Raw genomic sequence first — 255,801 nt, 5'->3', positions numbered from 1 at the left:
CTGTAAGCCTTCCTTTGCGGTCCAAACTGCTTACTTCCAAGCAAGCACGCTGGATTCCAGCCTAAGGTTTATTCCTACAGAAAGAGCAAATTATATATAGATAAAATTTCACACTTCAGTTGTCATCTAACCTGACAAACTGAGTTGCTGTCTTCTCCTCTGCTGCCCCCTCCTACCCACCACACGCAATCGCTGGGCTCCGCGATAGTTTTAAATATGCATATATTTTAAATGAATGGGAGCGCACAGATTAGAAGACTTTTATTTCTTCTGCTAGAGTGAGCAATTCTAATTCACGCTACGGCTTTATTGCACAATAACAGCAGGGAGCGTCTGGGCGAGCGTTTGTCATGAGGGCTTAGCACTGCGTATCGCAAATTAAAATGCACCCTAAGGATATCTGAATGCCCTTTGGAGTATAGCCCCAACAGCTATCTAAATAAGCGACCAAAAGCAGCTTGCCTTGCGGAGATGCTATGCTTGCTTCTTGGATGGTGAGTTGCTGTTGCCTACCAGAAGGGGAAGTTGGCACCAGATTGGCTCTGCCAGTGCATTGGTGTCGTGCCACCCTCCCCAACACCTCACCCTTCCACTCTTTGTTGTTGTTTAGTCGTTTAATCGTGTCCGACTCTTCATGACCCCATGGACCAGAGCACGCCAGGCACTCCTGTCTTCCACTGCTTCCCGCAGTTTGGTCAAACTCATGCTGGTAGCTTCGAGAACACTGTCCAACCATCTCGTCCTCTGCCGTCCCCTTCTCCTTGTGCCCTCCATCTTTCCCAACATCAGGGTCTTTTCCAGGGAGTCTTCTTTTCTCATGAGGTGGTCAAAGTATTGGAGCCTCAGCTTCAGGATCTGTCCTTCCAGTGAGCACTCAGGGTTGATTTCCTTCAGAATGGAGAGGTTTGATCTTCTTGCAGGACATGGGACTCTCAAGTGTCTCCTCCAGCACCATAATTCAAACGCATCAATTCTTCGGCGATCAGTCTTCTTTATGGTCCAGCTCTCACTTCCATACATAACTACTGGGAAAACCAAAGCTTTAACTATACAGGCATTTGTTGGCAAGCAGCAGCAAACCCACCTGCTGAGAAGCTGATGTAGTGGCTCTGTCCCACTAGCAACCCACTTCTGAAAATCACAATTCCCATGATGCCCTGAGGTATTTCTGAGATCTCCTACCAATGTCATGGCTTTTAGGATCTTTCTTCGTGTTTCTGGCACTGGGGAAATGAGCTTTCTCTCTTTCTTTGTAAGCGTAGTTTTCGTTACTGAAAACCGTGCGGGGGTGGGTGGGGTGGGGAACTTCCCTAGCAAAATAAATTGAAGAAGGGAGGACTACATTTTGAGGATTACCACCACAGGCACTATTCTCTTCCTCACGGCTGCCAGAGCCAGCACATAAACAAGGATCTTCCTGAAATGTCAAAAGTCTGCCTACCTACAATGCTGTAATGACACCAAGCTGTAAGTTAGAGGATGGTTCTGTTGCCAGGATTTCTTGCAATGGTCTGTAAACTCAGCCAGATTTCTCAAGTGAGGAAAGAATAGAGACAGCAGTGCATAAAATCACAGTGTAGCTAGCAGCTTCACAATATTATTAGAATACTGGAACAAATTCCCCAACCCCACCACAATATTGCAGAAACTAAAACAGTTCTTGGGGGTGGGGCAAGATGTAGGTATAAAAACACATAGCAGGGAATGAAACCACATGGGAATGAACTGATATAATGAACTATGTGGCAGAAATTTTAGTAGCACAATGCATGATAAAAGAATTGTTATCAAAATAGCTTTAACCTTCTTCCTTGGCAGCTCACATACAATATGCTAAAATGTCTGTGCCTGTATATTAGATTTGAAATTGTTCTTATATATGAAATTGTTTTTATTGTTGATGCTTCTGTTTTTAAATCACCTTGAGATATACATTTTGAGAAGCGATTCATAAATGGAATTAAATAAATAGATAAAAATAAACAAATGAAACTGATTTATTCACAGCCATGTGGTATCTATTTGTGATGCATACAGATAAGCCTGCGACATATGTGCATCTGGTAGCTCAAGGTAAATTCTGGGTTTATGTCTTCTGGAAATAAAGTCTATATAATGAAAAGACAATATTTCACTTAGATGGATTAGAGAAAACAGAAATGAAGGCTTGGGGATAGTATGTTGTATTTTATCATCTTCAGGTTCATATTATGTTAATAGGTTGTAGCCAATGCTAGTTGTACTCAATAATAGATCCATTTACATTAATTAACATGATTACCTTAGTTCCATTAATTTCAATAGGTTTACTCTGAGTAAAACTTGGTTGGAGACAAGCCAATAACTTATTGTCAAGACCCAATATGGGAAAATAGATATGTCTTTTTGATAAATGTTTTCTCTTTCAGAAAGAGCCACCAATGAATTCCCCCACTACCACCACCACCACGGGAGTGCTTCTGAGCCCTCATGAAACCCAGGTGCATTCTGGGAAATGAATAAAGAAAATAAACTGTGTAAGTGGCTTGTGTCAACCCCAATAGGCTGTCCTAGGGCTCATGAGCCTTGGCATTTGCCTGGCCAGGCCAGGTGCTTATGCCAAGTTTGGTGTCTTGGCTTGCATAGTTTATCATCTGAATTATCTGGTCTAATTTTTTTAGCTCCTGATTTCAGTTTTTGGGGCCATTTAGGAAACTGCTTCATAGGAAGCCCAACTATTAGTCCATCTAGCTCAATATTTCCACATTGACTGGCAGCAGTTCTCCAGGGTTTCAGTCTAGCGACTTTTGCAGTCAGTATCAGGGACTGGTTGGACGCAGAGGAATGGTTGGAGGAACCAGCTTGGGAACCCCCAAGGGAAGAAGGCTCAGAGGCTGGGGAGTGGTGCTGGGATGACGATGAGGGGAGTTGCTGTGCTCATTAGACCTAACTCTTCTGTGAAGACCGTTTTTGCTAATAAAGAGTTAACACCAGCTTGCTCAGTGTGATTTACTGCTGGCTCGCTCCTGTCACTTGGGAATGTCAGGGATTGAACTTTCAACCTACTTCATGCAAAGCATTTGCTGTTCAGCTGAGCTGTGGTCCTGTAGATATATGATGCATTTTATGTTGGTGTCACTCCGTGAACGTCCATTTTCTTCCATGCCATGCATCTGGGCTACTGGAATCCACCTTGGCCCCTTCAAGGTGCTTGTGCAGAGAAGAAGTATTTCTGAGTCCATCTGTGAAATGCTGAAGAGCAACTATGGAATTCAGGCCACTTCCAGGGTCCCATAAATTGTGCCTTGGGTGTACAGTCCCAACACAGAGGGTCATTAGTCTCCATGACGTAAGCATTGCCATTTCCTGGCAAATTTCCCCAAATACCACATCCCTCCCCTAATGCTAAAGGCAAAGGTAAAGGGACCCCTGACCATTAGGTCCAGTCGTGGCCGACTCTGGGGTTGTGGCGCTCATCTTGCTTTATTGGCTGAGGGAGCCGGTGTACAGCTTCCGGGTCATGTGGCCAGCATGACTAAGCCGCTTCTGGCGAGCCAGAGCAGCGCACGGAAACACCGTTTACCTTCTTGCCGGAGTGGTACCTATTTATCTACTTGCACTTTGATGTGCTTTTGAACTGCTAGGTTGGCAGGAGCAGGGACCGAGCAAAGGGAGCTCACCCCATCGCGGGATTTGAACCACTGACCTTCTGATCGGCAAGCCCTAGGCTCTGTGGTTTAACCCACAGCGCTACCCGCGTCCTAATGCTAATGCTACTTAAACAGAATTCAGTTTTCTACACTTATTATGGATGCTTCCATCGGGATAGAGTTTTTCAGTCAGTCAGAACTTTGTATGCTCTCTTAAAATATTTTGGACTAGCCTTTCAAGGAAAGTTTGCAAATCAAGAGTGTTTACGCAATGAAAGCTAGGATCCCAACAAATATTTGCACTGTAACTTTGCTTGTATAAACAGCCTAAGGGTTTGTACAAAGCAAGTGCCAGCTAGATACGTGTTTCCTTGCACAGTCAAAATGACTACTGTACGTTTGCTGTTACTACATACAAATACAGCTTATTTGAGATGGGGGAAAATGCACTGGGAATGTCAGAAACCTAAACTCATGAAAGGTGCTGACCAGAAACTGCAATAATCCTGGATCCCTCAAGGTCACCTTCACCTTGTTAAATATAAGGTGATCATTATAACACTGGCTTATTTATCTCCACCCAGTCCAATGTGGAAGGCAAAGAACTGGCAGTGGGAAAAGAGGAGCTTTATGGATGGGTGAGTTTTATGGCCATTTCCACTTGTTTTGTTTTTAAGTAAATGTGGGGACATGTGTGGAACAGGAACCGTCAGAGGTGGAAAGCAGTCAAAGCACTCCCTGTTTGCAGGGCTGGTGAGGCAAAAAAGTTCAAAATAAACAAACATCCCGGTTGCTGCTTTTAATAATTTCTTCTCAGCTGCACTGGAGTTTATTGTGGCCTTCCTCTGGCAGGACTAGGTTGCTTTGCCAAAGTTAGTTTGACGACAGTAAGTCCACTCTACAAGTTTCCATGATATTTTTCCAACACATTTGAGGGATGTGTGAAGAGGATTAACGAACTCCTAATGTGTCAAGGCCTTATTTACAAACTGGTTTTTTCCTGAGTCCTTTGGGTTGCCCTCATGGACTAGGGATTGCATATGGCCCTCCATACCTTTCTATCAGGCCCTCTTTAGGTCATACCCCCTTCCCTGACCACACCCCTCCTTAGTTCATAGAATTTGTACTGCCTGTTGAACCTTAGATATGGAAATCAGGTAACTTAACTGGTTTATTAACAGGGATCTATACAGCTCTCTGGCAGGGCTCTTAACAAAAGCTGGCATCATTTTCTTGAAGTCTGAGGGAAGAAGAGAGAGAAGTGGGAGTCTGGAGACTCGGTTGTGCTTAAGGGTATTAATTCACTGTGCGTGCCTGACTACACTGCAGACCTAAAACCTTGTTTACGCTAAGGCTTTGTTGAAGGTTGATATGGATTAGAGGCCATATATAATGCACAGTTTACTTGGGATTAAGCCCTCTGAAGACTTAGTTCCAAGTAAATATGTGCAGGATCACGTGATTCATGCTCAGTTGCAGTGAAGCATCACTAAGTCAGCCTAGATTTCTAACCTGTCCTTTTGGTTCTGGTCAAGAATTTCTGACTGAAGTATTCAAATTTGGTTTGGCTGTAAAATCTAGGGAATAAATAGAACTACTTCCTTAAAAGCCCCGGAAGGAAGAGGACTCACTGGTCCAAGAAATGAACCAAAGCCCCTTTCCCTAGTTTTCTCTCAGATCCTTATTTCATCTGGAAGCAATATTGACGATATGCGTAGGAGGCTTCAAAGAACACATTTCTCCCAAGATACCACCCAGAAAAGGAATGAGAGCAGTCTTTCTTTCCAGGAAGCCTGATTAAGTGCCCCTTGTAATAATAGTTACGATAGAATGGGAAGCATCATCATATTCACTACTATGCACTGAAACTAACATCCATTCGTCAGCTGACATTTATTGCTGCGACAAAACAGCAACAACTCTTTAGCTGTGTCACAGAGCGATCTCTTAAATACTTGCACTGGGGCAACTGCTCACATGTTAGTGACTGGCTCAGGACCCCAAACTGGAGGCAATCCAGCCTTGCCTCATGGTGAAGACTGGTTACTGGCTGAAACTGAGAGACTGAAAATACTGCCACACCATGCCTTTAAATCACATTCAACACATATTTATTTTATTTTTTTAAGAAATTTTTTATTGCGTTTCTTTCCATAGGTTAACAGATTTGTTTACATAACAACATGCAAGAAACATTTTTTATATATAAAGAAAAGTAAAGAAAAAGAAGAAAAAGTTAAGAAACTTTCATAACGTCCTTCGACAATTCGCTTTTGGACCTCCTCGCATCCTCTCGGCATTGCATTCATTGTTCTAGCCAGTTCAGCAATTTGTTATCTTGTTTCCCATCTTGTTATACCTTTAAATTTATTATGTTACCAATTTCGAAAATTTGTAATTTAGTTTTAACACTCTTAATAAACATAATATTTTGTTTCTAATTTGTCTCGTTTTTTTCCATCAATACTTACTTTATCATTTACTTAAATAAATTGCAGAAGCATAACGTTTCTTAATCGTGCACAATCTTAACATTCAAACAACTTATAATATTTTTGCAAATAGTCCTTAAATTTTTTCCAGTCCTCCTCCATTGTTTCTTCGCTCAGATCTCGAATTCTGCCAGTCATTTCTGCCAACTCCATGTAGTCCATCAGCTGCGTCTGCCAGTCCTCCAATGTGGGTAAATCTGGTGTCTTCCAGAACTTTGCAATAAGAATCCTAGCTGCTGTGGTTGCATACATAAACAAGGTTCTATCCTTCTTTGGCACCTTCCGGTCCACCATGCCCAGAAGAAAGGCCTCTGGTTTCTTAGAAAAGGTATATCTAAATACCTTTTTCAGCTCATTATGTATCATTTCCCAAAAGGCCTTTACTTTCGGGCAGGTCCACCAGAGGTGAAAGAATGTCCCTTCTGCCTCCTTGCATTTCCAACACTTATTATCAGAAAGATGATATATTTTAGCCAACTTGACTGGGGTCATGTACCACCGGTATACCATTTTCATAATGTTCTCTTTCAAGGCACTACATGCCGTGAATTTCATACCGGTGTTCCATAACCTTTCCCAGTCCTCAGACATAATGTTGTGTCCTACATCCTGTGCCCATTTTATCATAGCAGATTTAACTGTCTCATCCTGTGTGTTCCATTTAAGCAGCAAGTCATACATCCTCGAAAGTACCTTAGTCTTTGGTTCTAGTAACTCCGTCTCCAGTTTCGATTTCTCCAACTGGAAACCCACTTTTTTATCCATTTTAAATACCTCTTGAATTTGAGCATAATGTAACCAATCTCGCACCTTATTTTTTAATTTGTCCTGGCTTTGGAGCTTCCAATTATCTCCAACTCTTTCAATCAATTCCCAATATTTTGGCCAGTAGGCCTCCATATTGGGCCTTTTTTTAGAGATCTTGGCTTCCACTGGTGATAACCACCTCGGGGTCTTGCTTTCTAATAAGTCCTTATACTTCATCCAGACGGCAAAAATTGATTTTCTGACAATATGGTTTTTAAACAATTTATGAACCTTCACCTTGTCATACCACAAGTATGCATGCCAACCATAAACATTGTCAAACCCTTCCAGATCTAGGACATCGGTGTTTTCCAACAAAAACCAATCCTTCAGCCAGCAGAAGGCTGCAGCCTCATAGTACAACCTTAAGTCCGGCAGGGCAAACCCCCCTCTTTCTTTTGAGTCAGTTAGTATTTTGAATTTAATTCGGGGCTTTTTGCCCTGCCAGACAAACTTAGATATATCCTTCTGCCATTTTCCAAAACATTCCATTCTGTCCACGACCTGGAGGGTTTGAAATAAAAATAACATTTTTGGCAGAACACACATCTTTATAGCTGCGATTCGGCCTGACAAGGTAAGTTTCAATCTTGACCAAATATCCAAGTCTTTTTTAATTTCCGACCAACATTTTTCATAATTATCTTTGAATAGATTTAAATTTTTGGTGGACAAAGATACCCCCAGGTATTTCACTTTTTTAACCACACTTAGCTCTGTCTCTTTCTGGTACCCCTCTATCTCTGTAGGCGTCAAATTTTTGGCCAAAACCTTAGTTTTTTGTTTGTTTAGCTTGAATCCCGCCACCCGACCAAACTCCAAAATAAGGTCAAGAACTCTTTTTGTGCTAGATTCTGGCTCCTGTACTGTAATGACTAGGTCATCTGCAAAAGCTTTCAGTTTGTATTGTTTCGCTCCGACCACTATACCCTGCACCAACTGGTCCTCCCTGATCATATTCAGCAATACCTCCAGAACAGAAATAAATAACAGAGGGGATAAAGGGCACCCCTGTCGTGTCCCTTTTTCAATTTGGAGTTCCTCCGATACCACATTGTTCACTATCAATTTAGCTTTTTGTTCTGAGTAGATTGCTTCTAATCCATTTTCAAACCCCCGTCCCACTCCCATCCCTTTCAAGTTTTTCTTCATAAACATCCAAGAAATGTTGTCAAATGCTTTCTCCGCATCAATAAAGATTAAAGCAGCCCTTGTGTTTCTAATTCGCAACAACTCCAGTATATCAATAATGTTCCTAGTGTTGTCAGACATATGTCTGCCAGGGAGAAAGCCTGCTTGGTCCTTGTGAATTACTTCATTTAGTACATTTTTAAGTCTATTTGCTAAAATGTCTGCAAATATTTTGTAATCCACATTCAGGAGTGAGATGGGACGGTAATTCTTAAGCTGAGTCTTTTCCCTTTCTGACTTGGGAATCAATGTGATGAATGCTTCTTTCCACGTTTCCGGTGCCTTTCTCCCCTCCATGATCTGGTTACAAACCTCCAACAACGGTTGTATCAAGAAATCCTTCAAAGTCTTATAATATTTGGAGGTAAGTCCATCCGGGCCTGGAGATTTGCCCAGCTGCATGTTCTGGATGGCACCTTCAATTTCCTGTTGAGTTATCTTGCTGTTAAGAATTGATCTTTTATCTTGACTTATTTTAGGTAGTCCATTTATCCTCAAAAATTGATCTATTTCCAGTTCTTTCTGAGGCCCCTGTGCGTAAAGTTCTTTGAAGTATCTGTGGAAGCACTTTCTTATTTCTTCTGGTTTCTGAACTATTTTTCCCTGAATCTCCAAGTTTGTAACCGTATTTAACTTTTGTCTTTTTTTCAGCTGCCAAGCTAGCAACTTTCCACATTTATTTGCTGATTCAAACGATCTCTGCTTCATTTGTTTAATTTTCCACTCAATCTCTTGATTGATCAGTTTCGAATATTGTGCTTGATGAAATTTGATCTCTCTTAGCACCTCTTTTGACTTTGGTTTGGTTCTCAGCTTTTTTTCTCCTTCGCTTATTTTCTCTAGAATTTTTTCTTTTTTTCCATTCCAAAATTTCCTCTTTATTGTATTCTGTTGTATCAGAAACCCTCTCATTACGGCTTTACTTGCGTCCCAGATTGTTCTTTTCTCCACCGTAGTGTTCAAATTTATTTCAAAGTAGTCCTTTAGCGTTTTTTGGGCCTTCTTAACAATCTCTTGATCTCTTAGCAAGGTGTCATTCATTCTCCACCTGAAGGATCCAGTTGGAAAAAGTCTCAATTCCATTTTTAAGGCATTATGGTCGGAGCAGGTTTTTGGGCAGATTTCCACTTTTCTTGTTTTCGGGGCCAGCCCTCTAGATATCCAAATTTGGTCAATTCGTGTCCATGACAAGTGGGCCTCAGAGAAGAAGGTTCCTTCTTTACCCAAGGGGTTCCTTGTCCTCCAAATGTCAATCAAGTCCATATTGTCTGTCATTTCAAAAAAGGTTTTAGGGAGTCTGCCGTCTGTTGTTAAATTTTGATTTTGGGATTTGTCCATGTTTGTAGACACCACCCCATTCATATCTCCCATCACAATAATGTTAGAATAGTCCAAATAGTCCATCATTGTCTCATGCAGCTTCTTATAGAATTCTGATTTTCCATCATTTGGCGCATAAACTCCTAATATCAAAATCTTTTCCCCTTGTGTTTGGATTTCAATTGCGAGAATTCTTCCATGATCATCTTTGAATAGAAATTTTGGTGACAGGTTCTCCTTTGCATAAATTACAACGCCTCTTTTTTTAACTTTATCTGATGAGATAAATTCCTGGCCAAGTCTTTTATTGATTAATACTTTCCTATGGAGCCTAGTCACATGTGTTTCTTGAAGGCATATTACATCCAATTGTTCTTTTTTCAGGATATGAAATATCCTCCTTCTTTTTTCCGGAGAATTCCCGCCATTTATGTTCCAACTAAGTAGCTGCAGAGACATCCTGTTCTAATTAAGATGTTCTTAGGATGAGGTGTCTTCCTTTTGCTCAGATCCCGAGGGTGCAGGCGTTGGCCCGCTTCCAGGCAGTATTGGTACTGGTAAGACTGGAAGCCAATCCACTCCTTTTTGGAGATCTTCTCCGTGGTCGTGAAGGAACTTTTGGTTATCTTCAGGTGTTCTAATTTTAACCTTCCTTTCTTTGTAAGTGAAGGATAATCCTTGTGGAAACTCCCACCTATAGGGAATTGCGTTGTGTCTCAGCAATTTTGCTAGTTCTGAGTAGGTGGCTCTGAGGTCCAGCAACTGTCTCGGAATATCTCTATAAATTTCCACCCTTTTATCTTGTATTTCAATTGCTTTTTTGAAGTGTAGACCTAGGATCTTGTCTCTCTCTTCCTTTGATCTTAAAATTATCAAACAGTCTCTGGATCTGTCTTTCCTGAAGGAGCGTCTCCACCCCCATCGTTCTGCCCGGACACTGAGGTCCAGCGCCGAGGGCCTTCTGGCGGTTCCCTCATTGCGAGAAGCGAAGCTACAGGGAACCAGGCAGAGGGCCTTTTCGGTGGTGGCGCCCGCCCTGTGGAATGCCCTCCCATCGGATGTCAAGGTGATGGACAACTACCTGACATTCAGAAAACATCTTAAGGCGGCCCTGTTCAGGGAAGCTTTTAATGTATGATATTTTAGTGTTTTTTGGTTTCTGTGGAAGCCGCCCAGAGTGGCTGGGGAAACCCAGCCAGATGGGCGGGGTACAAATAATAAATTATTATTATTATTATTATTATTCCTTACCAATCTTCCCAGTCTATATGCCGAGACAATCTTGAAATCTGTGTCCTCCTTTAAGCCCCAGAACTTCGTGAATTCCTGCGTCAAGTATCCAGTCAGGTCTCCTTGCTCGAGTTCCGGGATGCCTCTCAATTTGATGTTGCTCTCGCGATTTTTCAGTTCCACCATTGACAGATAGATTTGTTGTTCACCCACCTGTTTGTGCAGGGGCTTGACTTCTCCTTTAATTTCTTCAACTTCTTTTTGTAAAGCTCCCACTTTCTGAATTGCTTCTCCAGCTAATTCCCGATTTTCCGCTGTTGCTCCTTGCAAATTCTCAATAGCCTGTGTATGCTGGGAAACTTGTTCGGTCAGTTTTTGAATCGAAGAGGTCGCTTTATCTATTTTCAAAGACTGGTCGTCCACTTTCTGGTTTAAACTTGATAGTTGCTCCAATATTTGTTTTAATAATGTGTCTGACCCACCTGCTGCCATAACTTCTTCAGTGGACTTCTCTGTTATTTCCCCTTCCCTCTGAGATACCAGTACAGCTGGAACCGACGATCGGCGTCCTTGGGTCAGTGTTGTTTGTACAAATTGAGTTGGTTTTCTTTCTCTTTCTTTTTCCTTAGCCTCTTTAGATTCCTTAGCTTTAGATGCTCTTGTTCTCCCTGCACCACTCATTACACATCTGTCAGTGTTCAAGGTCAGATTGTCTATTGTTCCATGGGAGAGACAAATTCAGAAGTAAACAACCAGTAAAGTGGAATTCAAAACAAAAGTCAGTTCCCAGGATTTTATAATCCGAAAGCCCTGTAGGGGGAGTGCCACCAGGTTTCAGAGACAAAGAAGGAAGTAATCCGCCATTAAAGTTCCAAATTATTTCAAGTCAATAAATCCAATAGTCCATCAGTCCCTTCAGAAACTCAAAGTTTCCCCAGGCACCTTTTATAGTTCAACAAAATTTCACAAGAGGTGCTTGCAACAGTATCCCATCCAGTCTTTTCTGCTCAAATGTAACAGTTACGTTCCAACAAAGTTTTTGCAACTGTTTCCGCAGTTTGACACAGTCTCCCTCTCTGGCAGCCCGACGATCTGGCTCCTTAAAAATACAGCCCAAAGACGAAAAAAGATAGGAGGAAGATCCCCATTTACTACTTCTTTTAGTCAATGTCCATTTCCACCTTCAGTTTAGAAGAAAAAAAACAAGCAGATCTGATAGCACGAAAAAGGTAAAGCTTCCCACAGTCCTGTTTCAAGCGCTTTCCGCTTTTTAAAGCTTTGCTTTGATCTTGTCAGCAATGTCGGAAGACGGACTTCCCTTTTCTCGTCTCCCGCTTTCAGCCAAATTTACGAAATTCTTTTGCCAAATTTTAAAACCCCTTTACTCACGGGTATGTTGCTTGCAGTTTGGTGTTGATTTTAGGAAGAAGGATCAGCGCTCATCTGTAACAGCCGCGCGGCTTCACTTCCGCGGAAAGAGCGATGAACTCACAGCACCGCTACCCCTCCTTCACTCCGGGTCTCCTTACGGGGTCCCTTCTGTGTTTTCGGGGCAGCTTCAACACATATTTAAAGCACAAGACTTCCTGGGAACTGTAGTGTTCCCCCCTCATATGACTACAATTCCTAGAATCATAAACAAACTACAGTTCTCAGGATTCTGTGAGGGAATTTATGTGTTTTAAATGTGTGCCGAATGAGCTTTAAATGTATGGTGTGGATCTCCCCAAGGTAATCTTATGGGTGTGGCAACACTCTCTTTTGTTCCATGGTGTTGGAGCTCCCACCCCAATCTCCAAATATGCTCCTGATTTACTATTTTTTAAAAAATAGTAATTAATTTCTGTTGAATGTCCCACCATTTTTACATTAATATTTAAATCCAGATACAACAAAACAACAATTTTATTATTTTTTCTTTCTTTTTAATAACTTTTTATTCAGAATTAAAACAAAACATATTATCCAGAAATATATCATCCTTATTCCCCCCATTTTCCCTCCCTCCCCTCCCTCCACCCACAGAACCCACCCACCCCCACCCCCAACTTCCCTCAGTTCCAGTCTTTGATTTCTCTAAAAATGCTGCTTTCTGCATGTTACACAGTTGTATAGATCCTCAAACTATTTAGCTGATTATTATCAATAAAAAGTTTGTGAAGGTTTTTTCAAAACCAGCCAAGGAGTCCAGTTCGCTTTGTTGCGTCTTCAAATACTTTGTAAAGGGTTCCCATTCATCTTTAAAGTTATAGTTATCCTTGTCCCGTAGCTTGTATGTCAGCTTTGCCAGTTCTGCATAGTCCACCAATTTTTCTTGCCATGATTCTTTAGTTGTGAGGGCCATCTGGCTGAGACATCTGTCACCCCACTGATCGCCAGGGTTGATTCGGCTGATCTGGCTGGCTAGGTGGGTGTCCCCTTCCTCCCTCACCGCTCCATGTGCGTCCCTCCTGAAGCTGTGCGCTTGGTGGAAGAGGACAACCATCTCAGATAGAAGGAGTGTACCATTCTTCGGTCAAGGGTATATATATATAGCTGCACTCCCCTGTTAGAACCTCCAAACAATTTTATTATTTATACCCCACCATTCTGGCTGAGGTTTCCCCAGCCATTCTGGGCAGCTCCCAGCAGAATAGTAAAAACATGATAAAACATCAAACATTAAAACACTTCCCTAAACAGGGCTGCCTTCAGATGTCTACTAAAAGTCAGTTACCGTAGTTGTTTCTTTCCTTGACATCTGAAGGGAGGGCGTTCCACAGGGAGAGCGCCACTACTGAGAAGGCCTTCTGCCTGTTTCCCTGTAACTTCGCTTCTCACAGTGAGGGAACCAGCAGAAGCCACTCAGAGGAAGACTGAACGGTGGGGGAGGAGATGCTAAATAAAAGGACAATCCGTTTTTTCAAAGAGGCTCTGGAAGATTAAAAAGAAAACACTTTATTTTTAAGTTTTGTTTGACTTAGTTGCCCACTTTCATTTATGAAAAATCCCAACTCCACCAGCCCGAGGTTAGGCAGGCTATGCATCAAAAACTCCCCTGGGCTTTGTGTTTAGGTTCTGTATTTATTCTAAATGAAGTCAGGCAAATCTTATTTAGCCATTGATGAGGGAACCTCAAAAGCCTGGAGTTTCAATTTGGATAAACACTGAAATGTTTAGCGATTTGTCTAAATTTAACCTACCACAGATGTGAAGGAATGAAATGTTAGGCATCTAGCAGGGCATCTCTTAATCTGCTGGTTCCAGATGCAAGCTTTTAAAGTTCACAATCCTCAAAAGTTGCTAAATTACAGTGGCCACCAAAGTGCACTTTTCCATTGATGGATATGAAAACCGTTGTTGTTGTTGCTATACTGCCCTTCATCTCAGGATCACAGGACAGTTTGCAATATAAATACACAAAAATATATACCAAACAAAATCCACAACCCCACCCCAGTTTAAAAGGCCCTAGATTGTTTAATTAGCCAAAGACCTGGGAGAAGAGGAATGTTTTTTCCCCGGCACCTAAAGATATGTTATGAAGGTGCATTGACTAAAACAGCAGCTGGAGTTGGATGTCCTACACCTCTTGCAAATTGGAAGGTGGTCATTTGCTATTGCCAAAATCAAGAGAACAGCAGAAACTACATTGAGCAACACCTCATCTGTGTGAAGTTAAGGCACAGACCGCTAGGAAATGTCTTCCTGCGCAAGTCACAATGAATTTGGAAATGAATGTGAACTCTTGTACAGCTCCTAGTCTTTCCAATGGAACTTGCATAGGAAATGTTCTCAGTGGGTGCCACCCATAATTTTCTCTAACACTAGATCCATTATAACATGCGACTCATTACACAACGCATATGCCTGCAGGCTTGCCAGCACACAGTTTGCCTTACAGACCAGGCTGTGCTAGCCAGCAACCACTGGAAACATTTGCAGACTTGAGCCTAGGACACTAGTCATCATGAAACTCTTGCTCAGGAAACACACAACAGCTGTAAATGGAAAAAGAGGAAGTTTTTAGTGTAAATGCTCAGAAGTCTTTTCTGGAAAATAAACATGTCAGATACGAACACACAATATTTCAATTGGTGTCACTGAAAATTGCACAGTGGAGCAAACAAATGCAGCCTGCAATCCTATACACACTTACCTAGGAGTAAGCACCATCGGACTCAATGGAACTTACTTACTTTTGAGCAGACATGCATAGACTCACGTCAGTATTTTCTGTTCTGAAGTATCTCACCTATCGAAAGAGACATCAATGATTGATAACATTTGAAATAAACATTTTAAAGATTGTCCTCTGATTAAAAGTTTTTTTAATCAGTTGACTATCGTGATTTTAAGTGATTAATTAAACCAATTAAAATAAATGCCATAGTTTATCATTACAGATGACATTTTGGATGTGTTTTAGGGATGTGAAGTTATTCAAAGATGCCCTTAATTGATTAGCCGCTTTGCTTTAACTGATTAAAATAAGTAATGATCATGTTTGGATTACTATCACTTGACATTTACTTGACAATAAAGTAAAACTAGTTCACTGTTGGGGAAACCATCTTAACTGATTTCAAGATGTACTTATCTGACAAATCTAACATCTAGACTAAAAGGAAAGTAAAAAAAAAACAAGTTCCTGAAGAGAGCCCTAAGTGTGGAGCACTTGATATGGCTGATACAGTTCTACCCCCCTCAATGTACTCCATGTGAGACAAGGACTTTCACTCCTGAGAAACAGTGGGGCTTGGGGGCGGGGTCAGCATGAAAATTGGGGAGCATTTCATAGAAGGATGGAGGACGAGTTTAAAAATTCTAATACAAGTCAATGACATTCCTTACAATCAGAGACACTTGAGATGTATAATTAGGTGCAAATATCAGTTGGCTCATTAGCTGGTGCCATTGCCTTCCTATAAATGAAAATAACAGCCTAGACTAATTCTGATCTCCTAGAGGACAAAAAAGAGGGTATCACAGGGATCCTGAGATTATAAACACATACCATAAGCACTTGCCTTTTTCCACCAAGACAGAGGTGGGGAACCTCAGGCCCCGGGGCGTAATGAAGTCTTCTAGGACTCTCTGTCTTGCCCTTGGAACCCTTTGCAGGCTGCGCCATCTTTCCCCAGACTACTTGCACCCCAACTTTCTTTGCCTGACTGGAACATGTCCTTGAACATTGATAACACCATGCCCTCCAACATTCTGCTGATTAAATCGGGACACACATCTTTCGGTGCTGTGTTGCCATGTGAGCCAGCTTGGGCTTCTAACAACTCTCCTAACAACTCTCAGCACCCTACAGTTCCCAGAATTCTTTGAGGGAAGCCATGACTGTTAAAGTGGCCTCATAGCGCTTTAAATGTATAGTGCAGATGTGACCTATGGAAATAATTATTTTGGTGTTCCCCCCTTCCCCCAATTCTACACTTGCTGATGTCATTTGGAAGCCAACTGAGATGCCAGCCATTCTGTATTTTAGGTCTCCTGTTCCAATTCAACCCTCTAATGTTTAACTTTCCCTGAACGGTGACTTCTTTTCAGACTTAAACATTCCCTCCCTCTCTCTTAGAAAGCATCTGTTTCCTGGCTCCCTTTTCAGGAGACCTGGGTGGCCCAAGTCTGCACTTGTTTGAGAAACAAATCCTCACCTACTGTTCAAAGCCTTAATTTTTTTATTTTTTTAAAAAATATTGAGTATATATTTTCTCCTCCTCATTGCTTTCTTATTTTTTTGAAAGGCTGTAACCAGACTCAGTAAAAAAAAGAAAAAGAAGAAAGTCTTTCAGACAAGCCAGCTAAAGTAGAAGAAAAATATTCTGAGGAGCAGCATTTAATGTCCTCTGCCCTCAGGCTGGAATCACGGGTTTGTTTTTGCACAGCTGTGCCATTTGGAATGTCCCCATGTGGCCAAAAGCAGACTCTGTTCTTCCTTTCTTGCCATTTTTCTCACAGATTACAGAAGTTCACACACAGGGATATCTCACACATTGTTTAGCCTTAAGGCTGCCTTCTGTGTGCCTTTAATGGGCACAGGCTGACTCCCTCAAGTCGCTCCTGGGCTCTGAATACACAAGAGAGAGGCTTGTGTGAACGAACAATTTTTGTGACTGGATTCCTGACAGACCCCAAGGGCCTAGCTAGCAGTTTACATATTGAGCAGATAACCTCATGTGTGTTCTTCGTTCATTCAGCAAAACATGGAGATAACTTTTCAGGGAATTTCACTAGTTTTAAGTGACAACAGCCCTGCTGAGGCATAGTGTTAAACTATGGTTCAGGATAATGAGAATCAGCTGCAATGAGCCTTGGTCACATGTCTTCTTCTCTTCTCCTTTCTGCAGATTGGGATGAGTTCAAAAGCTTGCGCTTTTTCATTTTGAATAAACCACAGTTTCCTGTTACTTGGGAAACTGTAGATTATTTGATTGTAGTTAGTTAACAAACCAGGATTCAAAACCATGGTTTGACTCTGGCTAGTTTGAACTAAACACAAATCTGGATGCAACAGGAAACAATGATTGCTTCAAAACTAGCAGGGTAAGTTTTCAATCTCCTTCTCTTACTGTGCATGTGGATAAGAAGTTGGGGAAGCACCAAAGTTTGCCATGCCTCAATCTCAAAACATGAAATCATTGGTGAGGGATCTTCAGCCCCATTTGGCCCATGAGACAGTTTGTGCCAAACCACAGTCACCTGCCATATGTGATTTTAAGTGTGTGGCAGGTAAAGTTGTGACTCTTGCAGAGTTTGAGTCCGGCAACACCCAGATGACTTCAGATAGAGAAGGCTGTCATAACGGATCCTTTATTGTCCTTATACTTCACCTCTTTCCTAATTTTCCATGTTTTTCTTGAACATTGTTTATATGCTTCATGCTTCCTGTGGAATTTTCCATCAGGGTTGTATAGTGAAGGACACCGAGGCACTGAACATATTAGTGCTGACACACTGGCGAAGGAACAGAGGTTGAGAGGTCATATAGAAGTCTGGATGCCTCTGAAGATTCTTCAGATCTATGAATGTGAAACACATGCTATTTCTTTCTCTTTGCAAAAGGGTAACTAATTGGCTTTTAAATTTATATCTACTACTTGCTTTATTGATTTCATCTAGTAATAATTTATTCCTCATGCTTATTACTCTTTGACTGAAATAGCTCTTTCAGTCATAATTTCCTTTAACAAAAAATTCTTGTTTCTCCAGCCTCCTCATCAGTCAGAAGAGTTTTTCTCATTGAATTTGATCAAATCTCCTACAATTTTAAATATGCCTTGTTGCCCACCAAGTCATCCTTGTCATTATCTTTTTTGAAAAAGAAATGACTGCATATCTTGGTGGATTATAGATTCATTTTAACTTAGTCTTTAGGTAAAAAAAGAGCAAAGACCGTGAAAATAATTCACAACTAGATTATAGAGCCACAAGTGCCGGTTTATTGTTCAGATGTGTTGCATTCTCTGATAGCACCACAAGAAACCAAGATGATTTCTGATAGCACTATGTGTTAGGGAGGATATCTTGACTGAGTTGTGCCAACTTTCCAAATGTGAGAGAAATCAGTTGAAGAAGCAGCAGGTTGATGTCAGGGACTGGTTGGATGCAGAAGAATGGTGGGAGAAACCAGCTGAGGAACCTCCAAGGGAAGAAGACTCAGAGACAGGGGAATGGTGGTTGGACCACAATGTGTGGTCAGAGGAAGAAGACTGGGAAGAGGAGGCGTCGGAAGCCGAAGAGGAAACAGGACTTAGTGAGCAGGGAGAGTCTGTGACAAAGAGAAGTCCAGAATTTTCCTTCACAACATGCATTTATCAGTGAAGAAGATGAGAGTGTGAGTTTGTTTTTTTCCTTACATGTAAGTTACAGCAGCCATTTTGCTCTACTTGTCCATAGCTGCTTTAATTTCCTAGCTGTATTTAGGAAGCGAGTGCTGGGAGTGCAGTGGGAGGGTATCGTTTTTTCCTCTCCTGGGCATTTATTTATTGGGTACCTATCAAAAAAAGGAAATAAAAATGGCAGCATGCTAAAAGTATCTGGTAAATTACACAGCTCTAATTGAACTATAGTGTAGGGCTTTTTATATATTAATCTGTTTTATGAGACTCTTCTATTGTGTTTATACTATATTTTTGTATGCCACTTGGAGATTCATATATATACTTATTTATTTATTTATTTTTAATTTTTTATGTTGACTTCTGGGCTGGGGGATAAAAAAAGAGAGGATATGAATTGGCTCCTAAATGTCCACAGAATATTTTGCTATGCAGGGAAATGTGTTTTTAAGGAAATGGTGATTAACGAGTTAACAACTGTTGCAGAAATGGGCCAAAAGAAAAGGATATTTTGCTCCAAATGCTTGCTGTTGCGTGCTGTCACCAAGTGTTATCCCATTAGTACAAATTGCTGCTTGATGAGACCAAGCTGAATCAATATGGTGAATGTCACCCATAAGCAGAGGGGTCAGGTTGCCGGTAGGGAATATGATCGTGGAAACCAGTAACAATTATGAAAGATTAGGTGAAAAGGAAAGCCAACAAGGAATTCAGAGGCTGGCATAGCTGGAGTGCAACATTTATCTTTCAAAAAATGTTAGCAGTTTGCAAATATTAAGCTTAAATATTGACAGCTAAGCTTGAGTTCACCAGTTGTTTCCTGAACCCTTTTAGCTCAGCATTCAAAACTAGCTAATTCTTTTTGTGCTGTGAGAAAGGACAGCTCTCAATGGTGCCAGAAAGCACCTCCTCCCAATAACATGTAACATATTTTTTTTAAAATGAATTGCTTCCTATGAAACACCTTGTAGTGATTTAACAACAAAAGCTTTAACTGTAACAAACAAGTACAAAGCAATTTCTTATATAAAAACAATTTCAAATCCAATACAGGCACAGACTGGTATAAAAATCTCTGCTTAAAAGGCTTGTTGTAAAAGAAAGATGTTCCATAGGCATCAGAAAAGACAATAGCATATTTTGTTATCCCAAATCTTGATGTCACGGCTCTTTTGTGTTTTCTTGCACCCACAACGGTGCTTTGGGCAGCAATTGCTGGTGCTGGGAAGTCCATAAATTGAGGGTGGCAGAACATAGTCTAAGTCATGTGAGACATTCTATTTTCTGTTCTTGTTGCTTTAATAACATTTAGTTCTTCCCAAAGGCTTGTGGGCTGTAACCTTGAGTACACACAGTAGGGAGTATGGCTCACTGACTTACCTCTGCATAACCTTGCCAACAAAGCTCCGTATAGTAAAAGCTATGGTTTTCCCAGTAGTGATGTATGGAAGTGAGAGCTGGACCATAAAGAAGGCTGATCGCCGAAGAATTGATGCTTTTGAATTATGGCGCTGGAGGAGACTCTTGAGAGTCCCATGGATTGCAAGAAGATCAAACCTCTCCATTCTTAAGGAAATCAGCCCTGGAAGGACAGATCCTGAAGCTGAGGCTCCAATACTTTGGCCACCTCATGAGAAGAGAAGACTCCCTGAAAAAGACCCTGATGTTGGGCACAAGAGAAGGGGATGACAGAGGACAAGATGGTTGGATAGTGTTCGCGAAGCTACCAGCATGAGTTTGACCAAACTGTGGGAGGCAGTGGAAGACAGGTGTGCCTGGTGTGCTCTGGTCCATGGGGTCACGAAGAGTTGGACATGACTAAACAACAACAACAAACATGTACTGGAGCATAGGAAGGTGCCTTATATTTTAGACCACTGGTTCATCCAGCACACAATTGCCTACATCAGCTGGCAGTGTCTCTCCTGGGTTCTGGCAGGAGTCTTTCTCAGTAGTACCTGGAGATGATGGGGATAGAACCTGGGACCTTCTGCATGCAAAGGAGATTGTTGACCACTGAACTACGGTCCTTCATAGGACTACACTGCCAAACATCTGATGGGTTTTACCCTTATGGAAGCCATGCTTGTTCTTTTTCAGCAAGGCTTGTTCTTCTATATGCTTAATAATTTTATCTTTAATAACACTTTCCAGCAGTTTTACTGGAACATATGTTAAACCAATTACAGTGTAATTTATCAGATTCCCCTACATCCCTTTTCAAAATTTGGTTACATTGGCCACTTTCTGGTCCTCGTGAATGAAGGCTGATCTTGGGGACAAGTTACATATTTTTGTTAGAAGATCAGAAATTTTATATTTGAGTTCTTTAAGAACTCTCAGATGGATGGCATCTGGACCCAATGATTTGCTGATTTTTAATTTGTCAATAAGGCCCAGAACTCTATACCTTCTCATTTGCCTCATTTCCTCATAGTCACTTCCTAAGAAAGTTAAGTTAGGCACAGGGATTTGCCCTTCAACTCTGCCAGTAAAGACAGAGGCAAATAATTCATTCAGTTTCTATACAATCTCATTTTTGTCCTTTAGCTCACCTTTGACTCCCTTGTTGGCCAAAGGTCAGCCTCTTGCAGGTTTCCCTTTCAAATGATTTTAAGTATTTTTTCATTGTTGGTCTTAATGTTTTTTAGGTAAGTGTTCCTCAAATTCTTTCTTGCTTTCCGCATCTGTTCTTGTCTGCTTGCATTTTATTTGCCAGAGTTTGTATTCCTTTTCTTCTCCTCATTTGGACAAAACTTTCATTTTCTGAAGATAGCTTTCTTGCCTCTAATAGTTTGTTAAACATGACTCCGCTAGTTAACCTTGCTGACATCCTCTTAGTCTTGGTAGTACCTTTCCTGATTTGTGGTACAGGCGAACTAATACCAGTGTACTGGAAGAAGCAAAGATCACCAGTGTTGAAGTGATGATTCTTCAACATCAACTTTGTTGGGCTGGTCATGTTGTGCGGATGTGTCTTCCAAAGCAACAACTCTATTCCAAACTTAAAAATGGAAAGCATAATGCTGGTGGTCAACAAAAGAGGTTTAAAGATTGTCTCAAGGCAGTTTTTTAAAAAAATTGTAGTATAAACACCAACACTGGGAAACACTTGCCTGCCAGTGCTCCAATTGGAGAACAGCCTTTACCAAAGGTGTCACAGGCTTTGAAGATGCTTGAACTCAGGACGCAAGGGAGAAACATGCTAAGAGGAAGGCACACTTGACAAACCCTCACCACGATCAACTCCCACCCGGAAACCAATGTTCCCACTGTGGAAGGACGTGTGGATCCAGAATTAGCCTCCACAGTCACTTACGGACTCATTGTTAAACCATGTTTATGGAAGACAATCTTACTCGGCTATGAGTGATCACCAAAGAAGAAGAAGACACTCTTTGTTTTAGCTGAGCTATTATTGTGGTTTCGAATAACCTTGAAGCATTCTGGAGAGATTTGACCCTCTTGACTTTCTCTTTCAACTTCCTTGACAACAATCTCCTCATTTTTGAGAAGCTTTGTCTTCTGAATTCAAATGTGAGCATGTTGGACTTTATTGGTAAATGCCCACTTGCATATATATTAAAACTGGTAGCACTGTGGTCACTTTTCCAAGTCAGTTCAACAGCACATCCTGGGTGCCACTTAAAATTAAGGTTCTTCTCTCCTCTGGTTGGTTTCACAACCAACTATTCTGCAGCACGGAATTTAGGGTATCTAGAAATTTAACCTTTTTGTCATAACTCAAGCTTGCATTTATCCCATCCGTGTAAAGGGAATTGTCACAAAGTACTGCCACATTTCCTTCTTGGGGAATCCTTGATTTCATGCCCCATTTTGGTAGCAGATGACACGCTTTGTATGTAAACGTTTCCAGGTCCAATCCTCAACACCTTCAGTTAAAGGCTCAGTTAGAAGGGGGAGAAGCCTCTTCTGAAGACCCTGGGGAATCTCTACCAGTCAGAGTAGACAGTACAGAGTATGGACTGAACTAAGTAGTATGTACTGAACACAGAGTAGTACTGAACTAAGCAGACTAATGGCCTTTCCTGGCAAAAGGCAGTTTCCTATATTTCTGCATCTAGACCACTCATTAACTTAATTTACAGGCCTGTTGCAAGGCTAAAATGCTGCCAGGTATTGGTTGGAAAAAGGTTGTATACAAATTGGACAGTGGAACAGCATTTATCTCCACTGAAATAGACCAGGGCAAAATACCACTGTCAGTTTGAATCACTTGGTGAAATTGGCACTTAGGAACAGAAAAATATAAACATGTTTATCATTAGATTATCTGACATCCCGTGACCCTCTGGGACCCTAGAGTGTCTCACAAGAAATGAACCGTTAGTTAAAATACATCAAATCAAAACAAGACAAACATCACAAAAACAACCAGGGAGCTTTAACAGTTAAAATTATTAAAATAGAACTACATTATGGCACAGTGATTCCAGCAATGAAAGGAATACAGTGATACTTCGGGTTAAGTACTTAATTCGTTCTGGAGGTCTGTTCTTAACCTGAAACTGTTCTTAACGTGAAGCACCACTTTAGCCAATGGGGCCTCCCACTGCTGCCACACCGCGATTTCTGTTCTCACCCTGAAGCAAAGTTTTTAACCCGAGGTACTATTTCTGGGTTAGTGGAGTCTGTAACCTGAAGCATCTGTAACTTGAAGCGTCTGTAACCCGAGGTACCACTGTAAAGGGAACAGCAAGATGAGCCATTTATCAAAATTGTACAGCAGTATGCCCCAGCCTAGTGCACTCCACATGTTGAACTCCAACTCCCATCGTTCTTGACCAGTAGCCATGCTGATTGGGGCTGATGGGAGTTGTAGTCTCTCCCCCCCAACCCCCCCTCAAACCCAGAGGGGCATTACATTGGGGAAGGCTGCCTTACAGAGTGGCCTTCTGGATCAGTGAGTGATTATTTAGCTGAGTATTCTGCTTGTGGACCACCAGATGTCTCTGGAAAGCTCAATAAGCAGGGAACAGTCCCCACCCAATCTGTACTGTATCCTATACAGGTGGGGTGTAGGTGGAGAGTGTATCCCATGCAGGTGGGGAGGGCATCTAGGGTGTAAAACTGGGACACGAGGTAGCCTACTGGGAGATACATGGGAGAGTGTTTCAAAATGCTACATCCTGAGACACCTGCTGTAGCTAAACACATTTTCTGCTTGCTGGCAACTAATACAATTTGCATCAAGATGTTGGATGCCAAGTCCTGCTTCGCCAGTGGAGATTTCATGCCAGCTGTGGCGACCAGCATTCGTGGCATCTTTTGCCCCAGTGGAGCAGTCACAAGGCTCTCAAAAATATGAGAAATGAACGCATAATAAATTCACAGTTCTCAATTACTTGTCGTCTTTTTCTTCTTTTTTTTAAACTAAAGATTTGAATACATTGCTTCCTCCAGTTTTCCCTCGCGGCAGAAAGGGACTAATGCTATGAAAGAGACTTTTCTTTTTAAAGAAGAGATGATTAAGAAGACGATGAAGAAATCAGTTGGTGCTCCAACCACTTTGGCCATGAAAAATGGTAAATGGTTTTTGTTTAATAGTTTTCAAATACTATTAAAAGTCTGTTGCTTGTTGTTTCATCACTGACATAAAAATAAAACATAGCTGATTAAATTGCATCCATGTGGGTCTAATATTGTCATTTTTAAAAATTTTCATATTTGATATTGGATCAGGACCTGTATAAAAATCCCCTATGGTATTGCTTTATAAATGATTTAAATCTACCCAGGTGATAAAAAGGTGGATGATTTTTTTAAAAAAATGTCAGGGAAGACACTGGAGGTGTCATTCATTTTAACTCATTCAGTCCAAACCTGCCAGGCATCCTCATTTGTTCTGTCAAGCCATTTTGGCTAAGCCATAGCTTACCTGCCAATCACCTGATGCATAGGCAGGTAGAAAGAAATACAAAATATTATGTTTTCTGATTTTGCATTTTTTTGTTGTGAACTGCCCTGGGATCTTTGAATGAAGGACTGAATAATAATGATGATGATGATGATGATGTTGATGCAGGGCAAAAAGAGACTTATCTCCTATTAGTGGGACTTCAAAGTGCAGTGCAGGGCTGTTTGCCTTTGAAAATAGCCTTGTGCTGCGCTTTAAAGTCCTGATAATCAGCTGACCTTTGGGGCTTCAAAGCACCACACCAGTCTCTTTGCAAGCCCCAGGGTGGCAATTTGGAGTCCCTATGATCAGCTGATTGTTGGGACTTCAAAGCATCATGTCACTTGACATCATTGTGACACCTGGTGATTAAAAGGAGGGTGAACCCCACCCAACTGCCAAATCTGGCCCACGGACAGGGGAGCAGGGGAGATAAGGCTCTGGCTGGATCCAGTTCCCTACTCCTTGTATAGACACTATTGAATGAGATGCACCAGTGGTCTGACTCTGTATAAAATAGCTTCCTGTGTCCCTTTGACTGGCTCCATCAGTGATCTGACTCAGTATAAGACAGCTTTACTGGTTCAGAACCAGTTTCTTTAGTTGTTGGGTTAAACTCGGGGGGAAGCATAGATTTTTTTATTTTACTTTTTTGCTTATTGCACAGTTGTTCTGATGGTTTGGTGTGTCCTTCCGAAAGCTAAACAGCTCCTCTGTGCTTTCTAGGTACTGACTCCCCAACCATCAAGCCTGATGTGCAGCCAGTTTTTGCAACTTAAAGGATTATGTGAGAAAGTACTGTAAAATATCAAGCATGTTCTCCATCAGCCAGGAAGTCTGCTAGAGCACACTCCTGAGAAGGAAACTGTGAAGCTATTGTCAGAGGCCTCAGCTGACCCCACTCTTGGAATCTTTTCAACCACCTGTTAGTACATTGGCAAAGAGAATGGACTATGAGGAGCAATGACTGAAGGGGCTGCTCAGGAGGTCTGTGCTAACAAAAGCCTTCATAAGAAAGAGAGAGAGATGAATTACGAATCTTGAAGAGTGATCCATGGAAACAGGTCGTCTGATTAGGGTTCAGGTAACAAATTCCTAGGCTACGGTAAGTTGCAGTATGAATGAGTGGTTTTTATTACGAGCCACAGCACAGAAGAAGTGGACTGCAAATGGAATCCCAATTAAAGGTTGCTGTGGAATGGAGTATATGAGTTTTCTGTCCATCTGTATTTAGTTCAACCCAGTTGCTAAAGAGGATGGGGTTGATCTATACTGTAGTGTAAAATATAATTTCAGCAGATCTTGCAAGGATGATAAAATCTCCATTTGCCATATCAGATTAGATTCAGTTCATATTTAAAGGTGAACCTGCCAAATTTGCACTTTGTGGACAATTGGCAAACCAAAACACAACCATTTTTTCAAATTATCGGAATTTTGCAATGCAGCTCTCCAGCCTAGTAGTGTGCACAATAATGCACAAACTGTATTTGTGACCATAACTTGCAAATATGAAATATATTAGGGGAAATTGCTTTGCAAAAATGTGTAAATTAGGAGAAATCCACACTAAAAAGCTGATGTATTTTCATGAGAACTTTTTAAAAAATTGCAAATTGATTTGGAAATGTGGAGAACTGAACCAAGAACCGGAAAAAAAGAGAAATGATTCATCCATCACTAGTTCTGATAACCTAAGGCTCAGACAGAAGAATTATGTGTAACCAGCATACAGAACCCCTGTAAACTGGTCCAGTGGAGCCCAGCCTTTGGTTCTTCTATTTTACCAGACATCTCCTGCCTGGGCTCTTGCTTCCCTCCTTGTCACTGCCCATTTCTCCTCTCTTTCATTGCTTCTCTTCATTCATTGGGTCTGCATACTCAGCCAAACATTGTCTGAAAATTATGAGAAATTTCATCTGGGTCTTAGTTTCCTCTCCTCTGTTCCAGTTCCCCCATATCCTGTCTCTCACCACTCACAACAAAAGTAACCTAGAAGTCTCTACAATCCACCACAACCCACTTGGCAGTCATCACTGAATCACACACATGAATAATCTACCAGCCTCTCCTGTTATGAATGACGAACTGTGCATCTTGTCTCAGTCTGCACAGGCTTGAATCTGCATGTGGCACTCATGGCTTAGGAAATGTCTGTGCCTCTCTCCAAAGCAAGTTTCGGAAGGGTGATTCCTGCTGCTACAAAATCCACGGCCATCAGGATCCTCTCACCATTTCCCTCCAAATGTTTTCAGCCTCCCAGCCAGCTTTCCCACCCCTGCCTGATCCGTATTTGTGTTACTTGAGGTCAGTTATTATAAACCACCATTCGCTTCTCAGGAATGCAGTAAATTCAGCGGCTGTATAAATGGAGTTTCTATCGACGCTCACAGCTCTCAGGCTTGCGACCGCCAGTAATCCCCCCCATTCCAGTCCTCTGCCCCCTTCTCCCTTCCTCCTTCCAACATTAATGGTTTCCAGCTGTGTGTTCTTTGGATATGTCCCTGCATCGGCTTTTTCCATAATGTGGAGCCAGCCCACTTCCAAATCCCAGATGTGCTATTTATTTACTCTGCAGCATCTGGGTCTCGCTATGGTTCTGTCACTGCAACGTGGCAAACTTGTGAAAAATCAGACTGGCAGCCAGTTAACAAGCTGCATTACCCTGTGAGAACATTTCAAAGGAGAAAGTTAAAAGCCAGGAAAGGGTGTGTGTATGTGTGTGTGTAGGAAAGGAGGGAGGGAATGATGGAAATCAGGAAGAAACAGACAATGTTTTTTTCTGTACCATGTTTTACAAGGTTACAGATGACTAGTAGTGACATTAACGTTGGAAGCCGGGGATTTTGCTCTTTTTGAAGAGAGTGCTGGAAACCCAATAAAGTCTATAGGAAGAAGGATGCATCTAACCACTGCCAAGGCAAGCATCTCATTACTAACTATTCCCTGGTCCAGACTCATAAATGGCACCTTCATGCAATCTATTGCAATGTAGGCAAGTGAAAACTGGAAAGTGAGCGAGAGCCCCCACAAATCCTCTGGCTGCACACACACCATAGATTTAAACAGTGCTTCCCCCCTTAAAAATGTTTAGGGGTACTCTCATTTTCCTACTCATATTGAAATACTGCCCCTCAATGAGGTCAAACTTAGATTCACAAAATGTTCAGGGGGCATAGGCGCCGACTCCATGGGGCCTGAGGGGGCCCGAGCCCCCTCAAAAATTCCTTTGGGGGCTCTGCCCCCCAAATAATTTAAGAAAATTATTAGGCACCTTGCCAAAAACCGCGCAGGGGACTCCGGTGCGCGCCTCCCAAAGTGACCGGGAGCTCCTGAGAAGGGGCGGGCAGGTCGGTCAGTCAGAGGAAGACCCCCAGCGGCAGGACTTTAGAAAGGAATGGAGCCGCGGGGCCGAGGAACGGCGTATTCGTCGCCGGCGAGGGAGCGGGGTGAGGGGAGAATGGAGGGGACGGGAGTTCCCGCCGCCGGAGCGGGGCTTTTTTTCTGGGTTCGGCTAAGGTGACGTTGGTAGGAGGGGGTGGCCGCCTCCCGGCGTGAAGCCTGGGGAGGGCAGGCCGGTTCTTGCATGCAAAAGCACCACTGCCATCCTGCCGCCAGTATGGACCCCGGTATGGGCCCCCCATATTTTTTATAAGTCGGCGCCCCTGTCAGGGGGTATGCGTACCCCCAGAAAAAAGCACATGACTCCCCCCCCCAAATCCTGGGAACTGTAGTTTGTTGTGGGCGCTGGGAATTGCAGCTTTGCAAGTGGTAATATACAGCCCCCAGAATTCTTTGCGGGAAGTACTTTAAAAATATGGGGTGTGTGTCTGCAGTTAAAGCACCTTGGCAACAGCTAAGCCAGCTATGCTTGCACTCAGGCCTCTCATGCTAGCTCAGGATAGTTCAGACTAAGTGATAGTTAATAGCCACATAACAGCTGTATTTGGGTGTTCCTTCTACTTTCATTGAAGCAAATAGGTGAGTGGGAGCAGGGCAGGCTAGCAAGTCACATCCCTTCCTGCAGCACATCTCTATCCTTTAGAGCCCTCAATGAGTTGGAGGACAAAGGTGTCTTCTCTATTCTTGGAGACCCCTTGTCCAATTTAGAGCCTTGGTTTTGTCCTCCAGGCAACATGGCAGAAGGTGTAGGGATTGGCAGTACACCTCTACTCTGTCTCATATATTTCTTTTGATGCAAGTAGATTGAATGCCTGGCTAGGAGTAGTAAGGTAATGACAGTGGTAGGACTTGATCCATGCTAACTATAGGAAGGCTAGATTTTTTTTGTCCAGGATTGTCTACTCCGACAGGTAGTGACTTTCCAAGATCTCGGGATGTTTCTTTCACATTACCATCTTCCTAATCCTTTTAAGTGGCGATGCCCAGGACTGAACCTGCGTTCTGCTGCATGCTAAGCATGGGCTCTACAGCTGAACTATAAGTCTATAAGAGTTTAAGTATTTCTCCCTTCTTTTTTGGTGCATGTGCACAATATTCCCTAGAAATGTCAAAGTATGATGGCAACAAACACCTGCTTGGAAAAGCATGTTGGGTATAGCAGGCAGTCAAGTTTGGCCATTACTCCCTCTAAGATGGAGAACAGAAAGCAAAAAAAGGACCTGCAATGGCAAAACCAAACATGAAATAGCAATAACCGATAGTGTTATATTTTCACAAAAGTTCTCCAAAAGCACATTATAATGTTGTGAATATACAACAAACAAGAGCAAAAGCTGAATGGTGAATGCAGTTATGCTAATCAGGGTCTACAGTCCACATCTGAAGATGTTCTAAAATCCATCCATGCCGACATTCCTTAGTATTCTGAATCAATCTCTCTTGAATAAATATGACTGGTCCATCAATCCATTTCAGGTTATTCTTATTCTTGCAGTTCACCCCTTTCTCCTGTTTTGTTCTGGGTATTATGACACACAGTATGGCATACGAACATTTCCTACCATGTAATGTGGGAAACAGACTAGACCTTCTGGTTCTGAATATAATGAACTGTGACTCTTCCGTGTTGACTTTGTGAAACTCTGTTTTGGTGTTTCCTTGCTGTATCCTGGGGCAGGCAAGGCAAGGAGGGATATTTGAAAAGAGACACTCAGGGCACATGCCACTAATAAATATTCTAGTTTTATTATAGGATGCTAAGAATTAAACACTGATAGAAACTTCCTCAGAAAAAGTCAGGACAACAACAGTACCAATGTTTGAAACTTTGGCTCAGATATTTTGAACCAAGATGATAATGATGATTTTTACAATGGCACCAGGGCTTACGATTGCATTTTATTTGACCCTTGAGGCACATGTTTAAACAGATGTCACAGCTGTTAAAAAAATGGAATTGAAGTTTCAGATGTGGAAGGCCAAAAGTCAAAACTTTATTAAGGTCGTCACCCCAGAAACAAGATATTCTGTAAATCTGAAATACCTTATATAATCTGACTTCAGTTTTGAAGTTGTTTTTCCAAATTTAAAACACAGCTAGGTAGTTTCAGTAGTTGCAGGTTCCACAATGCTCAAGCCAAGTGTCCATCATACATGCCCCAGATAAATCAGGTTGTATACACATGGTGCGATAATGTTCATTCAGTGCTGGATGCAGGTGCTGTACAAAAGTTGTAGTCCAAGTTACAACTCCACCCACCCCTAGGCAGTGGCTAAAGTAAGGAGTGATGAAATAAACTCAAGCAGAGAATGATCTGGATTGAAAATGGCCACAACTTTATTGATTCCATATGTAGGTGGATTACGGCTCAGGTATTGAGAAGATATCAACCTCGTGGTGTCATTATCCCACAAATATATCTCTATCATCTATCTATCTATCTATCTATCTATCTATCTATCTATCTATCATCTATCTATCTATCTATCTATCCATCTATCTATCTATCTATCTATCTATCATCTATCATCTATCTATCTATCTATCTCTATCTATCTATCTATCTATCTATCTATCTATCTATCTATCTATCTATCATCTATCATCTCTATCTCTATCTCTATCTATCTATATCTATCTATCATCTATCTATCTATCTATCTATCATCTATCTATCTATCTATCATCTATCTATCTATCTATCTATCTATCTATCTATCTATCTATCTATCTATCATCTATCTATTTCTATCTCTGTATGTCTGTAGGAATACTAATTGATGGGAGAGGAATAGAGAACACCACTGTGTACTGGTTGGATTACATGCCCACCTGTGTGTGCAGAAAACGCAGACAGTCGCTGCCAGTTTAGATGGCTTTATTGCAGGAAGGCGTGTAGAATGGCTATGCACAAAAGTGCATTGTGGAAAAAAATGATCCCTGTGCATTTCAAAGGCTATGTGTGTACACAGCTTAGATTTTAGTAGGGTGGCTAAAAGGAGGCAATTCTGGCCCTAACTGCTCCCCTATGAAAAATTTCACCATGTGCCACTGGTACTGTTACACTGAGCTGCGGCCTGAATAATAGCTTTGCATATGTTGTAGAAATGGTGAGGGTTGGGGTGTGAGAAACACCATTTTTTGTGTGCAGCCTCTTCCCTCTCCTTCCCATTGAGGCAGCATGCAAAGTGATTCTGTCGTGGCTGCTTTTCTGCAATCAGATTTCATCTGTCTGTGCCTTATAGATGGATATATTTACTAGCTTTTAGTTCTTTGGTTCCTTGTTGAATAACTATGTTTGCGCTGAAGCGCTGCCCTGACTGCAGAAGGAGCAGCTTGGGGATTCTGTCAGTCAAGGTATCCCTTGTAGCACTGCAGGAAAAACCTGAGGTTTAACTTTCAGGACCTGCCAAACTGAATATGTTCTGGGAGCTGTGCCCTATCAATTGCAATATCACCAGAGATCCTGGAGTTTGCAAATGTCAGATTGTGCAGCTTCAAAGCATGGAACAGGCATACATATTGGGCTGGACAGCATATGCCAGCTTATATATATATATATATATATATATATAGAGAGAGAGAGAGAGAGAGAGAGAGAGAGAGAGAGAGAGAGTTTTGAAGTGCTGGGAATCAGATCTATAGAGAAAATGTAAAAACAAAAACAAACAAACAAACAAACAAACAAACAAACAGGTTTGCTATATAAAAATGTCTTTCTTGGTAGAAATTCAGGAACTGAAAGGCAGTCAACTCCAAGAAATGTTCACTTCTCCACACCCAGTGCAGTTCTCCAATCAAAATGATCCAATGCAAAAAATATTATATTAGAAGAAAATTGCTTGCAAAAAGCATAATGGGTTATATCAGGGGAAGTGCACATTAGAAGGCAGATGAATTTTCAAAAATAAAATTTGAATGCTGGTGAAGAAATGTGGAGAGTTGACTTTAAGACTGGGAGAAGACAATTAATCACCACATAATTATCTCTGTTGGTAGAGTGTCAGCAGTACATGACTAGTCAGCCATCTTTCCTCCCAGAAGTTCCCAATCATCAGCACTTTCAATTGTGCCCGGAAGATTGGTAACCAGGATTGGTGTGACATCATCATTGTAACTTGGACTACAACATCCTTGATGCTGCATTCTGGACCAAATGATTTTTCTGAAGTTAGCCTCTTATAGAGTACCACTCTTGTATGGAGAGTAGGATGAGGAATAGTGGAGCAAATGACTTCTCAAGGGGCCAAAGAGAGAGAGAAATTCAATAATTTGTTGGGCTGCATAATGCAAAAATAAAGTAAACAGACACTATGATTCTGATGGATTGTTGTCACATAATAGAAGACTGGGAGAAGAAACCACATATTCAAATAGACTTGTGAATGTCGAACAATTCTATGTGGCTGATTGGGAATTCTTTTAATATTTTATCTCATTCCACACATGATATAGGTCTTCTCATCAACCATCTTGCTTTCAACTCAAAAAGGAAACAAAGCAGAGAGTCCAAGGGATGCTTGATCAATGCTTATATCTTATCCATAAATACAGGAAAAGTCTTATTCCCAAATGCACTCCTTTAAAACCTTTCCCACTGGGCAACAGCCTCCCTATCTATTTCTAACATTATATTAAAGTCTGCATGAGTGTGGCTAATTGTTGCCTGGACTTTTTGAGATAAGCAAAGTTCTTGGGCCCATACCAGCTAATATGCAGGCAGCTGGAGGAATATTCAGCAGAGGAGTGTGTGTGTGTGTGTGTGTGTGTGTGTGTGTGTGTATGGCTTAACCCTTTCCCTCACTTGATATTTGTTTCCTACCCTCTAGCTGCTTTTCCTTTACCAGAAAACAAGTCCCATAATCTGTCCCAGCCCCTCATGGCTGGGAAAGTAGCTTGGGGGTGCTGCTGTGTGAAAATGGTGTGAAGTGCAATAATTAAGAAGTTCTTCCATCCCACTTTTTTGTTTTGTTTTGTTTTTTGCTCCTGTGTGCAGTCTCTGATGCTGCTTTTCAGTTTAAAAACCAGCAGAGGGAAAACAAAAGCCCACCAGGAGCCTTTTAACATGGCTCCTGAACATTGCTTAGTTTGGCCCTGTGAGCCAGTATGGTTCCTTAATTGGACCAGTGGAAGCTGTCTTACAGGAGGTCAGAGCTATTTCTCCCTCTAGGCCAGTGCTGGCTATTCTGACTGGCAACAGCTTTCCCTGATCTCAGACCGAGGTCTTTCCCATCACCTGCAGCATGACCCTTTTTAAAAACTGGAGATGCCAGGTATTGAACCTTTGACCTTCTGAATCCAAAGCATGTGCTGTGACAGAGCTATGGTCCCTTCACTTAAAAGTGAGGTGAGATTACATCTGGAGACCCCTGCTGATTCCAAGCCATAGTCATCTGTTTTTCTTGTGTGGCCTAAGAGAGCCCTATAGCCCTCAATATGTTTGTTGGACTACAATTCCCATCATCCCTCACCATTACCCTTGCTGCCTGGGGCTTATGGCAGTTGTAGTCCAGCAACTTCTGGGCCCCATCAGCACTATACATTTGAAGCAGTATCATACCACTTTCAATAGCCATGGCTTCTCCCATAACTCCTCAGGACTATAGTTTATTAAGGGTGAGAAGAGTTGTTAAGAGACCCCTATTCCTTTCCTGAAGCTACCATTCTCAGAGTCGTTTAATGGTTGACCTCTCTTCCCAGAGAATTCTGGAAATTGTTGCTCTGCGAGGGGATGTTTTGGATATTCTGAAGGGGGAAAATTCTTCTCATGAAATATAACAAAGGGCATATCTAGTGTTAGACTGTATTATTTATGCAAATTGTTATGCCGAATTTGTATTTTCCACAATCTGTATAAAGTGTTTGTTTTATAATGTGTGGTTGCTATGCCTAATAAAGGATTGATTGAGAAATCTAGTCTACAGGCTTATATCCATTTTATAGCCCTTTAACTTTCATGGCCTTCTCACAACCATTCCAGAAACTATAGTTTATTTAGGGTGCTGAACAGTCTGTAAGAGATCTCCAGGACCACACTCAGAACTATAGTCCTGTCTGGATAATGCTGTTATTATTTTTTTTAATAAATTTTTTATTGAGTTTTCAAAATTTACACACACACAAACAATACACAACACAAACATACAAACACAAACACATATAATTTCAAATCCCTAATTTCTTAACCACTTTCCTGGACTTCCCCACACCTCCCCCTCCTGCATTCCAACATCAATAGTTTACTCAGCAAGTTCTTATCTCCCTCCTTTACCTTATTAATATTTTACTTGATTCTTCTTAGTTAACCAAATTTAACTTATAAACCTCAGTTTAAACCAAAATACCCATCCTTTACATACTTTTCTAAGGACGACCCCATTTCCCTTCCATAGATTTCCCAATTTCTATATTATTTACAAAACAAAATAAGAGAAAACAACATATAATTATACACCCTTTGGATTCCCAAACTCTCGCGCCCCCCCTTTCCCGGTCTCGATCCTCAACAAGTATCCATCAATCTGTCAACTCTCAGCCCGGATCCCTCACGTCCGAGGCCCTTAAGTCTCTTTCAGTCCCTCTCTGCCAGTTTTGTTGATAGTCTTTTATAGTAGACATCGAATCTCGGAGAAGCTCTGTCCCAATGGGGTCTATATTTCTTCCAACCAGACCTCCGTATTCAAAAGTGGAGCCCAAATCATGTTTCTTGTTCCTTTTAAATCCAAATGTCCCAAATGTCCCAAAAGCTCCAATTTTCGCCTTAATCAAATTTATAATCCATAGGTCTTCCGATCTCCCCGTGGGGAGATTCCTCCAATCTTCATTCTCAAGTTCAAACCAAATTTTTGTCATCCAGGTCTTGTTTTCTTTGTAGTCCATTTTTACAGGCCACTGGTTGTCCTTTTTCACCTGCAACATTTCAGCTCCTCCTTCCCACTCCTCTGAGTCTGCACATATCTCTTTTTGTTCGACTGCAGAATTTTCTTGAGTCAAGTCCTTGGAACCATCAACAAGATTATTTACTTTCAATTTCAAAGTCAAAACATCTGTAGCCATAGCTGCACTCTGGTCTTGTAATTTTCCCACGAGAAAGAACATTCTTTCCAGCTCAGCCTGTAATTTTCCATCTGCAGCCATTGTAATGTCTCAGAACCACCTCTAGAGGGGTTCTGGTTACTTAATATTCTTTCTCCAACAGTCTGATTACTTTGTTCTTATTTTTTCTTTATTTTCAACAGTTTCAAGTTAAATGTATCAAAAATAACCAGCAGAAATAACAAAAGGCAAGTTCTTGTAACTTTGACAGCTCGTTTGACAGCTGTCAAACTCTTTATACCTCCTCAGCAGGCTCTCTTGCGGATCACTCCCGGATCCCGGGGGGTTGCGCCTCAGCTCCTTAAAATCAGTTCTTATCCTCCAGCAAAATACTTATAGTGCCAAATCGTGGAATTAATAACTTTTATCTCACAAAGAGAGAAATGGTCTCTCGACCTTAGTTATCCAATTCTTGCTTTAAATTGTCTACAAAACGGGGGGCGGACTGCCTTTTAACGCATCCCCCGGTCGTGCCGAATTTAAAAGAAAAATTTTAAGTCCAATTTCCGTATTACTCACGGGTTGTTACTTTTGCAGCCCGAATGTTCAAGGAAGAAGTCAGCGCTCTCCGGCCATGGCTCGTGGCTTCACTCCGTAGAAGAAGCGATCCACTCACAGCACCACGCCACTCTCCGTCACCCGCTCTGAAGCCTTTAAAAAGGCTTCTTCGCTGGTCGGGGAGGGCGCAAATGGTGCCCGCCGAGTTACCAGGTCCACAGGCTTCCGCGCCTGTGGTTACTGAGGGTCCCCGCATCGCTGCCGCGGCAGGACCCGTCTTCCACGAAGCCGATTCCCTCCGGAGCTCGGAGGGAATCCGCCATTTGCCGATCGCGCTAACCCGGAAGTCCCTGGATAATGCTGTTATACAGTTTAGTCACTAGGTGGCACTGGATTTCTATTTGGGTATTATTCTTTATTTATTAAATTTGTATGCCATCCTTTATCCACAGATCTGAGGGCAGTTAGCAACCTAAAAAGACTATGTAAAACACAAAATAGATCAGTGTTTCCCAACCTTGGGCCTCCAGCTGTTTTTGAACTACAATTCCCATCATCCCTGACCACTGGTCTTGCTAGCTAGGGATGATGGGAGTTGTAGTCCAAAAACAGCTGCAGGCCCAAGGTTGGGAAACACTGAAATAGATGATAAAAACAGGAACCAAATCCAAAACAAAACCCCAAACCAATAACTCCTTCCCCCACACCCTCTGTGTCTACTTTGGTCCATTGTTGGAGAGAAGCAAAGTTTTTGTTTAGCCTGCTGGTTGATGTGTCCTCGAAGCCTCTCCATGATAGTGCTGGGATTTGTGTAAAGAGAATCACTATTAAACTAGGCTAAGTCTGTGATGCAAATAATACGACCTTAGGGTAAGATGATAGTTCTTTCTTTCCCCTACATTATGAAAACTGAAGAGACCCTTCCTAAAACTGCATTATCAGATAGCTTTCACCTGGAATCTTGAGCTAAAGCTTCAGTTCTTTCTGACTTGGGACATTTCTTCCCTGGTTCACAATAGTCTGGTGGTTCTTTAGAGAGTGGAATTGTTATATGTTTTTTCTTAGGAGTGACCATTATTTCTTGTTTTTCAGCTCAGGTGTCATGTCAAATATTTTCAGGGATGTGTTCTGCCTTTGGGGGATAGCGAGATTGTTCCAGTAAGCAGCAGCTAGCACCAAGTTCCATCAAGGGGCCAGGAGATGTTTCCCTTTCTGTTGGGAATAAGTTTTATTTGGTTTTACTATCTTCCGGTTAATGGGCATAGCATGAAGTTGGTTAAATTTAATGGAGAAATGTCTACAAGAAATAAATGTGTCTTTTCTGTCACTCTTTTTAAAAAAATTTATTCCAGAGGGCTTTGCAGATCTGACCTGTAGTGATTTTGCCTTTATTTGGTCCTTGCTCAGTCTGAAACAAATGGCTCTTTTCAAGCCATCCCCACCTTTTCTTCTCTTAAATGTATTGTCTGAGAGGTTTTTTTGCCTCCAGGGCCTGACATCATGGAAAGAAAAACAGACAAACCAACTTAACCAAAATCCCTCTTCCTCTTCCCTAGGACTTGGCTTTCATTTCTTTCTCATCCTAAACTGGTGTTTTGTTTTAAGTTTGCTTCTTTCTACAATAAAATGTTTGAAAAAGCCAGGGTGGGGGAATGTGACATTTTCGGTGGCTTATGTAATTACTAGGAAAACAAATTGAAAGCTTTTGTCTGCACATTTTAACTGCAGTTTAATAATTCTGGGCCTAAGGATTGACAATTATAGGTATAGTAGAAAACACTTTTTGAAATTGTTAGAGAAGGTTTATTCAAATCACCAGCTGCTCTTCCATTTAAAATGTGGCTTGCCTTTTCAGATTACCTTGGGTGAGAAGGTGCCTTGCCTTTTCGGCCCTCTTAAAAATGCCCGTATGTTTCCTGTTATCTGGAATGAGTATATCTGGCAACGCAAGTGAAGCTTTAAAAACAAGATCTTTTTTTAAAAAAAAAATTATTGAGGACAGTAGGTGTAACATTTTAGTTTTGACACTGCGAGGGATTTTGAACTGTGCGTAATCAGCAGAGGAATTGTGAAAGCTTTTACGGAGTGTGATGTTTTGCAGTTGTTTTGTAAGAAAAATCCCACTGTGAGGAAGTCAAAGGAAGAGCTTGTTTTCTGAAAGCTTAATGGCTGATAAATGCTTATTAATTTTAAATTTGCGCTCATCGTAGGGCTTGAGGACATTAAAAATCTTGCATTCCTCCCACATAGTCTCAGTTATCAGCAGACACTAATTCCTGATTTGGAGACTGCGGTGTGGCTGGCATGGGCTGCGCAATCCACAGGAATGGTTTCCCTCATGCCCAGTTCCCATGCTCTTGATTCAGCAATATGGTGCTGATTGAATCGGGTTTGTGGGAAGCCATGTTTAGATAAGCCAGAGGTTGGGAACATCAGAGCCAAGGGGCTGAATGCAGCTCACCAGGCCTCTATTTTGGCCTCAGGACTATTCCCCAGGGGCACACCCTGTCTCCACCACCCTGCTCCCCTCAAGCACTTCCTGCCTGGCTGGGAATGTGTCTGCCATGAACTGCCAGGATGATGGGGAGGCGTAAGAGGAGAGAAAGTATCCTGGTGAGTGGTGTAGCTGGGACTGGGACACACCAGGGCAAGCAGGGTATGGGGAAGGAAGTACACACAAGGGGAATCAGATAGGCCACTGTCTCCATGCACACAGTGGGCTCTGAGCTGTAGGGAGCAGCGGGAGCTGCGCTCTAGGAGGCTGAGGCAGGCAAAGATCCACAGCCCAACTCCCTAGCTGGCCAGGTGGGGCTCACTAGCTGTGGAAGGAGGTGTGTGATTCCTCAGCCGGAGTGGGCTCAAAACAGGTGAGGGCCACATGCCTCATCAAGCCCAGTGCAAAAGGGAAGCAGAGCTGAGGTGCTGTGTCTGCTCAACTGCCTATGTTGGTGGACCTCAGCTTGGATGTTCCTGGACCTCCACGGGACAGTGCTTTGGGTTTGACTCTGGACTGTATCCTGACTGCTGGACTTTGGACTTGGCCTCATTTCCTGACCTTTGGACTTTGCTTGTGTGGCTCGAACCTCAGACTTAGAACTTTGGACTTGCTGCCAGGTAGGCCAGGGGTTCAGGACAGCGTCCTTGAACTGTGCTAATGCTTCTCACTTAGCTTGGTGGAGACATGTGGGTGGGTGGGTAGGTGTAGGTCAAAACCACTGCCCTTTGTGTAGCTTGAATATAACCTACAGTTAAGCGTTATATCCATTGCTTTGTTCACTTTTGCCGCTGGCTCTATGGGCACCTGAATGATTGCCACTCAGAATGGATAGCCGTGTTAGTGGGCGAGGAGAAGGTGGACCCACTCAGGGAGGGGCGCCACTGAATATATCTTGCCCGTGGACCCCTCAGAACATGGAGCTGCTCAACTCTGATGATCTGGCACAGCATGTCAGTTTGAAAAGTTCAAAAGCCACGTGCCTTAAGGTATGAAAAAGGTGGCATCAATGCTACTTCTAAGAAAGGGGCTACAATCCATCAGAGTATTTTAGAATTTTTCCTATGCATAATTTCTCTAGAAGGACAACGTTTTCTCACGTAATGCGCTTGTCTTTTCTAAAAATAAAATGGGAGGTTTCTCTGACTATCGCATACAAGCTGCCACAAACTGTGTTTGTTATATATAAAGAAAACTATAAAACTTGCAACTATGCTGAAAAATTATGGTGTCTATGTAACTTGGAACGGGGAAAACCACAAACAGCTTCTTCTTTTTTCCCTTTTTGGTTTGCTGGGAGATTTTTGTTGACAATGTGGAGATGTAATTTCATAGCTGCCGATGGAATAGGATCTTCTGATTGGTTTACCTTCACTTCTAAGGCCAAATGCAGCTTACTAAGCAAGTGTCATGTACCAACCCCAAATTACTCCATTAGGAGTCATAATTTTTCCTGCAAGGTAAAAGAAAAATCAGCAGTCTTGATTTCTGCACACTTGCATAATTCGAATATGTTATAGAGCCTTTTGCAGTGAACCCGTAGTATGGTAGCCAGTTTAAAGAGAGAAATGCCTAGTCTTTGTTTTCTGAAATTTTCTGGTCTTACATTTTCGGTGCAGTCCTATATTACTGTAAATCCAATTGAGGGGCTTCAGGATGTGATGTAGGTGCCAGTCTGGCAGCAAAGATGGAGGTATGCTGGTGAGACAATGTTTTTCCCACCAGACATCTTCCATCATGCTAGCTGGAAACTGCCCATGTACATAGGAAGTTATCTCATACTGAGTCACACCAATGGTTTGTGTGGCTCTTTATCATATATACTGAGTAGCAGAGGCTCCTACTTGGAGATGCCTGGGACTTTCTGAGCACAAAGCAGAATGCTACAGCCCCTCCTATGTAGCTGCTCCACACTTCCTCAACAAACAGCCTCATTGAACTCGGTGCTACTTACTTCTACATCAACTTGTGTAAAGTCTGTCTCTTAAACATTTGCACTTCTACCTATTGCAACCAAATGGGAGTTTAATGTTTTGATTTTCCTTCAAAGAAATGGAACATTCAACTTACTTGAGAAAAACATCTTGGTTCTGAAGTTCTTCATGAAAGGCTTCGAGCTTTGCATTTCCCTGCAGATGGCCCGAGATGTGGGTGCAGACGTCAGTCGTCTCTATTCTGCTGTCCTGACTCTAGCACACCATGTTCTTTCATTCAAGTTCCCTTCTGATTGACAAGCCCTAGGATGACTAACGTAATTCAGGCCACCTATTTCCCATCAACAGTCCATTAAGTGCCACACACAATGTTCCTGGTATTGATGTCGTACAAGATGAAAAGTGCTGGAGTGATGGAGAATTACAGGTTGTGATGAGCCTTACAAATCATTACCTGAACAAACTACTGGGAGACTGCAAAGAGGAGGAAGTAGGATGCATCACTGTACACCCTGCTAAAGAAAGGATGTGTCTATTTCCCCCCACTCTGTCTTAATGCGGGAAAGATTATTTGTTCAGTAGGTGATTGAATACTTTCAGACAATGCCAAACTGGCCCAGAAGGAACCAGCGGCAGCAGTTCCACTTGGACTGTTTTGAACGTTCAGAAGCAATTGACAGAGGCATATCTTCAGTTGTCCTAGCTGCCTTTTCTGGGATCAAAGGCACAGGATGTGAAATAAAATAAACGAGTAACTTACTTTCCAGGGGAAATTTGATGAATTGAAATTTCCTACCACTGGCCCATTTGTGATATCTCAGTGACCTGTTTAACAATATTAAGTCCCCATTTGGAAGCACTTGTAGAAAATGACACTCTTGCATGGTGTTTACAGCATAACATATTGCAATTCCAGAATATAAGCTAATGTAAGGATATGTTTGCCACACAACATTGACATATTGAAAGGGAAAGGAAGTTGAAAGGCTTTGCCTAACATCTTGTGGTTAAACTATGTAGACATAATACTTGGGAAAGATTCATAGCACACCTCCACAAATGGTTGCCCATGTTCTCCCCTGAACCATGCTGTCAGCTTTGTTTTTCACTGTTTCTATGCTCCTATGTTTTTTTCTGTTTTTTTCTGCTGCCAGTAAAAGCAGCAGCAGCAGCAGCTGTGTCCTCCACAATGCCCTGGACCTACCATTATTCCAGGGCATGGTGTGTGTGTGTGGAAATGATGGACACTACAAAAAAACAGTGGAGATTCTGTGAGGTTGCCTTCTTTTCTGGAGCAAGGAGAAGAAAAACCTCAGATTCCTCCTATCTCAAAAAGTGTATTCAGAAAGATTTGAGCACAGCTCTTGACAAACACAAAAAATGCTTAAAAGCAGCAACAACCTTGCAACATATATATTACACTCTACAATGATGTTTCAATATTTGAGCACCGTTTTGAGATTTTGCCACATAAGAACCCTGCATGATCAGACCAAAGGCCTATGTGTGGTGTAGTGGTTAAGAGCAGTAGTCTCGTAATCTGGGGAACCGGGTTCATGTCTCCTCTCCTCCACATGCAGCTGCTGGGTGACCTTGGGCTAGTCACACTTCTTTGAAGTCTCTCAGCCCCACTCACCTCAGAGTGTTTGTTGTGGGGGAGGAAGGGAAAGGAGAATGTTAGCCGCTTTGAGACTCCTTAAAGGGAGTAAAAGGCGGGATATCAAATCCAACTCCTCCTTCTTCTTCTTCTTCTTCTTCTTCTTCTTCTTCTTCTTCTTCTTCTTCTTCTTCTTCTTCTATTTAGTCCAACATTTTTCCAGATGCCTGTGGGAAGCCTCCTTTTTGTTATTTTTGAGAGGAACATTTGCCAAACCTGTGTGCTAAAGGCATGGACCTCTTTCATAAAAGCTGGGGCGGCGGGGATGTATATGTGATATAAACAATGAAATAACTAAAATGAATGCTCTTAACTAGGGTCTAAGCGATTCACTCTTGAATATAGTGAAGAGTTGGCTTTCAGACTTTGCAGTGAAACCCCTAAAATCTCTTTGTCCCTCTTTACCTAAAACTGAAATGATGTCCCCTAGTATGTGACTGCTTTTGTTCTCTCCACTTAGCCTTCCCTAGACAAACATAGTAGTAGCTCGCTCATTTCTTCAGGGATCTATAATAGTCTCAGAGGGAGGTATGGCGGTGGGGGCAGATGTTATAGGCGAAGGGGATCGAGATATGGATATGCTCGTACCCCTTCCAATCTGCGCCCCATCCCGAGAGACGAGGGTAGGGTGAGCAAGGATTACTCACCTCCTTCACTGGTGTTGTGCAATGCCAGGTCTATAGGCAACAAAACTGCTACCCTGCGAGATTTCTTTATCTCGCAGGGAGTTGACCTGGCTTGTGTGACGGAGACCTGGGTGCGCGAAGGGGTAACTGTTACCTTACGAGAGATGGCGCCCCCGGGTTTCTCCGTCCTCCACCAGTCACGGACTGTGGGCCGGGGGGGAGGGGTGGCAGTATTAATCCGGGAAGATTGCCCTTTCAGGGCTCTACCATCGCCATCGATCCCCGGCATGGAATGTGTTGGCCTAGTGTGGGGCTCCGAGGAGAGCTTGGCTGTCTGGCTGGTGTACCGGCCACCTAGCGCACCAGCAGCCACCCTGTCAGGCCTGCTGGAGGCGGTGGCCGGCTGGGCCTTGGAGTTCCCTAACCTATTGGTATTGGGAGACTTCAACTTCCACGCTGATGCCACTCCCTCCTCACAGGCTCTGGACCTGGTGTCTTCCATGGCGACACTAGGGCTCTCCCAGTTTGTTTCGGGCCCCACACATCAAGCAGGCCACACGCTGGATTTGATCTTTGGCGCCGGTATAGATGTGATCATGTCTCCTTCGATGAAGGTGCCATGGTCTGATCACTACGCTCTGAAAGCCAGGATTGACTTTCCACCCCCACCCTGCTTAGGTGGCGAGCCGATTTGGGCTCGCCCGCGGAGGCTGATGGACCCGGATAGATTCCGTCAAGCCTTGCGGGACCATGCTCCCCCTGGCGACTCATTGACTGAGCTTGTTGAGGGCTGGAATACCCAGCTGCTGGCAGCCATCGATGAGATCGCACCTAAGCGCCCTCTGCGACCCCGCAGAAACCGGGCTCCCTGGTTTACCGAGGAGCTTCGGAAAATGAAGCGGGACCTCAGACGGCTAGAGAGAGTATGGCGGGGTGCCCGTGACGGAGCCTCAAGAACATCTTATAGGGTTTTTATGAAAACCTATGAGATGGCAGTGAAGGCTGCTAAGAAGTCTTACTTCTCGGCCTCCATTGCATCCGCTAGCTATCGCCCGGCGCAATTATTTAGTATAATTCGGTCTTTAACGTCCCTTGAAGGACAGCCAAATTTAAATAACAATCTGACACACAGCTGTGAGGCATTTGCGAGCTTTTTTGCGGAGAAGGTCCTGTTGCTCCGCCATGACCTCCCTGCCAATTTGGATACAATAAAGGAACTGGAGGCCCCTCGACTGTCCTCGGGTCCAGTATTGGACCACTTTGACCGGATATCTCCAGCCGATGTGGACAGATTCCTCCAAGCTGGAAAGCCCACCACCTGTCCTCTGGACCCGTGCCCGTCATGGCTGATTAGAGCGTGTCCAGACGAGGTGCGGGGCCCCCTGGGGGATATCATCAATTTGTCCCTTGGCACCGGGATATTCCCAGGGGAACTGAAGGAGGCGGTGGTGCGTCCGCTCTTAAAGAAAACATCATTAGATCCCTCAGATCTATCCAATTACCGCCCGGTCTCGAATCTTCCATTCCTGGGTAAGGTGATTGAGAGAGTGGTTGCTGAACAGCTTGGTAGGTTTCTGGATGAAACATCTGCTCTGGACCCATTCCAGTCCGGCTTCCGCGCTGGTCATGGGACCGAGACGGCTCTGGTCGCCCTAACAGATGATCTCCGCAGACAGCTGGATCGAGGCGGGTCGGGGCTGCTGATTCTTCTAGATCTGTCAGCAGCCTTTGACATGGTCGATCACGAACTCCTGGACCACCGCCTTGCCGACGTGGGGATCCAGGGCACAGTCCTTCAATGGCTGCGCTCGTTTCTCTCTGGTCGGGGACAGAGGGTGGCGCTTGGGGGGGAATTGTCATCACGCCACTCCTTGGTGTGTGGAGTGCCTCAGGGTGCAATTCTCTCCCCGATGCTTTTTAACATCTTTATGCGCCCCCTCGCCCAGCTTGTCCGGAGTTTTGGGCTGGGTTGCCATCAGTATGCTGATGACACCCAACTCTATCTGTTGATGGATGGCCATCCTGACTCGGCCCCAGACACACTGACCAGATGTCTGGAAGCTGTGGCTGGATGGTTACGTGGGAGCCGGTTGAAGTTAAATCCTTCGAAGACAGAGGTCCTCTGGCTGGGGCGGGACGATATGGGATCGAGGGGGCAACTCCCATCTCTTGCGGGGGTGCAATTAGTGCCAGCACCGTCCGTTAAGAGTTTGGGTGTAATCTTCGATACCTCCCTCTCTATGGAGGCGCAGATTACAGCTATAACAAAGGCGGCATTTTTCCATCTCCGCCAAGCTAAGCAGTTGGCCCCTTATCTCTCTCGTCCTGACCTAGCCACTGTGATCCATGCGACGGTCACCTCCAGACTGGATTATTGTAACTCGCTCTACGTGGGGCTGCCCTTGAGACTGACCCAGAAACTCCAGCGGGTGCAGAATGCCGCGGCGAGACTCCTTATGGGGTCTTCGCTGCGAGAGCACATTCATCCGGTATTATACCAGCTGCACTGGCTCCCGGTGGAGTACAGGATCAGGTTTAAGGTGCTGGTTTTAACCTTTAAAGCCCTATACGGCCTAGGACCCTCGTACCTACGGGACCGCCTCTCCTGGTATGCCCCACAGAGAAACCTACGGTCTGCAAATAATAACATCCTCAAGGTCCCAGGCCTCAGAGAGGTTAGGCTGGCCTCAACTAGAGCCAGGGCCTTCTCGGCTGCAGCTCCAAACTGGTGGAATGCTCTGTCAAAAGAGACTAGGGCCCTGCGGGACCTGACATCTTTCCGCAGGGCCTGCAAGACAGAGTTGTTCCGCCAGGCCTTTGGTCAGGGCGCAGCCTGACTCCCTCCTCTGGCAACCTGCACATAATTCTACTTAATTGGTTGCCATCAATTTGATTTAATTAATTTTTATAATGAAATATTTTTAGATTGTGTGATTATTTGATTGATTATTTTATTGTTGTTAGCCGCCCTGAGCCCGGCTTTGGCTGGGGAGGGCGGGATATAAATAAAATTTATTATTATTATTATTATTATTATTATTATTATTATTATTATTATTATTATTATGTTTTGATTCTTTACCACTGGTGAGCTCTCTAATTCGTATCCCCATTGTATTGGCTGAAGGTAACCAGTCTGCCTGGAAGTGAAGCCTGGCATTTAAATAGGGTGGTCCCCTGTCCTATTTTACAGGGGGAAATCTTCTGTTTGAAGGGCTGCCAGCGCTCTATTTGAGAGCATCCTCTGCTTTTATAGGGTTGACTGGTCCAAGCCCAGTTTAAAGGCAAAGAACCCCAAGAAGAGAGAGCGCAGCAAGAGCCTTGAAGTTGTCTCGAAAACACCTGGGCAGCAAGATTGACACAGGTCACCTGGTCACAGTCATCCACACTGTGGAAAGATGTGCGGCATTTTCATTTCACAGTCATGATTTCTATATTGGCACATCTCCATATTCATATAGATATATTAGCACATTGCAATTTTAACGCAAATATGTGCCCTCTTCTTCTGTTTTGGCAATGCCTAGGTGGTCACCAAGGGCCTGGCTTAGACCTGTACACATTTTGCCCAGAAATCCATAAAAACCAAACTTTGGCAAAAAAAAACCCCTTCTCTCTATCTCTCCATCTCGGGAGTTTCGCAAGCCTCTGCTGCATAAACAAGATGCCAACACTTAAGCAAACTCAAGGGAGGGGGGAGCCAAAAGGACTGCAAGGGCTTCAATTCAGTCTCCCCCCCCCCCACCGTACTATGTAAATACCAGAAAGGAAGTGAGCCAGACCTGGATGCTTTCTGATGTGGATGAGATGCTTTGACATCGGTGCAGATGGAAATGTCTATGTGGTCTGAGTGGGCGAGACGAGCTCCACTCTTGATCATGGGAAAACAACGGATCAGTATGCTATCAAACCCTGCCTAGGGTCAGTCCGGCTTAGATCAAGCAGGAAGTGATGTGCTGACATTCTGGGCAGCTCTGAAACTCCGAGTTCTTTTGAGCACAGTTTGTACCCGGAGGAATGAGGCTGAATGTGTTTGCTATTTTTCTCACTTGGCTTTGAGGCTGCTCACGAACTGACTGCTTTGAACGGTAGCTGGGGAAGGGCAGATGCTGTCATTGCCTTGAAGAGGTTGCGCCGCTTTTTCATTGGATTAGCGTTGAAGCCCCAACAATAAGCTGTCTTTGGGGTTCATCCTTGTAATTAGACATTGAAAGACACACAAATGCGCAGGCAAGTGCGAAGAAAGCGGAGGAATGCCTGCACCGATTGACGGGCAGCCACTGTCTCGTATGGCTGCCTAGACTCAGTGAAGGAAAGGAAAACACCACAGTGTTAGTTGCTCGTCAGTATGACCCCATTTAAGATCAATTGCAATGGGATCTAAGCCAAAAGATTAATAGGAATCTGACAGATCTTGTTTGAAAGTATATTTATTCTGTCAGATTTCACGAGTGGTAGCTATTTCTCCATTCAAGCTGAATGATAGTATTCAGCCTGCATACTTACTCATCCTGACAGCTAGAAAGATAAACATGTCAGCATGTGATTGGCCAAATACTTTCCCATGGAATCGAGGCAGACGCTGCCAGCAGTGCTTGCACTGAAAAAAGAGGGTCGTGGCTCTGGAAGCAATACAGGACCCCCCAATGCTGCAAAACAAGCTTTCAACAACAGCGGCCCAAAGTTTGGAATTAGCGTCACAATATGTCTCTGCCCACCATGAACTTCAGTTCGCATTCTAACTTATTTGCAGAAATGTTTGCTCTTGGTGTGTGTGGAGTGGAGTTCATAAGAACTGTGCATTTAAAACAGGCACCCCCAAACTCAGCCCTCCAGATGTTTTGGGACTACAATTCCCATCATCCCTGACCAGGACCAGTGGTCAGGGATGATGGGAATTGTAGTCCCAAAACATCTGGAGGGCTGAGTTTGGGGGTGCCTGGTGTAAAACATTGAATGGGAATAGCTGGTACCGCTATTAGGGAATAAATCATTGTTTTAATTTAGGGATGGGGAATCTGTGGTTCTCCAGACATTGTTGGACTGTGAACACCTCTACCTTGGACATCGCTGGCTGGTGCTGATGCAAGTTGAAATCCAGAAACATCTGGAGGATCACATGTTCCCATTCCTAAATTAAAATAACAATCTGTTGTCTGATTTTTAGGGCTAGCGATCCTTTTCTTTCAGTGCTGTGCATGCACAGTTGCCTCTTCCAAGGAAGTGAATGGGAAAATTCAATCATGCAAGAGTTCTGTGTGTGCTCTGGAGCACATGTGGGGCTCGAGATTACAGTGACGGTTTCAAGGAGGCAATCTGGTTGTTGGTTTTTTCCTGGAAGCAAGCTACTTTATGATTCAATCCATTGTTTTAAAATTGAAAGGTGTGAAAGCTCACCTTGGGGAGATAAGTATGTTGATTCCTACTTTCCTGCAGTCTTGACAAAGACCGATTCCTAAAAACACATTTGAGAAAACAATCACGGAGGGTGATGGTTCATTTTAAAGGTGTAGCATGAGCTTCATCTCTAACTGCAAATACGCACAATTTCCTGTTGCCAGGTTCTGATGGGATTCCGCTTAGTGACAGGATACAATTAAAACCATTTATCAAATCTAAGGCTGGGAGCTGACATGTGCGAAGGCAGGTACCGGTAACTGATGGATTTGGAAGACTGAATTGCTAGTTATCGGAAAAATCGTTACATAGCTCTTCAAACTTTTCAGCGTTAATTTAGAACTCTGCAAAAAGAGACCTCACTGACATGAATTTTGCTCAGTTAAAAATGATATTAAAGGGACATGTTTGTGATATGAATAGGATATAAGAGGAAACCCTCAAATAAGTGTGTGTAAGACTCTGAAAAAGCAGAGACATCACCTTGCCAACAAAGGTCCGTATAGTTAAAGCTATGGTTTTCCCAGTAGTGATGTATGGAAGTGAGAGCTGGACCATAAAGAAGGCTGATCGCTGAAGAATTGATGCTTTTGAATTATGGTGCTGGAGGAGACTCTTGAGAGTCCCATGGATTGCAAGAAGATCAAACCTCTCCATTCTTAAGGAAATCAGCCCTGAGTGCTCCCTGGAAGGACAGATCCTGAAGCTGAGGCTCCAATACTTTGGCCACCTCATGAGAAGAGAAGACTCCCTGGAAAAGACCCTGATGTTGGGAAAGATGGAGGGCACAAGGAGAAGGGGACGACAGAGGACGAAATGGTTGGATAGTGTTCTCGAAGCTACCAGCATGACTTTGACCCAACTGTGGGAGGCAGTGGAAGACAGGAGTGCCTGGCGTGCTCTGGTCCATGGGGTCACGAAGAGTTGGACACGACTAAACGACTAAACAATGGGAGTAAAAAACTATGTCACCTCAAGGCTACATAGGTATGGGACTTAACCCAGGACTCTGCTGGGAAGTGTGGGTGGGTGGGCGTGTGGTTTTGAATCTCTGAAATGCCCTAATTCAGATGCTATAGCCCAGGGGTCAGCAAACTTTTTCAGCAGGGGGCCGGTCCACTGTCCCTCAGACCTTGTGGGGGGCTGGACTATATTTTTTTTGGGGGGGGGAATGAATTCCCATACCCCACAAATAATCCAGAGGTGCATTTTAAATAAAAGGACACATTCTACTCATGTAAAATCACGCTGATTCCCGGACCGTCCGTGGGCCGGATTTAGAAGGCGATTGGGCCGGATCTGGGCCCCAGGCCTTAGATTGCCTACCCATGCTATAGACAGTGGGAATTTCCCCCACAGTTCTACACCCATAGAGCTTTCTGTAGGCATACTAGGAGATCACTGGAGTGACCCCCCACTGTTCTTCTGCAACAGACCTTAGAATTGCCCTGTTTTTCTTTTTCTTTTGATTTGGTTCAAAGAAACCAAACAGAATTAAAGACTACTTATAAAAGAAACACCCAAAGATTTGAACAATTGCTTATTTTCTTTGAATGTGATCTTTTATTTTTATGAAAAATGTCATAAAATGAAATGAAAATGTCAAGAGCAGATCATACCTTCTGACTTGAACAAGAAAATAATTCACTCACAGTTGTCAAAAATGCCACTCTTTTTTTTAAAAAAAAACCTTTTTAGCATTCATTCTGCTTTCCCTCCTTGTTTGCTTTGCATTCCTCTCCTTAAATAATAAAAAAGAGTAAGAAGTTAAGATGAAAATAAAATGCAGCAAGGCATATTGAACATTGTCACTTCGCTTTTGTTTTTGGTTCTTAAACAAAACTTTGCAATAAATCTGACTGATGCTTATCTTGAGATGACATACTGGTTGCATATTTCTCACAGTTAAGTGATTCCAAAATATGCTTTCTTTATCTTAAATTTTAGTTTTCATCCCATGAGTCTTTTAAAAGAAAGATTATGGAGTATGCTTTTCCCCCAGAGAGAGAGAATGAGAGAAAATAAATCGGGCCACGAACCTTAAAAATATCCTTAAATGTTACCACTGGGCAGAGTAATCCGAACTCCCAACTCGCCATGCTGGAGGGGTTTGGATAAGGCAAAAGTGTTCTGGCTCTTGCCCAGACATGCATGTCTCTGCCAGTGAGGGGGTTCCACTGCTGCGGAGAACTTTGCTCTGCCCTCTGAAAGCTTGTGTGGGCAGAAGCATAAATGGGCAACTTCAGGGGGGAGAAAAGGCGCTCAGTTGGCCAAAGATCTGCTGGATTTTAAGCTGGTCCAGCTACCAACAAGTGGCCTAATCCAGGCCTATCTGCTCCACCAGCCTGGAACTGGCACAAACATGTAAGTTTTTTCCTACCCCTGCTCATCACACTTCTACCCTGACTGGTATGAGCTTCAGGGCCCCTGCTGCTGCCCTCCAGGGCTTAGAACCGAGCCCTTGGACTATAGGTACCACTATAGGTATAATTCCGAGATGTCCCGTATACCAGTGTTTCCCAACCTTTTTTGGGCAAAGGCACACTTGTTTCATGAAAAAAATCTCGAGGCACACCACCATTACAGCCCCGTGACGTCAGCGCGCAGCGTCACGCCGGGAGGGACATGAATTGCTAGCAAATTACATAATCACCTCCTTGAGGGCTGGCTCATCTTCTCCGAAGGCAGAACCCCATTAATTAACAGGACAGACTCACACCATAGCCAAGACGAGGGGGGAAAACCTCAGTCATGCACAGTCATGCACATGTGGGGGCTAAATGAGGACAAAGACCGGGCAGAGAGCAGGGTTCAAATCACCCCACCTGGCCAGGACAATCCCTGGGTGCTCCCTTGGGCCACTCGCCTGACCCACCTCGCAGGGCTGTTGTTGCGAGGATAACACGGGGAGAACCACGCGCGCCCCCGGGAGCTCCTTGGAGGAGAAAGCGGGCAATGAATGCAATGCATGAAATATATGAGAGGCGACCAGGTTTTGCAGGTGAGGGGCCCCCGCCAGCCTCCGCTTCCAACACCCGGCACAACGACGCCGAAGTTTCCCCCCGGGCTCGGCTCGGGGAGCAGCGCTGCTCCCCCCCGGCTCCCCTTCGCCCTCCCGGCTCTCTCTGCCGCCCACTGGGGACCCCCCTCACCTGCCAAGTCCGGAGCGCTGGTGGAAGTTGCATGCATGCATGCAGGGCGCCGCGTTGCCATTGCATTGCACTGCACTCCATGCAACGCCTGCACGCAGGCATTGCCTTGCACGCCCGCCAAGGGGTCTCCCCGCGGTCCGATGCGTCCCCTCCGGCGTGGATGCAGCATTGCAAAAATAAAAAACCCCCGACGCAGCCCTACCTGGGGGGCAGCCTCTGCCTCCGCCGCTCCGCCTCCGCGGGGATCCCCGGGCTCCATCCTGCCGCCCGATCTCCGCGGGGGCGCAGGCAGGCTGCGCGGGGTCCGCGCGGAAGAGCCCCTGCCCGCCCGGCCGCCGCCGCTGCGCTCATTCCATGGCCAGGAGAAGAGCGCTTCAAACAAAACACCCGGCCCGCCAGGCCACGCTGGGAAACGTAGTTCGCGCACCCCGCGCGGGCGCGGAGCCCAAGGGCGAGGGGACTATGGATCCCGGCAGCCCCGCCGGGGACGGAGGGGGAGAGGCCGGGTGCAGGGATGGAGGGACGGGTGGGCGAGCGAGCGAGTGAGTGGCAGCCGCCAAGCCTTGGCCGAGAGCCAGGAAGGGCCTCCCCGGAGGAGGAGGGAGGCGCAGAGCGGGAGGGAGGGAGGGAACCCCAGGGGTCATCTAGTGACGGCGCCCCAATCGAAAATTTGACTTAAAAAAAAAATCTTTCAAAATTTTTAATTTTTCCCGCGGCACACCAGGCAACATCTCGTGGCACACTAGTGTGCCGCGGAACAGTGGTTGGGAAACACTGCCGTATACATCCCTGCCCTATGTGGTACACATGGGAGACTGCAGTACAGTGGTACCTCAGGTTAAGAACTCAATTCATTTTGGAGGTCCATTCTTAACCTTAAACTGTTCTTAACCTGAGGTACCACTTTAGCTAGTGGGGCCTCCTGCTGCCGCCACTGCCCAATTTCTGTTCTCATCTTGAAGCAAAGTTTTTAACCCGAGGTACTATTCAGTGGCGTAGCGTGGGGGGTGCAGGGGGGGCCGGCTGCACCGGGCGCAACACCTGGGGGTTAGGGTTAGGGGGCGCAAATCCACGGGTTAGGGGGCGCAAATCCACGGGTTAGGGGGCACAAATTACTTGCCTTGCCCCGGGTGCTGACAACCCACGCTACGCCACTGGTACTATTTCTGGGTTAGTGGAGTCTGTAAGCTGAAGCGTCTGTAACCCAAGGTACCACTGTAACAGTTTCATATGTGTTGCTATGCAGATGGGAATATGTATCCCCAGCCATTATTGTGTGCGACTATATCTGGATCAAGGCCTATGTACCAATGGATTCCCACATGGTTTGTGCACTCTGCTGAAGTGGTTGTCATACAGTAAGCAGTCGTCTGCATTCACCTGAAGAATGACCTTTGAAAAGTCAGTTGAGAGAACTTCAGAAATGGATACAAGAGCTTTATGCCTGTCGGTGGAAAATATTCTTCCCCTAGATGTCAGTAAACAATGCTAAGGCTATAAAATACCAGGGTGGGGTGGGGGATGTTACTGTGCAATTGAAGCACCCTCTCCAAAGTTTGCCAACTATTTAATCTTAAACAGATTCAGAAGCATTGTGAAAGATTAATGGCAGAGATGAAGAAAACTTCCATTGACACCTAATACAGACCATAAAGTAAATCTTTAAGCAGCTCCCTCACTTTGAAGGCATTGTCAAGAGCTCTGGTGAAATCTACCGCTGCTCCAGCTTGCTTTGGATGCAGTTCTGAAATGCAGCGATATGAAACATGAAAAGCATTTGATTTTGGTGGTTTCACAATGTGGTGACAACATCGTAAATTGAATCCTGACGGCATCTCCAAGTTTGAAAGGTATCCAAGTGGGGTAATTATTAATGGCATGCGATTCCAGCTGCCAGGTGTTATGAGACAAGCTGTGCCCGTCCTCAAGGGCTGGCAAATCTTACACATCTGAGCAAAGCTGCTTAAAAGCTGTCAGCCCAGTTAAAAACCTGCCTTTAAGAAACAGCAGAAACCTCTTTTTTTTAAAAAAGTTCTGGAAAATTCACTCTACCTTTAAACTCAGGCCCAAACCAGTAAGTCACTTGCCCACCAATGAAAATGGCTGCCATGAATGTGTAGGTCAGGGGTGAGCAACCTCAGTCTGCAGAGAGGGCTCAAATGTGGCTGTCCAGGTTTCTGTATCTGCCCCACAGAACTTTCTGCAGCCCCCCCCCCCAATTTTCCCAGGCCATTCCCCTAACTGGTCTGCCTTTTCCTGCTCCTTGAGTGTTTACCCCTAGCTGGAAGATCACCTTGAACTCTACTTCTTGCTTGTCTGGATGGTGTTTCCAAGGGCTGTATGAGAAGAAAGATGCCTCCTCCATGTGGAGGCTATAATCTCCCCACCCCTTACAGCCCTTGGGAACATTGCATAATTACGGAGCACCATTTACGGGGACCTTGCCAGACTAAATTTGAAGTCATGCCGCAGGAGACATGCTCCCTAGCCTTTCGGTGAGGCTGTTATCTCTAAGGAAGTCAAAGAAAACAAAGAAGAAATCTATTTAAAAGACCACCTTGCACTACTGTAAGTTTAGATTTGAAGATATTTGGAAACCTTGCAATAACAAAGAGCTTTCTGCTGATTTTATAATGCTGGATTTGTAACTTGGCCAGCAAACTTGCAAGCTGCCCCTGTCCTTTGTGTGATGTCTATTTCTTCCCCCAAAATCAGCTCTATAAGGCTGAAAGAGACCCATCTCTGGTCAATTTATTGTGAATCCATCTAATGAACTCCACTGGGGCAGTATATCCTCACCTGTATCAAAAGGTGCCTTGGGTCCCAGGTGATGCAAACATTTATCCAAATGCACATTCCAGTTATGCAGAAATTTGCATCGGCAGGAAGCTGTGCCTTGATGACTTAGGGCATTTGACATTAACCTCCATCCAAGTCTCGCCTCTGCCAAGGACTCCCTGGGCACCTTTGCTCACATAATGCAGCTATTTCTCACTTTCAGTTCTGCGGTTGCAGAATGAGTGTAACAGTAACCTATCTCACAGGACTGTTGCAGAGATGAATGTCGCCCATCAAAAGTTCCACAAAAGTTGCTATTATTCTTAGCATTACTCTCAGAACTGCTTTCCAAACCAGACACTTCAACTGAGGTCTGACTGATAATGGTCACACACTACTGGAACTAGTAAAAACTTCCCACACACTATGATGTTGTGTAGTTGGAATCTGACCAAAATATAAGCCTGCCTATGGAAATTCTCCACTCCTCATCCCTGCCAAAAAAAGAAAAAAAGAAATCGCCATGAAGATAAATAAGTTTAAAATATTCCCTGGAAGAAAATGCAAAATACACTGTGAAGACAAAGCCACTTGAACACTGTTATGTACTGAAGTTCTCACCCTGGGCCAGCAGGGGGATACTGTAGATAGCTCAGGTCCACATATGCAAATAAGGGATTGAAAGTGATGTTCAGTGATTGAATAGTTACAGAAAATGGTTACTGTTGCGTTCTAGTGGAGCTCTGTATAAGCAGGCTGGCTGAACCCTTCAGTTCAGTTCTGTTCTGGCCTGTGAATAAACAAGAGCTGTTTGAAGAATCGCTGTGTCGTCTGATATGTTCACCCACAACTTAACAAACACTTTCCCACAAATTCAGGCTACAAATACATTTCCCCCAAGTTATGGCAAAAGTGGTATAATACCATAGTTCTCCACAGCATTTGACTTTCACCCTACTCTCTCTGCAATTTATCCAAGTTAAGGTATTAGTTTCCGGACTAAAAAACCGAGAGTTGAAGCCTCTGTAATACGAGTCGGTTCTCTTCTACCAAACCAGCTCAGGTAATTCATTGGGTGGTGGAAGCCTTCAGTGTTATGCGTGATTTGGGCTAGTTTGCAAGGGCTAATAAAATGATTGCTTATTTCACAGTCTCGAGTGAGAGTGGTTGCAAGACCACACCCATGGAGGCTGGAAAAGCCCAATGCGCAGAGCAAATAAGAAAGCTATGCACACAATGTGCATTATGTCATCAAGGAATTAGGCGTTTGGATTACTTTCCAGAAAACATCTGCCAGTGTTAAGAGGCGGGCACATACCACTTAGAGATATAAAGATCTTACCTAATTGCAATTCAATGTATTCTTGTGTTTTATGATTTTCCTGATACTGTAAGTGAGCTGGAACTGGTCTGTAACCGTAATAATAAAATTCTTCTTCTAAAGATTTGAGAAAAAAGAAAGACTGAAAGATCATGTCATTAACTGACTCCTCTCTTTCCAAATTTTGGATGGCCAGGACAAACCACAGGGAAAGGAAACCCATGTTAACTTTCTAGCGCCAAATTATTTCTTTATTTCCTTGCATTCTTGTCCTGCCCCTTTCTGCAGTTCATGGCGGCTCATGACTTTCCCTTGTGCCCAGTCTATCCTCAAAACAAATCTATGAGGTAGACCAGGCTGCAAAGGAGTGACCAGTCCACCATCACATAGCATGCTTCCCCACTGTGAATACTCCTGCCCCATTTCTGTGCTGCTTTCCCCAACCCCATGGCCACTCCTTTTCCTCTTGCCCCCTACACTTTCCCCACCCCCTTTTATCCTACCAATCATTGGCTTTGCTTTCAGATTAAGATGGGTGAATCAGTTTCTGATTTTCCATTCTTAAGTTTGGTTCTTCAACATTTCCACAACAGTTTGAGAATTTTTTTGGGGGGGGGGGGAGACCTCGTGAAAATTCACCAACATTTCACTGTGAATTTCTTCTAATATACACAGATAGTTGGTTTTAACTAATGAATCCCACAAGTGGAAGCCCACACAAGGTCTTCTGTGAGGACAATAGGGCTTTCCTCCCCTCTCCTGCCCCATGTGCCCTAAAGGTAAAGGTAAAGGGACTCCTGATCATTAGGTCCAGTCGCGGAAAACTCTGGGGTTGCGGCGCTCATCTTGCTTTACTGGCTGAGGGAGCCGGCGTACAGCTTCCAGGTCATGTGGCCAGCAAGACTAAGCCACTTCTGGCGAACCAGAGCAGTGCACGGAAACGCCGTTTACCTTCCTGCCAGAGCGGTACCTATTTATCTACTTGCACTTTGACGTGCTTTTGAACTGCTAGGTTGGCAGGAGCAGGGACCGAGCAACGGGAGCTCACCCCATCGCAGGGATTCAAACCACCGACCTTCTGATTGGCAAGTCCTAGGCTGTGGTTTAACCCACAGCGCCACCCGTGTCCCCCCCCATGTGTCCTAGAACCCCCCAATTGGCCCTGGAGGGCAGATTCAAGAGAATCCTTGGAACATCATGGGAGGGGAAGGGCAGATTGCTCCATGAGGCAAGCAGAATGTTTGTGTTGATTGAGTGATCTGCTTAGCACAATACTGATTTAATTGTATGCAATTTTGCCAAATTTACACATTTTTGCAAAGCAGCTCCCCTAATATAAAGTGGTTTTGTATGTTGTTTTCACTAATGTATTCTTTCTTTCTTTTTAATTTTTTATTGGTTTTACATAAATTTTTACACAATAACTTTAACCATTCCAAAACATAACAATAAAAAGGTTCTTTCGAACTTTCAGACTCTTTCCTTCCCTCCATGGGTTCCATTTAAAATAATAATTATTCTTTTTCATTTTTCCTGCATGTTTTACCATTATTCATCTATTATATAATCATAGTTACCAAATTTTATTTCACTTTACAAGTGTCATTGCATCCCTGCCAGCGATTTAAACTGTCTGCAGTAGTCTTTTATACAAATTAAGAAATGGTTCCAATCTTTTAAAAATACTTGATCTTCCTAGTTTCTGATCCTTCCCGTCAGTCTCGCCATTTCTGCATATTCCACCAACTTGGTCTGCCATTCCTCTCTGGTCTGCACTAATGTACATTCATATGAACACTTTACCCGAGTATATATGCCTTTGCTTAGCTGAAGGACTACATTTAAAATTGAAAGAAAGGCAATGTTTGGAGGACGAATGTATTTCCCACATTCAGAAAGTGGGAATTCAGTAAGTTTGCCTTCCAATGGGAACTGAATCAAATGACCCCATTACTTGTCTTATGGGGGGGTTGGTCACCATTAAGACCCCACTTGCTAGGTGAGGTGAAACTCAAAAGCACAGTGCAGCAAGACCCCCAACCAGCTGATGTTTTAATTTGCCCATCAGCACTTTCTGGTGTGCTCAATCAGCCTGTGAACAAAGTGAAAAAAACAATATATATACTGTACCTGCTTAAGTTTTTTAAAAGTGGAAGACGTGACTGGAGATTGAGGGCCCATCACAAAGACTCAGACTCAGCTCCCCTGGGCTCCCTCTTAACAACGCTCCTGCTTTAAGCACTTTTTCCTGTTCTTAATGATAGGGGGAAATATTTCTACAGGGCTGATGTATATTTAATAACCTGGGAGTGAGACACTGGCTGGGTTCAATTTGCGTTCAACACAAGGGCTGCCCCCCACTCGCCAGCAGCAGTTCCCGACCGTTCTTAATGGAATTTATTTTATTCTTCTAGAAGGGAGTGATTGCAAACACATCAGGAACACTTTCTGATTCAAGAAATGTCTTGAATGCCTCCAATACATCAGAGAGAGTTGGGACGTGCGCTTCGTTAATTTCTATGCGGGAAACTCAGCTCACTTCAACCAGCGATTAATGGTAACATTTCTATCTTGTGTTGTCATGAGATTTTTATTATGCTAATCAATAAAGAGCAGAAAATTAGTCATTTGGGTACTGTTGAAGGGGATGTATATTTCATGAGGCGAATATAGATGTTGAGATCCACTTTGATATTCACTGGCAGTAAATGGAAGCGGTTCAGATCTTTATGAATGAAGCATAAATAAATACACGGCCCGGGATTTCTGCTGTGCAAGTGCCTGTCCCATTGATGCATGTGATTCACTCTTTCAGCCCTCAGCCCTGGGCCACAGCTCATCCTGCCATTATGCAATTTTATCATTATGCAAAATGGCCAGTGTTCAAATGGTTTCAAATTCAGATAGCTCTAAAACAGAATGATATTCTTTTATGGGGAGAAGGAGTGAGAGAATACAGTAAGTAAAGAGCCTTTGAACTAAAGGTAGTCACAGACCACAATCCAGTATGGTGCCTTAGACAAGTATAATTGGTTGCACACGTACAAGTTAAGCTGATTCGACCCATTTCTCCTTAGGCACAGTTTAATATGCAGGCAAGAAACTGATGTAGAAGATCACTTTTGTTATATGACCCGATCAGGTGTATACTGTTGTGAAACATGCCTTTTAGTTGTGCATACTGAAACTCCCTTTAGGCTTTAGTTATAGCCTTGCCATTGATGGTGGACCATGGGCAGTTGGTTGTTCCAATTGGCTAAAATGAAGACCATCCATCCTTCCCTGTCAGTGTGGCTCTGAAGCCAGTTTTCTCCGAGTCTATACTCTCTGTTTTCCAAGTGAGACTGGCCCAACAGCTGGCATTCCTGGGGAGTGGCCAGGGCCCTCAACATGTTGGCAGGGGCCACTGTTGACACCTGCTTTGGTTCTCCCTTCCAAAATATTCCAACCTGATGTTCCAAGTGCCCATGAGCAACTGGGCTTATCTGCCATTTAAAGTTCCCATAATGCCCAGGAGCATAGTGGAGAGCTTAATGAAGGCTAGATCCAATTGCCAGGCATTGTTTGGGCTTCTGTTGTCACACCACTGCCTCTCACCCCTGTCAGCTAAGGGCCCTCTCAACCCTAGAACTGGCAACAGTTCCAAGACCCTTTGGAGGAAATGGCTATAGTCAGTGCAGAGAGCTGTAATTGGCTGGCTCTATGCTTGTCTGTCCTGTGCATTAGTAAATGGGCTGTTAAACAGATCCCACCATTTTCTAGTGTTCTCTCTCTGCCATAGGAAACTCAGTTCATTTAGGGTAGCTAGCATGCTATATCCAAAGCCTGCACTCAGCATAAGCACGACCCAAGGCCACCAATATAGTGGGAAGGGGTACATTAGCAAATTCTTCAGGAAACCATGGTTTGGTTAGCATAAAACAAGGCTAACAGTTGAGCTGAGATGATGGTCTAACTGTGTGCCAGGCTGGCATTCGATGCTGCAAATCCCAAGCCTGCTTAGCAGTTAAACTTGAAACCTTAATGCATTCTTCCTACTGTATTTTCCAGTCATTTGCGTTGCAGGGGTGAGTGGTTGATAATGGACTAGGCAGAGTGCTTTTCTCTCCAGCATGACCCGAGTGCTTCTCCTTCTCTTAGGGGTTTGCTATTGTCACTTGCTCCTGAGGGAAGCCAATTACCACTTTTAGTTACCAGCATGCTCCCTCCCCGCCTCACCTGTTCCCTCATCTTGGAACACTGCAGATTTGCTTCAAGTGGGAACGCTCAGGACTTAGCTGTGCCTGTTCCAATAAGCTGAAGTTGCTTCAGGAAAATAATTGGCCTTTTGTTGACTGGCCGACAGGTGAGTGGGTCAGGTTTTGCCCTGATGCTTAAGCCCTCGTTGAGCATTCTCATTTCGGAATGTGTGTGGGATGGTTACGCCAGGTGCAAAATTGGTTAGGGGTGCAAAATTTCAACATCCAGTTCTGCTTCAATATAGCTGTGTGCTTTCATCGCTGGACTCTTTTGAAAACAGCTTCTCCATGTGAACCAAGAAGTGACCTCTTCAGAGAATGGAATGACTCTTCTTTTCTTATCTCTGTGGCTGTGATCTCCTGGGTGATATGGATGCTGTCAGGCAGTTGAATGAACATGCATACTCCACCTGTTTCCCTCCCACCCTCTCTGTGTGACCCTGGGCACTGGCAACCCACGCTACACCACTGGGTCCTCTAGAGAGCTTAGCTGCTGCTACTTACAGGAAGGAGAGAGGAGAGGTGGTGGGGAGGTCTGAGCAATGCAATGACGCATGCTCACACTGCACTGACTGCTCCACCTCTCCTTTTCTTTTTCCCTTTATGTAACCATGACCCTGGTGTCAGGAGGTCAGGTGAGTACTGCTGCCCCACCATGCCCACTGCTACTGGGGACAAATGCACGAGTTCCACCCCATCAGCGTTCCACTCTGAATTCTCAAATCTGCAAGGAACCTCCATTAGTACAGAAGGCTCTCTACTTCGGACGGCTGCCTACCAACTCACAAAGGACAATGAGAATAGCAAGGGGTGTGTAGAGCTCGGATGTTCATCTCCATTTAGAATGCCTCAAGGGGGTATCTGCAGTGTGAAGCCCTGAATCAAAGTATTTACCACCAAATATGGCCCCCAGTCTTCTCTCTCTCTCTCAGTCTCTGGCCCTAGGATTTCTCCCCCAGGATAATTCCTTCTTCACACCCCAAGTATTCTTGCCTAGCTGGAATGTGGCCTTGAACTCTGAACGTGCCTCTTGCTGGCCTGAATGGAGGGCAGAGAGGTGTGCATGTTAGGAATTAGCCTACAGTACATTTGAATACATTGCTCCACCCACTTTTGCCTCTGGCCCCTCCCCCTCCCCCCATAACTAGATCCAAGTCTGAGAACTCTTCAAGATTCTTTGAACATCTTTATTTTTCTTCCTTCTCTCTCAGTCCCCCCAAAGTGCATATTAAGCAGAAAGTGTGTCAGAATTGTATGCAACACATTTATTTAAACTACTCAGGAGGTAATGGGTTCACCTGTTTTACCGAAAGCTGCTGTGAGTGGCACAGCAGAGCAGCTCTAGAAAAATCACAGAATTTAATATACGTAGCAGGAAACAATCATCAGGAAATCGAAGCAGGGCTGCATAATTAAAAGAACATCTTTGACACAAGCTTTTAAAGGAAAAACAGGATTTCATCACAGCAATAGGCCACGTGCATTCCTTGTCTGCTCTGGAAAAGATCAATCTTTCCCCTCCTCCTTCTTTTTTAATTACATTGGTATCTTCTCATCCATGTCAGCAATTACATAGGACACCACAGTCCAAAGAGCAGCACAGAGATTCATCTGGATAGGATCCTGAACTGTCATTGTGTCCCCTTGGGAATGATGAAACCAAAAGTACCTAGTGAGATCATCACGCAAGCTGGCAGCTGTGAAGAAGAAAAAAGTCACTTTGTTATTATGAGAATTTTATCATTTTGACATTTTCTTGTACCTTGGCTTTGACTGAATCCAGGTGAGCTACTAACAAACAATGTATGGTGAATGAAACAACGTTTAAGCCAAGGTGTCTGGGTTTTTTATGTCTTCCCTTTTAAATACACTTCCCATAGTTTTCTCAAACTTGTAGGAGTAAACGAGACAGCAAAAATGAAGGCTTCTCTTTTTCAGTTATTTGTAGCACAAATGAAATGTTGTACAACAAACATTAGATTGCAAAACCCCCCACTGAATTTCTGTCCTTTTTATTGCATTTCTCGTGAAATCAGTAAAAGCTTGACACTTTACATTCTGCTTCTTACAGAATGCTTACATTCTGATCAGTGAGGTGGTTCTTTGGCAAAGAAGGTGGGCTGGTTCGGCTTTTGTTTCATATGCACATATTCGAAATAATGGCTCGGATACTAAGACAAATTAAGGAAATTTTCTTAATTCCCCCTGTAGCCACCCGTGGCCCCTGAAAAGCCTGTCTAGAGTCTTGGGACCCTCCTGAAGAATGTGGAGTACGGTACAGGGGACCAATGTAGGAGGGGCAATTTGTTCTCCTAATGCCAACCTCCTGTTTTAAATTGTTTTACTTGCTGCCATTGCGCATGCTTGTGAATGCATTGTGCGTGCATTTGCATGAGAGAGATAGCATGTGCCTGCATGCTGTGTATGTGCTGTATGTGTGCATTTTTGCATTGTACATGTGGTGAGTACAATGAAACCAAGTACAGGCACGTGGTCTGCATGAGGGAAGTATGCATGCGCATAGCTGACCACACCCACTACTGGCATGTGGTCTTGATAAGGGTGGCCACCATTGTTGCCATCGGGCTGTGAAAAGGTTAACCACCCCTGCCTGAAAGCTTAAAAATTCCCTAGTATTATATTCTCCACCCATTCATCATTTTTCGTTCAACAGTCTGAGAATGAGAATGAATGAATGATAATGAGAGAATTCTGCCGTCGTTCCTTGCCTATGGAGGCCCCAAGAAGGCCCACTTGGCACCAGCGTTTTCTTGTTCCAATGCCAGGCAATTTTGTTTTGTTTTGTTATTCTAGGCCTCTGGGCAGCACTGATGATTGGATGTTTTGACTCTTATTTTGTTTTCCATTATGTCTATCTTCCTATATACATAAAACTGTAAGGCTGTAATCACGCTTTGTAGTGCAGCGGCCACCCCAGCTGCAGCGTGACAAATGGCAGGCAATCGGGGTAGCGAGGGAACAGCTGTAGGGTGAGGAGGGGCAGTCGTGGGGTCAAGGGTGGTTGGCAAAGGAGTGGATAGGGGTGGCAAGCAGTGCAGGCATGCGGGGGGGGGGGAGGCAGCCACTAGCGTATACATATCTACTGTATCACTGTATTTTATTCTTACAAATTGCTTTGGGGCATTCTGTTGTGGGGAGCCATTCGTAAATCCAATGAACTAAACTAACTATTTCAATTGACTTCACGCGGAAGGGAAGAGGAGCCCAATGATTATGGGATGCAGCCATATTTTGTTTCCCAGCACATTTGTGATTAATGAACTTGCATCTCCTGTTTGCATCTGTGCAGGGAGATTTTCTCCCACATGTTGGCAACATACAATCCATGCGCTTAATTGGACTCTGTTGAGCAGCATAGGCCCCGGGTATCAGCACTGGAACCAGCTACAGAGTTTTCTGATCGCTGCTGGTGATTACATGGGTTTCCTTCCAAAATAAAGCTTCAAATACATCGTACAAGTTCTCCTGAAATCGTTGCTTAAAGTGCTATTCCACACATACATGTTCAGTCAAGCAGTTGCAGAAAATCTTTCTAAAGCCCATCTTTTATGAAAACCCACGGCACAGCTTAATTACACAAACAAACTGCTGGCCAGGTGTTCTCCTCATAAGAATAATTATGTTTTTGTATAAAATAACATTTAAACTTTAATTAATTCAAAGAATGTGCTCAGCTTTTTTTTTCTTGTAATGGATCACTCCATTAAAAGTTTATGTGCTGTATAGGTTAATAGATTTAAAGTATACCCTGAAAAAAATAATTGCAAAACACTGTGGGTGGTCTTCTGCTTGGGTACAGAAGATTTTCAGCTCTTCCTCCATGTGGCAGCTACACTCCCCCCAAAGTCGCCCTCCCCCCTTGGCCAGGGCATCTTCCAGAGTCATATCACATGAGGTACAAGGGGCTGCCACCAGATCTTTCCTCCATGCATGGAAGCACTCTGTTCTGTGAGGAATTGGGTTCAAAGTACTTCAGCTGTGTATTAGGGCAACAGATACACAGTCTATCCTGATGCAAGAGCTAGCGACTCACAATTGTCCCACTGGAGTAAATGAAATCGTTTCCAAGGATGTGGTTTTCATAGTGTAAATTACTCTCCATGTCTCTCTCACAATTATGACGAAAATTGAGTATATGGCTCATATACCAACATACATTCTTGTGATGGGGATGTTGTGGCTTTATTGTGTTGCTGGACAAAATACTTCCATCTATGGAAAATAAACGTTTCAATTCATGGAACCCGAAAGAGGCAGGGGAATGCATTCATTCCTTACTATAAGTAAACAGAACGGTTCGTAATTTGCTTCTACCCAAGAAATACTTGGCATGTCTCACGGATGACATTGTGGTCAGGACCAAAGGTTGCGTAAGCTCCCCACAGCCTTATGGGAGCTTAAAGGTTCCATAGCTTAAGCGCATCTGCAAGACTGGGAAATTAGACATTTATCAGCTTCAAAGGAGGAGGAAATGCCAGGGAGGGAATTAAAAGAGACTCCCTTTAAAGTGCTTCTTTAATCAGAAGATGAGTTTCAAACAGATGGAAAGCAGTCAGAGTCATCTTTAAGTGCAAACATGGGAATGAAACAGGGTCAATCCTCATACTTTATAACAATAATATGTATTGTTTATTAAGCATTTATAGCACCTAGGCGCTGGAGAAACATAGGAACATCAAAATACAGGAAGCTGCCTTATACTAAAGCAGGGCACTTCCAAACAACCTGTTTATTGAGCATTTGTCCTGATTTGTTCGCAGGGAGATCAGACGACGTTGGCTATTTAACGAGCATCTGTCCTGATTTGCTTGGGAGAAGGTAGATGATGTGCATCAAGGCAAGTGTTATTCCACACTTTCTACTGTGTTTTTCCATTGCATTGCTTATTGCAGAAAGTCTGGTACAGTCATACCTCAGGTTACAGATGTGCAGAAGACCAAATCGTGACCCGTGCGTGCGCAGATGCGGCGCTGCGGGTTGCGAACAGTGTGGGTTGCGAACGTGCCTCCCACATGGATCACGTTTGCAACCCGAGTGTCCACTGTATTTTGAGGAAGCAGGGCTTGTTATGCAAGAACTCCAAACGAAGTCTAATTGTACAAACTCGTTTTGCCAAGATGTGCTTGCATACCTGACAATAATGGTAACAGTCTGGAAGCGCTCTCAGACTCCTGGTCCCTCTAGCTCAGGAAAGTCTACTATACTCACTGACAGAAGCTCCCCAGGAAGCTCATGCTGGAAGATTCAGGAGGGATAAAAGTAAGCAGTTCTTCGCACAAGACTTTAACTATGGAATTCACTCCCACGGGAGGCAGGGATGGACTTGATGACTTGAAAAGAAGATTGGACAAAATAAGTCTGTCATTGGCTGCAAGCCTTGATGGCTGTGCTCTGCCCCCATGGTCGGAGAAAGCAATGTTTCTGAAGACCCATTGCTGGAAGCCTCTTGAGCTCAGGTCCTGCTTGTCTGTTCCCTAGAGGCATCTGGTTGCCACAGTGAGAACAGGAGGCTGAGCTAGAGGGGGCATTGGCCTGATATAGCAGGCTCTTATGTCCCATACTGGGACACGGGTGGCACTGTGGGTTAAACCACAGAGCCTAGGGCTTGCCGATCAGAAGGTCGGCGGTTCGAATCCCCACGATGGGGTGAGCTCCCGTTGTTCGTTCCCTGCTCCTGCCAACCTAGCAGTTCGAAAGCACCTCAAAGTGCAAGCAGATAAATAGGAACCGCTCCAGTGTGAAGGTAAATGGCGTTTCCGTGCGCTGCTCTGGTTCGCCATGTGCTGGCCACATGACCCGGAAGCTGTACACCGGCTCCCTCGGCCAATAAAGCGAAATGAGCACCACAACCCCAGAGTCGGTCACGACTGGACCTAATGGTCAGGGTCGTGGTACCTCGGGTTACAGACACTTCAGGTTACACTCTGCTAACCCAGAAATATTACCTCGGATTAAGAACTTTGCTTCAGGATGAGAACAGAAATTGTGCAGCGGCAGCGGGAGGCGCCATTAGTGGTACCTCAGGTTAAGAACAGTTTCAGGTTAAGAATGCACCTCCAGAACGGATTAAGTTTTTAACCTGAGGTACCACTGTATAGCCTTCAAAAGAATTGTTTTGGAGTACAGCTCCCATCGGCCCCGGCTAGCACTGGGTGTTTCTGATGGGAGTGCAGTGTTTCGACTGCTTCCAGCCTAGTACAGAAACAAGGCAGGCTTCTGGTGGAAGGGATGGAGTGCTTGGGTTTCTGCTGCTTGGGAAGGAGGGAGACACTCGCTTTTCTGTCCAGTGCAGAAATCAAGCAGGCTTCCAGTATAGACATTATTGTTATAAACGCAGAATCCCTTATTCCTTCTCTAGCAGCCCACTGTATTCTGAACCTGGACAGACCAGGAGCTGGAACTCCCTCCTGTGCAGCCAGCACAGAAACCAAGAAGACTGGCAGTAGAGGAAATGAGGGCTTCACCCACTCACCATCAGCTTGCTGTGTTCCTAGCACTGCCACACCTCCTGTCCATCGAGCTGGTGGTGAAGGGACTGAGTGGATCTGTGCCTTTGCAGCCCACCATTCCCATGTTGGAGATTACATTGTAAGTACTTTACAGATACAGTGGTACCTCAGTTTACATACGCTTCAGGTTAAAGACTCCACTAACCCAGAAATAGTGCTTCAGGTTAAGAACTTTGCTTCAGGATGAGAACAGAAATTGTGCTCCGGTGGTGCGGGGGCAGCAGGAGGCCCCATTAGCTAAAGTGGTGCTTCAGGTTAAGAACAGTTTCAGGTTAAATACGGACCTCCGGAACGAATTAAATACTTTACCTGAGGTACCACTGTATTGAAAAGAGAAGACAGTCCCTGCCCCCAGGCTCACAATTGAATAGACACAATACAAAAGGAAAAATGATTGGGGAGGGTAGAGGAAAGCAAACATTGACGACGCTGCTCTTAACCTAGCCAATGGATGGCAATAAGCTGCCCTGATATTCATTGTCGTAGGCAAGGGAACAGCTTTCCAGAGGCCCTTGCTCCCACCATTGATGGCAGAGGCCAGAGTGTGCCCGCTAGGTTTGTGAAGTTGGAGGAGAGTGCTCTTTCTTTTTTTAGTTACAAAGCAAGGTATACAATACGCCTCCTCTACTTTAAAGGGAACAGTCATTGACAACTGTACTCTAAAGGATATATTTAGGAGCCCTTTTTAAAGTGCAAAAGAACTGGCTTGCCCTTTCTCATCATTGTTTTGTACTTACATTTTAAGGCAGCACTACAAGCACAGGATTAGTAGGCTAGGCATGGAATGACACATACACACACACACACACACACACACACCCCTGGAGAGGAGAGATACAGAGCATCCATTAATAAATCAAAGCTTCATCATCTCAATGAAGCAAAGGGCATCTGCAATGAAGAGCAAGTTTTAAGTATAACAAACAAGTGCATTCTGGATCTCCAGGGAAGTGCATATTCATATCCTTCTAGGATAGCTGTGTTGGCTAGTGTGTTGTGCTGATAATGCCAAGGTTGCAGGTTCGACCCCTGTATGGGACAACTGCATATTCCTGCATTGCATTGCATTGGACTAGATGATCCTTAGGGTCCCTTCCAACTCTACAATTCTCCAGTTTCATGATTCTATGGCATGTCAAGTATCTGTTTTTATTTTCACTTATCAGAATTTTGTGAGGCAGTTCTCCAACCAAATAATGTTCTCATATTGTTTAGGATAAGGTGAATTTGACAGATTAAACACACACTCAGTTGAATTTCTCTTGCACCCCTAATGAAGTAGTAACTTGCTTGTGTTCAAAAAAAGGTCATTGCTTCATGTACAGAGTATTCCCTACTTGGCTTACTCTGAACTCCTTATACTCCATCTCCATCAATAGGGCAGAGAGCTATAAAGTGCTTGGCATTTATCTTCGAGCACATCTTGCTAAACTACCATACTAATTAGAGAAAGGCCAAGAATAATTGGACCAACGGACCATTTTGTGAACCCCACCCCCACCCGTCCCTCTATCTGCCTCCCTCTCGCAAATTCCTTTTAACTCTTTGCAATAAGAGGTTCTTAAGGAGTTGGGGCCACAAGAAAACAAGGAAATCATAGCCCAGTCTTGTCAGAAGCTGCCCAACTTCCACTGGCTGGGATGCCTTTGCTCTGTGCGAAGGTGTTCACACCTTGGCTAGAGATGAATTAGGAATGGTTTAAGGACTCCAACAGATGTGAAGCTGGTTGGAGAAACAAGGCATCAAATACAGTCAAACCTCAGTTCCTGAACACCTCTGTTTTGGAATGTTTTGGCTCCAAAATGCCAAAAACCCGGAAGTAACTGCTCCAGTTTTCAAACGATTTCCGGAAGCCGAACGTGCTACGCGGCTTCCGTTTTGAGTTTCCCTATTGTATTGAGGCTTCTGCTTTCAGTTTTTGGTTGCTGAACGTTTCAGAAGTCGAACGGTCTTCCGGAATGGATTATGTTTGACAACTGAGGTTTGACTGTAGTAGTATTTCATAACAAAGTACAGGATACATATGCTTTTTGGATAACATCACATGATCAGTGCTTGGCAGGGGGTTGGACTTGATGGCCCTTGTGGTCTCTTCCAACTCTATGATTCTATTCTATCATTCTAACAGGGAGTAAAAACTCGGCACTAGAAATGCAGTTGGTGCTCAGAAAACAAGTGTGTGGCCATATCCTAACTTAGAGCCATTAATTTCAATGGGTCTACTCTGAGTAGGACTGAATTGAAACCACCTAATGAACTTAATTTTGGCAGATCTCCTTAGAATATGCCTTAGTCGGACAGAGACCTGGAAAAGTGGCTTATTTATTTATTTATTGGAAGAGTTATGGCTCACCACCAATTAATATTTTTTAAGGCCAAATGTGTGTGGAGCGTGTGTGACATTTCAATTTTTCGCTTCAGACGCCGCAACATCTAAAGCTAGCACCATTCCGTAGGATTAAGTGAGCCAATTGGTGCCTTTGGCAGCAGACAACACTGAGAATTTTTGTTTCATTTTGGGTTTTTTTTGTCAATTTGAGCCAAAATGATCAAGAAGTTAATGTGGTTCCAGTGGGGCAACGGTGCCATTAGCTCTGTCACTGAGCCTCTGCGCTTGAAATTACTGGGTAAAGTAAATGGTGCTTGAGTTACCCTGCTGCAGACCTTGAAATAGTTTCCGGCACAGAGTTTATAAATAACACCCGAAGTCCTGCTGTTTTTACCTCCTGAATCACTGCTCTCTAAAGCTTTTTTTTTTTTTTTAAATCAAGGTTTGCACAAAATGGCAAAAGGGAAGCACCTCCTACAGCTGCTGTGGTGCCTAATTAAATGAGGGTCTGTTGATGGGAGGGAAGGAGAGACGAGAGGCACACAGAGAAATATATGCTGCTCATCCAGATATTTCCTGTTCTGTTTAACTCATCTGAGTATTAATTCGTATTGATACAGTAAATAGGGTAAATTACAGCCCAGGATTATCACAGTTGCTTTTGCAGCACATTAACCTTTCGCTCATCGCCGCAGAGCATTAGTGGCAGCTGGAGAGGGAAACGAGGCTTGCATAAAAGATGGAGCGAAATCAGGTCGGGGTTCCACTCTGCGGCACAAAAGCTGACGGGAATCAAAAATAACTTCTCCTAAAGTGCTCCCAAGTTAAACCAAAACAGATATAGCCTTTGTTTTGTGAAAACACTCTGGTGGCTTTCGTAAAAACACTCCCACCCAGCTGCTCCCAAGCATTACACAAGCAGATTTCTACTTTAAGCATTACCAACAACTGATAACTGGCATACACAGATTGACAGGACTGTTAGAGTCCACCCACCCACCCACTCACCACCCGCAACATCCCATAATCAGTATTTTCATCTTTAACAGTAGAGCCCAGGAAAAGGCTCAAAGTAAAGATAATCATGTTGACCCGTAAGGGGGGGAAACTCTTAAATCTATAGTTGGGGTATATCTTTGTTGGGAAAGAACCAGATATATAATACCTAAGCAATTAAGGCCCCATCTGCACTGAAGCAGGATCATAGCATTTCAAACATGTTTCCTCATTAGGAGGAGAGGAAGACTATTGAAGGCTACTGACAACAATGCAGCAATGCTTCTGGCTATCAGCTGCTGGAAACCAAAGCAGAGGAGAACGCCCTTGTGTTTGAAACACGCTTGCTGGTTTTTCACTGGACTAGATGGGCCTTTGGACTGATCTAGCAGACTTAAGAAGTGTCTGACTTTTGCCCCTGATCTATTCTCCTCTCTTGTTGTGTCTTTTAGACTGTGAGTCCGAGGACAAGGACTGTCGTATTACTGATATTTCTAAGTCACTATGCTATAGGAACTTTTTTTCCAACTGAAGAGAGGGGTAAAAATACTTTAAAAATAAAAATGTTGCCTTCTGCTCATCAGCTGGGAAAACCCCCCCCCAGCTAGGCTGTAAAGAATGGAATCTCCAAATATCCCTGGATTGTAAAGTGCTTATTTTTCTTTCAGGAGGCTTCAAATAAGAAAAAACACATTGCACTGGAAGAAGAATTTATATGCAATTAAAATTCCAATTCTCCCACCGGATTAGGCTTGTTGTGGATCCAACCGGTAGACAGCATCCTATGTTCTGGCAACCCCAGTGGCCACTTAGAATTGTGGGATGTTGGCTGCCTGTCAATCACCTGGCTTCAATATGACACCAGGTGATCATTTTTTCTTGGATAGGATGACAAACCATATTGCAAAAGAAAACCCAAGGCAAGTGAGTCCTGGAGTTGTGGGGTGAATTCAAGCCTGCCAGAGGTCCTCATGTCCTGCTTTGGACAGGGGTTGGCTGAGTCCCCCGTGGAGTACTCAGTAGCCCAGTCAATCCCAATAGGCTCATTCTAACTGTCAGTCATCAATGGTAACAGCCTGCCTCTCTTGCCGCTGCACAACCAGCAGACACTTTAAGGCCACCAATTGCACATGAGCTGCCACATCTCTACATGCCCTGCACTTCACTTGTGACATCAGGTGTAGGGCACCTGAGCATGGTTTTGGGGAGAACCGGAGGACAGCTCAGTCGGTAGAGCAGGAGACTCTTAATCTCAAGGTTGTGGGTTCGGGCCCCACTTTGGGAAAAAAGATTCATGCATGGCAGGGGGTTGGACTAGAGCCAGGGGTCAGCAAACTTTTTCAGCCAGGGGCCAGTCCACTGTCCCTCAGACCTTGTGGGGTCCGTATTTTGAAAACACACACACACCAATGAATGAATTCCTACGTCCCACAAATAACCCAGAGATGCATTTTAAATAAAAGGACACATTCTACTCATGTAAAAACATGCTGATTCCTGGACCGTCCACGGGCCAGATTTAGATGGTGATTGGGCCGGATCCGGCCCCCGGGCCTTAGTTTGCCTGCCCGTGGACTAGACTACCCTCGAGAGCCCTTCCAACTCTACAATTCTATGAATGTATGACCTACGCCGGGTTTAATTAGACCATCAGGCTGCACCCCACCTTAATGGATTAGTATAAATTATGTGCAAGGTGGATGAAACACATAGAGCGGTTCAGCCCAGCCCGTACTCTGCCAATAGTGCGGAAAAGTATATTCCATGCCAAACTTGCATCTTTCTCCTGCAGCTGAGGGCCTGCCTGCACAATATGTTAATCATGCGATTAGCAATCCTGTTGTGGTTTATATGAAAATAAAATGCCAGGGACGGGTGAGAGGTGAATTTCAGCGCCACAGTGTACAGGTTAGGAGAGGTTTAAACTTTCCCACTTCATCAAAAGTCTTGATAAAAATCTCCCCCTCACCTAAGAGTTAGGTAAGGTTTTTCTTACTGCTAATTGCGGCACGGTGTTCCCCAAGATTATGGCTGGAGGGTGGGGAGAGGCTTGAACCACCCCCCCTGTCAACATGCTACAGTGCTGATGGCAAACCCCACCCCCCTCACTTGTTATTTTATTTTTCAAAATACCGCAATCTGGTGGCTAATCACATCATTAAAGCTTGGTCCTCAGAGTGACAAATTGATTCTGCGTTACAGTGAGAGCCTCTTAATATTACAGCACATCTGGATATCTAGAGCCCATCCCCCACAGGAGTCACCTGGGTCTCTTTGTAAAGAGGTACATAAAAATCCCTTTTCACGGTTTGCAAAAACATGTTCTGCCACCATTTCATTCCTGTTCTTTGCATCTCTCCGTGGTGGATGCTGCGGTTGCATCAGTTGAAGTGCAACATTTTTGGTCAGCCCACATTTTCTACTGCAGCATTAAAACTGTATGTGACACAATTGCTCAATCCTGCCTATTACTACTACAATGTTACCTCTGGTTAAGTACTTAATTCGTTCCGGAGGTCCGTTCTTAACCTGAAACTGTTCTTAACCTGAAGCACCACTTTACCTAATGGGGCCTCCTGCTGCCGCCACGCCGCTGCCACACAATTTCTGTTCTCATCCTGAAGCAAAGTTCTTAACCTGAGGTACTATTTCTGGGTTAGCGGAGTCTGTAACCTGAAGCGTATGTAACCTGAGGTACCACTGTACTGCCAATAGTGATATTGGCGATATTCTCAAGTTTACAATGGAAAGTGTTTGCAATAAGCTGCTTCTAAGATATGCACAAATGCCCGGATGTGTTTTCAGATATGGATGTGCATGAGTGTGGCAGCTCACATCATTCCTCCCAAATTGAAATCAAATTCCATTCTCATTTGAAGGAGAATCTACTTAATCCACACTTTCTGAAACAGTACCCAAACCAAAACACGGCCTGCCTTCAAAATTCACACTTCTCTGAATTTTGCAATGTGCTTCTCCAGCCAAGTAATGCATACCAAAATGCATATACTAGGGTAAAATGTGCATATAAATGCATACATTAGCAATAATAACACATAAAATGCATTATACTAGGCAAAACTGCTTAGGAACATGTGTATCTTAGGAAAAAATTGTACTAACATGCTGATGAGTTTTATGAGGGGCTGGAGTGCATGAAAAATTTCCTCTGAATATCTAAATTAGATGTTCCTTTCCTTTCACAATCAGGGTTCCATTCCAAGAGTTACCCAACAATGTCTTAAAGTTATTTCTGTATTATAAAACATTCTCTTTCTTTCTTTTTGGGGGTGGGGGTGGGGGTAAAGCAGTGAATCCATATTTTCAGAAATGTATTATTAATAAGTTGTGATTCTCCTTCCACATAAATATATCCCAAGGCAATTTGTATGTTCTGTAACACAAAAGAATAAAAGTTCTGTTTAGCAGAATAAAAAGCTAGGCTCCCTTTCAGGAGACTGGACCAGCCAGTTCATCAGCACTGAAATGTCCCCACATCCACGAATGTTTGAAAGCCTATGAAGTAATTAATAAAGGCGTTTGTCACAGGCATTGCAGTGTTTGAAGATAGCAGCACTACATGAAAGCACTTCAGAATCTAATTTATTGGTGCCTTCTTGTGAGAACTGGGAAGATACAGAATCTCCTTGGATCTGTTTGGTGTTGTTTTCTTTGGGGACTTGTTTCCTCAGTATTTTGTAGCAAAAGCCTTCAATGCTGAGTGTAGAAATTTATGCATGCCTGTCAATGCATTCTGTCCACCAACTTTTACATAATTCTACTTGAATGAATTCAGACTTGAGTTAAATGAGGTCACCAATGGTTTCACAGCTTAAGAGCAACAAACAATAAAGTCCATCATTTGCAAATTTCATTTTCTCACCTGGTCTCACCATATGCTGAAGTTTGTATTTCCAAAAGACAAAGTTGTCCCCACACCTGTGATTAAAAGTACAATTGGACATCACTTTTGAGAATAGCAAGATGCTGAAATCAGGAACCTAATGCATGTGCAGACACACCTGTGTAGTCAAGCGGTAAGATGAGCAAGCAAAAACCAGTACACTGACCATGATAAAAAGTCATAAGAAGATGTTAACCATGGTTGACTCCAGGCTGTCAAGCACCTGCTGTAAATTTAGGCCTGCACAATTAAAGTGGATTAAAGCACTGTGCCACCCTAGCAAAAAATATCAGTTTTAAATTATTATTTTTAACGGACTTCTTCAGAGAATAAAAGTTCCCAGAGGGCATTGTCCTTCAATTGAAAAAGGAATGCTGCTGGGTTGCTGAGGGCAGGCTAGCTCTAAAGTGGTACCTCGGGTTACAGACGCTTCAGGTTACAGACTCCGCTAACCCAGAAATAGTACCTTGGGTTAAGAACTTTGCTTCAGGATGAGAACAGAAATCACGCCACGGTGGCACGATGGCAGCGGGAGGCCCCATTAGCTAAAGTGGTACCTCAGGTTAAGAACAGTTTCAGGTTAAGAACGACCTCCAGAACGAATGAAGTTCTTAACCCGAGGTACCACTGTACTTGAAATGGCAGCAGTTTTTCCCTATTAAAAAAAATGCTTGGCAACTTTGTCTTTAAGCCTGTCCACTCACCATAGTTCAGAGAATTCACACACACATTCAAAAATTGCCAATTTCCCCTCCATCTTTGTGGTGAAATCAATGGTCCTCTGTGTGGGGTGTTTTGTGTTTGTGTGTGTGTGTGTGAGAGAGAACGAGAACGAGAACAATGGCCCATTTCAGTGGCGCCAACTTGAATAAAATATTGTGGGGGCCCAGGAGAGCCCCACAGTCAATTGCCATACGAAGCACACACAGACCATTTGAATGGCAATGCCCATCAACTTTGGGGGAGGCCTGGCCCTCTCAAATATTTCATTGGAGGGGCCAAAGGGACCTTGGCCCCTAGGAGCTGACTCTTATGGCCAATCTAGTCCAGCACCCTGTTCTCACAGTTGCTAACCAGATGTCTGTGGGAAACCCTCAAAAAGGCCCAAGCATGCGAGCGCACTCTCTCTCCCTGTGACCTCCAGTAGCTGGTATTCAGAAACATTACTACCCCCTTCTGTGGAGGCAGAGGGGGGGTGAGGTAAAAAAGGTAAAGAACCCCTAGATGGTTAAGTCTACTCAAAGGCAACTATGGGGTGTGGGTCATCTCGCTTCAGGCCGAGGGAACCGGCGTTTGTCTACAGACAGATTTGTGGGTCATGTGGCCAGCATGACTAAACTGCTTCTGGCACAACGGGACACCGGACAGAAGCCAGAGCACACAGAAACACTGTTTACCTTCTTGCCGCAGCAGTACCTATTTATCTACTTGCACTGGTCTGCTTTCGAACAGCTAGGTTGGCAGAAGCTGGGACAGACCAATGGCAGCTCACCCGTCGGGCGGATTCAAACTGCCAACCTTCTGATCAGCAAGCCAAAGAGACTCAGTGGTTTAGACCACAGCGCCACCCGCTCCCTACCTGTGGAGGCAACAGCATAGCCATTGGGACTAGTAGCCATCATGGTCATAACAGAGATAGAGTGCCAGAGAAAGAGGTTTTCCCTCAGCCTTATTTCAGATAGCTGAGAAGGAGCTGAAAGAGTAATGTTCACAGGCAGAGGCAGGGATATATCAGGATATGTGGGCCGAGAAATGAAAGCGAGAGGACTTCCGGGTTAGCGCGAACAGCAAATGGCGGATTCCTTCCGAGCTCCGGAGGGAATCGGCTCAGTGGAAGAGGGGTCCTGCCGCGGCGGCGACGCGGATGCCTGTGGACTTGGTGACTCAGCAGACACCATTTGCGCCCCCTCCGACCTGCAAAGAAGCCTTTTTTTCCCCAAGGCTTCGGAGCGGGTGGCGGAGAGCGGCGTGGTGCTGTGAGTAGACCGCTTCTTCCACGGAGTGAAGCCGCAAGCCATAGCTGGAGAGCGCTGACTTCTTTCCTTGATTATTCGGACTCCAAAAGTGACAACCCGTGAGTAATACGGAATTTGGAATTAAAAATTTACTTTGAATTTGGTACGACCGGGGGAAGTGCCAAAAGGAAGTCCGCCTCCCCCCCCCCCCTGCAGACATCTTAAAGCAAGGATTAAAAAACTAAGATCGAGAGACTGTCTTTTTCTCTTCAGGATAAAACTCTTAATTTCACGACTTGGATTGATAAGTTTATTACTGGAGGATTAAAACTGATCGCTAGAAGGAAGTGTAACCCCCCCCCCCGGATCCGGGAGCGACCCGTGAGGGAGCCTGTGAAGATATCTACAGAGTTTTACAGCTGTCAACTGAGCTGTCAAAGTCAGGAAATTCTGTTTTTTGCTACTTGTGTCGGTTACTTTTGTTACATTGGACTGTAAGCTTTTAAAATTAGAGAGGCAATAACAACAAAATAACCTGATTGTTGGAGAAAGAACACTTAGTAACCAAAATCCCTCTAGAGGGGACTTGGGACATTACAATGGCTGCAGATGGAAAATTACAAGCAGAGTTGGACAGGGTGTTTGAGTTCCTGGGAAAACTGCAAGAGCAGAGTGATGTTATGTCTATGAATCTCATATCTTTGAGCTCTAAAATAAACACATCTGCTGAAGTAGTGGACTCGACTCAAGAAGAATCTACAGCTGGAAAGCAAGACATATGTGCTGTTTCGGAGGAATGTGAAGGAAGAGCAGAAATGATGCAACTGAAAAAGAACAACCAGAGGCCTGTTAAGCTAGCACACAAAGAAGATAAAATTTGGAAGTTAGAAATTTGGCTTGAAATGGAGAGTGAAGATTGGGGATTTTTCCCTATGGGGAGTCCGGAAGACTTATGGATTACAAATTTGATCAAGGTGAAGACTGGAAAGTTTGGGACATTTGGGAAACTTGGGCTGAGAAAGAACAAGAAGCAGGATCCGGACTCTTCCCTTAAATATGGAGGACTGGTTGGAAAAAATACAGACCCTATTGGGTCAAAGATGCTCCGAGATTTGATGTTCAACATGAAGGACTGTCAACAAAACCGGCTGAAAGGGACTGAGAGAGATTTAAGGGCCTCGGACGTGATAGATCCAGGCTGAGAACTGATAGATTGAAGGACAATTTTTGGGGATCGAAACTGGGGGAAGGGGGGGGGAAGAACTTTAGAATCTAAAGGGTTATAATTATATGTGTCAGGGGTTTAGGTGCAGAGGCACGGGCAAGGGAGGAAACAGAGAGCGAAGGGGAGGAGACAGAGGAAAGGATGAGTGATGACGACGACCCGAGATCTCCCAGTCTTTCCAGTGAATCAGAGGATTCACAGAAAGGAGCACCAGTGGCCAGGGCAAGGGGGGAGTCTAGGGAGGCACCCCAGGAAGATAGAGCCAGAGGAGACTCAGGGGGGAGCAGCTGGAGATCGGGACCAGCGTCACCGCCAGGAAGCAGGGAAGAGGAAAGGAGCCAGGAGGGAAGCGCTGGCAGCTCACCACAGGAGGGAGGGCAGGAGTCAGGAGTGGCCACACCTCCATCGGGGAGCGAGGAAACGGTTAAGAGGAAAGTGGAAGGTTGGGCGCGCGCGCCAAGTTCAAATGCAGAGGAAGGCGGCGCAGTGAGCAGCCCCGAAAGGGAACCGGGTCCTAAAGCCCGGCGCAAGGAGGCAGAAGGGTCCGGGTCAGCGTCAGAAGAATCCCGGAAGGAAGAAGCCCCGGGGGGTAGAGGGACCCAGAGGAGGACAGTCAGGAGGAAAAGGTGGAGCAAGGCTAGGATATTAAGTTGGTGCGCACGGGGCGGAGACTCAGACGGAGCCTCGCCGATCTAGCTAGTAGACGTAGAGTTGCAGACAGCAGCGTGAGAATGGAAACTGTAATTCAATAAAGACTTTTACTTAATGACCGCTGGCTAGCGTGATCCTCTGTGAGCTAGGATCTTGAAGCAGCTCTGACAGTAGGCTCCGTCTCTACATTGTGGGCATCTGCAGCCTCGAGGAGAGGAGAGAAACAGGCGCCCACTAGCGAGCTCACGAACGGCAGGAGACATGACGGCTGAGCAGCAGATAGAGGACCTCAGAAAAGCAGTGGCACAACTGAACGCCGAGGTTCTCGCATCCAGGAAGAGAGAGGACGAGGCAGCTGCCGCCTGCAGGGATCTCCAGGTCAGGTTAGACGTACTGGCAAAGCAACCACCCCGGCAGGAGGGAATTGGGTTGGCGAAACGGACAGGCGGGCTGCTCTCTCACTTCGATGGGAACCTGCAACAGTATCCCAACTTTAGAGCCGACGTACTGTGCGCACTGCAACTGTTGCATAAAGACTTTAGAGATGAACAGGAGAGAGTGGGGTTCATCATGTCCCATCTGCATGGGGAGGCGAAAGCATGGTTGCGCAATTTATGGAGAGATAACGATCCGGCGCTCCAGAATGCGGATGCCTTTATTAAAGCGATGGATGGGTGTTTCTTATCAAGTATTGACATTGATCTTGCACGGAAGGAGGTGCATGGGCTGAGACAAGGGAGGGCCAGCGTCAGACAGTATCATGCACGCTTTTTCGCCTTGGTCAGCGCCCTGGAATGGGACAGGGATTCGGCTCCTGTAAGAGACCTCTTTTGGGAGGGACTGCACAACTCGATTAAAGATGAGATAGCGAGGGGGGAGAGACCCCGAACCACCCAGGAGGTCGTTCAGAGGGCACTGGCCGTGGGGGTGAGGCTGGAAGGACGTCCGTGGAGCAAGGACGAAGGACGTGGAGGGCGCGAACCAGCCGGGGGCCCCTCCTTCTTTCCCAGAGAAGCAGCGCGAACGCAATCCACGCCTCCGCCAGGAGGAGGAGCCGAACCTATGGAGGTTGGAGGTGCAAGGGCTCAGTCAGCAACCAGAGCCCTAGCACCGGCAGCAGTGAAGGCGAAGCCTCCTAGAGGGACCAGGAAGTGTTACGTCTGTGAGCAGCCAGGGCATATGGCGAAAGAGTGTCCCCAGAGGCCCCACAAGCTTACTGCAGCCTCAGCAATGGTGACTGCAGCAACGCAGCAGGGAGGACCACAGCAGGGAAACGACAATGTCTGGCTGGAGGAAGAGGCACTGGGGCCCAGCCAGACGTGTTAGTGACGCAGTCCCCAGAAATTTTACAGCCAGTGAACCCCCTCCCGCCCAAACCAGTAGTGAGGCTCACAGCATCTCTCCAGCTGCCCAATGGAATCACCATGGACGTGCCAATCACCATCGACTCCGGCAGCAACGCGGACTTTATAGGGCAGGAATTTGTCGACAGGCACGCTGTGCAGTTGCTGCCGGCCACACTGCCCCTGCAGGTTGTCACGGTGGATGGCAGGGAGCTGCTAGGGGGGCAAGTGGTGAAGCAGACGCCACCAATGGTGATGCGACTTGGGAATCACAGGGAAGTCATCAGCTTCAACGTCACTCAACTGTCTGACACGCCCATTGTATTGGGTATGAGTTGGCTGGACAAGCACAGCCCAACGATGGCTTGGTTCCAGAGGCAGCTGGTCTTCGGCTCTTCCTTTTGTGCTGAACACTACATCGTACCCAGGCAGGAAGGAGAGGAAGAGGAGTCACAGCTGCTGCTAGGCACACTGCAAGCGATTCCCCACAAGTACGCAGAATTTCTGGAAGTTTTCTGCGAGAAGGAGGCGGACAGGCTACCCCCTCACAGACCATATGACTGCAAAATTGACCTGCTGCCGGGGGCGGCGCTGCCTAAAGGGAAGCTGTATTCCATGTCTGAGGACGAACTGCAGGAACTCAAAGACTTCATCGATCATAATTTGGAGCGCGGTTTCATCCGGGAGTCTAAGGCAGTGGGGGGCAGTCCTGTATTCTTTGTTAAGAAGCGAGACACGCCCCAAAAAAGACTCGTAGTGGATTACAGGATTTTGAACAGTGTGACCAAGCCGTCGGACTTCCCCATGCCCCGCATCGACGACCTCCTGGCGAAGGTACGGAAGGGAAAGGTGTTCACCAAGTTGGACCTGCGGGGGGCGTACAACCTCATTCGCATGCGGGAAGGTGATGAGTGGAAGACAGCCATGTTCACGCCACTGGGTACCTACGAATACAGAGTTATGCCTTTTGGACTGCAAAATGGCGCTCACGTTTTTCAAGCATTTATGCATCACGTGTTGGCGGGACTTCTCTACAAGACGTGCGTCTGTTTCTTGGATGACATCCTGATCTTTTCGGAGTCGCAGCAAGAACATGACAAGCACGTCAAGGAAGTGCTGGGCAGGCTAAAGCAACACAGGCTCTACGCCAAGCTGGAGAAGTGCCAATTTGACGTGCCGGAGGTGGATTTTCTGGGCTACAAGCTGTCTGCCAAGGGGCTCGCCATGGACAGCGCCAAGGTTCGAGCGGTGTTGGATTGGAAGAGCCCACGCAACCGGAAGGAGGTCCAACGGTTTGTCGGCTTTGCGAACTTCTATCGCAAGTTTATCAAGGGCTTCGCGATGCAGACGGCGGCCATCACTGACACCCTTAGCTCCAAGAAGAAGAAGTTCATCTGGACAGAGCAGGCGGAGCAGTCCTTTCAGGCCCTCAAGCGTCTCTTCGCGTCGGAAGAGCAGCTGCTTCATGTCAACCCCAGCATGCCGATGAGGGTGGAGACAGACGCTTCGGACAGAGCAGTGGGGGCGGTCCTGCTGCAGAAGGACCCGCAGGGCGTGTGGCGGCCGGGAGCGTTTTACTCCAGGAAGCTCAGCAAGTCCGAGCAGAACTACACCATATGGGACAGGGAGTTGCTGGCCATTCATGCAGCGTTCAAGGCGTGGAGGCACTTTCTGATCGGCGCCAAGCACACGGTGCAGGTTTGCACGGACCACAAGAATCTGGAACACTGGCGCACGGCACAGTTCCTGAACCAGAGGCAGATACGTTGGGCTGAGTTCTTTGCGGACTTCGACTTCCGAATAGAGTATGTCCCGGGGGACACCAACATCATGGCAGACGCTCTCTCCCGCAAGCCACAGTATCTGGAGGACGCAACACCAGCGGCCGCCATGCACATCTTTGCACCGACAGTGTGGGCGTGCGCCGCGGCGACCGTGGACCTAGAGGCGGTGCGGCGAGCGTTGCAGGGGGACTCCTTCGCACGAACGAAGATGGCAGAGGTGCGAGGGGGCAAGGCAGCGGCCGACGGTTTCCAGCTACGAGATGGCTTGCTCATCCGTAAAGGGGCCATCTACGTGCCGGGTGACGAACTTCGAGCCAAGGTGCTACAGCAGCTGCACGACGCACCCACGGCCGGGCACTTTGGCAAGGAGAAGACGGTGGAATTAGTAGCCAGGGATTTCTGGTGGCCTGGAATGAGAGGGGAGGTCGCAGACTACGTAGCGAGGTGTGACACCTGCCAGAGGGCAAAGCCGGTGCACAAACCGCCGGCTGGACTGTTGGAGCCGCTGCAAACTCCGGTCGAACCTTGGGAGAGAGTGGCCCTGGACTTTGTCACGGATCTGCCCAGCTCAAGGGGCAAGACGGCAGTGTTGGTGGTGGTGGACCTGTTCTCCAAGATGGCGCATTTCATTCCGTGTGCTAAGGTGGCCACGGCGGAGCAAACCGCCAAACTGTTCATAGACCACGTGTTCAAGGTTCACGGTCTGCCACGGTCTATTCTGTCCGACCGCGGGCGGCAGTTCATCTCGAACTTCTGGCAGAAACTGATGGGCTTCCTAAACGTCAAGATCAATCTGGCGTCGGCGAGACACCCGCAGACCAACGGGCAAGCGGAGCGAGCCAATGCCATCATGCAGCAGTACCTGAGATGTTATGCAAACCAACAGCCTGCGACGTGGGTAGATTACCTGCCGCTTGCAGAGTTTGCCTACAACAACACGAAGCACGTATCCACGGGCGTCACGCCGTTCTTCGCCAACAACGGGCGGCACCCTAGAACCTTTCCGGGACTGGAATGCAGGGGAGAAGGGGAGCCGCAGTCAGCAGATGCGTTCGCGTCGGAGCTGCAGGAAGTCCACGATCAGCTGCGGCGCCACCTGGAGCTGGCTAAACACGCATACAAGGTACAAGCGGACAAACACAGAAGGGTTGGTGAAGAGCTCCACGTGGGAGACTGGGTCTGGTTAGCAGCCCACGCAGTGCCGGCCAGGTCGTTGGCCAAGAAGAAACTAGGGCATAAACAACTGGGGCCCTACCAAGTCGAAGAGCAGGTCAACCCGGTGGCTTTCAAGCTGGCGCTTCCGGAGGGTTCCAGAATGCATCCGGTGTTCCACAGATCGGTGCTCACTCCCTACAAGGCACCGCACAGGTTCCAGGAACCCGGAACGGCGCCGAGTCCGCTCAGAGAAGGAACGGGGCACGCGGGAGTGGCACAGGAGGAGCGCATCAACGAAGTCACGGAGATTTTGGACTCCAGATGGGGGGAAGAGGGAGTAGAATACTTTCTCGCCAGGGAGGGCACCCCGGCCAGTGCGAACAGCTGGGTGCCGGGCTACGCTTTAGACGAACCTCTGCTCAAAGACGAGTTTCATGCCCTCTTCCCACATAGACCTATGCCAGCAGACTTTTTCGACGACTGGCTTTTCACGCCCACGCTTTCGGACAGCACGTTCAGGGGGTTCGACTCGGACGAGGAACCAACACGAGACGTCCGTTCCCCGGAGGGGTCACCCTCGGGATCGGTCTCAGAACCCTCGTATTGGTGGGACGATAGGCCGGAGGAGCAGTTCCGCAGGAAGTGGCTGGACTGTTCCGGCAGAGCAACGCCGCCTGGAGGAAGTGCGGGAGAGACGGACATGGACATTTTCGGGGACGACCCTGGTTTCGAGCACGGCGGCACAGAGATGGAAGAGGAGGTGACTGTCGTCAACGAGAGCAGAGAGGAAGACCTGGAAGAGTTCCGCTGGAGGCCTGCCACGGGAAGCGACCGATATCCGACGTTCGTCCCTTTGCAACAGCAGCCCCCAGCTCCAGCACCGGAAGGAGGGGAGGGGGGACTGGGGGGCTTCGAGGGGGGGATGGATGTCAGGGGTTTAGGTGCAGAGGCACGGGCAAGGGAGGAAACAGAGAGCGAAGGGGAGGAGACAGAGGAAAGGATGAGTGATGACGACGACCCGAGATCTCCCAGTCTTTCCAGTGAATCAGAGGATTCACAGAAAGGAGCACCAGTGGCCAGGGCAAGGGGGGAGTCTAGGGAGGCACCCCAGGAAGATAGAGCCAGAGGAGACTCAGGGGGGAGCAGCTGGAGATCGGGACCAGCGTCACCGCCAGGAAGCAGGGAAGAGGAAAGGAGCCAGGAGGGAAGCGCTGGCAGCTCACCACAGGAGGGAGGGCAGGAGTCAGGAGTGGCCACACCTCCATCGGGGAGCGAGGAAACGGTTAAGAGGAAAGTGGAAGGTTGGGCGCGCGCGCCAAGTTCAAATGCAGAGGAAGGCGGCGCAGTGAGCAGCCCCGAAAGGGAACCGGGTCCTAAAGCCCGGCGCAAGGAGGCAGAAGGGTCCGGGTCAGCGTCAGAAGAATCCCGGAAGGAAGAAGCCCCGGGGGGTAGAGGGACCCAGAGGAGGACAGTCAGGAGGAAAAGGTGGAGCAAGGCTAGGATATTAAGTTGGTGCGCACGGGGCGGAGACTCAGACGGAGCCTCGCCGATCTAGCTAGTAGACGTAGAGTTGCAGACAGCAGCGTGAGAATGGAAACTGTAATTCAATAAAGACTTTTACTTAATGACCGCTGGCTAGCGTGATCCTCTGTGAGCTAGGATCTTGAAGCAGCTCTGACAATATGTTTTTTATTTGTTAAGATTTTTTGTAATTATTTTACTAATTGGGAATTTCGTGAAAGGGAAGGTGGATCGACCTTAGAAAAAGGGGTTAAGGTTGAGTATTAAAATGAAACTGAGAAGTTTGAAATTGGCTAATTAAGATGAATTAAGTAAAATATTAATAAGGGTTTAATTGGGGTATAAAGAACTTGCTGGGCTAAACTTTGGAATGGGGATGCAAGAAGGGGAGGTGGGGGAAGTCCGGGAAAGTGGTTAAGAAAATAAGGTTTTAAAATTATATGTGTTTTTTGTGTGTGTAGTGTTGACATGTATGTTTATGTTTTGTGTGTTTATCTTAAAAAAAAATGAGAAAATCCTAATAAAAATTTATTTTTAAAAAAAGAGAGAAATGAAAGAGAGAGAGAGAGAGAGAGAGAGAGGGGAAGGCCATGGAGGACTTTTAATTTAATTTAATTTAATTTGGCCATGGAGGACTTTGAAGGAATGACTGAGCATTGTGTGCTGGATGCAGTAGCAGACCCAATGCATGGATATACATTAGGGGTGTCACATAGTCTGGATAACAAGACAGACATATAGTTCTTGGTGGCAGTTGTGGGGCAGTGGGGGCTGCAGTGTTAGAACACCAGGGAAGAGAAGTAAAAGAGGGAATCGATGAGAGTGTGATGCAGTTTTCACTGAATGGGCAGAAAGGAAATGCTGTATTTTCTCAGTTCTGCATGGGGAGAACTGACAAGACTCTCTTTAAGGAGCAATTTCAATTTTTTCAAAGCCTATTAGCATTAAATTAAGTGCTCACAAAAGATGGTGTTACAGGTTAACACTCTCTCTTGTAATGCAGCCAATAGTTGTTGTTTTTTCTTTAAATAGTAATGGATTTAACATTTGCGGTTGGTTCTCCAAGTGCCAAGCAATTAAAATTGTTCTCTTGGCATGGTGCTTCAACTTAATAGCTCCTAGCTGGTCAAAAGCACACTCCTTTCATCCTTGTCTTCCACTAGGACAAGATAATTTTATGGGAGACTGGATGGCTCATAGAAGCTGATGGAGTGCTAAAGAAAATACACATACCTGTCACTTGTGTTTGCAAAAACCAAAACAGAACGAAAACAGCTAGGTTCCTAACACTGTAGCCACACATCTAGGTATGTTTTCTCAGCTTTGGCTTGGCAATCTGTGCTGCAGGGCTCAGAATAATATGGTGCAAAGTGATTTAGTTCTGTACATGGAATCAGGAAGACCTGGGTTCAAATCCTCACTCAGCTGTGAAGCTAGGGTTGGAGGTGGAATTTGTTCAGCCTGCTTTTTACAGAGGACTGGAAAGCAGCTAACAACTGGAATACACATTCCTCAGGACGTTGCAGTGCAATTTCAGTCCACAAAGTGTGCACAAAGATAGACATCGTTTACATTAAATAATGCAATTTTTTGGGGGTGGAATGCACTGCAAAAGCTCTTTACAGCGACATTCGACACTTGAGATGTATATTCAACTTATTTCTGTAATTTTAAGTTGTTTTCAACATTGCTTAATATTGTGTTTTAATGTCCGGATTTTGTTTTAATTGTTGTAATCCACCCTGGCACCTTAGGAAATAGGGTGGTTAATATGTTGTTGCTGCTGTTGTTGATGCCATTATTTCTGGGAAGAGGGTACACAAAATGTGTCCCAAATGCATACAATGTGCATGCAGATTTTTCATGCATTTGTTTTGGAAAGGCCACTTTTCCCTGCTACCCATATTTTTAGTCTGATGACAAGGACTGTGTCATTTAGTGATTGTTGTAAGCCATTTAGGGAGGCACTAACTGTCTAAAAAGCAGGATGAAATGTAGTAAAACAGAGCCATCCTAGCCACAGCATAACCTTCACAGGTGTTCATTATTCTTATTCCAAACTCTGCTCAGGAGCCTCTGGGATGAGCTATTGCCAGCCAAGCTGGAAGAGGGGTGTGGGCCAGATTTTTCAGGATTGGGCCAAAGGTCACATGACTGAGCTGAACAGAGTTTGCTACAGGTGTAAGTCTCTCCTTTCTCTGTCCCATCCTTGCCACAACACCACAACTCCCCTGAACTGGTCATGTTGTGTGGATGCCTGATTATCGTCTTCTAAAGCAGCTACTCTATTCCGATCTTAAAAATGGAAAGCGTAATGCCGATGATCAACAAAAGAGATTGAAAGACTCTCTCAAGGCAAATCTTAAAAAATGTAGTATAAACACTGACAACTGGGAAACACTAGCCTGCAAGCACTCCAATTGAAGAGCACCCTTTACCAAAGGTGTCATGGACTTTGAAGACACTCAAACTCATGACAAAAGGGAGAAACGCTTGGCAAACCCTCACTGTGATCAACTCCCGCCCAGAAACCTATGTCCCCACTGTGGAAGGACGTGTGGATCCAGAATTGGCCTTCACAGTCACTTACGGACTCACTGTTAAGACATGTTCATGGAAGACAATCTTACTTGGCTACGAGTGATTGCCAAAAAAGAAGAAAGAACACTCCCCTGGAACACCTCTTTTTGGAAATATATGCTAGCCTAAATTATGCCATTTTAAATTATGCCAGCTGAGTTGGGGGAAAGAGTTACGCTGGTGTATCTCTGGCTCAAAAGGGATGAGAGCTACACTTGCTGATGTAGCCCCCCCCCCCCAGCCTCAGCTCAGCTGAGAAAGGCCAAGATCTGTTGAGACTCCTGTGAGTCTTGGATTCTGCTGCAAAGAACCAATTTAAAAAACACACCTGACTTGTGGTTCTGAAGACTGCTATGCACAGTGCCGCATGCTACAGCGGTAGCACTGTGGAGAAGACGCTCGTTGAATCTGCCTGGGATAGCAGATTGTGTAAAGTAGTTCTCAGTTGGCAGCTAATGACAGCAACCCAACAAGGTTCAGCCTTTCCAGGAAGGCTCCAATCCTTTCCAGGCATATTCGCCACAGTACACAGGCAGCTTCTACACTCAATATGCACTTTGTAGGAGATCTTGGCTTTCCGATGATTTACTAAGTCCATGTAAAGCTTTTAATCATTCAGAATTCAACTGGCTAATTCATAAACTAGGTTGGGTAGGTCATTAAAAAAGAAAAAAAATTGCTTATGGGATTTACTTGCCTAATGGATTTCAGGGAAGTTCCTTCACATGTAAACAGTTCCTTTCAAATATAAAAGAATCAAGCCGTATTTTTAGCGTCTGCTCCGTGGTCTAACAGAAGGTACTTATGTTACACTTTTAGGGGGGTATGTAGAGAATGGGCTGAGGTGGAAAGGGGTGGGATTCCTGTGTTTACTGAATTGCTGTTTCTAAAATGAGAAGCCGATGGGCAGCATAGCACCAACTTGTCAGCTGCTCAGACAAGACTAATTATATAAATGAGCACTAAAAGGCAGCGGTTGGTATGACTTCAAAGCGGCACACTTATTCCAGGGTCGCCATATTTCAAACAGTGAAAATCTGGACAGAAAGGTTGTTGAGCTGCCCCCGCAAAGGTGTTGAGCAAAATCTCAAAAGAAAAGCTGTTTTTGAGCTATTTTTATGGGGAAACGGCAGAAATGGCACTGCCAACATGGACTGCCATATGTTTGGATTTTCCCGGACACTTTCCCGATTTCCACCCAGACACTGCTGCCAACTTCAGCATTCCAGACGTACGGCAACCCTACTTATTCATAGTACAGTTCACTCAAGTAGGTATTTACCTATCTAGCTTCTTCTAACCAAATGTGCTGGCTGTAAACACTGGTTTGAATCAAAGGCAACACAGGCGGAATTCTGCTAGTCCGTCTTTTCACTTGGGATGGGAGATAAATTAGAAGCAGTTCACTACTGTCAGGAGGAAGCCAGCAGTAAATCACAGGGAGTAGGTGGAGTTAAACTCTTTTTTTTATCTAGAAAAAACAAAACAGCCACAGGATCTGCACACGGGTGCCAGGCTTAATGAGCACAGCAACTCCTTTGGGGTAGGTCTTGCTCACATGTCTGCTTACCCCCTTTTAGGGATGCGGCAACTTTGCGGGACGGCCAGCGCCTCCCCCTGCCAATGATGCAGGGCTGTGTTTTGAGGTCTCTCCTTGTCAAAGCGCGAGCTCAGGCTCATGCTCCCGGTTTGAAATTCTGCTCCGCGTCAGCCTGCCAATTTGGCCAATGTTCATTAGACCTTGCCAACAAAGGTCCGTATAGTCAAAGCTATGGTTTTCCCATTAGTGATGTATGGAAGTGAGAGCAGGACCATCAAGAAGGCTGATCGCCGAAGAATTAATGCTTTTGAATTATGGTGCTAGAGGAGACTCTGGAGAGTCCCATGGACTGCAAGAAGATCAAACCTCTCCATTCTTAAGGAAATCAGCCCTGAGTGCTCACTGGAAGGACAGATCCTGAAGCTGAGGCTCCAATACTTTGGCCACCTCATGAGAAGAGAAGACTCCCTGGAAAAGACCCTGATGTTGGGAAAGATGGAGGCACAAGGAGAAGGGGACGACAGAGGACAAGATGGTTGGACAGTGTTCTCGAAGCTACCAGCATGAGTTTGACCAAACTGCGGGAGGCAGTGGAAGACAGGAGAGCCTGGTTTGCTCTGGTCCATGGGGTCACGAAGAGTCAGACACAACTAAACGACTAAACAACAACAGGCTGGCGCGGAGGGCTGGTGTGGTCTGAGGGAACAATCAAGCTACCCTCCGGTCCACTCCCAGGGGATTTAAAGCAGCCTGCCCAGCCTCCGACACCCAGCTCTTCTTCATCAGATCAACCCACCCACTCCAGTATTTGGGCATTTACTCATTGAACTGACCTTGCTATGGCTGTGGTGCTCACTGTATTTTTGCGGCCAGGTAGGAATTTGCCTAACAGGTGAATTGGCTATGACCTGGAGGTTTTGCCTACCTCATAGCAATCGTCACAACTTTGGCGGTTTAGGCATTGGGTAACCTTAGCCTTAGGGACGCGGGTGGCGCTGTGGCTTAAACCACAGAGCCTAGGACTTGCCGATCAGAAGGCTGGCGGTTCGAATCCCCGTGACAGGATGAGCTCCCATTGCTCAGTCCCTGCTCCTGCCAACCTAGCAGTTTGAAAGCACACCAAGTGCAAGTAGATAAATAGGTACCACTCCGGTGGGAAGGTAAACGGTGTTTCCGTGCACTGCTCAGGTTCGCCAGAAGCAGCTTAGTCATGCTGGCCACATGACCCGGAAGCTGTATGCATTATAGTTCAAAAATGCATTATAGTGCAAAAATGAATTATAGTGGAGAAGATATAAATGTTAGGGAAAATACGTTTTGCAAAAATGTGTATATTAGGCCAATTAGCATGCAAAATTGGGTACAACAAGAAAAATTCATGATAAAATGCTAATTAACTTTTTTACTAAAGTAAATGCAAACTGATATGGAAATGTGAAGATTGCCAATTTACTGTTCATTAGACCTTAGCTAGACTCCTTAGACTATAACGATGGTCCAAAGTTGCATGCTTGCTACTTTCAAAACTAATTCCCTGCAGAATAATTTCAAAACCTATGTGGTTGTGAGCATTTCCATTCATAAATGGTAATGATTGATTCGTTCAGTGCAATTTATGTTGCTGCTATTGGAATTATAACACATTTTTTCAAAGGATGGCCATAAGTCACACAAGATTCTTGTTTAAACTTTTACAAAACCGTTCGGTACAGGCTAGTTTATTTTGTCCGTAAGACAACAAAGTCCAAAAAACGACCAAGTTTTTTCAGTAAACAGTGTCTGGAAATAAAACTGCTCTTCCCGTAACCCATGTGACTGAGTTTGTTTAGGGAACGGGAGGTGAGGTTCTATCAGCACTGCAGAAAACTATATTGGACAGCTGTACTAGATGAAAGGTTGAATTTATAATCTCCGAGGTTAACATAGGCTCATTACACATACATACACAAATTCTTGAGGAAGCTGCTTTGGAGAACGATACAGACCTGCAGTCTGCTGGAACAGACATCACCTCACCGCAAAATCCTTCACTTTCAAGATACTAGAAAAATGTAGCTTTCTTTCCAAGTTAGAAACCCCAAACCAAATTAATAGCTGCGAAATGCAATGTGGAAATCTGATTCTTAAAATTAGAACCTTCCTATTAAGGGGAGGTTTTCTAGGTAAATATTTTTTGTCTTTCAAAGGAAACATAAGCATCGTGAATACTTCTGGATCATGTCGTCATCTAGCAAAAGAAGATGAGAAGCCCTGTATCATTAATTATATTACTTATAGTTATATGAATGCCACAATCAGGCCCAATGGAAGTACATCTAAAGCCCCGCTAGGTGCTTCCCCCTCCTGCAATTAACAATCATATGGATGAAAAGCGGGGGGGGGGGGTCACAGTGACTGGCCCTGTCTTCACCATCACAGTTTTGGTTGCACTCACAAACCCCATCACCACAAGGCAATTAGCCCAAGAGGGAGGAAATCACATTGGCACCAAAGACCGCTTTTAAGGCTAAGTGTTGTGCATGGAGGTTTTCCAGTGCGGCTGGGGAGAGAAGGGTTAAACTTCTCCTCCTCGTGTTCTGCAGTCCTGATTAAAATTGCCCCCACCCCACCCCAATGCTTGGTGTTTATTTATATTTTAAAAACTTAGGCATGGTTGCTAGTCATACTACCAATGCCTGGCTTAAGATGCAGACGAAATGAGGGCCAGTCCAACTCAGATGGGGCCCTGATTCAAATGCTGCTCAGCACTAATAACTAAGTGGTTGTGAGCAGCTCACTTGATTTTGGCCTGGTTTAGAAAGATGCTATAATAAATAATAATTATCTCGGCCTTTCCCAATGACCCGTTCCCCCCCCCCAAGAAAATCCAGCTGCTCATGGGTTGTGCAGAATGCAACCCCTTTCATCAGACACTTGAGTTTACATTTTTAAGAGGCACACATGCCAGAACATTTTGACCCCCTAGCTAGCAAACCCATTGTGATGATGAGTGCCAGGGGGAAATGAGTGCTATTTAGAGGAACTTTTCAAAACTTGCCTGTTATTTTTTTTTCATTCTTAAAAGCCCTGTGTCACTAAAATGCTGACCTGAAGTTCAAGCTGACCTTATTTTAAAAATGGAGAACACCAGCAACACAGACATGTTGGCATGCCTTGCCATTGTATGGATCTATCTGGTGTGTTTTTTTAAAAAAATAATAATTTAGTTCTATAAAAGTGAAGTATAAAGGTTGCATTTTATCTATAGTGATTTTATAGAAAAAGAACTGAAAATGTCAAGGCTGAGCCAGGCTTTGATTATCTGCCCTAGAACATTTTACCCTCAGTCATGGGCAAGAACTTGCATGTAGAACATTCATGTTTTTCAACAACTATTTGATGTCCTTGTTTAAATAAACTGGCCTTGGACTTTAGTTGCTGCTCGTCAAGTACTTGCAAAGAGCATGTCGATCCTTCTGTGAATGATGCAACTTCAGCATATTGCTGGGGCACTGTGTTTTAAGCACAGCATTATAGACTTGAGGGTTCTTTTTGCTGACATTCGCTACACTCTGCCCCCTGGGATTAAAATCCAGTGGGCACTGTCCCCACCTACACCCCAAACAAGAGTGAAGAGGTGCAAAGCCACATTGCACAGAGGGATTAGAATCATTCAGAAAGGGGAGCGGGTCTCTTTGTACTAAGGTAATGTAAAGTCAGTGCATGCCTTCAAAGGCAGTTGCTGGTGGTACAGGTGGGCACCAAGAGATGGGCCCTGAATGCCTGGGAGAGCTCTGGAAGCCTAAAGGGTTCTGTGGCAGAGGTGTGCGGTGAATTTTTTTTGTAGAACAATTAGGGCCAGAGGCTCAAGCTTGCAAGGGCAATTGTGGGGGAGAGGGTGCCGACGTCACGTATGACCATCATGCTCTCTAAGCCGGTCAGAAGCTTCCTCCTAATTTACAAGGAACATGCAGGAAGAAGAAGAAGAAGAAGAAGAAGAAGAAGAAGAAGAAGAAGAAGAAGAGGAGTTGTTTGGACATGATATCCCACCTTTCACTCCCCTTAAGGAGTCTCAAAGCGGCTAACAATCTCCTTCCCCTTCCTCCCCCACAACAAACACTCTGTGAGGTGAGTGGGGCTGAGAGACTTCAGAGAATTGTGACTGGCCCAAGGTCACCCAGCAGCTGCTTGTGGAGGAGCGGGGAATCGAAGCCGATTCACCAGATTACGAGTCCACCGCTCTTACCACTACACCATGCTGGCTAGGAGACTAGCCTAGAACCCCTAGTCCAATTGTACACACCATTGTATGGTGAACTTTATTCTGAGGTCAAGCCTCTGAGAAGAGAGGGAGAGGGGTCCGAATCGTGTCTTCCAAGAGTTGACAAAACAGTGTTTTCCTAAACTGGAAGAGAACCAGCCTGGCTGAGCTTCTGAAACAGGTTGCAAAGTTTCATTACATGACTGGAGGACAGGCTCTGGAACCCAGAGATGGAGAGCAAAAGCCCCCCTTGTCACAACAGAGGAATACACCAACGCTACACACACTCACCAGGCATGCAGCATTCTCTCTTTCTCTCTCACACACACACTCATGCACACATACAGAAGCAACCAGCATTTCTAGCCTCTTGCACTGTAGTGATGGGATGAGATAGCTTCTCTCAAAGAGAAGGGAGGGGACTTTATCCTTGATCTCAGCACTAGGATTGGATCTAAAAGATCCCTGTGCCTGCTCTTTAGAGAAGATAGCTAAAGAGCAGGCAGAGTCGTTTATCTCCCAGATAAAGCTTTGAGGCTGGTGGAGCACTTCTTGTGGCCAGATGTTGCTCACAAAGTTAGCCATCCTTTCCCTATTGGAAAGACCACCATTGGCAAACATAGTACTCAAAGTTAGGATGCAACTCTTACCTCAGCTGTGGGAATCTGTGGCCTTCCAAATGCTGCTGAACTCCAGCTCCCATCATCCTTGTCCAATAGGATGCTATGGGATTGCCCAATCAGCTTGCTATGGCTGATGGGAGTTGTAGTTCAGCAATACCTAGGAGGCCAAAGGTTCCCCACTCCTGCCCTTGGAGGAAGGATGGGATAAAAATGCGATATGTAAATAAACATCACTGTGAGAAGTCATAGTAATTCCTTCCATAGAACCCTAATTCCCTTTTATCTGTTAGCAGTACCTGTCACTTAAGAGACAGGAAATTATGCTTAACAGCTGCCTTATCTCTTCTTTCCTCTGAGGAGGAATGTAACCATTTCAACAGCACTAGACTGTGGTCTCAGCAGAAAGGCCTATCGGATGAATAAAAGGTCACAAGGTTATTGTGCCTTTCTGCTGGAGAAGTTTCCTAGTGGAAGGAGGAGATGTTCAACGTTAATAGACTTGTTCATACCACAGTGAACTTCTCACCTTTAACATTACTAGCTTCCCTGCAGCCTTTTGAGTCATTACCTATCCGACCAAGATCTGGAAGTTGTAGTCAATAGCCTGTAATCTTCTTGGTTCATCAAGTTACACCTTGCTTCAGGACTCTTTTGATCATACTAAAGGGAACAGGCTTCCTTTTCTCACATCTAATGCCTTGTTTGCTTGCTGTAAATATTAGACTATTTGTCTAGCTGGGGTCCCAGCACGCTTTTTCCTACCAAGAACCCCGAGCAAGCAAGATTGTTTTACAACCACATGCACAACATCACATTCTCATTGCAAGTGATGAGCTGTGCCGGTTGGTTAGAACATATATGGAGTTCTATCTTTTTCTGAACTTTGGTTGGGTCCGCGGGGAAAGTAATACCTTTCCCCCCAGACCCAACCAAAGTTCAGAAATAAAAAACAAATCGAAGGCCATTGATTGAAGTAGATTTCCCTATAATGAAGCTATGTCTCATGGGGCTGATGTTCTGCACAAATCAAAAGGCCATCAGTTTTAAATGATTTTATTTAATGCAATGGCATTTGGTTTGCATTTGCTGGAAAGGAAAAGACCACCCATATACACATATTACAAAGCACTTAAAATTGAGAACAGAATATTTTTTTTTTGTACTTTTACAGAAAGAGTGTTTGATTTATAATGAGGTCGTCTTCAGCATTCCAAAAAGATCTGGTCCACTGATAATGGTTCTCTATGTGTTTACTGTTGAGCAGTCTTATTTAGGTTTGAGTGAATTCTCTTGATGGGCATTATGTGCCTGGGTTCAATTTGGAGCTGGGTTTGGTATACCAAGCTGTTTCTCCAAAATATCTAAAAATAGCACCCCCCTCCGAACAAACTGTGGGTCCTGTTGAACCCCCACTGACTACACTGAGAGTACAACATGTCCTGAATCCATCTTCAGTCCCCATGAATATGCCAACCTCTCTCAAGCCCTAAAGCCTCTTCCTTCCACTGAAACATCATCTCATGGACAGCAGCAATGACCAAGAGGTCTCTCTGCAAATCTTCCATTCATCCCTGGTACCCAGGACATTGCAGCTGCAGCATCCCAGTTCTGAGAATGATATGGTTTCCCAAGGCATTTGAGGACTTAGTAGGGATACCACTGCTCTGGAAGCTACATATTCCAGGACTCAGTGCATCTTTAATGATGTCGTGAGGATTCATGGAGCAAGGAACTATGAGATATGCAGTTCCCAGGGCACCTGATGTCTTGAAACTTCAAGCACCCTGGAAAGAATGTGTGTGGTTTTTTAATTAAAAAATATATTTCTACATTTCTATATTGCTGATGACCCACCCATGTTCAAAATATCAACTTCTTTTCTTCACTGGAGAATGACACTTGATTCATAATGTGGCTGAACAATATAGCCTGAAGATGTTTGTTTACGGAGCAAAATAGCTGCATATATCTCTAGTGTATTGTTAGGTCAGATACCCCAGATTAAGTGGTTTGAGGACTGAAATGCTGCCCGTGAGTAAGATGCAAGGATGACAATGGTGCTGTAGTCAGAGTGCTGGACTAGGATCTGGGAGACCGGTTCTGGAGGTGTTGCTGAACATGATAAGAAATGACCAGCAGGTCAAAGGTGTGCAGGTCGGAGCTAAACAGTATAAGTTAAGAGCGTATGCAGATGACCTAGTATTGACTTTGCAAGAGCCAAACACTAGTACGAAAAAGGTCCTAGAAATAATACAACAATTTGGTCAGGTAGCTGGATTTAAGTTGAATAAGCAAAAAACTAAAGTTTTAGGGAAAAACCTAACAGATATGGAAAAGGAGAAATTTCAAGAGGAAACAGGTTTGACTGTGGTCAAGAAGGTGAAATACCTAGGGGTTTATTTAACATCTAAGAATGTGAATTTGTATAAGGACAACTATGAAAAATGTTGGTCAGAAATTAAAAAAGATCTAGAAATATGGTCAAATTTGAAACTGTCAATGTTAGGCCGAATTGCAGTAATTAAAATGAATGTATTGCCTAGAATGTTGTTTTTGTTTCAGACCTTGCAGATTCTTGACAAGATGGAATGTTTTAAGAGGTGGCACAAAGACATCTCGAAATTTGTCTGGCAGGGCAAAAAGCCCCGAATTAAATTTAAAATATTGACTGACGCTAAAGAAAGAGGGGGTTTTGCCCTGCCGGACCTAAAATTGTATTATGAGGCAGCAGCTTTTTGCTGGCTGAAAGAATGGATGCTCCTCGAGAACACGGACATCTTGGATCTGGAAGGTTTCAATAATGCTTTCGGTTGGCATGCATATCTTTGGTATGATAAAGTTAACAGTGCCTTTAAAAATCACATTGTTAGAAAAGCATTATTTAATGTTTGGATAAGATATAAAGATCTATTGGAAAATAAAACCCCTAGATGGGTGTCACCAGTGGAGGCTAAAGCAGTGAAGAAACTCAATATGGAGGTCGGATGGCCGAAGTATTGGGAAATCTTAGAACAGGATGGAGATAAATTCAAACTACAAAGTCAGGAGAAATTGAAGCATAAAGTAGAAAATTGGTTCCAATATCGCCAAATAATGGAATTTTTTAAACAGGATAGGAAAATCGGTTTCCAGGTGGAAAAATCAAAACTAGAGACCGAATTGTTAGAACCCAATACTAAGAATTTATCTAGAATGTACAACTTGTTGTTGAAATGGAGCACACAGGATGAAACAGTTAAATCGGCTATGATTAAGTGGGCTCAGGATGTTGGACATAACATTATGTCAGCTGACTGGGAATGGTTATGGAACACCGGTATTAAATTTACGGCATGTAATGCCTTAAAGGAAAACATTATGAAAATGGTTTACAGGTGGTACATGACCCCAGTCAAACTGGCAAAAATCTATCATTTGCCCGACAATAAATGTTGGAAGTGTAAAGAGACTGAAGGTACTTTCTATCACCTTTGGTGGACATGCCCGAAGATAAAGGCCTTCTGGGAAATGATCTATAATGAAATGAAAAAGGTACTTAAATGTACCTTTTCTAAAAAACCAGAGGCCTTCCTCTTGGGCATTGTCGGCCAATTGGTGACAAAGAAAGATAGAACTTTCTTCATGTATGCCACAACAGCAGCAAGAAAACTTATCGCAAAGTATTGGAAGACACAAGATTTACCCACTTTGGAAGAATGGCAGATGAAAGTGATGGACTATATGACACTGGCCGAGATGACAGGCAGAATCCGTGATCAACGAAAAGAGACGGTGGAAGAAGAATGGAGAAAATTTAAAAGTTATCTTAAGGACTACTATAAACTTAATGAATGCTAAAATGTTGTGGTTTCTAGAAGCAAAAGGGTACAGGGATACAAGGCTAGACTATAAAAGAGGACTAAGATGACAGAGATTAGAAAGTAACAACTGGGAGTTGCTAGTTGAATTATGGACATTGGGATGCAGAGAGGGGGGGGTATGGGGAAGTTCAAGAAAAGAGGTTTATGAAAATATGTTTGAAACTATTCATGTATGTCTGTCACTTTTTGTGTTTGTTTGTTTTTCTTAAAAATGTTGTAAAACCAATAAAAATTTTATAAAAAAAAAAAAAAGGATCTGGGAGACCGGGGTCCAAATCCCCACTTAGGCATGTAGCTCACTAGGGCCAGTCACAGTTTGTCAGCCTAACCTCCCGCACAGGGCGTTGCGCTGTGGATAAAATGTGGAGGGGCAGAAACATGCATACCAGTGGTGCCATCTTGAACAAAACATTGTGGGCAGGCTCGACCTAATCCGCCCTCCACTGCTGCCCCCTCACTGCACCAAGGTGGGCCAAGGTGGACCCCGGCCCCCAAGAGGTGACACCTATGATGCACACCACCTTGAGCTCCTTGCAGGAAAGATGGATTATATATGTAATATAACCTTTTAAACTGCGTGAGGGGGTATTGTTTTTTTTATTACTATGCTGTGCATTTTTGTGTTTTTATATTGCAAACCACCCTGTGATCCTCGGATGAAAGGGAGCACAGAAATTTAATCAACAACAACCACCAACAAATTTAAACATTGATTATATTTGTGCACGTATATTATTATTATTATTATTATTATTATTATTATTATTATTATTATTATTATTTGAATAATAATAATAAATTATTATTTATATGCTGCCCATCTGACTGGGTTACCCCAGCTGCTCTGGGCATTTCTTGAAACCTGTATAATCCATCCTATATCTATTCACCTGTATAATCCATCCTATATCAACTCACACAAAATATCAAGTAATGCATGATGCAAAATAGTGCCCAAGGCTTAGGTAAATAGGCAAAAGAGAGCCATGGCTAAAATATATATTTGGTTTGCAGGTCTGATAACTGTGAAAAGAGGGAAAGACGAATTGCCTGTGCCAAAAGAGGAGGAGGTAGATTTCAAAACTGGGAGCAGAAGCTGCATGACCCTAACACAGCTAATTAGTCAATTATAAGAGAACTAAATTCCTGTGATTGAATTTGTGACCAAAATAGCTCTTGTTGATAACAAGACTATTCCGTAAGATTAAAAAGAAGAACAGGGAAGAAAAGGGGGGGAAATGACTTTCATCGAAGTAGCAGAGCGAATATTCAGGAATATATTTAAATGGAAATGATGAAGTGTCGACATTTCACGGCATGCTTAAATTGGATGCAATCGTGCAAGCTGTTAGAATACGTACAATTAGCTGCCGTGGTATTACATACCATAAGTATTCCCCTGGCCTGTTCGCAGCTGAGCGGCATGTGAACTGCGCCAAGACGTTCAAAGCTTTTTCTCTTGGACAGAATATGCATGGTGTAATTTGAAGCAACATGAGCCCATTGAGGAGGGTCTGCCAGACAAACAAAGCAGCTACTCCATGCATTGTCCCAACACTTACTGTGTATTGTAGCATTGGAGAGGGAAGAGGCGGCTCTAATTGAGGTGGCTCTAAGTTTGATGTGCGTCCTTGGCACGCCCCCACCCCTATCCTGCCTGTGGGATTCCCCATTGTGTTGGGAGGCTGTGGCTCCTCTTTTATCTTCCCAAACTGCATCTTATAAATCTATGCTCCCAGTGGACCAGCACACACTGGGCATGGAGAGGAGAAGGCAGTGGTGATAGCCTGAACAAGTACGGCAAAAAGTAGCAGCAAAGTGGAACAGGAGAAAAAGGGACCATGGCAGCTGCCCAGCCACGCTGCTTGGTGCAGCTGAGCTCGCATGGAAAGGCTTCAGGGCTAGTGGGAGAAGGAAAAAGGCTGTTAAAATTGCTGGCTGGTAAACTTTCGTCCGTATAGTTAAAGCTATGGTTTTCCCAGTAGTGATGTATGGAAGTGAGAGCCGGACCATAAAGAAGGCTGATCGCTGAAGAATTGATGCTTTTGAATTATGGTGCTGGAGGAGACTCTTGAGAGTCCCATGGACTGCAAGAAGATCAAACCTCTCCACTCTTAAGGAAATCAGTCCTGAGTGCTCACTGGAAGGACAGATCATGAAGCTGAGGCTTCAATACTTTGGCCACCTCATGAGAAGAGAAGACTCCCTGGAAAAGACCCTGGTGTTGGGAAAGATGGAGGCACAAGGAGAAGGGGACGACAGAGGGCGAGATGGTTGGACAGTGTTCTCGAAGCTACAAATATGAGTCTGACCAAACTGCAGGAGGCAGTGGAAGACAGGAGTGCCTGGCGTGCTCTGGTCCATGGGGTCACAAAGTGTCGGACATGACTAAACGACTAAACAACAACAAAACTTTCGTCTGCAGGTAAATAGTTCAGGATGGTCATTTATGTATGTGACAAAAGTGGCTAGAATATTATATGCACAGAAATGGAAAGAAAAGAAGGTTCCAACGGAGGAGGAATGGCTCTTGAAAGTAATGGACTATGCGGAAATGGCAAAGCTGAAAGCAAAATTAAGAGATCAAAATGATGAACTTTTTAATGGAGAACAGAGGCCTTTCATGGACTATCTAAAAAAATATTACAGTCAAATGAAATTGTGGGCAGGATTTGAGATAAAAGCAGCAGAAGAAAAATGACAAAATAATTGTAACAGAGAAACCTTTTGTAATAGCTAAAGATATAATGCAGTAGAAAAGGTTTGCGTAAAACCACTGAGTAGGTGAGGATGGGATGGTCAAATGGTGTTTTATCAACAGGAGCTGATTTTTTGGAGATGGCCTTCTGATAGCTCTGGTTTTGTTTTGTAATGAGACTCCCAAGCCCTGTTCAGGTATTCGCAACCTCCATGTGATTAGACTTTCATAAGGGAGAGTGGGAACGCTAGTCCTGATCACCCCTCTGTCTGGCCCTGCTGCCTTCCATTACTTGGAGGGCCTAATGTTTGCAGTAGGAAGTCTTCTGTACTCATGGAGACTCCATGTGCAACTTAGAACCCTGATCTTCTGACATTCTAAACCAAGCAGCAAACCTCCAAGAGTAGGGAAAGCTCCTTGTTGCAGAAGATCATCTCCTCAACATGTGGAAGGTGATGGTCAATGGTGGGGATGTGATGGAGCGGGTGAGCCAATGGCTCGTTCCTGCTCTCCCTTCATTCCACTAGGCTGAACATCTGAAGAGGGGCTTTTGGGAGAGGGTAGATGGGTGTAGGTGTTAGAAACAGTGGTTGGTGGTTTGAGCGAAAGAGAATGCTGAGAACATCTAAACCGAGTTAGCTGAAATTGGGATCCATCCAGAGATTGTCCCATGACTCTCTGGAGGAGCCCCTCTTCTGAAAGAATGCCTCCTTCCCTCCATTCATGCTCTGTTGTATGTTTGTAAAGAAAGCTTATGATTGTAACTGGAAGTACAGGAGTGGATTGCGCCCAATGGGGAGTGTGAACCCTCCTTCCAGCCAACTATTTAATGCAAATAAAGGAGGAAACACAGACTGTATTTCAATGCATTATTTTTGGTTTGTGTGTCTGCCCCCACTTACATTTAAGCAGAGGGAATGCTCTGCTATTTTTAGTCCACTGCTCTAGGAAAGATTATTATAAAGCCTAAAGCCTAAAAGAAGATTGTAGGCACACTGCCCACACATCATCTATAACTTTTCCAAAGAGAAGATCAAGCACACGTTATACCCAAGCTTCTGTAGGTTAGCTCTGGGATATGTGTACATGTTTCATTTCTGGTACGGAGCTGTTCAAGAAAAGTCATTGTCAAAACCTGGGGTTGCCACAAAGGAAGACAAATGAAAAAGAGAGGAAAGCAGTAGGAACAACTGAGCAATTTCCACAACTCACTCAGGAATCTCACCTGGTATTCCATCATGTATCCAGTAGTTAATGTCTGTTCCTTCACCGTTTTCAAAGACATCAGTAACATTGATGGGCTTCAGCAACTTCATGATCTCCTTCATGATGTCACGAGCTTTATCACTGCCTGTGAAAGCCAGGCCGGTGGGCATGAATGTTCCCTCATCAGACTCCATCACCATGTCAAAGTTGGAGATGTTCTCCTGAAAGACATAAAGTGAAAACCTTGGGTCTGCAAAGACCAATTTTAAGGAGGACATTGTTTTGGTAACCGTTTCACTTCCTGCACTACCTGCCATGCAGTTAGACAGGAAATGTGTGTGAACCAGAAATTTTGAGTGGAGAATGACAGCATTGTAATGGCTAGGGCTCAGTTCATATGCAGCACTGCCGCTCCAACGAATTGGGCCTTGTTGGAACATGGACGAGAGACTAACTGAAGTGCTCCCTCCTTTCTCATCCCCTCTGCATCTTACCCATCTGTCTTCAAGGAAGACCATCCAAACTGGTGGCCATCGCTACCTCCTTGTGGGAGCGAATGCCATAGTTTATCTATGCACTGTGTGAAGGAAAAACTTCTCAATCTTTAATCATTCAGCTTCATTGCATGTCCCTAGTGCTCATATTTTAAGAGAGAGGGAGGGAAAAAAGCTCTCTTCACACAATGCATCATTTTATACACATTGATCATGTCCGCTACTTGCCAGACCTTTCCTCACAATGGAGTTGCTCCAACCCCTTAATCATTTTGGTTGCCTGTGGGGAGACAGTGTCCTGGCAAACTGCCCGTTGCTCCTTTAAACTTGTGTCTTGATTGGCTGCTTCCCATAGCTGTGAACTCATTGGGCAACCTGTGTTTCATAGTGTCCACCCTGCATCTGCCATACAGGGATAATAAGCAACCTATTTTATTGGGTTTATGTGTGGATTACAATGTGAGGTGCTTTGAGTAAGGTGTTACGAGTAAGAGAGCACAATGGATGCAACGCAGAAGAGCTCAGCCAGTGTGACATAGTTGTTATGAGAGATCAGCCTATTGAGCAGCATTATTGAACTTGCAAAGTGGCTTTTGAAAAGCCTCAGAGTTTAAACAGCAGTGTGAGGTTCTGGCATAAGAGCTGCAAAAAGAGAAACTTGCTTTATTATTTACTTGCATACTTATTTACAGAGAACATTCTCTGGGAGGCTTGTACTGTAAAAGCCTTGCAGCATCAATAAAATTTCATGATGCAAAACTCAACTGTAAACCAATACAAGAGCAGATCTGAAGAATAATTTAAAATATTGTTGGGAGTTGGGAGGGGTAGACTACATGCTTGAGTCCCTTCCAATTCCTGGATCCAGCATGGATTCAGTTTCTGGAATGGATTCAATTCTTGGAATAGCCAGGCTAGCTTCCTGGTGAGGTAATGGCCTGTTAAGGTAACAAAGGAAGTGGTTTGGTGCCAGAGGACAAATGAGTGCTCCTCCCATTGAACACTCTATTAGTTATAAACACAAAGGCCCAAGTTGTATATGTGAGTTGTATATGGTAGAGGCTGCAGGCTGCAGGCTGGGCAGCTGAGAGACAGAGCCATGCCTGATTGTGGGTGAAATCCAAAGCTGTGGTTGTGGGAGAAGCAAGACTCTCTTTGGGGTGTTAATGCTGTGAGCCCCTGCACCATAGGGACAGATTGTATATATATGTCAATAAACCATATATCATAAAGACAACACAGTCCCCGCTGTCTCTCCTTTCGAGGAAACCAAATCTGGGGTAAGTGCCTGGAACCCCTGGAATCTTGCACTTCTCAGAGATTGGGGTGGTGTGTGATAATATTTAAAACAGCCTCCCACAACCTGGTGCCTGGCTGGGGCTGATGCAAGTTGTAGCCCACATCTGGAGGGTGTAAGGTTGAGGTACGTCTTAAAAGTCCTTAAGACAATATAAAGAAGCATTTGCCTGGCACTGAAATGACCCTGAAGCAGTCACCAAGTGAGCATCTCTAGGGAGAGAATTTCACAGCCAAGGTGCCAACACCAAAAATGCCCTCTTTGTGTTTAAAAAACATGTTCCTACTTTTGGAGGCAGCTTTGCTTTCTTGCACCATTGACAAATCTCCAATTTCTTTTTCTTAATTTAAGGTAACCTGAAGGTTACTGTCAGGCTGACTGTGGGGAGCTATTGATAGGGAATGTGTCTAAATAACATTGACAAGTTACACGTCTGTGCCTTCGGATCAGACAGGAAGGCTGTAACCCAGAAAAGGGCAGAGGGAAAGAGATTGTGAAGCAGTTTGAAGATTGCACGGGGTAAAATAAATGATGAGCACCCCTTTGCTTTTCTGGGCCATGCACAATATTTCTGGCATCACTTATTAAACAATCACTGAGATATAATTAAGTACTTCACACATATCTCCTCCAACTTCTACACAAACATTCATTAAAATCAGCCTTGCAATAATATTCTGAGGCAAGTAGTTATTACCAAATCGAGTGACTTCATCACGGAAGAATATACTCTGCTGAAATCTGCGGACCCCTTGAGAGGTTAATTTGAAGACTGGCTTTAGGTGTTTCATTTTCTTTCATTCTTTCCTTTCTGACCACCCAAGCAGGTATATTCAGTTTCGAAAAGGAAGGTAGGCAATTAGCCGTTCTATATGCCTCTGCACTGTAGTAGCCATAAATCAGACATGGTTAAGGAGACATAGAACTTATCTCTCTTAACAGCATAAGGAGGTGTGCGGGTTGTTTTTTTTGTTTTTTTTAACACCACCGTTTACTATGGCACAAGCACCCAAATTTGTCACCTCCAAACTGGCATTTCAGCAGCCATTGGTTAAGATCCTTTGGAAGGCAGGGATGAAGTCTGGCTGGGTCAGAGTGAAAGTGGGTTGCTGATGCCTCTATGGCAAAGAGGCAAGTTTCCTCAATTATTATTTCCAAGAAGGAGACTGGGGTGCATGTGTGCTTCTTGAAGAGTGCTCCTGGCAAGTGAGCTCTGTTCCATTTACCTAGTGGATCACAGCTCTTAGGAAATGGCATAAGCCTTAGCTGGATCCCAGCAAATGGCCGTGCAACTTAAAGCCTTCCAAGGTATGGTGGCCACACTTACATATCACTGAAAAAGAGGAAACGCATCACCAAAAGAGAGGGCTCACATTTGCATAAAATGCTGACTGATATGTAGAGCTGCAAATTTAGAAATAACTACTATAATTTTAATAGAAATACAATGCATCTCACCATAATGGGGGAAAGACTATGAACAGTCTGATGCCCAGGTGCTAATTGTAGATGGGCAATTTCAAGGACCTGTCATCTGTTCCTATGGTTCTTTATCTTTAAAGGACCAGACAGCCATTCAAACAGAGGATTCCTCCAAACAGAAGTCCATCCTTTGTGAAGTAGGCCACTCAATTTCAAAGTGTTGTGGGCATGTCACTTGCTAAATGGACTAGCTTTAGTTCCATCAGTGTGCTGCAAAAACGCTATTGTTTATTGATGACAGAAGAAGTCATATAAAGTTCCAAAGTTATAATACTTTTGTGTGTGTGTGTGTGTGCGCGCACGTGCGCGTGCGCGCCTAGTGGCCAGGAAATAAGTGCCATTCTAAAGGAACGCCACAGAATTAGCAATGATCCCCTTCCAAGAAGCGTGGAATCTTAAGAATCTAGGTTTGAACTGTGTAGCATAATCTCTCTTTCTCTAAACGCTTGGGGTGCATTCCAAACATCACAATAAATCTGAAATGCATATAAACCAGAGTGCCATATAGAGAGAGAGCTACGCTGCAACAACTCTGGCTACATCCACATCATACATTCAAAGCACTAACACATGGAGAATCATGGGAACCGCAGTTTGTGAAGGGTGCTGGGAATTGTAGGTCTTTGAGATCAGCACCCTTAACGAACTACAGTTCCCATGATGCTTTGGGGAGAAGCCATGGCTGTTAAAGTGGCAAAAGAGTGCTTTAAATGTGAGGTGTGGGCAGTGCTTCCCCCCACTGGGGGTACTGAAGGGTACGCAGTACTGGCACCTACTTTTCTAGAAGAAAAGAACTGGGTGTGGGTGTAACCTCTGATTGGCAGATGACAGTCATACTTAGCATCTGTATGTGCATTAGAGACTTCAGAGCAGTATGTGCGTTACCTCAATAATCAAGACAGAATGCAAATTGGTATGATTTAAGGTAGATTTGCAATCTTTTCTTTTTTTTAATCCCACTTGTTAATTTAGGGACTGCCCAAATGTTAATTTAGGGACTGCATACCACGTCCCCGCTTGCCCACATTCATCGTTCATGGCTGAAATGAAACTGAAGTGGGGACTTCCTAATTCATAGCTCAGTCCCTTAGCAAGTTTGCTACATCAGAGTCCTGCTCCATTGTCCATTTACACAGCATGACGACAATGAGAGGTGGCGCAATCTCTGCCCCCAGCCTACACGTGTTTGTGAGAATGACTGTAAGAAGTTACATGCAAAGGGACAATAATAATTTATTATTTATACCCCGCCAATCTTGTAGTGGGAATCTGTGCTAGCTGAGGTGGTGGCAGCTGCCCTCACCACCCCTTCCTCCTCCTCTTATCTCTTCTCCTGCTATTTCTGCCTCGTCTTCCTCCCTCCCTGGATGTTAGTGGTTAGTAGTGGTGCCGCACATCCTGCCTCATCCCCTTTTTGCCACTGCAAGGGCAGAAGCCATCTTTTCTCCTTCTCCATGCCATGGTCAAGAGTGTTGCATTCTGGGCCAGCCAGCTGAGAAACCGCATGTACTGCCACAACGGTGTGTGTGTGTGTGTGTGTGTGTGTGTGTGTGTGTTGTGGGGGTTACATGCTTTAAGCATGTGAAAATTATGCTACCGATATCTATTACAATTCCCCTTACCAGTTTTACTGAAGTGATAAATCTGGCAACCAGTACCAAAATTCAGGCTTTTACACACACAAAACTGAGCAACTACTCTGATTTTTTTTTTAAAGCAACCTTACGTGCCACAATAATGTATTTGTGGGTTTAGCAAAAAACCCTGTTACCATTTGGTGAGTGCTGTCAGGAAAAGCCTGCTTTTTAATGGTGTATACAGCACCACACATGGCTCGCAAAGTTACTCACTGTCATGAGAGTCTGAGGATCTGGCTCATGCTGTTGCTATTATGGGTGCTTGTAAAGCACAACTTTAAAACATTGTCTCTGCATATAAATCATGAAAACAGGAACTGAATAAGGGCAGCAAGATGTCTTTTAGGGGCCAATTTGAGCCTGGGTGGTGAGAGTTGCATGAAACAAATATGTTTCCATCTCACAATGGTGGGAGAAGCAACCAAGGATCTCACAGTGCTAATATTAACTTAGCAGGACAGATTATGAGAAAGAGAGAGAGAGAGAGAGAGAATGTTTTATTATGGTAGATTTTTGAAAGCTATTGGCAACACGGCATCAGTTCATTGTTATCCATTTTTGTAATGCTTTGCATATGTTTCTAATATGAAACCAAGAACATGAACCACCCTTAGCACATGATATGGCTACACCCCTCACCCACCCCATCCCTCCATCATTCCTCATGTATTACTGTAACCGTTAATTTTGAGCATATGTTGGGAGATGCCTTAAAAACAGAACTTTTCTGCAGAGAGAAACCAGTATGGGGGGAAAACACACACAAGGCAAAACAGATCTCAGATGTGAAAAGAGGGTTCATTGCCTCCTGAAGACCATCCTTTAAGAGTTTATTTCAGCAGAATGAAAAACTGTGAGGTATAAGAAGTCTGCCTGGGGGGTGGGGTGGAGCGAGGCAACGCAAACCCCTTCAGAAAGCATTTTTACTTCTGCTACGCAAACACTTTAGAAATGTATTAAGAGTGTATATTTGTATGAATTGTGCTGCCCTTCGTTTCCTGTCAGACGGCGAAAAAATAACTGCTGTTTGTCAAAACAAGCTCAGATCAGGCTATATTCTCCTAGGTAATTTAAGTCAAGAGTGACTGTATGAGCCAAAGATTAACTGTGGGCTCAGCTGTTTCCTCCATCTCTCCTCATATTGGAGGACTCATTCAAATATGCAAGCTCATTAAAATATCAGTCCACTGAGATAATCACTTTCGTCAGGCAACGATCTGAGCTCCTGCCTCTGACTGTACAATGTGACACTCTCACCACAGTACATGACAGCAGGGTGGGGGAAATAAGTCAAGACATTTTGTCAAATGGTATAGCTTACTTAACTCTCTGTATGCCTGCTGACAGGGCCAGGCTGTGGGCATTGCAGCCACATCCAAATCTGGAGAGCACGTTCTCCACTCCAAGGCCCCAAGATTGGTAGCATCATCTGGTAAAATGGAGGACAGCAAACTGAAGGCACAATTCTGTCGAGCATACAAAGGCAGGACATAGGAAGCTGCCTTACAGACCAACTGATTCATCTAGCTCCATTTTGTCTGCACTGACTGGCAGAAGCTGTCCAAGGTTTCGGGCAGAAGTCTCTCCCAGCCCTACCTGGAGATGATGGGGAATGATATTGGGACCTTCCGCTTGCAAAGCAGATGCTCAATGGCTGAGCTGTGGTCCTTCCTCAAAGGAATGGTTCACCAGTTCTGGCCAACACAGAGGCTTTTTACATAAATGATGGAAATGTAAGGAAAAAGAAGGAACCTTTTACCACATGTGGTGGACGTGCCCCAAGGTAAAAGACTTCTGGGAAAGGATTTATAATGAACTGAAAAAAGTGTTGAGAAACACATTTATTAAGAAACCAGAAGCCTTTATACTTGGTATAGTGGGGGTGGTGGGGTGAAATCCCCAAAAAGGATGTTACTTTTTTCCTGTATGGCACAACAGCTGCGAGAATATTACTAGTGAAGAATTGGAAGAAATAAGATTTACCAACAATCAAAGAATGGCAGATGAAAATGATGGACTATATGGAACTTGCTGAACTGACTGGGAGACTCCGAGACCAGAGAGAAGAGATGGTGGAAGAGGATTGGAAGAAGTTTCAAGAATATTTGAAAAAATATGTTAATATTTAAATCTTAGAATAGCTTTGGAAGTGGATACAGGCTGTAGGGTTAGAAGTAGAAGATAGTGTATTTTAAAATAGTATTATTTGTAAAGGATAAAATGTGAAGACTATTGTGGTAAAAGTAAGTGTAATAAAAAAAGGTTAAAAATATGATATATGTAAACTGCTAAAGATGAGGTAAAATGAAAATCAGATGGGGGGGACTTGGGGAAGCTCACCTAACAATGTTTAGAAAAAATAAGGATAAGACAAGAATTTTTTGTATTGTTTGTTTTTCTGTTTGTGTTGTTTATCTGTGTTATAAAATGAATAATTTTTTTGGAAAAAAACAAAACACAGAGGCTTTTAACTGGTGTTGATGTTGCATACCTGTAGTACTTTTTATGCCCAAAGATGGCTCCAAGGGCTATCTAGTCCACCATCCTGTTCTCACAGGGGTCGATCAGATGCCTATGGGAAGCCTGCAAGCAGGCATGAGATTAACAGCACTCTCCTCATGTCTGATTCCCAGCAACTGGTATTCAGAAGCATATTGCCTCCAACAATGAAGGTAGAACATAACCATAGAATCACAGAATTGTAGAGTTGGAAGGGTCATCTAGGACAAGGGTCATCTAGGACAAATGAAGGAGTTGCCCTCCTGAATTTAAGCAAGTCTGGGTCTGCATAAATGGCAGTCCTCCTATCGATGCCTCTTTGAGTTACATGATGAAAGAACACCGGGATATAAATGTACAAAATAAATGCAGGAATATAGAAGTGCTAATGGTGGAGTCTGGTGGTACATGTTTGTACCCTGTAAAAGAACTGTAATACTATTATTATGCTTTCCATAAGTTCCGTAGATTGGAAAGCAACAAGGTGTGGTCTTTCTGTGTTGCAGATGTAGAGAACAGCTCTCTCCTAGCCCCAGGAAGCCATGAAGCAAGGTATAGAAGAAGAGTAATTAACAGGTCATTAAAATTCACGAACTGGCACTTTTGTTATGCATTATTATTTCTCAGCTCCCAGGAAGCCATGAACCGCCATTGCTTCGATATGGTTGAATTCAACTTTTGGCCTTTTTTTGTTCAGATCTGAAGTGAGTTTTTGTTAATATTAGAACTTGACATGCATTTTAAACAGGTCATTTGAAAGCATCCTAAGAATTCAAAGTGGAAATGTGTCCATGTACTATACCAATTCTGGCTGCTCACTTCTTTCTCTACCCCAAAACTCTCCCATATGAGTGATTTTTTATTAGTCTAATATGGGGATGACTAACAGGCAGCTCACAGACTGGATCTGGCCATGAAAGCATTTTGTGCTAAATGCTGTTGCTATTATGAAGTATTAATAAATCACAACACATGATTACAATGCTTTCATTTTAACTACTGTATTTTTACATCTTGGGTTTATCCAAGCAGAAGCATCTGGACAGATTTGCTGTATATCTTAAATCAATTTTGACCCCCTCTGCCTGAAATGCAATGCTTGATCAATACTGTCATTACCAGTGACAGTAGTACTGCAAGTCTAAGATCAGCATACAAAAAGCTCTCAGTAACACAGCTCATTTACAACTCATGCAACTTTAATGGCTTAGATTTGGCACTGGAGGTAAGCAGCTCTCTCGTGGTTTCGACATCTATCTGGTAGGCAGGGTCGACCCATCCGTGATCAGACTGTGGCAGCCGCCTCAGGCGGCAGAATCCAAGGGGTGCCTCTGTGAGTGTATCCCACCATAGCTGCTGGAGAAGTGAGACAGTGGCTTCTGGGTTCCAGTGAAGTTTTGAAAGAGCCCTACAGACCACCGTGGGATCTTGCAGGCCTCTTGCAAAATCTCGTCAGGACTCAGAAGCCAAAGCCATGTGATTCCAGTACGGGGGTGGCAAGGGGGTGGCAGCGTATGATGCAAGTGCAGATTGGCATCTTCCTGTTTCGCCGACTGCCACCCTGCCTGTAGCCTTTAAAACTCAAGGAAGTGTCATAACCGGGCTAGCCACAGAAATTGAGGCCAAGCTGAGCATGAACAAGTCACATGAACCTGGTTTCCCAATGCAAATATAAGGAGAATATTATCTTCAACCAGAATATCTCCATCATTTGGGGATGTGCTCTTCACCATGCTATTTGGGTTAGCCACGTTTAATGGGCTGTCAGAGAATAGTCCTCTGTTTGAAGGCAACCTCTCTTTAAAGCAGAGTTGGAGAATCCCTGCCCCTGATGTTGTTGAAGTATGACTTCCACCATCCCTGGACACTGACCATGCTTGCTGAGGCTGATGCGACTGGTAATTCAGTGGCATCTGGCTGGGGGAAAGATTGCCCACCCCTTAAATGGTATCATTTCTAATTCCTATTTAAATATAAATGGGGGGGGGCTAAGAAGGGAAATTAGAGGTATTGGTGTTACCCATTGACAGTTTGCACCTAGGCAGCAGATGAAGCTGGCACCAACATAATCTAGTCACTGATTTCCCCACCATGCTGAGATGTATGACTTTCCCACATAAATCATAGTAGTTATTTCTAAATTTCATCTATATGTATAAATTAGCATATATAATTTCAAGCAAATCTTTGCCCTTTTTCTGGTACCCTTTTTCATTGATGCACTTCCTACCTTCAAGATGTGTGGCTAAATATTGCAATTGGTTTGTTTGCTAGTCTCCTCAGTACATAAGACAAAAAAAAATATACACTGACCACCTTTGTTAAGTTTTCTACTAGTATGCTAGCAGTAATACCTACACTTGTGTGTCACCATGGAAGTCTAGAAGTTCTGCAGCTAATTATAGCATTGCAGTAGCTTTTCTCACCTCTCCCTCTGTTCGTGTGTAGTGAAATGATAATCACCTTGCTCAGGTTTCTAATAAAATATGCAGATCTGCAAGTTTTGTAGCTTGAAAAGAAACGAGGACGAAATGCAATCTAGATATTCTTATAGGATTAGAATGATTTTGAGTTTCTAATTGTATTCTTATATTTTTGTGTATGACTCCTGTCGGTACATGTTGTTTTGATATAAACTGCATTGCGGATCAAAAAAAGTGGTACACAAGAACACAATATGTAAAAGTAGCCGAAAGAAACTGAATAGAAGAAGAGGGGGCCATAGGTTCTCCACATTTGACTTAGTGTCGATAAGTGTGTCAAGAGTGCATTTGAAAGGGCTGGAAAAAATGCTGTAGAAACAGAAAGCTCTATTAAGATTACACTTGCTATGACTTCTTAAATGCTGTGCCTCCACCCATTTTAGCACTGGTGGACAAATACCACAAGAATGGGGTTATCAGGTTGTTCTCTCCCTAGACCCCCCACACCTCCAGCTGATGTTACTGCCTGAAGAATTAGGCCAAGGCAAGTAGTATAGAGGCCAAAGCATCTCCAGAAGAAACTCTGAGAAAGCAAATAAATTCTCTGCCCCAGGCGTCCGTTGCCTGCATCTATTCTTATCTCCCCTCCTTTTCATGACCCTCTGCACTGTTTCCTTCTCCCTGACTGCACACCTCTTAAAAACATATAACAGTGCTAACATGAAGGGGGTGGAAACACCATTCTTGCTTTTGTGTGATGAAAAATTCCTGCTATCTTCGCTTAAAACACACACATACCAACAATTGCCCATGCATACAAACAAGCTTCACGAGAAGCTGCAACATAACAGGTTCACTATTAAGTCTCCGTTCTATAGTCCTAATTCGCAGTAAGACACTGGAATAAACTCATTCACACCACATAGTAGCCTTTGACTGGATTTAACCGTCCAGGGGTCCTTTACCTTTACCTTTTACTAGTCCCCCCCAAGCTGAAAATCATATTTGTTTGCTACATGAAACAAAGTGGACTCCTTCTGATGTACTGGCCCATGTATCAGCTTGCAAATTGCTGTTTGTCTGCTCACCTTGGTGTAAAGGTAAAGGTAAATGACCTCTGGAAGGTTAAAGGTAAAGATAAAGGACCCCTGAGAGCTAGGTCCAGTCGTGAACGACTCTGGGGTTGCGGCACTCATCTCGCTTTACTGGCCGAGGGAGCTGGCATTTGTCCGCAGGTAGTTTTTCTGGGTCATGTGGCCAGCATGACTGAACCACTTCTGGCGCAACAGAACACCATGACGGAAACTAGAGCGCACAGAAACGCCCTTTACCTCCTGCCGCAGCGGTACCTATTTATCTACTTGCACTGGCATACTTTCAAACTGCTATGTTGGTAGGAGCTGAACAGAGCAATGGAAGCTCACTCCATCGCAGGGATTTGAACTGCTGACCTGATCGGCAAGCCCAAGAGGCTCAGTGGTTCAGACCACGGAGCCACCTGTGTCCCTTGGCATATAGCAGCATGTATTTCTGAATGTCTACATGGCAAAGTGCTGCACAACACAACTAGCCATTTAAGACTGCACATAGGAATGGGGTAGGCATTTGGTTTGGTTCCACCTCTTACTATTAACATATCTGAGTCTATCTATCTATCTATCTATCTATCTATCTATCTATCTATCTATCTGGCCTGCACAGTGATCAGTGTACTGCTCTGTGTTTTGTTATATTTTAATCTATTACTATGACTGTCTTACATTTTACAGTATTCTATATTGCTATAGATCCTGAAGCTGAGGCTCCAATACTTTGGCCACCTCATAAGAAAAGAAGACTCCCTGGAAAAGACCCTGATGCTGGGAAAGATTGAGGGCACAAGGAGAAGGGGACGACAGAGGACGAGATGGTTGGACAGCGTTTTCGAAGCTACCAGCATGAGTTTGACCAAACTGCGGGAGGCAGTGGAAGACAGGAGAGCCTGGCGTGCTCTGGTCCATGGGGTCACGAAGAGTCGGTCATGACTAAACAACTAAACAACAACAATATTGCTATAGATGGGGATGGGGTATGAAAACATCTGTTGCAATGATTGTTGCTGCTGCTGCTGCTGATTGGTGCACTTGAATGAACTGATTTGTTAGTATAGTTCCTAAAGAAAACATCAAAGAAAGCTTTCATTTTATCTCAGTCTTAGATGTGTCCTAGCCTTGCTTGTCAAAAGCTGACACAAATCATATTTAATGTGGGGCCATTTGTTGAAAAGAGCAGTTGGTGGCTCTTGAGATGTCTTGGAAAGTAACATGGTTGTATAAAGAGGCTTATTTTGGACAGTTATGAGCCTGCCTTGGAAAATAGGGATAAAATTGATTATTTGACAATGGAACTTTGTAAATGTCAGACACTTACAATGTTTCCAAAGGGCCTCCAATATTCATGGCGTTTCTGACAGTTACCAAAGGATGTATTCTATGACTATTCTGCTATGCTCCAAAGCAGCGCTCTATGATTAGGAATGCATGTGGTATAAATTAATACTATGAGGATATCTGTTTTGTCACCGTATTTGCCTCTTGCTAATAATTATTCTCTTAATTGAAAAGGTTTAATTATGTTCTCCTTTGCAATCAGCCAGTCGCATAATAAATCCATCCTCTTAAATGAGTTATCCAATCATCTTTTAAAAAGTAACCTTTAAAACTTAAAAGATGGAAAGTTTAAATGATGGATCATATTTGTCTGTGAATAATTACTATCGACAAGAGATGTTCATATTTTCACAATCCATTTCTTGCAAATGTGTGCGGCAACTCTGCGAAAGGTTAAGATGTTTTTTGTGCAAAAAAGGCATTATTTACAGTATTAATCAGTTTATATTTGCCACCTCATGCTAATTAGACTTCTCTGTCGATAGATACATACCAAACATACAATTACAGCAGACAGAACAGGTTGCATAGAAAAGGGATGGGTGAGGGGGAAGCCTTCGAAAGCACATTTTATCTTGCTGATTTCTTCCCATCCTCACAAAAAGCAATTTCCTCCATCTAGATGGTATACAATAGTTGGGTATAATTCAGTAATGCTCATGGTCTCTTTTCTACCCCCCCCCCATTATTTAGATAAATCTTTCATGCTTAGAATATTAAATGGAATTATTTATAACATTTCCCTGTCAAGATTTTCAATAAATAAGATTAGCAGCAGCACAAAGCAAGGGAGCATGAGTCTATTGGAAAGTGATGCTGAGGGAGAAAACCCAGGGTAGAATAAGCGTTATACATGCATGGATGTGACAAAACTCTGTCATCTTCTTGTTAGAAAAAAGCTGCTTCGAGAGGGGGCAGTTTGAAGTTGTGTGTGTATAATTTCGCCTTCACAGACCTTTCCCCACGGTTCTCCCCCTCCCCCAATAAACTCATTTAACTCATAAACTTAAATTTAGAACTCCACAGGGAGGGGAGTTGCACAGAAAAGGGGGAAAAGGTTTAATCTCCTCCTTGCCATTTCTTCAAAATGCCACATCTCTCTAATAAAAATGGATTCCACATGTAAAAAACACAACAGGTTCCATTTGGAATGGTTTTACCTGTCTTATAATTGTATCAATTTTATGTTTTCATAATTGTATAGAGTATTGCTACTCTAGGACATTATGGTGAAGGGAAGAAAATCTTGTATACAAATACCATATTTTTTGCTCTATAAGACTCACTTTTTCCCTCCTAAAAAGTAAGGGGAAATGTGTGTGCGTCTTATGGAGTGAATGCAGGCTGTGCAGGTATCCCAGAAGCCAGAACAGCGAGAGGGATCGCTGCGCAGTGCTCCCTCTTGTTGTTCTAGCTTCTGGCTTAGCCTCTCAGTCCCTTCCCCCACCTCCCGGAAAAGCCCCCAAGAGCCGGGCTCCCTTTAAAGAGCCGCACAGAGCCCTTCTCCCTCCTCGGGGAAAAGCCTGCATGCGCCGCACACATGCTCCACGCAGTTCATGAAAGGGAGCGCTGCGCAGAGCCTGGGATGCATACAGGCTCGGCTCAGCGCTCCCTTTAAAGAATTTTTTTTTCTCTTGCATTCCCCTTCTAAAAACTAGGTGCATTTTATGGAGCAAAAAATACGGTAATTTGTTTGCAGTGTTCAGTTCAGCCCTAGGTGAACACAATTATATTTATTTCAGCAGGACCACATAAGAGAAGGTTGCTAGTGAACCACTCCTATGGGTTGGTGTACACATGTAGACCCATTACTAGACTTCTAACCACCATGGGGGTTCAAGTAAGTCCTCTCCCCCATAGTCAAAGTATTCAGGGGGGTTGCTGGGGTCTCATGGCTTAGCCACACTTCGTCCATTGATGAACCTAGCAACTCCACCATCCATGTGTATGCCCGTGTTTCTCTCTCTCTCTCTCTCTCTCTCTCTCTCTCTCTCTCTCGTGTGTGTATAAACACAGACATGTATATGAACATATATATGCATACACATATACCTATACAGTTTGCAATTGGTGGTTTCTACATAAAGTTTACTTCTTAATTTTTGAGGAAGTAATTATAAGAAGTCATAACTAGGTTAGCAATGACATGTTTATACAATGATCACATTGGCTCAGAGACAATTTTATCAAGTTATCCCTCATTTCATACCATCCTTTGAAGAGACAATTGCAAACAAATCCCACAAAAAAACATGGAAATGCTGTTGCATGTTACATTCAGCCTAATTTTTAATTTTAAAAGGATTGTTTAAAAATTTATAAGGCGCCACAAAAAATGTCGGCGATTTTCTGAACATGTTTCATTCTATATGGCTAACACTAACTGGCAAAAAAAAATCACATTCTGAAGCTGTCGTAGAAGCATCCTTCTTGATCTGAGTCCAACTTCTTGTCATAAAGTACACCGTTAAAATAAACGAGGCACATAGCATAACCTCTTTTGCTCCTCTTTTCTTCCAGCCCAAATCACAAACAGTCAATTATTTCTGAAAACCACTGATGATATCCATAAGATCTAGTCATGGCGGAATATATTTTTAAAATGATTTTGCAAGACGGGACAAATGCAGAGCATATGCGCAACTCGGCATGTAGTAAGCCATGAAAGGAAAACATTGTCACCCCCAGCTTGCAAGGCACAAAGATATCAGAGTCAGCAACCTAAACTGAAAGAACTGCAGGCACTCTGCTGCAGTTTGTAGGAAAGCCTCACAAATCATGATCCTAAGGGCCTAACTACATTTGACTATACCTGTATGACTTGCAGCCACATCATTGGTTTTACTTTATTTAATTGCAGGCAGCCAGAGAGGGGGGATTTTTTTTTTTTTAATATCAGGAATGCAGTGCACAGTGAGGGGTGGTTTAACCCTTTCCTCCCCCACTGCACTCTCAATGAACACCCCCCTCCCCTAGTGTTGCAGTTCAGCTAAGGACAAAAGATCCCATGATGCTAATGGGAGCTTCCTCCTACCCCAAGCTTGACCTCAATCTGTGGAGATTTTAATCAAGATCAGAGTGGGAAAGTAAAGGGTTAACCTCCCCCCTCCAATCTACTGCAGTGCTGATAAAAATGTGTTGTTGTTGTTTAGTCATTTAGTCATGTCTGACTCTTTGTGACCCCATGGACTAGAGCACACCAGGCACTCCTGTCTTCCACTGCCTCCTGCAGTTTGGTCAAACTCATGCTGGTTGCTTCGAGAACACTGTCCAACCATCTCGTCCTCTGTCGTCCCCTTCTCCTTGTGCCCTCCATATTTCCCAACATCAGGGTCTTTTCCAGGGAGTCTTCTCTTCTCATGAGGTGGCCAAAGTATTGGAGCCTCAGCTTCACGATCTGTCCTTCCAGTGAGCACTCAGGACAGATCCTGAAGCTGAGGCTCCAATACTTTGGCCACCTCATGAGAAGAGAAGATGTACACTCCTGTAATTAAAATCAAGAACAAACAGGTTGGTGTGACTGCAAGTGATGCAAAGAAGGGTGACTGTTGGGTCTATCACACACAAGAATGTGAAAAAACCTCCCTGGGAAATGTTACTTCAACTGAAAGGGCTTTAGCTTTCTTCAAAATTTCTCTGAAGTTTCATCTTGTCGAGGAAACTCTAAATTCGCTTTAAATTTTGCTTTGTGGAAAATCAAGTTAGCAGCTTGGCAATATGTAGGGCAGTCACCCCCAACTGGTGCCCTCTGGGTATTTCTGGGCCACTGCCCCCATCAGTCCCCATTCAGCAAGGCCAAACTATGGTTTGGGGTGTTGCTCCACCCTTGGAGGCTGCTGGAGGAATTCTCAGTGGAGGTAAGGAAAAGAACTTCTCAAATCATGGTTCCAGTTACAGATAGGTAGCCGTGTTGGTCTGCCATAGTCAAAATAAAAAAATTCCTTCCAGTAGCACCTTAAAGACCAACTAAGTTAGTTCTTGGTATGAGCTTTCGTGTGCATGCACACTTCTTCTGAAGAAGTGTCTGAAGAAATGTGCATGCACACGAAAGCTCATACCAAGAACTAACTTAGTTGGTCTTTAAGGTGCTACTGGAAGGAATTTTTTTATTCTCAAATCATGGTTTGCCTATATGTCTGAAACGAAACAATGGTTTGGAATCTAAGTTATGCTTAGTGCAAACGTTATATCTAACTCTCTCTTTGCCCTAGCTTCTCGGATGATGGCGTTTGTTTCTGATACTTATCTGGATAATATGCCTTGTTTGTTTCCTACATCCTAATGGGGATCCTAATTTTCCCTCATAAAAACTGGGCTTAGTCTCTAGGCCAAAACCATTTCATAGCTTCATTGCTTCCCTTCATCCCATACATTTGAAGTAAGAAATTAAATAAATCAAACTGCAAAAGGAATGGCTACTGTCATGAAATATATATTGCTCCACCAGACTGCTTACTTTATGCATCTTGTAGTATTGTTCAGCTCCTATTCCACCTTGTTCTTCTCCAGTCCAAAGCAGTAGACGCAGAGTTCTCTTGGGACGGAGCCCTAAGTTATTTTTAAGAAGAAAAAGAGGGGGAATTAAGTGAGCAATTTTTTTAAAAAGAGCTCTATTTGAATTTGAATTAGCTTCTTCTTCTAAGCATTTATGGGATAACCCTAAACTAGGAGTGGACCACTCGCATCACATCTGAGATGAGGGCCACTTTTGCATTTTTATTACCACAAGAGGGCTGCATGAGTATGTGAGGAGGAGAGAAGCACTTTGGTCATTATTGTAAATGTTTTCTTTCAAATGCATTTCCTGTTAACCACCCTTTCCCTTCTGCATCCCGCTTCCCTCTGTCTGCACCTCCACAGGTCTCTCTGAACCTCTCTGTCTGTTTGTCCAATGTCTTTGCACCCTGTAGCACACACACTCTCTTCTCCACAGGGCAAGGGCTGCAGCACATGTGCTATATGCAGGAAGTCCCTGGTTCATCTCTAGGCAGGGCTGGGAGAGCCATTCTCAGTCAGTCCTAGATGGACTTGGTGTAAGGCAGCGTCCCAGCTTCCTAGATGTTTCCTATGCTCTACGTTCCTATGTCCACATCACCACAGGTCAGCATCTTCATATCTGCGACCCATCACTGCCACATGTCTTTCAGTTACCACCCTTTTCTCTTTCCTTTTCGATAGTGCACAGAGAAGGGCTGTAGCTCAAGGGTAGAGCATCTCCAGAACCAAGGTTGGGCAGTTTTGATTGGCATGCAGAAGGTCCAGGTTTCTATGATTCTATCACTGGTATCTCCAGGTAGGACTGGGAGAGAACCCTGCTTGGAGCCCTGGAGAACTGCTGGCAGTCAGTGTAGACAATACTGAGCTAGATGGACCAAAGGGTCTCAAATGTTATGAGGCTGTTTCCTATGTTTGGTTGTTTGTACCTCTCCCTGCACTCCCAGGTCCATTATCCTGAAGTTCATCCACAAAATGGTAAACTGTGGTTTGAGCCAATGCACTGCTAGGACCATTAACATTAACTAGAAAAGTCCATTTGAAAACTATGTACATATAGGCATTTTCTTTATTTAAGCCATCTCCTACATCTTCTGTGCAATTTAACTTAAAGAGTTCAATGGGTATTACTTCCAGGTAAGTTAGTACAGTATAGCCTAGCAGTCCATAATCACTGGTTGCTTTATTTCAGTCTGTGCCAACCCGGTGTCCTCTAGATACTCTGGACTACATTTCCCATCATCCTTGACCATCGGCCATGCTTGCTGGGGCTGATGGGAACTGTAGTTCAAAACATCTGGAAGGTGCCTGGTTAGTGAAGGCTACTTTGTGTGTGTTGTGCATCAAAGGTGCAAACCAAAAATAAGTGGATAAACTGAACCAAAATCATGCAAAATATTACAAAGTGTGTGTAATGTAGCAAAATAAACTGGAAGGCACAGAGCTACAAAAATAGCATTTTATGACTACAAGCAAAACGGGTCTGTTAGTTTCAAGAGCAAAACGTAAAAAAAATATCCAAGAGATTTACTCGTGCGCTTCTTAGTTACTATTACAGCACAGGATTAGAGCTTCCTTTCCCTTTCAAACCAGCCAGATGGCCAATGATGTCATATTAAGATAATAAAAACAGTAGTCACATTAAAGCCATCACATGTGGTCTCTGGTCAGCCTCGGGTCAGGTGTTTAGTTTTTGTGTGATCTTTTAAAAGTCTGCAGAGAAGCCTAAAATTCTGTGCTTTTTGGGTTACTGGCCATAAGATGCACCGGATGTTGGTAACATTTCAGATGCAGAATAATGCAAGTTTGGCTCAGCAAATGGGGGCAGCATGTTTCAGAAGAACTAGGGGGATTACTGATAATAGGCACTAAATGCCAGGGAGGGATTAGATTGTATAATATGTATGTGTATATATAAATAGGTGCAAAAATATATATATGACAGGGCTGGAAAATGATTTTCCACCTTCTTGGGCATCTGGCACCAAATGATGCGCTGCATAATGCACTGCAAAGTGGGGTTTCGAGTAAGGGGGCACATGATAGAGATGTAGGAAATTATGCATGATGTGAAGAAAGATGTTTTTATCCCTTTCTCTTACTACTAGAACCAGTGTAAAAAATGAAGCTGAATGCTGTTTGTTCTGAAAGTACTTCTTTACACCGTGCAGCTAACCAAAGGTATTTGCTACCACAAGATATGTTGGTGGCCCTCAACTGGGGTGTCTTTAGAAGGGGGTTAGACATATTTATGGAGAAGAAGGCTATCAATAGCTTCCCATCACAGTGGCTATATGTTATCTCCTGGATCAGAGGTGGTGTGCTTCCGAATGTCAGTTGCTGAGGAACCCTAGCGAGAAGCACGCTGTGGTGCTCATGTCATGTTTGTGAGGCAAGGCATTCTCAGGGATGTCTAGACCAGTGTTTCCCAACCTTTTTTGGGCAAAGGCACACTTGTTTCATGAAAAAAATCTCGAGGCACACCACCATTACAGCCCCGTGACGTCAGCGCGCAGCGTCACGCCGGGAGGGACGCACGAAAGTGTAAGTTTCAATTTTTTCCCCTCCCCCTTGCCTTCCTTCTGTGCCAACTGCCAAAAAGCCAAGAAAAAAGCCAAGACTTTAGGGCAGCAGGTCAACATGGAAGAAGCTCCTACCTAAGGACAGGTGCGACGGCCGTGTCCTCTTCTGCCACACTTGGCAGCCCTGCCTCACGGTCGTGACTCCCACCCTGATTTCTCCCCGCAGGTCGAGCGGCACAGGCAGCCCAATGTGTCCAGCCCAGACACAAGCCCCGCTTCCCCACTCTAGATCCTGAATGCGACCAAGTGCTCTGGACTCCCGAGCAGGGTGGGAAAGAGGACTCGCATCTGGTAGCCTCCGGGCTCCTCGCCTGCTTGAGGGATGGCATTGCAGGCAAGCTGCCGGCCGTCGCCATCACCGCCCCCTCATGCGAGTGGACCTGCCCGGAGTGGTGGGCCGGGGGAGGCTCGCTCTCTGTGGGGATGTGGCCCGCACGCGCGGCCCCGCTTCCTCCTGCCCAGGGCTGAGCTCCTTACCCGCGATCTCGGTCTCGCGCACGCGGATCCCACTTATTCCGAAGCTCGCGCCACTAGCCGGGGCTCTCACACCGTGCCAGGGCGAGGCGGCGCGGCCCACTGACGTCATCGCGGCTCGCCGCCGCCCTCGACTTCCCTGTTCCCTCCCCTCCCTCGGGTCGCTGTGGTTACCGAGGACTGCAAGCTGCTCGGACGAGCGTGGGGCATTAAGTGGGAGAAGGAAAATTAAAATTAAAACTCGCCTGAAGGCCGCCTCTCCGGATATGAAGCTATCTTTCGAATTTTTTAATTTTTCCCGCGGCACACCAGGCAACGTCGCGCGGCACACTAGTGTGCCGCGGAACACCGGTTGGGAAACACTGGTCTAGACTGCTTGCTCTGCTAATTTCTTAAGCTGCACTCAAACTGCACTGTTCTGTGCCTCAATATAGGAAAATTGATCAGTTGCCTTGGACTGGTCACTTAAAGAGTTTTGTGTTGGAATGCCTGGTCTGCAGTAACTCAGGTGCAGATTTGCTTTAAAATATGCAAGTTAACCCAAGTTGCATGGGGTGCAAGAGGTATCTGGCTGTGCCCCCAAACCATGCCTCACATCCGGCTCCACCCCCATAGCCATGACTTGAACCAGGCTTTGGTTAGCGAACCTTGGTGTTCTAGTGGTAAACAAAGCCAATTCTGCAAGCATGATGTTTGTCTACCTGCTGTACCAGAGGATCCCTATGGCATGTAGCTTTCTTTGCTTGCAAAAGTGGCACTTTAAGAAGAGTAGGGCATTCCGCCTTCTGGTTGTGAAGGTGGAGTCTTAAAATAAATTGCAATCTATTAGAAACCTTCTGGCTTCAGCCGGCACTCTGTAGCCAGCGGCACCCATTGATAAATTTGGGCACGGCAATTTGACTCTTTCATTGGCTCCTTGAGAGGAGAAACTCCAGCACTCCTTATGAACCCACTTTTCATGCAAAAAGGAAAGTAAAAATAAAAACCAAACTCCTGCCCGAATAGTTGTAGCTTTAAATCTGTAAGCTATAATAAGCAAGCAGTATATTGAACAAGGTCTTTCAAAATCCACATGACTTTCCTCTTTAGCTGGTTGGGATTTTAAATGGAGGTGCAAGTTACATATGTCATGAAAGTAACTGTTGCATTGATATTGGATTGAGAGGTTTAGCAAAGTGAATTACTCTAGATTTTTAAATAATATATTACTTTCTTTTTGCAGAGCTGAAATATAATACAAGCAGGATGTATATGACATGTTTCATTATGGCTGCTTATTCATTTTTGGCAGCGTCTCCCAGCTTTTCCATTCCAGGGGAAGGGAAGAGGGAAGATCTGATTTCACGAGGCATAAGAGATTCCCTGAATGCCACCGGTATTTAACAGTCTGAGTGGAAACTTACTCAACACCTTTTAAACAGCACCCGATACAATACAACAGACTATCTATAACTTGGATCCAGAAAACATGCACAATGGCTACAGATTTAGCTGCATATTTCATTACAGCAGCCGTAGATTCATGTGTCAAATGCATGACTAAGATACAATCCCAAGCATGGCTCAGCGCCGTTTTCTATAAATAAAACAAGGTACTGAATTTGCTTTCCCACCATGGTCTGCATTTTAAAAAAAGTAATACAATGGTGTTTCAATTCATTGTGTAATTTGACCTAGTGAGGAATCACTCCATTCAAATCAATTGAGCAACAATTTCCTTACAGCATTTTAATCCATTGTTTTCTACAGTCTAGGGCAAGAGAGGGAAACCCGTGGCCTCCAGATGTTGCTGACCATTGGGCCTGTTATCTGGAGCTGCTGAAAGTTGCAAGCCAACAGCACGCAAAGGGCCACAGATTCCCCAGCCCAGATCCATCAAGTTCAGTGGAGTCCCAAGAAGAATTTTACTAGAAGGGTAAAAGGACCTGCCTCTATCCTCATCTTGTTTCATGTACTAGAAAGCTAAATCCTTGAAATAGGGGGTGGGGGTGGGGCTTAGATCCAATGTGTGAAACGATTTCAAAACAATAACCAAAATCACAGTGCTCAAAACCATCTATTGGATTCAGAACCATGAAGCATTTAATCATTTTTTGTGATCTATTTAAACATGCAGTAAGTGAAGCACAGGCAATGCAATGCCAAGGGTCTGCTCCTGAATAATAATAATAATAATAATGGTAAGGAGGTGGACTGTGGGAGCGGAGGCTGGGAAACTGGAAGGTGTGGCGTGGCTAGGCAGAGTATCCACTGTCAGGGAGAAAAAAGAAGATCTGCTGCACTGCAGCAGTATGGGAAGTGTTCCAACTGTCTGAGGATTTCATTTGGTCCACATTAGCCTGAACTTCCTAGACAAACATGCTAATCAGAATGCAGTTATTCCTCACTTTTCACATTTTCTGAATTTTGTAATTCAGTTTTTGGTTCATAAATATAACACAGGTGTGTAAAATGTGTATTCTAGGTTAAAGGCATTTTTTAAACTGTTCATTTTGGGCTAAACTGGGTAAAAAGAATCAATTTTTTAGGGAAAATTGCATACAATAGTGTACGCTTTGTGAAAAAATAGATACATAAAAAATGTGAATCATCGCATGCTGTTTTAAAAGATGTGCTGATTGATGCAGAAACAAAATGGAATACTTATGAGCATTTAAGGTCCTCATTCCTACTTTGAGGATTGCCATCTGATTGGGTTTCACTTTGATTCTAATTTGATTTTAAGATGTATTTTAACTGATTGCTTGATTTTATGGTAATGTGTCATATATTTGATGTTAGCTGCTCTGAGCCTGGTTTTTGCCGGGGAGGGCAGAGTATAAATAAAATTTATGATGATGATGATGATGAATAAACAGGGAATTTTCTTACACTGCGGGCTCACCCAAACTTCTGCTTGCTCTGCTGCTTTCCCCCAGGAAAACCTGAAGTTTTCCTCTGATTGACATTTGTTCCAATTCCGCACTAAAGAGCGGGTTTTCCTGAGGAAAGTGGCAGGGCAAACAGAAAACTGCTCAGCCCTGTGCTTTCTAGGCTTTCTAGACAAGCCCTGAGTCAGACCATTGGTTCGTCTAGTTCAGTACTGTCAACATTGACTGGCGTAATTTCAGACTAGGGACATGCCTATCACTACCTGGAGATGCCAGAAATTGAATCTGGGACCTCCTAACACATGTGAAGCTGACTTGAAATAGACTGATCTGTCTGTCCCTAGTGCCATCCCACAATGAGGTAGAGAGTAAATGAATGAGGAAGCACAAGAGCGGCTCAGCAGCCCTCTCTGTCTGATGGTTGGGATTTGTCCCAGAGAAAGAGGAAGGACAAATGAATAGGTAGGAGTTCATAACTAGGAGTAGGAGCAGCAGCAACAACAACAACAGGGCTCCCAAGTCATCAGTAGGTCCTGACAGGGCTTTTTTGTCAGGACATGGAGTCTTGAACTGGCTTGTCAGTGGAGGCCACAATAAAGGTGGTATGGCATGAGATGTACTTTGATTTTCAGGAGCAGGAACCCACAGAAAGAAAGAAAATTACTATTAGGGATGAAGAAGAAATTCTGTTTGATAAGCATTATGTGGAGGGGAAAGGGCACTGAGAAGATGGAAAAGGCCGAGGGCTCAGGTGATTCCGGTTACAATTTCAAAGATAAATCCGACAGAGAACATAACAGATAAAGGGGAAAGGAGGTGCGCCAAGAGGCAACAAGCACAAAAAAGTTCAGTGTTGGACATCTTCCCTTTAGTGAAGTAATAGGCCAATTAAAGATGAAATATACAGTAACAGACACAAGGCTGGACAAGGATTAGAAGTGCATCTGTGAGTAATCTGAGCTGAGGTAATAGCTGAGCTATGAAGTGGAGAAAAGAAGGAACAAATGTCAAAATGATAATGTTCTAGGGAGAACTTTCTTTAGAGAAGGATGTCAAAAAGTGAAGGTTGCATAGGTACTTTTGAAAGGGTCAGATTCACACCAGCGGCATACTGATGAGCAACCAGGTCACTGAATTTTCACCTAAGGTTGTAGGATCTGCAGAGCTGGTTAATGCATTTTTTAAAAAATGATCTAAAATAGCATTGGAGCCAGTCTAAAATTATTCACAGTTTTCCCCTTTTCAGAAATGTTGCAGCACTTCTCAAGAAAAAGGTTTGCTGATTTATTTACATTGCCCTCAGTGACATCAACACATGTTCAATTCTGATTGGAGATGCAGCATTCTGATGTCATCCAGTACTTTTCATGATCCACCATGACTGAGTTAGTGGACAAGTAGTGTGAAGTGAAGGCACAAGACTGGGGGTGATCATCAGTGAGCTGCGCACAGGTGAGCTGAAGCGAGCTGCTCGCTAGGCCTGTGGATCCTCCTTTTATTGAGACAAATATGCAAGCCAGGCAAATACATTTTGGCCTGTGACCTTTACACATCTTCCGTCCCGAGATCTTGGGGTGGTACAAAGTTATTTTGGCACCTGTTTCCACAGCGTCATTTCCCCCTTGCACAGTGTATGACGAAGGAGACAAAAAGGTCTCAGGGACAAAGGTTACAGACAGGACACCGCAGACTGCTGAGACCGCAAAAGGTCAGACAGAGGGAACGATGTACAGACAGCTGTGGCTTGTCTGGGGGGGGATGTGCCCTGCACCCCAGGGTCACGCGTGCAGGCAGACTGTGACTGCCTGCTGGTGGGGAGTGTGCTCCCTCCGGACCCCACTGCCCACTCCGCGATATCCCTACAGTAGTGAACTGAGGAGAAACAGAAACTATTCACATTACAGAATCTGGGCTGGTACACCAAACTCTGGTGAGAAAAAGCTCCAATGACTCCAGAAAAAGCACACGCAAAAGAAGCGGTGTGGCATTCAAGACCTTCTATACCCCACAACAAAACCTGAAGTGGAGAAGAACTCAGTGATCATAATGCTCACCTCATCTTTAAGACATGCACCCCAAGTTACTGACGCTTCCATTCTGACCTAAGGTGTGATGAAACTCAATGATGGCCTGTCAAAATGTATGAGTGCAAATACTAATCATATCATTTGCTGAACTCCCAATGCTAAACACCCTAAGTGTAACCTCCTCCACTATCTAGACAACATCCTTTCTGTGATAGCATCACATCCCGGCTCTTTTTCAGGATGTGCCTCTTTTCCAGGAAAACTAACCTAAGGTTTAGATTGCAAACAAAGCAAACTTATGTCAGTTTCCTGAACGTTGCTTGCTTGGTTTCCAAGTCAGCTAAAACACACACACAAAACCTCTAGTGCAACCACCTCAAGGCTAAGACACATGACTACTGTGCTATTGTCAGCCATTTCCCCCCTTCGGTGTGTGCTGAGGTTGCTCCCTGCTGTGCTTGTAGAAAGTTTTAATGTGGTGAAAAGGCCAGAAAGTCACATCTGACATTATGAGAGTGCTACCACAAGTGTGGGTGGGTGGGGAGGGAATCAGCTAAAAAAATCCATGCAAATCATATGTACCAGGCTTTAGCTCTTTGCAGCAGTAATTATTCTTTTCTGTCTGCTGTCATCATCCTTCTATAGCAGTGGCATCTCACAGGCAGCATTCAGACTCTGACACAATTTTTTTCCTGCCACTGGACCCATGGGGACAATGCAGGGCCGGCATCTTTGGACAGCTGCTGCAATCCTAGCAGAGTTCACCACTAATGCCTGCCCTGGGCTCCCCATTGTGTGAGTGGCTAGGTCTAGATGCCATTTCCCCCCCCCCACAACACCCTAGAGCAACGATACATTGTGCAGGAGCTTAAAATGGCAGCCAGAAGCTCCTTCTTGCTCTGAGGACTGCAACCCACTGCCAGATAAGCCCACTAGGAAGATGAGACCTTCCAGAGGATCTCAAACTAGAGCTGGCCCCAGGAGACTATTGTGGAAGAAAAAGGGAACATCACAGTGAGGAGAGCTTGGCTTCATCTTATGACTGACAGCAGTTCCTCAAGATCTCAGGCAGAAGTCTTTCCAATCGGGTGCTACCTAATCTGTTTTTTTTTAAAAAAAGACTAAGGATGGCTGGCTTTGAGCCAGGGACCTTCTACATGCAAGGCATATGCTTTACCACTAAGTAATGGTCCCTTCTCTGGAGCTTCTGACACTGTGCATTATGCCCACCCCTAGGAGTTGGCCACTGCTGTTCTATATAATTCCTTTCTTTATAAAAACAGATTGATTGCTTTCCTGCTCATTCCCAGCCCTGGGTTATTTAGAGTCCATAGATGCAAAAGGAGAGTGTTCCAGACCAGAAAGACGTCATGTCCCCTCAATCTCATTGACATAGAATCATAAAATTTGTTTTGGCCTTTGAACTCAACCAAGCCATGCCATTGACATTTTGCTTCTGTGTTTTTCCAAGTGAAGTAAAGAGATTGAATACTAGGTTTATAACCCTTGTCATTTTCTCCCCATCTCAATGACATGGGACTTGTCTGTCCCCAGGATGCATGGCACATTCTAACGATATAATATTAATTTACAATAAACCGACTGCAAAGAGAAGGCAGAGGACTCATTCTCTCTCTCTCTCTCTTTCTCTCTTAATATGTTTTTATTGATTTTCCAATACCGTTCCACTATCAGCCTCATTAATTGGCTAAAATACCAATTTTATCCAAGTAATACAATTATTAATGCCAATTATTCATTTGTCAAATTATATGATTTTATCAAACTGGCCTCCCAGCGTGCTAGATTTGAGTCTTCGTTCTACATTTTTTCTGCGTTTCAAAATCTTAACAATTTTCATCCCATTCCATTCAGATATAATAATCCCATATAAAATTGCTGTAAGGACTCGTTCTCAATAGGCCCATGCATTCTGGTGGTGCACAGCTTTATGAAGAACTTGAAATTCAACAGCACCAAGCCATAACTGATAATCTTTATTTTAATGGTGGTAAATCTAGGCCTAATTTCACTGTGAGACATCTCCCAACTAATATGATGAAAGCATGTGCAGTGGCTACAAATGCATATGTTTTTGAGCTTCAAGAGGAGAGACGATAGGAAGCACACATGATTCATACTTCCTATTTCCTGTCCTTCATAACATCCAAAATGGAGGTCTTGACTATCTTTCCAATGAAATGGCTGCATGGAAGCACCAAAACAGGAAAATAAGTCATCTGTGCATCCTGTTCCCCTAATAGCCAAGATCCTAAGATGTGAGCCCAAGCCATATAACTGGGACCTTCTTGGGGCTCCTGTATGTGCAACATTTTCTGGCATGGATATCACATCCTATAGAAAATCTGCATGTACTTTCCATGCAGTGAAATCTATTTGGCCGTGCATTAGATTCCCACAGCATATACACATGGCAAAATAGACATGTGTAGATTTATCAGGGTGATATACAAATGCTTTCAATGTAATCTCCTGTTCTTATCTATTCTATATGCCTACAACTGCAAGATGCAATCGATCTCTTTGTGACTGCAAGAGGTGTGGTGGAATTGTGAATGGAGTTTTGCTCAGTAGGTTACAACTTGTTCGGGGCTCATTTGGTATAACAGGTGACTTTCAATTTTCTGACTCGACGTCACTTAATGGGAAGGGTTTCTCTCTCTTTGAACTTGTTTTAAAAGGAAACTAGATAGTTACACTATCCTAAAGTTCTAAATTATTAGAGTACAGAGAGCACTTCATAGTTACTACCTGCTTTCAATTTAATTTGACAAAGTCTTCATTTACAAATGAGGTTCGCTAGCAGAATTAGCTCTGAAATTGTTTACAGGGTCTTCCTTTTACAATCCTTTTATAGTTCCAGTTGAAAAACTGGATACCACCATATAGACATTACTTCTTTATACCCTACAGGGAACTAGTTACTAAAGTTCTTCATGTTTGATTGCATGACTGCTTTGACAGGTTTGTGGATATATACCAGTTGGATGAGGAAAAAATGGGACAACAGTCTGAACAGACACTTCTCGGTCACAGGAGCCATCTTTCATTTCAGTTACTATGGAAACAGCAAAAAGAGCATATTCCATGGCCTGTTTGGGTGCATCTGGGTTCTCTGTTTTCAAGGGGAAAACTGTTATCTCTGATCTTTGTCCACTGGAAGCATTAATGCCAATGTAACCATTTCCCAAGAACTGCAAGAGACTACATTTCCATGGAAATAACTCCAGATGGGATCTGGAACAAAACTAGCTGAGAGGTACTGACATGCTTTCCTTATGCTTCACCCACCTTTAAACCAAAAGCAGAAATAGGAGGCTGCAATTGTGAGTAGAGCAACATTCCCCAACCTGGGACCTTCCAGATGTTTCGGATCACACTTCCCATCAGCCCACCAGATTGCTTGGGCTGGTAGAAGTTGTGGTTCAAAATAGGTCTGTGGAAGGTTCCCCTGATCTGATTCACAGTCCAATATCCCTATCTCTAATGCCCTGTGCTTCCCTCCCAATCAGGAATCCATCATCTCAGCTATCTTGCCTCTTAGCACCTTTCCTATAACTTGTGGCCACAAAAGACACAAACCATAGAGTCCCAAGCCTAACATTTAAGAAATTTTGTTCCCATCCAAATTATGACTGGGGAACTCAGGGATCTCGGTCAGAAGCAGTGTGTCTATGAATACCAATTGCTGGCAATCAGAGGTGAGGAGAGTGTTGCTGTGCCCAGATCCAGTTAGAGGGCTTCCCATAGGCACATGGTTGCCACTGTGATAACAGGTTCCTGGACTTGATGGGCCTTTGGCCTAGCCCAGTAGGGCCCTCCTCTAATGCAAAAAAAAAAAAAAAAGTGTCTCCAGTCTGCCACTAGCTGAATCAAAACAGTAGAGTACAAAACATTGACATCTGAAGAGAAGCAAAAGAAATTCTAGAGGCCCAAATCAATGATAAACTGCATCCTTAACAAAAGTCATAAAAGGTAAAGGGGTCCAGTCATGGCCGACTCTGGGGTTGCGGCGCTCATCTTGCTTTATTGGCCGAGGGAGCCGGCGTACAGCTTCTGGGTCATGTAGCCAGCATGACTAAGCCGCTTCTGGAGAACCAGAGCAGCACACAGAAACGCCGTTTACCTTCCCGCCAGAGCGGTACCTAATTATCTACTTGCACTTTGACGTGCTTTCAAACTGCTAGGTGGGCAGGAGCTGGGACCAAGCAACGGGAGCTCACCCCGTTGTGGGGATTTGAACCGACGACCCTCTGATCGGCAAGTCCTAGGCTCTGTGGTTTAACCCACAGCACCACCCGCGTCCTGAAGTCCTAAAGTCATACTCACCCTATAACTATTCTGTATATACTAAAACTAAGGATGCACTACGATATGTTTGGATAGTCTCCATTGACCTAGTCACCAAGAAATGGGTCTTTAAATATACTATCTGTCCAGTAGCTATTAATCTCTTTCACAGCCACCCTTGGAAGTAAATATCCCATCATTGTAATTAAGGAATTGGAAGCATAGCCCAGATTCAAAGCATGGTTTCTTCTGACCTGTTCCCAAAGCAAGGGTGGTAAAGGGAAAGGAACACCCACCTGGCTGCAAGCAGCACAAGGAATGTAGTTTGAATAAGAAATAAAAGAAAACCCCTAGGCTGCTGACTTTTGCACAGGAGGCATTCAGCACTGCCTTGGCTATTTCCAAAAGGACTCGCTCACCACACAGGTGACCTTTTGGGTGAGGAAGCAACAGTGCCAGTCTCCAACTAGAGCTCTGAAAGATGTCTAGTTTCCCAAACAACCTCAATGAATTAAACACACAGCTCTCCAACACAAGAAGCAGGGAGGATCTGCAGGACTGATTCCTTATGCCAGGGCATTTGCTCTGGCCTTTAGAAGACTGGCCCTGTAGTTAGCTGGCATTGTCCTCCTCCCAGAATAAGCGGCGAGGGACCTCATGATCTCAGTAATTAAGAGCTTTTCAGCCACAGACATTGCAACCCAAACTCAAAGGGTGCTTTCTTTTGCCCACCCCTGTGATGGTCTACCAACAACTCAAAAAGACGGTGGTCAAAGGAACTTATGCCTGGACTCAGGCAGCATAAGGAATGTGGTTGGAATGAGGGCAAAGGGAGGGGAAACCCCTATAGTGACTTGAATACAGAAGGGAGACTGGTGTCTTGTATATTTTCCATCTCGCTTTCATATCCAAGGAAAAGCAAAACTGTTCAGTCTCTGAGGACTGAGCAATTATCAGTCCCAAACACATCTGGCCTATTTGCTGGGAATCATTCACATGCATGCTCTGGGGTGGTGTGGTGATAAACAAGTCATTTTCATTAACGCTAAAATGAGCTGGCTATTCCGTGTTTGATAACGGTGTCCATGCTGCACCATTGCCTATAAATTTCATTTCTTCCTTTCCTTTGTTTGCTGGCATCTTGCAATTCTTGAATAGTTCCTGCAGGCTTTTTCTGTACTACAAGCGTTCAACATATGACACAGATTAGCTAGTGAGCTTACCAAAAATACTACAATTGTTGAGCAATTAACAACAACAAACAAACAAATTAATAAATGTAATGACACACTGCAACTTAGAGCACTGTCACTCTGATTTGTTGCTGTTTGCTGTTATCATCTTGATATAGTCTCTTAGTCTTACATCTCAAAGGGATTCTTGAATCTTGTTAATGGTTTGCTTTTAGTTTTATTTCTAAGGCGGCAACAATAAGGTTTCTGTTGTATGTTTTGTCGTTTCTGTGGAAATACATGCCACCCCAGTCTCTGAGCAGGGCGAGATTCCAGGCGCTGACCCTGGGTTCATGTTTCCTTTGGAATGAGGCACAGCGGAGACTGTGGTGTCTTTATGATATATGGTTTATTTACACATCTATACAGCCTGAGCCTATGGTGGTATGGTTCACAGCGTTAACATCTCAAGAGGTTCTGACTTTTCCCATAGCCACAGCAGCCTCGGACTTAAGCAAAACCCCAACTACTGTTCTCAAACATTGCTCTCATTTTCTCTCCAGCCCACTGCTCACTGTTTCTGCTGCATAATGCCTAACAGTAATCCTAAACCCCAACCTAACAACTGGCATTGTCTTTCAAAGTAACTCTCAGTTGAGGGAGAGAGCCCACTCTTTTGCATTTGCCCTTGATTCTTTGTTGTCCTAATCACTCATTACTTCCAGGCTATCGGCTTATGCAACAGGCTAGTCCTGTCTTAATTAGCTTTGGACCCATCACAGGAAGCACCAGCTTGGCTTAATTAGCTTTTGACACATAATTCCAGAGGGCTAGAAGTGCCACACACAGGCTCAAATACACGCATGGGTCTAGCAACCAGTTTTAACACACAGGCCTTAATTAAATTCTAACACTAGCTTGATCTAGAATTTAGGGAGTCTTGCACCCACCAACTCACAACACTATCAATTAAGAAGTAAATTGAATTAAATGAGATGTGTACTGATTTAAAACTCATCTGGCAGAACCAGAAGCAGGGATTTTACCATAATATCAGAGGACTACATAGTATATACTGAAAGACATAACATAACTTCATTCCCTATTCCATAAGATTTGTCTCCCCTCCCTCTCCCTGGCCACCCCTTCTCTGCAAATAATTAACATAAAACCTCATTGATTTTAGAATTTAGGCAAAAAATAATATCGGTGGCAGAAGGAAATGTACTCCGAATGCCAGTAGATATTTGGTTTTAAGATGTAACATGCTCAAATTCTGCCGCAATCAAATTCAGGGCACAGTGTTCCCAAAAGCAGACTTGGGGTGCTTTCTGATCTCACAATGTAAATAATCAGTAAAGCACTGAAGATTTTTCTAGCAATTATAGCTGAGGCAGCTTTTGGCTAGAATAAAGTAGTGGTTCGTCTTCTGCCTATTGGTTAATTTCTGGATTATATACCAGAAAGCACAGGGTGGTCGCTATGGTCCACAGGGGGAAAATAGGCTACAGAAAAGAGGATGCAATGGCAGCTGACTAGGCTGGTGCATAATTGGAAGAGAGGAGAAATGGTGCTAAGTATAGGTGCCTGCCTTGAATCACTTACAAGGAGTAGTCAAAGCAAATAGATTTAGGAACAAGAATAGGGCGAACACAGCAGGAAGGCAAAAAAAGAAAAGAAAAAAAGAGAGAGACGAAACAGTGAGAGCAATAGATAGTTTGCTGTACAGCAGAGCCTGACCTAGAAACAATCATGTCCTGTCATTAGGAGTTTTCAAGTCTAAATAGTTAGCACTATCTGGGAAACTTTTAAAATAGCAAGAAAGCTATAATGTAGTTGCCACAAGGGCCAGGAAGAAATTCGCTTCAGTTCACGCTTAAAGCCAAATTTATTGAAGTCACACTCCCCCCACCCTCCCAAAAAATAGAGAACTGAAACACATCCGTCTTTTGAAATTTGCATGCATCTGAATTTTCCAACGCAGTCCTCCAACCAAGCAATGTTGGCAAAAATGCATGCAATAGGTAAACGCATGTGTAAAAATGAATATGTTAGTCCAGTGTTTCCCAACCTTTTTTGGGCAAAGGCACACTTGTTTCATGAAAAAAAATCTCGAGGCACACCACCATTACAGCCCCGTGACGTCAGCGCGCAGCGTCACGCCGGGAGGGACATGAATTGCTAGCAAATTACATAATCACCTCCTTGAGGGCTGGCTCATCTTCTCCGAAGGCAGAACCCCATTAATTAACAGGACAGACTCACACCATAGCCAAGACGAGGGGGGAAAACCTCAGTCATGCACAGTCATGCACATGTGGGGGCTAAATGAGGACGAAGACCGGGCAGAGAGCAGGGTTCAAATCACCCCACCTGGCCAGGACAATCCCTGGGTGCTCCCTTGGGCCACTCGCCTGACCTACCTCGCAGGGCTGTTGTTGCGAGGATAACACGGGGAGAACCACGCGCGCCCCCGGGAGCTCCTTGGAGGAGAAAGCGGGCGATGAATGCAATGCACGAAATATATGAGAGGCGACCAGGTTTTGCAGGTGAGGGGCCCCCGCCAGCCTCCGCTTCCAACACCCGGCGCAACAACGCCGAAGTTTCCCCCCGGGCTCGGCTCGGGGAGCAGCGCTGCTCCCCCCCAGCTCCCCTTCGCCCTCCCGGCTCTCTCTGCCGCCCACTGGGGACCCCCCTCACCTGCCAAGTCCGGAGCGCCGGTGGAAGTTGCATGCATGCATGCAGGGCGCCGCGTTGCCATTGCATTGCACTGCACTCCATGCAACGCCTGCACGCATGCATTGCCTTGCACGCCCGCCAAGGGATCTCTCCGCGGTCCGATGCGTCCCCTCCGGCGCGGATGCAGCATTGCAAAAATAACCCCCCCCCGACGCAGCCCTACCTGGGGGCAGCCTCCGCCTCCGCCGCTCCGCCTCCGCGGGGATCCCCGGGCTCCATCCTGCCGCCCGATCTCCGCGGGGGCGCAGGCAGGCTGCGTGGGGTCTGCGCGGAAGAGCCCCTGCCCGCCCGGCCGCCGCCGCTGCGCTCATTCCATGGCCGGGAGAAGAGCGCTTCAAACAAAACGCCCGGCCCGCCAGGCCACGCTGGGAAACGTAGTTCGCGCACCCCGCGCGGGTGCGGAGCCCAAGGGCGAGGGGACTACGGATCCCGGCAGCCCCCGCGCCGGGGACGGAGGGGGAGAGGCCGGGTGCAGGGATGGAGGGACGGGTGGGCGAGCGAGTGAGTGAGTGGCAGCCGCCAAGCCTTGGCCGAGAGCCAGGAAGGGCCTCCCCGGAGGAGGAGGAGGGAGGCGCAGAGCGGGAAGGAGGGAGGGAACCCCAGGGGTCATCTAGTGACGGCGCCCCAATCGAAAATTTGACTTAAAAAAAAAATCTTTCGAATTTTTTAATTTTTCCCACGGCACACCAGGCAACATCTCGCGGCACACTAGTGTGCCGCGGAACAGTGGTTGGGAAATACTGTGTTAGTCAAAACAGCCAGCAAAATGCATTATATTAAATAATATAATATGCACGTTAAAAATATGGCGTATAATTCAAAGGGAGGTTTTGTTAATTTAAAGCTGTTAAAAGGTATTCATTTTTAGTATGAACTAAGACATGTGTGTGTTTTTTAAAAATACGCCCACTCTTCATCTGCTTTAGCAGATATCACCAATATTGCAACTAGTGAAAATTAGAAGAGCAGTTCAATCTTCTGGGACATATATCTAAGGCTGGAACACTTTTCAGCATTTGGGATACAATGAGAGTCGATGGGTGCAGAAATGGAAATCATTAACGAATTTGACTGCATTTCTCCAGGAATTATTTTGATTGTCAAATTCAATTGTCTCCTTTTGGGATATTCATTGAATTCACATGCCGTCCTCCATCGATTCATTAGTACTGACATTTAATGCTCCAGTACATATTCAGATTAGGCATTGTATTCATACCTCAGCAAAGAGGATTTAGTTTGTGTGTTCATTAACTTTAGCTTTCAAAATCTAACTATCTTGTAGAACTCTGTAATCCCAGAATACACAACTACCCTCTTTTTAGACAACTTTGTGCGCCTGTTGAAGCAAACCACTAGCCAATCATTTCTACTGGACTGGAGTGCCAACTCCTAGAGGCCAAGCCCTTTCTCTCCCCCCCCCCCAATATTTTTGGGAGGGGGAGCCCCCCAATATTCAAAGACAGCAGCGGAGGCCAAGCAAGGAGCCCATCACAGCATGGTTTCAATGGCTGGCTCCTTCTCCTCTTCCTGCCACAGAGGGGAAGGAGCGAGGAAGCAGGCCCCTGCCAGTATGGTAAAAGGAGGAGAAGCTGATGGTCATTGAAGCCACGCTGCCGCCATGTTTAATTCCACTGCATGGCTCCTCCTGATGTCCTGATGTCACACACCCAATCTCGTGCTCAGCATCACACATGCAACATTGCCCATTCTCCCTCAGAATGGTGCCTCTGCTATGGTTTACTGGGCAAAAGAACTTCCAGTGGATTATTTTCTTAGCATCTGTGCTGCCATGACAGTTTTTATGATCTTACTGGTATGGTATGAAAATCATCATTATCATTATCATCACCATCAATTAATTTATACACTTCCTACATGCCAAAAGAAACTTCTAAAAGGTTTGCAAGTATACAATCAATTATACAATCTTTACATAGCAAAAGGACACAATAAAATAATTCCATAAAAGCATTAAAATATCCAGAATTAAAATAAGACAATAAAACAAGCCACTTAAAAAGCATAGCAATTAAAACAGTTTAAAAAGCAATCAAAACAATTAGATCAGTAAGTTCATATTCAGGGAAATGCTTGCCCAAACAGCTGTGTCCTCAAGAGCCAACAGAATGTCAAATGCTTATGGAGTCTCTCATATTTCAGAGCCACTCCTTAGGGACCACCTAAGTCCTTATATCCCAGCTCAACCAGTGGTCATTCTCCAAGTTTGCAAGACTCATCTGATAGGATCAAGAAACTGAGCCTGTAGTGTTGTCGGCCCAGTATGGTGGAACGCTCTGCTAATAGTGATTCAGCAGGCACCTTTTGTTTTAACATTTAAACACCTAGAAAACTTCTTTCAGTATGGCTTTATCCATACCTGTGTTTGCCTCATCTCTTTCCCCCAGCGAAACCCAAACTTTCACGCTGAATTGAAACAAATGGCATTCAGCTTTCTACGGATTGCGGTTTGTTCCGATTTATCGCTAAAGGGTGGGTTTTCCAGGGTAAAGTGGTGTGCCAAAGTCAAAACTACATAGACCTGAGCCTAGAAAGTGTGGGAGAAGCAGAAAACTGCTTGGACTCCTGCTGTCTAGGCAAGAGATCAGTGGAAGTGTGGATGAGCCCTAGTAGTACAAAAATCTTTTGATAAATAAATAAAAACCTCAGCATCTCCAGCTAAAGAACCAGGAAAGGAAAATCAGCAAAGAATCAGGGGTGAAAGGAAAGACCCTCGAGAAGAGCCCCCCCCAATGGATGGAGAAACAGTGTGACCTGGGGTAAGTCAGCTTCTTAAGTTTCCTGGGTAAGGGACAATAGAGTCCCCCCTACACTGTATATATATTTGGCTTATGGAATGTATGACATTATGCAAAGTGATCCTGATGAGCACGACTTACTATATAAATAAGCTGTGATGTGACCAAAATCAGGAGGAAGGAAGAGACTTGTGGCTGAGCTTCTTAAAAATGAGATGAGTAACTTCACAAATTCGTTCAGTTAAATTGTTATGGAGTCCTTTTATGGTATGGAAAAAATAAGCAATAGACGAGACTGAACTGCGAATACGTTTCCCTTGAGACTGAAGCTGAATAAACAGCTGAGTCCCCAAGATTCGATATGGTGCTTAACTCATTGTAGCGCAGCATCTTCTGTAGGGTTATTTTCAAACAATATTTCACTTCAGGAATGGTCAGTCTCTTCATCCTTAGGGGATGTATCCTTAACTGAGCAGCTCAAGGGGGTGAGGGATGATCATCACTTATTGCCTTTATGCACATTGGCAAGGAAGGGTCCAGCCAACCAGGCAGAAGAGTGGATATTGCAGAAGCTCTAGCAACTGAGCAGAAGACTGCTTTCTTCTCAGCGCTGAGAGAGGGGATAACTAATGGGATGGGATGGGACAGAAAGGGGAGGGGAGCTTGAAAGTGGGGCTGCTTTAACTGAATCAATTTTGCCACAGATTTTCTTACCAGAAGTAAATGAGAGGACGACTCAGAGGTCTCTGTGATATCACAGAGGTCTCGAAAGCACCTTCCCATTTTTCATAGGAAGTCTGCGTGGCCAGCAAAGGCAGCTCACATGGTTCAAAGCAATACTTTGACTCTGCCCAAGAGACTTTTAGGCTACTCGATACTTTGGGGGACTGAATAAGTGAGAGACGGAACCTCGTGTGCTACCATGCACCACATCAAATGACACTTCTGACTTGGCAGGCACCCCATGCAGGATTAGAAGATGTTCAAGATCCTCAGTTTGGAAGGCTGCCAGAGAAGGGTTGTCTAGGCCAAGTCCAGCATAAAGAACTATAAAGGATTACCACTTGGACAGCAATCTGAGGAAGCACACAAGTCTCTCAGTTACACTCTTTCCCACTATGGCGAGATGTACTGTATATATTTAAATTATAGCAACTATGTCTAGATTTGGAATTTATGTATCTGAATTAGCACATGCTAATTTTATGCAAATTGGTGTTCCTTTTCTTACTCTCTTTTGGGTGATGCCTCTTCTCAGGGGCAATGTGCAAGTGATCGTTTCATCTGGGAGCCTCTTTCATTTAGTGCTGGGGAGAGGGCCAAGCAGGTAAACTCACTCAATGGTCGGTACTTGTCAAGATCAGCCACTTGCAACTGGGGTTTGGGTGAGTTGGGGAGGCCACAAAAACCTGGAAGCATGGGAAGGATGCTTTAATTTACACGCAAAACACCCCCTCACTCTATTTAATCCTAGGGAATAAGAGTGGGAGTTGCAAGCCAAAGGCAAGCCATTTTTTCCAGCCCCTGCAAAACAGGGGTCATACAGATCTGCCTTATAGGGCCTTTATAAGGATTATTTTGAACTTTGAATGCTATTGATGCTAAGCATGGAAGCCAGTATGTTGTAGTGGACAGAATGTTGGGCTGGCGTTGAGGAAATCTGGATTGACATCCCTGCTTAACCATAGATCTTGTTGGGTGGTCTTGGACAAAGTGCGCACTCTCTCAGCCGATTCTACCTCACACAGTAATGATAAAACTGGCCAACCATCTGCACTTGGCCCTGAGTTCCTTCAAGGAATATAACTGTGGCACATAACAAACAAATAGATTTATCCTATAAAAGCAGGGCAGAGCATCCTGACGGACATCACCATGGACCGCATAATGGATCCAGATAAAAGAGATCTCAGGTGTATACGATATGGCTCATATAGTGTTTTCATGAATACAGCAACACTACGGTCAATACAGCTGTTTCCTTATTTTGGCTTTCAAGACACAAAGAGACTTCAGTTTCTGTAAGATCACAGATCTGAAAAAAATATGAAAGTCTTGCCACAATGTTGCTACTATTAGGAGGGGAAACTCTGAGAAATAATTGCGTTGCAAATGGCCAGGGATTCAGGGAAATCCACTTGCTATCGCTTATTTTAAAAAGTTTAAGCAGCGTTGTCATTCTTTACTCGTTAGATAATTTTTTTAAAAGGTAAATATTTACCAAGATCTTTAATGAGCGATAATGCTTCCCATGATATAAATGCTCCACCGCCGTCATCCATGGCTCCTTGCCCTACATCCCAGCTGTCCAGATGTCCACTGACCAGGACAACCTAAAAATATAACACAGAAAGGATAATTACACAAAAGTTCTGTACTGGGACAATCATATTCTCCAGTGACCCTTCAATCGTTTTACCCATTCAGAGGATTTAATTCCTGTAGCTTGAACCATGACTGCACAAATATGTTCTTAAGTCTAATGATGGCATTGCAATTAGTTCTGTCCCAATGGGAAGTGATATAAGATGATTTTGTATTTGTTTAAATGGTCAAGTTGCTGGGCTGATCATTCCAACATGCAACTGCCAGTAATCTTTGTTGCTAGGCTTTAAATACCATAGACCAGGGTTTCCCAAACTTGGGTCTCCAGCTGTTTTTGGACTACAACTCTCATCATCCCTAGCTAGCAGGACCAGTGCTCAGGGATAATGGGAATTGTAGTCCAAAAACAGCTGGAGACCCAAGTTTGGGAAATACTGCCATAGATCAACCTCTTCCCAACCTGGCTCCCATCCAGATGTTTTGGAATACAGATCCCATTACCCTTGCCCATTAGCCATGCTAGCCTAGGATGATGGGAGTTGTAGTCCAAAGCATCCAGAGGGCACCAGGTTAGGGAAGGCTGCCTTAGGCTGTTATAATATGATGCACTAATATCATAGCAGAGACATCCGTATAGTTAAAGCTATGGTTTTCCCAGTAGTGATGTATGGAAGTGAGAGCTGGACCATAAAGAAGGCTGGTCGCTGAAGAATTGATGCTTTTGAATTATGGTGCTGGAGGAGACTCTTGAGAGTCCCATGGACTGCAAGAAGATTAAACCTATCCATTCTGAAGGAAATCAGCCCTGAGTGCTCCCTGGAAGGACAGATCCTGAAGCTGAGGCTCCAATACTTTGGCCACCTCATGAGAAGAGAAGACTCCCTGGAAAAGACCCTGATGTTGGGAAAGATTGAGGGCACAAGAAGAGGGGGACGACAGAGGACGAGATGGTTGGACAGTGTTCTCAAAGCTACAAACATGACCAAACTGCAGGAGGCAGTGGAAGACAGGAGTGCCTGGCGTGCTCTGGTCCATAGGGTCACGAAGAGTCGGACATGACTAACCGAGTAAATAACAACAACAGGAGTCATTGAGGGGCTAAACTGTTACCATAAAGCACCAATGCTGCAGCAAGCAAAGGCTCCAGCAGCTCAGTCAGCTGCTTGTGGCTGGAAAGCGAGACAGGATGTTTGTGACTGTTGCCATGGGAACAAAGGGGCAGTTCATTCTGTACTGAGCACCGGATGTTAGCTCAGTGTGTGTGTCATATGACCTGTACTGGAAGTACATGGAAGGAGTTTCTTCTTGCTGTTGTCGAGTGCAGACGTGTTTCTCTGTACTGATATGAGAGACAGAAATAAAGGATGTAAATAGTTTTCTGTCTGCTTCTTTCCCCTTCTGGGGGACACCAAAGGGGAGAGAGGGAGAACGGTGTGTTCCTCTCACACATCTGAGATGAATCGCCGGGACCTCGCCTGCTTATCAGCAGAGTGGAGACGCGGGGAGGTCGACAGGAATATCTGCCGGTGCCTACGCTGTGGCACATTCCTCTGACCCAGGCGGAATTCCAACAGTGGTAGCAGAGGATGGTTTCGATCCATCGACCTCTGCATGAGAGGCTGGTGAATTGTCCTCCTCTGCTCCATGGAAGCCTGATTTGAGAGGCTGATTCTCTGCAGCCAGAAGCTGACCAGAAGAAGGCTGACAGCCAAGCCGATGCTCAAGGTATGAGACTTTAAGGGCTTAGAAGTGTGAATGCAGAATGATTCATTCTCTGCTTCACGGAGAGCGAGTGTGGGAAAACAGCTCCAACTTAGAAGAGGCCTGCATACCAGGCATTTTTGTGGTTTCCTGTCCGAGGAAAGGAATGCGCTGTTGCTAAGCAACGTCCTTCAGAAGGCTGTGCCTCAGAGAGGAGAAATGGAAAGAAACTCGAGAGGGCTGGACAGTCAGTCTATGCCTCAGAGAGGCGAAAACAATGTTTTGTTATGACTAGGTCCTCACGAACTGCTGGAAGGGACTTTCCAACGCAGCCAGTGTCAGAGTTGCCAGGTGTCAAGAGAGTAAACAAGCCAGCTATTGGATTTTAGAGGCTTGTGTTTTAGAGTCAATGCAAGGACTCAAAATGGATGCTAAGAAGGGGGGAGGCTTGCCTTCTCCACCCCTCCTGACCAATGACAATTATTCATCTTGGTCTGTAAAGATGAAGGCCCTGCTGCAGAATCAGAGACTGTTTGGGGTGATTGAGAATCCCATCCCAGCAGCACCAACGCGTGCTTGGGAGTCACAGAATGTGAAGGCTAGGACTGCTATAATTCTGTGTGTCTCAGATGCGCAGCTTGTGCATATACAGCATTTGGAATTTGCGCAAGAGGTTTGGAACGCGCTGCGTACAACGCATCAGAGAGATGCTGGTTCTTCAGCGTTGCTGTATTTTGAGAAGTTGACCAATCTGAGATTAGCGCCTGATGGAGATGTTCAAGCGCACCTGACAGAGATGAAGTTTCTGCGTCAACAGATGGTGGAACGCAATTTCCGTCTACAGGAGGAAGTGTTTTGCTTCATGATGATAAACAGCCTTAACCGGACCTACAAGGTTGTTGCCAGTCAGCTTGGTTCGCTACCTGCTCAGGATCTGACCGCGGAAAGGGTGTGTGCTGTGGTCCTGAACGAACACGACAGACTTGCTGCACTGGAAGTGAAAGACAGAGGGAGGCAAGAACAGAGTTCAAATCTTCCCACTGCTGAATCTACTGGAGAGCATGCCGTAGCATTGAGTGCCGTCCAATGCTATAATTGTGGACAGACTGGGCATCTACAGCGAAACTGTAAGAAGCCGCGACAGTCAAAAGGAGCCAAGAACAGCTCTACGAAGCCTGAGGCGTCAAGCAAAAGCCGTACCAACTGCCAGGTGAAACCTGCAAAGGCGATGATGGCGAAAGGAACCACGCCAGATGTTGGGAACGCATTCATAATCGATACCGGTGCCACGAAGCATCTCTGCCCACACAGAGAGCTGTTTTTGACGTTGAAGAAGCAAAGCTTCACCGTGAAACAAGCCAACGGTCAAGAACTGGAAGCGACCGGAATTGGAACTGTGTATCTTGAGAGTCTGAACTTGACTATAAGCGATATTTACCTGGTTCCAGAACTGAAATTTAGTCTGCTGAGTGCTTCGCAGATTGCAAAGAAGGGACTAAAACTGTACTATGATGCTAAAAGATGCAAGATCTACAAAGATGGAGAACTGTTTCTAACTGCCAAAGAGAAAGATGGACTGTATTTGTTGACTTTTGATCAAAGTGATTACATGAAATGTAATACTTCTGATTCTAACGAAATTTCTCTTGCAGGTGTGACCAGTGTGAGCACCAGGAAGGTGTCCAAAAAGGTCCACAGAGCTTTTCAGCGGGTGTATGCTGATGTGATTGGTCCTCTAGAACCATCTAGGGGCGGTGCAAAATATTACCTTGTGTGTGTTGATTGTTACACTAATTATTCTTGGGTTTACTTGATGAAGAAACCGCAGGAAACTTTAGAAAAGTTTCAGGAGTTTTGTGACAAGGTTAGAAGTATGCATGATGCTAACATTGATTGTCTTTTCACAGATGACAAGCCAGTTTTTCTTTTACAGGATTTCCAGAGGTTCCTGGATGGAAAAGGGATAAGACACAAACTTGCTAGTTCCGAAGAAGCATGGAAGAAATGTGTCTGTGTTAGGGTGAACAAAGAATTGCAAAAGGGGATGCATGCGCAATTGCTGAGTTCACATTTACCACATGAATATTGGGCCGAATCGCTAGCGTCCTATCTTCATGTGTGGTTGAGAAAAGTCTCAACAGAGTTGGGATGTTCTCCTTTTGAGAAGCTGTTCAATAGAAAACCTTCTGTTGCCTATTTCAAGGTTTTCGGGTCTCATGTGAGAACAGAAGCTCCAAGTGGGGTAAAGAATGCCAGAGGCATCTTTGTGGGTTATGAAAAAGGTCTCTACAGAGTAATTTTGTCTGAATCTGGTCAGGTGATTCTCACAAAGTTTCTAGAGAGTGCTCCTGAACAGGAAAGAGTGATAGTTCACACATTTTCCACAAATGATTCTGATGATGATGATGATGAGTTTGATCTTATTGAGTTCAGTGGTACTGATGATGATGACACTGATAGCTCAGACAGCTCAGTTGTCACAGTTATTGAGAGGAAATCTCAAATAATGACTAGACCCTCAGAAAAGGAGGATAAACCCCTGATTAAGCTTAGTACTGGTTCTCCAGAGAGTTCAGAGGCTGAACCAGAAAGCAGAGAAGAGCAGCAGCTCTTACGAAGGTCTGAGAGAGCAACGAAGGGTGTACCACCCAAGAGGTATTCAAAGGAGTTTGCTAACCTTGCATATGTTGCTGTTGTAAACGATCAAGGACAGATTGAAGCTGTGTCTGAGTCAGAGACAAAGGCACAACAGAGAGTTGTTAACCAAGGAAATGTGAAGTCACACAACCAGAGAGGTACATTGGTAAAACCAGTGGCGGGGAGTTCCAAGGGTGGAACTGAAACAACAGGGGAATGTTATAAGTATAACAACTGTTTGTTTTCTTCTCTGGATGACGCTTTGCTCGCGGCACGCATTGATACTTTAGGGGGAGTATGTTACCATAAAGCACCAATGCTGCAGCAAGCAAAGGCTCCAGCAGCTCAGTCAGCTGCTTGTGGCTGGAAAGCCAGACAGGATGTTTGTGACTGTTGCCATGGGAACAAAGGGGCAGTTCATTCTGTACTGAGCACCGGATGTTAGCTCAGTGTGTGTGTCATATGACCTGTACTGGAAGTACATGGAAGGAGTTTCTTCTTGCTGTTGTCGAGTGCAGACGTGTTTCTCTGTATTGATATGAGAGACAGAAATAAAGGATGTAAATAGTTTTCTGTCTGCTTCTTTCCCCTTCTGGGGGACACCAAAGGGGAGAGAGGGAGAACGGTGTGTTCCTCTCACACATCTGAGATGAATCGCCGGGACCTCGCCTGCTTATCAGCAGAGTGGAGACGCGGGGAGGTCGACAGGAATATCTGCCGGTGCCTACGCTGTGGCACATTCCTCTGACCCAGGCGGAATTCCAACATAAACTGCATGCTATACACCAATCCTTGTAACAAAGCCAAAATTGTTTAAAATGAAAAGCAGCATCAAGAGCCTGCAATTTTGATTGGAAGAGCAGTTTGGGAGAAAGACCCCTTGCCTGTCAGCTGTTTATCCACTCAAGTATCCCCAAGATGTCCCCCGGGGTTCCTCAGATGCATATTTGCCCTTGTCAAAAGCCCAACTATTCATTCCCCAGCTAAACTTAGATTTGTTTACTGCTGTGAAAATTAATGTAAAACCCATTCTTTAACAATAACTTTTTTGCTTTTTGAAACAAAACAAGCCCCCCCTTGTGCTCACCACAAGACCCTTTTGCCTGGAGCTGACATAGTTAGTTCCCAGTGGGAACAATGGGAGCTGGCAAGACTTAGGAAGTGGTGGTAGCTCTGCCATGGAATCTCACCGCCACAAGTTTGCTGGGAAACTTAGTTGCTGGGAATAACAAATAGGATTTTGGACTTATGTTCTTATGAAGCGTCTGAGTGAGTATATATGGGGGGGGGGGCGCTAAGGTGACCCCTCAAGTGAACTGTTTACACATTGCCTTGAGTATTCCAGTAAGTGCTGTAACTCAGTGGTAGAGCAACTGTTTGGAGTGCAGAAGGTGCCAGGTGCAGTTTCCAGGTAGGGCTGAGAGGGATACCTGGTGTGAAACCCTGGGGAGCTGCTGCCAGTCAGAGCTGGGTGGACCATTGGTTTGACAGTTTCCTATGTTCCTAATAAAAGTATCCAATGATTTGCAAGCAAGCAAGTAAATGCACTTTAAGATACCTAGACACAGATATTGGCTCACACAGTAAATATTTCAGCAGGCCCTCTCATATTTGGCAGAAGGTGACAGGAAAGGAAAAAAAGCAAAAACAATAAATGAGATGCTGTACACAACAGAATATCGGAGATCCACCAAGACAAGTTTTTTAATAGCTGGCATGTGAACAGAAGGAGATGTTAACCATCAAAAAGAGTATGCTGGCATGACTGTCAATTGAGTGAGCTGTTTTCATCAAACACTGGATGACGAAAATGCACCTATGCCTGGAAGTGAATTATGGCCTATTTTATAAGTGAATTGAAAACCTGAATTTACACCAGAAGTGATGCCTTTCCCATAGCAGTGAAGGACTACCCAGCTAATATGGTGAGAAGTTCCCTGGCAACCATAGATTTGCGAAAAGACCTGATGGAGAATTACTTTTTGTTCCTGTGAAAGAACTCGCATTACAACAGCAGGCATCTTTGAATCCGAAAGTGGTGTAATCTGTCATGGGAGCAGAAATTGGTGGCATAAAAGTGTACGAGCAAATTTCAGAATGTTAGATAAAGAGAGGCTGCTATTCAAGTAACTTCAGAAAAAACAGAGGAAGCTGCCTTTTACCAGGTCAGACTCTTTGACCATCTGCCCAGTAATGTGTACTCTGACTGGCAGCAGCCCTCCAGAGTCTCAGACTTTTACATTAACTGAAGCCTGGAGACTGCAGTGATTTAACCTGGAACCTTCATTATGCCAAATATATGGTGTACCACTAATCCAACCCTCCTGGGGTATTTCTCCTCAGAAGTATGAAAAGTTATGGGATTTCAGCAAGAAGTTACAGCATATTCATGGATCAAAAGTAAAGCAGTAATAAGACTGCACCGAAATCTTTGCAGGACCAAATAGTATTAAAAACAGGATTGTGTGTGACCACCCTGATAGAATCATGAACACAAACCATCACAAATGTGCGCAATAAAAAAAAAGATGTCTGGAGGAGCCTCCAAAGGTTTTAATGGGGCTGGTGGTCTCTTTAAATGGCAAAGTAAGTCCATTCTGTTGCTTTAGGGGGGCCTCCTGCTCTGATGAGTGGGGCCTTGGACCTTTGCCCCCAAAGTTCCATCCAGATGGCACTAATAGTGCCACTGTATTCTGCTCTGGTCAGACCTCACCTGGAGTACTGTGTCCAGTTCTGGGCACCACAATTCAAGAAGGACACTGACAAACTGGAACGTGTCCAGAGGAGGGCAACCAAAATGGTCAAAGGCCTGGAAACGATGCCTTATGAGGAACGGCTAAGGGAGCTGGGCATGTTTAGCCTGGAGAAGAGGAGGTTAAGGGGTGATATGATAACCATGTTCAAATATATAAAAGGATGTCACATAGAGGAGGGAGAAAGGTTGTTTTCTGCTGCTCCAGAGAAGCGGACACGGAGCAATAGATCCAAACTACAAGAAAGAAGATTCCACCTAAACATTAGGAAGAACTTCCTGACAGTAAGAGCTGTTCGACAGTGGAATTTGCTGCCAAGGAGTGTGGTGGAGTCTCCTACTTTGGAGGTCTTTAAGCAGAGGCTTGACAACCATATGTCAGGAGTGCTCTGATGGTGTTTCCTGCTTGGCAGGGGGTTGGACTCGATGGCCCTTGTGGTCTCTTCCAACTCTATGATTCTATGATTCTATTCTATGATTCTATGATTCTATGATTCTACCTAGGAGACAAAGCACTGGACTCTTTCCAAAGCAAAACGCCCTACATACATTCTGTGGAAATATTACATACTATTACATATTTATAAGCTCAGATCTTAAGAGTTAATCTTCCACAACATTTGTTTCTAATTCAGAGTTAGAGAGGTTGACCACATCTCCCTTGAACAGGCATGGCACAAACACAGGTATATCCCTCACTTTCTTTCTTTCTTTCTTGTTTGCTAGTTCACAACCAAGAGGAACAACAACATATCCCATGCCTTCCGACGTGATTTACAAGAGCAATGCAGCTTCCCCGATACAGGCGTACCATTTTATTTATGTTTAATATACTGAGGAAGCATCAACATGTGCATTCAGGATCATGTTTTGCCTGTTTCAGAAAGGTATTTAAGGATTAGGGCTATTTCTAGGCAACCCATCCATGTGAGCCTGGGGTTTACTACAGTTTCACAGCTAAATCACTGCCTTTTTGTCCCCGAATCCTTATCGAGGATAATAGCAGAAGAGAAATTAAATGCTGGGTACATTTCAGATGCACGATGACTAATTCAGTTTCCTGGCAGGCCAGCACTATGACGATTATCCAGCACTTGTCAGTCATGTGCTGTGTTCTCACCAGGACAAGCTGTTTTTAATAACAACGAGGAAACCAGGCAGAGGGGGTTCTTTGTCCTCCCACTCACATATGCACAGCCATATTAGGGAGTTGCTTCTTTTTTTAAAAAAAGTCAGGATGCCCTAACTTCTCCCAAAGCAATCTCCCACTCCACGTTTCTTCTTATTCTCAAGTCTATTACAAGAGTGTGTAAAACATCATAGTATTCTAGTACAGGACAATCTGCTTGTGTAGCAGCTCTTATGCTTTCTTTCAATGGGTTCTGAATCCAGTACAATAGGTTCCTTATGGCTCTTGCATGCTGCCCTTTCAGCAAACAGGTCTGCTGTGTGGCCCATCAGAAGGAAAGATTTCCTGGCCTAAAATTCACATTTTCAAAGGAGTCCTCCCTTAAAGGCAGCTGATGCATGGCAGTCAATGCATTTTCCCCTTCATGCAACACTCCTGCACAGTAACATTTCATTGCGCTATCCTGTCCGTGAGGATAGATGCAGTTGGACCAGCTTCTATCAGCCCAAACTAGCATAGCCAATGATCAGGGATGATGGGAGATGCATCCAGCAACAGATGGAGGGCACGAGGTTGGGGAAGCTAGCAGTAGTACATGACAGGGTGACATCTCATTGTGCTATCTTCTCCATGAAGGGAAATCTTGCAGAGGCAGTGGATAACTATAGGTTTACTGTGGTCTCCTCTTGATTGTAAAAATCTGCTGAACTGCCTGAGCGGGTGAGGACCCAAAATGAAAGTGTCACTAACAAAGAAGCAAACTAGATGTGATGAGCTCCTTGTCTGTTTTAAAGTAAATGGCATCCATATGGTGTCTCAATCTGGATCAAGGACATGTGGAGAGAGGATTTAACTCTTTGTGCCTGCTACAGTCCTGATCTAGATTGCCCCCTCCCATGGCTGCTATTTGCATTGGGAGAAAAGGCCCCATTGGCACCAATGGGAACTTTTCTCCCAATGCAAAGAGCAGCTGTTGGGGGGTGGGTTCCCCATCCTTCCCCCACCTGATGGCTGCTGTGTACTTTAAAAACACACACAGTGTAAAGGACTGGAAGAAAGTGATGTTTAATCCCACCCATTATCTTTGGCATTTGATTTTGGGGTTGTTGTTTTTTTTAAAAAAAATGCTCTCTGGTTTTCTTTTTTCCTGTGGCAAGATGTGAGAGCATGAGCACAGGACTCTCCTTTTCTCCTGTTTAATAAGCTTCATGATTTCAATAATTGCTAAGCTGGGACCTAGTACCATAAAACTTTAAGATCTAGAAAATATGGACATATGCTTTGCAAAGGGGTTGTAAAGCTACATGCACACACACAAAAAAGAAAGACTGCAAAGTTGAATCTTTCAACTTACACTTGAATCAGTTTTCTCACCATGTTGTTGTTTCTTTATTGCAAGTTGCTTATCATTTAACAGCTCCTAATTAGTAACATTTATCATTAATTTCTTGCTAACAATATTCCTGTTTTTACAGAGTTAGAGAACACATCTTTTTCCTCCCTGGCTAACAGCGAACCTAAAAACAAGTGTAGAAATATTATGATTCTGCACTACCTGTCACCTTTCCCTCTCCAGTCAACCTCATTAAAGTGGGGGGTAGGGAAGACCTAAACTAAAACAAGGGCAGGAGACTGGGCCTTTCAAGAGATCTGTGGGTCTTTTGGATCCAGCAGATCCAAAGTCACCAGTCACTGAAATACTGTTTTGGGGCTTTCTGTCAGCTGCTATCATTACGAGAACTGCCAGCATCTGATTTCTGTTCACAGTGATAATTTTCAGCCATTGTTCTTACTTTGTTATGAACATCTTCATGGTTGCTTGCCAAATAACCCCCTAGTATAATTTTTAGCCTGCCCCATTGCTGCAGTATGTTAGGGCAGAGGCTCCAGCTTCTCCAGAGTATTGGAGGGGGGCCGACACAATTCGGTACAGCTCCGTCTGGTACAACGGCTGAGATCCTACCTGCCTGTGGACTGTTTCACCAAAATGCATCTCTGGGTTATTTGTGGGGTATAGGAATTCATTCATTTTCTCTCTCCAAAATATAGTCCGCCCCCCCCCCCCACAAGGTCTGAGGGACAGTGGACCGGCCCCCTGCTGAAAAAGTTTGCTGATCCCTGGACTAGATGACCCTTGTGGTCTCTTCTAACTCTACAATTCTAAAAAAAACCTCGCAATTTTTTTGACAAAGCACCACAGAAAAGCTCTTCTCATGCTGAATGTTGTTCATGTGCTGCTTACCCCAGTTTTCTTTCCCTTTCGTTTTTTCTTTATTTGATACAAATATCAAACAGAAACACCAATGTACAAATAACATTCCGGGACAGAGAAAAGGCCCGACAACTACAATGGCCCGACAGCTGAGCAAACAGAATATCTACTGTAGAAGAAGACAATTGTTCTCAGATTCGTCAGACAGAAGGACTTAAGGCATCATAAACAACAGGAGCTGATTATAATTCTTCAGACACTTGAATCATTAATTGTCGCATATTGCACTGGAAGCATCCTCGTAATGTCAGTACAAGGATATGTCCAGCCCAAATAAAATGACTCCACTCTGCAAAAAAGGCATCCTGCTATGATTGCCCTTTCAGGACATGGATATAATGCCAAAGCTTCTCCGAAATGACTGTTCCCCACAGTTTACTGTACCAGAGATCTATGGCAAGAGTCCTGTCACTCCTCCACAGTTCTGTTATCTCAGGTCTAGCAAAACTGCATTCACTTTTTGGGTGTTATAACAGCTGCTTGCCCAGTTGCAGTGTTGATCTCCTTGAGCACCCCATCCCAAAATCTCACTACCTATGGGCACTGCTGATTACAGTCCCACAAAAGTTCTGGGGGAATTGCAACCCAGCTTGTGTGCCAATCTCACGGGGGTATAATACCATCTGTCGATTGTTTTTAATGTATTCTCACTGTTATACACAGAAGCAGACTGTGACGCCTTCACCCTGCATATGCTATCCCACTGAGTAGAAGGAATTTCCTCTGCTTCTTATGTAGAACGTTGTTCATGTGCTGTTTGCCAGCTCTACGATTCTACGAATCTTACTTCAACGCTGACAATGGGACAGCGCAGTCCACCACAACTGAGGTAGCAGGCTACTTTGAGGGTCTCAGGGCAGGGCATGCAGAATTCGCAGCTTTGTCCTCCAGCCAAGAGAAGGTTCAGGAGGAACAGGTGGGAGGCTGCTGCCTCCAGCATCAGTCACTTGAGGCAACTGCTTCACTCTGCCTAGGGGTGGAGATGGCTGTGCCCTTATCCCACAGTAGCTTGGTGGTCAGAATTCTGTAAAGAGAAACTGATGGTGGAATATTTATCAGGTGCATAAGTGTGATAGGATGTGTGGTTAAAGTGGTGTCTATTGGTTTCCTAAACAAGATCTCTCTCTCTCTCTCTCTCTCTCTCTCTCTCTCTCTGTGTGTGTGTGTGTGTGTAGAATGAGATTTCTCAGGAGGAAGAGGGCACATCTTTTAAAAAAGCTACATTAAGTCTGGTTTTGATACTACTATAGGACTAATGAAGAACGAAATCGATGACCGACAGCAAGCGGGCTAACAGGGGGTGAGGAGCAATTAGTTCCCTGAGAAAGAAAAGACATCTGGGAGGTAGAGCAGAGCAAATGTACAGCCTGGGTCGGCCAATTCAGGTGGTGTGTCGTAACAGACTTCATTGTGTTTTCTTCGCCACACTAAAGTTAAGAGCGCTATGGTCTCCAAGGTCTCTTTCATTATCTACATTCCATGTGGCCAATTAGCAGGCATGAGGGTATTCTCTGACTAGTGGCGGGGAGCAACAAAGAGGATGTGCCTTTATATCCCATTAGTGCTCTTCCTTTCGGCCTCTGAGAGGTCACAAGGAAACCAGACACTTTACTTCCAAGACATAAAAAAGAAAAATAGATGCTCCCCCATGTACACTCTGGCTGCCCCCGTTAAAAGGCTGAATCCTGGATCACCCTGCCGGCAGACAAAACGTGAAGTAGAGAAGACTGAATGGCCATACAAAGCCTGCCTTAAGGAACTTGCCACTGAAGAACACACCAGGGGAACATATCCAGCAGCTCAAGGATAGCTCTTGTGAGTCCCCGTGACAAGTCGCTCCTCGTAATTCACGAAGACATAAACCAGGGCTGGAAGAAATGTACTGCGGATCCGCATGGATTGAAACGCAGAAGTGTGTGCATGTGTATCCAAATGCTTCACAACTGCCTAGGAAGCAATTGGATACTGACAAGCTGGAACGTGTGCAGAGGACGCCACCAAAATGATCAAGGGTCTGGAAATGTAGCCTTATGAGGAACAGTTGAGGGAGTTGTGTATGTTTAGCCTGCAGAAGAGGAGACTGAGAAGTGATACGATAGCCATCTTCAAATATCTGAAGGGCGGTCACATGGAAAATGGAACAAGCTCTTTTTCTGTTGCTCCAACTAAACATTAGACAGAAATATCTGATGGTAAGGGCTGTTCCAGCAGTGGAATGGACTACCTTGGAAGATGGTTGTTTTGGATGTTTTAAGAGGTTGGATGGCAATCTGTCAGGGATTCTTTAACCATGATTCCTACATTTCATCAGATTGGACTAGATGGTCGTTGGGATTTCTTCCAACTCTACAATTCTATGATTCTAAATTTTCAGTCATTATACCACTAATGTTGGGAGTATGACTTTTATTTGTTATCCAGGTGTGTATACATTTACTTAGTTTTCATAATTTAGTCTGCCTTTCTGGCTAGCCATGACCAGGATAAAGAGCCACTGAATTGCCCTGTGCTTCTTGTGGTCTATACAGCCCAATATTGTCTGTTCCAGACTCCCCCAAACTGGCACCTTTCAAATGCTTCATAAAACAACTCCCATCAGCTCTCTAACCCAGCCAAAATATATGGAGGGTATGAGATCGGCCTGATGATAGCTCTCCTGGTGTGGAGATCTCTCCCAAACCTTGAGACTTGTTATAACTGCACTGAAACTGGAGCCACCTTCTGCATGTTCTCTCCCACTGAGCTATGGGAATGCCTCAAATGGCCAATGAGGGCATACCGTACTGTGAATCCTGCTCAGCACATATGCACAACAGGAGGATCAGGGTGGAGCTCAATCCTGGGTCTTAAGAGACTCCCTTACAGGACAAAGAATGGTCACTGTTATTGATCTCAAGTAATGTCCCTCCAATATCCAGTAGTGGCAATTTATTTTACTTTATTTATGTATAATATGTGTGTGCTTATAGATATATATTTGTGTGTGTGCACTTGTGGGCATGCACAGAGTCAGATAGAGATAGATAAAATTGCAATCAATTCTCAGATTTCTGAGTGCAGATCCTTAAGGCAAGACCATCTGCACACAAAAGGGAGGTATCAAAGGGCTTGGGGGACGATGACCCCGAGGTTTGCACAAGTTGTTTTTTTTTAAAAAAAAAATAAGGGGTGAAGGTAGTGAAAAACAGTCCAATAGGGACTGAATATTCCCCATGAGCCTGAAATGCCAGTTGTCGTTGCAGGTGGAATGGAATGGCATATTCTAATAGAGGGCACGGTTGCCTGGCACCGTTGTTGCAGGCTCCACGTATATGGAATGTACTCAAAGTAGCTTACAAACAAGGGATGTGGGTGGCGCCGTGGCATGCTTTCAGAGTGTGAGAAGGATCATGTGAACCTCCTTCGTGGCACCATATCCAAGACCATCTCCATCAGCTCAGTCAAGGAGGAGCTAAGGCATTCATTTGGTTGGACTTAACCACCTAGTGGCACAGAGGAATTATTGCCTTCAATTACTGTATAGCTACCTCCCAACTTGGGACGCGGGTGGCGCTGTGGGTTAAACCACAGAGCCTAGGACTTGCCAATCAGAAGGTCAGCGGTTCAAATCCCCGTGATGGGGTGAGCTCCCATTGCTTGGCCCCTGCTCCTGCCAACCTAGCAGTTCGAAAGCACATCAAAGTGCAAGTAGATAAATAGGTACCGCTCCGGCGGGAAGGTAAACGGCGTTTCCGTGCGCTGCTCTGGTTCGCCAGAAGCGGCTTAGTCCTGCTGGCCACATGACCCGGAAGCTGTACACCGGCTCCCTCGGCCAATAAAGTGAGACGAGCTCCACAACCCCAGAGTCGGCCACGACTGGACCTAATTGTCAGGGGTCCCTTTACCTTTAGCTTACAAACAAACAAAAATCTCTAACACCATCTGATGCTCCTCACATCTGGGATGAATCCAGTGTCCTGCTAGCAATCTATATAGGTTCTCCTCTCCCTGGACTTGGGAACAGAATGTGCAATGCAGCAGCAGCAGCAGCAGCAGCAGCAGCAGCAGCAGCAGCAGCAGCAGCAGCAGCAGCAGCTAAAACAGAAGCAACCCAAAATAAGACCCTTGGTTGGTTTTTGGCACTGAATTTGCTTGCCATTGAAAGGAGCTCTAGAAGCTAAGTCTGCGTAACCTTTGGCTCAAATTAAGCCTTGGTCCCCAATTTCCAAAAAAATTGGCTTTATCTGGACTCTTCTCTCCCCAACTTTTCTTTTCCTTTGCATTTCGGCTTCAGAACAAAGCCAGATTACCCTTTGCATCCTCATTATTTTTTCATAGTTTACTGATCTTTCATTAGTTGCTTAGAAAGCCAACACAACTGAAGAAGCAAAGCATCTGCTTTGTGAGCCGGTATTTTAAAATTACAGTTTCATTACACTCCCCCCCTCCCCCAAGGCTTACTGACAGGGAACATAATGCTGAAACAAACAAATCACAGAGAAGTCAAAACAAATACTTTCCTTCGATTCATTTTCTTGACAGCTTTCACTGACGGACTATAATTCCCTCTCTCCCTCCCTCTCCCTTCCCCCACCCCCATGCCCAATCTTGAAAGAATTTTGGAGCTGGCATCCCATCTTGTGAACAGCTTTCAGGCGCATGAACAAAGTGAAGCGGGCTCTGTTTTTAACGGCAAGCCTCAAGTCAGTGATGTGGAGAGCTCTGGCACCGCTACAAAGGGCAGGCAGAATGGGTGCAGTCTAAACAGATATGGCTGTTTGGTTTCTGTTCCGGAACTGCTGAGCACAGAAGTAAACTGCACGGACCATGTTTGCTTGCTCTGAATATCCCAAATAGCTAAGGCTTGATTAAGGGGGCCCCTTTTCTTTCATCTGACCAAAAACGAAAAGGGGAAAAAGAAAAGGGGGAGGGGGAAGTAGCCCAGGAAGATGCCTCAGTATAACTGATTTTTTTAATGTGTGCTTTCAAAAGTACATTTGCTACAACTGCACACAACAGCTTAAGGAGAAATTTGTTTTTGACACATCCACAATCCAAGAGCAGGAAATTTGGAATTCACACACATGTTTCAGCTCCTGCCATTTATGCCGGAGTATTCAGCTGTCACTTATGGGGGAGATCCTGAAATTTCTCATTCTGAATTCAATACGAAGCCATAATGTTGCTACAGAAATGTCTCCTGAAGTGAAATTTGAAGCAAATCAGGGGAGTTTTTCTTTCAAAAAAAAAGTCCCAAAGGTTTTCAAGGAAAGCCAAAGGTCTTTCATTAAAACTATTGTTTTTCATTTGGGGTGGAGCTGGTGGCCTGAATGTCCCTGGGCTGTTGATGGATTTCTACTAAAGCAAAATGGAGGTTTTTCTTAGCAGGCCAGAATGAGGTATAGTAAACCATTTTGACAAGCTCTGAGATTTTTCTCAGGCAGAGTTCAGCACATCACCTTGCTGTGTACATGCCTTGAATTGAACTACGATTATAAGCTGCTAATCTGCATAAATCTGAACACACCTGGTTGCTGAGGGACATGTCAACATGGTGATACTTAAGTAATAAAAGATGTTTCAGAATTTCCCTTTTCATTTATCTACTAACTATTGATACACATGTGACTGTCGGTTGTGCGTAGAATCCACTGCTGTTAAACAAGGTGCCCCAAAATTGCCGACAGAGAGCTATTTCGTTTTATGCTTAAAGCTCCCAGAGTAAAACGACGAGACCCAGAATTGAACCACTAATCAAAGTGCAAGAGTGCCAGTATTCGTTTCCCAAGTCCAAATAGCATGCTCCTATTGATTCAACCTAAAATGGTGTTTTTGGTGCCACAAGATTATGTTATTTGACATGTTTCATATCCTGCCTATCTTTCAAGGAGCTCAAGGCAGCACACATGACCCATCTAGTCCAGGATCCTGTTCTCACTGCGGCTGACCAGATTCCTGAGGGAAGCCTGCATAAGCACAAAAGCACTCTGCCCGCCTGTGATTCCCAGCAACTAGTACTCAAGGGAAATTTTAACCCGGATCTTCCAAGTGCTAGTCTAACACTCAGACCATTACACCGCACTGTGTTTCATGTTCATGTTCTGGATCTTAACGTTACGATTCAGTTTGCTGAATTCTCAAGTGCATATCTTGTACTTGGATCAATGAAAAGATGGTGAACATTTTTTTTTTTTAAAGGGAGTACAATAAATTCTCGGGTTGTGTCCTCATCTAATTGGTTAACGCTCTTCCATAAATCTACTGCCATGTTGATTTGCTTGCTAAATCAATGGGATTTCAGCCAACAGTAAAACACATACACCACTGATTTAGGTGCACAAATTATTCTCTAAAGCAACAGTTGCACAGCTTGCATTCTCTGATTTAACTGCTCCGGCTTTCTCCTTTTCTTGCTTATTGAGGTCTATTACCTCAAAAGACCTGCTAGACTGCATTCCTGCATTTGCGGCTTGCCAGAGCTGATGAAGAAGCTTTCACTACCTGTCTACTGAAAATCTACAAATTTCCTATAAAACATTGGTCGGGGATTTATACTGGATCATTCACACATCATTCCTCAGTATTATTTGTTCTCTGATGCTTCCACAGCGTTACCCCATTATTGCTGTTGCTGGAAGGTCACTCAGATGTTATAATGGAACAAAAGTGAGACAACCCCCACCCCAAACCTGGAATATTTGTGGTACGAAAAGTTACAGGATTTCAGCTGGAAGCTATACACAGGGACACGCACAGAAAACTTCTGCAGGTGCGAACAATACTGAAAGCAGGATCATGTATAACAACCGCAATACCATCATGAGCACAAATTCTCATGCACAGTAAAGGTGATGTCTGAAGGGGCCCAGTGTGATGATGCAAATGACAAAGAAAAGATGACTGCCAGCCTATAGGTGCAATGGGCTGAGGATCTGTTATACTGAACTGTCTAAAAGGTGAGATGACAGTAGAATAGATTCTCAAATACCAAAACCTGACCATATGTTTATTAGGTTTTACTTGAGGTTTTTAATCACACAGAAGTTCTGCAAGAATATATTGATGTTGTAAATCAAATCCCCCGAACACCCTTTATATACAGTTGGAAGGGATGAGCTAAGCCACTCAAGTTAATGTGATATTTGCTCCTAACAAGTGCAAAGGTCGCTATGGTACTTCATATCCCACAACCATCCCGATTTCAGCAGGACATCCTGGAATTACAGAGCTACTGATTGGATCCTGGAATGTCCCATTTTTTGGTCTGGTGTTCTAGTGTGAGTCATCTGGCTCGCACCAGACTAAAAGACACTCTTTTTTGGTCTTTCACTCTTGTGTGAACCAGGAGACTCCCAGGAGAGCGTGGGACCAAAAAACAAGTATCCTGGTTTTGATTAGCGGGATGGTGGAGGGTATGGTACTTTTCCTTGTCACCTGATCCCAAAAACGGATGTGCAAGTTGAACTAGGATTGCAGCTTTAAGATGGGGGTTGATCAAGAAGACCTCTCATGGATCTCTTCCAGCACAGTGGTTTCAATTGTTAAAAACTGAGATTTGGACAAAGAAGAACCCGTAAGAATGGTGGAAATGATATTGAAGTGCTGAAGCACTTTCCCCTATTATGAAAACTGCTGTCTCTAAACTGTAGTCTTTTGGAAGAAGAGAACCTTTTGCAATTCAGACAGCACAATTGAAAAAAGATCTAAAGACAGAAATCAAAGAAGATTTAAAGGAAATTATGATGACTCAAGTATGTGAGCAGGTTCATATGTGACCAAACTATCATGTACACTTCTGTATAAGCTGCTGCTCTGTATCGGCAACTATGCTACTTTAGAAATATGCAATCGGTGTGGTTGTGTATGGAGAAACAAATAAATGTGGCAGAGATGTATGTATTAATAATAAGACTTTGGGTTTTGGCGCTGGTAGCAAGCTGGCTTGTCCTACAACACTTGATAGACAATAGATCACTCTCAATTTGTAGTTAATGCTGCTTCAGCTAAAGTCATTGTTTGTTTTGTAAAATGCCTATTTTATCCCATTCAAAAACAAAAACAACAAACGCATATGAGATTAATAAAGCCATAAAACCTGCCTTACTAATTGTTAACACTTGGGGAAACCAGAATGCACGGCATCATTTACATTTTTACAGAGAGAGAGAAAATTATCAATGTGTCACTATACCTGCAATTCATTATTCTATACAGCTCAGTGAGTACATTACAGTCACAGAAACTGCATTGAATAACATTTTAAATCCTTTCCCCTCAAGGGTCCTGTGCATCTGATTATACCACGCAGAATTATCTGCAAACATTGGAATGGTGTGCTGAGTTCATAGATTTTAAAGGCCTTACAGCATGTGGGTATAATCACTTCTTGCTCGCCTCTCCCACATGTTATGCAATATCCTTTGCAAATGATATACAATAAATCGAATGGATGTGATTAATGTTCGTCATAAATCTGCTTTGGCTGCAACATTTAGGAATTCACTTAAGGAAGATAAAAAAAAAAGCTGAGCTCTTTCCCTTCTCAAGAATATCCTACCTGCTATAAACTCAACCTTGACTATCTCTTTTTAAACACAAAATGTGTTCTGCACGTCACCTGCAACCTATTCTCTTTCATCCTTTAAGGTTCTCCTCCAATTCTATCAGAGTAGATTAAAATTGATAACTGGCTTCAAGAACTGTTGATCCTCTTTGAAGTTGGGGAGTTTGCCAGAGAACCCATTTAATTGAATGAAACCAAAATTGGGCAGGTCAAGAGGACATCCCCAAAGCATCGCCCAGAATCGGAAGCTTGAGAAATGCTTGCATTTTAAATCTTCTGCATAAAGTGGTCGAGTCAAAGGAATTGCCAGGCATGGTCATGTGAGTGGAGAAATACAAGTAGCATTTTTATATAGTTTTTTTTAGTGCCCTTCAAACACTTACAGGTTGAAGGTTCTGTCTTTTAATTCAAGAAAGAAATCAGCAGTGCCTTTTCTTACCTGATCATTTAAAAAGTCAGATTAAGGATGCAATTATATGCGCAATTACCCTGAAGTATCCTTACTCTTGTGTTTCAAGGGATGAAGTAAAGAGCTATTGGATGGTGCTTTAATTGCCTTAGATCCATTTTTAAGACATGTATATATGGCCCTTTAAAAAGGCAATTTAAAAAAGGCAAACCATATTTTCAGAGGTGTGCATTTTCCATTCACAGGATGGCTGTTTAATGTATCCTTATGAATGCATGTGTGAAAATAGCTCTGAAAAATAGTTCACCCATGCAGCCTGTTCCAACATGTTCCTCTCACCTGAATGTGGATTAAAAAGGAACAAAATAAAATCCAGTACACAGACCCATGATAACCTTGGAAGAGGTTGTAGTGACATCCCACTATGGCAGGTGGGGTGCAGCCAATCCATCTACAGCACTGATGATGCTTTGTTACTCTCAGCAGCATCCTATACATGTCTATTCAGAATTAAGGTCCAATGAGCAAAACAGCTGCTCTGCCACGGAGATACAGTTTGCATCTCTGTCTGTTGAGAGAGTCATTATTTTTATTGCTTCAGTCACTGTCCAGAAAAGCAAATCTGAAATGCAGACATATTGCTCTGACTCCTTGTATGAAAGTGTCTCCACAACTCTCATATTCTAAAACTTTAAACATAAAACCCCAGGAAACGTTGTCAAATGCTTTCTCAGCGTCTAAAAAAATCAAAGGTCCAATGAGTTCAATAAGACTTACTTTCAGATAAGAGTATATTGCAGGGGTGGGGAACATGTGGTCCTCTATATGATGCTGAGGTCCTCAATTCTCAAAAGCTCCAGCCATATGGTGTTGAGGCTCCCAGCTCCAGCCAGTATAGCTAATAATCAAGACTGGTGACTGGGAGCAGCCACTGGGACCATATAACACAGGTCCTAAAAGATCTACATTGGCATATATTAGAGAAAATAACATTCAGAATGCATGCTGTTAAGAGAAAATTGAATTTAAATGTGTCTGTTAGGCAAACTTACATGCAAAAACGCATATAGCAAGAGGAATTTGTACTAAAATGCTAATGGATTTTCATGATGACCGAAACCAATGTTGAAATGTGGAGAATGAAACAAAATCAGAAGAAACTGAAAGAAAATGAAATGGATACAAGTGCTCATCCCTAGCTACCAGTTTGACTAACTGTTCCCGGGAAAATTTTCCTCTACACTTTTCAACATGGGGAAAGAACCACACAACACTCACTTCTTTTATGTCCCCTGCGCAAAATCATGGTTGCACTGATAGTTGTATTCATATTCCACCCAAAACAGTGATTTTCAAACTCTCCATTATCATCTTCAGTAATCCTCTTTTCCATGCTGAATCCTGTCTCTAAGATTCTGCAAGCAATACAATATAAAAGACTATCTTTTCCCTTTCCCTTTCTTCTCCTCCTTTATTTAATATGGACAGTTCTGTTAACCTGAAAGCTAGAATGCTATTTTGTTCTTTATATTTGGTTCTCTGAAAATTATTACAATACTGATTCTACCCGGCAGTGGCGGAGCTTTATACTCCGACACCGGGGGGAGGAGAGCAGGTGGGGGCGGGGCTGGCACACATCCTGGGGGCGGGGCATGCTGCGTGTCCTGGGGGCAGGGCACCCAGCATGGGCGGGGGCGCAGCTGCAATGGTACCCTGCTGGGATCGCACTGCCAGGGGCGGTACGCTCCCCCTGGACTCCTCTTCCTCTTCCAGTGCTATCTGGATAGCTCTGTCATTTGGAACAGAATGGCTGCCTGCATTTAAAAAAAATAAAATAAAAACACATAATTTTAAAGGATTCCACATTCACAGTTGCTACCAAAAAACAAAACAAACAAAAGAAGAGTGAACAAGTTGTGTCCTCTTTAGATAATTACTTCCAAGTGCCTTCAGGATTACAGCAGGTGAAGTGCAAGAAGAAAGATAAGTCTTTCTGCAGGTAATGCAAAGTGACAGTAGTCGAACTGCATTGACTTTAGTGGTGTCACTTAGAGATTACAGTAATGTAAATGAACATTATAAGTCAGTTAGTCCCTGGAACATTTTCTGCTACATTTTTCAAAAATGGGTGAAGAACCACTACACTCGCTTTTCTTATGCCCCCAGTGCAAAACCATGATTGCAATTCATATTCCATGGTTTTCACGATTTCCATTTTCATCTTCAGGAATCCCCTTTTCTGCATCAACTTATCTGCTGTAGAATCCTTGTGCAATACAGAGACCACCTTAGGACACGCCCTGATCTCAGTTCATGCATAGCATGGTTTGGGGGCCTGTCATTTACCCCATGTCAACCCCATGTCATTTACCCCACGGCACCCAACTTCCCCCTATGGCTGCGTATTGCAAAGGGAGATCAGTATGGTTGAGTCAGCTGCAATTTAGGATAATGGCCCTTACAAATCACTTCAGTTGTCAGGCGTAAATGGAACTTTATAACAAAAAATAGCAAATGGGCTCAAAGTAAAGATGTGGAATATGCTCTGTGGGAGGTATGCCTTTCTGTAACATAGCACAGGTTGAGGTATCTATTCCCCCCCTCTGTTTTTGCATTTTCCACAGTATGCATATGGAAAGACTTGAGTTATCTGAAAGACTCCAACACATGAACAGGAGTGCCAGTCATTTAACCTGGCAAATTAAAGACAGCCAGATTATTCATTGTGTGTGTGTGTGTGCGTGTGTATACATGTATATCAATAAAACTAAAACTACTATACCACATAACCCCAAAACCAAAAGCATAGCAGTACACCTTGAAACTGTCTAAGGAGTCAAGAAAATAACTCGGCGGCCTCCTCCAACCATACTGTCAAAGCTCAAGGCAGGACTGATTGAGATTTGGTGAGCACTCAATTCTGACATCGCAGAATAGATGGATAAATACTGTACATGTTAGGCTTTCTTATTATTATGTCCACAGCTCCAGAAATACAATATATGAGCAGCTGTAAACATGATGAATGGATAGGCCTGCATACTAAACCCCTGCGGACATCGTCCATTCAGCAAGTTAGAGTATATTGCCATGTGGATAGTAAAGTGGTTGCAGAACCCTACGTGTGCTGGGCCTCTTCAAAAAGCTCTGACCAACAACAATCCTATGACACAGTGACTCTAGAAGTCCTTGTGTAGAAGAACAAACAAAAACCATTTTAAGGCTGCTTCATACACTAGATCTGTTCAGATATAATGTTTAAACCACAGTTTAGCGTTGTGTGCACAAACCATAGACTCACAAACTTATTTCTGCTCCTCAAACATGACTGTGAGGAGGAGATTGGAAGTATCTGGGTTTTTTTTAAAAACTTCCTTTTCTTTTGCTTTTCCATTACAGTGGTACCTCGGGTTACATACGCTTCAGGTTACAGACTCCGCTAACCCAGAAATATTACCTCGGGTTAAGAACTTTGCTTCAGGATGAGAACAGAAATTGTGCTCCGGCAGCGTGGCAACAGCAGGAGGCCCCATCAACTAAAGTGGTGCTTCAGGTTAAGAACAGTTTCAGGTTAAGAACGGACCTCTGGAACGAATTAAGTACTTAACCTGAGGTACCACTGTACATCCATAAGGAACTATGGTCTGTTTAAATTATAGTTACCAAACTAATCAGGATCATAAACCATGGCTTGATTCTGGCATGTTTGAACAGGACATGGTTTGCATTAACCTTAGTTCTCCAAGATGCTATGGAATGGGTAACTACAGTCAGCTTAAAAGGGAAAGCAGATGCTTTCAGTTCTGCCTCACAAATTTGCTAAAAGAGGGGAAGCACTCGCTGAGTCTCATGTACATATTTTGGGTGCAAATGCAGTGTATGCCAAACAAATGCAATGTGTAAGGGAGAAAAATAAATCATGTTTTGAAAGACAGGCATACTGCTCATACATGCACCAAAGACACATAAATTGGTTAGGTTTCCTGCCATGTGTGTGTGCATGCCATTGAGAACGCACATTTATCTCCCATAAGGTGTTACATTCAACATAAAAAAAATTCTATACTGCACCAAATTATATATATAATGGACCACACTTGCTGTTGTGTGTGAACATACCCAATTATTTCTGTGTATAAAAAACATAAAAAACCTGACCCAATGCACAGAACAATATTCCATCTCTGGATTCCTTCCAAGACCTTGTTAGAAACTGCAGCCTATATTTATGTGCAGATTTATTGCTGCAGACATGGGGAGAAGGGGAGAAAGACACACACACACAAGCGCATGCAAAGGAAACTATAAAGAAACACATCTTCCAAATACAGTGTCAGTTACAATGAGAAGCTCCTCAGAGCACTTTGGCATATAAAATGCGCTCAGAGAACATCAAGCAGCATATAAGAAAAGGGCATGGGAAAATTCACCAAAAAAGCAAGAAGTTTCCTGAATGAAAATCTGTGATGCATGTGAACTGAAAGGGCACAAGCAGAATCGGCCACCCATCACAAGATGCTTCCGAAAAGCACGGCAAGATGCAAGTGTACGTTTCAAGCATTTCTGACTACCTTCACTCACAAAAGAGCTGCACTGGGATTCCTATTGTCAATTATTTAAAGGCTGGTGAGGCAGAGGAGGAGAATGCCTCATGTTCCACATGTCACAACAAACCAGCTTTTCCAAGAAATTAGGTTTCTCAGATTTCAGAGGTTATTCTGTTGCCAAGAACTAAGGAAATAATAGGAACACAGGAAGCTGCCTTGTTCTTATGGGTCCGCCCTGCACAATGTTGTCTACTCCATGGGTGGGAACCTCAGCCCTGAGGGCCAGATGAGGCCTTCCAGGTCTGTCTCCCTGGTGCTCAAGACACTTCTCATGCTTCTTGAGGGCTTTTGCTTGACGGAAATGTTTTCATGAACTCTGATAATAATGCCTCTTGGATAATAATTCCTGGATGGAGAGAAGTACGTGGAGTTGGTGTGTGTATAAAACCTCTGGTTTTTACTGTATGAAGGGAAGGCAACCATACCTGCCTTGTCCACCCACCTCTGCCTCTGACCCAACCCACCACTCACATATGGTCCATGAGGAAATGCAGCCTTTGAGATTAATCCCCCACTCCTAGTCTTTTCTGACTAGAAGTCGCTCTCCGGGGTTTTAGACAGGGGCTACAGCCCTTCTCTTTGTATCATTCCTGTGCTGTCCTCACTGCCAGAAAGTAGGCCTTCAGAAGGGCTCTAGATTGGTCTTCCACCAAGGTCACTCCAGCCATGCTCTTGCTGCTTCATCTTCAGTTCAACACCAGAGCTTTGCTCAGGAGGTATCGTGACACTGCTTAGTCAACCCTTATTTGAATTATCCATGAGGGTTTCAACCTGACAGGCAGTGGAGCTGACTGAAAATCCCTCAAGGGCTATTCGTCCTCCACTACAAAATGCACACAATTAAATAATGCAAAAGAATAATTTAAACCTGAACCAGTGACTTCCAGGGTAAGGTTCAGCTTCTCTACTTTCAATATTCAGGAGTGTATTCCAGAGAAACTCCTGCAAAGCCCCCACATATCTGCAATTAAGGGAGATGACTCCAACCAAGTCCTCCTCATTTTACTAAACCTGGGGAAACAAATTGAGTCCCATATACCTCAAGGTTAAGTTTGGACTGTGGATGGTTAGGTGCACACATAGGTGGGGGTTATGTGAAGCACTATCTCCATTACTAATACTGAGATTACGTTTTTATATGGGACAGATCGAATAATATTTTCACAACAATCCTGTGAGATTGGAGAAGGGTGGTAGGTCAGCAGTACAGCGTCTGCTTTGCAAGCAGAAGGTCCCAAGGTAATCCCTAGGGCATCTCTAGGTAAGGCTGGGAATGTCCCCTGTCTAGAACGCTGGAGAGCCACTGGTGGTCAGGGCAGACAACCCTGAGAGAAATGGACCAATGGCCTGACTCATAATAAGGCAGTGTCAGGGTTGGTTCAACTGCAAGTTGGCATGGAGACTCAGGGACAGGCAGTAAAGGTAATTCTTTACTCAGGGAAACAGAATACAAACAGAGAAACCTATGGGCAAGACTGGCTCCCGGTAAAGCAGTTAGCAAAATGGATGTTCTGTGCCTCCGACTTCTCTCTACATCTCCTCCTTGGCTGGATGCTTTCCAAGCAGCTTTAAACTCTATTGAGGAGGGGGGCCCTGTGTTCTCTGTGCTCTTTGTTCTGCTACATACAAGGCCCTCTGTGTCCTTGGAGACAAGGGAGGAGGCAAGCATAATACAGTAGGGCCGGCAGGCTCCTGTGAAGTTGCTGCAGCCTCTGTTCTCTCCTCAGCAGCCTGTCCTGCATCTGCAGTGCTTTCTGTCTCTGGTTCATCTCTCTCACTCAAGCCTGTTGCTTGTTCAGCATCCAACCATTCTGCCCCACCTTCAGCCTCTGACCTGTCTTCACTGACCCACCACCACTCCCCTGGCTCTGATCCTTCCTCCTCTGGGGATTCCCTACGGGGTTCTCAGGCTGCAGCCTCCCACCACTCCTCATCATCCAGCCAGTCCCTGCCTATAATATAATTAAGTTGAGAAACAGTGACTTAACTTGCCTAAGGCTGTCCAGGAAGCTTCATGGTTCAAGTTGGACTCTCTGCATTTGGACCTTGCATTCTATTTCCTTTGATATTTTATATTAATCCTAGCTGGAAAGCAAACCAGTAATCACTAACAGCCTGCCTAATCCACAGCCCATCCCGTCAAAGCTAGCTTAAATACAAATACATTGACATAAATTGGTTAGAAGTTAAGCAGAACCACAATTATTCTGGACCCTTTTCTGAATATTTATTGCATAATCAGAAAACCTCTGGAGTGCTTTGCCCGTCCGTAAGCATCTATGTTCATAATAATCTGCCATTTGACTAGCACTAATAATAGAGGAATTCAAATGTGTCTATACTCTCTGACAGCTTTCAGGCAATATTTTTAAAACAAACACACACAGATACATTGCATTCACGTCTACTGCTTATTGATTCAGGACAAATATTTCAGGCTGTTTTAAAGCCACCATAATTTAATGTGATGCTTTTATGTCTGCAGTGCTACTGACAAATCCTTAGACACCCTCAAAGTTTGAATGACCAAAAAAAATGATTGCATAATTTTGCAAAATAAACAGAAACAGGGAAACAGTAAAGATAATGATCTTGCAGGGCCCTTTTGTGTCTCTGAAGAGTCGCTAAAACAATCTGGCAACATAGTGTGTAGAAATAGATGGTGTGAGGGGAAATGGAAGGGACAAAGGCACAACCTTGAGAGTAAAATTTAAAAGTGACTACAGCTTAGATAAGGAAGGAAGGAAGGAAAGAAGGTGAGGAGACATACAAGATTCAAAAGAATCTGTTTATTATAGCCTAATTTGTGCTTTGATTCAAGAAAGCTCTGCACGCTCTTATAGTTTGTGCTCCCTTTTATACATTCGGCTGAACACCTGACTAGGGCTGTGACAACTATCTAAATTTTTTTTTTAATCTCACACCTGAGCTGAGGAATGGAACCCAGCATTCCAGACCAGCTTTGCAGCTAATCTTTGCAATATGCATCAAGATACATAACAGGATTTCCACCACAGGCAGCCTATCAAGAAAATTGCAGGAGGTCTGACTGTACAGTCCCCACGAATGAGCTGTAAAGATCAGCCTAACAAATGGGAACACAAGAGAAGAGAAAAGAGAGGAGAGACTATGAATCAAGTTTCTTTCTCACTTCCCAGGACCACAAAGATGCTCACTACATCATGCCTCTGAAGCAGAAAGCAAACTGAAAGAGCCAGAATGCGGACCTAACCAACATATATACTATTCCAGGACTGGAGTGGTAGAAAAGACCCAATCACTGAGATATGGGTGGCTACAAAGCGAAAGCCTTATGATAATTAGTCCAGGAGAGTGAGATGGCCTTGAAATGGAAGATATGGGTTCCAGTCCCATCTCTTCCATGACGTAGCCATGGGGCAGCTCCTCATGTTTCAGCTTCAATTCCTCCACTACAAAATGTAAATAATAGTGACCTAGCTGACTTAGCTGATAGTGCTCTTGTGAGGCCAAATATAATTTAGAATGTTAAAGCTACTTGTATAACAAAAATTCTCCATGAATTATGGAAAGCAACAGCAGAACCTATAGTATGTGTGTATAGTATGTGTGTGGTGCTCTTCAATCAATCAATCAATCACCAAGCTGTCTTAATTAAAGGAAAAGCTTGTAATTGTTGTCAGTTCCACACTTACAACAAAACACTATGTGTATTTACGGAGAAGTAGGGATGCGTCTCCCCCGCAAAATTCAATTCAGTTTGCATTGAAAGGCAAATCTACCTTATTCACACTTTCTGAAAATATACGCAAACCGTAGCACATTTGTCCTTCAGAATTTGCATCCTTTGGGAAATGCACATACCAGTGTAAAATGTACATATAAATACATACTTTATTGAAAATGATGTAAAAAAAAAAAGCATTATGTTACGTGAAATTGTGTTGTCAAAATGTGTATGTTAGGCAAGATTGCGTATACAAATGTATATATTAGGAGAAATTTGCGCCAAAATGCTGATGAATTTTCACGAGGACCTTTTATATTTTTAAAAATAATTGCAAACAGATGTGCAAAAGTGGAGAACTGAACTTAAGATTGGAAAAATGAAAGAAACCAAAATTGACTTATTCACCCATTCCCACTCAGAAGTGGGACCCATTGTGTTCAATGGGGTGTGCTGTCAGGTAGGTGTGCACAGAACTGCAGTTTTAATTATATATTAGCTACAATGTCTGACTCAGGGGGTATTAAGAGGGTAAAGCTCAGTTTTCTTAAAGTTTCTATTCTAAAGTTGTTCCCTTCCATAAAAACTGGATGCATTAAGACCAGTAGCTATGGGGCACGTGAACTGCCAACAATCCCGACCACAGGATTCTTTATAATCCTGTTAAAGCAAGAAGAAAGGATTGTTGCTGCACAGTTACAAGATCTGAGCTATTTTTATATTTACAAGACATCCTGGGAAAATACATTCTTTATTTGTACTGCAAATCCTATAATGGAATCTATGAGGAAGGGATAGTCTTTCTTGAAGCGCTACACATTTGGCTGCTAGAATTCTCACTCTGATCTTCCATTATTAGACAGATAAAGTACAAGGAAAAGCTAGGATCTTCCATATTTGGGTGGCCAAGTGTTCCCCTCCCTTTCCAACATAAAGAGACATTCAAGGGTTGCTCAGTTTGAACTCAGTTTGGTGATTATTTTTTGCAGTGATAGTTAGATGCACAAAAGTCCACTGATCTTGTTTAACTAGGTAAGCAGAATGCTTCATGATTGAAGATATTTCATGACATGAATCCATTGTGACTTGGGCCCATCAAAGACTGTGTAGAAGATTGTGCCAACAACAACAAAAACAACAAGCAACAAGCCACACATACACTATCCTTTTGCACAAGCAAGCTACTCTAAGGCAGCAATCCAAATGCACACTTAAAAGTAAAGGTAAAGGGACCCCTGACCATTAGGTCTAGTCGTGGCCGACTCTGGGGTTGCGGCGCTCATCTCGCTTTATTGGCCGAGGGAGCCGGCGTACAGCTTCCAGGTCATGTGGCCAGCATGACTAAGCCGCTTCTGGTGAACCAGAGCAGCGCACGGAAACGCCGTTTACCTTCCCGCCGGAGCGGTACCTATTTATCTACTTGCACTTTGACGTGCTTTCGAACTGCTAGGTTGGCACACTTACCTAGATGTAAAACTCATTAAACTCAACAGAAGTTTCTTCTGAGTAGACACATATAAGAGTGAACTGTGGATTAACTGAAGTTGGAGAGCAGCAGCGCCTGGAATATTTTAATGTATAATAACTTGGACCGATTTGACATTTCCATCGCAAATGTCTAGTCTAAGGATTTTTGTGCCCATAAAAATAAAAGCAGCTTGTTTTATATAAAGTTAACTCATTCCCCACTCCTATCATTCCAGTATGTTCTACTGTTTCAAGTTTTTTTCACTTCTTGCCTCAGAATCATAGAGTTGGAGGAGACCTTGCAGCCAATCTAGTCCTGTCCCCAGCTTAATGGAAGGAGGAAATTCAGAGCTCAACCTTCCTCAACAGATAGCTGTCAAGTCTCTGCTTGAAGAACTCCAGTGATGGAGAATGACAAAATCTGCCTATTCTAGCAAGCATTTGGCTCTGTGTAAGTTAGTAATTGTAGTCTCCTTGTTTTTTTAAATTACTGCTTTAAAATCCTACTCCTTTAAAAAATAAAATAAAATATTTTTATGTCTCTGGATATTCACCAAATTCCCATGTCATGGAGGCGAGAAAGTACTAGGAGATAGGGATGCTGGGTAATTACACTCTAAACAGGCCCAAATACAGAAATTCCCTCTATTTGCATGTTCGCTCAGTGTTCAGGAATGAATTTAAGTCCGCATATTATATATAATTTTTGACATGTCACTTTGTTTGACATTTCCTAATGCTGTTATCCTGAAGCTCAACAGAGGTTTAGAACCCTGTGGAGAGATGGCTGACTGATGGCCCATTAGAATCATTTACTTTGAAAGACAAAAACACAGGGAAGAGAATAATGCAAAGTATTTGTTTTCAGTTGAGGGAGGGGCTGCCAAGGTGTGAGAAAGTCACACTGCTTACTGATCTGCAACTAGGCCAAGTTCAACGGGTTAACTATTAGTATATAAAGCCCTTAACATTTTTGGACCAGTTTACCTATGACATTGCCTTACCCCATATGTGCCCACTTGACCTCTTTGATTGGTGGAATGGTCACTTTTACAAGTGCCACATAATACTTGCACTGCATCTGTTAAGAACTCGATTGTTTAGTGTGGCAGAACTGACACGTTGGAACTCTCTGCCTACTGATAGCCTCCAGACACCTTCACTGCATTCTTTTCAGCGCTGATTACATTCTTATCTAGACAAATCTACCCCGATATTTAGAAAGTTTGTGTGAGTTTTAATTTGTTTAAGTCTATTTTATTGCGGTTTTAACCTTCTGTATGTTTTAAATTTTGGTTTTAATTTTCTATTTTTTTTTTGTAAACTGCTTTAAAGTTGTTTTCCTACAACCAAGCAGCATATAAAATTTATGAAATAAAATAAATTGATGTATAAAGATTTCATTTTGCTTTTCTTATTATTATTTCTTATTGTTTGTGTCAAAGGCAACCTATATGCACTAAGACTGCAATTATAACAATGTTTACTCAGGAGTAAATCCCACTGACTTTACTGAAATGTACTCCAAGGTAAGTGGAGTTAGGATTTCAGGATTAAACTGACTTTTTTTTCTGAATTTAAGAAACTATTGTAGTGCAGTGCTCATTATTATTATTTTCATGCGTAAAGAAGTGATCTTTCTTGTTACTTGTTTCTTGTTATCTGCGCTTCCCCATTAATTAGGCGAGGAGAACCATGTGGATTTGACTGTTCATTTCTGACCACCCTAAACCTTCATTTTAAAAGTAAAATTAAATTTTAATTTCATTGTGAAATCAAGGCAGCAAGAATGGCTGTGATCCTAATCCCACTTACCTGTGAGTAAGTCCCAGTGAAGTCAATGGGACTCACTTCTGAGAAGACATGGTTAGGTTTATTTACAGTCATAGCTGTTATTTTGATGGGCCATTAGTCACTTCATTGACTTTGTCTGTACAAGTCTCTTTTGCTGCAAAAGACTAACATGGCTACCACTCTGGAAATTCGTTAACTTTGAAAGGGACAAATTAATGGATGAGGGGACTATTAACAGCTACTAGATATGGTGGCTAAGCTCTTCCTCCGCAGTTGGAGACAGTAATTGTTGGGATGCGTCCGGGGAGATGGGGGCATTTGGCAGGCCCCCAGCTGGCTCCAGCCAGCGGTCGTCAGTCGGGCGAACTCCGGTTCTCGGAACAGCATCAATCAGCGACTCAAGCCTCAAAAGCCTTCAGAAACTGAGAACGCTCTGATCAGCAGAGTGAATAACTCTTCACAACGGAAGTGGCAGACAGAGGGACATGCAAGCATATTTACAGTATTTTATTCAGCAGCAGGACAAAAGAAAAACATGTCTTCTTCCCTTCGTGTCCAAGCAAACAGCAGCAAAGCAAAAGCTATATACAATGGAAGTTCCCAGTAGACTGTGCTGGAAGTAAACAGACATGTGACACACAACAACTCCACATGCCTGTTCTAAAGGTGGAATGGAACAATATCCTAACAGTAATGCTTCGGAATGCCAGTTGCTAGAAACCACAAAGGGGAGCATGATCCTGTGCTCAAATCCTGCTTGTGGATTTGACCATAGCATCCTTCTGGACCGTCTTGAGGGGCTGGGAGCTGGGGGCACTGTCATACAGTGGTTCCGCTCCTTCCTCCTGGGCCGTGTTCAGAAAGTGGTGGTGGGGGATGAGTGTTCAGACCCCTGGGCTCTCACTTGTGGGGTGCCTCAGGGTTCTGTCCTCTCCCCCATGCTTTTCAACATTTACATGCGGCCGCTGGGAGAGATCATCAGGAGGTTTGGGCTGGGTGTTCATCAGTATGCGGATGATACCCAGCTCTACCTCTCTTTTACATCAGAACCAGTGAAGGCGGTGAAGGTCCTGTGTGAGTGTCTGGAGGCGGTTGGAGGATGGATGGCGGCTAACAGATTGAGGTTGAATCCTGACAAGACAGAAGTACTGTTTTTGGGGGACAGGAGGCGGGCAGGTGTGGAGGATTCCCTGGTCCTGAATGGGGTAACTGTGCCCCTGAAGGACCAGGTGCGCAGCCTGGGAGTCATTTTGGACTCACAGCTGTCCATGGAGGCACAGGTCAAATCTGTGTCCAGGGCAGCTGTTTACCAGCTCCATCTGGTACGTAGGCTGAGACCCTATCTGCCTGCGGACTGTCTCGCCAGAGTGGTGCATGCTCTGGTTATCTCCCGCTTGGACTACTGCAATGCACTCTACGTGGGGCTACCTTTGAAGGTGACTCGGAAACTACAACTAATCCAGAATGCGGCAGCTAGACTGGTGACTGGGGGCAGCCGCCGAGACCATATAACACCGGTCTTGAAAGACCTGCATTGGCTCCCAGTACGTTTCCGAGCACAATTCAAAGTGTTGGTGCTGACCTTTAAAGCCCTAAACGGCCTCGGCCCAGTAGACCTGAAGGAGCGTCTCCACCCCCATCATTCTGCCCGGACGCTGAGGCCCAGCGCCGAGGGCCTTCTGGCGGTTCCCTCATTGCGAGAAGCAAAGCTACAGGGAACCAGGCAGAGGGCCTTTTCGGTAGTGGCGCCCGCCCTGTGGAACGCCCTCCCACCAGATGTCAAAGCGATAAACAACTACCTGACATTCAGGAGACATCTTAAGGCAGCCCTGTTCAGGGAAGTTTTTAATGTGTGATATTTTATTGTATTTTGGGTTTTTATGGAAGCCGCCCAGAGTGGCTGGGGAGGCCCAGCCAGATGGGCGGGGTATAAATAATAAATTATTATTATTATTATTATTATTATTATTATTATTATTATTATTATGGGTTTGCCACAGGCATCTGGCTGGCCTCTGTGAGAACAGGATGCTAGATTAGATAGACAACTGGCCTAATCCAGCAGCCTCTTCTTATGCTTTTAGGATTCCACAGGAACTGCATTTAAGTCTCCTGAAGTCAATAAGGTTAAAAACATTTAAAAAGGTAAAGGGACCCCTGACCATTAGGTCCAGTTGTGACCGACTCTGGGGTTGCGGCGCTCATCTCGCTTTATTGCCCGAGGGAGCCGGCGTACAGCTTCCGGGTCATGTGGCCAGAGCAGCGCACGGAAACGCCGTTTACCTTCCCGCCGGAGCGGCACCTACTTATCTACTTGCACTTTGACGTGCTTTCGAACTTCAAGGTTAGCAGTAACAGGGACCGAGCAAGGGGAGCTCACCCGTCACGGGGATTCGAACCGCCAACCTTCTGATCGGCAAGTCCTAGGCCCTGTGGTTTAACCCACAGTGCCACCCACATCCTAAACATTTAAAAAGGTAAAGGGACCCCTGACCATTAGGTCCAGTCGTGGCTGACTCTGGGGTTGCTGCGCTCATCTCACTTTAACTGCATGTTAAATCACAGCCTAGGAGATCAGGACTCTTTGCTTGCAACCATAGCTTGATTCAGTACAGCTAAGAAGTGGACAAAACCTAACAGTGAGGAACTGGTTCCAGTTCTTCCTTTTATAATCCTAGGGAAATGTGGCGCCTCTTCTGAAGCATCATCTGGGAATGCATATGTGGGTGGAAACATCCTCAGCAGCAAAGGACCACATTGTTACTGCTAAGTTAAAGAAACATCTGAACAGGAGTTGTTGGAGCACCACAAGGTTCTTTACTGCTTACAGTGGTGCCCCGCAAGACGAATGCCTCGCAAGACGGAAAACTCGCTAGACGAAAGAGTTTTCCGTTTTGGAGGTGCTTCGCAAAATGAATCTCCTATGGGCTTGCTTCGCAAGACGAAAATGTCTTGCAAGTTCCTGCGAGTTTTTTCCCTTCCCCCCCTTTTTCTAAGCCGCTAAGCCGCTTATCAGCTGATCCGATAAGCTGATAAGCCGCTAAAAGCCGCTAAAAGCCGCTAAAAGCCGCTAATAGCGCTAATCCGCTAATCCTTCAATGGGCTTGCTTCGCAAGACGAAAAAACCGCTAGACGAAGAGAATCACAGAACGGATTCTTTTCGTCTTGCGAGGCACCACTGTATTTCACACAGGGAAAATATGATATCTAAAAGCAGCCACTCTCGCCGTGGTAATTAAGATGTGTTCCCCCTACCCCAAAGAACCATAATTATTGCTTTAATTACAACACACACACGCTCCCGCACAAATAAAATACAGTGTTTCTGGTTATTTCCATAAAATCCCACACAAATGCAAATATCATAATAATAGTTCGGGCAATGCTACCTAATTTAAATCTCGGCTCCTTTCAATCAGACTGGCTGCCCGTTCTCAGCAACCCTTTCTGATTTTAAGGCTGCAGTGAAAGTTTTGAAAGCATTGTCGTCTGTGGAAGCAAGAGCATATACAGTAGTACCTCGCATTACATAACCCTCTGATTACGTAAACTTCAGGATGAGAATGCGGCAAACCCGGAAGTATTTTTCTGGGTTTCGCCCCGCGCACATGCACAGAAGCGCTCTACTGCACCGCGCGCATGTGCAGAACAGGCACCTCCGGTAGCAGAAACCTCAGGATCCGACCGGAGCTCCAGAACAGATCCCGTCCACAACCGGAGGTACCACTGTATTCTGTTTCTACAGGATCTGGTCTCCATCACTATCAGTATGGCTTCAAAACAAAGCAAAACACCATGCTGAAAATAGCAATCTTCAGTTGTACCATATTTAAAAACATCCTTGTTCCTGTACTTGCTATACACATGAGTTAGTCTTGTTTGATAGACTACTAAAAAAATACACCAAAGCGGGGTGGGGGCGGGGGGGAGACAGACATTTGTCTTCAGGTTGAGCTCATGCCAAATCCGACAAAAGCTTCTCACTCACTCCCACTGCATAACCGGTTGGGTTGGGGAATTGTTTAGGGGGGTTGTAGTGGAGAGGGCTGCTGCTGCTGCTATTCTTGTCCTAATTGTTTAAAATGTTTGAAATTGTTTTAACTGCTTTTTAACTTGTGTAGGGTTGTCATACGTCCGGAATTTCCAGGACATATCCGGAATACTACAGTTGGTAGCAGTGTCCGGACGGAAATCGGCAAAATGTCCAGGAAAATGCGGCTACTTTTCTGTCCAGATTTTCACGGTTTGAAATATGGCAACCCTAAACTTGTGTCTTTTTTTTAAAAAAAATGGGGTTTTGACCTATAAAATTGGTTTTGATCTACAAAGCCTTAAATGGCTCAGCACCACCAAACCTCAAGGACCAGATCTCCCCTCAAGAGCCGACTCAGACCCTGCACTCATCATCTAAGGCCTATCTTCTTGTGCCCCCCTCCATAAGAGGTCCAGAGGGTGGCAACATGAGAACGGGCCTTTTCTGTGGTGGCTCCCCAGGGAGGTCCACCTGGCACCTTCATGACATATATTTAGGTGCCAGGTGAAAACATTCCTCTATAACCAAACCTTTGGCTGATTAACACTCTATGGCCTTTTAAATTTGTGGGGGGGGGGGTTTGTTGGTTTGTTTTTGTTTTATTATGTATTTTGTGTTCTCATTTTGTACAGTGGTGCCTCGCAAGACGAAAAGAATCCGTTCTGAGAGTCTCTTCATCTAGCGGTTTTTTCGTCTTGCGAAGCAAGCCCATTGACAGATTAGCGGATTAGCGCTATTAGCGGCTTTTAGCGGCTTTTAGCGGCTTATCTGCTGATCGGATCAGCCGATAAGCGGCTTAGCAGTTTAGAAAAAGGGGGGGAGGGGGAAAAACCAGCAGGAACTCGCAAGACATTGTCGTCTTGCGAAGCAAGCCCATAGGAAATTCGTTTTGCGAAGCACCTCCAAAACGGAAAACTCTTTCATCTAGCGAGTTTTCCGTCTTGCGAGGCATTCGTCTTGCGGGGCACCACTGTATTTCTATGTTGTAAACTGTCCTGTGATCTTTGAATGAACAAATTAAATAAAGAAATACAATGCACATATCGAACGATCTTCCCTGTCCATTTATGGGTGTTTCCTATCCATTTGTGACAACCAGGATCTAGAATTTCCATGTTTTTTGTTATTCAACAGCGCTTCTGCCAAACACAAATTCCAAAAGAGGATTCTTTCCCCGTCAGAAGAAATGAGAATTGTAAAGGATAAGCAAATACGCTCCCATTTCCTTTGTCACAAAGAACCTGCTAAATCAATCACTGACGAGGAAAAGAACTTCATGTTCTAGGATCTTAGCAACATTACGATTCACATCATTTCCAAGATTTCCCCCAGATACTTTAAACTACAATTCCCACCAGCCTCAGCCAATGTGTAGTACAAAACACATGGAGTCACTAGGCTGGGAAAAGCAGCTCTACTCATTTGAAAAACTAGGCTCAGAATAAAAGGAGATTTCTCATAATGTTTGATGGGATTTAAAGCTAAAAATCGAATATTTTATACTATGGAACAAGGAGTTGTACCCAATGTTAGTGTCACTCAGAGCAGAACCCCTGAAATTAATAAACACGGGCAATTTAGTCCTGCTAATTTAATGAGTCTACTCTGAGTAATACTTAGATGGATATAACCCAGCAATTGCACTTCCCAACAGGGTGGCTACTTCCGCCTCACCCAAAAACAGGAAATGCAACACGATAAAAGACAGCAGAACTTCTCCAGCTTATGCCCCTCCTCTTCTCAGTCTTCTCCTTCTTTTCCCTCTGACCACTCATCATTGTCCCGCCACCAATCCCCGGGCTCTGAGCCTTCTCCCCTTGGGGTTCCCCAGCTGGTTCCTCCCACCTCCCACCTCCCAGTGTGGTGTGGTGGTTAAGAGCGGTGGACTCGTAATCTGGTGAACCGGGTTCGCTTCCCCGCTCCTCCACATGCAGCTGCTGGGTGACCTTGGGCTAATCACACTTCTCTGAAGTCTCTCAGCCCCACTCACCTCACATAGTGTTTGTTGTGGGGGAGGAAGGGAAAGGAGACTGTTAGCCACTTTGAGACTCCTTAGGGTAGTGATAAAGCGGGATATCAAATCCAAACTCCTCCTCCTCCTCTTCTTCTTTATTCCTCTATATTCAACCAATCCATGACAGTTCTCCCTCTTCATGTGTCTCAGTCCGCCACTCCACTCTTGACCCCAGTGAAACCCCGGGACTTATGACAGCTTCCCACTTTGTTCACAGTGCTCCCAAAGTAATGTTGTACCTAAATAAGACACAGCTGCTAGCTTAGCATATACATATTTCCTCTTTGGCAGCATAAAACACACACAGAGGCCTGTAGACACCCTGTGCACCACACACAGAGCCGAGTGCCTGAGCAGAGCAACTTCTTAGGGCGGTCATCGCCACAGCAAACATTCAGACAATGTTCCTCTGCCAGATTCCTGAAACATGAGACAAATCACCCCAAAGTGGATGCTGTTTGGTATTATTACAACCGTATATGCAGCTGTGCATTATACGCAGACATGCATAAGGCACCCTTTACAGCACATAAATGTTATTGATGCAGTTGTAAAATGTTAAGGGAATTCCATTATAAGGGCAGCAAATTGCACCGCTTAAGGAAATACAAATCAGCTCGTGACACAGCGAAGGCAGTTTAGAACCTGTACCGCTCAACACTTGGGGCAAAGGAGCTGTACTGAAATAGCACGATTGAGCAGAAACATCCTGTGGATGTGTAACAACTAACAGCAAGGTGCAGGATCACAGCCACAATGCGGCCACCCACATTTGTGCGTCAGCTTCAGTGCCAGGAGAATGGAAAAGAGAAATTGCATGGAAAATTCCTGACTTCTTGTGCCCTTCTGGATCCAGCCTTGAAGGCCACCATAGCCTTGTACCCCGTTGGGAAGAGTAGAATTCCCCAAGGATGAGAGCAGAAGAAAAGAGAACAATTGGGCTCCCAGAGGGAGTGGAAGGAGTTAATAGATGGCCAAGAAATAGGGTGGAAGGTAGGACGGGAGCATGTGGCCAGGACTGGGTGATCATCAACAGGGACACATCACCAGGAGCTCACTGCCTTTTGATGTGGAGCTGCTTAGTTGGGAGAAGTGGATAGAATGAAGGAACTGATGTCATGTACATTTTATTTTGTAAACCGCTTTGAGGTTTCCTACAATCAAGCAATATATAAATGTTATTAAATGATGGTGATGAAGCCTCCATCCAGAAATAAGCCTCATTGGCTTATATGTCTTACTGCCAGATCAATACAGTGGTACCTCAGGTTACAGACGCTTCAGGTTACAGACGCTTCAGGTTACAGACTCCACAGAATCCGAGACCAGGGAGAGGAGTTGGTGGAAGAAGATTGGAAAAAGTTTAAAGAATATCTACAGAAATATTGTAAAATTTATGAATGTTAAATGGACGTTGGATGGAAAATAAGCGGTGTTGGTAAAAAGATTAATAAGAGTATGTTAATATAGATTGATAATGAGGGAAAATGTATTTTTAATATAGGTTAAGATCTTGAGTAAAGTTAAGGATAGAGGGTAAGGATTTGCTGAATTAAATATCTGAACTGGAATACAAAAAGGGAGGTGTGAGGAGGTCAAGAAATTAGTGATGAAGTATGGGATATGAAAATCCTAATCTTTTTTCTGTTTTGTTTGTTGGTATTCTTTGTTCTTCTTTTTCTTTTTTATTATTCTGTTAAATGTTTTTCGTTTTTCTCTTTATTCTGTACTTTTATTAATTGTTCAATAAATATTACTTTAAAAAAAAATGCAGACTCCACTAACCCAGAAATAGTACCTCGGGTTAAGAACTTTACCTCAGGATAAGAACAGAAATCGCACGGCGGTGACGTGGCGGCAGCGGGAGGCGCCATTAGCTAAAGTGGTACCTCGGGTTAAGAACAGACCTCCAGAACAAATTAAGTTCTTAACCCGAGGTACCACTGTATGTATGTATTGGAGTGCAGCCCTAATTACTTTGGACCATGCAGCGGTACGTAAGATCTCAGGCCACACCGGAATCTTGACTGCTCTTACTTTCATTTTTGCCACACACATCTGCCACTACACTGGAACCTAGATCTAAACTTTCCATTGGCTTTTCAGCGCTGACCAGGCTGAGGCCTTCTGAGCTTTAACAATGTTATAGCTCAGACTATTCCCTGAGGTAATTTGAGGGGCACTGGCATAACATTCCTACTGCGCTTCTTATGGTTTTGAGAGGCTTCCAACGAAGATGCAACAGGTCGGCTACAACAACTTCAACTTGGCACTGAATCTGCAGTCCCTTAGCAGTGCAGACATGCCCACAAGTCTTCACTTTATGAAGACGTGTGGTTAACTTCTCTGCTGTATTCCTACAGTCCTCTGGTATCTGGCAGGTGAAAACTCTTACTGCAAATTGAAAACCTACTGGGAACCGACTAGCTGTTAGAAATCCTGATGAAGGTTTGACTTCTACTTACTGCTGCCCTGGACGATGCATTATTTGCAGAAGAAATAAAGGAAGGAAGGGGGGGAAATAAACTTCAGAACAGAACAGGGTGGGCAGCAAGGTCTACTACTTCTGGCTCAACTTTTACAGATCTATTTGCTTTAACCAGAAGGCCAAATAGCAGAGGACACAACACCACAATACTGGCATTTCCTTCTGAATTGTAAGATCTGGAAACATAGGAATTTGTTTTTGTCAGTTGTGATGCAAACCGACCTTGTCCACATCTACCAGACGAACATGCGAATCGGAATGCAGTGATCCTTTGGAGTTCACCCTTCTCTGAATTTTAAAAGATTTTTCAAATAATGTAACAAAAAATGTGCTGAAGGTGCGTATTTTAGGATAAAATGCATCTAGAAATGTGTGCATGGAGATAAAATATTCGAATATATATTCAAATATGTAGCTATTAGTTCTCATGTGCATTTTTTTTAAAAAAACACACACCTGATTAATGCAGAAATAGGTCAATACAGAATTATAAAAGAGATGGTACCTAAAAGTAGACAGATCTATAAATCAGGTTTTCAGTTTATTAGGTCTTCCAATAAAGATTTTGTTCATGTAGATTAACTGCCCGCCATTTCCCCCCAGGAACATTCAGCTATTCTGTGTATTATACCCTGCTGCCTCATCTTGTTCAGACAAGGGTTGCAACACACACATACAAACTACCACAGGTGTAAAGGCTTTTCTGTTGACCAGTGCAATGATAGTTTTGTGGATTACACACAAGTATAGAGGATGCACACGCTCGCAGAAGGGTGGGCAAGGTAGATTGGGATCTCTTAGCCTAGCAGATCTCTGGCTCATTTGAAGCGGATCAGCAACAGTTTCTGAACCTCAGTTGTTTAGCAGCAACAACAGCAAGACACCTTTTCCCACTTAAACTAGGCTTCCAAAATAAAGAAAACAAATTGGGGGGAGGGCGTTTGCATGAAAAAGCTGAAATCTCAGTTCAGTTCTGGCAATGAAATCAGATAACTTTCATATTTTACTCGTTTTTAATTCTGAATTATAAAATTGTTGTTACCCGCCCTGGGACCTTCTGGCGAAGAGAACAAAACAAATTTAGTAACAGTAATAATGATGATGGTGATAGGCTCGGAATGTGCTCTGAACCACCCTGCTCTTTAATTCTGACAGTATGTCTTTTGCATTTGGCTCAGTTTGGTGGATCTTGGGGTTCTGGTAGAGGAAGAACAAGAAGTAGACCCAACCCTAACCCTAAAGTCTGCCCACCTCAAAGCTGAAGATCAATGTGCATATTAGGGTCCTGTGAAGCATTGGGGCGCATGGTTTCAAATTTTGCTTTAAAAAAACAGAAACCTACCATTTCAACATTCTTTCCACTTTTACTGTGTTTTTGTGAGCGTTTACAACATTACCCAGTCTTTTAGCAATCCAAAACATACATGTGGTGGTAGAAAGGTTGGCAGTAAATGGGACAAGGCTTTTTTCTGCTGAGCTAATCACATGGAAGAGTGCCTTTTTGGGGGTTATATAAGTTTATAAAGAGAATGATGTCATCTGAGCAGTGGCAGAAATACTGCTAAAAAGCTATTTATCATTTCCAAATTATATACATAGTTGAAAATGTGCATGCAATTTAACTTTGAAGGGGAATTTAAAAGACTGTCATAAACCCTCTACTGGGGAAGGGGGGCTTCAGAAAATACAACCCCTGACCTCCTCCTGTCCCCAAGAGGATTGATGGAAAGCCTTCTGTCTGAGCCCATAAACTGGTGCAGCGCATGAGTACACTATTCATCTAACCCCTGGCTAGTTGTGTTCCTCTGTCCACCTCATCTTGAATTTTTTTTGCATATTTAGTGCTCTGGATTGCCTTTGTATTGGAAGGGGCAATCTTGCAGCAGGAGTGTGAAGGGAACAATCTTGCACACAGCCTGGGATGGTCCTGAGCTGTTCTGGCTTTCAAGCTGTGGAGACTGCAGAGACTCCCTGCGCAAGATCTTTGCAAACCACCCTGCTGCTCATTTTCCCTTTCTCCATCACTGGGTCCTTCCAGACAAGCCTCTCTCAACCTTGAGTCCCCAGAGGTTATTGAACTACAAATCCTGTCATCCCTGACCACTGGCCATGCTAGCTAGGAATGATGGGAGCTGTAGTCCAACAACATCTGGGGACCCAAGGCTGAGAAAGGCTGTTCCAGACTGTTGCTATTTTAGAGCGGGATTCAGTTGCACACTGGTAAATGCAGGTTGTGCAATTAAATTGTGCTCTTTTGCCACATACCCATTTTTCATGCACACTGTAATTTTTGTGATAAGGAAAGTGATGGGAAAAGACACTGGCAGTGTGGGGGAACATGCGCTTGACACAACACCCACACCCACACCCACACCCACACCCACATATATATATATATATATATATATATATATATATATATATATATATATATATATATGCTTTCGTAGATTTTCACGGGTACAGGAATGCAGGTTTTGGTGTCTTCGGGTGTCTTCCCGTGTAAGAGTTGGGGTGTCTAGGCGACGTTTCGACGAGGTCTCACTCGTCATCTTCAGGCTGGTGCTTTCGGCTTCTTGTTACTGGAACAGAGCAGGGTCTCATTGTTTGAGTTCCTATAAATACTGTTGAGGGGGTGTGGTGTATAGCCTCCAACGTTCTGGGCAGAGAGGAAGTTCCCAGGTTAGTGTGTCTTTTCTTCTTTTGTTCATTAATTACTTGAGGGATATCTTGAGTGATTTCTTGAGTGATATTCTGAGTACCACTTAGGAGGGTCATTAGGTGTGGATTAGTTGCTAAAGCTTTCGTGTCTTGACCTCTTGACCTTGTGAAGAGTTTTTTCTGAGAAGATGGCTGTACTGCACTTAGTTGTGCTCTGGCTTGGCTTCGTGTATAGGGGCGAGCTGTGGTTTTGTGCCCTGTGCCAGCCAGATCTGTGTAGGGATTGCAGGGGGGTGCAGCATCCGGAGGTGCCACTATGGTTTGGCTACTGGATGGTGTCTGTAATTTATCTGTGGAGAGGGTCTGGGTTTGGGTCGGAGTCGAAGCTAGCCTAACCAAAATCAACCCAGATGAAGCCAATAAAATCAGACTTGAAGTCACCAACATCCTCTGCTCCAGCAAACCACCCAGAAGCAATTTACACAAAGAAGAACAGAAAGCACTCACCAACCTGAGGAAAGACAACAACATAATCATTCTCCCAGCAGACAAAGGTAATGCCACTGTTGTGATGAACACATCGGACTACCAAGCAAAACTATCAAATCTACTCCAAGACCCTACCTACCAACCTATAAAAACAGATCCCACCACCTATCTGGAAAAAACCACCAAATCCAAAATAAAAGCCTCTCCTATCAGTGAAGAAATCCAGCTAAGAATCATCCCCAGAGAAAAATCATCCAGATGCCCCAAACTCTACGGTCTCCCCAAGATACACAAAGAAGGAACACCACTCAGACCAATAGTCAGCTCCATAGGCTCACCTCTACAAAATCTCGCTAAATTTCTCGCTAAGCAACTTCAGCCCTATGCAGAATCTATCGCTTCACACGTTACAAACTCCTTCCAGTTCATAGAAACAATAAAGAAGCAAAACCTACATCCCGACGACCTACTTGTGAGCTTCGATGTTGTATCTCTCTTCACACAAGTGCCCATTAATGAAGCCTTGACAGCCATTCAAAACAAATACAATCCCCCCGAATACATCCTGGACCTGACCAACCACTGCCTAACCAACACGTACTTCATCCACAATGGACAAAGATACAAACAGATAGAAGGAGCACCTATGGGATCACCCCTCTCACCGGTCATCGCAAATCTGTACATGGAACACTTTGAAACCAATGCTTTAGACAAGTCAGAACACAAACCCAAACTTTGGCTCAGGTATGTTGACGACACCTTTGTAATTTGGCCACACGGGAAGAAAAAACTAGATAGCTTCCTCACACATCTCAACAGCCTACACCCCAAAATACAATTCACTATGGAAATAGAAGCCAACAACCAACTTCCCTTCCTTGACGTCCTAATCTACAAAAAACCTGATGGCTCCCTAGGACACACTATCTACCGGAAAAAAACACACACCAACCGCTACTTACATGCACAATCACACCACCACCCTGCACAAATAAACTCCGTAGCCAAGACTCTCATCTCCAGAACCAAACGCCTGGCTGACAAAGACCACTTGACAACTGAGTTACAGAATCTTTCAAATGTGTTAATCGCCAACGGATACCAGCAAAACAGGGTTACGAAGCTAATCCAAAAAGAAACACCCCCCAAAAAGCAAGACACAGAAGAAAACAATGGCATGGCCCTCCTTCCTTATATCAAGGGCACTACAGATAAAATTAGCAAAATCCTCCATAAACACAATATCAAAACAGCCTTTTGCACCAACCAAAAAATAGCCAATATCCTCAGAAACCCCAAAGATAAAATCCAGTTAGAAAACCAAGGGGTCTATGAAATACCCTGCAAAGTCTGCCCAGCCACGTACATTGGACAAACAAACAGACGAATAAATGCACGTATCGCAGAACACAAGAATGCCGTCAAAAAAGAAGAAAAAACTTCCTCTCTTTACCAACACATGAAAGAAACAGGACACGAAATTAATTTTTCAGATTCCAAATTGCTCTTTAACATGGAACACCACCACAAGAGAATAATCATGGAAGCCATCGAGATAGAGAAACACCCTCACAACATGAACAAGCGTGACGATACGTCCCGCCTGCCAGACATCTGGAAAATAGCCCTCCCCACAAAAACCGACACCAGAACCAGAGGCACACAGAACGCCATCTCCAATCAACCACACCAGACCCAAACCCAGACCCTCTCCACAGATAAATTACAGACACCATCCAGTAGCCAAACCATAGTGGCACCTCCGGATGCTGCACCCCCCTGCAATCCCTACACAGATCTGGCTGGCACAGGGCACAAAACCACAGCTCGCCCCTATACACGAAGCCAAGCCAGAGCACAACTAAGTGCAGTACAGCCATCTTCTCAGAAAAAACTCTTCACAAGGTCAAGAGGTCAAGACACGAAAGCTTTAGCAACTAATCCACACCTAATGACCCTCCTAAGTGGTACTCAGAATATCACTCAAGAAATCACTCAAGATATCCCTCAAGTAATTAATGAACAAAAGAAGAAAAGACACACTAACCTGGGAACTTCCTCTCTGCCCAGAACGTTGGAGGCTATACACCACACCCCCTCAACAGTATTTATAGGAACTCAAACAATGAGACCCTGCTCTGTTCCAGTAACAAGAAGCCGAAAGCACCAGCCTGAAGATGACGAGTGAGACCTCGTCGAAACGTCGCCTAGACACCCCAACTCTTACACGGGAAGACACCCGAAGACACCAAAACCTGCATATATATATATATATATATATATATATATATATATATATGAATTTTTATTGCAAGTTTTCAACACAGAATACAATAAGAACTTGATGCAACATCAAACCCACCCACAAACAAGTGTCAAAAGAACACTAAGCCTGGGAGACCTTATGGGGTTTAAAACAAGCACTTGCATACACTGAAACTACAAGTGAGTAGGATCTAATAAATAAAAATAAATGAAAGCCAGGTATCCCTGTCCATTGTCACCTACGTGTGTGGCGGCCACACACTCTGCCAGATCCACATTCAGTGGCTGTGAAATGTGTGCACATACGGTAGATCTCCTTTACACAAGCAGGATTATGCTACACATGTGTGTTGGTATGTACAACTAACTCATTCGGATAGCTGCCAAACACATTGCCTGTGCACATGTGGATGGGCTGGGTGGGGCTGCCCAGGACGATGCCCTCATGCATGCTTCCAGCGTGTGAGAAGGATCAAGTGAACCTCCTTCGTGGCACCATACCCAAGACCACCTCCATCAGCTCCGTCAAGGAGGAGCTAATGCATTCATTTGGTTGGACTTAACCACCTAGTGGCACGGAGGAATTATTGTCTTCAATTACTGTATAGCTAAAGGTAAAGGTAAAGGTAAAGGGACCCCTGACCATTGGGTCCAGTCATGGCCGACTCTGGGTTGCGGCACTCATCTTGCTTTACTGGCCGAGGGAGCCGGCGTACAGCTTCCGGGTAATGTGGCCAGCATGACTAAGCTGCTTCTGGCGAACCAGAGCAGCGCACGGAAACGTCGTTTACCTTCCCAGCGGAGCGGTACCTATTTATCTACTTGCACTTTGACGTGCTTTTGAACTGCTAGGTTGGCAGGAGCTGGGACCGAGCAATGGGAGCTCACCCCCTCACGGGGATTCGAACCGCCAACCTTCTGATCGGCAAGTCCTAGGCTCTGTGGTTTAACCCACAGCGCCACCCGCGTCCCACTGTATCTTATGCTGGATGGGGGGGGTTAGCTACATGTTGGGGACGATGCTCACTTCACAGTGTCTGAAATCATAGTCTTCCTGGTTCCACTCCTAGGGCCTGCAAATAGCCGCAGTTGTAGCCCATGTTTGACAAATCCTCTAACTTTTTAAAGCAAAGAAACAGAGGTCCAGCTTATCAGGTAAGGGTTAAGGAACAATTGTGTGGCTAGGGTTTTGACACTGTCGCTGAGCGTATATAAAAGAAAAGGAGAGAGGAACTTCTTTAGCATTCATTCCTCTTTAGGATTTACTTTCCAATTTCTATTTCAGTGTCATCTGTGAAAAACAAAACTTGTCCGGAAACTGCCCCTTCAGAAACACCACTCCCTAATCCCAGTTGTATGAAGGCTGGCTCCAGTTATTCAAAATGAGGAAACTGAAACTGTATACATGCTCAGGGTGTCTCCTAAGGTACATGGCTGAGCTCCGGCATTGAAAACAAGCGGCAGAGTGAAGCCCTTGCTGAGACTAAGCCCTGTGCTACTCCTGCACTTTATCAGAGGCAGGGTTGCAACAGAAAGCAATGCCAGATTCAGCCACTGCGACTCACTTTGTGCTACAGCCTGCAAACCTGAAGGGGAAAAAAGAAAGCAGCTGTTTCTTTTTTTACGAGACAAGTAATCTAACCTGAAATTCAGAAGCACAATAATAGCAGATTTGGCCTTCTAAATCTTTGGCAAGAAATCCGAAGTGGGTGGCATATCTATTAACAGCTCTTAAACCATCCATCTTGGATAGGGAACAGGGGTCCCTGAAACACCAGCCTCAGCAGATCTGAGAGCCAGGTGGGTATTGAGGGAATAAAGCAGGTCTATAGTTATTAGATGATGTAATGTCATGCATTGTAATATATATCTTCATTGCATATTAAATGCACATTTGGAAAACCTATTAGCTCTGATCTTATGGTAAAGGAGTTACAACGCAGTTAGCAGCAACAAGTAATGAAGTTATCTTATTAAAATTCTCCATTTTAAAAGCATTGTTTTCTTTTAAAAGGGAGAATTCATACTTCAGCCATATTATTATTATTTTTAATTGGGGGGGTGAAACCTTCACTTTTGTTAACAGAAATTCTGCTGAAAATGAGAGTAATTGCCACATCACTTTGAGAAAGAATTATTCTGTGGGCATTTTGCTGTCTGAGGGGAAGGACAAGATGGTAGCCTGAATTTCACATATAAAAATCTTCCTTAAGCACTGGTGATAGGACAGTATCCTTCTCTGCCCCCAAGAAAGACAGTGGCACACACGGCTCGGCCCTCCAATGCTTTGTCACCACTTTTTGCCTAATGGTACAACTGGCCCTGTCTATAAGGAATATAGAAATGTGGAGACGTAGAAAGAGTTTGTCTCTGTGAGTGAGCCTGGTGCTGGTAGTTGTGGGCACATTTTCACCCAATGACAGAGCTGCTAATGATGGCGCCTGCACCATCTTGTAGTCATCTCTTTTATACCATGCCCTCAACACAGCCATTTGGGTTACAGCATGCCTCTACAACAGCCATTTTGTGACTGGCTCCCACAGTTCTTCCCTACATTTTCTAACGTGGCCACCAGCTCAAAACGGTTGGCAATCCCCGGTTTTAATGTTGACACCAGACCTCAGTGTGTTTACAGTGAATTTGAAAGCATGAGTTAGGATAATCTCAGTGGCGTGCTTAATTTGTTCCCCAAGTGTCACCCACCTGCTCGGGGTATGTGCTCCCAACGATCTCTGCAACTGTGTTAAAGGAATCAGCATCAGGGTAGGTTTTGGCTCCCATCTTCAGGGTCACAACAATCTTGGTGCCTCGGGAAGACATCCGGCTCATCATTTCAGCATCTTCCACTGAAATGCAGGCAGTGGGAATCTTGGGTACATCAGATTGGTATTCTTGTATCCCAGTGTGTGGGCTATATGGAAAGTACAAAAATTAAACATGTTATACAGTACATAATGACACTATTCAGACAATAGTGCTCCAAAATCTGTCCAGCTCTGCCCACCCATCCTGATGGATTTTTCGAGATCGCTATCAGCCTTGTTATTTTTAACAACTCCTGAGAAAAACATCCCTTCAGCTACCAAGACAACATAGCCCAGTGCTTAAAGACAGGACTTAGGGGTGTTATTTGAAGAAGATTTTCATTATATATATGCAAAGAACTAGCTGTTCCTAATACATTTATATACTTATGGACACCCCTGAGGTAAAGCACAAGATGGTGCCCTCTCTCCATTCCAGGTTCAAGGGCTGACTGGACTGGCTGTTGAATCTTATGCCCTTTTAAAATGTGGGGTCTTGGGGGCAGGCATTCGGTTTTGTTTTTATTGTGTATTTTGTCGTTTTATGTTTTGATTTTATTCTGTGAACCGCCTTGAGACCTCTGAATATAGGGCAGTATATAAATTCAAAAAATAAATAAAATAAAATACTTCAACACTCATTACAAGGCATCACCCTCCAATATACCTGTGGCAGCAGGCTAGCTTAAGGGAGTGTACGCTGAGACATGGGGCCCATGTACACCTTGCTGCTGCCTGAGGCAGCTGCCTCATTTTGCCTAATGGAAGGAACAGCCCCGGTCTGGACACTAACAATTCACAGACCCTAACAGTGCGATCCTACACTTGTCTACTCAGAAGGTACGCCCCACTGAGTTCAAAAAGGCTTGAGTCACATTCACACCATACATTTTGTTAAGTTGTGGGTGAACATATCAGACGACACAGCAATTCTTCAGACAGCTCTGGTTTTTTCACAGGCCAGAACAGAACTCAGCTGAAGGGTTCAGCCAACCGGCTTATATAGAGCTCAACTACAATGCAACAGTAACAACTTTCTGTAACTATCCAATCACTGAACGTCACTTTCAATTACTTATTTGCATATGTGGACATGAGTGAAAACTATCTACAGTATCCCCCTGCTGGCCCAGGGTGAGAACTTCAGTACATAACACATTTAAAGCACTATGATACCACTTTAAAGAGTTGTTGGTTCCCCCAAAGAATTCTGGGAGCTGTAGTTTGTTAAAGGTGCCAATAACTGTTAAAGGTAAAGGTACCCCTGCCCGTACGGGCCAGTCTTGACAGACTCTAGGGTTTGCGCTCATCTCACTCTATAGGCCGGGAGCCAGCGCTGTCCGCAGACACTTCCGGGTCACGTGGCCAGCGCAGCACACGGAAACGCCGTTTACCTTCCCGCTAGTAAGCGGTCCCTATTTATCTACTTGCACCCGGGGGTGCTTTCGAACTGCTAGGTTGGCAGGCGCTGGGACCGAGCAACGGGAGCGCACCCCGCCATGGGGATTCGAACCGCCGACCATGCGATCGGCAAGTCCTAGGCGCTGAGGTTTTACCCACAGCACCACCCGCATCCGATAACTGTTAGGAGACCTCTATTTCCCTCACAGAACTACAGAACCCAGAGCCATAAATTAACCATAAATTATTCTTCACAGGGAACTTTGGCAGCTGTAGCTTTGAGAGCACCCTTAACAAACTACAGCCCCCATAATTATTTGGGGGAAGCCATGACTGTTTAAAGTGGTGAAATGTGAATGCGGCCATATTCTTTGGTAAGAATGCGCAAAATTACCTCCAGAAGAACAAAAGCACAGAGAAATGTGTGGGCTTGGCAAGAAGCTTGGGTGTTATGAAAAATAACTGACTGGGACCCAGTCTCCAAACGTGGTAACATGATGAAGGCTAGCAATAGCCATGCTTGGCAAAGGCAGGCCAGGGGAGCTACGTAAACAGAGGTGCCAGGGATCTACAACTCCTACTTGTGCTCTGTAATATCTCTGCTCCCAGCTAACATACCCCTTTGTGACCTGAAACTCAGCAAGGCTATCTACGTCCTCATTCCAACAAATAGTATATTCTGCAGGGACCGATAAAAGGTGCCATTTCATCATTTGCTTACCGCCTGCTTATCAAATAGTTAACGGAACAAAACAAAACTTAAATCTTGGGAGTGATAATTAAGAGATAAACAGTATGTTTTCAGCATGATATAGTTAATGTAACACTACAACTTAAAACAAAGCCAGAACAGGTTGGTATAGCTACACAGCTGTGCCTTTATCACTGGCCAACCACAGAAACCGAACAACATCTAGATAAAACATTGGTTTGTAGTTTGGAATGCGGTGGCAGCCCGGATTTCCCCCCATTCCTTTCTGTTCTTGCTTGCTCATTTATTCTTTTATTCTGAATTTAGAAACTGGGGGAGGGTGCAGGTGTTTTAAATACCAAATCACCTCCCCCTGCCCCCGCTTCCCTCTACCTGCCAGCCACCCAGCAAGCAGGGACTTGCATATGATGAGTCAACATGCATAGGCTTGTACTGTAAGTCTACTGTTTTGTGTTGCTTAATATATGGAGAAGGGATGTATCTCAGCAATGGGGCATCTGCCTTACATGCTGAAGGTCCCAGGTGCAACCCCCAGAATCTCCAGCTAGTTCTGGGAGTGAAGCCGGCCTGAAACCCTGGGGGAGCTGCTGCCAGTCAGTGTAGACAATACGACGCTTGATGGACCAATGGCCTTACATAGTAGAAGGCAACTCAATATGCTCTGTTGCTTTGATCCCTTTATTGTGCTTGTTGTACCCTCCCTCGAAAAAAAAAATTATTTTACAAAACCAGGTAGCATTGTTATTATTAGTTGATTCTTTTAGTCTTGTGAGCTGCTTTGGTTGTTGGGAAAGCGGCATATAAGTATTAAGTCAAATCAGAATGTTGTTCAATGGATTACAGCCTAAATCTATGAAAGGAGTTTACATAACTCATCCTACCTGGGCCAAGACTATCTTCTGGGGGGAAGGGGAAGTCTCAGGGCTCATCCACACTTAGCTAGGCTCCACATTTCTAGGTGCAGGTCGGGACTTTCCAGGTCTGTGCCTGAGTGCTGGGTGTGTGCTTTGCCCCTGCGCTTTCCCCATGAAAAACAGCTCTTTACCGCTGGATCCGAGAAAATGGCAAATCCAAATTGCCTTTTGCTCTGATTCAGCGGTAAAGATCAGGTTTTCTGGGGTGAAAGCAGTGGGGGGGGATGTGTTTTGACACAGACTGGGAAAATGCAGAGCTGTGCCATGAAAGTGTGGGGCAAAAGGTAAGTGAGCATTTTTAAAATTATTATTTAATAAATTTGTATACCGCCCTATTTCCACAGGTCTCAGGGAAGTTACAACATAAAATCACAACATAAAAACACAATATACATAATACAAAAACAAACGCAACCTAATAGCACCCCTCCAACACATTTTAAAAGGGCACTGGGTGTCAACCAACCAAAGGCCTGGTTAAAGAGGGGGGTCTTGCCTGGACCCTAAAGGTGCATCTAATGAAGGTGTCAGGAGAATCTCCCTGGGGAGAGCATTCTACAAAAGGCCGTTCTCGTGTTGCCACCCTCCGGACCTCTCGAGGAGGAGGCACATGAAGAAGGGCCTCAGAAGATGATCTCAGGGTCCAGGTAGGTTCATATGGAAAGAGGTGGTCCTTGAGGGTGAGCCCTCAATCCTACAATCACTTCCAAGAGCCTCACAAAATCTCCTTTCCTATTGTCAAGGTACAGATCCAGATTTTTAAAAGCTATGCTCAGAGAACAAGTTTAGCAAGTATATGGAGTTGAGTATTATCTTTCTTTTTTTAAAGATTCCCCCCGCATGCCCCGTTCAATAAGTTTATTGTGCTAGCCAAAGGACACAACAATTACATTAAAATATACCTATATACAAACATAGTAATAATAACCATCAGCAATATGAAATAAGAAAAATCAGAAGTGCCATCAGCTAACTCAACTTCAGATTAAACTTCAGAGGCACCAAAACAATTTACAGCAATGTTGTCTGTCTAGCTCTGTCTTTTTCATTTATTTTGCAGCCACTGCAATATATATAGGGAAATTTAATGACGCTCAGGATACTGATCTTAGACTGTCTTCTTGCAAAAACCTGACTCAGATTGTGATGCTTCAACAAATGAAAGACATGTCTGGAGTCAATCAATGATACCAGTTGGAAACAGGATATAAAGCTCGCCTGGATAAAGTGAGCAAAATTACATGATTATATAATGCAGGATAGCCCTTCACAGAATGTTAATGCTGCAGGAAGCAATCCTAGTTCATCCTTAGCAAAGCTTGGAGGTAACATAGCTTCTTTATGAACAGCTGATCGGAAGAGAAAGCTGTTTTCATATAGGCTCTATTATCAAATAAGCCCTATCTACCTTGGAGCAATTTGGAAGAGAACAAATCAAACTGGAAGGCTGTTTTCTTTTTGCCCCAAGAAAGAACTTGCATGTTTCAAATGCATCAGATATCAACTTAGCAATAAATCATTTCCTCTACTTTCTCTGTAGAAGCAGACAAAAATTATTTAACAGCAAAGGGGTGTACTAAGGGAAACGTGTTCTGTAACAATAATATTTCTTCAAACAGAAAAGGAAGCAACTTGGCCTTTCTGATCTGGTGGACCTAAGGTTGAAGAAATCTGTATTAAAGGTTAAGATGTGGTGTAAGTACCGTAAGACCGCAACTTACACACATTTAACTTGGCAAAAATAAGAAATAAGTAAAAAGTGGGTGGGTGTCTGGGGAAAAAGACTTCAGCAATCCCACCTGCCATTGCAACCAATGTGTTTTGACTACCACGATGCTGTCTACAAATAGTTGCAGATCCACATAGGACCTTCTTGGTACTTTTAGGAGGCTGGAAATATATTGCGGAACAGCCAAACAGCATGTGTTGAATGGGCCTTTTCTTTGTGTTTAATAATGACACAATTCACTCCCATCACTTCCACAGTCTGCCACGCTGCCCTTGTTTAAGAGCTAGCAAAGGTGGGATTTGCCCATGGAACCATATTAAATTGCACTGCAGCGCTTGTTAATTGAACAAAGCATCTAAAAGTCACAGATTTCGAAGAAGCGCAATTACCAGAAACAAGGACCCGAGACCTTGAACTAGCTGGCAACTCAAAGACATGCTGCACATACTGAGAGCATGATTCTCCTTCATTCCTCAGACCCTTTGCCTGAAGAGGCCTTTGAAGATCAAGCTAAATATTTCATCTGCAAATGTTTGAAGCTAAACGACAACAAAAGTACATTAATTAGAAAATGGCTTTGGCTTCTGTTTTGTTATAAAATATGACTAAGGACATTGTAGCTAAGGTTGCATGTACTGTGTGGTGCTTGGGTATGATTAGCCTTATGACTTCCCTACTGTCTGATTTCCACTGTTGCCATGTGAACAAAACAAGATAGAAACCCAGCAAAACAAAACAGATTAATCATAAAAATGGCAACAGTTGGCAGGGACTTAGGGACAGGTGTACTACCATGAAGAGTCATTTGTTTGCTATTTGAAATGGACTAAATTTCAGCTGTAGTGTCCTGTATACTTTATATATGGCTATATCACATCACACATACCCAAAACGTTCAATAATCACACAAGGACGGATTAAGGCATGGGATGATTAACGTGTTTGAGATTTCGCCGTTTGCTTTGTGCTTCCCAATTTAGTAGGGTTTACTTGCTTCCTGATTTCACAAAAGGTTTACACCCATCTTATAGAAAAGCAGCAGCAAACATATTCCCAATAGATGGGGGATTTATAGAACCCAAAGAGAGCATCTAATATTGAGCTAATATCATTTGTGAAAGTCGACTACATTGGAGTCATTGTTTTGCCACTGACTTCTGAACAAACCTACTCAGCTGACATTTTCAACATTTGTCTGCATATCCCTTCCCGTGGGCCTTAAAATTCCTCTTGCATTGTAAACAGCTTGTGTTAATACCGGGAGCAGCAGGCATTCAAGGAAAAGGGCTGAAGGATGAATTGATATTCTCTTTTGCTTTATTTTGAGGCTTATACTTTTTTCCACTCTTTCCAACAGGTGTCAGCTACACAGCAAACTCTTGGTTAAATTTAAATGCCCTGGGAAAACTATGATTCAGTGGAACAACAGCTTGGATGACAAATGGTACACTATAACAGATGGCAGTTACTGAAGAAAGTGACAGCATTGATGTCTCGTTCTGGGCTTGCTAAATTCTGGTTTATTTACCTCTTCATTAATTATTACAAATCTAAACAAATCTGCATTCATGATTAGGTTTCAAATTGTACATTTTAGGGAAACTTGAGCTAACCAGCATTAGAATGTACAGGAAAGAGAACACATTTTTCATACTATGTTCTTCAGACACCGGATTATTCCCACGACTCTCTCCTAGGACGCATTTATGTGGAAATGACTTCAAGGCACTGCCATATACACACACGATTGGCTCCCAGTAGGACCTTTGAATGCAAACTGCTTCCAGGGTCTTGCGTTTCACAGGTCTGACCAGGAATTCATTGCATATAGTTCTCGCTGGCAGCCATACGTGTGGAACACAGGAGTCGGGTGGTTTCTGAATGCGATGCAAGAAACAGGATGTGTGGTTGAATCCCATGCAGGTTGACTTGAAAGCCCAATTGTCCTTGCCCACCAGGTCCCCAGAAATCACATTTGCCTTGTGTTGGTTGCATTCCCTTCTCCCTGGTATGGACTGTCTCAACCTCCTCTCCCACTCTCCCCATTTATGATTGCAGTGCTCTTTCCCATTGAGTTTCCCGTTGAGTTCCATTCTTCCTATTGGCTCTATCCTCTCTCCCTCACAAATAGCATGCTCTGTACACACAGGAATACTGTTTGCAACATTGTCTGCGTAGGATTCCTGCTCTCAAAGAGGCTTGTTGCCTATAGGTTCTATCTGAAGGCTTCCTCCCAGCGGCTGGGCTCTACTGCAGCTTGGTTGTTGAGACTGTAATGACACCTGTCCCTTTCCTTCCCTTTGAACCTGCTTCTCATGCAAAAGGGTTGTTCTGTGACCTGTGTTTGAGGTGTCAAGGAATTTGAACCCCTGCCTGAGGGATCCTTGTGGTATGGCTCCTCCAAAGCCCTGAAATGTGATACTGGCTGTGCTGGAGAAAGTGCTGTGGTCTTCCTGGAAGCGGGCTTATGCCTTGTTTGCGTACACACCATGCATTTAAACCACATGACTTTCCCCAAAGAATTCAGGGAACTGTAGCTTACCCCTCACAGAGCTACAATTCCCAAGACCTTAACAAACTACATCTCTCCAGTGTGGTGTAGTGGTTAAGAGCGGTAGACTAGTAATCTGGTGAACTGGGTTCGCGTCTCCGCTCCTCCACATGCAGCTGCTGGGTGACCTTGGGCTAGTCACACTTCTTTGAAGTCTCTCAGCCCCACTTACCTCACAGAGTGTTTGTTGTGGGGGAGGAAGGGAAAGGAGAATGTTAGCCACTTTGAGACTGCTTTGGATGGTGATAAAGCAAGATATCAAATCCAAATTCCTCCTCCTCCTCCTCCTCTTCTTCTCAGGGTTCTTTGGGAGAGGTCATGTGCTTAAAAGTGTACAGTGTGTACACAGCCAGAGTACAGAACAAATTACATGATGTCATCACGGCATTCCCACTCCTCCCATATGTTGACTGGTGCCTTTCCATCATGACTAATGGGGCTGCACCATTGGGAACAACTGTGAGAATGGTGAGTAATGGGTTTATTGGGCATTTTATGAGAGTGGTTGTCAATGTTACCATGTTAGTTATTTCTCCCCTGGCTATTATTGTGGTTTGGGTGTTTCTGCTAGGAGAGCACACTGCTATGAGTTTGTGGGTGCCAAAGTTCTAATCCTTAGAATCTTAGTGAGTGTTAAAATATGTCAGGCTAGCTTCATGAGGTGATCACCTGGGCCATAAGCCATTAAGGGAAACAAAGGAAAGGTGATAGGTCAGTATCAGAACAGAGCAAAGGGAGCTCTGCTCCAGAAGCAGAATCCCCAGACTTCCGGGTTAGCGCCACTGGCAATGGCGGATTTCCTCTGATCTGGAGGAATCCGCTCCGTGAAAATCAGGGTCTGGACCGCCACGGCGAGGCGGAGACCCATCAAAAACCACAGGCAGGAGAAGCCTGTGGACCTGGGATTCAGCTAGCACCTTTTGCGCCTCCCCTACTCGTGGGGAAACCCGGCTATGGGGATCCGGAGCAACGTGGGGTGAGCGGCGCGGTGCTTCGAATCGATTGCTCTTTTCACGGAGTGAAGCCGCATTGCTGTTGTCGGAGAGCGCTGACTTTTTTCCTGTGGACAATTGGACTCTAAACAAGTACCCGTGAGTAGAACGGAAAATTGGATTATTAAACTTCGTAATTTGGCACAGAGCGGGAAGGTCTAAACAGGAAGTCCGCCTTCCGCTTTTGTAAATAGCTTGAAGCAAAGACATCGCAAGCTAAAGTCTGGAAAGTTATCTGTAAAGGACTAAATTTCCATCGGTTAAAATTACAAAAACCCCCTTGGAAGCAGGAGAAGAGGGGGGGAATCTTAAATTGTTCAAGCCTGCAGGAGAGGGAGTAAAGAAAGATAAATTCCTATCGTCTTGAACCTGGGAACAGGCTGTCAAAGATAGATGTTTTGGGAAAGTTCATTGACTGTGAATAATAACGTATGTTGACAGATAGTCAAATAAGAGAAACATATTGACTCCAATGTTTCCTTTTGCACTAAAAAGGAACAAAGATTTGAAAAACGAAAGCAATTTTGTTGCTGGATCTGCTTGTAAAAGGATGGATACAAATAGAAATTGTTTCCTCTAGAGGGAGCTTTTGAACTGTTGTTGGAGTGGACCTGGGGAACTCTACAGCTGTAGAGATTAAGGATCGTGAGAAACAGACATTGACCTTGGACAAGAATGTTGACACAGGAAGCCTTAGTGTCTGCTTTGTGCAGGACAAGTGTTTTGTTGGAGCAGCTTCATGCGAAGATGGATTTGATGACTACTGCAATTGATAATTTCGGTCAAACAGTGAACACTGATATAGAACCTGCTCAAGAATTGACCCAGGAATTTGCCCTGACAGGGCAAGCCGCGGAGAAGACAAAGGAGGAGGTTGTTGTTGAACCTCAAGTAATACAAGTTGAGAGAGATGTGGCCTTGCAGGAACATAAGCTGTCTTTTCTGGTGACTGGATCTGGAGTGAGTCAGACTTGGAGAGACGGAGTCCTGTTGGGACTGGAGATGGCAAGTTGGTCATATCCTCCTATGCAGGGATGTCCTGACTTTTGGGATTTGGTTTTGGGCCAGGAGGAGATTGGAGTGGTCGAGGCCCTCAACTTTGGAGGGACATTGAAGTATGCTTTGGAATATTTTTTGGATTTTAGTGCTAACCATGGAGAACGGGCTGACCGGTCGAGAGGGGATAAAGACATTCTTAGGTTGTTCCCCCGAGATCTACTCCTCAGAGACAAAGGAAGGAAATTAAGTACAAGACCAGCAGAAGACAAAGTAAAGTGCAGGTACAATTATGAAGATCTGCAGAAGGGACATGGAAAAGAGTTAAGAGCCTCGGACATAAGATCACCAGGTTGATGGACTAGATGGAACAGACAGAAAGGACTGACAGAACCCGAGACCAGGAAGAAGAGACGGTGGATGAAGATTGGCAGAAAGATTAAAAATTCATTTAGAGAAATATTGCAAAATTAATGACTGTTAGGAAAATCTTGGAATGAAACTATTAGGCTTTAGTAGAAATGTTATAAGGAGTTATGTATAAATAAGTTTTTAAGTTCTAAGGTTTTTTCTTTTTTATGGTAAGATAAGGCTAAAATAAATTAAGACAACTAAAGGACAGAATACAGTGAAAGATGGAAAGGATTTGCTGAGATAATTAATAGTTAGAATACAAAAAAGGGAGGTGTGAGGAGGTCGATGAAACAAGTTAATGAAGATAAGGATATGGGAATATTGGATTTGTTTTTAGATTTATTCTTTTGTTCTTGTTTTTGATTTTAGTGTATTGTATGTTTTGTACTTTTTATTCTCTTTTTACTGATTTGTATTGTTTAATCTCTTTTTTCTTGCTTTTTCTTTTTCTTTTTTCTTTTATGTAACTTTAAATTCCCAATAAATATCATTTTTAAAAAAACAACAACAGAAGAAGAATCCCTGCCCCAGCTCTTAGATGGTTAGAAGGGGACAAAGTCTGAGCTTTTAGGGCAGAGTTTTGTGTGACGTGAGGGAGAGAAAACCAGTTGCAGACTGGTAAAGGCAGCAAGCTGTAAAGCGAGAGAAGCAGAGAATTATGTTTTACGTCTGTTTGAATTCAGGGCTGCGGCTATGGGAGAAACAAGGCCCTTTTGGGGTGCTGATGTTGTGACCCCCTCCATCGTAGGCTCAGGTTGTAGGTACAGTCATACCTTGGTTTTCAAACAGCTTAGTTCTCGTTTTGGCTCCTGAATGCCGCAAACTCGGAAGTGACTATTCTGGTTTGCGAACTATTTTTGGAAGCTCAACGTCCGACGGGGTTTCCAAGGTACAAATGTATATGTAAATAAACCATGTATAATAAAGACACCAGTCTCCACTGTGCCCCATTCCCAAAAGAAAACGGACCCTGAGAGCGTCTGGAACCTCTGCAATCTTGCACCGCTCAGAGACTGGGGAACTATCTTGCTATACGATTGGAGGGGTTGGCTTGGATGATGCCCATGGGCCTGTGGTTTTGTATCTATCAAATGGGCTGGGGCATAGGAAAGGGTGGGTGGGGATGGTCTGCCCCGAGTGCCATCCCAGAGTGGGGTGACAAAATCCTCCCTGGGCAGATCGCTGCCACGCTGATCATCCCCCGGGGCGGATCGCCACCACGCCTGTGGCGTTTGCCCTCCTAGGTGTGTGACATCATACTGGGTTCATAAGGAAAGGGTTAACTAAGTGTAAAATGATTAACCAATAGGAACCCAAGGGGAGGAGTTAGAGTTGTTAAGAAGTCAGTCTGGAGTTAGAGAAGAGAGAGGGAGGATAGGTCTGTGGGTTGGGCTAGTCTGATGTGAGAGAGTGAGAGAATCTGTTCAGAGGAGTCAGTCAAACAGTTGAGATAATCAGTCAGAAGGTATTAGGCAGGTATAGGCCGGTAAAGAAACTAAGGTTAAGAAACTGACAAGAAAATTATCTGAAAAACCATAAACTTGTTAATGCTTATGAAATAAACTTGTTTATTTGGTTTAATTTTAACAGCTGTCTGGACTCAGTGTGTATCCGAGAGTAACGGGTTGGTGGCAGCGGGGAAGCGAGCACAGTGGTGGCACAGGGATCAGTAGACCGTCAAACGTCCGGGGACCCTGTGTGATCCCCACCACACCAAACACCCCCTGGGCGGATCGGCCAGCCCCCGGGTGCACGGCATGTGTGCTGCTCTGGGTGCCCGAGCGGCTAGCTCTGCCGCTGCAAATGGGAGTTGATATTAGAAGGAACTCCAGTTTGCTACAAGCACCCCTATCTGCATGACTGAAGACTAGTGCTGTAGTTCAAAACATCTGGAAGGCATCACATTGGCTACCCTGATTTAAGCTAATGCAGCCATTCTCAACACTGGGCCCCCAGATGTTGTTGAACTACAACCCCCATCATCCGTAACTGTTGCCCCTGCTAGCTATGGATGATGGGACGTGGAACAACATATGGGGACCCAAGGTTGAGAAAGCCTGAGCTGGCACATTACCCTTAATATTTAGATTAAGTGCCCAATATTCTGATCATCTACACATCAATCCTCCTATTTTAATCAATTTCTGTGACCAAAACATAACTTATGCTGCAGAATTCCTCTCAGGTAGGTCCCACTGAACTCAGTAGGAGTTTCTTCTGAATAGACATAGTAATAATAAATTTGGAAACAGGATTGCGCTGCCTTCCCAATTTATTGTAATAATTACATTCTACCTTTGGGGGAGGGGGGCAAAAGCAAATCAATACCATGCATTCAAATGCTTGGATAGAAGACTAAATATTTGAAATTCTGTTTAATGATTTTTAAGTCAATGTTTGCTTTTTAAGGTCTTATTTTTGCCAAGATTCTATTGCTCTTGGCCCAAGAGGGCATCATTTCGGAGTCTTCTGAAATGTTGACAACTTGGTGCCAAAAGCTGCTCCTGGGAGAAAATGTGGATTGCTTAACAGGGAGATTCAATGTTTGTTTTTCAACCAGCATAATTTCCTATAAACTGTGGAGACTCTCTGGTAGGACCAAGTGGGAACCTCGTCAAAGTCAACTGCAAAACTCCTTTCATTTCAGTAGGACCAAGATTTGGCTCCAACAAAGAAGTGTGGGGTTAATATGTGGCTTCCTCAAGATGATCCAAGTACACTGGGTCTACACAGGGAGCTCAGACAATTGTAGCTCTGTGAGGGGAATAGGGATCTCCTAACAACTCTCAGCACCCTTAAACTATAGCTCCCTTAATTCTTTGAGGGAAGCCATGGGTACAATTGCCAGAGTTCCCTGTGAAAAGGGATTGTTTGCTAACCGTTCTTGAAACTGAAGCTCTGTGAGGGGAGCAGGAGTTTCCTAACAACTCTCAGCACCCTTAGCAGCTCCCAGAATTCTTTGGGGGAAGCCACAGCTGTTCAAAGTGGCACAATACAGCTTCATAGCTGTAGAAAGGGCCTTAGTATAGAAGGGAAAAACATATGTTTTTGGCTCCAGCTCCATTACTGAGAAATCGGGTGCCAGCTTTTTCTTCCTGTGGCCCAGCAGGCCTCTGGATGCAGTCTCTATACATCCAATGAAGTGGTCAGGTGGAAACAGCACTTCCAGTCCACCCGTCTTAAAATACAGCATAATGCCACAGCATAAGAGGCCAGAGAGAGGCCTCCGGGACACGACTGCTGGTGCTGCTGCTTGCGTGAGTGTTGGGAGGACCGCTCCCTTTGTGCCAACTCCATCTGGCCTAGGGGGCGGGGCCTGCATTCATCGCCACAGCATAAGAGGTCTGGGAGAGGCCTCCGGGACACGACTGCTGGTGCTGCTGCTTGCGTGAGTGTTGGGAGGACCGCTCCCTCTCTGCCAACTCCATCTGGCCTAGGGGGCGGGGCCTGCATTCATCGCCACAGCATAAGAGGTCTGGGAGAGGCCTCCGGGACACGACTGCTGGTGCTGCTGCTTGCGTGAGTGTTGGGAAGACCGCTCCCTTTCTGCCAACTCCATCTGGCCTAGGGGGCGGGGCCTGCATTCATCGCCACAGCATAAGAGGCCAGAGAGAGGCCTCCGGGACACGACTGCTGGTGCTGCTGCTCGCGTGAGTGTTGGGAGGACCGCTCCCTTTGTGCCAACTCCATCTGGCCTAGGGGGCGGGGCCTGCACTCATCGCCACAGCATAAGAGGCCTGGGAGAGGCCTCCGGGACACGACTGCTGGTGCTGCTGCTTGCGTGAGTGTTGGGAGGACCGCTCCCTTTCTGCCAACTCCATCTGGCCTAGGGGGCGGGGCCTGCACTCATCGCCACAGCATAAGAGGCCTGGGAGAGGCCTCCGGGACACGACTGCTGGTGCTGCTGCTTGCGTGAGTGTTGGGAGGACCGCTCCCTTTCTGCCAACTCCATCTGGCCTAGGGGGCGGGGCCTGCACTCATCGCCACAGCATAAGAGGCCTGAGAGAGGCCTCCGGGACACGACTGCTGTTGCTGCTTCGTGAGTGCTGGGAAGACCGCTCCCTCTCCTGCCAACTCCATCCGGCCTAGGGGGGCGGGGCCTGCTCTACCATCACAGTTTAGAGGACAGAGCAGCTACCGGCAGCAATGGACAAAATAGTTTTAAATGTTTTAATTGCTTTTAATTTGCAGCACCTTAAATGGGGGTTGTTGTTTTTTATAATATTATATTATTTCATTATCTGCTGCAAATGTTAAAGATGTTTTTATATATTTTAAGGTGTTTTAAAGGTGCTTTTATTGTTTACTTGTTGTACCACCGTGAATGGTGGTTTTTATTTATGTATTTTTGTTTGTTCCATTTTGCTTTGTTTTTGTGGTTGGACACTGAGTGGGGCGGGGATTGGTTTTGTTTGGGCATAATTGTTTTGGTTGTTTTGTTTTCTATTTGTAAATGGAGGTTAGTATGAGGCTTGGGATTGCGACCGTGGAGGGGCGAGGGAGGTATGGCGGTGGGGGCAGATGTTATAGGCGAAGGGGATCGAGATATGGATACGCTCGTACCCCTTCCAATCTGCGCCCCATCCCGAGAGACGAGGGTAGGGTGAGCAAGGATTACTCACCTCCTTCACTGGTGTTGTGCAATGCCAGGTCTATAGGCAACAAAACCGCTACCCTGCGAGATTTCTTTATCTCGCAGGGAGTTGACCTGGCTTGTGTGACGGAGACCTGGGTGCGCGAAGGGGTAACTGTTACCTTACGAGAGATGGCGCCCCCGGGTTTCTCCGTCCTCCACCAGTCACGGACTGTGGGCCGGGGGGGAGGGGTGGCAGTATTAATCCGGGAAAATTGTTCTTTCAGGGCTCTACCATCGCCATCGATCCCCGGCATTGAATGTGTTGGCCTAGTGTGGGGCTCCGAGGAGAGCTTGGCTGTCTGGCTGGTGTACCGGCCACCTAGCGCACCAGCAGCCACCCTGTCAGGCCTGCTGGAGGCGGTGGCCGGCTGGGCCTTGGAGTTCCCTAACCTATTGGTATTGGGAGACTTCAACTTCCACGCTGATGCCACTCCCTCCTCACAGGCTCTGGACCTGGTGTCTTCCATGGCGACACTAGGGCTCTCCCAGTTTGTTTCGGGCCCCACACATCAAGCAGGCCACACGCTGGATTTGATCTTTGGCGCCGGTATAGATGTGATCATGTCTCCTTCGATGAAGGTGCCATGGTCTGATCACTACGCTCTGAAAGCCAGGATTGACTTTCCACCCCCACCCTGCTTAGGTGGCGAGCCGATTTGGGCTCGCCCGCGGAGGCTGATGGACCCGGATAGATTCCGTCAAGCCTTGCGGGACCTTGCTCCCCCTGGCGACTCATTGACTGAGCTTGTTGAGGGCTGGAATACCCAGCTCCTGGCAGCCATCGATGAGATCGCACCTAAGCGCCCTCTGCGACCCCGCAGAAACCGGGCTCCCTGGTTTACCGAGGAGCTTCGGAAAATGAAGCGGGACCTCAGACGGCTAGAGCGAGTATGGCGGGGTGCCCGTGACGGAGCCTCAAGAACATCTTATAGGGTTTTTATGAAAACCTATGAGATGGCAGTGAAGGCTGCTAAGAAGTCTTACTTCTCGGCCTCCATTGCATCCGCTAGCTCTCGCCCGGCGCAATTATTTAGTATAATTCGGTCTTTAACGTCCCTTGAAGGACAGCCAAATTTAAATAACAATCTGACACACAGCTGTGAGGCATTTGCGAGCTTTTTTGCGGAGAAGGTCCTGTTGCTCCGCCATGACCTCCCTGCCAATTTGGATACAATAAAGGAACTGGAGGCCCCTCGACTGTCCTCGGGTCCAGTATTGGACCACTTTGACCGGATATCTCCAGCCGATGTGGACAGATTCCTCCAAGCTGGAAAGCCCACCACCTGTCCTCTTGACCCGTGCCCGTCATGGCTGATTAGAGCGTGTCCAGACGAGGTGCGGGGCCCCCTGGGGGATATCATCAATTTGTCCCTTGGCACCGGGATATTCCCAGGGGAACTGAAGGAGGCAGTGGTGCGCCCGCTCTTAAAGAAAACATCATTAGATCCCTCAGATCTATCCAATTACCGCCCGGTCTCGAATCTTCCATTCCTGGGTAAGGTGATTGAGAGAGCGGTTGCTGAACAGCTTGGTAGGTTTCTGGATGAAACATCTGCTCTGGACCCATTCCAGTCCGGCTTCCGCGCTGGTCATGGGACCGAGACGGCTCTGGTCGCCCTAACAGATGATCTCCGCAGGCAGCTGGATCGAGGCGGGTCAGGGCTGCTGATTCTTCTAGATCTGTCAGCAGCCTTTGACATGGTCGATCACGAACTCCTGGACCACCGCCTTGCCGACGTGGGGATCCAGGGCACAGTCCTTCAATGGCTGCGCTCGTTTCTCTCTGGTCGGGGACAGAGGGTGGCGCTTGGGGGGGAATTGTCATCACGCCACTCCTTGGTGTGTGGAGTGCCTCAGGGTGCAATTCTCTCCCCGATGCTTTTTAACATCTTTATGCGCCCCCTCGCCCAGCTTGTCCGGAGTTTTGGGCTGGGTTGCCATCAGTATGCTGATGACACCCAACTCTATCTGTTGATGGATGGCCATCCTGACTCGGCCCCAGACACACTGACCAGATGTCTGGAAGCTGTGGCTGGATGGTTACGTGGGAGCCGGTTGAAGTTAAATCCTTCGAAGACAGAGGTCCTCTGGCTGGGGCGGGACGATATGGGATCGAGGGGGCAACTCCCATCTCTTGCAGGGGTGCAATTAGTGCCAGCACCGGCCGTTAAGAGTTTGGGTGTAATCTTCGATACCTCCCTTTCTATGGAGTCGCAGATTACAGCTATAACAAAGGCGGCATTTTTTCATCTCCGCCAAGCTAAGCAGTTGGCCCCTTATCTCTCTCGTCCTGACCTAGCCACGGTGATCCATGCGACGGTCACCTCCAGACTGGATTATTGTAACTCGCTCTACGTGGGGCTGCCCTTGAGACTGACCCAGAAACTCCAGCGGGTGCAGAATGCCGCGGCGAGACTCCTTATGGGGTCTTCGCTGCGAGACCACATTCATCCGGTATTATACCAGCTGCACTGGCTCCCGGTGGAGTACAGGATCAGGTTTAAGGTGCTGGTTTTAACCTTTAAAGCCCTATACGGCCTAGGACCCTCGTACCTACGGGACCGCCTCTCCTGGTATGCCCCACAGAGAAACCTACGGTCTGCAAATAATAACATCCTCAAGGTCCCAGGCCTCAGAGAGGTTAGGCTGGCCTCAACTAGAGCCAGGGCCTTCTCGGCTGCAGCTCCAAACTGGTGGAATGCTCTGTCAAAAGAGACCAGGGCCCTGCGGGACCTGACATCTTTCCGCAGGGCCTGCAAGACAGAGTTGTTCCGCCAGGCCTTTGGTCAGGGCGCAGCCTGACTCCCTCCTCTGGCAACCTGCACATAATTCTGTTTAATTGGTTGCCATCAATTTGATTTAATTAATTTTTATAATGAAATATTTTTAGATTGTGTGATTATTATTTGATTGTTGTTAGCCGCCCTGAGCCCGGCTGTGGCTGGGGAGGGCGGGATATAAATAAAATTTATTATTATTATTATTATTATTATTAAAAATGTTCAGAAAGCCGTGCAACGTGAGCTGACAATGCCTCCTGATGCTGACTGACAAAGGGCTCTGTGTCCAGCTGAGCCCTACTCAGTGCCGTTTGTCAGGGCGGACAGAGAAGGAAAGGCACAACAGGTGGTTAAGAGGAGGCGTTCGAGGCAGACAATCTCTGCTGGCTAGGACATTGTCCCTTGTCGCCTGCAGACATGAAGGATAGGCTTTGTCACCGTGGAGTGGGCAGCAGTGACATTAGGCCTGTATGTCATCCATGTTACTTTTTTGGAGGAGACAGAGAGAGAGAGAGAGAGCGCAAACGTGGTTCTTTTGTATTAGATAGTTTTTGGGTGACCTCTAATGTTGCAATAGCATCTGAGAATGACACACAACTCTTTCCACCTAAGAGTAAGATGAAATGGATGCTTGGCACCCCATTTAATCTCTCCGTTCATTTCAACTGATTTATTTATTCATTAAAAAATAAAAATAAGAAACACCCACTGCCATTACCTACTGACACCAGAGCAGCAAGCTTTGGCAGATTCAACCCGCATTCCTTATTTTCAGACTTTTCACTGTCTTTTAAAACTGGCACTGAAATGTACATTTCCACCTCTAGCCCCAAATGTTGTGCGGTGTGTTATGGGGAATACATTTTTGTAGAGTACAAATGCACTAAAAGTTATTTGTTTTAAGGAAAAAATCCTGCCTATGTGTCATAGCAGGAACTTTTAAAAATCACTGCATGACGTCAGAAGCCATGGCAAGGAATCCCAGACATTAGCACATAAGCAACGGGATGCAGAAGACAAGTATTTTTCTTTCTTCAATCCAAGGTCGCCAACACAAACTATTTTATAAATCACAAATAAAAAGAGTTCATAAACTCTAGGTGATCTCTGCGTGCCAGCATAAGGATATTTCCAGACATGGGCAACTTAGCAGTACTCAATCATTGCTGTTCTTCTCTAAGCTGCAAGCGGAATAGCAACTCTGCTCCCGGCTGACATTTTGCAGATAGGCTTCTAGTCCATATTGCCCCAAGATGGACAGTTTTCATTGGGACCAAAGTGTGAGGTAAAGGGTTAAAATCAGGCAAAGGCAAACTCGGCCCTCCAGATGTTTTGGGACTACAACTCCCACCATCTCAAGCTAACAGGGCCAGTGGTCAGGGATGATGGGAGTTGTAGTCCCAAAACATCTGGAGGGCCGTGTTTGCCTATGCCTGGGTTAAATCCTCCTTCATGGCTCTTCATGATTCCTAACCCCCCACTGCAGTGTGGGGAAGGGGCAGCAGAGAGAAAAGAAACACATATAAAGACAATGCTATTTGGAATGGTTAAAAATTAAACTAATATAACTTATTTCTAGAGTATGGACCATAAAGAATGAAATGGCTAGACCAATCCATACAAGCCATAACTAGCCTCCAAACCTACTGAACTGCTGTGCAATAAGTCATTATGAATCTGTTGCATTATGCTTTTGAGGTCAATTTTCTGAACTTGGGTGGGGGGGAGAGGGAAATGAACAGGAAAACATAGGAACCGGTTGCTGTCTTCACAAGGTCATGCATATACCCCAGAGAAAGTGATTGAACAAGGTGTGCCTATTCCACAATAAATTTCTAGTGTGGAAGCAGCCTAGGTTATTCAATACAATACTGCTTACATCATGAAAAATGTCCTTGCTTTTCGGTGCATTAATAAATGTGCAAGAGCCTTGACTGCTTTTTGTAAACCAAATGACTTTCCTTTGTTTTTGTTTTAATTCAAGAGCTCCGTTTCATTTGTGTTCATTATTCACGATCCATTATTAAACAGAACAAATCCTTTAACCGCTTTTTGTGAACAAGGTTTGGGTTTCATCATTCTCATTACAGCTCTCAATGTGCTCATTTGGTTCCAGCTGCTCTTTCACACAGCATAACTATATTTCTTCAAGCAGTGCATTTGGCCTTTTTTCCTTGGGAAATCATGTATAACGCAGAGGACTGGCGAGACAACCAGGTTGAGAACTGTTGCTTTATCACTTGGGACCTCCATCCCAAATCAGTCTAGGGGCTTGAGGGAAGACAGAGGATGAAGCTGCAAGTGGAGGATGCCTAGTGTTGGACCTTTCAAGGGTTAAGTTGATGCTCAACGCCCACCTTTGAAGGTTCCCAAGCTTTCAGCTCGGGTGTACCACACATTCATGGGGCAAGTCCAGGGCTGTTCAAACAACATTAGTTCCCTCCAGTCCTTCCTTACTGACGTTAGGAACAAGAGGTGAGGGAGGGGACAAGGAGAGAATCAAAGGCCTTTATGAGTATGTATGTGCTCTGAATCATGCCAGACAAGTACAGATTCCAGGAGATCCCAGAGAGCCATTTCCTTCCTCAGGTTGGGAGGAAAACAACAGTGTCTCCTATTCACCAAGAGGCCGCTGTAGAGGGGGCTGTCAGGAGCTCGTCCTACACTGAGTAGGACCCTGGCAGAGACACATGCCTGACTGGCATGTTCTCTCCCTCCTGGTCGATCGTTTGGGAGCTTCAGAAGCTTTCTTCAGTCCGATGCCAACAGACATCGGCACACTTAGGGATCTGCAGAGTCTTCGCAGCTTGTGTAATAGAACTCAGCAACTCAGCATTTTGGCTGATCTACGTTTATTTACATATAAACACACACGGAGCACTGCAACATGGCTCTCTCTCTCCCTAGCATCAGACAGCAAAGAGAAAGGACAAAGGACAATAGTCCCACTTCACGGAACACAGTAACACAAACATCCTGTTTCCATCACTCCACTCAGTGGAGTCAAAATATACACCATCATGTGATAGACAACAATCCCATGACTGCAATCAAGGAGCAGGAATTCTAACAGGGGCATGGTTGGGGGGGACTGCTGAGAAGAAGGCAAATCCAGCCTCCAAGGAGCACACCACAGCTGTTGTTGCCCCAGCAGTAGCAGCAGCAGCAAATGCATTCCTTGAAGGCCAGATCCTCTGCCCCTGTGGATTCTGCCGCCTGAGGTGATCACCTCGCCTTGCCTCATGGGTGAGCCAGCTCTGTACTTCCCCACCCTTTCCCTCATGATTAACCCATGAGAATGACAGGAAAGAACTGTATGAAAGTATGCCACCCTAAATTTTACCACTTTGTTCCTGCAATTTTCTGGGTTAATGGGGCTGCAAATGCATATTTTTCTGAAAGTGATTAACATGGAAATGAGCACTAAACTTCCACTATATTATGCTAGATTTTTGGATTTTACATTGTGTGAAAGCTCAAATTTCATGTGAAATTAACAGGGTAATGTTGGGGAGATGGAATTAATTGGCCTTGTGAATGCAGCCGTGGTATGAACTAGTCTTGCAACTTTTTTCTACTATGACCAAATGCTCTAGAAGAAAAACCCACAGACCTATCAAGCATGGCTGCTTTTTAAAGATGGCTACTGCAGCTACTCTTTTCTGAGAAGTCCCATAAAAGACAGAGCACAGGCTCTGCATGTATAAGATCCCATAGTTCAGGAGGATTGGTAACCTTTTGCAGAGTATCTAAAGAGCTATTGTAAACATGTAAAAATGAAAATAGGATTTGAATGAAGAACTACAATAAAACATGTATCTGAGAACAAGCAGAAAGGATGGGATATTCAGTAATTATAATATGCAGCAATGTTAGAAAATATGGGGAAACCATGGAGGGGTGGAGGGGAAGCTAAATGATAAATGAATATTAATTGGAAAATAAGTATTGTGTATTAAATTTGGGACACGGGTGGCACTGTAGGTTAAACCACAGAGCCTAGGGCTTGCCAATTAGAAGGTCAGTGGTTCGAATCCCCGCGACGGGGTGAGTTCCCGTTGTTCGGTCCCTGCTCCTGCCAACCTAGCAATTCGAAAGCACGTCAAAGTGCAAGTAGATAAATAGGTACCGCTCTGGCGGGAAGGTAAATGGCATTTCCGTGTGCTGCTCTGGTTCTGCCAGAAGCGGCTTAGTCATGCTGGCCACATGACCCGGAAGCTGTACACCGGCTCCCTCAGCCAATAAAGCGAGATGAGCGTCGCAACCCCAGAGTCGGTCACGACTGGACCTAATGGTCAGGGGTCCCTTTACCTTTACCTATTAAATTTGTAAATTTGAAACACACACACACACACACACACGATCCCACACAGTTCAACACTGCAGTATAGTTGGCAAGACTCAAGGCTTCTGCCAAAGAACTTGAAGGGCCATTGCCAGTTATAGTAGACACTACCAGGATAGACAGACTGACAGACTGACCAGTAATAGCAGACTCACAATAGCAGACTTTTTCTTTTGGTCCTGTTGGTTTTTTTTAGTAAATCTACGATTTCCCTGCAAAAAAACCCCCACAATTTTCTGGTTTTCAGAAATCAGAACCAATAGTCTGAAGCTCAACCCGTTTTATTAGCCAGGACTGCAGACAGGCTGTCTCAAAAGGCCCTCACTAGTTTTCTACTGTTTTTACAATCCACTTGCATATCATAAATGTTAGATAGAGCTCATTTCTGAAATGCCATGATTCAATTTTCATATGCTGTGGGGTGAGAATAAGCAATTGCTTCATTTCTTTACAGTGAAAAGGCGAAAGTACACCTTGCATTTGCCAAAGTGATCAGACCCAAGATGTTCTGCTGCCTGAGGTGAAAGACAAGATGCCCTCCCTACTAATTCCACGTACAGAAGCCAACTGGAGTGGCAACTGAATCTTGAACACTGGTAATGGGTCAACATCCTCCACTAAGTAGCTTATGGAACGCAGGGCCAGTTGCCTGGCACAAAGATCTCTGTTTCTGCTCCCTCAACACCACCCTTTAGCATGTTCTACCTAAGGCAGTCACCCTACTGCCTAATGATAGGGCCAGTCTTCATGATGATGCCTCAATAAATGGACTCCTCTAGGTTGGAAAAAATATAAAAAACATGCAGTCAAAACAAAGCAAAATGTGTCCTTGTTTCAGCTAGCACTAGTGTTTGGTCTAAAGCAACATTTGTAATGAATGTGCTTGTTATTTCTTGAGAGAAGCCAAAAGAGTCAATAATGCTACCAATAACCTCTCAGAGGAGGTTTCACATATGCCTAGTTATAGTCAATAAAGATAAATTTTGGTGGATGTTTGGAAATATCCTAGTATCACAGAACCTGTATGCAAAAAGCTGTCACTTTTGATGCTAGGCAATGTTGAATTTGGGAACAATGAAAATAATTTCTTCAAGTAACAAACAGGAGGAACCAAACTGACCATCAGACTCTTGCTTGAAACTAGGACACTTGAATTCAAATTGCAGCCCCTGGGATGGCCTTGAGCAAATTACTACCTCTCAACTCCCCACTCTGTAAAACAGAGATAGCAGAAATGTCCCTTAACAAACATTTCTTTGTGATAAAAAATGTTTTTTAAGAAATAAACATTATAAAAAAATTAAACACTAGAAGCACCTCAACTTAGGAATAGCTAATAAGGAATAATATCACTATTTCTACCAAAAAATAATAATTATCACTTATGGTAACTAAAACTAATTTAAGACCTTTTTGATTTCTTGTTGATATATTTTCACTGCTAGGGTGAGAGGCGGCTTGTTTTATTTTCTGCCTCTGGTGTCACAATAATTTGCTGCCCTTGGGTATTATGCACATTGACTTGTGTGTACATTCGTATTCATGCCCCAATATCTTATGAGAGGGTAGTATATACCTTTATAAATACATATTTGCTACTTCACTTCAGGCAGTAAAACTGAGCCAGCCTTGCATCTGTAGGCATGGAGAGGCATCTCTTCCAGCAGACATTTTAAAGAACGTACTGGATTTTTCAGTGTATAAGACTACAGTGGTACCTCGGGCTACAGATGCTTCAGGTTACAGACTCCGCTAACCCAGAAATAGTACCTCGGGTTAAGAACTTTGCTTCAGGATAAGAACAGAAATTATGTTCTGGTGGTGCGGCAGCAGCAGCAGGAGGCCCCATTAGCTAAAGTGGAACCTCAGGTTAAGAACAGTTTCAGGTTAAGAACAGACCTCCGGAATGAATTAAGTTCTTAACCCGAGGTACTACTGTATATTTTCCCCCAATTTTTTTAAGTTTAAAATTGGGGGTTGTCTTATACACGGAATGTTGCAATTATTTACAGTGGTACCTCAGGTTACAAACACCTCGGGTTACAGACTCCACTAACCCAGAAATAGTACCTTGGGCTAAGAACTTTGCCCCAGGATGAGAACAGAAAATGGCAGCGGCGTGGCAGCAGCGGGAGGCCCCATTAGCTAAAGTGGTACCTCAGGTTAAGAACGGTTTCAGGTTAAGAACGGACCTCCAGAACGGATTAAGTCCGTAACCACTATATTTCTTAATTTTGGGCTAAAGAAATAGGGGTCGTCTCATACATGGGGGCATCTTATACAGTGGTGCCCCGCAAGACGAATGCCTCGCAAGACGGAAAACCCGCTAGACGAAAGGGTTTTCTGTTTTTGAGCTGCTTCGCAAGACGATTTTCCCTATGGGCTTGCTTTGCAAGACGAAAATGTCTTGCGAGTGTTCTGATTTTCCCCCTGCTTCCCCCCCTTTTTCTAAGCCGCTAAGCCGCTAATAGCCTTTTAGCCACTAATCCGCTAAGCCTTTAATAGCCGCTAAACCGCTAATAGCGCTAATCCGCTAATAGGGTTGCTTCGCAAGACAAAAAAACCGCTAGACGAAGAGACTCGCGGAACGGATTAATTTCGTCTTGCGAGGCACCACTGTACACGGGAAAATACGGTAAATTGGGCAGGCCTTCATTTTCCCCACCCCCTTCTCCAATGGTTTACATTTGATTTGGACTGCTTCTCCTCTCAATGTTATTGGGGTCATTGGTATTACTCCAAAGCAAAAGTTAGTCATAGAATGATAGAGTTGGAAGGGACCAAGAGTCTAGTCCAGCCCCCTGAAATGCAGGAATCTTTTGCCCCAAGACAGAGGTTACAATATACCGCTTGAATCAAGGGAAAAGCTGTGGAGAAGAGAATTTAAAATTCACGGCCTGTAGTTCACTAAAAGAAAATAATATGAAAATGATATATGGATGGTATTTGACTCCAGGAAAGCTTGCTAAGATGTATAAAAATTATTCTAAACTATGCAAGAAATGTAAGGAGAAAGTAGGTACATTTTCTGATATGTGGCGGATGTGTAAAAAAGTAAAGGGCTTCTGGGAAATGATATACAACGAAACTTAAAAAATGTTTAAGAGTACATTTGTTTAAAAACCAGGTGCTTTTTTACTAGGAGTAATAGGAGAAGAAGTGCCAAGGAAACAAAAGAGACTGTTTATGTATTTGACTACAGCAGCTAGAATGTTACTTGCCCAGAAGTGGAAAGAAGAGAATGTCCCAACAGAAGAATGGATGACTAAGATGAGGAAAAATTCAATCAATAATGGCGAACCTTTATAGATTACTTTAAAGAACACTGTAAAAATGTTAAAACGTTAGCAGGTTTGATGTAACATTTCTGAAATAATAACAGAATTAGGAAGAGAAAATAAGTTGAAATTAATTAGAGAAATATAATTATATGCAAGGAGAATAAAAAGGGGGAAATGGAAACCAGGGAGGGGGGAACCATTTAAAGGCAAATTTGGATTGGATATGTATTTACAAAAGTAAAAATGTTGTTATTTTGAAAACTGAAAATAAAATAATTTTTTTAAAAAGAAGGAATCTTTTGTCCAAAGTGGGGCTCAAACCCACAATCTTCAGATTAAGGGTCTCATGCTCTACTCTCTCAACTATGTGCCATAACTTGTGCTAAATACGTTTAAAAGGATGACGTTCAACATTCTCATCACATAGCCAGGAATTTCACGAATAACGCCTGGGGCTCTAGCTATTGAGAGTCTTTGGAGGTCAAATTCCAAACCTGAACTACCAGTAGAACAACAACAATATAATATACACAGCAAATGGTTCCAATCCAAATATCCTTTCTTTATTGGGAGCAAGCCTGCCTCAGAGCATGGAGGCAATCTGAAACACTAAGGGAGTGATCCTGTGTACATGAAGCAGGCATAAAGCAGGCCAGTGGAAGCTAAGTAGGCATCAAGTTACACCAGATCCAAACACCGTTCAGGAGAGAAGCGGCTGCTGCTGCTCTGCCTATACCTGGCAGGGGGAAAACAAACCTTTAAAATAGTGTTTAATGCCAGGTTTCCAGGTCATGAATCCAGGCTAAGTCTACTCTCTCTAGTCCTACCACCTGTAAAGGTAAAGGTAAAGGGACCCCTGACCATTAGGTCCGGTTGTGACCGACTCTGGGCTTGCGGCGCTCTTCTCGCTTTATTGGCCGAGGGAGCCGGCGTTTGTCCGCTTCTGGGTCATGTGGCCAGAATGACTAAGCCGCTTCTGGCAAACCAGAGCAGTGCACGGAAACGCCGTTTACCTTCCCACCGGAGCGGTACCTATTTATCTACTTGCACTTTTTGATGTGCTTTCGAACTGCTAGGTTGGCAGGAGCAGGGACCGAGCAATGGGAGCTCACCACATCACAGGGATTCGAACCGCCGGCCTTCTGATCGGCAAGTCCTAGGCTCTGTGGTTTAACCCACAGCGCCACCCGCATCCCCCTACCACCTCTACACCCCCACAATGCCCCTTTTTGGGGACTCGCACCAGCTTTTGCTCAGCTGTGCCAGGATGAGCAAGTTACATCAGTGTATCTTTAGCTGAGCTGGGGTTGAGGTTTAATGCCAGCTGAGCCACGAATCAGCCGGCTGCCAGAGATCCACTGCATCCTGAGCTGCTCATCCCAGCAGATCTTGCCACAGGATTGCCCCACCCCCCAGATGAAAGAAGAGGTGACGTCTGATTCGGACCAAGCAACAAGCCCTTACCTATGGATGGAAAACGGAGTAATAGACTTGATAAGAGATGCCTTCGCTCCCACTTTAGCTGCTTCCACTGCTCCTCGAACTCTGTACAGGACTGTTTCACCATAGCTGACAAACTGCTGGTTGTAAACAACGATCTTTCCATGGGCTTCCTGAGCTTTTTTGTGCAGGTCGTCAAAGGAAGTCACCACTAAGACCTCAGCCGTAATGCCTGAAAATGAAAAATTGGGATAGTTATGGAGTCAGGCCTGACCAAAGACATTTCAGTGCCTGAAAAAATCTAAATGGCATCTCCTCCTACCAGGAAGGGCCATATCTGTCCTGTTTCCCTCAGAATCTCATATTCCAGTCTTAAGTTCTCTACATTATTGCATCTGTTTGCAATTTTTATATTAAAAGGAACATTGCTATGACAATCCATCGGCATTTTAGTGTGAATTCCTCCTACTATACACATTTTTGCATGCACTTTCCCTTAACCAAATGTTTTTGGGTATGTTATCTTCACTCATATATGCATTTATATGCACATTCCCCCCAGCTATATGCATTTTTGCACACATTTTTTGGTTCAAGAACTGTGTGCAAATTTTGAAGGACAGTTGCGTTTCAGATGTATACTGTTTCTCAGATTAGGATTTCATGAAAATGTGAACTGGGCCAAATTTCTCCACCATCCCTACCTCCCATTAATCAAGGTGGGACACAAGGTACCAGGAAGAGCTTTGGTACACATCCTGCACATTCCACTGGCATCTGGTGGGTCACTGTGAGAACAGGATGCAGGCCCAGATGGGCCATTGGCTTGATCTAGCAGGCTTCTCTTACATTCTTGCATAAGTGCGCTTATGGCTCATGGGTCAGATCTGTTCTGTCTTCCACTCTTCTGCCCATAATGGCACCCAAACCCTCAACTTGAGGCAGCTCGCATGGTAGTGGGCCAGAGCCAGACACTTCGCTAACTTAGATGAAGCAGAAAATAGTGCCCCCGTCCCCACATATCAAGGCATATAGTACCCACAGGGATCTTTTATTCCCCTTATGGTAAAGGTAAAGGGACCCCTGACCATTAGGTCCAGTTGTGGCCGACTCTGGGGTTGCGGCGCTCATCTCGCTTTATTGGCCAAGGGAGCCGGTGTACAGCTTCCGGGTCATGTGGCCAGCATGACTAAGCCGCTTCTGGCAAACCAGAGCAGCGCACGGAAACGCCGTTTACCTTCACGCCAGAGCGGTACCTATTTATCTGCTTGCACTTTGATGTGCAAGGTTGGCAGGAGCAGGGACGGAGCAACGGGAGCTCACCCCATCGTGGAGATTCGAACCGCCGACCTTCTGATCGGCAAGCCCTAGGCTCTGTGGTTTAACTCACAGCGCCACCCGCGTCCCTTCCCCTTATGGTAGTAATAAGTTAAATACCTAACAATTTGCTCCTCTTTCATGTCACCCAAGGCTCTTCAAGTGGGATTCAGTCACGTACTGTCAAGTTCAGGTGGTGCAATTCAAGTTGATTTGAAGCGCGTGCACAACAAACCCTGTTCCTCCCCCAAAACTGGACTTGTTGTGATAAGTAAAGTGATGGGAAAACACACTGAGAAGTATGGGACAACATTTGTTGATTCAACCTAATCAAAGTCCCCTAAATCAGAGTCAACACTTAGTGTCTAACCTCCCTGCATACTTTTTGCAAACCAATCAAGATGCGTATGCGATAAACAGGTGGTCTGGAAACAACTCCCAAATAAGCTGCCTGAGACGACTGCCTCACCCTACCTAATGGTAGGACCGGCCCTGTGCATGGATATGCAAGATGACAGCAATGTGTACATTTCTAAGGAAGAGGAAAGGAGGCTGCATTAGAAGATGGTCACCTGAGATGGCCAGCCATATGACAGAGGGGAAGCTGACCCATAGGCCTTAGGGAATAGCAGTTCCCAGCACAGTAACACTCCCATATTTCCAAGCATGTGTGCCTTTTATCATTCCTGCAATAAGCTAGAATTCAATAAAATAAAACAAGGGACAATGACATTATGTCTCCTGTCAGGAATATAGATTTGCAAGGCCTCAATTATTTCCATTTTAAACACACCACACAGCTTCAAAGTATTGATACAATCTGACCATTGTTTTGCTTGGTTGCTGAGTAACATGAAACATTATTATAAAGGGCAGAATCTGCCAGGAAATTCTCTTTCATGAAGTCCTCTTTGAAATGAAACCAATGTTTTTCATATACTGTACAGATATTTTTTAACCCATGGGTGGATGTGAAAGTGATTTATAAAAACACAAAAGCAGTGGCCGGCCTGCAGTAATTCCTCTCAGTAGGCTTTGCTTCTTCTCTTTAAAAAAAAAAAATAACCCCAAAGATCTGCAGTTTCTGAATTTCTAGTACAAATAAACTCTTAAGCAAAAAGTAAAAACAAAACAAAAAACACCCACTATAAACATTTCTTCTCTGCCTACTCTGTGGCCTTGCCTGAGAGAACAAATAAATGTTTATAGGTAACAGTGGTAACCAGATGGGATGGTTTTTTGTGTGTGCTCATACTACATATATTTTCACTGAGCATACATTTGGGAACCACGTTTCATGGTTTTTACAAAATCGTTCGCAAGATGACCACAATACTCAAGATCCAATCTTGCAGACGAGTTACAGAAGTAAGTGGAAACTGTTCAACAGCAAGAGCAAGGCTTGGCTGCTAAATATAGAAGTCGTAATGGATGCCTGGAATTCCACCACTGTGCATTTCACCTAGAAGCCGCAAAACACGTCAGTAAAAGCTAAATGCTGAAACAAATGTCACACACACCCCTTACACACACACTCGGTTTGTGCCAAGGCCAAAGGAAAGAATGAAAAAGCACTAGAGTCTCCTTTCTGTTCTTCAATTTGTAACTGTAAATTGTAATTACAGTGGAACCTCGACTTACGCACGGCTCTACTTACGTACAATTCCAGTTACGACATTCAGTAGGTGCTTTGACTTATGAACTTTCCTCTAGATATGAACAGAGGCCTTGCCAGCAGCCTGGAGCTTGCCCAGCCGGCTGCGGAGCAGCGCTGAGGCCTCTGCTGCTGGGGAGAGGGCCCCCATCCCACCCCCAAAGCTGTGGAAGAGGTGCCGCCTGCAAGTGGCACCGCAGGGCGCACTGCAGCCCCAAACCCCGCCGAGGAACTAACCTGAGGAAGTTCAGAGAAGAACCTGGCCTGGCAAGAAAAAAAAGTGACCCTGGCCAAAGTGAACCAGCTCTTTACTGACCCTTGCCCCACCCCCAGCTTGTAGCCAGGTAAGCCCACCCACCCTTCTACAATACGGTCTTATTTATTTTATAGCACAGTACATTAATTATTGCCTTCATTTTATGGATCTATGGTCTTGTTAGACAGTAAAATCCATGTTAAATTGCTGTGGGTTTTTTTTTGGGGGGGGGGTCATAGTCTAGAACGGATCAATTCACTTTTCCATTACTTTCTGTGGGAAAGTGTGTCTCTACTTATGTACGTTTCTAGTTATGACCAGACCTCCGGAACGGATTATGGTTGTAAGTAGAGGTTCCACTGTAGTCTTATCTAGATGCTTGCACTAAAGAAGTTTTCAACAGCAAACTACTGCCCGTTTCCTGGCTGCTACATAAAGACATATCCAAAGCTCTGATAGAAACACCCCCTCAACATGTGATATTATTTATTTATTTATTTATTTATTTCCCGCTCATCTGGCTGAGTTTCCCCAGCCACTCTGGGTGGCTTCCAATCAAGTGTTAAAAACAATACAGCATTAAATATTAAAAACTTCCCTAAACAGGGCTGCCTTCAGATGTCTTTTAAAGAGAAGATAGCTGCTTATTTCCTTCACATCTGAAGGGAAGGGGTTCCACAGGGCGGGCGCCGCTACCGAGAAGGCCCTCTGCCTGGTTCCCTGTAACCTCACTTCTCACCATGAGGGAACCGCCAGAAGGCCCTCGGTGCTGGATCTCAGTGTCCGGGCTGAACGATGGGGGTGGAGACGCTCCTTCAGGTGGCGACCCACAAGATGGCGACCAACATGGATGGGCTTTGATGTGACATAAAAAGATATCATGAGAGCTACTGGATGAAGACAAAAGGCCATCTAGTCCCAGTATCCTGTCCTTGCAGCGGCCAATGAGAATCCCACAAGCAGGACATGAGGACAACAGCAATCTTCTCATTTGAGCCCCACCCCTGGTAACTGGCATTCAGCGCCTTCCCTCTGATGCTGGAGGTAGAGCATAGCCATCACTATTAGTAGACACTGATCTTCCTTGATCTTGTCTAAACCCCTTTCAAAGCCATCCAAGTCGGTCGCCATCTTGTAGTACCAAGTCCTGCAGGTTAACTACACAGTGTGTAAAGTGCCTTCTTTTGTCTGTCAGGAATCTTCCAAGATGCTGCTTCATCGGATACCTATGGGTTCTACTGTTATGAGAGACAGAAATATCTATGCACATTCCATACACCCCACTGACTCGACTTTTTGGTAAACTAAAAATCTCCAAACATTGTAACTTTTACTCACAGCTCCTTTTTCAGGTGAGGTGACCAGAACTGCATGCCATTAATCTCTCCATAGATTTCTATAATGGTGTTACGATATTGACAATTTTATTTTCAATTCTTTTTCTAATGACCCCCAACATGGAATTTGCCTTCCCCTCACACCCCACACCTGACATCTTCATCAAGCATTGCAGGGGGTTGGATTAGATGACCTTGGAGTCCCTTCCAACTCTACAATTCTATGCAAAGTTGTTGTTGTTGTTGTTCCCATATGTGGAGCACTATACATTTGCTCACACTGGTTGAGCGGGTATTAAAATGACAAATGTGATTCAGTCGGCAGAGATCCTTTGGGAGCTCTTCACATTCCACTCTGAACCAGCACAGGAAGCGCGAACCTGGTTGGGTTCACGTAGAAACACGGACTGAATTAAATCCACGATCATCCCTATCCTTCAGAGCTCCTTTAGTTGCTCCCACTACAATTGATCTGATGCAAGACCAAAGGACAAGCTAATAAATAAACAGGAAGCAGGAAGTTCAGTGCTGCTGATGCTGTCCAGTTGCTCTCGATTCAGTTTTGTTTTGTTTTTAATCCAAATAGAGGAAGGTGCTGGAGGGGCACCGTGTGTGGGCAAGAGGGTTGAAATCCAATCCAGGCAGGAGTGAAATAATAATGGTGGGGAGATACAGTCATACCTCGTGTTACGTTTGCTTCAGGTTGAGCGTTTTGAGGTTGCGTCCCGCGGCGACCCGGAAGTACCAGAAAGGGTTACTTCCAGGTTTCGCTGCTTGCGCATGCGCGAATGCGCAAAATGACATCATGCGCATGCGCAGAAGCGGTGAATTGCGACCCGTGCAAGTGCAGGCACGGGTTGCATTCTGCTCATGTTGCGAACGGGCCTCTGGAATAGATCCTGTTCGCAACCAGAGGTACCACTGTACTGTGATGTGGGCAGCGAGACACACCAAATGTCCAGGGCATTTTCTTTAGGGGGAACTCACTGGAACTCAGTTCCAGCAGCTCTCAGGTGGGTGCCATTGCCATGCTAAGAGAAAGAGGGAGGCGTTCATGGTGAGTTCCAGAACCTCTCTTTCTAGAAAAATAGCAGTGCAGACGCCCACCGGACTGCAGCTCAGACCAGGTCACACAAAATTGGTTTCCTATTGAAAATTCATTACACATCGAAAATATGCCACTTCTGCCTACAACTAGGGGGGAAATAAATTAAGAAAGGTTGTGGGCAGACCTTGAAGTTTGATTCTAGGAATAGATAAGAAAGGTGAGAAAAATCTAACTTGGCAGGCTGTCTGGGCTTCCAAATTCCCCCTCCCCAAACCGTCCCCCGCCAAGTGCCAAGCATGCCAAATCTGAGTACTGAGTGAGAAATCTACTGAAGTTTGCTTGGCATCCAAGGGAGGTGAACTGATAGGCTGCAGCAGTTTCTAATGAAGAGGGCAGCTGTGTACCTAAGAAATGTCTCAGTGACAGGCTCATCCAAAGAGCCGGCGAAAATGAAGCCAGGGATCTGCAGATTTTCATTTTCCAATAGGAAAAGAAAAGGGGGGGGGGATTGAAGTCTGTGCTGGCTGGCACTGCAATCTACATGACATATCCGCTTCGGTAACAGATGAGCAGAATTGGCACCAGGTAATTCATCCCAGTGCTCCATTTACACACCGCATCAAGCGATGAAAACATAATAACATGTGCTCATGATTGTTCATCAAGGTGAGGAAGAACAGGAGCTATTCCTGACAGCTCCTTGCTGCATTAATGAAATATGTCACCTGCTAGGGAGGCCTCGAGATGCTGCCTCCCTTTCACAGTCTGCACAAGCCCCATCAAATTGCCCAAAGTTGATTTTTTTTAAAAAATGCTATGCTGAGTTTTCTAAGAACAGGAAACATGTCCCCTCAATTTTTTTTTTAAAAAATACATTTTAAAAAATAGGGAGAGTCAAGTGAATTTGCAAGAACACTCCTATGGTGATGGGAGTGCGGATAACAGACAGATACAAAAAGCATCAATTGAAGAGGAACTGCAGTAAAATGGAAACAGTGGTGCATGTGATGAATACAGGACACTACAGTATATGACGCCTTCTTACATCACTAACTGCACAACCAGGGATGGGGTGAGTGGGATTAAAGCCCTCTTCCCAGGCACCATGGTACACCAGTGTGGTGTAGTGGTTAAGAGTGGTAGACTAATAATCTGGTGAACCGGGTTCGCGTCTTCGCTCCTCCACATGCAGCTGCTGGGTGACCTTGGGCTAGTCACACTTCTCTGAAGTCTCTTAGCCCCACTCACCTCACAGAGTGTTTGTTGTGAGGGAAGAAGGGAAAGGAGATTGTTAGCCACTTTGAGACTCCTTCGGGTAGTGATAAAGCGGGATATCAAATCCAAACTCCTCCTCTTCTTCTTATTCCTTCCCCCGCTGTTTAAATAAAAACTAAGACATGTTAAACACATTTACCATCTCATCTAATTTGGCCCTTTGGCAAGCTACTTTTTCTGGTGCCCTGTGGTGGCGAAGGCTCCAGGTAGCTCTACCCAAAGCAGGTTTCAGGTTTGCTCAGAAGAACATCCCAGTAGATTTGCGGGGACTTATTTCCTGCAGGATCTGCTTAGGGTTGCAGATTAACAGTCATGGCTGAGGCAAGGTTCCAAGACTACATCAGGATGACGAGTCCAAGCGGATTCTGCAAGAGAGATCTGAGAGCAGGGAATTAACTCAGGCCTGCTACTGCTCACGGATCTCGCCAGAAAAATATGTGGATTTTGCAGCCTGACAAAGTTTCACAAGTATTCTTCCACAGAGGAAAATCATTTTGTTGGAATTGGCTCCAATACCTATAGAAGTTTCCACTAAGATGGGAGGAAGCCAATGTGTATCAAGGAAAATGATTTCTTTTCTAACTTTATATTTCTTTCCAGGACTACGTTTTCCATGATGTGCTCCCTATTTCTCTTGATGGTCAAAGCAGGGAGGGGGGGATGGTTAGTCACGAGGGGGCTGGGGAATATGATATGTTGAGGTTCAACTGGTAAGAAAAACACCTCACATATTTCACAGCCCAATGTACATTCACAGAAAGCCCTAATAAACACAAATACCCACTTCATGTTTTCCACACCAAGGTGTTCACAGGGACTTCCAAATATGCAACTGATTATGCAAAAGATCATTTTGACACACCAGGCAAAGAGCAGCAATAAGTATGTGATAGGAAGGGGAGTTTATTTCAGTTTGCATTTTAATGCAAACCTACCAAATCCACACCTCCTAAAACAATATGCAAACAGAAACACAACCATCCTTCAAAATTCATGCTTCTCGTCAAGTTTTGTATGCACAAAAAATGTGTATATTAGGAGTAAAGTGTGTATAAGAGCGGCTATATTAATGAAAAGAACATATGAAAATGAACTTTCGGGGAAACTGCTTGGAAAAATGTCAATATTGGCCGAAGTTGTATACAAAAATGTGTAGATGAGGAGAAACATACACTAAAATGCAGATGATGCAGAAATATTGGAAACTGAACTTAAGACTGGAAAAAATGGGAAACTGAAATCGATTCCTCCATTGCTTATTAGTGAGATATGCAGCAAACGGAAGTCTCACTGCAATTACTTATTTTTGGCCGTGGAAAGAGAAAAAATTCTTCTTTGACTCTAACAAAGGTGTTTGTTACAACTGATGCTTCCCACAACATTCTGTTGCTGTTTTGATGCTGTTTTAATGCATTTCAACTCTTGGAATTTTAACTTTGTATTTTATTGATTTGTTATATCTCGCTTGGTGGGGAAGTATACATATACCCTAAAATAATTCAGCAAACTCGGACATTACCTTCTGGAGGAGTCCCAATGCTGCCACCAAGCCCTAAAAGGGCAATGCTGTAGTTCCGTGGTTTCATCATTATTGCTGATTCTTCCCCCCTTTCCCAGTGTGGGATTTTTGCTGGCTCCAGGTGGACGTTTTCCAGGCCATCTTCCTTCAAGACTTTGTGCATGTACTGGATAGCTAGTTCTAGATTTCTGGAACCACTCACTCTCGGCCCGAAAGTGTCCACAAAGAATGCAAGCCTTTCATAGGATCTGTTCTGAGCCTTGCCATGGATGGCAAGTTCGATAATCTTCTTAGCAACATCTGAATAGCCCGCTATTTCCCTCTTAATGTCTTCAAATGATCTTCGGGGGCCGGCATTGTCACTGCTTAATGGATTCTCTTCGCTTTGAGGAAACAGGCAAATGAGAGCTATTAAATACAGAAGCTTCATTTTTCTCCGCTCTAAATTTTATGGGTCAATCTGTAGGAGGGAGAGGGGGGGGGGGAAAGATAACAGGCAGTCATAAAGCTGTTCAAGGGCTGCTCCAGTTTGGGAGCGTGCGAAAATTGCGAAGCGAAAGTTGCGAAGTTGCAGAAAGGCGAGGCCAGTTTGTGGGTGGTCATCTTTAAAGCTAAATGAGAACTGAAGACACCAACCCGCACTTTAGTTCAGCTTAAAGGACTACCAATGGAATGAAGCACTGCTGTCTAGTGAGTATGCTGTATGGATGTATTTTTTGATGGCCGGCAACTTTTAGCGCACGAGAAAGCAGTGCACCTTGACACGGCTTTTTCTATGGGTTCCATCCACAGGTGGAAGAACTTTGCAACTTCACTCATTGGCTCTGGCCACCATGAGCTCAAAACCTTTACTACTAAGCTCTGCCCCCTGGTGGATGGAGTCTTAGAAGCGGGTGCCATGCTGCATGCTGAGGTTCCAGGTGGTACTACTCTTGAGGGTAATCCATTTCTCCAGAAACATTGCAGATCAAGTTGAGTAAGGACAGCCAGCCTCTCCTTTGCAACCTCTTATTTTAAAGCTTCACATTCAGTTATGTCCTCTGCATTCTCAATCCTCTCTCAATAATATGTCAGTATTATTATTTAAGTAAACTGACAAGAAAGAACTGTTGGGATCTAGAAGTCTTTGAAATGCTTCTAAGGGTCTTTTCCTAACAGGAAAAAAAAACATGGCAAAGAATTAAGATGCAGAATGCATATCAAATACTCTTTATTGCTATACATAAAAGGGGACACACAACCATTATCCGTTCCTTTTAAAATTAACCAAGCTGCAATTAGAATGCTAAATATTACACTCTTATGCGTTGAATGGTAGGGGAGAGATAAAAGAAACCTATAGATGTATCTAAACTGACATTTAAGAGGCTTTGTAACAATAGGACCTTACACTGGAATACTTTATTTTCTGCCAAAAGAAAAAAAGTTAAAGCCCAGTCCCTGTTTCAGTTCTTTAAAACTTCATAACCCTTATTAAGAGCTAATTACAATTGTCATAAGAATAAAGCAGACTTATCTTTAAAGAACTAATCCCAGATGCAAAATTGTACTTTATTCTACAAAGAAGAATATTCTCAGCATCAAGTTGTTCCGTGCAGGGGCGGACTGCTAATTAGTTCATGTATTATTATTTTTTAAGTGCTTTGAAATTGCACAGGTTGGAGGGACTTTCTTCTGTATGTTTTGTGATTCCCCCCCCCCTTAATGGACTACAGGACACAATCCACTAGAAGTATTTCTTACTTTCTGCACAAGCTGTATCATACCCTCCAACACTCCTCTGCTGAAATTGGGATGCGTGTCTTCTGGTGCTGCACTCTCGCAAGAGACAGAGGTCTGAAGTGAGAACACAGCCCCACTGCAAGCATATCCTCCTCCCGAGTTTGGTGGCCATGGCGCTGGAGGGGGGAAATGGGACATTCCAGGATCAAATCAGAAGCCAATATGGCTTCTGCAATTCCGGGATGTCCTGGGAAAATCGCGACACTTGAAGGGTATGCTGTATAGAAAAGATTGTATAGAAAAGACAGCTGTACAGGAAAGATTGTGCCACCAGAATGGTGAAAGGGAGTAGCTAATTCAAGGGTTGCCAACGCAGTGCCTGCGGGCACACATTAACCTCCAGCAGCCTCTGTTATCACCTGAAAGGCCCCATCTCCTCACTGAAATTAGACTTGACAGATAGAAGGCTACAGCAGAAGAGTTCCCCCCCCCCCACTGAGTCTAACTGCAACATGGGAACAATTTTGGGGTGTGCATTGCCCCTGGGGAGAGTTAATTTCCCCCATACCCTAATTGTTGTGAGTGGACAATCTATCTGGAGTCTACAAGCGGGAAGGAAAGATTAACCCTTACATTAAGGGTCCTCCAGGGTGCTGGTGGTGTTCACAACCATTTCTCTAGTTTGATGGCTTTTGAGCTAGATGCTGTGTTATCTGTTGTCTGCAGTTTAACTGGGCTATTAACAGGGTCACCCACAGCTCCCTGGCCAGGCTTTATACACAGGCCTACAGAAGGGCTTTAACTTGGCCAGAGTGATGCCTTCCAGATGCAGCTGGACTGCAATACCTATCATCCCCAACTATTGGCCATGCTGGCTGGGACTGATGGGAGTTGGAGTCCAGCAACATCTGGAGGCAACTGCATTGGCCACCCATGAACTAGGCCAAGGCTGGAGAGAAGGAGGGGGAACGGCTGGAAGCAGTGCACTGTGATTGAATGCAACATGGATAATACTGTGTCGACAGCTGACAATTTGATTCAGATCGCCAGCATAGCAGTTGTCTCAAGGTCAGGGAGTACACCCCCCCCCCCACACACACACAGTTCCGTTTGCTCCGTAAGAGCAAGCCCTGCTAGCTCATCCACAGCCTCGAGAGAGAAAGAAAATGGCAACATATGAGGAGCTCTGATGGACCAAAGAGCCATCTGGTCCAGCATTCTGTTTTCAAAACTGGCTAGCCAAATGCTTCCAGGAAGCTTAAAAGCAGAGCGCAAAAGCAAACAGATTCCCACCACCGCTTGTCCCAGAAAACATCTGATCTTCATCGCTATACTGACTCTGAACATGGAGCCTTCATCTACCTGTCATGGCTCATAGCATTAAAAAAGAGAGGGGGGAATCTGAACAGGTGCTATCCATAGACGTCCCCACAAAAGGATACAGAACGGGAAATGCAAACCAAGATGCTCTTGGCAGGGCCAGCATCATAGGCATCTTTGGGTAGCTACTGGGGAACCAATGCCTGCCATGTAACCCAAGGGAGAACTAGGCCTGCCATCAACCCGCTGCAAACAGCTGCACAACCACCTCTCTAACTTGGCAGGATGACATTTCTGCTCATTTGTGTTTTGCTACAGTGATACTTACACATTGCAAAACAGGGAGAGCTAATCACCCACAGGCATGTAGAAATTGTAATTCAAATAAAGGAAACACATCCCTCTAAAGGCAGACTTGCATAAAACTTGCATATGTCTATTTACATGTATAGCTGCACATGTAACAATAACTACCATAATTCAAACATAAATACATCTCACCGTAGCAAGAGAGACTGTGACCAGGCAGCCTGGTTGCCTGCTTAGTCTTCTTTCCAGCTGCTATCTGCCCAAGACCCTTGTTCTCGCTTTTTATTATTTATCTATAAACTGGACTTGACTTGGACCAGATAGCCAGTGTGGTGTAGTGGTTAAGAGCAGTGGACTCGTAATCTGGGGAACCGGGTTCGCGTCTCCGCTCCTCCACATGCAGCTGCTGGGTGACCTTGGGCCAGTCACACTTCCTTGAAGTCTCTCAGCCCCACTCACCTCACAGAGTGTTTGTTGTGGGGCAGGAAGGGGAAGGAGATTGTTAGCCACTTTGAGACTCCTTCAGAGGAGGGAAAGGCAGGATATCAAGTCCAAACTCTCTCTTCTTTCAAACTAGTGCTATGTTGAAACCTGCCCCCCCCCCCGTTTCTCAAAAAGTTACCTTTCCCTGAATAAGAGACTTCTCTTTTTTTGCCTCATTCTCCAGGTGCTTTAGAACTTCTTCAGAATTTTGGTTGCCATAGGTGGTGGTTCCCCCCCCCAATATTATTTTTATTCAATTTTTCCTATACAAAATTTATACAATTCATACATCTTTTTTATATCCATTCTCTTTTTGACTTCCCTCAACTTGACTGATACTCCTTCCCTTCTTAATTTCTTGCACATTTCTAAAACCTTACTTCCATTATTTTTATAGATTAAATCTTATTTTGCTCACATTCTAACGTTTCTTCTTACAGAGCTTCATTAAGGCTTACAAGCGTTATTTGATTATCACTTAATTTACGCATATACTCTGTAAACTTTTCCCAATCTTCTAAAAATCTCTGATCTCGTCGATTTCGGATCCTTCCCGTCAGTCTATCAAGTTCTGCATAGTCCGTCATCTTCATTCTCCATTCGTCTAGTGAAGGTAGCTCGGTGGTGTTTATTGGAAGGGGAACGAGGAGACATTTCTCTAAAACCTTGCTGCCTCCAGGCTGCCTACATTTCCCAATCTGAAAAGGGTCCATAGGAGCTCACATAGAATCATGGAATCATAGAATTGTAGTGTTAGAAGTGACCCAGATGATCATCTAGTCCAACTTCCTGCAATGCAACTTAAAAAAATATATTAAAATTAAAGCCAGCACCTGTCAGGCACAGAGTAGGCAGCGGCAGCAGGGGGTATTGGTATTGTTTGTTACCACACTATGTATATTTGTGTTTTTATATTGTAAACCACCCTGTGATCCTTGGGTGAATTTAATTACTTGTTTTGTTTCTGCTCTTGTTCTCCTTACGTATTTAGTACTTTTATATTGCATTTTTATGCAGTGAGCTGACATGAGATCTACGGGTGAAAGGTGGTATACAAATTCAATTAAATAACAATCCCCACCCACTCCACCCCACTTTCTTGTGCTAACAGAAGAACCCAACACTGGGCACCATGGGATCTTCAGGAAAAGCAAGGCTGCAGAGTTCAGGCAAAGAACTGATTCATGGAATGAAAAGACACTCACTCCTGACTACCTTGAAAGCATGGCGAGGACAACAAAACCCTGCACAGCACCCCATGGGAATTTTCACCAAAATTCACTTTCTCCTTTAATAATTTACTGGTGTAATTCCTTTTCTCATTACTTGATGGAGAATACTAATGAAACACATGGGGGATAACTATTATTATTTAGCACAGCTCTACTTTAAACCAAAGTCTGTCTTCTCTAAAGTAAGGTATCTGACCACCCCTAGTGACAATAGTCAGCCTCCACAGGTAGAAGCGCTTCTGAACAGAAGCTGCTGAGAGTGCTGCTGTGCTTGGTTCCTGCCAGTGGTGTCACAAGGTGGGGACGGGGGGGGGCGGTGTGCCCTGGGTTCCATGTCTTGGGGGGTGACAAGAAGGCACCCCTCGGGGGTGCCTGCCCTGCTGCCCCAGCCCGGGCGCAGTAGCGCGAACAGCCATCATGTGGCCGCAGCCTCATGTGGAGGATCTTCTGTTCGGGGCTGTAGCTGCGAGCAAAGGATCCCGTCACCATCCGTACAGCGTTCGAGCAGCGCCAGTGGCAAACCGCTACGTACGACGCATGTGTGGTGTCGCACGCATGTGCTGTACATAGCGACGCTGAACATGCGCTGTACATAGCGGTTTGCCACCGGTGCTGCTGGAGCGCCATACGGACGGTGGTGGGATGCCTCCACCACTGGCAAGAGCCACTTATAGTGAGCCAGGGGCCCCTTCCCAACCTCCCTCCCTCCCTCCCTGACTCGCCGTAAGCGGCTCCTGCTTTGCCAGTGCCCCAGATGACGAGCTGTGCCACTATGCCAGTGCCCTGGCAAAGCGGGATACCTCCCCCCTTCCCCCGACGGCTCAGGGTACTTGGGAGTCGTGGGGGCAGGGGCGCAGAGGCGTAGGAAGGGGGGTGGACCACCCCAAGTGTCATCGCTGAGGGGGTGACATGCGGCGCCCACCCACGACTCCCAAGCCTACTCCAAGCTGTCGATGTGGGGGGGAATGGCAATTTTTTTTTGCACCAGGGTCTCCCACAGACCAGCCACTGTGAGAACAAGATGCTGGACCAGATGGACCAATGGCCTGATGCAGCAAGCTCTTCTAGTTATACAGTGGTACCTCGGGTTAAGTACTTAATTTGTTCCAGAGGTCTGTTCTTAACCTGAAGCACCACTTTAGCCAATGGGGCCTCCTGCTGCCACTGCGCCACCGGAGCACGATTTCTGTTCTCATTCTGAATCAAAGTTCTTAACCTGAAGCACTATTTCTGGGTTAGCGGAGTCTGTAACCTGAAGCGTATGTAACCCGAGGTACCACTGTATTCTTAATGGTCCCCTAGCTGGGTACCGCCTGCCGTTCCACACACACAGTGCCCCCAACTGGCAATGCATTGTGGGGGAGCAGAAGTGGCATGCGTCAGCTGACACCTGTTAGCTGTTACTGCTCCTGCTACTACACTGAAAGGGGAGCCCAGCAACCCAGCCCAAGGTTTTGTGCAGAGATAAGGAAGCTCATACCTGTGGAGAGGGGAAACACACAGCCCTCCAGACCTCTCTATCTTGGGACTTCCCCCAGCACCTCTCACCAGCCCTCCCTGTGCATTTTTGCCTGTCCAAAATGAGTCCTTGATCTCTGATAACGGCTCTTGCCTGCAGGATGAGGAGGGGCAAGCCAATGTTTGTAGAAACTCGTGAACTGTATACCATGTGTTGCTCTGTCCACTTTCCAGCCTGCTCATCACAGGCATGTGGCCCTGAAATGCCACCCAGATGCAAATGTGGCCTTTGGGAATAGTAAACCTCCCCCATCTCTGGTTTATGGCTTTCTTAGAATCAGAGTTGGAAAGGACCACAAGGGTCACCTAACCCTCTGCAATGCCCTGCAATCTTTTGCCCAACTTGGGGCTCAAACCCATGACCCTGAGATTAAGAACCTCATGATTTATCAACTGAGCTACCCCAGACTTCCTGAGTAATAAAGCCCAAACCACACTGGTTGGTAGCCTTGGTTGAACTCTTAACCATAGTGCAGCAGGTGGATGAAGCTTCTCAGGACTGTCCTCCTGCCACACCCACTCTGCAGCCCAGTCTGAGTCAACCTGTCATTTGAAACCTGTCATTTCCATAGTTTATACAAGATAGGGAGATAGCATGCTTAACCACGCACATTAAGATAGGGAAGCGAACTTTGAGACAAAAAACATTTGTACAAGAGAAAAACATTAACAGGTTTACGCGAAATGTCCCGAGTACAAATCAGACCTTGGAGGAAATGAATTAGCATAAACTGGTGTCGCATAGAGGCTGCAAACATGTGCCAAAAAACCATCCCTTCAAATCTCACTTCCAACAAAGCATTACACAATCTTCCCTCGACTGTTCCCCATAAGGCTTGGTTTCCAGACCCTTCCTTGATCATCTCGGTCACCTTCTTCTGCACACCTTTCAGCTTGTCAATATCCTTCTTAAACTCTGGTGCCCAGAACTTTTTTTAAATAAATAAATAAAAGGAAATTTAAGTATGTGAGCTTAAGCGTGTCAGAACACAAAAATGACACCAAAACATCAAAATAATTACCTAGGAGCTTATTCATAAATCACAGGCTAAATGGAAAGAGACAGAGGCAGATAGGGTGGGGGGGACAGCCTAAATGAAGAAAGCTTGAGCAATGCTTCTATTTTTATACAGAATTTCTAGAAATCCTTGTTGACGTTTGCAGATCAAAAGGAGCTAATTCATGATGCCAAATAGGAAATGTGGAAAAGAAACAATAGGCTCAGGTTAATATCCACTTAATTGCTAGAAAGGTCTCCTAAATCTGTGAATAATCTAATAATTTCCTAACGATGTTTTCCGTTTGATTCTCCTCCAAGGGATACAGGAAATCATATACCTGGGAGTACATGAGGTGGCTTGGATAACATCGGATTAGACTTTTAAAGCCCTGGGGCAAAGGAAAGAAACTTGCATGGTACACGGGGGCGTCTGGTACAGTTAGTAGCATCTAACAGTCAGCTTGTTATGACAGCTGTGGAAAAAGTTGGCTCAGAGGTTAGCTGAATGTGCAATATAAGAGGAATTATGGCGTTGTTGTTTTTAAGTTATGGGGTTGTTTCCTGTGATGGAAATAGAGCAGCAAAGGCTGAAAACGGAAGAAATTGAGGTATTTCTGAAAGCCTACTCATACTTGTTCAACAAGAGTTATCTCTTTGTATTTGGGGGCTCAGAGTTGTGTTCTGCTATACATTTTGATGGATTTTGAACTGGTCGGCTTTGCCTCACAGAAACTCCCAGAGCAGATTGTGTGTGTGTGTGTGTGTGTGTGTGTGTGTGTGTGTGTACACGTCTACACATGTACATACACACACAAATATGGGGTTGCCACCCGTTTGCCAATCCCAACTACCTGCCAAACCTGCTTCCCCCACACCTGGCTGACCCCTCCTCTCTTTACACCTGAACAACCATAGAATCATAGATTCTATTTTACCCCTCACAATGCCCCCATGCTCCGCCTCTTTTAAAGGAGGGTGGGAGGAGTTTCAGAGAGCAGTTTAGGAAACCGCTCTCTGCAACGCCTCTCCCTCTCTGTTACACCTCCCCGCATTCGCATTATGAACACATTGTAGTAACAACACTTGGGGTGGCCCACAGCAGAGCAAAAAGGGGGTATGGCTGGGCGGGGGGCTGGAGGGTCAGATTTGGGCCCATCTCAATGGGGGAACTTGTCGGCCTGGCTTAGGACTAGGGCTGGGTGATATCTGGTTTTCAACATCACGATATATCACTAGCTAAACATTGCAATACAGTGGTACCTCGGGTTACAAACGCTTCAGGTTACAGACGCTTCAGGTTACAGACTCCACTAACCCAGAAATAGTACCTCGGGTTAAGAACTTTACCTCAGGATGAGAACAGAAAATGCGCACCAGCGATGCGGCGGCAGCGGGAGGCCCTATTAACTAAAGTGGTACCTCAGGTTAAGAACAGTTTCAGGTTAAGAACAGACCTCCGGAACAAATTAAGTTCTTAATCCGAGGTACCTCTGTATACTGATATATCACCATGTTTGCAATAAGGATCGAGCTATGTATAGGCATTGGCTGGCTTCATGGTTTTTCCCACGTTGTGTGTTTTTCATAGCACACACACATAACAATTTGCAATATATTGACAGGTCAAAAACTGTGAAACCAATATCACGATATAACTTGAGACAGGTTTTGGATGATTTATCAAAATAAAGCCCAGCCCGACTTAGGACGGTGGTGAAAGAAATTAAGAATGTTAAATTGATCTAGCACGAGAGATGTACAAATATGGTTGTCTTAAAAACCTTGTTTGTTTATTCTCCTGCTTACTCTTGAAGATGTCCACTCTAAGGCCTGGAACGAAGAAAGCAACGGCTGCAAAATATCAACATGCAACCCTTCTGCTTGTCAAGTGAATACTAAAACAGAGCAGCGCAGCAAGAAGCCTTCTCTATCAAGAAGCATAGCTTCTCAACCCCAATCTACCCTGGAAAATGCAAGTTTCTGGAGTCAAAAGTTGTAATGCGATCTCCCTAAGTTTCTCGAAACAGCAGTGAGTATGGAGCTGTCACTATCTGTCAGCTCTTGCACCGGCAGCTTGGCCAGCCCTGTGGAATTAGGGAAACTGAATACAATCAGACTGTCAAATCAAACAGCAGTTACAAAGGCATTTCTTGGGCACCCTCAAGCAGCATTCCAGCAGAGAAGACCCTGTGCAGTTCCACTGCAGATAATGAACTCTGAACATTGCTGGGAAGCTTTCCTAGAAATGGCAAAACACCTCTTTTAATGCAATTTGCCGGGTTTTTTCCTCTTTTAATTTGCCAGTAGAATGGATGAATAACTTCTACTTAGGTTTCTCCTCTGAGCTGGAAAACAGTAGGATAACTACCATTTGTAAGATGCTGCCAGATAGTTTTATTTTTTAAATACTTATCCATATACTCACTGGAGCAAACCTGATACCAGTCACTGTAAATAACAAGCCACACATTGTTCAGGACAGGTAATTTCTGTTGATTTCAGGAGAATTCAGAACAGCAGTGTTAAACAACAAGGCTTTTTTTAAAAAAGGGTCAGTTTGGAAATATTTTGAATTGATATGCTGGTTTAAGTAACATTATTTTTTTTTTAATAAAAAAAAACCCTGTTGTGTATCTCCAAGGAGATGGGGAAAATACTTGGCCTGATTTACACATTCTGTTTTTGGGACATGGCCGTCTTCCCAGACATCACTCCTGGGTTTAAAAAAACTACTTAATGTGTAACAAGAGTTTAAGGGCTGTGCCCATGTTAGATTTATGCAACAAGGCCACACAGAGCTCTAATTGGGGAAGTCATGATCCTCTGTCAGACCATTCCTGGAACCCGAATATTCCTTGGAGAACAAAATTGTGAGGGAGCTGGTTAATATATTCCGCAAAAGTCAGGAAAGCAGGTTACTTCATTTTCCTATTTCTGTATAACACAAGGCTGTAACCCTTTTGGAGTGGGGAGGGAGAAGGTCTCAGCGGGTACCTGTGTGCCCACAGGTTGCCACGTTGGCAACCGCAGTATAAGGCGTAAACATCATATAAACCAAATGTAACATTAAAGACGTAAAGAGACCCCTGACCATTAGGTCCAGTCGTGGCCAACTCTGGGGTTGCGGCGCTCATCTCGCTTTACTGGCCGAGGGAGCCGGTGTACAGCTTCCAGGTCATGTGGCCAGCATGACTAAGCCGCTTCTGGCAAACCAAAGCAGCGCTCAGAAACGCCGTTTACCTTCCCGCCGGAGCGGTACCTATTTATCTACTTGCACTTTGATGTGCTTTTGAATTGCTAGGTTGGCAGGAGCTGGGACTGTGAAACGGGAGCTCACCCCGTTGTGGGGATTCGAACCGCCGACCTTCTGATTGGCAAGTCCTAGGCTCTGTGGTTTAACCCACAGCGCCACCCACGTCCCTAATGTAACATTAGTGGCATGGATATTGCCACCAGAGCTAGAGGGATGTGAACAAAGGAATCAACATTTGTGATGGGAATTAGCTGGCTTTTTAAGGTGTGCCACTTTGATAAGACAAACCCCGTATTTCAAAGGTGTAAAAACTACATTTCAATTAGTCTGCTTGTCTTGAGGAAAGCATGCTCAGTTTCCTCTGTGGAGCCTGCCATCCAACATCAGAAGCCTCAGAGCCCACCTCTCGCCTTGTTTCCTGTCCTGTTGGATAAGTGATGCTAAATCAGTCTGAGTGCCCAGTGAATGCTGTGGGGGGAATTAACATTTGTTTAAGCAAAGTAAGCTTTCTGTTAAGTGTACGCACTTCCAGGGGGGTGGGAATCTGTCATTTGAAGCAGTTTCCTCAACCACCATCCTCATTGGTAAGGTCTGCAAAGTTAATTCTTCTATTCCTGTTTATATATATATAGATAAACACACAAATATATACAATTGCTACTCCATCTATTAACTGTGTGCAGCTGAAATTCTGCCAATTTTCATTGGGTGATATTGCTGAGAAGCTGGGTAGCTTTTTCAGGCTATCAGATACGAACGACCCTTTTCGAATTCCTCCAGACACATGGTGGACTGACAATTGCCAGCTGTCTGAAGTTATGGAGTGACATAATTTGAATTGCATTCTATTGTGATGGGGGGGGGATCCTTTCTCCCTTTCCATTGGCACAGAAGCAATATGCTCTTTAGGCTAAACACTGGGACTAAAAGGTATTTTATTTCAACCATGTGGACCTTGCATTCAGAATAGCTGTCGGTAGCTGTGATTTATTATCAACTAACAGGCCATTCAGATGTGCTGATGCCAGAAGCGGACAAGCTGGCTATTTTGCAATGAATTTATAGACTGTCCCTAATCCTCAGACCCACATTCCTCTTCTTTTATAGCCCCATGCCGAACCTTCTTGTGACCAATGGACTCTGGGGGTTATTTGGGCCTAAGTGCCCCTGCCTACCAGTCAGACACATAAATTAATAACTTACCCCTTCCCGGGAAGCTTGAGAAAAATCAAAGCTTAAACTTAAGGCAGGGTCAACAACTGCAGATGCTCTGCTGTGGCTGAAGGATGAAGAAATTAAGGCCGGAGGAAGTAAAAAGGTGGAAAACGAATAAGAACACAATCCTACACACACACACACCCCTTACCACAATAGATAGCTGGAGATGTGGGTGTAGAATGGCATACAGTTGCCCCTCCACAGGTGGAGAGCATTGCCTGTCGGGCGGTGGGGCACGACAAGAGCACTGTTTCGTCTCATTTCACTTTGAATTTGTATGCCGCTTTTGTGTAGGGACACAGGTGGCGCTGTGGGCTAAACCACAGTGCCTAGGGCTTGCCAATCAGAAGGTCGACGGTTTGAATCCCCGCAATGGGGTGAGCTCCTGTTGCTCGGTCCCTGCTCCTGCCAACCTAGCAGTTCAAAAGTACATCAAAGTGCAAGTAGATAAATAGGTACCGCTCCAGCGGGAGGTAAACGGCATTTCCGTGCGCTGCTCTGGTTCGCCAGAAGCGGTTTAGTCATGGTGGCCACATGACCCAGAAGCTGTACGCCGGCTCCCTCGGCCAATAAAGCGGGATAAGCGCTGCAACCCCAGAGTCGGTCACGACTGGACCTAATGGTCAGGGGTTCCTTTACCTTTATACACAAGGTGCTTACAAGGTGAAGAAACAACAAAATACATAGCAAGGATCACACATCTTTCAGGGTCATGAGTTCGAGCCAAACGTTGGACAAAAGATTCCTGCACTGCAGGGAGCTGAAACAGATGACCTGCTATGGTAAGGTTACCAGATGTCCCCGTTTCCTGGGGACAGTCCCCAGATTTACAAATCAGTCCCCATACAAAATTCATTGAAGTTGAAAAGTGTCCCCGGATTCATTGGGGAAAAAAATCTGGTAACCTTATGCTATGGTCCCTTCCAACCCCAGATTCTATTATCTTATTAACTATCCAACGCAATGCAAATAAGCCATAATAAAAAATATGATTTTAAAAGAAACAGCTTAGATAAAGTAACATTCAGTGCTCCATTTCAAATATAATATTACACATTACATCAGCAAATAATATGTGGAAATTCACTCTCAACTGCTACAAGAAATCATTACTTGTCTATAATCAATAAAAACAACAGCAAGTCGCAATACTTTTTAATTTAAAAAAAAAACATGCAAAAAGCCCAAATTGAGCAACCAAGTCACATACTTACATTAATTTTATAATTTTTGCGTGAGTGGCAGCATCACACACCTGGCTTCCCAAATCTGAGTGTTGCTGCCATTTAACAAAAGGAGGTGAGACACAGGAGGCGCAGTCGGCGTGGGGGTGGCGTCAAGCAGACATTCCTGTCACCGGGCCCACACCATACTGAGTTTCCCACCACTCTAGGGCTGCCATACATCTGGATTTTCGCCAAATCAGCAAAATGTCCTGGAAAAACTGAACTTACGGCAACTAGGGCAATCTTTTAAAGAAAAATGCTTTTAAAATCCAAAAAAAGCCCAAACATTTGTGGGGTTGGTTTTTTTTTGGGGGGGGAGGGAGATGTTTCCAAAAATGGTCAACAACTTTGTCCAGATTTTCACTTTTGGGAATATGGCAACCCTACCCAACTCATCCCTCTCAGTAAGCAGCAACAACGCTCACTCTTGGGCAACAACATCCCACTTCTGGCCCAGTTCCGAAATGCCTCATTTGGCCCAATGTTTGCTTTCTGCCACGGAGGAGCCCCTCCCCCAGCCTTCCTCTCCATCAGAAAAGCCACTTACTCACTCCTTTTGTCCTTGTTATCAAGGATACCAATTTGCTTTTAAAATTTCAGCAGTTTGCAATGCTAAATCCCATTGGACTCAACCCATCAGGTTCTCAGTGATCATTGTCACCACATTTTCTATGCATGCTTTCAAGCCATTCTGATTTTTTCCCAGAGGGTATTGTGCCACAGTCTACCTCAGCTAGTCAACAACTGAAGTTAAAAGCGTGGTTTTCTTCATTGTTTCAAAAAGCACTGTCATTTTTTTTAAAGTGCTGATTCTAGCTCATTTTAATTCATGATCATGTTCGCAACCTGAGCGTCCACTGTATACAAAAGACGTAAGGAGACACAGGCAAACTGAGTGGTTTTTTGGGGTAACTTTGGTGCCGTTGACTTCACCCCCAGAGGCACACTCCATTGTCTCTTGAGACAGATGAATGCCACCAACAAGAAACTGTCAGAGGCGTCACAAAATGCAGTTCACGGGGAGGGGGGGTAAGATGATGCTCAGGATTACCTTTCCTTGGCCCCCCACAACAGGCCAAACACCTATGCCCAATCCAAAACAAAACACAGGCAAAAAAGCAAACTACCCCTATCTGAAGTCATAAAAATGTAATTAATCAAAAAATAAATGGAGAGACCATGGGGGGGGGGGGCTTGGCAGGCACAAGGGGGGCACTTGAAGGTGCCACAATGCCCACAGGCACCACAGGGGGGATCCCAGTTCTGCCTGAATGGGCTGCTGCCATTTGCTGTTTTAATTTGCTGGGTTAGTTTGGAAATGTTTCATATTATTTTGTCAACTGCATGTTTTATATTTTATTGATTACTGAATAATAATAATAATAATAATACATTGTGCTTTTTTGTTTCTACCCTGGGAACATACATTTACATTGAATGTACGGGATACAAATGAAATAAGCAGATAAATATGCTCCCACTTAGAATACTAGCAGCCACATTCTCATTTTTTGAAACAAGAAAATGTTTATTTTAGAAAATAAAGATATTGAATCACAATGCATCCTATAAAGTATAAATTGTCCCTCCTTCCGGCTGCCAGAATACGAAGCCATGCCATTTGCTTGCATGTTTATATCCCAGTGGCCTCAGTTCAGGACTCTTGAGCTGCGCGCTGCAACGGCTGCTGATGCTGTATTCAAGCCATAAATCTCCGAGGGTGGTTTCGCTTTGAGGCAGGAACACCTGACCAAGGCTTGCATGGGCCATCTGGCAGAGACAGATAGCAGGCCAGATAGAGCCATCTCCTCATGTTCCAAAGACATGCCAGATTTGTCCTTTTGTTGCGAAGATGTAAACAAATGGTGAGGAACCTGGATTCTGGTACACGAAACGCAAGAAATATCTCTGGGGGCTAGTGGCAGCTCCCCACCATTTACCGCATCTGCTCCCCCAGCTTTCAGACACAATTTACATTCTACACAGAAGGGGTAGATAACATTTTCCCCCCAGCCCGAGATGGCTGCATGGAGGGGCCAGAAGCGAAGGTGAGCAAAACAAGGGAGAGTGACTCTTAACTTTGCCAAGTAGACTATGTTCCAGCAGTGCAAAAAAGCCAGAGGCACAAAAACCTTTCCATCGTCTTTCCAAGCAAGCATGAGGCATTGCTGCCATTCAAGGGTGCATTTCAGCCAGGCAAAAGCCCTTGAGGAGCACATGGAACAGGATTGGTGGAAAGTATTGTCTGTGGGGATTATGACCTTGGGCAGGGATCAGAAAACTTTTTCAGAGGGGGTCGGTCCACTGTCCCTCAGACCTTGTGGGGGGGCCAGACTATATTTTGGAAAAAGAAAAAAAAAATGAACAAATTCCTATGCCCCACAAATAACCCACAGATGCATTTTAAATAAAAGGACACACTCTACTCATCTAAAAACACACTGATTTCCGGATCATCCGCGGGCCAGATTTAGAAGGTGATTGGGCCGGATCTGGCCCCCGGGCCTTAGTTTGCCTACCCATGACCTTGGGAGTCTCAGGGGCCAGTCATAGGGGTGGAGCTACAATGAAACTAATGGAGCTTAAGCTCCAGGGCCCCTAATCCCAGAGGGGCCCCAGAAGAGACTTTAGTCTACATTGCTTAAAAATTGGGCCTAGTAGACCTTATTTGAGTTGCATTGATTTGAGTCAAATTTATTCCTTTTGTTGTTGTGTGTATTTCAACAATCCCAAAGTTTGAAAGTCAGTAGCACAGATGTTCTAAGGGTGTGGTGATCTGTCATGGAACAGCCCCATGGAAGAAGAGAACAGTGGTTACCTAGACCTCCTTGCTGGTAGGGACATCCTATTCCATACCCTCCAACATTTCTCTGATCAAAATAGGGACATCCCAAGGAAGACTGGGACATTCCAGGATCAAATCAGAAACCTAGATGGCTTTTGTAAATCTGGGACTGTCCCTGGAAAATAGGGACACTTGGAGGGTGGTCTATAGTTCTTGGTCCTTTAAATAATGGTCCTTATCATCCCTTCACTCCCCCCAAACAATTTCCCTCCTCAAATTGTGGCCATAATGTGCACTCCCTAAAGGGGTAGCCAATGTGGTGCCCTCCAGATGTTAAAGACCTCAACTCCCATCAGCCCCCTCCAGCAAGGTCAATGGACAGGGATGATGGAAGTTGTAGTCCAAAACATCTGTAGGCACCACACCAGCTGCCCCTGCCCTGAAGCTTCCAAGTTTAATTGGAAAAGGAACGTGTAAGAGCAGAGAAACCATTTTTCCTCTCCCTGTATATTTGGCTCTCTTAATCGACGGAGCAGATTTACGCCTTTAATGCCCTTTCTGGAGTTAAACCAAAGCTTTAATGAAATAGTGTTTCCAAAAGTGTATTTTGTCAAGGGAACGTTTCCAAATCTAATTCTCAAGATACTTCATTTGCATTGAATTATTCCGCCACCAGAAAGAAACACAGCCCAAAAGGTACACCTGGCAATCACACAGCTGCCTCAGCAAACCGCAGCTGGGAGGGAAGCTCAGATAGAAGAAGAAGAAAGTCAACCACAAACGCCACAGGCTGTAAGGATGACGTGAACCTAAACCAAGTCAAGAAAGTAAGCTCAGCTCCAACTGCTATCTAGACTCTGCCAGCAACTGGGGTACAAAGGGTGACTGGGAGGCTGTGCCCACTGCCTCTCAGCAAAAACAATGCCTAGGGAAAGGCCATAGCTCTGGAAAGCTGTGGCACCTTTCAGACTAGCCGAGTCAGGGTGCAATCCTGCACGCAGTTAACAGGGAGCAAGCCCCATGGAAATCAGGGGCTTACTTCTGAGTAATGTCCAGTGGCATGGAGGCATTAAAAACTGACAGCAGGAACTCCTTCTTAACCACAGACACTTTTCAGTGTTAGTGGTGTGCGAACTGCATGCTAAACCACAATACCTGAAGTTTAGACAATATCTTTGCAAGGGAGGAAGATGCAGAGAAAACCGGAACAACTTGGGCATGCTTCTGTGACCTCCTAGCAATTCCACCACATCTGCCACTAAATTCAGGCACTGACCCACCCCAGACTTGTTTAGCTTGAGCAAGGTGTTGGTCTAGCGGTTGAAACAACTCTACGCTATTCAGCCATGAATATTCAACAGGAGAGCTCTGAATACTGAAATTTGCTTCCCCCACCTGATACAGACCCAAAACCTTTGCATAGGTACGAAAACAAGCAGTTATTCATCAACAGAGGGTGGCAGCTTAAATTAGTTGCTTGTGGCTATCTGGACAGCTGAGAGAATTCAGCTGCACATATATAACTGACTTTGCACTCCAACAATTAATTCACTTTAGACCAGGCTCCCCTATTACTCACACGTAGGCCAAGCCAGCCATTTTTCAGCGCCTTCTTCATGAGAATAGAGAACTCACTTAGTAGGGACGTTTTAGCTCGTGATAAACTTCCAAAGCATGTTTTTCCATGCAAACATTAATATGTCTAGGACGGCGGCAGTATTTTCAAAGTTATGGTGCAGGTGCAAACACAGTCTTTTTAAATTGCCAGAATAAATCAAAATTACTGTTCTAAGAAATATCTGCCCTGCTCTCAAGTGTGCCTGACATCATGTATGATGCACGTTCTGGCATTTCAGAAAGTAGAATTCCGGTTTGTTTAATTTCACACTAAAGGGAGTAGCATCTGTAAAATACTGCTTTCCCAGAAATAAGTGGGATGGGGTGGGAATTATTTCAAAGGAGACAAAGAAAGGGGTGGTTTGTAAAAAGGAAAAGAAAATATATTATTACTTATAATGTTAGGTGAAATCGGATCCTCCCTTAAAGAGGGCACGTATTGCGGTGAGACCTGGACAACCGACACCCTGTGTTGTGAGTGGGTACATTGGTCTGCCACAACACCCAATTGGTAGGTCCCTCAAAGCTGGGTGCAATCTGGCCAATGGGATGCAGCCTAAACAGTTCGAGGGACCTATTTTATGCCCATGCACATGACCCAGAGCTTCCTCTTTCGGTGCGTGCATTCGGAACACCTGTCCACCCCACCCTACTTTTAGAGCTTGTTGCGCTTGACCTTGCTATGCCGTCATGTGTCGTCTGTCGTTGGGACAGGGCCACGGCAGGAATTTCCCCCACTTGGCTGATTGGCTGTTGCCATTTGGGTTTTGCCTGCTATGTAGCAAATCGTCATAACTTGTAAGGTTGCAGATAGGCTCTGGTTTAGGTGATAGGGATGGGAGAACGCTCTCACCATCCCTATGTGAATGGTATTCCGTTAAAGGAATCCAGGGACTCGATGGTTTGGTCAACCCCTGTGAGGGGGTTGTGCCCATGCCCGAGTCCAGGGGGACATTTGGGTGGTGGAGTTAGCCTGTTCCCAGCTTTCCGCTTATCTAGGTGTTCACCCTTATAATAATAATAATAATTTATTATTTATACCCCGCCCATCTGGCTGGGCCTCCCCAGCCACTCTGGGTGGCTTCCAAAAGAATATTAAAATACTATGATACATCAAACATTAAAAGCTTCCCGAAACAGGGCTGCCTTCAGATGTCTTCTAAAAGCCTGGTAGTTGTTCTCTTTGACATCTGGTGGGAGGGTGTTCCATAGGGAAGGCGCCACTACCAAGAAGGCCCTCTGCCTGGTTCCCTGTAACTTGGCTTCTCACAGTGAGGGAACCGCCAGAAGGCCCTCGGTGCTGGACCTCAGTGTCTGGGTAGAACGATGGGGGTGGAGACGCTCCTTCAGATATACTGACCTATGCCGGTGCCCTGGATCAGCGCTACCTGCATGGCAGGGAGCTAGTCGAACCAGAGCCTATGCAACCAGCCACTTTCTGTAATCAATAAAGTTGTGGCCTAAATTCTGCCAAAAACCAAACCAAAATTTTGAGTCAAGTGTGAATTTAGGGGGGAGGTTTCTGGGTCTGAACATGCAAAACATCACACACTGGAAGCATGGTTTCAGAGCTGCTAGCCGTAGTCCTTAAGCAAGGAAAAACAAGGCCATCCTGAGTCAATGGCAGCGTACGGATCTGCTGCCTGAGGCAATCACCTCACCCCCACTTTATGGGCAGGCCGGCAGGCCCCAAGGAAGGTGGTAAGAAAACTTCCATAAGGATATACTCCTATACCCAGTGACTTCCTTTTTATTTCAGAGGAACTTACATCTGAATGAATATGCAGAGAACTGGGAGCCATGAGTGTCTCCCCAAGAGGAGTGACTTTGTTTCCATGTTCAGGAGTGTGGCCTTGTGTCCTACTTTATAGAGAGCAGTCCTCTATTTTAAGAAGTCCCGTTTCAAGATCTGCCTGGTCCAAGTCCAGTTTAAAGATGAAGAACTATACAAAGATAAAGGAGGAAAGCAGGCCCCTTGAAGTCTTCCACCAACATTTAGCACTTGGACAGCAGACTGAGCAGAAACACAGGTCTTCTGGTCATTTGGTCTTTCCCTCTATAGTCAAGTATGTTATATTTCTGCTTAAATATTTCTGTTAAATTCTATAGTTGCAGCAATGCATCTAAATGAGATCTGCACATGTTATGCCAATCTGGGTTCTTTTAGGGAGTAATGAATTTCCTCTTCTCTTTTTTTTTTTTTGGGGGGGGGGCAACGCAACAAATGAGAAAAGTCCTCTCTCTCTCTCTCTCTCTGGTCTCCATCCACCTGATTTGGAGGAGGCGCTCCAGTTGGGACTGTAAAGTTTCACCAGTAGGAGCAATCCTCCAGACAGCTACGTCCAAAGCTGTTTAGGGCTTTATAGACAATGACCAGCATTGGAAACAGACGGTAACCATTGTGTCTGTTTATGTTTATGGTGAGATATGTTCCCTAAAGCCAGCCCCAATGAGTAACCTAGCAGCAGAATTTTGTTCTAACCAAAGATTAGGGATGGGTGATATCTGGTTTTCAGCATCGTGATACATCACCAGCTAAACGTTTTAATATACGGTACCTATATATCACAATGTCTGAAACAATGATGGAGCTCTGTAGAGGCATTGGCTGGCTTCATGGTTTTTCCCACATTGTGAGTTTTGCATAGCACACACACAGAGAGAAACAATATATTGATATATCACCCAGCCCTACTGAAGATCCTGTTAATTCTTCAATGCACCATATCCTAAACAGCTGAATAGAGCATGAATTTTACACAACTTTCCCATTCCTTAGCTTTGATTAGCTAAATGCACAGCGTACAGTAACATTTTTAGACCTTCGGTCATGTCTCCACAAAATCAACCACACCAAATCCTCTGCTTGCACCCACAGCTTTCTGTTTCAGCTTCTACCAGTTCTCAGGCAAACCTTTTCAACCTAGGAGTTCACACATTTTCTCTACGAACCCTGCCCTGCTACACGACACCAGTGCTCATCAGCATGCCGCCAGTGCTGTGAATATTTCGGGGGGGGGGGGTAAAATCTTGATCCAAAACAGGGCCTTTGGAGTGACTTGCCAGTTATTTTATTCCCATGGTGCCAGCAGCCAAGTTCCATTTCAAATATAACCCAGAGTTTCAAAATAAAACCTGGAAATCCGTCAGAATGCTTATATTAATGCATTAATAATGAGATACTTGTGGTTTTCTGCTGGTACATTCGCCACCAATGACAAATGTGAGAAAGGTCAGACGGAAAGATGCCCTTGATCCCAGGACAAGAAGATAGTGGGAGCTCAATGTGCAAGAGAATGCAATGCTCTTGTCAACACAACAGGTCAAAGGACAGGCCAGGAGGGCAGACACTGGGAGTATTTTTTTTTTAAAAAAAACCCCACCAATATCCTGCTATTTGTTTTCTTCCTTCTCCCCATGTATAATTTACTAAGACATCTCTGCCTCCAGCTATGTTCCTTCCTCTGCAAAATTTAAGCCATTGATTTTCAATAAGCTTGGGAAGCAAAGAATTTGTATTTTTGTACTTTCCCGTACAAATTGCGACATCGGATGTACCGACCTTTTCAGCAAGGGCAATTCAGGCAAGGAATGTGGGGAAAAAATGGAAAACCAACTCAGCACCATTTGCATGGAAAGAAGGCAGTTCGTCTAATTATTAAGAGTCTCTAGATTTGTTTAGCCGACATGGAAGCTGCATTCTAAAGTGTGTGCGCATTCCTGATCATGTAATTTTTCTTAAGCAGGAAAATCAGAAACATCTGAGTAGTCAACTAAATAATTGTGCAAGCAGAATGACTTGCCCTTGTGCAATGGGACCTCACCGTTCTCCTCCTCCCCACGCCTAAATCTATTCTAACATCTGGCTTGTGAGCCGTGAGGTGGGGAGTCCCAGTGCACAAGTGGAAGTCATTTTGCTTGCACAATCATTTAGTTGAATAAAGCCCAAAGTTTGCTTTATTTGCACACTGTTATGATGTGAATTGTTGAGATAAGAATGGGAGCCAGGAGCTTTTGAGTCTGGCCTACAGATATGATATACCCAACTGTAGATAGACGCGTGTTTGGACCAGCCCTAAGAACACCATTTAAGAGTGCCCTGAGGAATCCAACCAAGAGTCCATTTAGTCTAGTATACCATGGACAAACAGATGCTTCTAGAAAGCTTTGAAGCTTATCACAGAGGCCAAAGCCTTCCTGTTTGGGTCTCCTTAGTTATAATGGCTATCCCTCATGAATCTAACTCCCTTTGAAGCCACCCAAGCCAATGGCCAGCATCACCACACACAGGGACAGTGATCTGCACACCTTTAGTACGCATTGTGTGAAGTATTTTCTTGTGTCCAGATTCTAATGCCAATCAATTTCACTGCTGCTGCACATCAAATTGCCATTGAGCTGTCAACTTCAACCCCCAGATCCGTTTGCTGAATAGTTTCAGGTCCCTCCGGGCCAATGCCTCTCCACGGCATCACCACAGCAGGAATTGGGAACCTGTGTGCTAAAGATGTTCACAGAATCATAGAGTTCGAAGGTACCACAAGAGTTATTAGTCCAACCCCCTGCAATGCAGGGCTTCAGCTCCCACCTGCTCCATCCAGCAGTGCTAATGTTCCAGGATGGTGGAAGTTGTAGTAGTCCACAACATCTGGAGGGCCACACATTCCCCTCTGGATATACAGGCTATCCAGGTGAGCCTTCCCTTAAACAGGCTGTAGGTAGAATTACAGTGGTACCTTGGGTTACAGATGCTTCAGGTTACAGACTCCACTAACCCAGAAATAGTACCTCGGGTTAAGAACTTTGCTTCAGGATGAGAACAGAAATTGCGTGGCGGCGGCATGGCAGCAGCGGGAGGCCCCATTAGCTAAAGTGGTACCTCAGGTTAAGAACAGTTTCAGGTTAAGAACGGACCTCCAGAACGAATTAAGTTCTTAACCCAAGGTACCACTGTACTGCCCATCCTTACAGACACCCTCCACAACCTACTAACTCTTCTTAACTAACTACTCACCAGGAGTAATAGACCACACAGGAGAGGATACAAGCATGGGAACCTTCTCCTGCAAAACACCCTAGTGCCAGTTCTGCCCCCATAGCTAGTAAGAAAAATACTGCAGCAGAACCTGTTTCCTGCTTGGCAGGGGGTTGGACTCGATGGCCCTTGTGGTCTCTTCCAACTCTGTGATTCTATGGTTCTATTCTAACCTAATGGCATCAGCCCAACATCAAAGACTTATCCCACTGCAGAACGTACATAATAAACGGGCATTAGAAATGATGACCAGTGAGGGGCCATTTCAGTCTCTCAATACATTCTGGCTATGTTCATACTTTTAACCCCCCCCCAAAAAAAAGAAGGGGGGCACCAAAAGGAGACCCCAGTGGGAAACTGTTAAATTGGAAAAATTTGCAGAATTTGGCATTGTTGGGTTTAGTATCGGCTGGGAGTGCCTAGCTCACTGCAAAAATGCATTCATTATGTACGCTGTTCATCTTGGTTTGCCAATTCATTAACAGTTGGGAAAAGCCAACACCCAGTTGGATGAAAAGATTGACTCCTTTTGTTATGCGACTGAATCTAATTTTCATGTGGGCTCTGCATGTGACACACATCTCGCCTGCATGGCTGGCTCTTCCGGCTTTACTTTACAATAACAAGTCTTCTCACAGCCCAGCCATATATGTGTGAGTGCATTTATGTGGGGGGGGGGCAGGGAGGATAATGTTTCAAGTATTAGCTATCCTGCTGAAGCTATCTGCTGCTATTATTGGGGTTGCTTTGTGAACTGCATGCAGTTTGTGTAAATGTGTTCTTAATATACAGTACTGAATAATATCCAACCCTGCCGTTCTGCCTGCACAACAGACTTCCACTTGTGCAACAGAACTTCCCTTTCCTCTTCTTCCCCCACCCACGAAGCCCTCCCTGCACCCTCAAAATAGTCACAGATGGTTAAGGGACCCTCTGGATCAGAATTTGAGGAAGGGAAGTCCCTTGCACCATTGTAGCTTTATCTATGCTTATGTTCTTAGATCTATAGTACGTCAATGGAAGTCCTTTCTGTGTAAGAAGTAACTAACAAGTTCAAATAAAATCATCATCTGATGAAGCAGAGTTTGGCCCATAAAGGCTTGTGCCAAAATTAGTATGCCACTAAACTCTTGCTGTTATTGTTTGAGGTTGATGTGAGATCTCTTTTGCATTAGATCCGATTCATACATGCAAGTTATAACTGATGCAGATAAAAATTAGCCTGTGCGCAACCCAGAACTTGGTTAAGTCCACCCAATCTACTATATATGTGTATTAGAGGAATATCTGTCAAATACGAGATAGGGGCGCCAACATTTCCCTGTCTTTTGGCAGATTCGAGACTCACAGGTAACATTACTCAGGTAAATTTGCCCAGCACAGAGACCTTCCGTGTCCCCTGCAAATGTTGCTGTACCCCTAAGTGTACATATCCCTCCACCAGCATGGGATGGTGGGAACTGTAGTCCAGTGACATGTAGGGAGCCATGCGATCCTCATCTCTGATATAGAGGCAGTGTTGGAAAACTTTCCCTAGTGAATATTAGTTTTGCATGCAGTTGTTAAAGGCTGTCTTTTCTGTGAACCGCTCTGAGACCTCCAGGTATAGGGCAGTATACTACTACTACTACTACTACTACTACTAATAATAATAATAATAATAATAATAATGTAGCCTGCCAAGAAAGAAACTGTATACCTGAAGGAGTGTCTCCGCCCACATGGTTCAGCTCGGACACTGAGATCCAGCGCCGAGGGCCTTCTGGCGGTTCCCTCATTGCAAGAAGTGAGGTTACAGGGAACCAGACAGAGGGCCTTCTCGGTAGTGGTGCCCACCCTGTGGAACACCCTCCCTTCAGATGTGAAGGAAATAAGCAGCTATCCTATCTTTACAAGACATCTGAAGGCAGCCTTGTTTAGGGAAGTTTTTAATATTTAATGCTGTGTTGTTTTTAACACTTGTTTGGGAGCCGCCCAGAGTGGCTGGGGAAACTCAGCCAGATGGGCGGGGTATAAATAATAAATTATTATTATTATTATTATTATTATTATTATTATTATTATTATTATTAAACTGGTAGTCCTGTTCGCTCAGCCCATACAAAGCACACGGTCACATAGACAAAACCCTGGTATGCCCACAACACAATGCAAGGTATACTTTACTGAGAATGGAAACTTACTCAGTTCAGTGGAGTTTACTTCCAAACAAGTTGCCTTAGTGACAGTGGGTGGAAATAAATAGTGAGGGAAACTCCATAAAATTTCTGTACCAAACTACTATTAGAGGAGCAGAATCAGGAATAAACGGTAGCAACTTTACCAAAAATGCTAGATTCCTCCCAAGAACTGTCCTCTGCTGTTCCTGTTCTGCTTCCGATGCTTGCAGGAAGGAAGCCCTGGTTACTGGACAGTGAATCCAGAGGTCCCGGCTGTTAGCAATGAGCAGCAGCTGGAAAGTGGGGGCAAGAATGGTGGAAGAGTACCTAGAACGCTGTCTCGCTCATCATCTCCTGCCACTGACAGCTCTATACATTTTAATGAAATGCCTTTAATCGTGCTGAATATCTAGAGGTAGATCTCCCAGCAGTCATCAGAATACTGGCTGCAATTTGCTGCTCCCTTGGGTTGTCCCCCACCCGCACCTGTCAGGTTCAGTAATTGGCTTTAATTAAAAACACAACAGCAGAATTAAACTGACCATGCAAAGCTATGTATGGCAAGCGCAACTCATCCTAGGAAGGGAAATGCATAACACGGAGCTGGACCAGGAAGCTGCAAACATCACCCCTCCTCCTCGTCTCTCCACTACACACAATGCTTAAAAATAATCAATAAGATCCTCTGGAAGGTGAAAAGCAGGTCGTCAATACAATCTATCCATTCAACTGCGCAGTCACACCCTCCATAGTCTCCGCTGCTAACCCTTCCTACTAGGCAAATAATAAGTTGCGGGATGCGGGTGGCAAGTAGATAAATAGGTACCGCTCCGGCGGGAAGGTAAACGGCGTTTCCGTGCGCTGCTCTGGTTCACCAGAAGCGGCTTAGTCATGCTGGCCACATGACCTGGAAGCTGTATGCCGGCTCCCTCGGCCAATAATGCGAGATGAGCACTGCAACCCCAGAGTCGGCCACGACTGGACCTAATGGTCAGGGGTCCCTTTCCCTTTAGTCAAATAATAAGTTGCAGAAGAAGGTAAGGTAAGGCTCCCCTTCCTTCCCGTTTTGTAGGCTGAAATGTGAGCAAGAGGAGAAATCCTATACGGAGTTTCCGCCTGGTTCAAGGAACCACGAGCCGCCCCCGTGAGAATAGCTGCTCCCTTGACTTCAGGACACATTTTTTTAGTTTCTGCAGGGGCGTTTCAAGAAGCGGCGGCCCTCCCTGCGCGCAAGCGTGCGCAGCCGGCCCGCCAACCACGCTACTTTCTCCGGCCCTAAAACTGCGCAGCCGCGGGTCTTTCCGGCCCGCAAACGGCTCCCGATCGGCCTCCTGCCGTGGAGAACGCGGGGGAGGAGCGGGGCTGTTCACCAACCTTCCTCTGGAGCGAGCGAGCGGGTGGCGGAGAGGAAAGCTCGAGGCCACGTCCCCTTGTGCAGCAGCAGCAGCAGCAGCAGCAGCAGCGTTTGGCTGAATGAACCGGAGAGGCGCTTTCCTCCCTGCCTGAGCTGGCCGCCCGGCAGGAGCATTTGCTCTCCAGCGGGTACAGACGTCAGCCTCGCGCGCTGCCTGTGCGCTTTGGAGAGGCTCTTCGGTCACAGCCCGGCGAGGAGGGCCAGAGAGCCCCTCGCCTCAGTGGGGTGTTGCCAGGAGAAAACAAACCAAGCTCTCTCTTTTTTAATCATCCCAGCACCAAAGGCATCAAGACCAGGCCTGTGCAGAGCTTGTGCGAGGCCCCGGGCGGGAGTCTTTGGAGAAGGAAATTATAAACAAAACAAAACAAAACAAAACAAAAAAAGGAGCTGGCAAGGTTACATAAGACGGCAAAGTAGCTGGGATAAACCAGTTCATTGCAACATCTCCCATGCAGTGTATTTTGCAAAGCTACTACAGTGGTACCTCAGGTTACAGGTGCTTTGGGTTACAGACGCTTCAGGTTACAGACTCTGCTAACCCAAAAATAGTACCTCGGGTTAAGAACTTTGCTTCAGGATGAGAACAGAAATCGTGTGGCGGCAGCGGGAGGCCCCATTAGCTAAAGTGGTACCTCAGGTTAAGAACAGTTTCAGGTTAAGAACGCACCTCCAGAATGAATTAAGTTCTTAACCCGAGGTAGCTTTGGTCACACCGGCCGACTAGTCATCCAAAGAAAAGGTTGAATCGCTTAGGACTAGAAATAGAAGCAGGTAGGGAACGATATGTGGGCTGATGTACCTACATTTGGCATTCAGTGGCCATCTCCCGCTCATCCTTGCGCCAAGTCCTGCTGATGCAACACTGGCACCAGACATGTGGCTCTGACAGACTTGCAGGCTATGAGATGCGCCACTGCGGTGGTTGCATGTAATCTGATCTGAAGCTACATGTAGGCATAGGGGTAGCCGGGGGGGGGGAGCTGCCCCCCTAAATCAAGTAAATGAATAAAAATAATTAACTGAGGTTCTGCCCCCCCTAACAAGGAGATTCACCCACCCCGCCCCCCAATATGAAGCCTGCCCTCCCAACATCATCTTGGGCTTTGGGACTTCCCCATGGCATCTGGTTGGCCACTCTGAGAACAGGCTGCAAGACTAGATGGTACATTTGCCTGTTCCAGCAGTATCCTCTTTTGTTCAAGCCTGAGTTCCTATTATTCACAGTTTATAAAGATGTCACAGAACATCTATCCGTAAGGCGATAAAGTACAGAGATGATTGAATGACTCACTGTCACTCACAAAACACATTCTCAGTTCTTAGTGACTATAATATGTTCACATCTATTCGCTTCTGTTTCTTCCCCTTTGGGTCTGGTGACAGAGGTTTCATTTGCAGTAGTAATAGAAAAAACTGTCCTCGTGTCGGTTTCATTGAGGGGCCCCAGAAAACGTATCCGTCATCTCTTTCCTCCACCTCACACTTTTTCCTTGCACTCTCCTTTGGTACCCTTGATTTTACTTCCCTGTTTGTCTCATTAAGAGGAGAGTCATAATCTGGCCATCTGCCATTTTTGTTGTTGTATTTCTTTTTGTTTACAAACCTCTCTTTTCTTTTGAATGGTGGAAAACATAACTAAATTTGATGGTCGCAGAGACAGTGTTACATTCAGCTCTTTAAAACAATCTAGCTCACTGATGATCATTTTTGTTTTTTGTTGTCAAAGCATCACACAAAAGGTTTGTTTCAGTGAACCTCACCTCTCTTTCCCTAGTCAACTGCCAGGCAGAGACTCCTTGTGTGGCTTTGCCAAATGATATATGCTACAAACCTACAAGCTTTCAGACGTAGGTATGTTGATATTGAGCAAGCTTAAAACTAAAGAATTATGTGCGCACATATAAAGTCACAAAGGAGGTTAGGATTTTGCTTCCATGCAGCATCTGCTTATCTGTGAAAAGGGGACATTGCAAATGCTTTGCCTAGATTTCTTCCAGTAAAGTCATCAAAGAATGTAGTTATACCTGTCTTGGAATACAAACTTGCCCTATTTGTAATACTCAGCAGCCTCACCAACGGAGGAGCATTTCCTACAAAGAAGTTATTCATCTTAGATCATACACTGAATGCCTCCCCCTTCCCCTAGTCCATTAAATGCCAGGTCACCAGGGAAAGCAAATTTTCTAGGACACCTTTGTCCTTAGTTTGGATGCCAGGTACCCTGGGAAATGATGTTTCCCAGAATTCTTGGCATATGAGACAGAGCATCAAAGCACTAGGAAGGGGAGTTTAGGCCTCCATTGAGACTTCAGTTGCTGCTGCTGCTTCTACTGCTATCACAAAGTGCAGAAAGCCAGAGAACAGCGGCTCACAGCAGAGTTGAGGGAAGCAATTGTACCTTACTGAGCATTGGGAAAGTCAGCAATATTCAAATTTGGGGATTAGTTTCAGGGGTGGCCATTTTGTCATCTTTAAAGAAAACCTCTCAATTTGCTGGTCCCAATTCCAAATCAAGCTGATTTGGAACTGTTCCAAATCAAGCTGAACCAATTCCAAATCAAGCTGATTTGGAACTTCTTCTGTACTTAACAATGGGCAGAAAGACTGGATTCAGCTTGTTATGGGTTTTGTAACAGTGTATTTCCCTTCCACATTTCACCCTTGAGGGGGAGGTGAATGGGAATTTCCTTCCCTTAATGTATCAGACAGGTCAGAAGCAATAAAGTTATGGGCACCTCATGATGTCCACTTTTGTTATTTGTTTATTTAGCTGGCGGTACTCCAGACAGCTGAGTCCCTTCCCAAGACACCTGGATTCTGGAAATGGTATCATATACATGTTTTGTAGTGTTTAACTCGTTAGGCTTGGGGCCTGCTGGCACTCAAAACAGAAATAATTAACCTAAGATACTAAATCTCTGGCATAATAATTTGCTAGTAAATCATTTACTACTTGGGGGATTAGTACATGGAGCAGAGAAAAGAAAAAGGAACCAAAAAGGATGTTGGAATATACAGAATGCTGCCAGGTTCAATATCTGCAGATAAGCTTAAAAAATACAATACCCAAATCTGACCCCCTTCAGAAATTTTGGATTTCCATCAGCACCACTGCTGTAGTCCCAAACATCTGGAGGGCACCAATTTGGGGTCACTTGAATTAATGTCGGACTGGAAGGTTCACAGTAGCACCATTTTGAACTTGTTTTGGGTTGCTTTTTTTGCAGGCAAATTTTTTTGCAGAGTTTCCTACTCTGCCGCCACCATTCCTTTGAATTTCTGTGTCATTTCTTTTGGAGAGCCACATTTTTCCAAAAGTGAAAGAAAAGAAAGCTTCTGCTTAGGAAATGCTCCTAAAACTCAGTCCTCGTGAACTGCTCCACCCAGATTTAGACTTTAACTGATATGTATTTATCCTAAAAAGCTTAATGAAATTACCAGAAGACTTCCTTGGTATGTCTGTCAGTGACATTAAGACGCACCCACCCGTTTTCCTCCCCAGATGTTGGTCTCTTGTGTGTTTTTCATACACCAGCAGGTGTATTGCGATACAGTCAGCCCCATAATAAATTCAGTGAACCATTCAGATTAAGGTTCCCTCTGATTCAGTGACTCAACCTTTGCAGTTTCAGTGTAGGAAAATGGGAAGTATTAAAATGTGCTGACATTGCACTTCAGTTTCTGAAAAGTGGTGCAGTTCCTAGTCACTAAAGCAGGTGTAAGCATTCTTACACCACTTTAGCAGCCATGGCTTCCCCCAAAGAATCATGGAAACTGTAGTCGCCAGGATTCTTTTAAGGGGAATGGCAGTTGATAAAGTAGTATAAGTGTCACCTAGAAGTTGTTGACTACAACTCTAATCACCCCTGATCTTTGGCCATGTTGGCTGGCACTGATGGGAATTGGAGTCCAACCACATCCAGAAGAGCCACAGACCATAACAGTATCTCAGCAGCTTTGGTGATTCACATTTCTTAAAGCACAATTTTCCTGAACCCCTGGCCTACCTGGCAGTAAGTCAGGATGCCAAGTCCAAAATTTGAGGTCAGTCCACACAAGTGAAGTCCAAAGGTTCAGGGTAAATTCAAGTCCGAAGTCCAGCAGTCAGGATATAGTCCAGAATCAAACCCAAAGCACAGTCCTGTGGTGGTCCAGGAGCATCCAACTCATGGTGCACCAACATGGGCAGTTGAGCAGACACAACACCTCAGCTCTGCTTCCCTTTTATACTTTGCATGCTGATTGCAGCATCTGGGCTTGATGAGGCATGTGGCCTGCACATCTTCTAAGCCTACTCCAGCTGAGGAATCACACACCTCCTTCCAGAGCTGGCGAGCCCCACCTGGCCAGCTAGAGAGCTGGGCTTTGGGCCCTTGCCTGCCTCAGCTTCCTGGAGCATCCCACCTGCTGCTCCCTAGGCCTCAGAACCCTCCTTGTGGGCCCCTCTGGCTCTGGTGATGGTTCTTGCTGCTCTGGCTTCTGTGTGCTGACCCTCATCATTCTCCGTCACCCTGTGAGTACTTCATATACCAACCTCTCCTTCTCCATCCCTTGCTTGCCCCAGTGTGTCCCAGTCCTGGCTACACCCCTCACTGGGATCCTCTGCTTCCTCCCCGTTGTCCTGCCAGTTCATGACAGCAATTGTATTTCAATGTCTGTTGTTTGCATTTAGGACATCATAATCTTCCACTCCTTTGTCCTGCCAATGCCTCTGTGAAGTAGGTTAATATTATTCCTGCTTTACAAACTGGAAACAGAGACACTGTTAAACTAGTAATGGTTTTTCTATGAGTTCTGAACTAAGTGGCTATTTTTATTTTTTAAATTATTTTTATCTAGCTTTATCTAGCTTTCCAGTTGTGCTGACCATTCAAATGGAAGGTGCAACAAATCTTCCATTAAGGAAACTCACGCCATTCCTTTGTGCAAGCTCTTAATTTCACAGGTTTGTTCCTGTGTACAAAATTACCTGCCCTGGAAAGAATAAAAGGGAGTTTGAATGTTTCGAGTCACTGGATGTCCAGATAAAACAGGGATTCATCTCAGTGTCTCTAGTGAGCTTGCATAGCAGATGAGATCGTTCATCTCCGCATGCAATGACTTTTCTGCCTACCGTATCAGCAATTTTTTAAAAAATGTAACAACAAGGTAGGGCTTTATGTTGCATCAGTGAAATCCTGTTGTCTTGGGTGCTGTTATTCGGAGGCGGGAGTTGCTGCTTTTCCTCCAAATTCTTTGCATTGTTCATTTCACTTTCCATCAATTAAATATGAAAACCTCCACAGAGGCAGGAAGGAAGAGGAACTTAAGACATATGAGATAGCTTAAGCGATGTGATGTTTGCTGGGTTTTAGGGGCAAGGGAGCGATGAGGGAGAATCACCAGATGTTCAGATATCACAGTGATAGGTTTCAGGAATAAATTCTACAGCTGCGGACCAGCTGCCAAGAACCATCTATGCCACACAGTTGTGCTATTCTCTCTTGTACTTGACAGTTCCATGGTTCTTTAGAGCATTGAAGCTGTAGCATGCTATGAACATTTGAGAAGGCATTTGTGTCAGGAAAGCCCAAGCCGCCGTTCAGAATTCCAGTTGGGAACTCGCCCGTGCTGCAAGTAGTGGGGCAGTGTGCAGTCAACAGCCTCAACTAATGAGTCCTTTGGCCGGTGATGTTCCTCCAAGAGAAAGGTGATAGAAGAACCATTTTGTTAAAAATGCAGAAGATAAACACATTCAGGGCTAGACATTCTTTTAGACAATGCAGTTGGACCAGTGTTAGAGTGGTAAAATTTGAAGTGCATCTTGACAGCCCCATAGCCACACCTCCCAAGGAGAGTGCAAAAATACAAGGAGCTCTATTGATCCATTTTGTGTAAGGATCAAATGACAGCCATGGATTAGTAAACTACTCTTTCTCTATGCTAATGAGAATGTTAGAAGAGCTTGGTGGATCAGTCTAATGACCCATTTAGTCCAGCATCCTGTTCTCACGGGGCAAATCAGATGCCTATGGGAAGTCCACAAGCAGGACATGAGCCCAGCAGCGCTCTTCCCCCCTGTGATTCACTGTAAGTGATATTCAGAGGCATACAGTCTCTTGGAGGCGCAGGTTAATTCTGTGTCCAGGGCAGCTGTCTACCAGCTCCACCTGGTATGCAGGCTAAGACCCTACCTGTCCACATTCCAACAGTGGAAGAATGGAGAAGGAAATGGACCGAATATGCAGAATTGGACAAATTGACTGGGAAGATTCGATACCAGAAAGACCAAAAGTTTATCGAGGACTGGGGGAAATTTACAGAATATCTGAAAAATATATGTGATGTACAGACAACGCTTGTTGGTTTTGAAGAGACTCTGTGAAATAGTAAGAAATACTGCAAAAAAGAGAGTAAGAGGAAAAGGAGTGGGGAAAGGCAATATCATGTTTAGAAATGCGTCAATAAATAGAAATTTTTCGAAAGATTGACAGAGAAACTGAGGGAAGTCAAAAATTGAAGCATGAGTGTAAAATAATTTGTTGACTGTATAAAACTTGTTTGGAAAATGAATAAAAATTATTTTTAAAAAAAGACCCTACCTGCCCACAGACTGTCTCGCCAGAGTGGTGCATGCTCTGGTTATCTCCCGCTTGGACTACTGCAATGCGCTCTACGTGGTGACCTGGAAGGTGCAATTAATCCAGAATGCGGCAGCTAGACTGGTGACTGGGAGTGGCCGCTGGGATCTGCATTGGCTCCCAGTACGTTTCCGAGCACAATTCAAAGTGTTGGTGCTGACCTTTAAAGCCCTAAAAAGCCTCGGTCCTGTATACCTGAAGGAGTGTCTCCACCCCCATCGTTCAGCCTGGACACTAAGATCCAGCGCCGAGGGCCTTCTGGCAGTTCCCTCATTGCGAGAAGTGATGTTACAGGGAACCAGACAGAGGGCCTTCTCGGTAGTGGCACTCACCCTGTGGAACACCCTCTCTTCAGATGTGAAGGAAATAAGCAGCTATCCTATCTTTAAAAGACATCTGAAGGCAGACCCGTTCAGGGAAGTTTTTAAGATTTAATGCTGTACTGTTTTTAACATTTGATTGGGAGCCACCCAGAGTGGCTGGGGAAACTCAGCCAGATGGGCAGGGTATAAATAATAAATTATTATTATTATTATTATTATTATTAATGCTGGAATCAAAACATTGCCATCGTAACAAGCAGACACAGATGGTTTTATCCTCCTTAGATTTGTCTAATCCTCTTTTGAAACCATCCAAGTTGGTGGCCAAGTCGATGTCCCCAAGTATTTTGAGAGAAGGAGAAGAACTTTTCTCTTTTCTTTACACCATGTATAACTTTAGACACCTTTGTCATGTCTCCCATTACTTGCCTTGTTTTCTAAACCAAGAGGTCCCAAATGTTGTAACCTTTCCTAATTTCTCCACCCCCTTGATCGTTTTGTTTGCAAAACAACATTAAAACTTGAAAGCCTCATCCTCTCAGTCACTTGCTGGAGCAAGGAGAGTCCATAACCTATCCTCCACATTCACCATCTGGGGGACCAAATCAGGGCCAGAGCAAAACACTGGCATCTGAGGCAAACTACGGTAAGGTTGTCCCCTCCCTGCCAAGCTAGAAGAGGGAGTAAAGATCTACATCAGGAACAAGGCGGAAATGAAGATTCATCGGAGGTTTTTGAGCAGAGGTTGAGTGGGCATCTGTCAAAGATACTTCAGCCATGGATACTACATGTGTAGGGAGAGAACTACCTACCAAAATTAAGAGAAGTGTGAGTTTCTAGGGTGTTTCATTTTGCATTTTGATTTGGCAGGCTTGCTGTTAAACACAAACAAAATCCAAACTTAGGTTTTGTGCACCACCTCCTACTCGTGTTACCTCTGAACTCTCCTGCTGAAATAAATCAGCTAGATTCTGACGTGCAGCATCGCTTTATGCATTTTTGCAGCTCACAAGGCTACTCTTCAGGAATCTGATGTCATGGGAATCCTGTCACAGGATTCATTGTGGGAGCAAGTCTCTCATGAAGAGAAGATGTGTTGTGCAATGGCTTTACTCAGTAAAGGAAATCCAGGAAAGGATTTCCAGATTTTCTTCCTGGCAGCAGCAAATATCACAACTGCACAACTGGGACAAGAAAGCTACAACTGACCAATTTCCCAATAAACTGGGATGACCTTTTATAGTGGATAAACCAAATTGCCTCTTCTGAACTGAATCCATCCTGTATCTGTTCTAAAGCACTGTTTTTTTGCCCATGAATCCAGGGACCATATTACACACACAAAATGATTTTTAATGATTTTATCTGGCCAAACTTCACTCCAGATTTTCGCATTCCGAATTTTAAGATAACAATGAAAGATTGTTATTAGTCAGTCTACAGAGATGGTGTTGGGACTTTGTTCATTGTATTGTTTTAAAGCCTGAAGGCTGTGTGGGATTCTGTTATTGAAAATTCATTATATGAAAGTGACGGTTGAAAGTAGGCAGATATAAAGAGTGTGCTGTTGATTTTTAAAATTAATATATTTAATGTCAGGCTACACTATAAAGTTACCTGACCTAGTACTCCAGTACCTTGTGAATTACCATTCTAGAGAAGTTTGCCCAATTCAACCTAGATTCCCTGGATTTTATTCCCTTTAGGAACAAAATAGCATTGGATCAAGCTACATGCAATCTCCCTAAAACACAGTATAAGGCTGAATCACTCTTGTCTCCAGAAAAGGAAGAACTGAAGGAAAGGTTATGGAAACTCTAGGACATGCACAGTTAGGGCATGGATGATGCTAAACACATGCCCAGTACCAGTAAGTAAATAGTTCCTGAAGGGAATAGTTTAACAAGTTACTGTCCTTCTTTCACCATCCAGATGTCCTTGGTTTCCATCTGGATTGAGACCTATGATCTGCCAAGGGAAGAGAGGCATCTGTTAATCACTAGACTTTTATATAAATATATAATTTGCACCGTATGTTTTTCACAACAGGCAGGGTTTGGACAACATTGCAAGCTGTGGTTCCTTGGAAAATGGAAGTGACAATTTCCAGAGTCACAGTTAGAAGTTGAAAGAAGCTTGCGGAAAAGCTCGGCCTGTTCTTTTTAATGCTAATGTCAGTTATATGGTAACTTTGATTCCTTAAACTGTGACCAAATGTATGTGGTGTTTTGCTGTTCAGTGTTGCCGATTTCTCACACCAGATCCAGGAGATCTCCCATGAAAAATAGTTTCCAACTTGAGTCATTAAAAAGTCTAGATAATGATTGCTCTTCTCACTCCTACTCACTTGCACACAACAGAATGGATAATGTCTTCTTGGGCTGGTTACTTCGATTTGACAGGAGTATTTTTCTAACCCTATCCCTATGGTCTTAATAACTCATGCATAAATAGATACTTTAAAAAAAAAGTCTGTTTATACTGAAAAGTAAGTTTCTGTAAGAAAGATATTGACATTTTCAATGGAAAGTGTTTTGCTAAGAATTTATGGCAAGATCATGGTCCAAATTAACAAGTATGTACAGTTCCAACAGGGGAAATGGCTACCAACTCCAAAGAAGCTATAGTAGAGGTAGGTATATTGAAGTTTATCGAGTTTATCTTGCCAAGTTGCTTTGAGAGCTTTCTGCATAAAGCAACTAACAAATGCCAGAGTTGCCACCTCCTCCTAGCAAATAGAAGGTGCTGCTGGTCTCTTCCCACCTGTGTTCCTGAGGTAGATCTTCACTCGCCACGCCATTTTGTGGTTCGCCTCAGCTGCCAAAATGTTTTGGGCCAACCCTGTCCATAGCTTAGTTGTTTGGTGAAGAATTACAGTGATACCTTGGGTTAAGTACTTAATTTGTTCTGGAGGTCCGTTCTTAACCTGAAAGTGTTCTTAACCTGAGGTACCACTTTAGCTAATGGGCCTCCCACTGCCGCCGTGCCACTGGCACTCAATTTCTGTTCTTATCCTGAGGTAAAGTTATTAATCC

General features: G+C 44.4%; 1 protein-coding gene and 1 long non-coding RNA gene across 5 annotated transcripts; one reads left to right on the top strand and one right to left on the bottom strand.

The window, feature by feature from the left end:
• Positions 1-60,258: 60,258 nt before the first annotated feature.
• On the bottom strand, positions 60,259-246,155 carry CPQ (carboxypeptidase Q). Of its 4 annotated transcripts, XM_081204846.1 has the most exons (9): positions 245,784-246,155; positions 221,276-221,350; positions 219,533-219,992; positions 211,151-211,358; positions 184,835-185,042; positions 137,059-137,170; positions 115,866-115,957; positions 99,168-99,369; positions 60,259-60,705 (listed from the first exon to the last, which is right to left on the bottom strand). In XM_081204846.1, the coding sequence occupies exons 3-9, from the start codon at positions 219,960-219,962 to the stop codon at positions 60,545-60,547; spliced, it is 1,413 nt and encodes a 470-aa protein (XP_081060972.1). In that variant the 5' UTR covers positions 219,963-219,992; positions 221,276-221,350; positions 245,784-246,155; the 3' UTR covers positions 60,259-60,544. The 4 variants fall into 4 exon arrangements, with proteins under 4 accessions (XP_081060972.1, XP_081060971.1, XP_081060973.1 ...); XM_081204845.1 differs by lacking the exon at positions 221,276-221,350; XM_081204847.1 differs by lacking the exons at positions 221,276-221,350; positions 245,784-246,155 and adding an exon at positions 229,079-229,200.
• Positions 246,156-247,157: 1,002 nt separating this feature from the next.
• LOC308593190 lies at positions 247,158-254,815 on the top strand. The gene is made up of 3 exons (XR_014010830.1): positions 247,158-247,670; positions 248,594-248,649; positions 254,473-254,815. It is a non-coding gene; the product is annotated as an uncharacterized lncRNA (long non-coding RNA).
• The last annotated feature ends 986 nt before the right edge of the window (positions 254,816-255,801 follow it).

The sequence above is a fragment of the Podarcis bocagei genome (assembly GCF_964188305.1).
Source record: "Podarcis bocagei genome assembly, chromosome: 8".
Taxonomy (NCBI): domain Eukaryota; kingdom Metazoa; phylum Chordata; class Lepidosauria; order Squamata; family Lacertidae; genus Podarcis; species Podarcis bocagei.
Note: the sequence above shows the minus strand (reverse complement) of the source record. Positions and strands in the feature narration are given on the sequence as shown.

What these genes read in the sequence shown, in the direction of transcription:
- CPQ (XM_081204846.1), bottom strand. Translation starts at nt 219,962, where the DNA reads ATGAAGCTTCTGTATTTAATAGCTCTCATTTGCCTGTTTCCTCAAAGC. An exon ending in CATTGGGACTCCTCCAGAAG is followed by an intron (nt 211,359 to 219,532) that starts GTAATGTCCGAG and finishes TTTCATTTTCAG; the next exon opens with GCATTACGGCTGAGGTCTTA. An exon ending in GATACATGATGGAATACCAG is followed by an intron (nt 60,706 to 99,167) that starts GTGAGATTCCTG and finishes TCTTCTTCACAG; the next exon opens with CTGCCAGCTTGCGTGATGAT.